This window comes from Mobula birostris, chromosome 32, assembly GCF_030028105.1.
Source record: "Mobula birostris isolate sMobBir1 chromosome 32, sMobBir1.hap1, whole genome shotgun sequence".
Classification (NCBI taxonomy): Eukaryota; Metazoa; Chordata; class Chondrichthyes; order Myliobatiformes; family Myliobatidae; genus Mobula; species Mobula birostris.
The window spans coordinates 6,884,709-7,173,066 of record NC_092401.1 but is presented as its reverse complement, the minus strand read 5'-3'; the positions used below and the strand labels follow the sequence as shown (position 1 = coordinate 7,173,066).

General features: G+C 43.7%; 5 protein-coding genes and 2 long non-coding RNA genes across 18 annotated transcripts; 3 read left to right on the top strand and 4 right to left on the bottom strand.

The window, feature by feature from the left end:
* Positions 1–20,835: 20,835 nt before the first annotated feature.
* Positions 20,836–39,264, bottom strand: spc24 (SPC24 component of NDC80 kinetochore complex). Its single transcript, XM_072248095.1, has 6 exons — positions 39,165–39,264; positions 35,310–35,493; positions 33,397–33,540; positions 25,569–25,674; positions 24,971–25,047; positions 20,836–23,228 (listed from the first exon to the last, which is right to left on the bottom strand). Exons 2-6 carry the CDS (start codon positions 35,470–35,472, stop codon positions 23,122–23,124), a joined length of 597 nt encoding a protein of 198 aa, XP_072104196.1. The 5' UTR covers positions 35,473–35,493; positions 39,165–39,264; the 3' UTR covers positions 20,836–23,121.
* A 20,907-nt stretch (positions 39,265–60,171) lies between these two features.
* On the top strand, positions 60,172–163,276 carry dennd1c (DENN domain containing 1C). 2 transcript variants are annotated; one of them, XM_072248357.1, is made up of 23 exons: positions 60,172–60,342; positions 76,975–77,039; positions 99,145–99,188; positions 100,221–100,270; positions 109,682–109,801; positions 118,135–118,204; positions 123,637–123,717; positions 125,029–125,103; positions 126,615–126,668; positions 128,885–128,995; positions 129,895–129,995; positions 135,612–135,657; positions 138,352–138,453; positions 140,004–140,129; positions 145,920–146,021; positions 147,370–147,460; positions 147,573–147,613; positions 148,136–148,207; positions 153,830–153,886; positions 155,252–155,386; positions 156,538–156,605; positions 157,380–157,590; positions 160,775–163,276. In XM_072248357.1, exons 1-23 carry the CDS (start codon positions 60,326–60,328, stop codon positions 161,891–161,893), a joined length of 2,958 nt encoding a protein of 985 aa, XP_072104458.1. In that variant the 5' UTR covers positions 60,172–60,325; the 3' UTR covers positions 161,894–163,276. The 2 variants fall into 2 exon arrangements, with proteins under 2 accessions (XP_072104458.1, XP_072104459.1); XM_072248358.1 differs by lacking the exon at positions 125,029–125,103 and having other exon boundaries at positions 160,775–163,275.
* Positions 162,206–190,229, bottom strand: crb3a (crumbs homolog 3a). Of its 4 annotated transcripts, none has more exons than XM_072248360.1 (5): positions 190,003–190,229; positions 188,831–188,914; positions 178,716–179,064; positions 167,421–167,470; positions 162,206–166,285 (listed from the first exon to the last, which is right to left on the bottom strand). In XM_072248360.1, exons 3-5 carry the CDS (start codon positions 178,783–178,785, stop codon positions 166,091–166,093), a joined length of 315 nt encoding a protein of 104 aa, XP_072104461.1. In that variant the 5' UTR covers positions 178,786–179,064; positions 188,831–188,914; positions 190,003–190,229; the 3' UTR covers positions 162,206–166,090. The 4 variants fall into 4 exon arrangements, with proteins under 4 accessions (XP_072104461.1, XP_072104460.1, XP_072104462.1 ...); XM_072248359.1 differs by lacking the exon at positions 190,003–190,229 and adding an exon at positions 189,137–189,333; XM_072248361.1 differs by lacking the exon at positions 190,003–190,229 and adding an exon at positions 189,151–189,333.
* On the top strand, positions 188,981–194,021 carry LOC140191199 (uncharacterized). Its single transcript, XR_011883783.1, has 3 exons — positions 188,981–189,661; positions 192,246–192,328; positions 193,920–194,021. It is a non-coding gene; the product is annotated as an uncharacterized lncRNA (long non-coding RNA).
* A 5,437-nt stretch (positions 194,022–199,458) lies between these two features.
* Positions 199,459–225,887, bottom strand: tmem205 (transmembrane protein 205). Of its 3 annotated transcripts, none has more exons than XM_072248302.1 (4): positions 225,813–225,887; positions 215,540–215,647; positions 212,567–212,730; positions 199,459–201,495 (listed from the first exon to the last, which is right to left on the bottom strand). In XM_072248302.1, the coding sequence occupies exons 2-4, from the start codon at positions 215,637–215,639 to the stop codon at positions 201,193–201,195; spliced, it is 567 nt and encodes a 188-aa protein (XP_072104403.1). In that variant the 5' UTR covers positions 215,640–215,647; positions 225,813–225,887; the 3' UTR covers positions 199,459–201,192. The 3 variants fall into 3 exon arrangements, with proteins under 3 accessions (XP_072104403.1, XP_072104404.1, XP_072104402.1); XM_072248303.1 differs by lacking the exon at positions 225,813–225,887 and adding an exon at positions 217,374–217,575; XM_072248301.1 differs by lacking the exon at positions 225,813–225,887 and adding an exon at positions 217,419–217,574.
* Positions 225,888–229,258: 3,371 nt separating this feature from the next.
* LOC140191275 (uncharacterized) lies at positions 229,259–235,463 on the top strand. The gene is made up of 3 exons (XR_011883807.1): positions 229,259–229,928; positions 231,547–231,623; positions 234,856–235,463. It is a non-coding gene; the product is annotated as an uncharacterized lncRNA (long non-coding RNA).
* A 690-nt stretch (positions 235,464–236,153) lies between these two features.
* atg4da (autophagy related 4D, cysteine peptidase a) lies at positions 236,154–282,865 on the bottom strand. 6 transcript variants are annotated; one of them, XM_072248537.1, is made up of 12 exons: positions 282,688–282,865; positions 269,578–269,792; positions 264,519–264,827; positions 261,947–262,030; positions 261,617–261,844; positions 258,003–258,366; positions 254,978–255,048; positions 250,948–251,093; positions 250,125–250,203; positions 245,511–245,587; positions 243,953–244,072; positions 236,154–240,928 (listed from the first exon to the last, which is right to left on the bottom strand). In XM_072248537.1, exons 3-12 carry the CDS (start codon positions 264,733–264,735, stop codon positions 240,746–240,748), a joined length of 1,569 nt encoding a protein of 522 aa, XP_072104638.1. In that variant the 5' UTR covers positions 264,736–264,827; positions 269,578–269,792; positions 282,688–282,865; the 3' UTR covers positions 236,154–240,745. The 6 variants fall into 6 exon arrangements, with proteins under 6 accessions (XP_072104638.1, XP_072104636.1, XP_072104634.1 ...); XM_072248535.1 differs by lacking the exon at positions 282,688–282,865 and adding an exon at positions 282,259–282,512; XM_072248533.1 differs by lacking the exon at positions 269,578–269,792.
* Between the last annotated feature and the right edge of the window lie 5,493 nt (positions 282,866–288,358).

The window sequence follows — 288,358 nt, the reverse complement described above, 5'->3', positions numbered from 1 at the left end:
ACACTGCAGTAATATAGGCACAATAGGATGGGAAGAGCATGCAATGTATTGACCACAGCATGAAAGCTCCAGAAATAGAACCGGTAACATGGGTGTAATGCAGCAAGAAACAGAAATGTGCACTGTGTCTAGGGCACCGTCATTATGTTTGCAGCACAGTATACAAAACAGAATGGATTTTCTGTAGAATAAATTAAAATAATCTAGAAAGTCATACTGAAATAAGCACACATATACTGAGGTGGGGTGCAGGGGGGATCAAGGGCTGCAATTTTACAATGAGCTGGACAGTACACACTTTTGCACTCAGAGATGGGTGGTTTGGCAGTCGTCCATGCACTGCTGACTTCAATGTGCAAAGTAAACACAATGGCGTGGGTGGGGGCAGTATTATATGTAGAAGGGAAGGAAGCATGCATCCTTTGTCACTCCGTGTATCACAAAGTGAGAATCATGCGGTATTGCACACCAGGGTGGGACGACAACCAGGGGTCATGGTTAAGGGTGAAAAGTCTAAGGGGAACATGAGGGGAAATTTCTTCACTCAGAGGGTGGTGAGAGTGTGGAACAAGCTTCCAGAACAAGTGGTGTTTGCAAGATGATTTCAATATTCAAGAGTTTAGATTGGTACAACGATGGTAGGGGTATGGAGGACTATGGTCCCGGTGCAGGTTGATGGCAGTAGGCAGTTTAAATGGCTCAACATGGACTAGATGGGCCAAAGGGCCTGTTTCTGTGCTGTACTTTCCTATGATTTTACAAAATGAGACAGGAGTCATAGGGGCAATGTATACACAATTGAGTGGGCAGGATAAGCTTGCATAGAAATGTATTGAGTGCGTGATATTTACACATGTTGAATAGACAATGAAGGAATACACTTAGAGTGGGGTACAGAATATACATTGTGAGATCACCAGCACAATACACTCAATTGTAAGAGAAGAGACAAACATGTGCACACCAGATCAGAATCAGATTTAATATCACCGACATATGTCCCCATCTACATCAATGGAGCTGTAGTGGAGCGTGTATCAAGTTTCAAATTCCTTGGTGTCCACATTTCCGAGGATCTCACCTGGTCCCTGAACTCCTCCATCCTGATCAAAAAGGCGCAACAGCGCCTTTATTTCCTGCGGAGCATCAGGAAAGCTCACCTCTGTCTCGGGATACTGATGGACTTTTACTGCTGTACCATTGAGAGCATACTCACCAACTGCATCTCAGTGTGGTATGGTAATTGTCCCGTATCGGACCGCAAAGCACTCCAGCATGTGGTGAAAACTGCCCAGCGGATTATCAGCACCCAATTACCCACCATTGAGAACATCTACCATAAACGTTGCCTGGGCAGGGCGAAAAGCATTATCAGGGATGCATCTCACCCTAACCATGGACTTTTTACTCTCCACTCCCGCACCAGCAGGCACAAGAAGAGCTTCTTCCCTGAGGCTGTGACCCTGCTGAACCTCTCATCACAGCACTAAGCAGTATTGCCCCCATATTGTACTGCCTCAGTACTTTTATATTTGTGTGCTGTAGCACTTACTTTTTATTTTGTAAATAACACTATTCTTTGCATTTCTGGTCAGATGCCAACTGCATTTCATTGGTTTTGTATCTGTACTCGGCACAACAACAATAAAGTTGAATCTAATTTAATCTAATATGCCATGAAATTTGTTGGCAGCAGGACAATGCAATACATGATAAATATAGGGAAAAGCTGAATTACTGTAAGTATATATATTAAATAGTTAAATTAAGTAGTGCAGAAATAGAAATTAAAAAGTAGTGCCGTGGTGTTCATGGGTTCAATGTCCTGTCAGAAATTGGATAGACTGTGCACTAATGAGGACAATCTAATAAAGTGACATATACATATGGTGGTGTGGAACAAAGTAAAGTTCAAAGTAAATTTATTATCAACGTACATCGATGTCACAATATACCACCGAAATCCATTTGCTTGCAGACGTTCACAGTAAATCCAAGAAACACAATTAATGACCGCCAATGGGACAGACTACAACCAATGTGCAAAAGACAAACTATGCAATTCAAAAAGAAATAATAATAATGACAAATAAGCAATAAATATTGAGAAAATTATTTGTAGAGTCCTTGAAAGTGAGACCGTAGGTTGTGGGAACAGTTCATTGATGGGGTAAGTAAAGGTGAGAGATGATACTCCTTCTGGTTCAAGATGGTTGAGGGGTAATAACTGTTCCTGAACCTGGTAGTGTGAATCCTTAGGCTCCTATACATTCTTTCTGATTTCAACAGCATGAGTATGACCTGGATGGTGATGCTGCTTTCCTGCAACAGCGCTCCATATGGTGTCCATGCATGTTCAATGGTGAGGAGGGCTTTGCCTGTTATAGACTGGGCCGTATTCGATACCTTTTGTAGGATTTTCCATTCAAGGGAATTGGTGTTTCCATACCAGTACAAAATGCCCAACCATTCAATATACTGTTCACTGCACATCCACAGACCTTTGTCAGTTTTAGATGGCATGCTGAATCTTCACAAACCTCTAAGAAAGAAGAGTCACTGTCCTGCTTTCTTCATAATACTGGACCCAGGACAGATCCTCTGAATTAATAACACTGACGAATTTAAAGTTACTGACACTCTACATCTCTGAACCTCCATGAGGACTGGCCACAGACCTCTCATTTCCTCCTCCTGAAGTCAATAATCATGTCTTTGGTCTTGCTGACACTCAGTGAGAGATTGCTGTGGCACCACTCAGCCAGATTTTTAATCTCCCTCCTATATGCTGATTCATCACCACCTTTGATTCTGCCATCAGCAAACTTAAATTTGGAGCCATGCTTAGCCTCACAGTCATAAGTATGAAACGAGTAGAGCAGGGGGCTAAGCATAAAGCCTTGTGGTGCACCTGTGCTGACGGAAACTGTGGAGGAGATGCCTTTGCCAATTCAAACTGACTGGGGTCTGAAAGTGCAGGAAATCGAGCATCCAGTTGCACAAGGAGGTATTGAGATCTAGATCTTGAAGCTCATAGGTTAGTTTTGAGGGGATAATGGTATTAAATGCTGAGTGGTAGTTGGCAAAGAGCATCCTGGTGTATGCATTTTTTGGTCCAGATGTTCCAGGGTTGAGTGAAGAGCCACTAAAATGGCACCTGCTGTTGACCTGTTGCGGCAGTAGGCAATTTGGAGTGGATCCAAGTTGCCTCTCAGTCAGGAGCTGGTATGTTTCTTCACCAACCTTAATATCACCACAGATCCTGACAGACACATTCTTGGCTACTGGGGCCACTGTGTTGCTCATGGACTCCACTCATCCTTGAAAAGAATTCCTTCAGCCTCCACGCAATCTACATCACTGTCTACTTTATCGCGGATGGTATTAGGAACCAGACCTGGGTGTGCCGTATTTATTTAACCGAATTTTTACCTTTGATATGTTTGAGTTCCAATGCCATCTTTGAACACTTCTTCTGCATAATTCAGTACCTTTCTTAATTTGCTTTCAGTTGACTCTATTGCAGGTGATGTGGCATGCTGATGGTGGATGGATCTCCAATCAAGTTGTAATTGTCTCAGCCAATCGTGGCCCCACAATGCTGGCTCTCCTCTTTTCACCACATACAATCGCAATGTGTCCTTTTGGTCATTGTATTTTACTGTAATGAATGTCATTCCCACAAGAATTATTTTTTCTCCAGCGTAAGTTCTCAGCTCGATATCTGTAGGCTTCAGTTCGGTATTATTGAAATTCCATACAAGCTCATTTTGTAGAATGACTGAAACAGCAAAGCCAGTGTTCAATTCCATTTTAATTAATTTTCCATTCACTTCTGGTGTAAGCCATATTGTTTGTGTCATGTTAGTTTTCACATTGTAAATCTTAAGGTGACTCAGTCCTGTGTCACTCTCATCAATATCAGATCTTTTATCAACAGCATGCAGATGAGTGTTTTTTTTTGAAACTGCAACTTGTCTATTTATCATTTTCTCTTCCTGTGCAGTCCATTCATTTTTGTCTGCCCAACATTCTGGTTGTGTGTATCCTATTTCGTTGCATTTTCTGGAAATTTCGTGTTTAAACCTGCATTGGTCTGGAGTAGGTGAGCCCATCACAATGGTAACACAATTTGTTTAGCCAGGCTGGTTTCTGTTTAGACGTTGCAATTTTGCTCATTCTCACTTTTATTCCTGACTGCAACTCAATTGTGTCTCTGTCTGCTGTTTCCATTAATATAGCAATTTCAACTGCTCTTTTAAATGTAAGTTGTGCTTGAGTTAGGAGTTGTTTTTGAATGTTTTCTTATAAGATTCCACAAACTAAACAATCTCTCAGCGCACCTTTCAACCCATTATCAAATTGACAATACTCAACTTCTTCAGTTCAACCACGTACACTGAAATGGACTCCCTTCCTATTCATTCTGCTTATGAAACCTAAATTGCTCTGCAATCAACAGTGGCTTTGGTTCTAAATGTTCATGCATTCCTTTCACAGTATCAGCAAAGCTCATTTCCACTGGTTTGGTTCCAGCAGTTAGATTCCTAAGCAAATTGTTTGCTTTTCCACCAGCTGTTGTTCCTCGCTGATCTGATGCACTAAAAGACACAGAATCAGGTTTACTATCACCGGCATGTTTATTATCAGGCAGCAACCTTCCATTTCTCTAGCAATTGCTTTTTTTTTAATGAGGCTGGGTTGCTAGCTCAACGCTCAACCCTGCCCAAATAGAAAGCCTACAAGGATTCGAACCCAGGACCACTCACCTTGAAGTCTAGCTACACCACCAGCAACCAGCAAGCAACTTTGTAGAGATCTGTTTTCACTTTGACACAAAAGAGTCTTTTTTCAGTTGATCAGTATCAAAAAAAAACTAATTAAATCCAATTTGATTCAATGTTGTAAAATAATAAAACATGAAAACTTTCAAGGGGAGGTGAATATTTTTTATAGGCTCTGTAACTCATAATGAATTATTTTTATGAACAAGAATGCTTAATCAAATTATATATTTGCAATATTACTCAAATATTATTGAAATATTATTGACAGCACAGTCTATCTACCCGAAGCAATCCCACAGCCCCTCCTCTGCCTCATGTGACCAACTCTCTAGTCCTTATCTCTGGAGTCTTGCTCTCCAGCCTCTGCCTGTATGCACATATGAGGACAGCCAAGCGATCAGATTTCCTGAATATGGTCTAGGCATGGAACAGTAGGCGTTCCTGATCATCGTACAGCAGTGGTCGAGTATGTTGGGACCCTCGGTCCTGTAGGTGATACGTTGATGATAAATTGAGCCTGATTGAAGTTGCTGTCAATGATCTGAGAGGCATTGGGTTAGGCTGGGCGAAGGTTAGAGTGCAGAAATGCAGGGTAAGCACAGCGTTGTAACTGGTAAGCAGGAATGTATGCTGTAGAATGAGGAATCTGAAACGATATATGCACCATGGGATGCAGTGGAGAAGCCACAAGCAAGACAATCCACCTACAAGTGGAATTGGCAGGATATGGCAAAAAGCATACTGCTGGTGTTCAGCAACGTACCTGGAGGGATGGGAAATGCATACACTGAAATGAGAAGGGAGTGCTGAAATTTGACAATGGTGAGAACAAAATGAGATGGCAGAGAGCAGCTGCGTATATTTGGGATGAGAAAAGTGGAGGAGTGAACGGAATCCTGTAATGTGCTGGAGATGGATGGCAAATCTGCAACAATATATGCACAGCTGACAGTAACGTACAAAATGTGGGTTGGCCATTCAGAGAAGAAAAGAAATATATTCTCACAGAAAGTAGTGGATCTTTAGAACTCTGGGGTTAAAGATCAGACATGACCTTAATGAAAGCACAAAGCACAAATATCCTTCTCCTTCTATTTCTTACGCTCTTGTGTTTAGAGGGTACTGTCAAGCAACTACTTAATTATCAGTCCTACTTGACTCTTCAGGTCCAAGTTCAAAATCTAGTTCATTTATAAACAATGCTGCAATTGTTAAATACTAGAAAGGACTTGAATTTGTACAATGACTGATCATATCCTCTGAATACCAAAAGCATTTCACAATCTAACAATTCATCTCAAATAATGCACATGGGATACATTAATTGTTGCATTCTTATTTTAATTGCAATGACTACATTTTAAAAACACTTAATTAACTTTTTTTTTGTGTTCTGTATTCCAAGGATGCAAAATGCAAACCTGCTACGTAAATTCAACTTTTCAATTTTGACAAAATTTATAATTTAAAGTTATAGCCTTATGCACGCAGTCAAAACTTACTTACTCACGGCCCATTACCCCGCTGGCATTTAGGGCAGCAATGAAGGTCCTCCATCTCTAGCAGAGTTCAGGGCTTCCTTCATCATGTCAGCAGCTCTGCTTTCACTACTGTCAGTCATGCAAGTCCCGGGTGGAGACTCAGGAATACCGTCGTACTCAGATGTAGAAGGATTCTTCTTTGTTGTTTCTGTAACAATTTTGTTTGACCAGTCAGGGTTGTTAGCTCTGAGCTGAACCCCCCAAACCTGGAGGACCGCTGGACCACTCTTAGTCTGGCCTCTACCCTTTGAGCTGTTTGAGCTAAAGCAAAAAGCCCTCACTCCAGACAACATAGCTCTCCAGGTCAGCCAGACACACAAGACTCCAAACCCAACAACAAGGTTGTGGTCCTCTTGGATGTCAGTCAAGAAGACTTTAAATACAATAGGCAAATCTGATCGCAGAAAATATGATGGTGAAAAGAAATTACTGGTTACTTGATACCATGTGTATATCTTGTGGCATTCCTTTTTATGAGACCCAGTCTTTAGATTACTTCAAACATTAAAAAAACATTAAAATATTGAAATTTGCTTTACTATTATGGTGACACCTTTAATTTGAATTTTGGGATTTCAAATGTGCCTATTGATTCACAATTAGTAACATTGTTTAAAAGATAACATTTTGCATCTTAAACATATACCAACATATATTAAGAGATTTATGAACTAAACTTAAGTTGCCTCAGCAGCAGGATGGCCATATCTAAACAGTACTTTACAAAGACTATCAAAGACCCGATGGGCAGAGAGATAAAAAAAATCATGCAGACAATAAATGCCAGCAATTAGCGTTCTGAACTGAAGTCCACATTACGATGATTTTGGGCAGCTTCAGTTTCTGGAAGGACATTCTTTTTCCAGAATTAGGCTATTCTGCCCATCAAAAGTAAATCTGTTCTGTAACAATACAGTACTTCAACAGTGAACAGGCTTTAGCCGCACAATGCAAGTTGTGAAGGGGAAAATATGAATTAGTTAAAAGTCCAACCTTTAAGTACAATGGGAAATCTGATCCCAGAAAATATGACTTGGTGAGAAGAAAAGAAACAGTAAAAACCATTTTGCAACAGATTATTACATCCTGTATCTGCTGTGGTCCTTTGTTTCTCTGTTGCTGGTGTAATATACCATAACAACGGGGGGGAACATGGGCAACCTGCTCCCAGCACTCTATCCTGATGCACATCCAGTAATTCTAAGTAAACGCTCCTGATTTTAACTCACCTGCAAACAGAAGCATCATGCTTCTCTCTGTGGGTCATGTGAATTAATTAAACTGTACATTTATGACCCCCATTCTGTAATATAGTTCAACAGACCATTGCATTGATCCAATGAAAGCCAAAAGCCCTTCTACCATCAAAAAGGCACAAAGTAGGAACAGCCCTGGTCCCAACAATTCAATGCAGCTATAAAGAAGGCAAGACAGTGGGTATATTTCATTAGGAGTTTGAGATTTGGTTTGTCAACTAAAACACTTGCAAGTTTCTATTGATGTACCATGGAGAACATTCTAACTGACTATATCACTGTGGGGCGGGGGGTGGGTTTGGTGACTACTACAAAGGATTGAAATAAGCTGCTGCAGGGAGTTGTAAATTAGTCAGTTCCATCGTGGGCACTGGCCTCTGCAGCATCCAGAACATCTTCAAGGAACGATGTCTCCAAAAGGCGGCATCCATAACTAAGGACCCCCACCACCCAGGACTTGGCCACTTCTCGTTGCTACCATCAGGAAGGAGGAACAGGAGCCTGAAGGCACACAATCAACAATTCAGGAGCAGTTTTTTCCCCTCTACCATCCAATTTCTGAACGGACATTGAACCCATGAACACCGCATCACTACTTTTTTATTTCTTATTTTTCTGCACTACTTATTTAACAAATAAATTCTTCTCAGGTCTCCAGCCAGGTTCAGATATCGATTTTAACCAATTGTTTCAATGACAGACTCTGCCATCTTCATCAGGGATGATGCCTGGTCATGTCTAGTCTGGTGGTATTTATATCCCATACTCCGTCCCTCTTGATTGGTTAGTCCTCACCCAATCAGGTTTCTGCTCTCCCAGCTTGCTTACAATCAAATTCCAGCTCTTACTTAGAGTGAGACCTCCGGCTTTCTTAAAATTCTTTTCCTCTAGTTTTATTTCAATGGTTTCCTTCACCAGGTGGTCCCAAAAGCCACTGGCACAGCACAGTAATTTTGTGTTGTCAAAGTCAATCCTATGGCCATTGCAAACACAATGTTCTGCTACCATCAATTTCTCCAGGTAACCCAAACAGATACACCTCCTGTGCTCCTTGATGCAGGTTTCCACCGTGCGTCCTGTCTAGATAATATTCACCACTCTGCATTCACAGGGAATCCTGTAAAAGCCAGCCATCCTACGTCTCAGGTCATCTTTGACCCACATAAACTGTGATTTGAGCTTCCTTATTGGTTTGTGAATGGTATTAAACCAGTATTTCTTCAGGATCCTGGCGATCAATCCAGAAACTGTGGAAATATATGGAAGACAGGCAGTAGCAATGGGTTCCTCTTCGTTGATAGGTTTCCTGGTTTTTCTGTCGGCCCCCTTAAGGCCCCAATTGATTTCCTTCACCTTGCAACGTTCTGTAGTAACGTCGTGAGTAATCATCTTATTTCCTCATGGAGACTCCTCCAGTCCAAAATAGTTTTTGCATGGTTAACCAAATTAGAACGAACCACTCTATGTTGGGAGGCGTGACGGTGGCTGTTATTACTGAGGTACAAATCCGTGTGAGTGGGTTTACGATAGATGCCATACCCAAGGCTACTGTTTGGTTTCCATCATATTAGAACATCCAGGAACGGGAGGCAACCATTCTTCTCCATCTCCATCGTAAATTGAATATTTGGATGTATACTAATCAGATGGACGTGGAACTGCTGGAGTGCCTGAAGTCCATGAGGCCACACTACAAAGATGTCATCGATGTACCTGAAGAAGCATTTGGGCGCAAGGCCGATGAAGTCAGAGCCCTCTCCTCAAAGTCCTCCATGTGGAAATTAGCAATAGCCAGCGACAAGAGCGTTCCCATGGCCAATCTTTCCGTTTGTTCATAGTAGCTCCCCTTATAGATGATGTACGATGATGTAAGGGAGTGTTCAAAAAGGTCAATGATACCCTTGTCAGACCTTGACCACAGGAGGACCAGGCTGTCCTTAATGGGAACACTCGTGAACGTGTCAAAACTGACCATTATGCCCTCCAGGGTTCAGCTGGATGTTGGTTTTATGAAGTCAGTTGAACTTGCGAAGTGTTGCTCACAGTCCCCAACAAAGGGAGACAGCATGGTCGTTAAATGCTTAGCAAGGCAGTAAGTCGGAAAATCTATCCCACTGCTGATAGGCTTCAGGTTGGTGGTGGTGGGGAGGGAGTTCTCCTTGCGTATCTTAGGAAGCCCGTAAGGTTTGGCGGCACTGACGCCTGAGGCAAATGTGTCGTGCATATGTCTGCTGGCAGCCCAGATTTCCTCAGTAAAGTGGAGGTCATCCTCCCAATCGAAGCCGTGGAATCCCGCTGTGGAACTCTGTAGACAGGATTGTCCAGAATCCGTTGGACTTTCCTCTGAGGACATCACTTCCTTTGTCCACTGATAAAATCATGACAGCTGGGTTTCGCCATAGCGCTTGGAGTGTCAGTCACTCTCCTTTTGTATTGTTCAGTTTCTGCAGAGTATCATATATCAGCCAGCGGAAACCCGTCTGTAGGAGCACAAGAGGTAAATTCGTTTGGGTTACCTGGAGAAATTGGCGGTAGGAGAACATTACATTGCAATGGCCGTAGGGTTGTCTTCGATGGCACAAAACTACTGTGCCTCACCAGTAGCTTTTGGGACCCCCTGGTGAAGGAAGCCATTGAAATAAAACAAGAGGAAAATAATTTTAACAAAGCCAAAGGTCTCGCTCTAAGTAAGAACTGGAATTTGATTGTAAATATGGTGGGACGGTGAAACCCTGATTGGATGAGGACTAACCAATCAGGACGGACAGACAACCGAGGTATAAATACCACCGGACTAGACATTTCCAGGCATCATCCTTGATGAAGGTGGCAGAGTTTGTCATCGAAGCATTGATTAAAATCAATACCTGTACCAATCTGGAAGACCGAGAAGAGATTATTCATCATGTATACTGGGAAAGTACCAGATCTTTTTATACTTACCGTAATTCACATTTTTTTTTCTTTATTATTGTTGTACCACTGCCACTACATTAACAAATTTCACAACGTATGCTGATGGTATTAAACCTGATTCTGAATGAACCCCCTTCAATTTCTGGATGAGTGCAGACCCAAAGACCTTCAAGCAGCTCAACAACTGCTATGCTGCTGTGGATGCCGTGGCACATGCCTGTTGCTATGCAGGCAGAGTTCAAAGTTCAATCCCACCATCCTCTGTGCGTGCACCCTGTGGAATGCATGGCTTTTCTCCAGATGCTGCAGTTTCCTCCCACAGTCCAAAGATGTACTGGGTAGGTTAATTCATCATTGTAAATCACCCTGTGATTAGGTTAGTTTTTTTTTTAAATATAGGGTTGCTGGGGTTTGCAGGGGTGATGTGGCTCGAAGGGCTGGAAGGGCCTATTCCCTGCTGTATCTCTAAATTAAATAATGAAAAACATCCTAAGCATGCAAAGCAGCCTGCTTGATAGACACATTAAGGTGTGGTGGGAAGATGGTGGGAAGATGGCGGCGCGATGCAGCTCACAGCGGCCACTCCGGTGGTGATGTCTGTTATTTGTCAAGTAGGGTGCCGTGCACAATCCTGATTTGATGGAGACGGACGTGAGAGCACGGAGGAACATCTGGTGAAACTTCTGAAATGCCTGCTTCGCTGCTGCTGCTCCTGTGTGGTCCAGAATTTCCGGAGGAGAAGGCCCCAAGTCCTCGGCTTTGCTTGTTGCTCAACGGCCGGGGTGGGGTCGAAGTGCTCAGCAGAGGATGGTGCTCGGAGAGGCTGTGTCGGAGGATCTGGTCGGAGGCTCAAAGTTTTTGGATGGACTCAGAGTCCGCTGTGATCGGGTGCTTCCAATAGTGCTGCATCAGTGAGTTGGCGGTTCTTGGAGGTTCATGGCAGGGAGAGTTTCTCCCTTCTGCTGCCTGCGTGGGATGATGAGTCTATCGAGACTTTGAGGTTTTTTTTACCGTGCCCGTGGTCTGCTCTTTATCAAATTATGGTTTTGCTTTGCACTGTTGTAACTATATGTTATAATTATGTGGTTTTGTCAGTTTTAGTCTTGGTTTGTCCTGTGTTTTCTTGTGATATCATTCTGGAGGAACATTGTATCATTTTTTAATGCATGCATTTCTAAGTGACAATAAACAAAGACTGAGAGTCCTCACATTGTTTACTGCCCTATTTGGATATTTAGAAAACCAGGAAAACAATAGAACTACTAGACTTGCTCCCCAAATGCTCAATTCTCTCTGAAATGTGGGCATCTCATATCCAGAATAAAGTTGCTCAAATTTCAACTCAAACTTCTTATGGCCACTATAAAAATGAGTCATCCAGAAACCAATTATATGGGGGAAACAAGTAACAAAGTAGCATATTAAGACAAGTAAACATATAACTGTCATGGTCCGATCCGTGAAGTCTGCATTCCGGTTCACGGTCTGGTCCATCGACCCTTGCTCCAGGTTTTCCTGTCTACCCTGTTTCTGTTCCTGTTGAGCACTAATTGAGGCAGCTGATTATCATCAGGGCTGGCTGCATAAATACCTCCAGAGGCCAGGGCATGGCAGCTGGATTGTTCTTGTCCTTACTCCTTGTATCCCTTCCCCGGCCTTCTGTTTCCTCACCTGAAGCTCTGCCTTGTTTTGCCAGTGACTTTCGCCTTGCCTCGCCTGTAGTCTTGGAGTCACCCTGTACCTAGCTCCCTTCCTGTCCCTTGCCTCCTTCGGGTAAGCCGGGCTGTCTTGACGTTACCCTGCAGTTGGTTCTGTCCCTTCCTGTCCCTTGCCTCCGTCGGGTGGAGATCTGTGCCCTGCCCAGGAGTACCGCACACTGCCCAGGAGGAGCTTCAAGACCCCAAGCCTGGAGCTGCGCCCCAAGCCAAGCTTCAAGACCCCAAGCCTCAAGTCTCTAGCCAGGCCTTGCCTCTAGTCTCCAACCTCCAGCCTCGCCTCAGGTCTCCAGCCTCCAGCCTCGCCTCAGGTCTCTAGCCTTGCCTCAAGACTCCAGCCTCGTCCTGCCTGCCAGCCAAATCACGTCCTTGCCTAGTTCTGGGGTCTGAGCCAGAGGCAAGACCCAGGTACTAGGTCCTTGTCCAGTCTCTGGCTCGGAGTCCAAACCCGGGCTCCTAGCTCTCTTGTCCAGTCCTGTTCCGGGTTCCCTGTTTTCATGTCCATGTCCTAGCCCTCACTCTGTATCCTAGTCCTGTCCCTAGAACTTCAGTGTCTGTGTCTTGCACTTGGGTCTGTTCCCACCCACCTCCTTATGACAGAACGATCCCGCCAACCATGGACCCAGCGACACAGACACTGTTGTTTTCCTCTTGCCACCCAGGGCTTCCTTCTGTTAAATACCCTCCCACCCGCCCAGGTCATCCATGGTCTGGATAGCCTGTTTGGTCGCCAGGGTGCTCCCGTGGGGTGGGGGGGGGGGGTCGGTTACTGTCATAGTCCGGTCCGTGAAGTCTGCATTCCGGTTCACGGTCCGGTCCATTGACCCTTGCTCCAGGTTTTCCTGTCTATCCTGTTTCTGTTCCTGTTGAGCACTAATTGAGGCAGCTGATTCTTGTTGGGCTGGCTGCATAAATACCTCCAGAGACAAGGGAGTGGCTGCTGGATTTGTCTTGTCCTTACTCCTTGTATCCCTTCCTCGGCCTTCTGTTTCCTCGCCTGAAACCCTGCCTTGTCTTGCCGGTAACTCTTGCCTCGCCTTGCCTGTAGTCCTGAAGCCACCCCGTACCTAGCTCCCTTCCTGTCCCTTGCCTCCACCGGGTAAGTCAGGCCGTCTTGCCGTTACCCTGCGGTGGGTTCCATCCCTTCCTGTCCCTTGTCTCTGTCAGGTGGTGATCTGCGCCCTGCCCAGGAGGAGCTTCAAGACCCCAAGCCTCAAGTCTCCAGCTTCCAGACTCGCCTCAGGTCTCTAGCTTTGCCTCAAGACTCCAGCCTCATCCTGCCTGCCAGCCAAGTCACTTCCTTGCCTAGTTCTGGGGTCCAAGCCAGAGGCAAGACCCAGGTACTGGGTCCTTGTCCAGTCTCTGGCTCGGAGTCCAAGCCCGGGCTCCTAGCTCTCTTGTCCAGCCCTGTTCTGGGTTCCCGGTTTTCGTGTCCATGTCCTAGCCCTCACCCTGTATCCTAGTCCTGTCCCTAGTACTTCAGTGTCTGTGTCTTGCACTTGGGTCCGTTCCCAGCCACCTCCTTATGACAGTAACAGATTTAGAATACAAGAAACAAAGTAACGGATTAAACACAAATCGCAAAACCCGGGCTGCACGCCTCTTCTTTAAAACTCCTATGGAACTGCAAAAACTTAAAACAGACAGTTAATTTCTCACAGAGAAACAACTGCTAAGGAAAAAGCAGCTGGGTGAGACCCAACACATTCATATTCTCATTCTCTCATTCTCTCTCTCTCTCTCTCTCTCTCTCACTCACTCACTCACTCACAACAGCAAACTGAAGCATGTGCCCGCACCTCACATCTCTCCGTATTCAAATCATTCACACTCTAGTTACAGGGAAGGGGGATGCAGGTTGAATGACCCCCTCCCTACAACAACGAAGCGCAAATGAACTAACCACCCCACAATTCCCACTGCTGGCAAATGTTCGCCGATATCCTTTGCAGGGAACTCTGAATGGAATACAAGGAATCTGGCAGAGAACTAGAAGGCTACCCCTTCCCCCACAACAGTCTCCTTTTTTTGGTGCAGTATTTCCACACTGCATCGATGGGGGGGGGTGGAAACTACGTAATGCCTTCTTCTCCGGAACCCCAGCCTTAAGCAATGCTAAAACATTTATTTACCGGATGTGCAGGCTCCCCAATCCCCGGGAGTCTAATTTCCATACCTGGCAGCGTACACCCTCTTCTACACACTCTAAACCTTGTAATAATTGAATCGCTGTGCAGTACTTACAGAAAGACCAACAGCACTACCCTTTTCACTGTATCGGGAAAACTGCCTCCCCCACGTGAGCCACCATTCCAGATGTTAATTCAATATCCTCTGGTGGGATACCACTATCAAGGTATATTTCTGTCATAAGAGACTGGCGTAGAACTTTAGTACCCTCCTTTACTGCGCTCCTTTCCATTTGGGGTTTAAATTCCATTCAGTAGGATGGGATGCCGAAATTTAACTGCGGCTGTTACCCGAACCAATTGTGATGCACTGTGCTCAGGGGAAGCAAGCAGTGTTCTCAGTGCATTATTGATTACATGTTAGGACGATAGGCTTCCTACGGCATCCATCTCTCTGTTAGATAGGATCACTCCGGTACCCCCTCATCCTATAACCACGCGGCTGAAGACACTCCAGCTTGTTGTCTGTACGTATCTCCTAAACTCGCTATTTCCTTAGTGGAGAATTCTCTGAGCTCTGTTGTCTTGAAGGTGTCCATTACACTATCCCCCACACATTCCTGACCCTCCTTCCCCTCTCCCTCCCGAAAGGAAGAAGCTACTGGGGCGATATCCCCACGATGGGAACACGTAGTCACTGGCCTGGCCCGTACTGATTTGGACACACAAGGGAGAGGGCGATCATCTTGAGGATTAAACCAAGGAGTCCTTGCTACTCCTTCTCCCTCATTTTCATCATCCAGCCAGGCATCTCCACCTCCCATCCCCACAGTCGGATCTCAACGTGGCTGAAACCTCAACGGGATCAGGTTCCCAATTGGCCCTATGAGCCGCCTGTAAATTCTGTACTTTCATTAGCCGACAGGCTATCTGTATCTACGAACTTTGTAGCCCTACTCTGAGCCGTCAATAGTGATTCGCTCAGAATAATATAGTGCTGACTGAGATCTTCCAATTCATTCTAAGCCTCACTTTCGTTTTATACTGATGTCTCACAATTGCTGAAAAAAGCCAGAAAGCACCCCGCTGGCTATCCGTTCTCCTGGGAAAACCCAGTGATTTAAGTATAGAAACAATGTGATGTCCCATTTCAACTCGGCGAAATCTAATTGGTCTGACCTATCTACCGGCATTCCACAACCCATGAGTAAGTTAGCGAGATTTCCAAAGCCCGCACTATTATCTGTCCACCCTGGGACACAACATCTCTCAGACTGAGGGTCCTATCTTTTAAATAACCTCTTAAAGAAATGCATTTCTTCTCAAAAAGCTCTCAGCACCAAATATAATGTTCAATCAGGTTCGCGGGTCTGGCAAGTGAGACAGGAATTGTGCCAACTTTAAATAGCTATATTAATAACTCATTTACAAACAGTAAAAATTTGACCTAACACTCACGTTCCCCAAGTTAGGCCACTTATGAAACCCAATACCTTTCAGTTAAAAACTTTGATTAAAAAGAAATCCATCTTCACAAAGTTTCCTTGCAATTTCATTCTGTGTAAAAGTTCTCCAGAATTGTGATGGCCATGGTAGAAACACCACATGGCCGGGCAGCAGAGGAAAATACATTTTATGTTTCTCTTCCATAAAACTATAGGATATAGGATCTGTGTTAGAACATGCAACCAGGAATGAAAGGGTTACCATATGAGGAATGTCTGGCAGCTCTTGGGCTGTATTCCCTGGAGTTCAGGAGAATGAGGGGGGATCTCATAGAAACATTCTGAATGTTAAAAGGCCTGAACAGATTAGATATGGACAAATTATTTCCCATGGTAGGGAAGTCTAGGAGGGCATGACTTCAGGATTGAAGGATGTCCATTTAGAACAGAGATGCAGAGAAATTACTTTAGTCAGAGGGTGGTAAATCTGTGGAATTTGTTGCCACAAGCGGCTGTGGAGGCCAAGTCATTGGGTGCGTTTAGGGCAGAGATAGATAGGTTCTTGATTAAGCAGGACATCAAAGGGTATGGGGAGAAAGCAGGGGAGTTGGGATGACTGGAAGAATTGGATCAGTCCATGATTGAATGAAGGAGCAGACTCAATGGGCCGAATGGCCTACTTCTCCTCCTATATTTTATGGTCTTATGCAACCCATCAGGTCTACTCCATCTTTAACCAATCAATCGCTGCCTTAAGTACAATCAATGGCTTGGCCAGCACAACTGTCTGGTGCAACATATTACACACTTTTACTATCCTCCTCTGCTCAATTTTAAAGGGTCACCCCCTTATTTTGAGACTGTGCCCTCAGATGCTAAACTTTCCTTCTAATGGAAACGTCCTTTCCACCTTCACTCTACCTACAGTGGCATGCAAAAGTTTGGGCACCCCTGGTCAAAATTTCAGTTACTGTGAATAGCTAAGCGAGTAAAAGATGAACTGATTTCCAAAAGACATGAAGTTAAAGATGACACATTTCTTTAATATTTTAAGCAAGAAAACTTTTTTATTTCCATCTTTTACAGTTTCAAAATAACAAAAAAGAAAAAGGGCCCGAAGCAAAAGTTTGGGCACCCTGCATTGTCAGTACTTAGTACCACCCCATTTGGCAAGTATCACAGCCTGTAAATGCTTTCTGTAGCCAGCTAAGAGTCTTTCAATTCTTGTTTGGGGGATTTTCGCCCATTCTTCCTTGCAAAAGGCTTCTAGTTCTGTGAGATTCTTGGGCCGTCTTGCATGCACTGCTCTTTTGAGGTCTATCCACAGATTCTCGATGATGTTTAGATCAGGGGACTGTGAGGGCCATGGCAAAACCTTCAGCTTGTGCCTCTTGAGATAGTCCATCATGGATTTTGAGGTGTGTTTAGGATTATTATGTAGAAGCCATCCTCTTTTCATCTTCAGTTTTTTTACAGATGGTGTGATGTTTGCTTCCAGAATTTGCTGGTATTTAATTGAATTCATTCTTCCCTCTACCAGTAAATGTTCCCCGTGCCACTGGCTGCAACACAAGCCCAAAGTATGATTGATCCACCCCCGTGCTTAACAGTTGGAGAGGGGTTCTTTTCATGAAATTCTGCACCTTTTTTCTCCAAACATACCTTTGCTCATTGCGGCCAAAAAGTTCTATTCAAAAGGTTCAAAGGAACACCTAAACATGCCTGATGCATTTTGGAAACAATTCCTGTGGACAGATGAAGTTAAAATAGAACTTTTACTCACTTAGCTATTCACAGTAACAGAAATTTTGGCCGGGGTGCCCTATTACGTAACCGGCAACAATGAATATCAATTGAGACAGGTTATATAAAAACAACCAAACATTTATTAAACACAGATAAACAATAAAAAACAAACGAAAACTTTAACCGGAAATTAACCGCTATGCGGACATTCTACAAACCGTCACTCAGTACTGGTTCTTAAAGCGGTAAATGCGAAAACAGTTCTTAGAGTGGTAAAGTCAAATACAGTTCTTAAAATGGTGAATTCTAAAGTCCAACAGATTTATACATTCAATTGGGAGAGACTTCTCTGGAGAAGGATTTCTTCATAGACGCATCTTTCCTGCTGGTTCTGTCCAAAAGGATTCACAATGACGGAAATAAACAGCTTAAAACAACTGACCTTTCTTCTGGCGAGCAAATCCTGCATGAACTACCTTGCTCTTTTGGCAGGAGTTATCTTCGATGCAGGTCGTTACCTCTTCAACGAAGACTCAATAAGGTCGATCCTTCGTTAAACTGCCAAACGATACCAACTTCTCTTAATCCTTCAGGTCCTGTACTTCGATAAAGTCTTCACTCTCCAATACTACTGAAAAGGTACATCAACAAATCTGGCAAAAAAGGATAAACTGCCAATCCAGCACTATTGTACCTTAGAATAAAATGTAACACTCTGTTTTAAAAATGAAACTGTGTCATAAAACAAATACACAACGTAACGGAAACACTGACTAACGTTCTAGCTGGAAACCTAACTGCGTCACCTTTTGTACCCATGGTGAACATGTCATCACGTGACCTCACATCAGGGGGAAAATTACATCAGGTGACCTCCAAATGAACATTACATCATTCTCACAAGAAAGTCACAAGATCTCCTTGAGGTATGTAACAGCCCAAACTTTTGCATGTCACTGTATGAGTATTTAGTAGGTTTCAATGAAATTCCCCCTTATCCTTCTGAACTGTAAGTACAAGCCCAGATTAACAAAAGCTTCCCATAAATTGCAGGTGTGGAAATATATCTGTAACCCTGAAGTCTCTATGAATTTATAACTTTTGTAAAATGTAATGTGACAAAATGGAACTTGTGAAATCACAGAATGCTTTGTGGTTTGTTGGTTTGTTTAGATGGAAGCCTTGCAAGAGTGAGTGTGATTTATAGCAGGATATGTTTTATGTCAGGGAGTCTTTTGACAGCAGGGCATTGCTATTGAGGGGAGAAGCCTCAAAAGACAAATGGGCTCGGTAAAGACAAATGCAACTCATTTAAGATGGATGCAGATGAGGAAAGAATGCACGTAAGGATGAATTACTCTAAACGTATAAAAATGTTCTGTTTTGAGTTGCAAGATTGAAACTAGCTACCAATGACTCAACAAATGGAGGTAGACTTTCCCTTATAAGAAATAACCGTGCTTATAATTTGATCCACTCTGAGTTTGTTGTAATCTATTATTATATACTTGGAAGACCTAACTGAATGGCATGTCACACTGGAATTATTCTTGTGAACCTCTATTGGACCCTCTCCAGGATCTGCTTGACTTTTCTTAGATAGGAGGCCCTAGATTGTTTACAATATTCCAAATACAGTCTGACCTATGCATTAGCTTCTTTACTACTGACTCAAACTGTCCCCACCTTTTTCTCCCTTCCTTTCTAGTCCTGAAGGAGACACTCAGCCCAAAATGTCAACCGTTTATTCATTTTCATAGATGCTGCCTCTTGGTGACTCCCTCCCACTGCTGGCCTGCAGGTTACTCTGGGCAAGATGTAGAACCTGCTTATACTCCAATCAGGGTCAGGTGAAACCACTGGAGCAGGTAGTGGATGGACATATGTGCAGCTGATGCATATCACAAATCCTAGTCACAAACCCACTGACACCAGGCAGACAGTCTCTGAGGAGTATTGATAATGGTGGGTGTCATCCATCCTGTTAAGACACTGCCCAGGAAAAGGCAATGGCAAACTATTTCTGTAGAAAAGTTTGCCAAGAACAATCATGGTCCATGATTGCCCACGTCATATGGGATAGCACATAATGATGATGATGATGAGATGCTGCCTGACATGTTGCTGAGTTCTCACATTTTGTGTGCATCATGTACAGACTTTCTTATGTTTAGGACTCCCAAATCCTGAACCTAAAGTCTCCAACATTCAATTTGCCTTCCTAGTTACTTACAGTACTGCACACTTTTTTCTGTCGTTACATAGAACATCTAGATACGACAAATATTCTGCATTTTCATTCTTCATACCAATGCAGAAAACCTCACATTTTTCCCCACAAACTGCTAAGCTTATCCCAAATTATTCAATCTATCTTCATTTGTAGACTCTGCATCCTATTCTTTCCCATCCAACCTATTTGTGTATCATCCTCAAATTTTAACTACAGCACACCTAAATCACTAATATGGATAATAAATAGTTGAAGCCTTACTGTAGTTTTATGACACTATTAATTACTGCCTGCCAGCCTCAAAATGATCATTCTATTTTTCCTACTGTTGGCTAATCCCTAATGTTATATTATGTCATCACTGTGTTGAACATTGTGAGTATGCCACATTGTTTCCTGGTGTCATCACACAGAGCAGTCAGTGACCACATCTCCTTAACTTTCAGGATGACTACAGATAAGGATAGGTATGCTACTTGTGAGAGAGTTTTAAATTGGAGTAGGGCAAATTATGAGGACATTAGGCAGGAATTAAGAAGCATTAATTGGGAACACCTTTTCTCTGGCAAGTCCACATCAGACATGTGGATTGCATAAAGTGCAGGAAAGACATGTGCAATGTGTGGATCTATTTCTTTTAGAGCAATGACTCACCCTAGCACTACATATGGACTGATAACTGTGCATTCATCTGCTGTCTACTCATGAGCATTGATCTGTTCCCTCTCACATCCATGTGAATACACCAGTTAAAGCTACATCCCACGTGCAGGCTTTTATTCAATTGATATGTAGTTGCACAGACACAACAAATTGGTGATGAGTACAAACCTGAATGTTAGCGAATATCACCAATGGCACTGACAGTTACAGGATGACAGACTTTCTGATGCATTACGAGACAGGCTTGTATGTGCTCTGCATAGTCAAAGCACTCAAAAGAATCTACTATTTGATCAAGAATCCTTTGGAAGTTCACCTTTGCTTCTCCAGATCCTCTTGCAGTTAGCCCAAAGCTATATAGACAAAAATCACTGTCGTGATTATGATCTTAGTCACGGGAGAGACACTGAAGCTGATGAGATAAGTCTTTATTCATCACAAACAGGAATTCTCTTGGGAGACCCTCCCCGTAGTCTCCCAAACTGAAATTACATCAAGATTTTGTCTCCTTAAGGACAATGCTAACAGTTGGTGGTTCAATACGATTTCAATAACTGCAATGACATCAGTATTTTGTGAAGAAAACAGTTCCATTGAAATACATGTTTACAGTAGGAAAATATTTTAACAGATAAGAGGAACTCAGCAAGCCCAGGCAGAATATAAGAGTACAGTTGACATTTCAGGCTGAAGCTCTTCAAATGGTTTCGGCCTGAAACATCAACTGTACTTTTTTCCTAGATGCTGCCTGGCCTGCTGAGTTCCTCCAGCATTTTGTGTGTGTTGCTTGGATTTCCAGCATCTGCAGATTTTCTCCTGTTTGTAAAGGCTCAATCACCTTTTTTTGGGAGAAACTAACTTGTTTAAAGTACAGAGATCCCAGATAGCCAAAATTAATGCAGCGAGAGCTGACTCTTGAGTACACAAGTATCACAACTATTGATTGAGCAAAATGCCTGTGACCATACTTAGTATGCTAAGTGACTCTATCCATCTGGTCTGCAAACTTCCTTGAACTTAGTCACAATGGTGCAAAGTGACTGAGCCATAGTACCTGGCTGGATGCAGCCAATTAACACAACTCCATTGTCTTACACCGGGCTGACACATACAAGAACACCTGGTGGCCACTTCACTTTACAAATCTAATTTGAGCAACCAGAGCCCTGCTGTGGGCCAGCTGCCTGTCATCTGTAGTGCTCTGTAGACCGTGCTGCCCATTTACCTGATTACTTCAGAGGATCTATCCTGGGCCCAGCATACTTATGCAATCACTGCAACTCCATCATGGGCATTAGCGCCATTATCAAGGACATCGTCAAAAGGGGGATTCTTCAAGGGAACTGAATCCATCATTAAGGACATGCCTTTGTCTCATTACTACCAACCAGGAGGAGGTATAGGAGCCCGAGGACACATATTCAATGTTTTAGGGAGATCTTTACCGTGGCCATCAAGTTTCTGAATGGCACATGAACCCATAAACACTACGACACTTCCTTTTTGTACTATGTTTTTATACTTTCTACTGTAACTTAGTAACTTTTTATACATTGCACTGTACTGCTGTTGCAAAACAAATTTCATATATTCTATGATAAACCTGATTCTAATTAGAATATCTGCTATATTCACATAATTTCATTACTCCCGAATTTAACACAAAGAACAGCAGATCATTTAACACAAGCAGAATTTGAGATACTACCCAATAGATTGCAACTCCTTTGCAAAACAAATTTAAATACATGATATACAAACACAAAAGATTAAGGTGTCTACCACACTAACAGACTTTATTAGAAAAGAACCTCAACACAAACATAACATAGCTTAGAAGATATACAGTTACAATTAAACTTTGCAATACTTGACCATATAAAAAGCATAACAGACCCAATTATAAACCCAGATTGCACTCACTAACTGAAGTTCTCTTGCTGAAACAAGATATTTAATATCAAATTTTGCTGTTCTTTCAATATTCTGTTTTTCAAAAGGGACAGATATTCTTTCATTTGCCAGCCACAGTATTTTTTCCCATTTGTGCCAACCTTTACAAAAACATGCAGAGACAAGCCATGCATAAGGAAGCTTAGAATATTTAAGGACTTACAGAACTAGTGTTTTCAGTTTGGGTCACTCTTCTACTACCTTACCACAGAGCTAGATATTTAAACAAATATGGTCAAGTTTCATCTATAAATGTGTCTGGGCTTCAAATGCAGGTTGCACTGGAGATCAAGTTTGCCCAGCCAAAGGTACAAGAACAAATCATTTCAAAGTTTTTGATAAAGTTTGCATATATACATACAACAATTAATAGTATTTTACAATAGTCTAGCACTGTTGGAGAGTGGTAGTGGGTTTATTCCTGCAAATTATACAATGAGAAGATTTTCAATTACTACCACCCGGTTAGGAAAAATATTGTCCAAATTACTTTGCTGTACAATAAAACATCTTTAAACTATACCAATCTTCTTGTCCTTTTCTTATGAAGATTTTATAGGACATTGATGCATGAATTACAAAATACCACATGCAAAATTATCTGTTGAAGCAACTTGTCAACTCCAAGGTGAAAAATATATTTTCCAAGATTGAAACCATGTAATCAAGAAGATTTCATTCAGAAAATAGTTTTTTAAATGTGCAGTTCCTTTATAGTTTCGCGCCCAGGAAATAATTTACCAATCCGTGCTCACAAGGCTCCACAAGTAATCACATATGAAACTGTCAGAGTGCTTCGTTGAATCAATGTTAATGGGCTGCGCTACACCTGCTCCAAAGTGAACTGAAATAAAGTTAAGGAAAATTTGCACTCTCGATTCAAATGTTCCACTTTCTATGACTTCAATAGACAAAATTAATGGAATTAAAAAGCATTATATTGACCCGGCTGGTGGCGTAGTGGCATCAGCGTCAGACTTCGGGACGAAAGGTCCTGAGTTCGAATGCAGCTGGTTCCCCTGCACTTTTTCCATCCGTGCTGGGTTACGAGCTGGTGATCTCTTTGGCAATGGCAAACCACTGCTGTAACTTGCCTCGTACGCGGTTCCCCACTACGTCAGAGAGGTGTGGAGGGAAATCGTCCGCTAACCGGAGAAACTCCGGATGCAACGTACATTTTTACCTTTATTAAAATACAAAAAAAACTAGTGCAATGCTTTATCTAAAGAGAATTTAATCAATTTTTTTGATGGCAGCCGAATTATTTTTGTGAATACAGTACAAGAAATCGGGGATATGGAACATAATTTTCAAATTTCTCAAATTTGACTGGCATATCAGAAGAGTAGCCAAAATCAAACCCCAAATGGACACAATATTAAAATATAAGTTTCAACCAACTTTAATCCCAGTTGGCAAATTACAAAACATCAAACCCCTTCCTCTTAAAAAAAACACTATTCTTCCCTCATGACCATCATGCACTCTCAAAATTCATTTGCCGCATTATCATATTGCAGCACCCTGGTCACTGAGTAGATTGTAGTGGCAAAGATAATGGTTAATTTTAGGTGTGAGCACTGGGGTGGGCGGGGGGGGGGTCTCAATTTCTGCAGAGGCAAGGACAGCTGAGGACAAACCTTGTTTGTGGTGAACAGAATTTTACAAAGCAGCATAAAAATCTGATGCTCATTCCAGCAAATTAAAGAAATTAGTTAGGAACTAACTGATTTTTATTTCTGGTGCAAGTTGTGATGTTATCCTAAGTTTAGGATAAGTTTATGAACACAGAGCTGTTACTTTAAGATACCAATTTAAAACACATAGAAGAGGATTTGCAGCACGTGAACACCATCACAGACCATTAATACAGTTAAAATCCATTAATTTTGTATTAATTGTAACTGTTAATTGAAATTAAATGATAGTGCTAATCAAATCTTATGGCATCACTCTTACTTACTGGTCTTTAAAGTACTCAATTATAGCCAATATCTTAAAGATATTGGTCTAAACCACAATTTCCATTATAATTTTAAGCTCAACCATATCACTTAACTGCAAAATAAATTGTTTGATTCTTTTCTCTTTGCCATGTATTGTTGCTTTCTGTGGCATCTTAGATAGTCGACAATGGGATTTACTGTAATGATATCTGATATGGACAGGCTGTCTTACAAGGTTAAACAAACTAGACTTGTACCTTCTGAAGCTTAGCAGAATGGGAGGCAACTTGACTGAAAAAAAGAGATCCTTATGGGAAATCAAAGGGGTTAAGCATAGTGAAATCTTCAACCTATTGCTTTAAAAATTTTAAATCTGAAATCAAAAGGTGTTTACTAATGATGGGATTAAGAAGTTAAAGCCAGTAGATAAATATATATTACAGTAAGAATCCCAAAACCATTTTCTATCCCAACTCATTTTCTCATTGAAATTCCTCAAATCTTTTACTCTGGAGTTTTAAATATCTCCAAAACTACTGCTCAGTTTAGCCCCTCACCTGCTTTCATGAACGCCAGTCTAGGAATAGTTTTCATCTAGTTCCTCATAAAGTTAACTTTGTAGTCGCATGTGAAAGGATACCGCCTCTTACAAGGGAAGGATCACAGTCATAGTCCCAAATTATCTTAGTGACCTTGTGGAAGATGTGAGCCAAGTACCTATGCAAACCATATTTAAATACAAGTACTTCATCAAAAACATGTATTGTCAAACAATGTCAATCTGATGGATTATATTTCTGGCATATAGCAAGCTCTGTCACATTTCCAAATGGAAAACCAAGAAAGCCATTTCATCACTATACAAATAGATTACCTTGAAATTTCTCAATTGTTTGGAAAAATGAAAATAATCCCAACTGATTAGTATAAAATGCTCATCGCCTTAAATCAAAAGGTTACTAGTGCATCTGGAGATCAGATGCTCATGTTAAAGTACACCAGTTAAGTAGAGGACATTTCTTCTGTGATCTACAACCACCATTCTCCATCACAATATTTCCCCAAACACTCAGCAGGCTATTGGGAATTATTTATCCTTGCTGTGGACAAATAGCCAGTTCATCTTCTTCCACGTCATTCAAATAGCATAACATTACTTCATCGGAATAAAATACAAAACTTAATAAAGATACATGAATATTTTGTAATCTTTATTACTTAGAACATTTTAAACTTACTTAGTAGATGGAATAATCACTGTTGTATCTTCATCTACCTCCTCTTCCATTACAGCGATTTCCTTTTCAGAATTGTCAAGCTCCTCCAGCTCTTTCTGTAACAATGTGACTTTTATATATTAAGGAAAGTAAATAGTAATTATTATTGCAAAACTGCTCTCATTTTATGGGAGCTGGATTCACTTAATGGTTTGCAAATAGGAAAAAAAATAGGACTTACATTTACATTGTGCTTATTAGATTAAAATCCCAGAAGCAGCTGCAATTTATATTTGAAGAGTACCAAGTTATTTAACTTAGTAGTATTGCAATAAAACTTATGGACGTCTAGCTCAGCCAATCTGGCCTTTCAGCCAGCAAGCACACAACATCCTGTGATTCCATGATAACTTTCATATTCTAATCTAAACAGTGTTAACAAAGGATAGCTTCACAACTTGCACCAGAAATAGGGGCCCGCCATTTCACACCTTGTGCCATTCAATTAGATTGCAGCCAGTGTTTTAATTCCATATCACTTTCATACACTGACCCAGCATACACACAACCCCCACGTTACGGAATGACTGTGGGAGGGGGGAGGGGTGGAAAGAATGAGAAAATTGAGTTCCTAGGAAATGGGCTGTATTGTGATTCTCCTTAACCTGAACTTATCATCTGCATATGCATCAACAAACATGCAAAGCTGGAAAAAATACATTTACTTACTTTTGTCCCTCAACATAAATTTGGTGAGAGCATATATTATTCTGCATCTCAAATTTTTGAATTTCCGTGACCTGAACACAGGAGTTACCCACATTCAGCCTCCACAGACCTCCATCCAAGGCAACGAACTACAAACATTCATCAGCCTTGGAGTATAGAAATTGCTTCAGCTAGGTTCCAAATGGTGAACCCTTTAAATCGAGACTCTTATCTGGCATCTCAGACATCCGATCCAGGGAGATCTGGAAGATGAGACCACACATATCCCAGCTGTAGACTTACTAATTCTATACAATGGAGCAAAATGTCTGTAGACATAATTATATCCTCTAGTAAACAAACCATCATAGTATTTTGTTTCCTAATTGCTTGCTGCACCTGCATATTAACTTGCATTGATTTTTCCTCACCATCCATCCTCACCACATTCTACAGAGGTTGTATTGAGAGCATCCTGAGCAGCTGCATCACAGCCATGTTCGGAAATTGCACCATCTCAGATCGCAAGACCCTGCAGCGGATAGTGAGATCAGCTGAGAAGATCATCGGGGTCTCTCTTCCCGCCATCACAGACATTTACACCACAAGCTACATCTGCAAAGCAAACAGCATTATGAAGGACTCCATGCACCCCTCATATGAACTCTTCTCCCTCCTGCCATCTGGAAAAAGGCACTGAAGTATTCAGGCTCTCACAACCAGACTATGTAACAGTTTCTTCCCACAAGCCATCAGACTCCTCAATACCCAGAGCCTGGCTGGACACCAACCTACTATACCCTGTACTGTGCCTACTGTCTTGTTTATTATTTATTATTATTTATTGTAGTGCCTGCACTGTTTTGTGCACTTTATGCAGTCCTGGATAGGTCTGCAGTCTAGTGTAATTTTTGTGTTTTTTCTTACATAGTTCAGTGTAGTTTTTGTATTGTTTCATGTAGCACCATGGTCCTGGAAAACGTTGTATCATTTTTACTGTGTTCTGTACCAGCAGTTATGGTTGAAGTGACAATAAAAAGTGACTTGACTTGACTTATACAAGAACACCTAGATTCCTCCAAATACCAACATCTTTCTGTCTCCGGTCATTTAACAACTTTCATAAGCTAACTGTTTTACTGGGCTTTGTATCTCAAACATGGATATATTATATTTAATTCATTCATCCAAATCACTCATATAAATTGTGAACTGACCTCAGCACTAATACACGCTGCACCCAAGTTACAAGTCTAACACAAAACTACCCATGCATACTGCAAACTCTACTTAATCACCTAGTCAAAGATTTCTGAAAGTCCAAATATCCCAGTAATTGAATTGCCCTTATCTTTTCTAATTTAGTCTCAACAAACTACACTGAACGTGACTTCCATGTTGACTCTACTTATTCCTTTATTTATTCTCCTTCCTAACTCTTAATTTTCCTTTCTACATCAGATCAATTCATCTCTGTAGTGCCCAGTTTTTGCTGTTGCTACTTTCTAAATTGGGTGACTATACATGTTAAGTATCAGCTTGTAAGAAATGTTCAAAAATCTATGGAATTTGGAAGATGATCACCAATCATCTCCATAGCAATCTTTTTCCAAATCCTGAAGATAAATGAGTTGCTGAGGATGTCCGTCAAATAAATTTCTCCCGTGCTGCCAATTTCTGAGTTCCTTATTCATTTTCGTTCTGTACATTTTCACCATTTCGCAAAAATTTTCCTGTGAGGATAGACAAACTGTTTAAATTCCTATGCTTTTTCCTTCCCAATGTAATTTCTCCTGCATAAATTTGTAAGAGACTCACATTGAGTTTAGTCTATCTTTTCCTTTCTAATTTTGTTTTTGTGTCTCTCACTAACCTACTCTTATATTCTATTTTCCCTTTCCAATGTCAATTCTTTGATCTGTCTCCTGAGTTCTGAAATACATCACAATCTTCAATCTTACTACATTTTCTGGAAACCCATTACAAACTTTTTCCTTTGATTCACTAACCACATTGGTTTTCTTTACCTCAGAGATGTATTACTTGAAAACTAAGTATTAATTCCCAAACGTTAGCCATTGCTTGTTTGCTGTGTTATACGAGGGGTGATTGATAAGTTTGTGGCCTAAGGTAGAAGGAGTCAATTTTAGAAAACCTAGCATATTTATTTTTCCTACATTTACACACTTGGTCTAGCAGTTGTGGAGCATATGGATCCCCTCTTTGTAGAAGTCGGTGTCTTGGACCTCCAGCAAGTGATCCACAGCAGGGGTGATTGATAAGTTCGTGGCCTAAGGTAGAAGATGAGTTATTAACTTCAAACTTTCTGCATTTTCACTCAGAGTTGAACTGCACATGCATGTAACAAGAGCTGTACAACTCATTTCCTTCTACCTAAGGCCACGAACTTATCAATCACCCCTGCTGTGGACCACTTCTAGAAAGGGATCCGTATGTTCCACGACTGCTGGACTCAGTGTGAACATGTAGGAGGAGACTATGTTGAAAAATAAATATGCTAGGTTTTCTAAAATTGACTCCTTCTACTTTAGGCCACGAACTTATCAATCACTCCTCGTAATGCCAATGTATCAAAGCTGGCTTCCACTTTATACCCTTGTAATTGTTATTTTATTTAAATTCTATAAAGTTCTATAGAACTTTGACAAACTTCTATAGATGTGCAGTGGATGGTATGTTGACTGGCAGCATCACAGCCTGGTATGAAAACACCAATTCCCTTGAATGGAAAATCCTACAAAAAGTAGTGAATACAGCCTAGTCCATCATGGGTAAAGCCTCCACACCATTGAGCACATCTACATGAAGTGTTGTTGCAGGAAAGCAGCATCCATCATCAGTTACCACAACCACCCAGGACATGCTCTCTTCTCATTGCTGCCATTGGAAGGTACAGGAGCCTCAGGACTCACAGCACCAGGTTCAGGAACTGTTATTACCCCTCAACCATCAGGCTCTTGAAGGAAAGAACACAACTTCACTCACTCCATCACTGAAATATTCCCACACCTAGGGACTCACTTTCAAGGACACTTCATCTCTTGTTCTCAATATTCATTGCATAATTATTTATTTATTTGTTGTTGTTTTAATAATTATTTATCATCTTTTTGTATTTGCAGTTTGTTATCTTTTGTATTCTGGTTGAACACCCAAGTGGATGCAGTGTTTGGATTTTATTATGGTCATTACTCTATTATGGGCTATTGTGGGCACGTGGCCAAGTGGTTAAGGCATTCAACTAGTGATCTGAAGGTTGTGAGTTCAAGTCCCAGCCGAGGCAGCGTGTTGTGTCCTTGAGCAAGGCACTTAACCACACCTTGCTCTGCGACGAAACTGGTGCCAAGCTGTATCAGCCCTTGTCCATTCCTTGGACAACATCGGTGTCATGGAAAGGGGAGACTTGCAGCATGGGTAACTGCCAGTCTTCCATACAACCTTGCCCAGGCCTGCGCCCTGCAGAGTGAAGACTTTCCAGGCGCAGATCCATGGTCTCGCAAGACTAACAGATGCCTTAAATAAATTAAACTCTATTATGGATTTATTGAGTATGCTCACATCAAAATGAATGTCAGGGCTCTATATGGTGACATATATGTACTTTGATCATAATTTTACTTTTGAACTTTGAACAAGAGAAGCAGGATTATGCAGGAACTCTAAAAAATAGCTATGCCACAGAGAACAATCTGTTGTTCTGCTCACCAAACAAGTCTGAGAGCACTAGAGAGAGTGGAAAGAAGATCTGAGGATTTTGACAACCGAAATATTATTAGATGGGTAAGAAATTTTGAGACTTGGACAGAGTGAATAGGAATGAGTCACAATACAGACTAAAACTGTGAAAGTGGTTTAGTTAAAAGCTTACTCCTCGGATGGGGCTTGTCTGTCATGATTGGCAGCTCATCAAGCGGAAGAAAAACTCTGATCTCAAATCTCCGCTGCCTGTGGCTAAACTCATTCATGGGGAAGGCTTCGGGAGTAAACTCCAAGGGAAAAGTCTGGAGCTAGAATCCCTAAAGCAGTCCAACGTTGAGCTCAATGCTGACTGGCAACTCCTGTGATGCCGCTGTTGGTGCTTGGAATGGAAACAATGCCTTTGAACGCAAAGTCCTTACCAAAAATAGTGAATTTTGCCCAGTCCACCATGGGTAAAGCCCTCCCAACCACTGAGCACATCTACATGAAACCCTATCATAGGAAGGCAGCATCCATCATCAGAGATCCACCACCCAGATCATGCTCTTTTCTGACTGCTGCCATCAGGTAGAAGGTACAGGAGCCTCAGGGCTCACACCACCAGGTTCAAGAAAGGTTACTACGCTCAATCATCAGGATCTTGAATAAAAGGGGATAACTACACTCAACTTCACTTGCCCCATCATTGAATGTTCCCACAACCAATGACAAGCATGGGAAAATCTGCAGATGCTGGAAATCCAAGCAACACACACAAAATGCTGGAGGAACTCAGCAGGCCAGGCAGCATCTACAGTCGACATTTGGTGTCCAGATCCTTCAGCACGACCATGCCTTTCTTCTGCCTCTCTTCTTGAAGAGTAGAATGATATTTGCAATTTCCAGTCTTCCATAACCATGCCAGAATCTAGTGATTCTTAAAAAATCATTACTAATGTCTCCACAATCTCTTCAGCCACCTCCTTCAGAACCCTGGCTTGTACACCATCTGATCCTGGTGACTTATCTACCTTCAGCCTTTCAGCTTCTCAAAAACCTTTGCTCTGGTAATGGTAACCTCACACATTTCATAACTCCTGACACCTGGAACTTCCATCATACTGCTGGTGTCTTCCACAGTGAATACTGATGCAAAATACTTATTCAGTTCGTCTGCCATTTCCTTGTCCCCCATTACTACCTCTCCAGCAGTCCAATATCCACACTCACCTCTCCTTCACACTTTATGTATCTGAACTTTTGGTATCTTCTTTAATCTTACTGGCTAGCTTTTGTATTCCATCTTTACCTTTTTAATGACTTCTGTTGGTTTTTAAAAACTTCCTAATCCTCTAACTTTCCATTAATTTTTATTTATTATATGCCCTCTCTTTGGCTTAATACTGGCTTTCATTTCTCTCAATAGCCACGGTTGTATCATCTTGCCTTTAGAATACTTCTTCCTCTTTGGGATGTATATATCCTGTGCCTTCTGAATTGCTTCCAGAAATTCCAGCCATTGCTGCTCTGCCTCCACACATGCTAGTGTTTTTTTCCAATCAATTCTGGCCAACTCTTCTTGCATGCCTCTGTAACTTCCTTTACTCCACTGTAATACTAATATATCTGACTTCAGCTTCTCCTTCTCAAATTTCAGGGTGAACTTGATCATATTATGATCCTTTGCCCCAATGAGTTCTATTACCTTAAGCAGCTCTAATCAATTCCAGCTCACTGCATACAACCCAATCCAGAACAGATCTCCTAGTGGGCTCAACCACAATCTGCACAACCCTTGCAGTTCCTTAGCTCTACCCACAATGATTCAACACCTTCTGACCCTATGTCACCTCTTTCTAATGATTTGATTTCATCTTTATTTGACAACATGGCAACTCGGCCCCCTCTGACTTCCTGCCTGTCCTTTCGATACAATGTGTATCCTTGGACATTAAGCTCCCAGCTCTAATCTTCTTTCAGCCATGATTCAGTGATGCCTACGTTATACATGCTAATCTGCAACTGTGTTACAATTTCACCTACCTTATTTCTGCACGCATTCAAATATAACTGTTGGTGCTGTACTTTGTCCTTTTTGATTTTGTCCAACTTTTATGCTGCAACTTATCCTATTGACTGCAATTTTGCACTATCAACAAGCTCTGCTCTCTACATATTGCCTCTGTAAACCAGCTACCTCTTCTTCATCCACCTTTCCTATGATCATTCTTGCATTTAAATATATGCAGCTCAGGACATTTGTCACACTATGCTCAACCTTTAGATTCCTAACTTTGTCTGAGGTCTTACTAACATCTGCCTTCATAACATCTCCGCTAAATGCTCTGGCACTCTGATTCCCATCACCCTGCAACTCTAGTTTAAACCCCACCGTGTAGCATTAACAAACCTTTCCGTTAGGATATTAGTCCCCCTCCAGTTCATGTGGCATCAAGTACCACAGGTGTAACTACCTCTCTATACGTCCTATTGATCACCCTCTCAGCGTCCCAAATGATCTGGAGTTCATCCACTTCCAACTCCAACTCCTTAATGCAAATTATTAGAAGCTGTAACTGGTTGCACTTCTCAGAGTGCACCTCTGGATGTACATAGGGACACTGGAGGCCTCCCTGCCTTCCCACATCCCACAAGAGGAGCATTCAACTATCCTCCCTGGTACAGTATATCTACTGTCCTAGATAGCAGATATAAAGGGAAGGGGGGGGGGGAAACTTAATCTTGAGCTTTTCTTTTCTTTCTCTGACTGAAGTCTCTCTTCTCTGAAGCCTCAATGAGCTAAAGCCTCAAAATCATCACTGACTCTGTCCACTAAGACAATGGCTGCTGCTCTTGCTAATCAATCCCAAATGCCAATTGGTCACTGGTCAAAGCTCTTTTTTCACTGTAGCTACTCACTGTTGGCTTTTCTACTCAGGCAGGAGACCTGAGTGAAATCCACTCCTGCTGATGTCTGGTCTCTGCACACTGAAGTCCTCCATAATTATTATAAGTCTTTTTAATACACAACTTCCCATATGATTGCTTTTTCATCTAACATCCAGGTTTTCAGCAGAAAATCTTGGCAGAAAATACTCCAAACATCACATGAAGATTAGTCTATCAACTGTTGGAAATCCAAAATAAAAAGCAGTCACTGCTAGCTGGCCAGGCATAATGTGTGAAGATGCATTGGTTTGAAATTTTAGCTCCACAAATTAAAGTTAGAAAAAAAAATCATAACTCCTCTCAAAAGATGGTGCTGATGTTGAACAGCTCCAAATTGTTGTTTTATTACAGAGGCCTTAATGGTACTGGAAGTTAATCTCTAACCAAAATCTAGAAAGAGACATGGTTATGCAAGCTACTGAGCATTACTACTTTCAATGCCAGAGAAGGTACTAAAGTATATCTTAAGCTTAAAGTAGTAATAAAGGATATGCAAGCTCAGCTTCAGACTTAAAATTCTGTTGCTCAGTCTCATTCCATTTTTCTTTAATCTTCTTTAACTCCACTAAACTTTTCTCTCTTTCTTCTCCCACTTCAATAACCTTCTGTGCCACATGTTCTTGCGTTTGCTGGATCTCTGAAATTACAAAAACATGGACATACAACCCCTACTTTCAGGATGTTTTTGAAATTAATGTTAATACTTAAAAGCAAAAGATCACTCACTTCACACAATGAACATATGGTGGATTGTTGGGAATTTGAGTCCCATAGACATTATAGCAAAAATTAATGAAGATAAAATAAATATAATACGGGCAAGGTTAATGAATTCACATACTTTTAATCCTTTTTTTTCTTCAATGAAGTTATGAACAATAGGTGCTTGGGTTTGACCCTCATATCAGTAATTAAGAAGTGACATCTTCAAAGTTAACAAGTCTGCTGCTGTGAAAAAAACATGAAAACTGGGGTCCAGTTTCAGATGATTGCTATTTTGTGTTGTTTTAAGTCTATTGTCATGTACTGAGATACGTGAGAGCGCCATAGTAGTGTAATGGTTACAATGCTTTACGGTCCCAGCTACCTGGATTCAATTCCTGACACAGTCTGTAAGGAGTTTTTACTGTGACGGGATCCTGAATTACCCCTATGAACTGTGCTCGTTTACCCCTATTAACCGTGCTTTTGAAAAGAAAGAGAGAGAATTATTTAACATCGATATCTTGTTTTGAAGAGAGAGAGAGAGAGAGAGAGAGAGACGAAGACTAACTGTTGGACTGTCACTTTAAAGCACGAGGAAGAACTGGCTAACTTTTGGATTTCTGCTCAGTTGGAGATAGCACCGAGCAGCTCGTAAGTTGCTAAAGTGACTGAAGGCGTTATTTGATGGACACTCGATGTTATGATTTTCGGCAGCGTGTTAATACTTCTCAAGGACAGTTGGCCTGCTTGTTATTTTCTTACACAGAGAGAGGAAGGAGGAGTTATTTGAATGACAGTTGATGCTCAGCACAGGAAGATAAAATAGGAGGTCAGATGATATAGACCTCAGACACATGTTTTGGACACTGAATGAGCATTGTTCTGCCCGCAGAAAAGTGGGTTTTGGAGGATCGATCAGTCGCTCTTGCAGTAAAAAAGGAAAGGGGTTGACTGGTGGGGAGTTGTCCATGTGTCCACCCTCGCCTGGGTGATAGCTCCACCACAGAAAACCGGTCCCCTTTGTTAAAGTCACAGTCGGTGACTTTTAAAGGATTTCGAAGGACAACGAGATGATCGACGGCGTCAGCTCACCTGAAGACTCAAATCTCTCTCTCTCGTTCTCTCTCCGTCACTAAACTCAATACCACAAACTGAACTGAACTTTACTCATCATTGTAAGACTGTATCTTTTTACCCCTAGACTTAAAGCTTGGTTTATCATATATATTTCCACACTTACATATATATATACACACACACACACTCATTGCTAACCTGTTTGATTTATCTACATTTATATTACTGTATTGTGTAGTTATTAATAAATATTATTAGTAATAGCAATACTGGACTCCAAAGTGCTTTCCATCTCTGCTGGTTTTTCATTCTCGTCACGGGGTATGTGACAGTACCTTCTCCCCACAACCACGTGGGTTTCCTCCAGGTGCTCCAGTTTCCTCCCACAGTCCAAAGACACACCAGTTAGGTTAATTGGTCATTGTAAATAGTCCTGTGATTAGGCTAGTGTTAAATCGGGGATTGCTGAGCAGCTAGCTCAAAGGACTGCAAGGGCCTATTCTGCACATTATTTCAATAATATACTACTACATTTAATAAAAACAGATCACAGAATATTTTCAAACTGTTAAGAAAAAATTGGTCTTTAGATAATTTATTTGAAAGTCCTAATTTCTGTCTTACCTCTTAACTGCTGCTTCACACACTTTTCTACATCTAGGAAAGTATTCACTATTTTTGTCTGATATTTCATGGCATTCTGCAAATGCACCTCTCCATTACAACCAGAGAGGATAATCATCAGTTCATCTGCCAGAGCCTTAAACTCCTGGATCTGCAACTCCATTTTTCAATACATTTACACATCCTGAAAACAGAAGACAGTGTATTTTTTGTTTTGACCTTCATTGACAACAGCAACTCTATAGTTCCTTGATGTTGACTTTCCAAGAAATACTAGTTTCCCAATAATGCATAATAAATTCCCATTCTCCCACATCTCCAGAGGTCCATTTAATCATCTTTTTTTTGTGGGAAGGATGCAAAGGTAAGGGAAGGGGCTGATACCTTCACTCCCCAAGGTTGTGAGGCAAGGACAATGATACTAACCCATCTTCCTATCCCTCCCCACGAGGTCGAGGGGGGATGGGTTAGATATTAGCCCTCTCCTTGAGGGAGATGGCAACCTCGGGAGAGGTGTCAACACCCCCCCCGACAACCTCGGGAGAGATGTCACCACCCCCCAACCCCCCGGACAACCTCGGGAGAGATGTCACCACCCCCCAACCCCCCGGACAACCTCGGGAGAGATGTCACCACCCCCCAACCCCCCGGACAACCTCGGGAGAGATGTCACCACCCCCCAACCCCCCGGACAACCTCGGGAGAGATGTCACCACCCCCCAACCCCCCGGACAACCTCGGGAGAGATGTCACCACCCCCCAACCCCCCGGACAACCTCGGGAGAGATGTCACCACCCCCCAACCCCCCCGGACAACCTCGGGAGAGATGTCACCACCCCCCCCGAACCCCCCGGACAACCTCGGGAGAGATGTCACCACCCCCCAACCCCCCGGACAACCTCGGGAGAGATGTCACCACCCCCCAACCCCCCGGACAACCTCGGGAGAGATGTCACCACCCCCCAACCCCCCGGACAACCTCGGGAGAGATGTCACCACCCCCCAACCCCCCGGACAACCTCGGGAGAGATGTCACCACCCCCCAACCCCCCGGACAACCTCGGGAGAGATGTCACCACCCCCCAACCCCCCGGACAACCTCGGGAGAGATGTCACCACCCCCCCAGACAACCTCGGGAGAGATGTCACCCCCCCAACCCCCCAGACAACCTCGGGAGAGATGTCACCCCCCCCCCCAGACAACCTCGGGAGAGATGTCACCACCCCCCCCCCCCAACCCCCCGGACAACCTCGGGAGAGATGTCACCACCCCCCAACCCCCCCAGACAACCTCGGGAGAGATGTCACCACCCCCCAACCCCCCAGACAACCTCGGGAGAGATGTCACCACCCCCCCAGACAACCTCGGGAGAGATGTCACCACCCCCCAACCCCCCAGACAACCTCGGGAGAGATGTCACCACCCCCCCAGACAACCTCGGGAGAGATGTCACCCCCCCAACCCCCCAGACAACCTCGGGAGAGATGTCACCACCCCCCCCCCCCCGGACAACCTCGGGAGAGATGTCACCACCCCCCCCCCCGGACAACCTCGGGAGAGATGTCACCACCCCCCCCCCCCGGACAACCTCGGGAGAGATGTCACCACCCCCCCCCCGGACAACCTCGGGAGAGATGTCACCACCCCCCAACCCCCCAGACAACCTCGGGAGAGATGTCACCACCCCCCAACCCCCCAGACAACCTCGGGAGAGATGTCACCACCCCCCAACCCCCCCGACAACCTCGGGAGAGATGTCACCACCCCCCCAACCCCCCCGGACAACCTCGGGAGAGATGTCACCACCCCCCAACCCCCCCGGACAACCTCGGGAGAGATGTCACCACCCCCCAACCCCCCCCGGACAACCTCGGGAGAGATGTCACCACCCCCCCCCCCCGGACAACCTCGGGAGAGATGTCACCACCCCCCCCCCCGGACAACCTCGGGAGAGATGTCACCACCCCCCCCCCCCCGGACAACCTCGGGAGAGATGTCACCACCCCCCCCCCCCCCGGACAACCTCGGGAGAGATGTCACCACCCCCCCCCCCCCCCGGACAACCTCGGGAGAGATGTCACCACCCCCCCCCCCCGGACAACCTCGGGAGAGATGTCACCACCCCCCCAACCCCCCGGACAACCTCGGGAGAGATGTCACCACCCCCCAACCCCCCGGACAACCTCGGGAGAGATGTCACCACCCCCCAACCCCCCGGACAACCTCGGGAGAGATGTCACCACCCCCCAACCCCCCGGACAACCTCGGGAGAGATGTCACCACCCCCCCCCCCCAGACAACCTCGGGAGAGATGTCACCACCCCCCAACCCCCCGGACAACCTCGGGAGAGATGTCACCACCCCCCAACCCCCCGGACAACCTCGGGAGAGATGTCACCACCCCCCAACCCCCCGGACAACCTCGGGAGAGATGTCACCACCCCCCAACCCCCCGGACAACCTCGGGAGAGATGTCACCACCCCCCAACCCCCCGGACAACCTCGGGAGAGATGTCACCACCCCCCAACCCCCCGGACAACCTCGGGAGAGATGTCACCACCCCCCCAACCCCCCGGACAACCTCGGGAGAGATGTCACCACCCCCCCCCCCCCGGACAACCTCGGGAGAGATGCCACCACCCCCCAACCCCCCGGACAACCTCGGGAGAGATGTCACCACCCCCCAACCCCCCCGGACAACCTCGGGAGAGATGTCACCACCCCCCCAACCCCCCGGACAACCTCGGGAGAGATGTCACCACCCCCCAACCCCCCGGACAACCTCGGGAGAGATGTCACCCCCCCCCCCAACCCCCCGGACAACCTCGGGAGAGATGTCACCACCCCCCAACCCCCCGGACAACCTCGGGAGAGATGTCACCACCCCCCCCCCCCAGACAACCTCGGGAGAGATGTCACCACCCCCCCCCCCCGGACAACCTCGGGAGAGATGTCACCACCCCCCCCCCCGGACAACCTCGGGAGAGATGTCACCCCCCCCCCCCAGACAACCTCGGGAGAGATGTCACCCCCCCCAACCCCCCGGACAACCTCGGGAGAGATGTCACCCCCCCCCCCCAGACAACCTCGGGAGAGATGTCACCCCCCCCCAACCCCCCGGACAACCTCGGGAGAGATGTCACCCCCCCAACCCCCCGGACAACCTCGGGAGAGATGTCCACCACCCCCCCCCCCCAGACAACCTCGGGAGAGATGTCACCACCCCCCCCCCCCGGACAACCTCGGGAGAGATGTCACCACCCCCCCCCCCGGACAACCTCGGGAGAGATGTCACCACCCCCCAACCCCCCGGACAACCTCGGGAGAGATGTCACCACACCCCCCCCCCCCGGACAACCTCGGGAGAGATGTCACCACCCCCCCCCCCCCCGGACAACCTCGGGAGAGATGTCACCACCCCCCAACCCCCCGGACAACCTCGGGAGAGATGTCACCCCCCCAACCCCCCAGACAACCTCGGGAGAGATGTCACCCCCCCCCCCCAGACAACCTCGGGAGAGATGTCACCCCCCCAACCCCCCAGACAACCTCGGGGGGAGAGGAAAGTCACTCACCCCCCAGGCCAAGCTCGGGAGATGTCAACCCCCTCCCCCGCAATGTCGGGGGGAGCTGTCACTAACCTCGGGGGGGGGGGGCGAGACGAGGGAGAGTTTGCGAAAGGGCGGATGTTACATCTCCCCCCACGCTTGTCCGGCGTTGCCCGGAGGCAATGGAGGGGAGGGGAAGGTCGGCGTACCCGTGGGGATCGGGGTAGGGGCGGCACCAGGAGAGGCGGGTTACTGTCAGGACAGAAACAAGACGCCCGCTGTTTTACTTTTCTTTTAAACTCACCAACTACTGAGAAGTTAGTTCGCTGTTCTTTTCTAAACAACTTGTACCTCAGGCGCTGCCTCGCAAAGCCCGCGCGGCGCCCGCAAACATTCAAACGCTTCGCGCCCAACGGCTTTTTAAAGCAGGACCCCAGTGAGCTGACTACTCAACTGCCGCACTCGAAATAAATGGGACTTTTAACATTCCCCCCATTTCTCTAATTTTACATATTAATTCTCCGTTCAAAATATTCCTAGTCACCGTGTAAAAAGGGACATTGTGTTATTTTGTGGGCAAAATAATAGAGACCTAAAAACAACAACAACCACCTGCATTTCTATAACAGCATGCCGAGTTATGAAGCGATTCAATGGGTCAAACAGCGTCTGTGGTGGAAAATGGGCAGGAAATCTTTCATTACATAGTCCTTCAAGGTACAGAATCATTTTCAGGTGCCTCATGGATGGGCGGGTGCTCAATTTGAAGTCGATGGAGAGGTAGAGCAGTGGGAAAGCTTAGGGAAGGATTTCCAGAGAAGACTGCAGATGTAAGACGGGGAAATAAATACTTGGTAACCATGGCTGATTTGTCTGGCGTAAAGGTAAATGGGGGAAGATGAATGAGTGCCTTTGAGGAGAAAAGGGGAATATGCTGGAACTGTGAGGTGCAGTTGTTGGAAATCTTAAAATGATGCACAGAAAGTCAAGGAGCAACTGTGGAAAGTTAAAGCTGAGAAATGCTGATCAGGGACCTTACAAATAAGTCCCCCATTCTTCTTTAAATGTGCCTTTAAAAAACTTCTCTATCCACCTCAGAAAAGAGGCAACTACTTATGTATTTATTGGCCTACATTGTGGAATAGGCCCCTGGAGCCGCACCACTTGGCAATTCCCCAATTTAACCCCAGCCTAATTACGGGACAATTTACAATGATCAATTAACCTACCAACCAGTACGTCTTTGGACTGTGGGAGGAAACTGCAGCACCTGGAGGAAACCCATCCGGTCACGGGGAAAACGTACAAGCTCCATACGGACAGTGCCAAGACTTGAACCCCGGTCGCCAGCACTGTAAGGTGTTCTACTGTGGCCGCCCCTATCTGTAAACATCTGTAAAGCCACACCTCCAATTGCATAATGCTCTCTCAGAATTAATATGCTGTGGACCTTTGTGTGTAGATCATCAAAGTGCACAACATGCTGAGTCAGGTAGGCACAATCAACGCATGTAAATGTCAATATTCAGAAATCTCTAGCTTGTTCTGTCAGCATTCGGCGAAGTTTTTTCTCTGTATGGGTCTTTGCAGTACCAGAAGTACGTTCTTGGAATAATGTGAAAGCAGAAGTAGGTAGACACTTTATTTTTTAAAAAATGGAATGAAAGATTATGTTAGGCAGAAAGATTTATTGAGCTGCCTTTTAGCTGGCCGATTGCATCCTCCCTGCTGTAAATATTTCAGGTTCAACACCACCGTGATGTTGTTACAGCTCCAGACATTTGGAGTTCAGAGTTCAATTCCGGCATAAAGGAACTTGGAAGACCTAGTGCGGGATTCCCTGAAAGTTAACTTGCAGATTGAGTTAGTGGTAGTACAAGGTTAGTATTAATTTCGAGAGGACGGGAATATAAAAGCAGGGGTGCTGAGGCTTCACAAGGCATCGGTCAGGCAGCATTTGGAATGGTGTGAGCCGTTTTGGCTGAGAAAGGATGTGCTGGGATTGGAGAGGGCCCAGAGGGGGTTTAATGAGAATGATCCTGGGAATGAAAGGGTTAATGAGTGTTTGATGGCTCTGTGCCTGTACACACTGGAGTGTAGAAGAATGCAGGGGATCTCGTTGAAACTTACTGAACATTGAAAGGCCTAATAGAGCGATGTGGCAAAGATGTTTCCTGTAGTGGGAACATCTAGGACCAGAGGGCACAGCCTCAGGATGGAGGAGCATCCCTTTACCACGGAGATGAGGAATTTCCTTAATCAGAGGGTGGTGAATCTGTGGAATTCATTGCCACAGATGGCTGTGGAGGCCAAGTCATTTAATATTTTTAAAGTGGGGGTTGGTAGGTTCTCGACTGTTTATTTATTTATTTATTGAGGCCAAGGTCACCAAGCCATAGGATTAGGAAGAGTGTTAAAGACTATGGAGAAAATAGAGTTGAGAGGAAAAATAAATTAGCCATGATGGAGCAGATCGATGGGCCACAATGGCCTAATTTTGCGTCTATGCCTTGTGGTATGAGAAGCTCTTTTTGTTATTTTGTCTATATAATGTGTTGCTAAGGGCAAGGATGAGGGACATGACCTAAAGAGAAGGGCTGAGCCAAAACGTTAATGGGCAGAATTAGCCAATTCTGATGCAGAAAGGAAAAGTGAGTATGTTAGGGATCCTCCAGTAAGATGACAGCGGGTTCAGATGCAGTGGCCTCTCTGTGTCCAACCAAAGGTGCAGTTGTTGGTCCTTTACAACTTTTTCACAATTGCAAGACACTGCTGGTTATCAAGTGCTGCAGGTCTGTCCAACTAGCAAGATTCTCAATAGCGATAGAGCTTGATTTTTCGTGCGCCATGTTGCAGCCTGCTTCAGCCACCCAGCAAAGAAGGTATCAGGGGCGGCTCATGATGCAACGGATGATGTGGGTGACAGTCTTGGACGTTTTTGTTGTGATCGCAAGACCCTGTTGGACGTTGGTAATATGGAATGCTACGAGCCTGATTCACCGGCCAGTGCTGCCCCCCAGTGTTCACTCTGTGGATTGCCTCTGTCTGTGGCTGAACTGTGCGACATGAGGAACTGCTACGGACTGTCCTTGCAGAAACATGGCTCCAGGCCAACATCCTTGCACCAACAAACTACAGGCCATGACGCTCAGGGACTTGGGCTATACTATTGTTATCTTTGTAGCTGTATGTTCTTTGCTATCATAATTATATGTGCTGTTGGTACTGTGCTTGTAACTTGGCCCCAGAGGAACACTGTTTCGTTTGCCTGTGTTCATATGTAAGGTTGAATGACAATTAAACTTGAACTTGACTTTGATACAGAGTCTTACAAGCTGCTGCATGCCCAGGCAGAAGAAATCTTGTTCTTCTAGTTCGCATTGGACCTTGCAGCATCAGGTATGAACGCTCCCTTGAAATTGTCGTCCTTTCCAATAGATTGTCAAGAGAGAATCCCAGACTGATGATTTCATAGTGGTTCTCATAGTGACTGCCAGACACATTCATGCCCTGCCCTGTAGCTATGTAAAAAAAATTACACTTGACTATGCTATTGATCCACTTTATTGTTTGATAGCCAGGTGTTGTTTAATCCACATTTAAATGGTGGATGAGTAAGAGAATGAGAGTTAATCATCAGAGGAGGTGCCTCCACGAGAGAGAGAAATGAGGGAAACCATCTCGGCAACTTGTATGTCACACAATGAAAGTTAGTTAATTAGATAGTTCCCGGGCAACCTGTCTCTTCTTTACCAGGTAGCTGTGTCTCATCACTACCTGTTCTACCTGGGCAAAAGGTTACTTCACAGAAGGTATCACAACAGTAACCTTGTATGCATTATCAGCAAGACCAAGGAATTGATGGTGAACTTCAGGAAGATGAGGGTGGGAGAACACACACCAATGCTCGTTGAGGGATCGGCAGTGGAAATAGTGAGCGAGTGCCTGGAGGGTAAAAAATTTCAGAGGATCTGCCTTGGACTCAACTGATTGATGCAATCACAAGTAAATCACATCAATGGCTGCACATCTTTCGGGGTCTGAGGAGATTTGGTATGTCACCAAAGACTCGAGTAGGTGTACTGGGCAGAATATTCTGACTGGTTACATCAGCATCTGGTATGGAGGCTGCAATATGCAGGATTGAAAGAGGCTGCAGAAGGCTGTAGATTCAGTCAGCTCTGTCAGGAACACAATCCTCTCCACCATCAATGATATCCACAAAAGATGGTCCTTCAAGAAGGTAACATCAATCATAAAAGATCCTCACCATCTGGGACATGGTTTCTTCTCATTACCTCCACTGGGAAGGAGGTACAGGAGCCTGAAGACTCACACTCTACATTTTAGGAATACCTCCTTCCCCTTCACTATCAGATCTGTGAATGATCCATGAACACTGCCTCATTATTCCTTTTCTGCATTATATATTTAATTAGATTTTGTAACTTACAGTAATTTTTATGTTTTGTACTGTACTATGGTCACAAAGCAACAAATGTGTCGAGGTAAATTTATTATTAATGTATATATATCTACCTTGAGATTAATACACACAAAATGCTGGAGGAACTCAGCATGTCAGGCCATATCTATGGAGAGGAATAAACAGTCTATCTAGGCCTTTCAATATTCAGTAGGTTTCAATGAAGGTCCCCCTCATTCTTCTAAACTCCAGTGAGCACAGGCCCGGACCCATCAAATGTCTCTAATGAAGGGTCTTCGAAGTTTGCAATGATTTGGCATGTCATTTAAAACTTTGACGAACAGTTATCATGTGTGGTGGGAGTATATTGACTGATTGCATCAGGAAGGAGATACAAATGCCTCAGGTCTCACAGCAACAGATTCAGGAACAGTTATTACCCCTCAACCATCAGTCTCTTGAACCGGGGGGATAACTTCACTCAACTCACTTACTGCAACACTGAACTGTTCACACAACCAATGGTCTCACTTACAAGGACTCTTCATCTCAGATTCTTGATATTTATTGCTTACTTATTATTTTGCTTTTTGTTTGGTTGTTTCATTGTATTTATTGTGAATGCCTGCAAGAAACTGTATTTCAAAGTTGTATATATGAACTTTGATAATAAATTTACTTTGAAATTTTTTAATTTTAAATGGTCAACAAGTCAACACTACAACACAGAGACAGCCCCTTTGATCCATCTAATCTATACTGAACTGCCCTTAGCCTTCTGCTCTACTTTCTCTGCACCCACGACTGTGGGGCTAGGCACAAGTCAAATGCCATCTATAAATTTGCTAATGACACAACTATTGTCGGCTGAATTTCAGGTGGTGATGAGGAAGCATGCAGAGGTAGGTAGATCACCTGGATGAGTGGTGTCACGACAACAACCTTGTGCACAACGTCAGCAAGACCAAGAAATTGACAGTGGACTTCAGGAAGGGTAAGTCGAGGAACACACACCAGACCTGAATAAGGGATCATCAGTGGAAAGGATGAGCAGTTTCACGTTCCTGGGTGTCAACATCCATGAAGATCTATCCTGGGCCCAAAAAATTGATACAATTAGAGGCACAAGAGTGGCTATATTATTAAGAGTTTGAGGAGACCTGGTATGTCACCAAAGACTCTTAACAAATTTCCACAGATGTAACGTGAAGAAGCTTCTAACTGGTTGCATCACCGTCTGGTATGGGGCGGCCACTGCACAGGATAGGAGAAAGCTGCACTAAGTTGCAAATTCAGCCAGCTCCATCATGCGCGCTAGCCTCCCCAGCACTGAGGACATCTTCAAAGTCTGATGCCTCAAAAAAGCTGCATACGTCATTGAGGACACCCTTCAACTAGGACATGCTCTCTTCTCATTACTACCGTCAAGGAGGAGGTGCAGGAGCCTGAAGACACACACTCAATATTTTAGGAACAGCTTCTTCCCCTCCACCAACAGATTTCTGAAATGACAATAAACCCATTTACATTACCTAACTATTCTTTTGCTCACTTTTTGCACTACTTGTTTAATTTAATCTATATACATATATACAATTGTAATTAGTATTATTATGTATTGCAGTGTACTGCTGCTGCAAAACAACAAATTTCACATCAATTCAGTGATATTCTGATTCTGAGTCTGCCTACTTCCATCAACCCACATGTGGACGATAGCTCTCCATACCCCTTCCATCCATGCACCAATCTTAATTTTTCTTAAATATTGAAATCAAACCCACATCCACCATTTCCGCTGGCAGCTCATTCCGCACTTGCACAACCCTCTGAATGAAGAAGTTCTCCAATGGTTCGCAGCCAACCTCAGTGGAAAAAGCTTGGTTGCATTTACCCTATCTATACCCCTCACGATTTTGTATCAAATCTCCCCTCACTGTCCAATGGAACAGGGAATAAAGTCTTGATGTGTTCAATGTTTCCCTATAACTCTAGTCCTGGCAACATCCTTGTAAATTTTTTCTGTACTCTTTCAGTCTTATTGACATCTTTCCTGTAGGTTGGTGCCATAGCAATGGAAATTGAAAACAAACACAGTAAGTGGTTAATATCTGAAGTAATTACAGAAAATTGGTGGAAATACTCAGAAGCTTAGCCAGCACTGATGTATGTTAATACCAGTGTGTCCATTGTAATTTAGTGAGTTAGGCACAAGGTGGCAGTGTGGCACTGTGCATGGACTGAGATGTGCAGTTTTCCAAATAATTGATTTGGAGGTGTCACAGAAAGACCTAAGCCCACAGGGACCATCAGTCTCCCATTTACAATATTCCTATATTTTACTCTTGCCACACTCCCATCAACTCTCACTAGATTCTTCCACTCGTTTACAGACTAGGCTCATCTTACACTAGCCAAATAAGTTTGAAGATCGATTGAACGATCCATCACTCTGCAGTCTCTGAGAAGATTCTAGAAGGTGAGCAGCCTCAAGACCTAGAAGCTTAGACACCAGAATCGGCTCCATTTTTCACCAATCTCGCCGATTAAAGCGTGAAGGAAGATGGAAACAGCGAGGTGAGTATCTGCGTGTGACGGTCTCTCACTCGTTGCTCCCAAGGGAAGGTCACTGCATTCGAGTGACCTCTCGCCCTCGATTCTGTGAGAGATGGTAGCAAAGCTCTGGGCCTGTGATTTATGGATTGGACTGTAATTCAAAATATTCTGTGCTTTCTCCTTTCTTGTTGCCGTTTGTGCGATTTGTTTTTTGTGCGTGGGTGGAGGGGGTTGTTGTTGTTTTTCTTTGATTGACCAGTGGTTTTCTTTGTTTCATGGCTGGCTGGAGAAGTTGAATCTCAGGGTTGTATACTGCATGTGTGCTTTGATAATAAATGTATCTTAAACCTTGAACCTACCAATGTACACATCTTTGGAAAGTGAGAAGAAACAGGAGGAAATCTATGCGGTGACTGGGAGAATCATGCACACTCCACACAGACAGGAATGGACTTGGTTCTCTGGCACTGTGAAGCAGTGCCTCTGCCAGCTATAGCACTATGCCATCCTGATGCCTCATACTGAGCAATGTTGGAGCTCCCTCGCTGGCCTGTTCTAAACAGGCTGATTTTACCGACGAGATTGGAAAATGCACTTGGTTTCCGTGCTTCAGGATCATGAGAAGTTGCAGTAACCCTTCCAGATCTGCTAGCGGGCACACGCTAGATGCTGGAGGGACTCAGCAGATTAGGCAGTGTATATGGAAGGGAATAAAACAGTCGATGTTGTGGACCATGGCCCTTTATTAGGACTGGAAAGAAAGAGGGAAGAAACCAGAATAAGAAGGCGGGAGGAGGGGAAGGAGTACGAGCTGGCAAGTGATAGGTAACACCCGATGAGGGGGAAGGTCTTTCTGCACCAATCCCAAACTCAGCATTAAACCTGCAGACAGGAATACTGTTGTAGTCTGGCGGACAGATCTCTACCTTGCTGAGGCCAGGCACAACTCTCAGTCACCTCCTCTTGCTTACCCCTTGAACAGGACCCCATTAAGGAACATCAGACCATCGTCTGCTGCATCATCACCGACTTCTTGACTCTCCTATCCACTGCCACCAACCTTGTTGTGCCAGCTTATTTCTACCTCCTACACAAGATCTACAAACCTGACTGTCCACATACCTTCACTCTATTTTGTTCTTGTTGGTTCAGTTCCTTCCTACCTACATCTATGATATTTCACATGCTCTTAATTACTTCATTTACTTTAAGTTCCCTGGCACTCAACAATTACCTTTCCAGCTCCTCCCAGTTTCTCCAGATCCAAGGTATAGCCATGGGCACCTGCATGGGCCCCAGATATGTCTTTTCATGGGCTACACGAAACAAGTCTGTACTGGTAATGCTCCTCAACTCTTTCTATGCTACATTGACGACTGCATTGGTGCTGCTTTCTGCACCCATCCTGAGTTAGTCAATTTCATCAACTTTGCCTCAACATCCGCCCTGCCCTCAAATTTACTGACACCACTCTTCCCTTCCTTGATCTCTCTGTCTCCATCTCTGGAGACAGGCTATCTACTGACATCCTTTACAAACCTGCTGATTCTCCCAGATATCTTAACTATGCCCCTTCCCACCTTGTCACTTATAAAAATGTTATTCCCTTTTGTCAGTTCCTCCATCTCCACCACATATAGAAACCATAGAAACTACAGCACAGAAACAGGCCTTTTGGCCCTTCATGGCTGTGCCGAACCATTTTCTGCCTAGTCCCACTGACCTGCACATGGACCATACACCTCCCATCCATGTGTCTGTCCAATTTATTCTTAAATGTTAAAAAGGAACCCGCATTTACCGCCTCGTCTGGCAGCTCATTCCATACTCCCACCACTCTCTGTGTGAACAAGCCCCCCCCTAATGTTCTCTTTAAACTTTTCCCCCTTCACCCTTAACCCATGTCCTCTGGTTTTTTTCTCCCCTTGCCTCAGTGGAAAAATCCTGCTTGCATTCACTCTATCTATACCCATCATAATTTTATATACCTCTATCAAATCTCCCCTCATTCTTCTACGCTCCAGGGAATAAAGTCCTAACCTATTCAACCTTTCTCTGTAACTGGGTTTCTCAAGTCCCGGCAACATCCTTGTAAACCTTCTCTGCACTCTTTCAACCTTATTCATATCCTTCCTGTAATTTGGTGACCAAAACTGAACACAATACTCCAGATTCGGCCTCACCAATGCCTTATACAACCTCATCATAACATTCCAGCTCTTACACTCAATACTTTGATTAGTAAAGGCCAATGTACCAAAAGCTCTCTTTACGACCCTATCTACCTGTGACGCTACTTTTAGGGAATTTTGTATCTGTATTCCCAGATCCCTCTGTTCCACTGCACTCCTCAGTGCCTTACCATTAACCCTGTATGTTCTACCTTAGTTTGTCCTTCCAACGTGCAATACCTCACACTTGTCTGTATTAAACTCCATCTGCCATTTTTCAGCCCATTTTTCCAGCTGGTCCAAGTCCCTCTGCAGGCTCTGAAAACCTTCCTCACTGTCTACTACACCTCCAATCTTTGTATCATCAGCAAATTTGCTGATCCAATTTACCACATTATCATCCAGATCATTGATATAGATGACAAATAACAATGGACCCAGCACTGATCCCTGTGGCACACCACTAGTCACAGGCCTCCACTCGGAGAAGCAATTCTCTACTACCACTCTTTGGCTTCTTCCATCGAGCCAATGTCTAATCCAATTTACCACCTCTCCATGTATACCTAGCGACTGAATTTTCCTGACTAACCTCCCATGCGGGACCTTGTCAATGTCTATTCCAGAACATCTAAGGTGTCCTCCTTCTTCAAAAGTGGGGTTTTCCTTGCACTACCACCAGTACTGCCCTCACCCACGTTTCTTCCATTTCCCACACATCTGCTCTACCCCATCTTCAGCCACCTTAACAGTAATAGGATTCTTCTTGCCCTTACCTACCACCCACAAGCCTTTGCATCCAGCACATCATGCTCTGTAACTTCCATCGTTTACACCGGGATCCTACCTCTAAGCCCATCTTCCCTCCACTTTATGCAGGGATCGCTTTCTCTTAACATGACTGCCTTGTCTACCTGTCCCTCCCCACTGATTTCCCTACTGGTACTTATTCCTGCAAGCATGACAAGTGCTACAGCTGCCCCCAAACTTCCTCCCTGACCACCATTCAGTCCCAAACAGTCCTTTTTCAAGTGAGGCAACACTTCACCTGTGAGTCTGTCAGAGTCAACCTCTGCATCCTCTTCATCAGTGAGACTCGAAATAGATTAGGGGACCACTTCATCAAGCCTCTACACTCCATTCGCCACAAAAGGTAGGATTTTCCAGTGGCCATCAATTTCAATTCTACCCCGCACTCCCATTCCAACAAGACAGTCCATAGCCACGATGAGGCTACACTGAGATTCGAGAAGCGACACGTCATTTTCTGCCTTGGCAGCTTCCAAACTGGTGACATGAACATCAATTTCTTTAACTTCTGGTATTTTCCCCCCTCCCTCCTTTCTTTTTTTTCATTCCCCATTCTGGTTTCCCTCTTCCCCACTAAGTTCCTCATCAGACTATGGCCTCTCTCTGGTGCCCCTCTTCCTTCCCTTTCTCCCGTGGTCCACATTCTTCTCCTATCAATTCCTCTGTCAGGCCTTTGCCTCTTCTACCTATCATTTCCCAGCTTCTTTCTTCATCCCCTCAGAATCAGAATCAGGTCTATCATCACCAGCATCTGTCATGAAATTTGTTAACTTAGCAGTAGCAGTTCAATACAATACATAATATAGAATAACTACCTCCCTTTTTTTAATATACCTTATTTCTGTTTTTGCACAATTTTTAATCTATTCAATATACGTAATTGATTTACTTATATATTTATTATTATTATTTTATTTGTTTTTTATTTTTATTTTATTTATTATTATTTTCTCTCTGCTAGATTATGTATCGCATTGAACTGCTACTGCTAAGTTAACAAATTTCACATCACATGCCAGTGATAATTAACCTGATTCTGAATAAGAAGAAAAAAAAATCAATCAGTTATAGTATACGTATATTGAATAGAGTAAAAATAGTGCAGAAACAGAAATAATATATATTAAAAAAGTGAGGTAGTGTTCACGGGTTCAATGTCCATTTAGGAATCGGGTGTTAGAGGGGAAGAAGCTGTTCCTGAATCGCTGAGTGCGTGACTTCAGGCTTCTGTACCTCCTACCTGATGGTAACAGTGAGAAAAGGGAACCCACCACTTCCCCTCTCCCTTGGCTTCATCTATCACCGGCCACCTTGTGCCAGTTTGGAGGCTACCCAGAGAGAATATGAGGTATTGCTCATTGAGGCGGTAGAGAAGGCCATAGACAGATATGGAAGTGGGAAGTCAAATTGAAATGGGTAGCTACTTGTTGGCAAACTGTTGTCACTATCCTCCGATCTCAGATCATGTGTTTGTTAACATCGGATTTACTTGTGCTGAACCATAACTAAATAACTTTGTCTTGGCTATCAATTACCCATACAGGTGGGCTGGACCTGTTTCCTATTAGTTGACATCTCTTAGAGGAGAAGAAAGAGCGAGAGAGAAAAAAAAACTAAAAATTAAGCATCCTTTCCCTTTCACCCCGAGTGACACACATATGCAAAAAATAAAACAACGTTCTGTAATTCCCTGTCATCAGGTTAAAGCACTACGTATTTTGTCTTCCTCCACCTTATTAGTCCATCTGTGGAAATACTAACTGTAAGTTGGATAATACACTATTTAATGACCTCAGAAAACTGAATATTGCCCAGGAAAGGGGCAATAACTCTACTGGGTGTTTTTTATAGACCCCTCAATAGTAACGGATATCGAGGAGCAGATAGGGAGGCAGATTCTGGACCAGTGCAATAATAATAGGATTGTTGTGATGGGAGATTTTAACTTTCCAACTTGGCATCTCCTTAGTGCAAGGGGTTTAGATGGGGTGGAGTTTGTTAGGTGTGTTCAGGAAGATTTTCTGATGCAATATGTGGATAAGCTAACTAAAGGAGAGGCTGTACTTGATCTGATATTGGGAAATGAACCTGGTCAGGTGTCAGATCTTTTGGTGAGAGAGCATTTTGGAGGTAGTGACCACAACCCTATCTCCTTCACCATAACGTTGGAGAGGGATAGGAGCAGACTATTTGGGAAAACATTTAATTGGGGTAGGGGGAAATATGATGCTATCAGGCAGGAACTTGCGAGCATAAATTGGGAGCAGATGTCCTCAGGGAAATGCATGGCAGAAATGTGGCAAATGTTTAGGGAATAATTGAATGGAGTTCTGCATAGGTATGTTCCATTGAGGCAGGGAAAGGATGGTAGAGTTAAAAGAACCATGGTGTACAAAGTATGTAGAAAATCTAGTTAAGAAGAAAAGAAAAGTTTACAGAGGATTCAAGAAACCAGCTACTGTTAGAGCTCTAGAAAATTACAAGGTTGCTAGGAAGGAGCTTAAGAATGAGATTAAAAGAACCAGAAGGGGCCATGAGAAGGCCTTGATGAGCAGGATTAAGGAAAAACCCAAGGCATTCTACAGGTATGTGAAGAGCAAGAGGATGAGCCGTGTGAGAATAGGACCAATCAGGTGTGATAGAGGAAACGTGTGCATGGAGTTGGAGGAGAATGCGGAGGTACTTAATGACTCTCTGCTTCAGTATTCACCAGGAAAAAAGACCTTGGCAATTGTGGGGATAACTTACAGCGGACTGAAACGCTTGAGCATGTAGACATTAAGAAAGAGGATGTGCTGGAGCTTTTGAAAAGCATTAAGTTAGATAAGTCACTGGGATCAGATGAGATATACTCCAGGCTACTGTGGGAAGCGAGGGAGGAGATTGCTGAGCCTCTGGCAATGATCTTTGCATCATCAATAGGGACGGGAGAAGTTCCGGAGGATTGCAGGCTTGCAAATGTTGTTCCCTTGTTGAAGAAAGGGAGTAGAAATAACCCGAGAAATTATAGACCAGTGAGTCTGACTTCAGTGATGGGTTAGTTGTTGGAGAAGATGCTGAGAGGCAGGATTTATGAGCATTTAGAGAGAAATGATCTGATTAGGAATAGTAAGCATAACTTTTTTAAGGGCAGGTCATGCCTTACAAACCTGATTGCATTATTTGAGGAAGTAACAAAACGCATTGATGAAGATAGAGCAGTAGATGTAGTGTATATGGATTTCAGTAAGGCATTTAATAAGGTTCCCTAAGCAAGGCTCCTTCCGAAAGTAAGGAGGCATGGGATCCAAGGAGACCTTGCTTTATGGATCCAGAATTGGCTTGCCCACAGAAGGCAAAGGTGGTTGTAGATGGTTCATATTCTGCAAGGAGGTCGGTGACCAGTGGGGTTCTGCTGGGATCTGTTCTGGGACCCTCCTCTTTGTGATTTTTATAAATGACCTGGATGAAGAAGTAGAAGGGTGAGTTAGTAAGTTTGCTGATGACACAAAAGTTCGCGATGTTGTAGGTAGTGTGGAGGGTTGTCAAAGGTTACAGTGGGACATCGATAGGATACAAAACTGGGCTAAGAAGTGCCAGATGGACTTCAACACAGATAAGTGTGAAGTGGTTCATTGCGGTAGGTCCAATTTGAAGACAGCGTAGAGTTACAAAATACACGTGGGCTGAGATGTTAACTGTCCTGTGCTATCACCAGTGGGATCATCAGTTGATCTGCCACCTGTCTTCAGGAGTTTCGGCCCACTTATGATCAAGACTCCCTCGAGGTAGTGGGCCAGCAGTGCTAAAGCACCACCTCCACTGGTGAGCTTAAAAACTTGGCATCTGCCTCTATCAGTCACTTCCATCCTACAGATAGTCTATCTGCCCCTCTGGACATACTTGGTCCACACCCATGTTGATCCTTTCTCTGCTGCCTCAGCTACAGCCCTGCTGGTTGACTTGATCTCTCTTCTAGTGAAGCCAAGGTCACACAGCAACTTCTGGAGAGTGAACGCAATAAACCCACGGCAGCCTACTTCGAATGGATAGCATGAGACCTTCCACCCTCTGTGTCTGCACTCTGATCCTAATTCTGCATACTTGGTTAACTTGTGCTCATGGGCTTCATCGAAGTTAGCTTCCCAGGGGACTGTGAGTTCATCAATAACCACTTCTCTGCTGGTGTCAGACCATATGATTATATCTGGGTGCAATGTTGTGAAAACTATTTGCTCCAGGAAACTGCCTTTCCTGTCCAGGTCAGCCTTGACACACCAATCATTGGCTGAAGAAAGTATGCTTGATCGTGAGCCTGTGCTGTACACCCTTGACTTGGAGCCTTCTTTCACAAATGATACGCGATGTTCTGTGCAACATGGGGCATGAGATAAGTTGTGCTGCAGTACTCTCTCCTCAACTGCTTCTGTTACAATTTTGAGAACGTTGTTATGTCTCCAAGTGTACATGCCGCTGGAAAGATTGACTCTGCGTGCACTCAAAATATGTTGAAGTGTTTCCTCCTCGCCACAAGCAGCACACCTGTGTATCTTATCTTCATACCAGGTGCGGAGGTTGACAGGTGGTGGGAGCAGATCGCACTCTGCTCTGCATAGAAAAGAAATGCAGAGCGGTTCCATCTGCCACAGAACATTCCAAGATAGATGTCGTTGTTCAACACTTTCTCACCAGGTCCAAGCCCCTTGTTTGGCTAGGCCAGCTGTTTTAGCTAAGCTCTTCTCCTCTTCTACCTCTCGTATTTCTTGTGTTACAAGCTCACGGCACTCCTCACCTGTAGAAGATGACCACCACTTGTGGGTTGCCCATCCAAGTCCCTGGCGGCATATAATATAAATGGCCAGACTCTTGGCAGTGTGGAGGATCTGAGAGATCTTAGGGTCTGTGTTGACTGGACACTCAAAGCTACTGCACAGGTTGACAGGGTTGTATGGTGTGTTGGCATTCATCAACCATGGGATTGAGTTCAAGAGCCGTGAGGTAATGTTATATAACGGCTATATAAGACCTTGGTCAAACCCCACTTAGAGTACTGTGTTCAGTTCTGGTCACCTCACTACAGAAAGGATGCGAATACTATAGAGGGAATGAAAGGAGGAAATTTACCAGGATGTTGCCTGAATTAGTGGGCGTACTTTATGAGAATAGGTTGAGTGTACCTGGCCTTTTCTCCTTGGAGCGAAGGAGGATTAGAGGTGTATGAGATGATGAGAGGCATTGATCGTGTGGATAGCCAGAGGTTTTGTCCCAGGGCTGAAATGGCTAACACGAGGGGGAATAGTTTTAAGGTACTTGGAAATAGGTACCGACAGGATGTCGGGGGTAAGTTTTTCACAGAGTGGTGGGTGCATGGAATGCACTGCCAGCGGCAGTGGTGGAAGTGGATACAATAGGGTCTTTTAAGAGACTCTTAGATAAATATATAGAGCTTAGAAAAATAGAGGGCTATGCGTTAGGGAAATTCTAAGCAGTCTCTAGAATAGGTTACATGGTCAGCACAACATTGTGGACCGAGGGGCCTGTAATGTGCTGTAGATTTCTACGTTCTATATGTTCCATGTTCTGTATTACCAGGTTACTGCTAATGGTATAAATTGTCCTGGCCCTTTAAGAAAGCAAACTAATTATTCTAAACAAGGAGACGAGATCAGTGAAAGATTGATTGTTATTGATGCAGGAAATTAGCAGGCTAGTGAACGGATGCAAATTTTGATATTAAAATAGAAGAAATCAGTAAGAGGTGTGAGCAACCCTTTTTCAAAACTTTTGACACCGGAAATGTGACTGACTCAAAACGTTTATATTGAGGCAGGTTTTCTGTCCTCTTCCTTTCCCTGTTAGCATTGAAGTTCTGTTCTGAAGTTTCTAGAACTACTTATGTGGACCTACATTAGCAACTCCATTGCAGTCTGGTAAGATCTTTGATTAATTGAAAACATAATACAGTACAAAAATGTGCTGAAGTAACTTGTATCCTGGCCTGAAGTTCTACAAACAAGACCTCCAAGCAAGAGCATTCACCTTGAACAGCATTGTCACCCATACCTATCCTAGCCAGTACAGCTGGGAAATATACTCCTCACTATCACTGTGAAAGTACAAGTTCTGAGTATATTTCAGTTCAGTTATCAATATTGTGTTAGTAAACATTAGCACTGCAGCTTCTGTTGATCTCTTTGCATGCAGTTGTCATGAAGGGTCCTGCCCTTCGAGAGCAGTTGTCCACTGAGCCACAAGACCATAAGATATAGGAGCAGAATTAGGCCATATGGCCTATCGAGTCTGCTCCACCGTTCTATCGTGGCAGATCTATTCTCCCCCTCAACTCCCAATCTCCTGCCTTTTCCCCATATCCATTCATGGCCTGGTTAATCAAGAATCAAACAACCTCAGCCTTAAATATACCCGGTGACTTGGCCTCCACAGTTGTCCATGGCAACAAATTATACAGACTCACCACTCTCTTGCTAAAGAAATTCCTCCTCATCTCCCTTCTAAATGGTTGGATCCTCTTGTCTTAGACTCCTCCACCACAGGACACATCCTATCCACATCCACTCTATGGACATTTGAAAAAGTTTCAATAAGGTCACCCCTCATTCTTCTGAATTCCAGTGAGTACAGGCCCAGAGCCATCAAACAGTCCTTCTACGACAAGCCTTTCAATCTCAGAATCATTTTGTGAACCTTCTTTGAACCCCCTCCAATATCAGCACGTCCTTTCTTAGATAGAGGGCCAAAATTGCTCACAATACTCCAAGTGAAAGGTGGGAAATGTTAGCGGTGAGTACAGTTGCAGTATTGAAGGGACATTTGGACAAGCACACAGATGGGAAGAGATGAAGGCCAAACATGGAGTAAACTCAGGAAGGCATCTTGGTCAGCATGGGCAAGTTGGGCAGAAGGGCCTGTTTCTGAGCTCTGATTCTAAATATACCAAAGACAGAGAATGGAGTTCATAACAGAATTTGAGTTGGCATGACCATTGTGGGCTGAATGGCCTTGGCCTGTGAAAGCTCACCTGTCCCATGCGTGCATGATGTGTGATTGGCACATTGGTGGTATGATGATAGAGGGTCTCAGGCTGAAATCCTGACTGTTTTTCCTTTCCATAGATAATTTGCTGAGTTCCTTCAGCAGTTTGTATGTGTTACTCTGGATTTCCAGCATCTATTAGACCATATGACCTAGGAACAGAATTAGGCCATTCAGCCCCTCGAGTCTGCTCTGCCATTCCATCGTAGCTGATCCTGGATCCCACTCAACCCCATACACCTGCCTTTCTGTCATAAGAACATAAGAAAGAGGAGCAGGAGTAGACCATCTGGCCTGTCGAGCATGCTCCACTATTCAATAAGATCCATGGTTGAACTGACCATGGACCAATCTCCACCTACCTGCCTTTTCCCCATAACCCTTAATTCGCCTACTATGCAAAAATCTATCCAACTTTGTCTTAAATATTTCCTTTGATGCCCTGACCAATCAGGAAATGATCAACTTACCCACGGACCTGGCCTCCACCACAGTCTGTGTCAGAGAATTCCACAGATTCACCACCCTCTGGCTGAAAAAAAACCCTCCTTACCTCTGTTCTAAAGGGTCGCCCCTCAATTTTGAGGCTGTGCCTTCTAGTCTGGATGCCCCCACCATAGGAAACATCCTCTCCACATCCACCCTAATTAGTCCTTTCAACGTTCGGTAGGTTTCAATGAGATCCACCCCCCCCCCCCCACCGCATTCTTCTAAATTCCAGTGAGTACAGGCCGAAAGCTGCCAAATGCTCCTCATATGTTAACCCTTCATTTCCGGAATCATCCTCGTGAACTTCCTCTGGACTCTTTCTAATGACAACACATCCTTTCTGAGATATGGGGTCCAAAACTGTTGACAATACTCCAAGTGCGGCCTGACTATTGTCTTATAAAGGCTCAGCATTATCTCCTTGCTTTTATATTCTATTCCCTTTGAATGAAATAAATGCCAACTTTGCATTTGCCTTCTCTACCACAGACTCAACCTGTAAATTAACCTTCAGGGTGTCTTGCACGAGAACTCCTAAGTCCCTCTGCACCTCTGATGTTCGAACCTTCTCCCCATTTAGATAATAGTCCACACTACTGTTCCTTTTATCGAAATGCATTGTCATACATTTCCCAGCACTGTATTCCATCTGCCACTTTTTTTGCCCATTCTTCTACATTGTCGAAGTCCTGCTGTAATCGCATTGCTTCCTCAACACTACCTACCCCTCCACCCACCTTCATATCATCTGCAAACTTTGCCACAAAGCCGCCAATTCCATTATCTAAATCATTGACAAACAACATGAAAAGTAGCAGTCCTAATGCTGACCTCTGAGGAACACCACTGGTCACCATCATCCAACCAGAAAAGCTCCTTTTATCCCCACTCACTCCTTCCTGCCTGTCAGCCATTCCACTATCCATGCCAGTACATTTCCTATGCCATTGGATTTTATCTTGTTAAGCAGCCTCATCTGTGACATCTTATCAAATGCCTTCTGAAAATCCAAGTAAATGACATCTACTTCCTCTGCTTTGTCCACCCTGCTTGTTACTTCCTTGAAGAACTCTAAGAGATTTGTCAGGCAACTTCCCCTTTACAGAAACCATGTTGACTTTGAATTAATTTATCATTAGTCTCCATGTCTCCATTAACATCTGCTGGACGATGCTGAGGATGTTCTACGAGTCTGTGGTGGCCAGTCCTATCATGTTTGCTGTTGTGTGCTGGGGCAGCAGGCTGAGGGTAGCAGATACCAACAGAATCAGCAAACTCATTCGTAAGGCCAGTGATGTTGTGGGGATGGAACTGGACTCTCTCACGGTGGTGTCTGAAAAGAGGATGCTGTCCAAGCTGCGTGCCATCTTGGACAATGTCTCCCATCCACTACATAATGTACTGGGTGGACACAGGAGTACATTCAGCCAGCGACTCATTCCACCGAGATGCAGCACAGAGTGTCATAGAAAGTCATTCCTGCCTGTGGCCATGAAACTTTACAACTCTTCCCTTGGAGGGTCCAGACACCCTGAGCCAATAGGCTGGTCCTGGACTTATTTCCTGGCATAATTTACATATTACTATTTAACTATTTATGGTTTTATTACTGTTTAATTATTTATGGTGCAACTGTAGCGAAAACCAATTTCCCCCAGGATCAATAAAGTATGACTATGACTATGTACCTCAAAACCTCATCCTTAATAATAGACTCCAACACTTTTCCAACCACTGACTAGCCTATAATTTCCTTTCTTTTGCCTTCCTCCCTTCTTAAAGAGCGCAGTGACATTTGCAATCTTCCTGTCCTCTGGGACCATGCCAGAATCAAGTGATTCTTGAAAGATCATGACCAATGCATCGTTATCTCTTCAGCAATCTCTCTTCGGACTTTGGGATGTGGTCCAAAGGCAGCAGCAAGAATGTCTTGGTGTGCTGTGTGCTGTGTTGAAGTGGTTGCTACAGAGCTAATGCAGGTGAAAGAAACTACTTGCACTCATGCAATACCCGCATCTGCCTTGCCTACTTCACAGCAATGATCCTTATTTCCTTGTGGCTGAGGAGGTACATGTTCTGCACCAGGGTTCTCAGGTGGAGCACCAGTGCAACCATGAAATATAAATGCTGGGAGGTGGCCAATGGTAGGACCTTCAAGAGTTAATCTTCCTGGGCCAGGAGTGGTATTGGAAGGAATTCAGTGCTCTGCGCTGCCTTGACAAGGAGAGTGTTCTAATACTACTAATTATAACCGACAAAGAGGGAAGTTAATGTGCCCCTTTGCAGAGGGATAAACCATGCATCTGTTGGGGTTTGGCCACATAGAGTTTGGTTGAGTACTCTGGTATTGGAGCATACATGGGAAGTCCACTGCAGATGAAACAACAAACAGTCTGCTGGAAGAACTCAGTGGATTGAGCAGCGTCTGTGGGAGGAAAGAGATTCTCAATGTTTCAGGTCACAGGGTTTCAATACAAAATGTCAACAATTCCGTTCCCCCACGGATGTTACTCAGTCCACTGAGTTCTTCCAGTTGCTTCAGTTTCAGACTTTTCACAGGACCTTCAGTAGAGCCTGAGGCACACTCTTCTGACTGGGAAATGGGGGCACCTCACCGACACTTTGACGGAGCAACCTAGCTTTGGGCAGCCAAAGTCTACATTCCTCATGCCATTCACAGTTTGGTTGGGATCCCAGCTGCTTCTAGGAAAAGTAAGATACCAAGCTAACTCAGCCAAGTCCTAAAGGTCTCGAGAGGATACCACCTGCCTTGCCTATGATGCAAACCTCAGGGCTGCAGTTCATGCACTTACCATCACAGTTCTGAGCATGGAAAGAAATATCAACTGGAGGGCAGTGGAGCATTTTGTCCAAAGTGGCAGGGACGGTTTTCATTCTGTGCTACCAGGCAGTCACTGAGGTGTGGTTTAATGTATTGCAGAGAATAGTGAAAAATCACAATTTAGCCCTTTAAGAAAGTGGATTGCTATGAAGATCAGTTTCTCAGAAAGTGCCTCACAATGCTTCCAAAGCAGAAGCACGTGATACCCATTTCCATTTCAAATAAACACGTAGACATGATACCTGTGCCGGAGAGTTTTTAAAGTGGAAAAGCCTTTGCACTGGGGCAGTTCCACTCTCTTAACCTCAGAAGACCTAGTCCAGTGGGACGAGCAAGCCTCACAAACTGGGGTCTTCCTTGGTTGCAGCAGATGACCGTGACATCGTCCGTGCCTCGTCACGCCCTTCGCTTTCCACGCATTGTGGTACCGCCTTCCTGGCCGTTATATCTCACTGGAGATCTCATCCACCAAGTCTGCCGGAGCCGACTTTGCGTGCTAGGACAGGCAAGACCCTATCTCGCCGGGGTATGAGGCCCACTAGCTACCCTCACCTACAGAGTTTAGCCCACCTGTTGAAGCAGTGTACCGGGGTGTGACCACTATCACATACCTACAGCTACTTGGAGCCACAATTGAGAACTGGGTGCTGGTGGGGGACCAAAGGTGAGTGAGCTGCCCCAGAATGGACACAACAAGCCCCTTCACTAGAGGTGCTACCCTTCCCTGGAAACCCTGTACACCTCACCACATAAGCAATACATGATAAATGAAATCATACCCTCAGGGTCCTAAGTATCTAAGATATAAAGTGTGCTAGTGAATGCCGTGCATGGAAGTGCCAGGGTGAATTAGGTGAACTGCAGAATCAAGCCAACCTAAAGTTTCTACAGTTAATGCATATAATGAGTATCCAGGCTCAAAGGTCTGTGGTTTCACTATATATAGAGGCACTGCGCTCTGAGTAGCACGTCATACATTCACACTTCCTATCGTGACTAACGGAAGAATCGCAGTACTGGCAGAAATTTCTGTCTCATCAAACAACTGCATCCTCCCTACCCCCTTCCCTAACTCCATGACCTGTCCAGACCCAGACCAGGATTCTTTGCAACCGGGATCACCGACCATGTAGACAACCATGGGATCCAGGATCAAGTAAGAAACTCGCTTTCAAGACTAGATCGTGACACACTCTTCCTTAATTTTCTGGTTTTCTTCCCTTCTCTGTGATTGTTGTGCTAAGCTGATGCTCGGTGGCAGTTAGCTATTTGAAGAAAAGTACAGTTCTGAAGGAAAGGAGCTGAAACCACAGCCTTGCTGCTGTTTCAGATAACTGTCACCAGAAGTAAATTTTAACAATGATTTCCTTTGGATTGTTTCAAATGTATTTTCTCACACATTTCTCAATCTTTGCCAATTAATGTAGTTAAGCTCTGCAGAGGACAGAGATCAAGTTGGTGCGGGGGACTGAGTGATGACAAAATGGTTGCTGAGGAGAGGAAGTTAATGTGAGATTTCTACCTTCACTGCAGATTTATCACCTGATAGATTTCAGATCAAGTTTGTACTGTTGTGTACATATTGTTTTATCTGATGTGTTTGTGAGGAAGTTCAAATGATTGCAAGTCTAGTTTATTTGACAGAAGTAGTTTCACACAAAATTAAATCATCACACTCAGAACTCTGAAATCGTTGAAATACCACAGAGAGCGGATGTTGAACAACCTTCAGTGAACAGTTTGTTGCTGGCCTGTTTCTGGACATGTTACTTTGTGGCTTGCTAGTGCTTGAAATGAACTTGAGGTCTCTTTCCCCCAGTTCTGGCAAAAGGTCTTCAGCCTGAAATGTTAACTCTGTTTCTCTCTCCACAGATGCTGCCTGAGCAGCTGAGTGTTTTCAGCATTTGCTGATTTAATTGCAACTTATTTCTAAGCCCGTTACTTTGTCAGGATTTTATTGAACCAAGTAAAAGGCCACCCCATTCTGTAAAGTATTTCGGTAAATACAGAGGGCAGAAAGGAGTGAAATCTTTCTTTTGATTTTATCGATGCTGTTATAAGATGAACAAAAATCACTAGACAGATGTGGCTGTTAGATATAAAGATCATAAAAGTCTTTATTTGGAAAACACAAATTGGCAGCCTATTGGAGTCATGAGCGAAACAGAGAGATTCCCCGACCCAACATTGTAGCAAATTTTTATACATTAAAGGACAAAAGTAAAAGTAAAAAGGACAATTTCTATAGACTAATGTCCTTGTAATGCTTCTTTTGAGTTGCATATATTTTTCAAATGCCTGGATCTTCCCACCAACACACCCAAAATAAGTGTTAATTACTGTCATACTCATGAAGTGCAGTGTTGATTGCATTCATGCATATGCAAGCAATATCAGTTAAGTGCCTGTTTCCTGGTTCCAAGGTGCATTTTAATTTTAATCTACAATTCTTTGAGGAGGTGACCAGGCATATAGATGAGGGTAGTGCAGTGGATGTGATCTATATGGATTTTAGTAAGGCATTTGACAAGGTTCCACACGGTAGGCTTATTCAGAAAGTTAGAAGGCATGGGATCCAGGGAAGTTTGGCCAGGTGGATTCAGAATTGGCTTGCCTGCAGAAGGCAGAGGATGGTGGTGGAGGGAGTACATTCAGATTGGAAGATTGTGACTAGTGGTCTCCCACAAGGATCTGTTCTGGGACCTCTACTTTTCGTGATTTTTATTAACAACCTGGATGTGGGGGTAGAAGGGTGGGTTGGCAAGTTTGCAGAGGACACAAAGGTTGGTGGTGTTGTAGATAGTGTAGAGGATTGTCAAAGATTGCAGAGAAACATTGATAGGATCCAGGAGTGGGCTGAGAAGTGGCAGATGGAGAAGTGTGAGGTGGTACACTTTGGAAGGACAAACTCCAAGGCAGAGTACAAAGTAAATGGCAGGATACTTGGTAGTGTGGAGGAGCAGAGGGATCTCGGGGTACATGTCCACGGATCCCTGAAAGTTGCCTCACAGGTGGATAGGGTAGTTAAGAAAGCTTATGGGGTGTTAGCTTTCATAAGTCGAGGGATAGAGTTTAAGAGTCGCGATGTAATGATGCAGCTCTATAAAACTCTGGTTAGGCCACACTTGGAGTACTGTGTCCGGTTCTGGTCGCCTCACTATAGGAAGGATGTGGAAGCATTGGAAAGGGTACAGCGGAGATTTACCAGGATGCTGCCTGGTTTAGAGAGTATGCATTATAATCAGAGATTAAGGGAGCTAGGCTTTACTCTTTGGAGAGAAGGAGGATGAGAGGAGACATGATAGAGGTGTACAAGATAATAAGAGGAATAGATAGAGTGGATAGCCAGCGCCTCTTCCCCAGGGCACCACTGCTCAATACAAGAGGACATGGCTTTAAGGTAAGGGGTGGGAAGTTCAAGGGGGATATCAGAGGAAGGTTTTTTACTCAGAGAGTGGTTGGTGTGTAGAATGTACTGCCTGAGTCAGTGGTGGAGGCAGATACACTAGTGAAGTTTAAGAGACTACTAGACAGGTATATGGAGGAATTTAAGGTGGGGGCTTATATGGGAGGCAGGGTTTGAGGGTCGGCACAACATTGTGGGCCGAAGGGCCTGTACTGTGCTGTACCATTCTATGTTCTATGTTCTAATCTATATTCAGATCTGAAGGCTGGTTGCTGAAGTCAACGTTCGCTATATGTCTTAATCCCCAAAATACACCCTAACAGTGCCATTATACTTTCTGATATTTTTACTTGTCAATCAATTTTTTTTCTTTTCCCCCTCCCTTGGGCTACAATCTTACATAATTCTTCCTTCAAAGAGACTGAACTTGGCAACTCCCCAGTTGGATTGTTTTGACAATTTTCTTCAATTTATTTATTAAAATTGCTGACAATCTGCACACTATTACTTGCTTTCCCTTGCTTGAGACATAATTATCACAGATTTAACAAAGGCTATCAATTGAAGAGATTTCTGATACTTATCTATCCTCTTCCTTTATTATAATGATTTTCACTGAATTATGCCCATTGTACAGTTAATCAGTTTTACTTCCAAGTTTACTAGAAAACTTTTTCAGATCACCAAAATTAGTCTTGAAGTTTCCAACTAATTTTAGAGCAGTGATACTGAACATGAACTGATTAAATAGTTGAACAAAGCTAATTTTACACAATCCAAGATTCAAGATGCAAACCATCATCTTCTACCTCTTCCCTCCAGCTGACTTCAGCTGATATGGAAGAGGTGCTTAAAACTGGCTCTAAAATGGCAGGGATTTCTTATTTTGGTGTCCTGTGTACTATGTATGGTAATCAGGTGAGAAAAGGACAAGACCTTCCCATAATCCACGACTCCATCTTCACCTTCCCACGCCCCTCTCCCTCCAAAACTACCAGTCATCTATGTCTCATTCAGATATGAAGTAGCTTCTTGAGATTCCCATAAAGAATAGAAGCTGAATTAAACCAACAGAGCAGCCACTTAAATCCCATTCTATTAAATAAATGGCACCTTTAATTTTGAACGGAGCTCCAATCTGTACCATATGAGCAAAATTAAATCTAACTAACCATAGAACTGCAGTTTTGTGGGTACAAAGAAAAAATTTAAAGCGGTTCTATGCCTAATTTTGGTCTAATACTGAGCTGTTGAATTGCCTGCTCATATTTCAATGCGAAGATCAAAAGATTGTTTAAAGAGAAAGTCTAACTTAATTAATTGTTTAAATTAGACAAGTCCTAGTTTAGATTCATACTCTGATTCTTCACATCTTGGGCCTTACCACACTCACTCATGTTGAAATTCTGGAGCACAGGCAGCTATGGAGACAAAATCAAAGTGTCAGAATAGGTTGTGGTACTGAAATCATCTTTATCGTTAGTTTCCTATTGAATCCAATTGTCTACATTTTTATCCAGTCAAAACTGATGTCCTGGATGGAATCTTCACCTGCCTGACTGCGGTGACAGTCCTTCCCTTGTGTGATTAAAGAATGACACCTGGAATGCAAATGAATTAGGAGCATCACTACAAGCCTAGTTCCATTCTCACCTGATACCTACATGTTATTTACGCCATTAGGGATTAGAACCAAATGATCTCTCCAATGTTTCTCATTCCCATCATATCCCAGCTCACCAGTTCAGCTGACATGGCGTGAAGCAGGACCTGAGCTGCATACTATGAAGCTTCCTTTACTTGCTCCTACAATTTTGTTTAGTTTTCTCCTTAGGGTGCCTCAGGTGTGTTCCTCTGGTTCTCTACATTTCCTTTCACTTCTCTCTTTGTGCTCCTGTGTAAAACTTTGTTCCTTTTCTTGATCTGTTCAGTTCCCATTTCCTGTCTCTACTTTTTATATAACCATATAACAATTACAGCGCGGAAACAGGCCATCTCAGCCCTTCTAGTCCGTGCCGAACTCTTACCCTATCCTATTCCCACCGACCTGCACTCAGCCCATAATCCTCCATTCCTTTCCTGTCCATATATCTATCCAATTTAACTTTAAACGACAACATAGAACCTGCGTCAACCACTTCTGCTGGAAGCTTATTCCACACAGCTACCACTCTGTTGAGTAAAGAAGTTCCCCCTCATGTTACCCCTAAACTTTTGTCCTCTAATTCTCAACCCATGCCCTCTTGTTTGAATTGTCCCCACTCTCAATGGAAAAAGTCTAACCACGTCAACTCTATCAATCCCCCTCATAATTTTAAACATAATTTATAGATTCTTTAGCATGAGATTTCATATAATTTTCTTCAATAGGTTTTATTTGTTTTTTTTTTTCAGAACACCTGCATTCTTTAGCTAAATTTCCCTGAGTCAGGGGATTGGCTAAAAGGGGTGAGTGGTGAAGGAAAGGCAGACTTGAGGTCTAGAAGACAGCTCTTGAAAGCAAAGATGTAAAGGATGTGGTTTGAGCAAAAGTCCAGCTGTTGGTGGAGTGACTCAAAGATCAGCCAACAGTAGGGGGGTAGAGTGATTAAATCATGCCTTAATTCAAGTCCAAGGTCAAGTTTACTTATCATTCATCCATAGATTAATATAGCTAAATGAAATAACACTCCTCCGAGGCCAAGGGACAAAAATTACAGACAGGACATAGCATGAGGTGTGAAAATGATGTGAAGGAATATGTGACTGGCTCAGTGACCTCTGTGCTCCCCATCTCTGTAATCTCTCCAGACTTCAAGGTCTTTAACCGCTGCACATCCACATTTCTCTCTTCTTTATGTGCACCTCAAAATCTACCTCTTTGATCAGTATTTCTGCAAATATTGCTTAAGTTAGTGCAGGGGTCCCCAACCTTTTTTGCACTGCGGACCAGCTGACGGTTGGGGGTGGGGGGGAAGGTGTTCAAGTTCAACAGGGTGTGACGGGATGAGGAAAGGTGCAGCTGACTCGTATCATTTCATATCGCCAAATCATATCGTTTTCTTGCGGCCCGGTAGTTGGGGACCACTGAGTTAGTGTGTTGTCATGAAGACGCACATTATCATGTTCAAAGTAAAGCAGGGTGTTTGTAATTTCCCACTGAGGATGAAATGAAATGCTGTTTAAAAGGAGTTCAGGCTCAGAGCATATCGAAGTGAAAGGGCCCGGGTCCTAACATGAGGTATGGCCCAGAGTTTGGACAATTTAAATGCTGAGCTGGATGGATTGAAAAGGCCGGGTATCAGGACCAGAGGCGAGGGTCAAGCCAGTTCTGCTCACTGCTCCACAACGTTTACTCTGCTCTCTACGACACTGAGGCTGTGGCTGTGGCCTGCTCCGGCTGGTCTACACTTCATGCCTATGGGCTCCATTTTGCTCCACCGTGTGATGAACTGAAGTTAAGGCTGTGGGCCTGCTCCAGCTGCTCCAGGCTTCATGTCCATGGACTCACTTCAGTTCTGAATGCTGTTGCTCGCTTTTATTGTTTGCACGATTTGTGTTTTTTTTTCTGTCTCTCTCTGCACATCAGGTGTTTGTTAGTCTTTTTTTAAATGGGTTCTGTCTGGGTTCTTGTTTGTGTCTGTCTGTGAGGAGATGAATCTCAAGGTTGTATAATTTTTACATACTTTAATAACAAGTAGTGAAGGCTTTCACGAGGAATTCTGCAGATGCTGGAAATTCAAGCAACACACATCAAAGTTGCTGGTGAACGCAGCAGGCCAGGCAGCATCTCTAGGAAGAGGTGCAGTCGACGTTTCAGGCCGAGACCCTTCGTCAAGACTAACTGAAGGAAGAGTGAGTAAGGGATTTGAAAGTGGGAGGGGGAGGGGGAGATCCAAAATGATAGGAGAAGACAGGAGGGGGAGGGATGGAGCCAAGAGCTGGACAGGTGATAGGCAAAAGGGATACGAGAGGATCATGGGACAGGAGGCCCAGGGAGAAGGAAAAAGTGTGGGGGGGGGGAACCCAGAGGATGGGGAAGGGGTATAGTGAGAGGAACAAAGGAGAGTGAGAGAAAGAATGTGTGTATATAAATAACGGATGGGGTACGAGGGGGAGGTGGGGCATTAGCGGAAGTTAGAGAAGTCAATGTTCATGCCATCAGGTTGGAGGCTACCCAGACGGAATATAAGGTGTTGTTCCTCCAACCTGAGTGTGGCTTCATCTTTACAGTAGTGAAGGCTTTGGCTGCTCATCTCAAAGAGGGCCTTTCATCAATGAGAATGACATAAAGCCCATTATCATTGGCTAGGGGCTAATAGTCAATAAACAGCATCCTGCATAGGTATCTGTATTGTCCAGGTGATCTAAGGCCACGTGGAGAGCAATTGAGATTGCACCTGCTGTAGACATATTGTGGCTGTAGACAAATTGCAGTGGGTCCAGGTCCTTCCTGAGACAGGTGTTGATTCTAGCTGTGACCAACCTCTCAAGGCATTTCATCACCATAGATGTGAGTGCTACTGGACGATAGTCATTAAGGCAGCTCACATGATTCTTCTTGGGCACTGGTATAATTGTTGCCCTTTTGAAGCAGGTGGGAACTTCTGATTGTAGCAATGAGAGATTGAAGATATCTTTGAATACCCCCAACAGTTGGTTATCACAGGCTTTCAGAACCTTACCAGGTACTCCATTGGGCTCAGCTGCTTTATGAGAGTTCACCCTCTTGAAAGTCAGCCTGATATTGCCTCCGAGACAGAGATCAAAGGGTCACCAGATGCTGCACAGACCCTCATAGCAGTGGTTTTAATTCTCCCTTTCAAAGCAGGCATAAAAGGCTTTGAGATCATCTGGTAATGAGGCATTGCTGCCATTCATGATGTTGGAGTTTGCTTTGTTGGAAGTAATGGCCTGCAAACCCTGCCAGGGTTGACATGTACGTGAGCCTGAATCCAGCCAGAGCCAAACCTACTTTGAAACCCACCGTCAGCAAGACCAAAGAGCTCATTGTGGACCTCAGAAAGGGTAAGGCGAGGGAACACAAACCTATCCTCACAGAAGAATCAAAAGTGGAGACAGTGAGCAATTTCAAGTTCCTGGGTGTCAATATCTCTGAGGACCTAACCTGGAGCAACATACTGATGCAGCTATAAAAAAGGCAAGACAGGGACTTTCATTAGGGGTTTGAGGAGATTTAGTTTGTCATCTAAAACACTTGAAAACTTCTACAAATGTACCATAGAGAGCATTCTGATTGGCTGCATCACCGTCTGGTATGGGGGGGTGGGGAGAGGTTGCACGGTGGGTGCTACTGCTCAAGATCAAAGTCAGTTGCAAAATCTTGTAAAATTAGTCAGCCCCATCATGGATACTAGCCTCCATAGTATCCAAGACATCTTCAAGGAATGGTGCCTTGGGAAGATGGCTTCCATCATTAAGGACCTCCACCACCCAAGACATTCCCTCTTTCATTGTTCCCGTCAGGAAGGAGGTACAGAAGCTTGAAGGCACACACTCAGCGATTCAGGAACAGCTTCTTTACCTCTGCCATCAGATTTCCAAATGGACATTGAACCCATGAACACTATCTAATTTTTTATTTGTTTTATTTTGCACTACTTATTTTTAACTGAACTATTTAATAGACATGTATATACTTACCTTGTGTGGGCACGTGGCCAAGTGGTTAAGGCATTCGACTAGCAACCTGAAGGTAGTGAGTTCAAGCCCCAGCCGAGGCCGCATGTTGTGTCCTTGAGCAAGGCACTTATCCACACAATGCTCTGCGATGACAGTGGTGCCTAGCTATATCGGCCCTTGCCCTTCCCTTGGACAACATCGGTGTTGTGGAGAGGGGAGACTTGCAGAATGGGCAACTGCTGGTCTTTCATACAACCTTGCCTAGGCCTGCGCTCTGAAGAGTGAAGACTTTCCCGGCGCAGATCCATGGTCTTGCAAGACTAACGGATGCCTTTATTATATACTTACTGTAATTCAGAATTTTTTCTCTATAGTTATTTATCATGTAACACATTGTACTGCTGCCTCAAAGTTAACAAATTTCACAACATATTCCAGTGATATTAAACCTGAATTTGATTCTGAGATGGCAAAGATCCACATTCTGAACTGAATTCATGATTGGGTTGAAGATGAGTTGGTGTTTCAGTTGGTGACAGAAATGCTGTAGTTGTCAGTGGAAATCTAGAATGGTGGTTTCAGTGTGATTAATATGGAACCACCAGGAACTTTCTATTCTACATCAGACAAACATCAGCCCCCCCCCCCCATAACCCTCTATCTGTGATCTTAGTCACTGCTCTGCACTGTAAACATTTAAACCACTTCTATAATGTTGCTAATATTGTAAATACATGCTGGTATAAGTCCATAACACCATAAGACTATAAGACATAGGAGCAGAATTAGGCTATTTGGTCCATCAAGTTTCCTCCCCCATTCAATCATGGCTGATTATTTTTCCTCTCAACCCCATTCTCTTACCTTCTCCTGTAACCTTTGCCACTCTGACAAATCAAGAACCTGTCAGCCTCTGATTTAAACATACCCAATGACGTGACCTCCACAGCCATCTGTGGCAATGAAATCTACAGGTTCACCACCTTCTGGCTAAAGAAATTTCTCCTCATCTCAGTTCTGAGTGGTCATCCCTGTACCATGAGGCTGTGCCCTCTGGTCCTAGACTCCCCCACTAAAGGAAACATCCTCTCCATGTCCATGCTGTCTAGGCCTTTCAGTATTCAGTAGGCTTCAATGTGATTTCCCCCCCTTTTTCTTCTAATGTACACTGAGTACAGGCCCACAGCCATCAAAAGCTCCTCATACATTAACCCTTTCATTAACTGGAATCATTCTCCTGAACTTCCTCTGGACCCTCTCCAATGCTAGCTCATATTTTCTTAGATAAGACAGACCAAAACTGCTCACAATACTCTAAATGCAGTCTGACCAATGCCTTATAAAGCCTCAGCATCATATCCTTTCTTTTATATTCTAGTCCTCTCAAAATTAATGCTAACATTGCATTTGCCTTCCTTACCACTGACTCAGCCTCCAAGTTAACCTTCAGGCAAACCTGCACAAGAACTCCCAAGTTCGTTTGCATCTCTGCTTTTTGAATTTTCTCCCCATATAGAAAATAATCTATGAGTTTATTCTACCCACAAAAGTGCATGACTATACATTTCTCTACACTATATCCCATCTGTCTCCTTTTTGCCCATCCTCCCAGTCTGTCTAAGTCTTTCTGTAGACTCCTTGCTTCCTCAACACTACCTGCCCCTCCATCTATCTTTGCATCGCCCGCAAACTTGGCCACAAAGTCATCAATTCCATCATCCGAAATCATTGAGGAAGTGGTCCCTACACTGAACCCTATGGAGCAACACTTAGTCACTGCCAGCCACCTAGAAAAGTCCTCCTTCATTCCCACTCTTTGCATCCTATAAGTCAGCCCATCTTCTATCTATGTTAGTATCTTTCCTGTAATACCATGTGCTCTTATCTCATTAAGTAGCCTCATGTGTTGTATTTTGTCGAAGGCCTTCTGAAAATAAATAAATAGACCTCCATTGACTCTCCTTTGTCTCACCTGCCTCAAAGAATTCCAACAGATTTGCCAGCCAAAATTTCCCGTGAAGGAAACCATGCTGACTTTGCCCTGTTTTTTCATGTGCCTCCAAGTACCCCAAAACCTCAACCTTAATAGGACTCCAACATCTTTCTGACCAGTGGAGTCAGGCTAACTGACCTATAATTTCCTTTCTTCTGCCTCCCTCCCTTCTTAAAGAGTGGAGTGACATTCTCCTGCCAATCAGCCACTGTTTTATCAATACTAGAGTCTTTCCTGTAATAGGCCTTCTGAAAATCCAAGTACACAACAACATCAACCGATTCTCCTTTGTCTATTCTGCTTATTATTTCTTCAAAGAATTCCAATAGATTTGTCAGGCAAGATTTTCCCTTGAAACCAAGTTGAATACAGCCTATTTTATCATGTACCTCCAAGTACCCTGAGACCTCACACTTACGAAATAGAAGTGATATATAACACTTCAGTCCTGTATTTGTTACTCTTTTCAACTTTGCCCCCATGTTACACTTCAACTCATCTCACTGACTGCAGTTATGTCCTAGCTGCCTGTCATACCTCGCATTCTTGCGACACACTTCATCGACTTGTATAACGACTACCTCATCTTCAGCCCTATCACTCCGGTTCCCAACCTCCCTGACAAATTAGTTTAAACCCTCCCCAACAGCTCTGGCAAACCTGCCTGAAAGGATATTGGACCACCTCGAGTTCAGGTGTAACGCATTCCTCTGGTACAGTTAACCTGCCGCAGAAGAGATCCCAATGATCTAGAAATCTGAAACCCTGATCCTTGCACCAATTCCTCAGCAACATATTCATCTGCCAAATCATCCTAATCTTACCCTCGTTGGCATGTGGCATAGGCAGCAAACCAGAGATTACTACCCTGGAGGTCCTGTTTTTCATCTTTCTACCTAACTCTATATTCTCTTCAGGACCTCCTCCCTTTTCCTAACAGTGTCTTTGATACTAATATGTACTATGACCCATTCTCACTGAACTATGTACTATTTGTGTATCTATGCACATTTTACTCCATATCCATACTTCAGCTTATTTTTGTAAAATTCTTTATTCCTTATAATTGTTGAATGTTGTTGTTTATGTTGCATGCTGTGCAACAAATTCCTAATACATATAAATGTATGTGGTGAATAAAGTCAATCCTTGATTCCTTAATTTCTTGAAAAGGTCCAGCAACCGTGGTGAGAGATTAGATAAAGTTGCAGCCTGGTATAGAAAACCAGTAGAGTACATGTAATGACTCTATTGGAGTCTAATTTATGGATCATGGTGTAAAGGAGTAGAGTGATAGGTCAAAGTAAATTTAAGTTGATACCATGACTGCCTACGGGCAGGCAGCTCTTCTCTTGAGTCAGTCCCTTGGTGTCAACGATGACCTATTTCCTCAAAATTTCTATGGGTTCTACGTTTCTTAAAGTAGACCGGACTGTATTCAGGGATTCATCTTCGAATCTGGACGAGTATGCCATAGTTGTTACCAACTTCATTAAAGCTTGTGTGGATGAGTATGTGCCTATGGAAACCTGCTGTACATTCCCAAACCAAAAGCCGTGGATGAGCCAGGAGGTATGTTGTCTGCTGAGGGCTAGATCTGAGGCATTTAAGTCTGGTGACCCAGGTCTATACAACAAAACCAGGTATGGCTTGGGGAGCGCTATTTCAAGAGCAAAGAGACACCATTCCAAGCAAGATTGGAGGTGACATCGGGTGTGTATCAACTCTGGCTGGGTCTGCAAATTACTTCCTACAAAGCGAAAACCAATAGCATGAATGGCAGCGATATTTCACTACCAAATGAGCTCACGCTTCCTTGCCCTCCTTGAAAGGGAGAATATAACTACAGCTGTGAAGATCCCTGCTGCACCCAGTGATCCTGTGATCTCTGTCTCAGAAGCTGATGTTAGGCTGCCTTTAAGGGGGACGAACAAGGAGGCAAGCCCCAATGAAATGCCTGGTAAGGCTCTGAAAATTTGTGCCAACCAACTGGTGGGAATATTCAAGGATATTTTCAACCTCTCACTGCTACAGACAGAAGTTCCCATCTGCTTCAAAAAGGCAACAATTATACCAGTGCCTAAGAAGAGTAGTGTGAGCTGCTTTAATGACTGTTGCCCAGTGGCACTCATATCTATGGTGATGAAATGCTTTGAGAGATTGGTCATGGCTAGAATGAACTCCTGCCTCAGCAAGGACCTGGATCCATTGCAATTTGCCTATTGTCACAATAGGTCTACAGCAGACACAATTTCAATGGCTCTTCACACGGCCTTAGATCACCTGAACAATACAAACATCTATGTCAGGATGCTGTTCGTTGACTATTTTCACACCATCGTTCTCACAATCCTGATTGAGAAACTACAGAACCTGGGTCCCTGTACTTCCCTCTGCAACTGGATTCTTGACTTCCTGACTGGAAGACCACAATCTGTGCGGATTGGAAATAAAGTCTCCAGGTCGCTGACAATTAACACTGGTGCACGTCAGGGGTGTGTGCCCTACTCCCCTATTCCCATGACTGTGTGGCTAGGTATAGCTCACCATCTGTAAATTTGCTGATTATTGCTAGAATCTCAGATGGAGTTGAGAGGGCATACAGGAGCAAGGTATGCCAGCTAGCTGAGTGGTGTCACAGCAACAATCTTGCACTCAGTGTCAGTAAGACGAAAGAGCTGATTGTGGACTTCAGGAAGGGTAAGACGAGGGAACATGAACCAATCTTCACAGAGGGATCAGAAGTAGCGAGAGTGAGCAATTTCAACTTCGTGGGTTCGTGAGGATCTAACCTGGTCGCAACATATTGATGCAGCTATAAAGGAAGCAAGACATCAGCTATATTTCATTAGGAATTTGAAGAGATTTGGTTTGTGAACTAAAACTCGAAAACTTCTATTGGTGTACCGTGGAGAGCATTCTGACAGGCTGCATCACCTTCTGGTATGGAGGGGCTACTGCACATGATCGAAAGAGGCTACAGAAAGTTGTAAAATTAGTCAGCTCCATCATGGGTACCAGCCTCCTTAGTAACTAAGATATCTTCAAGGACCAGTGCCTTAAAAAGACAACGTCCATTATTAAGGACCCTCATCACCCAGGGCATGCCCTCTTCTCATTGTTACCATCGGGAAGGAGGTACAGAAGCCTGAAGGCACACACTCAGTGATTCAGGAACAGCTTCTTCCCCTCTGCCATACGATTCCTAAATGGACATTGAGTTCATGAACACTGCCTCACTTTTTTATACATATATATATATAATTTCAGTTTTTGCACTATTTTTAATCTATTCAATATATATAAATATATTTACTGTAATTTAATTATTTATTTTTTTCTTTCTATATTATCATGTATTGCTTTGTACTGCTGCTGCTAAGTTAACAAATTTCACAACACATGCTGGTGATATTAAACCTGATTCTAATTCTGATGGAGATAATTTTAAAAAACGCAGATACATCCACGGGTAGGGCAGAAGGTGTTTTGCAGGGCAGGTGGGAGCGTAATTCAGGAATATTTTGCTCCTTCTGTCATGTCTATTGTGCATGTGTGTATTCTTGAGGTTTGGACTCATGGTTCACAGTGCCGTCCTGAATACACTGCATGAACCAAAGATTCTCATGAGTTGGTGGGGATTTTAAACTCTTTGGAGAAGTTTTAGGTACATTCATAAATCATTTCCTGTGTCAATCTTGTAGCCTCTTGTTGTGATTAAACTTAGAGTGGACTTTCTGTTTCAGGAGTCTGATATCAGCCATCTCAGCAACATGACATGCTCAATTGAACCGGCTGAGTGTAATTTTCCATTCTGTATTTCCTCATGTTATACTTAGAAAGAGACCAGTTTAGGCCACTGAGTCACTGCTCACCTACAGAGCAATCCCATTCCATCACTAATTTTCCCTTAACCTGTTCTCCCCAGAATCTCATCGACTGCCTCCTGATTCTAGCCAACACACTTGGGACTTTTACAATGGCTAATTACACTTCTTTGAAATGTGCAAGGAGACAAGGGGTTGGGGGGGGGGGGATCCAATGTGCTCACAGAGAGGGCTGATAAACTCTACACAAGAGCATTAGAGGTCATGACTAAACTGCACTACTATAATGTTGGTCTGGTTAGTCTCTAGGGCTGGGTCTTCCTGCCCATTCTTACAGCCTCTGGTTTATGAATGTCTGACTGATGGACACCCCAACATGTGAATGAGCTCCCACATATTATTAAACTCAAAAAGTCCTACGTACGTACAAAAGTTCATTCTTACAAATGATAGATCAGTCTTCAGTGTTTTTGATGCTGTTGTGACTGTGAACAAAGTCACCAGGAGATACTGAAGCTGGTGATATAGAAGCTTTTATTCAGCACACAAGTAGACATCATAGTTAAGACACCCTTGGAAGAAGAGGCCTGCCTAACTCAATATTACATGACATTTTTATATGCTAAAGATCAAAGGTAACAGCAGGACAATTCTATATTTACAATGTATCTATATTGCTTCCTTTGAATTACATATAGTTTTCACCAACTCTTCCATCTTCACACCAACACTCCAGACACCCAAAATGAATGGTAATCCCCATTGACTCTGAGCCGCATCATGCATATGCAGGCATCTCAGGTCAAACGGAGTGTTTCTTTGTTTGTAATCAACCCCAGTCTGCAGCCCCAAGAACACCATTGTTCTCGGTACATTTGAAACTTAATCTACAATCCACATGCAGGTCTGAAGACTGGTTGCTGTTGAAATTAGTATTTTCTATATACCATAACTCCAGAATGCCCTCTAACAGATGTCACTCATTTTAATAATCTATTTTACTTTATTTCTTGAAGCCCTTCCACCCCAATGAGCCACGATGCCCAGCAACCCACCTATTTAACACTAGCCTATTCACAGAACTATTTACAATGACTGCTTAACCTACTAATCAGTATGTCTTTGGACTTTGGGAGGAAATCAGATCATCCAGAGGAAACCCACACAGTCACGGGGTGAACGTACAAACTCCTTACAGACAGTGCCAGAATTTAACTCCAAACCCTGATGCTCCAAACTGTAATAGTGTTGCATTAACCACTATGATGAAATCAAGCAATTTTCTTTTTGCCTCCTCCCACTTTCTCCAAACTCAAGGTGTAGCTATGGGCCCCAGCCAAGCCTGCCTTTTTATTGGCTACCTGGAACAGTCCTTGTTCCAAGCCTACCTTGGTAATGCTCCCCAACTCTTTCTGTGCGACATTGACAACTCCATTGGTGCTACTTCATGCTCTCATGCTCATCAATTTCTACAACTTCCACCTTGCCCTTAAACTCACTATGGACCATTTCTGACACTTCTCTTCCCTTTCTGGACCTCTCTGTCTCTATCTTTGAGACAAATTGTCCACTGATATCTTTTATACCCCTACTGATTCCCACAGCTATCTTGATCATGCCTCCTTCCACCAAGTCTCCTGCAAAAAATGCTACTTCCTTTTCTCAGGTCCTTTGTCTCCACCACATCTGTTCCCAAGATGAGGCTTTTCCTTTTCAGGACATCAGAAGCGTCCTCCTTCTTCAAAGAACGTTGTTTCTCTTCCTACTCTATTGATATTGCCTTCACCCACATCTCCTCCATTTCCCAGACATCCGCACTCACCCCCATCCTCCTGCTGCTGTAACAAGAATGTCCTCACTCACTTCCCCATGAGCCTCGGCATTCAATACATCTTCTCTGCAACTTCCACCATCTTCAACCAGACCCTATCACCAAACACATTTTACCTCCCCTGCCCCCTCCTCTTTTGTCAAGATAACGCCACTCTCAGGGTGGAGGAGCAACACCTCATATTCCATCTAGGTAATTTGTTTCCCCTCCCCTTCCTTTTATCTATTCTCTACTCTGGCTTCTTACCTCTTCTCCCTACTTGCCTATCACCTTCTCCTGGTGCTCTACTTCCTTCCCTTTCCCCCATGGTCCACTCTCCATTCCTATCAGATTCCTTCTCCAGCCCTTTGCCTTCTCCAGTTATCACTCCCCCCCCCGCAGCTTCTTACTTCATCTCCTCCTCTCCCCCCCCGACCCTGCTTCAGCTAGCAACTTCTAGCTTGTCCTTCTTCCGCTCCGCCCAACTTCTTACTCTGACTTCTTCCCCCTTTCTTTCTAGTCCCGAAGAAGGGTCTCGTCCTGACACTTCGACTGTCTTTTCATTTCCATAGATGCTGCCTGTCCTGCTGAGTTCCTCCAGCTTTTTGTGTGTGTTGCTCTGGATTTCCCACATCTGCAGAATTTCTCATGTTTATTATTTTTCTTTCATATGTGTTTTTTCTGACTTATGAACAAAATCAACCAAAACTTATTTAAAGAAGATAATCCATTCATTTCCTGGGGATGTCCTGTACTCTGTATTTAAGGAAAGTGAATAAATACTTCTGAATACTCATATTTATTTTTTAATTATTGCAGTAGAGTGTGGATTAAACCCTTCCAGCACTTCGAGCTGCACTTCCCAGCAACCCCCCAATTTAACCCTAGCCTAATCACGGTGCAATTTACAATGACCAATTAACCTATTAACTGATATGTCTTTGGACTGTGGGAGGAAACTGGAGCACCCGGAGGAAACCCACGTGGTCGTAGGAGAACATCGAAACTCCTTAAAGGCAGTGGCGGGAATTGAACCCTGGTCACCTCTATGGTAAAGCATTTTGCTAACCACTACACTACCGTGTCGCCCTATTCGATTAACCATTTCTTATTTCCTTTTATATTTTTAGAGAGAACCCAGAAAGGATATTTGAATTGTTTATCGAGGTCCTGTGTCCAAAATCAATAGATGATGGTGAGTGTGAAAAATTACTTAAAGGAAGAAAAAAAGTTTGCAAAGGTGATTTTTTTTTTGTAATTTTTTTATTGAAGTTGATCGTCAAACAAACATTTCTATAAGATGTATTTCAGATACTGTACATATATATCATATATTCATATTTGCCACACATTTCTACATAATATTTATCTGAGGTATACACGTACAGAAAAGAGAGGAATAAAAGAACAAGCAAAAAGGAGAAAACTATGTGCAAGTAGGGAGTGATTTTTTTTACAACATATTCATTGACTTGTGAGAATAAAATCAGGCCTATGAGGTGTTATATAGTTAAGCCATTTTCCCCAGTATGAATCAAATTGTTCCAATTTATGATTAATAGATGCTGTTATCTTCTCCATTTTGTAAATGTCCATTGTAATTTCCATCCATGCATTTAAAGTTGGGCTCTCCTGTGATAACCATTTCCTGGTAAGGGTCTTTTTACCAGCCACCAGCAGTACATTCATTAAATATTTATCTCTTTTCAACCATTCTTGAGGTATATACCCAAAATATATGGTCTTACTTCCTAAGGGTATTTCACGTTTAAAGATGTCTTGTAGGGCATTATGGATCCCACTCCAATAGTCTTTGGTAACGGGGCAATCGCAGAAAATATGATAATGGGTTGCATTTTGATTTCCACAATTTCCTCAGCAAACAGGGAGGTTAGTATCATAATGGGATTTCTGAGAGGGTGTAATAAAATATCTTATCAAGTTTTTCCATCCAAACTCCCTCTATTTCTGTGAACTGGTACAGTTCCATTGATACCTCCATATTATTGTCCAGTCTTCCTCAGATATTATTATCCCTCCTTCCTTCTCCCATTTTGTTTTAATGTATGAAGTCGAATGTGTTTTAAGACTTGACAAAAACCCTTATACACACTTGAAATGATTCTACTACCATTATCTGAATTATATGCTTTTCTAAATAGCTCGATCAAATGTACTTGCCTTGGTTACATTTTTAACCCTCCTATTAACATACTGTTGCATCTGTAAATACCAATAAAAGTCTTGTTTTTCTAATAAGTGTTTCTCTTTAAGCATTTCAAAACTGAACAGTGTTCCTTCTTTCATTATATTGCAAAGAACTGTTATTCCTTTAGCTGTCCAGTCCTTAAATCTAGCATCCAGTTTATTCGGTGTAAAATCCAACTCATATGCACACCATTTAAGAGTTGCAATATCTCCCTCTGGCTTATATTCTTTTATAATAGTTGCAAAGGTGATTCTGAAATAATTTCATGTGATACATATCAAGGTTATTTGATCAAACAGGATCCATCTTTGCAATGTCTCTCAAACTCTCATTTGTTTCACACATTAGAACAGGATGTGGCCATTCAGAATTGCAATCATACTCTGTGGTCAGATCAGTCTCTGCATCAGCTCCATTTACCTGCCTTTAAACCAATGTCTTAATACACATAACTAACACAGATCTATTGTTAGTAACACACACACATAGAGGGGAGTAAATAGTAAATTTCAAGCCGAGACCCTTCATCAGGACTGCAGGACAGGCAACGTCTATAGAGAGGAATAAACAGTCAAAAGGTCTCCAGCATTGTGCCTGTGTTACTTTGGATTTTCAGCATCTGCAGAATCTATTTTTCTTTGTTTTGAATGTTTCAGTTTCTTCTGGGAGTGAGTTGCAGATTTCTCGTTCCTAATCTACCCAGGTCCTCTCATCCACATCCTTTGTTCCAAATCCTGCCCCCTCCTCTAGCCACCATCACTCAGTCTATATCCCCTCCTCCACCTATTCTATATGTCCATCACTTACTGTTACGTCTTTCCTGATTTGGATTGTTATTTTATTTCTACTTACTAGATCTCATTGCTTAATTGTAAGTTCACAACCCTTTGTTTAGAATTAGAATTTTATTTCTAGCATCCATCTCACAACATGAGAGAGTAAAAATCTTTACGTTGTATCTCCATCGTTATGTACAAGCACTAAGGAAGGGAATTGTGGGAGGATGTTGCCCAAGCACTAAGATTGCATACAGAATTGTTTTGTATACCTGTATGTACAGTCAAAAATGCAATCAGATCAATGTGTATTGATAAATCTGATGGTCTGGTGAAAGAAGCTGTCCCGGAGCCTGTTGGTCCTGGCCTTAATGCTGTGGTACCGCTTGCCAGATGGTAACCCATTACTCATTATCACGTTGCTAAGCAATTAGCTTTTGCCTATATAGTCATTTGTATATTCATTCATTCGTTAGATCACTTGTTAGAAGTTGAAGGAATTTCAATCAGTGTTTGAATCTGCCTTTCGTTAGAACGCTGAGAAGTACTGTCTTTTTACACCGGCTCCTTGCGTACTGTAACGTATTGGTAAATGATAAGACTGCCTTCAACTACAGTTATGCCAGGACTGGAGTTATCTATCTGTCTAGCTTAAGAAAACAGGAAAAACTCTTGAGAAGGGGCAGAACACCTTCTCCTCTCAGTAAGCCTCTTATCCCCTTCCCCAGATATTCCCAATTGTTCATCTTCCCTCCCTCGTTTGCTTCCTTTCATCACTTGCCTTCCTTTCGGTGTTGGTAGGTTGGTTTATCATTGCCATGTGTACTGAGGTTACAGTGAAAAGCTTGTGTATTGATCATACAAATCAATTCATTACAACTGTGCATTCAGGTAAAGCACGAACAGCGTACAGAATAAAGTGTTACAGCTATAGAGAAAGTGTAGTGCAGGTAGACAATAAAATGCAAGGTAGATTGTGAGCTCAAACGGTCACCTTATCAGAGTAGGGAACCATTTAATTGTCTTACAATCATGGAATTGAAGCTGTTCTTGAACCTGTTGATGTGTGCTTTCAGGTTTTTATGAGAAGAGAGAATATTCAGGGTGTATCGGGTTCTTTGTCTATACTTTTTGCTGCTTCAGTAAAACAGCCAGCATAATCAGAGTCCTTGGAGAGGGGAGGCTGGTTTCCATGATGTGCTGAACTGTAACCACGTCTCTTTGCAGTTTCTTGCTGTCTCGGTCGGAGCAATTGTCATACCTACAGTGCCTGATTACAAATCAGGAATAATAAATTAAATTCAAAGTCACCATGTACATCTGAGATTCATTTTCTTGCAGGCATACTCAATAACTCCAAAGTAGAATAATAACCATAATAGAATCAATGAAAAACAGTACCAACTTGGGCATTCAACCAGTCTGCAAAAAAAAGCTGTGCAAATGCAAAAAGAAAGAAAGAATAACAATATAAATAAACAATAACTATCAAGAACATGAGATGAAGAGTTCTTGAAAGTGAGTCCATTGATTGTGGGAACAGTTCAGTAATGGGGCGAGTGAAGTTGAGAGAGGTTGTCACCTTTGGTACAAGAGCCTGGTGGTTGAGGGGTAGTACCTGTTCTTGAACCTGGTGGTGTGAGTCCTGAGGCTCCTGGACCTTCTTCCTGATGGCAGCAGCGAGAAGAGAGCGTGGCCTGGGCGGTGGTGGTCCCTCACGATGGAGTCTGTTTTCCTGCGACTTTTCGTGTTGATGTGCTCAATGGTGAGGAGGGGTTTTCCCATGATGGTCTGGGCCGTATCCATTACTTTTGTAGGCTCTTCCCTTCAAAACCTTTGTTGTTTCCATACCAGCATGTGATGCAGCTTTCAATATACTCTCCATCACACATCTATAGAAGTTACAGCACATTTATAGAAGTACACATCTGTAGTATAGCCATGGTGTATTGATAAAAATTAGTAAGGCTCAGGGGAGGCATTGGCAAATTTCTTTAGCCTCCTGAGGAATTAAAGACACCGGTGCACTTTCTTGACCATGGTGTTTACATGGTTGGACCAGGACAGAAAATTTGGTGATAGGTGTTTTAGTGACTGTGGTCCGACTGAAGTGATGTTCAATAATATTCAGTGCTACCCCCATTTTCTGGTGCTATTCAAGTGATCTGGACAAAAATACAGCCTACTATAAGCAAAATTGGCATTATGTTTAACAGTGAAGAGAAAGGTCTAGGCTGCAGGAAGTTATTGAATGTAGACCATAGCACTGTACAGCAGTGGAACAGGTCCATCAGCTCGTGATGTCTCTGCTGAACATGATGTCTGTGCTAAATCTCTACTGTCTTCACATTATCTATATCCCTCCATTCCCTGCATTTTCATGTGTCTGTCTAAAATCTGGTAAATACCTTTTCCATATCTACTCCCACTACTACCTCGGCAGCCTGTACCAGGTACCTACCACTTTCTATATATGAAAAAAAAATCTTCAAACTTTCCCCCTCTTACCATAAACGTGTGTTCTCTGGTACTTGACATTTCTGCCAGGAAAAGCATTCTGACTGTCTGCCATACAAAAGCCTCTCATAATTTTCTAAATTCCCCTAATCTTCCATTGCTCCAGAAAATATGTTAGGGGACATTTAGTGTATGAGTAGAGACCATAGTGTGTAAGAGTAAGGAGGTGTTGATGAGGCTCTATGGGGCACTGGTGAGACCTCATTTGAAATACTGTGTGCAGTTTTGGGCCCCCTGTCTTAGAAGGGATGTACTGATGTTGGAGAGAGTTCTGAGAAGACTTACAAGGATGATTCCTGGAAATCGGGCTAACATATGAGGAGTGGTTGTCGGCTCCTGGACTGTATTCGTTAGAGTATAGAAGAATGAGAGGGGATCTCATAGAAACATTTCGAATGTTGACAGGGTTGGGTAGAGTAGATGTGGAAAGGCTGTCTCCCTTGGTGGGTGAGTGCAGGACAAGAAGCCACAGTCTTAGAATTAAAGGGTACCCATTTAAAACAGAGATGAGGAGAATTTTTTTTAGCCAGAGGGTCGTGGATTTATGGAATTCATTGCCACGTACAGCTGTGGAGGCCCGATCATTGAGGGTGTTTAAGGAGGAGATTGACAGGTATCTAATTAGTCAGGGTGTCAAGGGATATGGAGAAAAAGCCGGAAATTGGAACTAGATGAGTGAATAGTTTAGCTTATGGGGTTGCTGCGGAGCAGACTCGATGGGCCGAATGGCCTACTTCTGCTCCTTTGTCTTGTGATCTTGTGATCTTAAGAGACTCTCATATAGACATCGGATGATAGATAAAGCAACACACACAAAATGTTGCAGGAACTCAGAAGGACAGGCAGAAACTATGGAAATGAAAAAACATCTTGAGCCGAGACTGTTCTTCAGGACTGAGAAGGAAGGGGGGAAATGACAGAATAAAGGTGGGGGGAGGGCGAAAGAAGCTAGCTGGAAGGTGATAAATGAAGCCAAGAGAATGGGAAAGGTTAAGGGCTGGAGAAGAGGGAATCTGATAGGAAAGGAGAGTGGACCATGGGAGAACAAGAAGGAAGAGGAGATAAATAAAGATTAATGAAGGGCTATGCGAGGGAAATGTTAGATTGATCTTAGAGTAGGTTAAAACCTTGTGGCCCAAAGAATTCTATACTGTGCTGTACTGTTCTAAGTTCTAAAACTACTAAATTTGTCTAACTTTTCATGACACTTCATTCCCTATAATCCAGTCAACAGCCTGGTAAACATCTCTTGTACCCTTCACATACCTCCTGCAATGGGGTAAAGAGAATTGTACACAATATTCCCAGTGTAGCCTAGCCAAAGTTTTATACAGCTGTAACATGACTTTTTTGCAACCTGGCATGACCCTGTGGACCCTTACCAGTCCTCCCACATTCCAGAGGCATATGGGTTAGTAGGTAGTTTGGTCACATGGCTGTAATTAGGTGGCACAGGCTCAAGGGCCAGAAGAGCTTGTTATTGTGCTGTATCTCTAAAGAAATACGTCTTTCCCCACTCTCCTTGAACCTATGCCCTCTAATACTCGATGCTCCAGACCTGGAATTCACCGTGTCTAAACCCCTCATGATTTTATGCATTTCCTGCACTCCAGGGAAAATAGTCCTTACCTGCCCAACCACTCCCTAAAACTCAGTCACTCAAGTCCTGGTAACAACCTTGTTAATCTTTTCTGCACACTTTCCAGTTTAATAACATCTTCCCTATAGCATGGTGACCAAAAATGAACACGATACCCCGAATGCAGGCTCACCACCATATTGTACAACTGCAACATAACCTCCCCGATTCCATACTCAGTGACCTGAATGATGTAGGCAGCGTGCCCAAATCCTTCTTCACCACCCTACCCTGTCAGAGAACCATGCACCAAAACAGCTGCTGTTCTGTAACACTTCCCAGAACCCCTACCCCTAACTTACCTAAGTTAAACTGCATTTGCAATTCTTTGGCCTAATTATCCAGCTGATTAATATCTCCTATAATATTTGATAACGTTCTTCACTGTCAATTACCCCACCTGTTTTAGTGTCATTGGCAAACTTACTTACTATCCTTGATACATTCTCATCCAAATCGCTGATATGCATATATGACAACATCACTGGGCCTAAGCACTGACCCTTGCCCCCACTAGTTATGGGCCTCCAGTCCTTCCACCATCACTCTCTGCTTCCTACCTTCAAACCAATTGTATATCTATCCAGTTAGCCAACTGATCCTGGATCCCATGCAGTTTAATCTTCCTAAGCAGCCTACCACGTAGAGACTTATTCCACCGCCTCTCCCTGCTTCCTACCATCAAACTATATAAAGTACATCTACTGCCCTATCCTCATCGACCTCCTTGGTTAGTTCATCAAAACATTTATTCAAGTTCCTAAGACATGATCTCCAACATATAAAGCCCGTGTTGACTACCCCTAATCAACCTTTACCCTTCCAAATGCATGCATATCTTATCCTTTGGATTCCTCTCCAGTAAATGACCTGCCACAGATGTTAGGCTGACTGGGTTTTTGTTTTCAAAATCTCTTTGGTTTCTCCTCAATGGCTTGATTATATGGCACAAAAGTGGCAAAGCAATTCAATGTAGAGAAAGATGAACAAGGTAAGGGAGTCCATATTAAATGCCAAGATCCTTAAAAGTGTAAGGAACGGAGAGATATTGGAGAGTATGTCTAGTTGAAGGTAACAGGACAGGTAGTGAAGGAAACACTTTATTGACGAAGACAAGATACATCATCACTGGAGGATCAGCAACTTTAAGTTCTTTGGTGTTATAATTTCAGAGGACCTGTCTTGGGCCCAATATGTAAGTGCAATTACAAAGAAAGCATGGCAGTGTCTCTACTTCGCATCTAAAACTTCGACAAACTTCTGTAGATGAGTAGTGCAGAGTATATTGACTGGCTGCACCACAACCTAGTATGGAACCACCAATTCCCTTGAATGGAAAATCCTGCAAAAGGTAGTGTATACGGCCCAGTCCATCATGGGTAAAGCCCTCCTCACCATTGAGCAGATCTTCACAAACTGTTGTCACAGGAAAGCAGCATCCATCATCAGGGACCCCCACCATCCAGGTCATGCTCTCTTCTCACTGCTGCCATCGGAAGAAGATACAGGAGCCTCAGGTCTCACAGCACCAGGTCAGGAACTGTTATTACCCCTCAACCATCAGGGTCTAGAACCAAAGAGGACTATTTCACTCGCCTCAACACTGAACTGTTCCCGCAACCTCTGGACTCACTATCAAGGACTCTTCATCTCTTGTCCTCAATATTCATTGCATATTTATATTTTTATTATTATTTATTTCTTTTTGTATTTGTATAGTTTGTTGTCTTTTACACTCTGGTTGAACACCCAAGTTAGTGCTGTGTTTGATTGATTTTATTATGGTTATTATTCTATTATGCATTTATTGAGTATGCCCACATCAAAATGAATCTCAGGGTTCTATATGGTGACATATATGTACTTTGATAATAATTTTACTTTTGAACTTTGAACAAGAGAAGCAGTTTTATGCAGGAACTCTAAAAAACAATAGCCATGCCACAGAGAACAATCTGTTGTTCTGATCACCAAACAAAAATGTGAGAGCACTAGAGAGAGTGGAAAGAAGATCTGTGGATTTTGACAGCTGAAATATTATTAGATGGGTATGAAATTTTGAGAGACTTGGACAGAGTGAATAGGAATGAGCCACAGTACAGACTAAAACTTTGCAAGTGGTTTAGTTAAGAGCTTACTCCACAGATGGGGCTCGTCTACTGTGATTGAGAAGGAAAACTCTGATCTCAAACCTCCACTGCCTGTGGCTAAACCCACTCATGGGGGATGCTTCAAGAGGTAACCCCAAGGGAAGAGTCTGAAGCTAGCATCCCTAAAGCAATCCAACGTTGAGCTCAGTGCTGACTGGCAACTCCTGTGGTGCCGCTGTTGGTGCCGAACTGTAACAGCCTCTGCAGTCCCTTTGGATTCATCAGCTACATGGAGAGGGGAAGCCTGCTGCATGGGCAACAAATTGCTCTCCATGTCCTGCTGCCCTAGCTTGCGTACCGGCTTGTGTATCACATAGACAGCTATGGTCGACCCCGACCAAAGGAGGGCCTCGATATCCTCAAAGCTCCCTGCATTTTTCCTGGTTACTATGAACGTAAATGACCCTCTTCTGCCAATTTCCGTGTGAAAGGTAGCATAACTACAGATATAATTAGTGTCCTCAGTATTGGTAAATGCATCATGAACATTTCAATGGTGCAATTTAATATCAGAGAATGTACAGTATACAGTATATTACCTAAAATTCCTACTCTTTGCAGACATCCAGGAAATAGAAAAAAATCCCAAAGAATGAATGACAGAAAATATTAGAATCCCGAAGCCCCCCCCCATGCACAGGCAGCAGCAAAGGCATCAATCCTTCCCCCTTTACTCCAGCAAAAAGTATCAACCCCCCCTGTCCCACCACCCACAGTGCAAGCAATAGCAAAGCCCCAGTGACCATGATCCTGAGTCCATCAAAAACTATAGTCTGTCCCAACACTTCGCTGTCTCAGACTCTTTCTCTCACTAGCAAGGGAGAGAGAGCTATCACTCCCGCAACTGCAAAAGGGGTGCCAAACCCCTCGCTGTTTCGATGTTATAATCTGCCGTGTCACTTGTGCGAGTTCCCTGACGCAAGGACCAACAGAATCTCACTCCCCATCAAGGGAGAGAGAGAGAGATCACTCAAGTACAGGGACCTTCTTTTGACAGCACCATAGACTGCCTGCTGTCTCGATGTTTCAATCTCCCACAAGTTTGCAACATCAACAAGGAATCGAGTCATCCACAGGGCCACACCCGAAAGGCACACGTCTTCCAGGCCGCATCTGGAGATAACAAAACGCCAAGCCACTCAGTAAGTCCAAGACCATGGGCTCCAACAGGACCCTAGCCACCTTGAAAAGGAAAAAGAGACACAAGGAGAGATTAAACTGTTTTGCAGACAAACTAGAAGAAGTCGCCTGGGTCTGCAAAAACCTCTGTCACCATCTTTAGTTCCTCCCTCTCCTTTTTGCATTTGGCCAGAAGGCTTCAAAATATGCCTTTGTCTGTGTTCAGTTACCTGACTCTAATGAAGATACTATAATTCACTATAATAAAAACAGAAAATGCTGGAAACACTCAGCAGGATAGACTACACCTGTGGGAAGAGTTAATGCTTCAGATTGAAAGCCCTTTGCCAGAACCGGGAAGGAGATAAACCTAGCTTCTTAAACTGCAAGGAGGGTTGGACGGGGAGTTCAGCATGGATTAGAAGGGCCGAGATGGCCTGTTTCCATGCTGTAATTGTTACATGGTTATATGGAATGTCTCTGATCAATTGAAACTGATGTGACCATGGAGATAATCAGGATTATCTGATCAATGAATAAATGGGAGTAGTTAGGGGGTGAGAATACATTCAAAAGAATGTAGGAGTCGAGAAATGTAGAGATGGGTGATGTGCTGGGCAGGTCAGACTGTGCATGTTTTGCACTCCCAGAAAAAAGAATAAAAAGGAAAAAAGAATGACATAACAGCTGAGAAAATACTACCGATCCAGACTGAGATATCAAATTACCTGGTGACTATAATTCACCTATCTTCTGAACGGAAGAAAATGAAGTTACTTGGAAATCATTATTTGGAAATGAATAAAAGAGATATGAATCAAGCTTAAACAACTATAATTAAATAGCTGGTCCACTCACTGGGAATGTACAAAGTGCAGGTAATTAAAATCTGCATGTATTTGAATATAAAATGTATAGGTCATGCAGTTCCACAAACAAGTTCCAAAAGCCAATTAGATCCTGTTCTGCAACTCCATTTAGGTCTAGGTGCCTTCACATCCTTGCCTAACAATCTACTGACCTTAGTCAAGCAACTGCTACAGAGTCGGTCCTTTAAGGAGAAGGTTATCATTTTATTTCTATTACTCTTTTTGTGAAGTAACACTTCCTGATCATCCAAGCCCTAAAGCCACCTCCTTATTCTGTCTGACTTCCACCTTCTTTGTTTCCAATCCTGATGAAGGGTCTAGAGTCTGGGCTCGAAGCATTGAATGTTTATGCCCCACCATAGATGCTACCTGCATTGCTGAGTTCCTCCAGCACTTTGTGTGTGTTGTTCACGATTTTCCAGCATCTGCAGAATCTCTTGTATCGCTAAAGTTGTTAATGTCTTTGATCTCTCCACCAAAAAGAAAGCATTTTTCTCAAATTCTTTTAAGGTTTGAAACAGTTTGGTCACTTCACTCCTCAGTCTTCAAAACTCAGAACACAAGCCAATTCCATTCAGCCTTTCCTCATGATATCTGAACCTGGATCGAATGCTGTCAGTCCCAAGGCGGCTACAGCTGAGGCACCTTAGATTCACCAATATGCTTTGCATCACAGACAATATTCAGGCAGAGTAACCTGGTGGTATATTTCTGGTTATTCCTATTCAGTCCCCTCTTCGAGTGCAAACCAGGACTTGAATCTGTTTCACCTCTGTGATCAGACAGGATCTGTTATATCAGATGTAAAGTCACTAGACAAGCCTAAAACACCATCTTTTTGTAAAAACCTGAGCCAAGATGGTGATTTGTACAATGCAAATATACTGCTATTGCCATTGAACTTTACCAAGGCCACTGGAAATGCGTTTCTATTGTCTTCAGATTCTCCTAAGCATAACCTGCTGTTTGAAAATTCTCCTCCACATTTCCAATATCCTTCATGTCATATTCCTTTTTCTGTAATTTTTTCCAGCCCTTCAATCCTCCCAGGACTTGGTACTACCTCAGCCTTTGTCTCAGACTTAATCATCAGCCAGAATTTCTTCCCTAAATATCTCTGCCTCTTCACCTTTTTTATTTTTGCTTCCTTATCCTTTAAGACTACCTCCCCAACTGTACATTTAACTATTTATCCTTTATGCAGCCCAGCATCAATCTGGTTTAATAACACCCCTGTAGTGTCAGGACCACAATTCATGTAATCTGTGACGTTTTGCCAGTCTCAGCCAGGGTCTATGGGACAGAGGTGTAGAAAGGATGGTGGTTGATCCGAGTGCAATTGTTTAAAGGAACTCAGACACTCCTGAATACTGTACTGGAGAATGAGCATGTCTAAACAGAACCTATTAGGCAAAGATACGTACCTTAGTCAAATATATGCCAACACTCTCTCAGAAATGAATTAAGCCCACTTTGTGATACATAGATAGCCCATCATTGGCTAGAGGTGAATGCCTGGGTGAGAGGTCTAAAAGCTTAAGGCACTAAAGCAAGCAGAGCAGGTTCAAGATTTGGAGTCTGCTGCACAATGACTCATTTCTGCAAATCTGGATTTTTTTTCTTTCTTAAAATTATGCTGAAGCCACAGGTTTCCTGTTGAGCTCCGTACCAGATCGACATTTGGTTGGGGCAAGACCTCTGCAGATGGCAGAAGGCAGACTGTCAGCGTGACAATGTGTTCACGGGAGCATATGCCATGGTGTTTTCAGGGAATAGACCGCCATGCAGAATGTATAGAGCAGACATTTTATACAAGAAAGAGAAACTGAATGACGTTCCAGTTAATAATCAACTTCATGTTGCATTAAACCATTTCCTGTCTGCTCAGAAATAGGCCAAAGCCTCGGCTGGTGTCATGCAGGGGTATATGACTAACTTCTACAACCATTTTTGGAGTTCCCCTTTACTCCCTCCTTTGAAAAAAATGCTGAAATATGTTGCTACTAGAATCAGCAACCTCTTGTATCTAAACCATTCACCAACAGAAGTTGTTTAAAAGGAATGTTACACATGTCTACAAGTCTCATACAACTACTGTGCACCACATCTTTACTTCTAATGTGTGGCTCAATGTATAAAGTTACTGTTATGAAGATTAAATAAGTCATCAAAGATTGAAGACAATAGCCAATGATTGCAGAGTGTAGCCAAAAATTGAAGGATCCAGTCAAGATTGAAGAGCTATTAAAAAAAAAGAGGAAGAGAAGGAATTGCAGACTCGTAAGTTTTACGTCGGTAGTGGGGGAGTTGTTAGAATCTATTTTGAATGATGCGATACCAGAACATTCTGAAAGCCTTAATGATATTGGGTAAAATCAAATGGATTTATGAAAAAAAATCATGCTTAACAAATCTTTTGGAATTCTTTTTAAAGATGTAATTATAAGAATAGATGGTGTATAACCACTGCATTTGACATATGAAATTTTGTCCACTTTCTTCTTATAACCATATAATAATTACAGCATGGAAACAGGCCATCTCGGCCCTTCTAGTCCATGCCGATCTCTTACTCTCACCTAGTCCCACCAACCTGCACTCAGCCCATAACCCTCCATTCCTTTCCTGGCCATATATCTATCCAATTTAACTTTAAATGACAACATTGAACCTGCCTTAACCACTTCTGCTGGAAGCTCGTTCCACACAGCTACCACTTTCTGAGTAAAGAAGTTCCCCCTCATGTTACCCCTAAACTTTTGTCCTTTAACTCTCAACTCATGTCCTTTTGTTTGAATTTCCCCCCCCCATGGAAAAAGCCTATCCACGTCAACCCTATCTATCCCCCTCATAATTTTAAATACCTCTATCAAGTCGCCCCTCAACCTCCTATGCTCCAAAGAATAAAGACCTAACTTGTTCAACCTTTCTCTGTAATTTACGAGATGAAACCCAGGTAACATTCTAGTAAATCTTCTCTGTACTCTCTTAATTTTGTTGACATCTTTCCTATAATTGGGTGACCAGATGTGGGACGTTATCAGAAAATTTTGATAAGGTTACACAATAAGATGTCAATGTGCAAAATTAAACCTAATGGAAGATAATGGAATGATATTGATTGAGAACTGTTTCACAGAATAAAACTCAGTAATAAGAACAAAGTTATCATTTTGGTTTTAAAAGAAGGCACATTATCATGAGTAGTAGTAGATTGGGAAGAGAGAAGATTTAAGGAGGCTTGAGGTGCATCAAACATGCACGAAGACAGATTAAAATGTTGGCCCTCATCTCAACATGATTTGAGTTCAGAACCAGCAATGTCTTGCTCCAGCTGTACTGTAGTGGCTGTGGGAAGATACCAATTGGAGCTTTGGTCACCTGATATCCTTATTTGAGGAGGATTATTTTTGCTGTGGAGCGATTGCAGCAAAGAATTATCAGACTGATTCCTGGGATGACAAGATCACTGTTTGAGGAGAATGAATCCATTATACTTAGATTTGCTTGAGGAGAGAATCTCACAGAATCCTGTACGTTTCTGACGTTTCATTGGAGCATGGGAGACTGAGAGGTGTATAAAATCTTGAGAACATAGCAGGGTGAAAGCACTCACTTTTTTTCCCTGAGGTCGGATAATCAGGAAGTAGAAGGCATAGTCTGAGAAGGGAAAGCTTTAATAGGAACTTGAGGGGCATTTTCTTCCACAGAGGATGGTATGTATGTGGAACGAGCTGCCAGAGGAAGTTGCTGAGGCAGGTAAATAAACAACAAAGAGAGCTGGATGGGTAGTTGGACAGGAAAGGTTAAAAGGTTATGGGACAAACACTGGCAAATTGGGCTTGCTTCATTGGGCACCTTGGTCAGCATGGACCAGATGGGTCGAAGGGCTTGTTTCCATGCTATATGACCCTATGACTAGATAAAGGAAAGGTATTCCCAATGGCCGGCGAGTCCAGAGTCAGAGGTCACAGGTTACAGATATCCCATTCAGAACCAAGATCAGGTGACTTTTTCTTCTCGGAGGGTGATGAACCAGATAAACTCTGAACCACAGAAAGCAATTATTAAATCTATTTAAGAAGTGTGTAGATAGAGTTCTTATTACTAAAATGATCAAGGGAAAAGGAGAGAAGGGAGGAATAGGCTACTGAAGTGGATGATCAGCCATGATTGTTTTGAATTCTGGAGCAAGGTGGTCTAATGCTCTTTACCATCTTCCTGTTTTCTGTGAACCTGAGTACTGTAGAAATGTTGGAAAACACAAATCTCATTTTCCAGCTGTTACTGTACTGCATTTTTTTTTAAATCAGTCTCAGAATTTGAGATCTGAACTTACACCATCTGGCTTACAGCTTCTATACTATAACCAAGAGCCACACTTTTAGACCTAGCCAACTCATTATCATCATTATGTGCTGTGTCATATGTCGTGGGTCATCGTTGACCATGATGGTGCTTGGCAAATTTTTCTTGCTATTGCCTTCTTCAGAACAGTGTCTTCACAGTACTCTTCAGAGATTGTCTGCCTGGCATCAGTGGTTGCATAATGAAGACGTGATACGCAGCAGCTGCTTATATGACCATCCATCACCTGCACCCATGGCTTCATGTGACCCTGATCTGGGGCTAAGCAGGTGCTACACCTTTCCCAAGGGTGATCTGCAGGCTAGTGGAGGGAAGAAGTGCCTTGCACCTCCTTTGGTAGAGACATATCTCCACCCTGTCACCCAGTACAGAAATTCAACCCTCCATGGCATGTTCTGAATGTAGCATAATGAAGTTAATGGAACTGAATTTCAGAAATTGTTTATAATCTGCAAAATCTGTGAGGATTACACATTTAGCACGTAAGATGGAGAGCAGATTTCTTCTCTTAACACTTAATACCATACACTTGACTCCCTGCCTTAGACCCAATCCCAGCAATGCCAGTCACCCTGCCAGCAATCTAGGCTTCACCAAAGTTCAGTCAAAGATATAGATGAATTGCTGAATTTGAAAGTGACACCATAGGAGGAACAGTGGGCATTATACATGGCCAGACATCCAGCAGGAGCTGGTGGGTGGCAGTGAGGAGGAGGAGCTATAGTCAATGCTTTTCCACCAGAATTATAGTCCAGTAACAGCATATGATGCTAAGCTCAATTCAGCCATGAAGCTCCAAAGTCTAATTTTTTTTTTAATGTTTATTCACTTCTCAGGGCCTCAGTGTAGCTGGAAAGACCAGAATTTATTTCCCGTCCTTAATTCCCTTAAGAATCCCTTGATCCACCGTTCTGAGCTGCTGCATTCTTTTTAATGGAGTGTTACTGCCCGTTACGCCACCGGCATTTAGGGCAGCAGCAAAGTTCTTCCATCCCTGGTGGTGTTCAGGGCATGCTTCATCACATCAGTAGCTTCCTCTCAGAGGAAGCCATGCAAGTCCCAGGTGGAGACTCAGGAATACCACCTCACTCAGATGTAGAAGGATTCTTTATTACTGTCTCCATAATAATTTTGTTTTACCAGTCAGGGTTGTCATCCCTGAACTGAATCTCTGAACTTGGAGGACTGGTTGGACCACTCTTAGTTTGGCCTCTACCCTGGGGCCTGTTTGACATGGGTGACCCTACTAAGAGCCAAAGTATAAAGCCCTGACTCCAGCCAACAGAGCTGTCTGGGTCATTGAGGGACGCAAACCTCCAAACCATTGTGGTTTGGAGGCTTGTGTGCCTCAATGACCCAGAGAGCTATGTTGGCTGGAGTCGGTTGTGCAAAAGGTGAATGTAATGTTGGCATTCATTGCTAGAGGTATAGAATATAAGAGCAGGAATGTGATGTTGAGGCTCTATAAGGCACTCCTGAGACCACACTTGGAATATTGTGTGCAATTTTGGGCTACTTATTTTAGACAGGATACACTGACATTGAAGAGGGTTCAGAGAAGATTTACGAGAATGATTCCAGGAATGAAAAGGTGTGAGGAACATCTGGCAGCTCTTGGGCTGTATTCCCTAGAGTTCAGGAGAATGAGGGGGGATCTCATAGAAACATTCCGAATGTTAAAAGACCTGAACAGATTAGATATGGCGAAGTTATTTCCCATAGTAGGGGATTCTAGGATAAGAGGGCACGACCAGGATTGAAGGACGTCCTTTTAGAACTGAGATGCAGAGAAATTACTTTAGTCAGGGGGTTGTAAATCTGTGGAATTTGTTGCCACAAGTAGCTGTGGAGGCCAAGTCATTGGGTGCATTTAAGGCAGAGATAGACAGGTTCTTGATTAGCCAGAGCATCAAAGGGTATGGGGTGAAAGCAGGGGAGTGGAGATGACTGGAAGAATTGGATCAGCCCATGATTGAATGATGGAGCAGACTCAATGGGCCAAATGGCCTACTTCTGTTCCTATATCTTATGATCTTATGGTCTTTGAACTCCTGTTGCAAATAGTCATCTTCTGCAGGAATTGCTTGTTACTGAGTCAGGTTTATTATCACTAACCCGGTGCAAAATAAGAGGGATGAAGAGGTGTTCAGAAGGGAGAATCTGTTACAGAATTGTTCAGTGCAGGTCTTCAGGCTCATGTACAGTACCTCCAATTTGAAACGTTGGATGAACAGAGAGGTTCGCCTCCTGCTCAAAACCAGAGATTCAGCCTTCAGGTCTGGAGAGCAGGAGGCTTACAGCTCAGCCAGGGCCAACCTGAGGAGGGGAATCTCTCAGGCTAAACACATATACAAACAGAGCATCGAGGAGCATTTCAACTCCTCAGGCCCCTGGCCCATGAAACATGGCATACAGATTATTACAGACTTCAAACCACCTAGTACTGTGCCCCCTTCCAGCTCTGCTTCCCTCCCTGATGAGCTCAATTACTTCTACACTCACTTTGACAGAGGGAACAAGGAGGTCACCCTCAAAGCGGATCTCCCGCCTGGTGAACTGCCTCTCTCACTTTCCACCTCCGATGTTTGTGCCACCCTGAGCAGGGTGAGTGTACGGAAGGCAGCTGGTCCGGATGGAATACCCGGCCGTGTGCTCAGAGTCTATGCAGGGCAGTTGGCCCGGGTCTTCACGGACATTTTTAATCTGTCCCTGGCCCAGGCAGTTGTCCCCACAAGCTTCCAGATCGCCACCATCGTGCCAGTGCTGAAACAGTCCACTGCCATGGGCCTGAATGACTTCCGCCCAGTTGCACTCACCCCCATCATTGCAAAGTGATTTGCGAGACTGGTTCTATCGCATCTGAAATCCTGTCTGCCCACTACCCTTTACCCCCATCAATTTGCCTATCGCACCAACAGATCAACAGAGGACGCCACCTCCGTGGCACTTCACTCTGCCCTGACCCACCTGGACAGCCCCAACTCCTACGTCAGAATGCTGTTCATTGACTTTAGTTCGGCATTCAGTACTGTGACCCCTCCAAGCTGATCGCCAAACTTCGCCAGCTTGGTATCAGCTCATCCCTCTGCAATTGGACCTTGGACTTACTGACTAACAGACCCCAATCAGTTAATTCAGACAACCTCTCCTCCTCCAGTCTCACCCTGAACACCGGTGTGCCTCAAGGCTGCGTGCTATGATTGCGTTCCTGTACATGGTTCTAACTCCATAAATCAAGTTCGCAGATGACACCACAGTGGTTGGCCCGATCAAAGGAGATGACAAGACAGCCTACAAGGACGAGGTCCAGCACCTGACCACGTGGTGTGCCAACAACAACCTGGCCCTTAACACCCAGAGGACCAAGGAGATCATTGTGGACTTCAGCATGCTAGGAGCCACACTCATGTCCCCAGCTATATCAACGGAGCTGTAGTGGAGCATGTATCAAGCTTCAAATTCCTTGGTGTCCACATTTCCGAGGATCTCACCTGGTCCCTGAGCTCCTCCATCCTGATCAAAAAGGTGCAACAGTGCCTTTATTTCCTGCGGAGCATCAGGAAAGCTCACCTCTGTCCCAGGATACTGACAGACTTTTACCGCTGTACCATTGAGAGCATACTCACCAACTGCATCTCAGTGTGGTATGGCAATTGTCCCGTATCGGACCGCAAAGCACTCCAGCGTGTTGTGAAAACTGCCTCCGCTCCCGCACCAGCAGGCACAGGAAGAGCTTCTTCCCTGAGGCTGTGACCCTGCTGAACCTCACATCACAGCGCTAAGCAGTATTGCACTCATATTGTACTGTCTCAGTATTTTTATATTTGTGTGCTGTAGCACTTACCTTTTATTCACAGTTATTTCGTAAATAATACTATTCTTTGCATTTTTGGTCAGATGCTAACTGCATTTCATTGGCTTTGTATCTGTACTCGGCACAATGACAATAAAGTTGAATCTAATCTGATGGTAGTAACGAGAAGAGGGCATAGAGTGAGGGTACTTAATGATGGATGCCACCTCCTTGATGCACTGTCTCTTGAGGATATCCTTGACCATGGGGACAGTTGTGCTGCGTGAGTCTACAACCCTCTGCAGCCCATTGCGATCCTGTGCATTGGAGGCTCCATTCCAGGTTCTGATGCATCCAGTTAGAATGTTCCCCACCATACATCTATAGAAATTTTGTAGAAATCAAAGTTTGTTGATTGTATATATGTTGATTGATTAAGTGTGTTTTTAAATAATTCATTACGAGTTATATCACAAACGAGAAAATCTGCCGATGCTGGAAATCCAAGCAACACACACAAAATGCTGGAGGAACTCAGCAGGCCAGGCAGCATCTATGGAAAAGAATAAACAGTCGACGTTTCAGGTTCCGAAACATCAGCTGTACTCTTTTCCATTGATGACCTGCTGAGTTTACGGGTTATATGTATAAATACACAGATTGCATATGTCATCACGCTACCATGTGATACGTGCATGCATCGCTAAAAGTAAACACGAAGTTAGACTTTCATTTCAAACTCCTGTGTCTTCCTGTGAACTAGTTTAATGTTTTGAAGTTACGGAACATAACACAGGCCTTGTCTCTACATTTCTGTCAACACCAATATAAATGTCTGCAATGGGTTGATAGATAGCTGAAGTCAAGCACGTTTATTCTTTGTGTTGGTTTACTCATTACACAGGGTTACTTTCTCAAGCCCCTCTACCACTACACCACTGCCTCCTCTGCTAGAGGGACAGGACATAATCAGATTTGTGATGTTACCTGTTAGTTTGAGAACATCAGGCAGAGTGTTGAGGCCAAGTCAATGGGACATCAGTGTTTATGAGAAAAATGTTGAGGTCAACTGGGTTCAGTGCTCCAGATCTGGATGGCCTGCCCAGCTTTAGTCTCCCTGCTGCTTCAAATTGTTTATCCAGGGCTACTGAACCCAACAAGGAAACGGTGAGATGGTAGCATAGAGATTAGCATAACACTATTACAGCACCACCGAACCAGGTTCAATTGCACTGCTGTCTATAAGGAGTTTGTATGTTCTCCCCGTGACCACATGGGTTTCCTCTGGGTTCTTAAGCTTTCCCCCACATTTCCAAGACGTACCGGTTAGTAGGTTAATTGGTCATTTTGGTATAATTAGATGGTGCCGGAAGGGCCTGTCACCATGTTGTATCTCTAAATAAAGACCTGTCTAATTACAGTCAGTCAAATTTGTTATCAAAATAGTTGTTCTCAGGACTGGCTGGGACCAATGCTCCCTCTAATTTTTAGTAGTCAGTATGCCCAAAAATCTTACGTTGTGCAAATTTTTTTCCTGTGACAAAAGTATGTGCACACTGAATACACACATGGCACAGTTTATGTAGCTTTACAAAATATTTGACATAAAACTGCACGGAATAACAACAAAATAACATACACATTTAAGTCACTCAGTTATTTTTTCTCTCTCCTGTCTTTGGCATTTACCTATTCTTTGTAAACTCTATCTAGACTAATAGAACTTCCATCCAATTGATATGGTATAACTCTCAAAGGGTATTTCACATTTAAAGATGTCTTGTAGGGCAGTATGTATCCCATTCCAATAGTCTTTGATAACAGGGCATTCCCAGAAAATATGATAATTGTTTGCATTTTGATTTCCACAATTTCTCCAGCAAACAGGGGAGTTATATATTTTGGGTATATACCTCAAGAATGGTTGAAAAGAGATAAATATTTAATGAATGTACTGCTGGTGGCTGGTAAAATGACCCTTACCAGGAAATGGTTATCACAGGAAAGCCCAACTCTAAATGTATGGATTGAAATTACAATGGACATTTACAAAATGAAGATAACAGCATCTGTTAATCATAAGTTGGAACAATTTTATTCATACTAGAAAAAATGGTTTAACTACATAACACCTCATAGGCCTGATTTTATTCTCACCATCAATGAATATGTTGTAAAAAAAAAGATCACTCCCTACTCTGTACATAGTTTTCTTCTTTCGATTGTTCTTTCTTTCCTCTCCTTTCTATCAGATAAATATTATGTGGAGATTTGTGACAAATATGATTATATAATATATGTACAGTATCTGAAATACATCTTATGAAAACGTTTGATGATGAAATTCAATAAAAAATAAATTAAAAAGAAAAAGGAAAACTTGGACAGGTACATGGATGAGAGGTGTATGGAGGGATATGGTCCAGGTGCAGGTCAGTGGGACTAAGCAGAAAAATGGTTCAGCACAGCCAAGAAGGGCCAAAAGGCCTGTATCTGTGCTGTAATGTTCTTTGGTTCTATGATAGCTTTTGATTCTCATTAACATATCCAAATGACATTCACCTAAACGGTTTCTCAGCTTGTTTTTGAGTTGATTCGTTAGGCTAAAACCTCACTCTAGATGCACTAGATGCAGGAAAGGTTCCCCCAATGTCCATCAACTGTGCAAGGTCGCAAAACTGTTCATTTTGAAGTACAAATACCGCCATTTGAGCAAAGTTTGAAATCAGTTTGGATTTAATTTTTTCTTGCATGGAAAATTTGAAATCATTAAACTTTCTAACTATTACAGTATTTTCAGCTAGAAAATAATGATATTTTAGACATAAGGCACTAACTTGTTCATCACCAAATGTGAAGTCACAAACTGCATTTGTAGAGAAATCAAAAGCTGACCATTCTTGTACCTCATCTTCAGGAAACCTTTCTTCTAAGTGAACACAAAGACTATTTATAAAGGTCAACAGCGAACTTGTATCTACTATGATGTTTTCTTCACGTTGTTGGCTTATTAGCAAAACTTTAACTTTGTCACTCCACGAAACATTGTCTCCCAGATCCCGGAACAGGATAGGTGAGGTGACGTAAATTAGTGACGTGCATTGTGGTATTTGAAAAACTGACTAACTAGTTAACAGAAACATTTAGCTGAAAGATTATTTTCAATAGATATAATTATTAATTACTACATTATTTTAGGTAGCTAACCTTTTGTGCGCACATTAATTTCCTTTGTGCGCTGGTTGAAAAACATGTGTGCGCGAGCATACGCACACAGCTTAGAGGGAACATAGGTTGGGATGTTAATTTAGCACTATTCTTGATTTAGCCAAGGGAACCAGCTTTCATATCAGGTGCTGTATTAAGACCATAAGACATAGGAGCAGAATTAGGCCATTCAGCCCATTGAGTCTGTATCGCCATTGCATCATAGCTGATCCTGGATCCCAGTCAACCCCATATACCTGCCTTCTTGCCGTAACCTTTGATGCCCTGACCAATCAAGAAACTATCAATTTTTTCTTTAAATATACCCACGGACTTGGCTTCCACTGCAGTCTGTGGCTGAACATTCCACAGATTCACTACTCTCTGGCGAAATAAAATCCTCCTTACCTCTGTTCTAAAGGGTTGCCCCTCAATTTTGAGGCTGTGCCCTCTAGTTCTGGATACCCCCACCATACAAAACATCTTCTCCCCTATCCACCTTATCTAGTCCTTTCAACATTCACTTCTAGTTTATCTAGAAACAGAAGGTACCATGGTGTTTCCATAAAGTCAGTGCCCTAAAGGGTAGATAAGAGAGGGGCCAGGACAGCTGAGGTTAGTCGCTTTTTGATGGACTCTGTCATCCCTTTCAGATCCTGCAGTGTTGAGGCAATTCCCAGAAGACAGCAATGACCAGGTAAGATGCACCTTTTATCTTGCTCTGTGGCTCATGGACCCATGGTCATGAACTGGTTAGCAATTGAGCTTGGGACACCATTGACATAAATATCTACTAAAGGACTCAGTTGAATAACAGGTCATGTTTGGTGGTCTATGTGTCTGTATATGATCCATTTGACCCCCTTTTTCCACTTTCCGTCAGCCTGTTTTGTATTCCCATCACATGCTCTATTCCAGTTTTCCCTTAATCACATTAGTGCCATTTACCTTAATGTGATGGAGTACTTAATCTTCTCTTCAATCTCTGGGCAAATACGTTTCTCCTGAATTCCCAATTGGATTTATTAATTCCTATCTTGTATTTATGGCTGAGCATTTTCAGATCCCACTCAGAAATATTTCTAATCTGCTCTGTCAAACAACTAAACTTAAAGCCCGGTGTTACCTCTCAGCCTTCTCTTTTCCAGACAAATTCATGATTTTTACTTTGAACTCCTGATTAAATACGGAAGTTACATTTAAGTGCATGTTCTACATTTGATTATAGGATGGTTATTTGGATCACATTAAATACTTACAGAACAAAAAACATTTTTAAAATTTGTAAGTGAATCCCCTTAGTGTGTTTACAGTTGAAAAATAACTGCATCCCAACGAGGTGCATCCAACACTACCTTTCTAACTACTATCTCATGCTAAAAACCACCGTATACCCTGTCTTCTTATTACTTCTGTCAACCAGAAGTTTTCTGATACTAATCTGGAGACCCAGTATGAGCAAATTACACGTTCAGAGGAGGAATCACAGTTACCAATGACATAACTAGCCCTATATATATATATGCACAGCCTCCACCAAACTCCATTGTGAAAATGGGATCCCAGGAGCCAGGCACAAGGCTTTTCTAACTATATGGCTCAAATCTACACTCGCCTGAAATTATCCGCCACCTAGGTCATTGGTGGTCCCAATAGAGATAACTACCACTTTTGTTAATACTAGACTGTGATTACTATACTGCCAAGATACCTGTTTCTCTTTCCACAGGAATCTCTGCAAAGCCTGCCTAAGTTCTGCTTCCCTTTTGATATGGAAAGGTAAGAATCAATTCATAGCTTGAGAACTGAATGTCTGACCTGCAGGCGGGGCTCGGGCCCCAGCGCATATTGAAGCGGCAGGACCCAGGTCCGAAAGCAGGGAACACCCCGAGATTTGAAAAGGTCAGGGCGTCAGGGCCAGAGACGAGGGACAGGTCAGTTCAGCTCGCTGCTCCGCGAAGTCTACTCGTCTTTGCTTGCTGCTCCCCGAGCTTTATTCATTCCTGCATTGAACTGAGGCTGTAGCCTGCAACTAACAGGCTGCTGAATCAGCTGCAGTGATGCCTCACTTTTGTGAACTTCAGTTCTGAATGTTATTAGCTTACTTTTATTGTTTGCATGATTTGTTTTTTTCTCTCTCTAGCACATTGGTGTTTGATGCTCTTATTTTGTTTCAATGGGTTCCATTGGGTTTCTTTGTTTTGTGACTGCCTGTAAGCAGACGAATCTCAAGGTTGTATAAAGTATAGATACTTTGATAAGAAATGTACTTTGTACTTGGTCGACAATAGGATTCACAAATGCAATTAGTTTGGGTTTCATCCAGTTGCTGGAGGCTAAACCAGTGCTTAACTTCTTCTCAAAATTTTCAGTTTTAACTGTTCACCTATTTTTCAGTGTAAATGTTGTTTGCTAATTTAAATATAATTTAGTTATACTATCCTGACAGAAAATATCAAAGTCATAAACAAAATATCATTAGAAGCAGGCAAGGTAAAGGGCTCTGGGCTGTGAATGGAAAAATGAAGCAAGTTTCACATTGTGCCACAGCAATGAATTGACATAGACCTGACTGACTGGATTGCTTGCTGCTGTAGAAGACAAGAGAAAATAGACTGATGAACTGTTTAGAAGTAAATACTGGTGTAAAGTGTGTGATTCAGCCTGTTTTATTCTGCATTTAACATGGGAAGATTAGAATAAAACATGTTCTTAGTTCTAAATGAACTGTAATTGTTTGAGAAAAGTTTAAGGTGCAAAGTAAATTTATTATCAAAGTACATATATGTTACCATATAATACCCTGAGTCATTTTCTTGCAGGCATTTACAAGGAAAATAAATGAATACAATAGAATAGGAAAACCCTTACATAACACAGTTACAGATTGGCGAGCATGATGTTGTGCTCACCACTGAATCATGGTTAAAGAAGATTATAGCTGGGAGCTTAATGTAAAGGATACACATTGAATCGAAGGAACAGGCAGGAAGGCAAAGAGGGTGGCGTAGCTTTGTTAGTAAAAAATGAAATTAAATCATCAGAAGGAAGTGACAAAGGGTCAGAAGGTGTTGAATCATTGTGGATAGAACGAAGGAACTGCAAAGGTAAAAAGACCCTGATGGGAGTTGTATACAGACCCTTAGCTGCAGTAAGGATGTGGTCCATGGAAAATAGAAAATGCATGCCAAAAGGACAATTTTACAATAGTCATGAGGAACTTCAATATGCAGGTAGATTGAGAAAATCAGGTTGGTGCAGGATTTCAAGAGGGAGAATTTCTGGAATGCCTATGAACTGGCTTTTTATAGCAGCTCGTGGTTGAGCCCACTAGGGGATAAGCTGTTCTGGAATGGGTGTTGAACAATGAACCGGAGTTGATCAGAGAGCTTAAGGCAAAAGAACCCTTCAGGGGAAATGATCATAATATGATCAAATTCACCCTGAAATTTGGGAAGGAGAAGCTAAAGTCAGATGTATCGGTATTACAGTGGAGTAATGGGAATTCAGGCAGATGGGGATCATCATCTGTGGTTAGCAGCTCTTCTAGGAGAAGGAAAACTCTGATCTCAAACCTCTGCTGCCTTGCAGCTATACCCGCTCATGGGAAAGGCTTCGGGAGTAAACCCCGAGGAGAAAATCCAGAGCTGGAGTCCCTAAGGCAGTCCTACATAGAGTTGAATGTTGACTGGCAGCTCCTGTGACGCTGCTGGTACCAAACTGTATCAGTCTCTGCCATTCCTTTGGGTTCATCAGTTGTGTGGAGAGGGAGAGCTTTCTTCATGGGCAACAGCTTGCTCTCCATATTATATGGCCCATGCTTCCATATCTAGACAGCTAGGACACAATATCCATGGTCATCTGTGACTGACAGAGGCCTCATACTCAGACTTAGAATGGAAATTACACAGGCATGAGAGAAGAGTTGGCCAGAATTGATTGGAAAACAACACTGGCAGGGATGACGGCAGAGCAGCAATGGCTGAAATTTCTCGAAGCAATTCAGAAGCCACAGGATATATACATCCTAAAGAGGAAGAAGTTTTCTAAAAGCAAGATGACACAACCATGGCTAACAAGGGAAGTCAAAGTCAACATAAAAGCCAAAAAGAGGGCATATAATAGAGCAAAAATTAGTGGGAAGTTAGAGGAATGAAGGCTTGCAAAAACCAACAATAAGCAACTAAAAACATCATTAAGAAGGTAAAGATGGAATTCAAGTGTAAAGTAAAAGTGAAGTAAAGGCATCCGTTAGTCTTGCAAGACCATGAATCTGCACCTGGAAAGTCTTCACTCTCCAGGGCGCAGGCCTGGGCAAGGTTGTATGGAAGACCAGCAGTTGTCTATGCTACAAGTCTCCCCTCTCCACGACACCAATGTTGTCCAAGGGAAGGGCATTAGGACCCATACAGCTTGGCACCAGTGTCGTCGCAAAGCAGTGTGTGGTTAAGTGCCTTGCTCAAGGACACAACACACGTTGCCTCGGCTGGGGCTCGAACTCACGACCTTCAGGTCACTAGTCCAATGCCTTAACCACTTGGCTACGTGCCCACACAATTCAAATGTAAGCTAGCTAATAATATTAAAGAGGATACCAAAAGTTTCCTTAAGATACATAGAATGTAAAAGAGAGGCAAGAGTGAATATTAGACCACTGGAACACAAAGCTGGAGAGGTAGTAATCGGGGATAAGGAAATAGAGGATGAACTGAGTAGTATTTTGCATCAGTCTTTACTGTGGAAGACACTAGCAGTATGTGGAAGTTCCAGGTGTCTGGGGTCATGAAGTGAAATTACTAGAGACAAGGTTCTTCCGAAACTGAAAGATCTGAAGATAGATATGTCACCTAGACCAGATGTTGTACACCCCAGGGTTCTGAAAGAGGTGGTTGAAGAGATTGTGGAGTCATTCGTAATGATCTTTCAAGGATCACTAGGTTCTGGAATGGTTCCGGAAGACTGGAAAGTTGCAAATGTCACTCCACTCTTCAAGAAGGGAGAGAGGCAGAAGATACATAGAACATAGAAATTTACAGCACATTACAGGGCGTTCGGCCCATAATGTTGTGCTGACCATGTAACCACAGTGGTCTGTGCTGAGATTGATTCTTTTTACATTATACGTCAGTGATTTGGATGATAGAATTGATGGCTTTATTGCAAAGTTTGCAGACGGTATGAAGGTAGGTAGAGAGGCAGACAGTTTTGAAGAAGTAGGGAGGCTACTGAAGGACTTAGATAGATTATGAGAATGGGCAAAGAAATGGCAGATGGAATACAGAGAGTGAAAGTGTATGGTCATGCTCATTGGTAAAAGAAATGAAAGGGTTGGCTCTTTTCTAAATGGAGAAAAAAATACAAAAATCAAAGGCACAATAGGATTTGGGTGTCCTTGTGCAGGATTCACCAAAGGTAAATTTTCAGGCTGAGTTTGTGGTGGGCAAGAGAATTGTGATGTTGGCATTCATTTCAAGAGGACCAGATTATAAAAGCAAGGACGTAATATTGAGACTTTATAAAGCACTGGTGAGGCCTCACTTGGAGTATTGCAAGCAGTTTTGGGGCTCTTATCTTAGAAAGGATGTGCCGAAACTAGGGAAGTTCAAAGGAGGTTCACGGAAATTATTCCAGGATTGAATGGCTTATCATATGAAGAACATTTATTGGTTCTGGGCCTGTATTCACTGAATTCAGAAGAATAAGCAGTGACCAAATTGAAACCTATCAAATGGTGAAAGGCCTTGAAAGCATGGATGTGGAGAGGATGTTTCCTATGATGGGAGAGTCTGAGACCAGAGGACAGCCTCAAAATAGAGGACCATCCTTTTAGAATGGAGAAGAGGAGGAAATTCTTTAGCCGGAGAGTGGTGAATCTGTGAAATTCTTTGCAACAGGCAGCTGTGGAGGTCAAGTCTTTATGTAAATTTAAGGCAGAGGTTGATAGCTTCTTGACTGGTCAGAGCATGAAGAGATAGAGGGGGAGGGCAGGAGACTGGGGCTGAGAGGGAATTGGATTAGCCATGATGAAATGGCAGAGCAGACTTGAAGGGCCAAATGGCCTAATTTTGAACCTATATCTAATGGTCTTATGGTCCAAATAAACACTGGCAAACAACCAATGTGCAAAGGAAGACAAATTGTGCAAATAATAAAGAATGCTAAAAACGTGAAGTTTTAAAAGGATTCTTGAAAGTGAGTACAATAGGTCAAAAGTTAGCTTGGAGTTATAGTCAGTGACATTATCCACAGCAGTTCAGGAACCTGATGATGGTAGGGCAACAGCTGTTCCTAAACCTGGGAGTGTGGAATCCACGGCCCAGTGGTAGTGGCGAGAAGGCTTGACCTGGATGGTGGGATCCTTAATGAGGGATGCTGCTTTCTTGTGGCAGCGTTCCATGTAAGTGTGCTCAATAGAGGGGAGGGCTTTGCCTGTGATGGACTGGGTTGAATCCACCACTTTCTGTAGGCTTTTCTGCTCCTGGGCACTGGTAATTCCATACCAGGCCATGATGCAACAAACCAGGATACTCTCCACTGTGCATCAATAGAAGTTTGTCAAAGTTTTTGTGACATGCTGAATCTATGCAAAATTCTAAGAAAGTAGAGGCACTACAGTGCCTTCTTTGTGATGGCATGTACATGACAGATCCTCTGATACATTAACACCAAGGAATTTGAAGCACTGGCCCTCTCCTCCGCCTATCCCTAATGAGGACTGGCTCATGGGCCTCTGCCTTCTTCCTCCTGAGGTCAATATCGGCTCTTTGGTTTTGCTAATGTTGAGTGAGAGGTTGTTGATGTAGCACTACTCAACCAGATTTCCAGTCCCACTCCTATGTACTGATGTGTCACCACCTTTGGTTTGGTCAGCAACAGTGATGTTGTCAGTAAACTTAAATATGGCATTGGAGCTGTACCTGGCCACAATCATAGGTGTAAAGTGAGTAGAGCAGCAGGCTAGGCACACGGCCTTGTAGTACAGTTGTGCTGATGGTGATTGTGGAGGAGATGCTATTGTAAAACTGTAGTAACTGGGATCTACCTGTGAGGAAATGGAGGATCCACTTGCACAGGGAATTATTGAGACTCAAGTCTTGGAGTTTAGTGTTGAATTTCAGGGGAGTGATAGTATTGGATGCTGAGCTGTAGTCACTGAAGAACATCCTGACATATGTATCTTTATTGTCTAGAGTTCCCGAGCTGAGAAAAGAGCCAATAATCTGATCTGCTGTTGGCATGTTGTGATGGTAGGCAAACTGGAGCAGATCTCAATCACAGGTTGTCGCGGGCTACGGGAGTTTTGAAGTGCCTTCATTCTAGGTGGTTCTTCAGTTCAACTTTTTGTTTGCGCTGACTGGATAAATGGTTGAATGTGGAAGAACGATACCTGAATGTATCAGTTAGCCAAGCATTTCCATGCAAAATTGTCTCATTAGTGTCAGGTGTAATGCTGTGGGCTCACTTTGACACTGGATTGCTATACAGGTGTCCCCACTTTTCGAACATTCGCTTTACGAAACCTCACTGTTATGAAAGACCTACATTAGTACCCTGTTTTCGCTTTCAGAAGGTGTTTTCACTGTTATGAAAAAAAAGCAGCGCACGATAAAAGGCAGCGCGCGCCCCGAGCAGCCGCTCTCCCCGGATTCGGAACGGCATTCTCACCGGCATTGCTTTAACACGTGCCTGTGAGCAGCCGTTTGCAAGATGAGTTCTAAGGTATCGGAAAAGCCTAAAAGAGCTCGTAAGGGTGTTACACTTAGCATAAAACTAGACATAATTAAGTGTTTTGATCATGGTGAACGAAGTAAGGACAATGTGAGTTTGGCTTGTGGAAGCTGACGAACATGATCTTGAAGAGGTTTTGGCATCCCGTGACCAAGAACTGACAGATGAAGAGCTGATGCAATTGGAAGAAAAAAGGATAACCATCGAAAACGAATGAGTAATGATAAAGTACGACTTTAATTTTGAAAGGGTACGTCGGTTTAGGAGATATTTGCAGGATGGTTTGAGTCCTTACAAAGAACTGTGTGATAGAAAAATACGCGAGGCTCAGCAGTCAAGCAAGCCTTCCACATCAGCCACAGCAGACGACAAACCTCGACCTTCGACATCGAGGCGAGCAGTCATAGGAGATGAGCTGCCTGCTGTAATGGAAATAGATGACAAAATGACACCCCAATGTCCCACTATCCCAACCCCCAGGCCACAGACAGATACTGATTCGCGGAGAATGCAACAGTAGCCGGGAGGCACACAGCACATCTTTAAGAAAAAAGCCAAAATAAACATGCTAATTAATTAGGTGCCGCCAACACGTAAGTGTCGGCCCAGATCAGTACCCATTGCATCGCCTCTGATCTGGGCCGACATTTACGTGCCGGGTGGCACCTAATTAATTAGCTTGTTTATTTCGGCTTTTTTCTTAAAGATGTGCTGTGTGTCTCCCGGCTACTGCTGCATTCCTGCATGCTTCACGGCAATGTATCGCTCGGCGGCCTGGAGGGTGGGGGCCACTGTACCATCCCAACCTGCGACGACTCAGTCTAACACACCATCATCAGTGTGCTCTGTGCTGTCTTCCCAATTCCAGTAAGTGATACTACACTGTACATACATTATTTCTACTTTATATCGGCTGTGTATTTTTACGTATTATTTGGTATGATTTGGCAGCTTCATAGCTTAAAGGTTACTGGAGAGAGTGTTTTTGCCAACAACGCTTGCGTGAGATTTTCATTACGGAGAACAGTTCAGTAATGATTGTGGAAAAGTATTTCTACTTTATATAGGCTGTGTATTTATCATATCATTCCTGCTTTTACTATATGTTACTGTTATTTTAGGTTTTACGTGTTGTTTGGCATGATTTGGTCGGTTATTTCTGGGTCTGCGAACGCTTACAAATTTTTCCCATATAAATAAGTGGTAATTGCTTCTTCACTTTACGACATTTTGGCTTACGAACCATTTCAGAGGAACGCTGTACCTTCGGATGGTGGGGGAAACCTGTACAGAAGTTGTTTCATTCCTAATAAAGTTATTTCTTTCTCAATTGATAATGGCCTACAAAAAAAGTCACATGGGGATTTGGTTTCTCTAAACTTATTGTTGATATTTCTGCTTTCTCCTCCTGGGTTTATGAGGAATAGTGTCATGCTTGTATGCTAGGGAATGATGCCATCCCAATTCTTTGGTCCAGCTTTCATGTGTAATTTGGTTTGAGGACATACAACATAGAACAGTACAGCACACATTCGGGCCACAGTGTTGTGCTGAACCAGCTAAGAAGCAAATCAGAAGTACCCAGGCACAAATTCTTCCTACCTACACTATGTCCATATCCCTCCATCTTCCTTATATCCATGTGCCTATCCAAACGTCTCATGTATTTGCCTCTACCACCATAACGGGCAACAAATTCCAGGCATCCACTACTCTCTAAGTAAAAAAAACTTACTCCTTACAACCTACCCCCTCTCACCTTCAATGCATGTCTCCGGTATTAGACACTTCAACCCTGGGAAACAGAAACTCCCTGTCTACTCTTTCTGTGCCTCTCAGAGTATTATAAAGACTATAAAAGATTACTGGCTTATTTATACTTAATCTATTCAAAGCCAAAATTCAGACTGCTGGTGTAGTTGGAGACCAGTCCCTCTGTGACACCCTGGTCTGCTCATTATTCACTACTCGCCCTCCCTGATCACTGACCTCGCAGCAGGTGCAGCGCTTATCCTTGCACCTTCTCACTCCCTACCATTCAGAGACCTAAACAGCCCTTCCAAGGGAAATAAAGGTTCACCTGCATCTCCTCCAATCTTATCCACCACTTTCGGTGCTCCTGCGTCTCCTCCTCTACCTCAATGAGACCCAGTGCAGACTGGGTGACTGTTTTGCAGAGCATCTATGCTCAGTCCAGAATGGCCATTCTTAGCTTCTGGTTGTTAGCTGTTTCAGTTCCCTACTCAATTCCCACACAGACCTGTCCATCCTCAGCCATTTCAAATGCTAGGATTAGGCCCAATGCAAACTGGAGGAAAATCACATCACATTCTACCTGGGTAGTCTACTGCTACTGCCCCTTGGCACGAATATTGAGTTTCCTGATTTTAGATGTCTCCCTTCCAGTGGGTTGTTCTACTTTCTCCAACCAGTCCTCTCTCTCACCTCTTCCCAATGGCTCCCATTAACATCTCCTCACTGGAGTCCTTTATGTTCCTGCTTGTCTCCCTCCAGCAGCTGTCACCCATCTTTATACTCCTCATCCCACACCTTGCCCTGACTGTGTTTTTCTTTTTCCTCTCCTTTTCTTTGCCTCCATCTATCATCGAGCTGCCACTGTCTCCCAGCTCCCCTCTCCTACACAAGCTACCTGTCACTGTACACCCCCTCCCCAGTCCACCATTCACTTCAGTCTCCTTTCACACCACTCCCATTCTTCTCCTTATATTGGCCATCTCCCCTCTCATCTCTAAGTCTTGATGCAAGGTTTCAACCTGAAACATCAACATTTCCTTTCCTCCCACAGATGCTGCTTGTCCTGCTGAGTTCCTCCAGCAGGTTGTTCGTTACTCAGACTACTGGACATCCTTTGGTGTTGTAGACATGACGGCCATCTATTATCCACCTACCCTACTCTACCAACTCAATCCTTCACCCCTCCTCAATCCATCAATCACCTCTGCCCCCCATCTTACCACTCCCTTCTCTTCATACCAGCTAACTCCCCTCTCCACTTTTAGTTCTAATGCAGGGTTTTGACAATGTGGCTCCTCCCCCCCCCAATACAAATACTTCTCAATCTGTTACACTTTTCTAACAAATTGTTTATTGCTCGTTTGGGTATTGAAGTTACTAAACCATGGGCACTTAACAGTCCAGCCCAATCTTTCTCAAACCACCACCCCCCCACAAAAAATATTCAGTAACCAATCGCACTGTTGTAGCTTAATCAGCTGACCTTTCCAGTGAGGATTTTATTATTCACCTCTTTGGTTAAAGGTGTCCATCCTTTCAGAGAACCTTTATGAAGTGCCAGATTAGAACAATTCCTGACAACAAAGCATAGGGTTTTATTAGTCTTCATGAAATCCTCTAGTGAATTGATCACTAGATGGGGATTACTCTGCAGTGCCAAAGAGATATTTGATGACTAAACTATAGAATTCTGTTTTTGTTTGGTAGGGAATGGGAAAGTACCACAGTCCAGCAGTTCACTTTCGTCCTGACAGATATAGATGGATTTCAGCGGTTTGGTTTTTGTCGGCTGACTGGGAGTTCGAAGACCTGCATCTGCATCCTCAGGTAGGATGGGGTGATGGGCCCAGAACTTTGACAATTTCTCCAAGCTGTGTTTCCTCCCAAAACACTTATGAAAAATAACAAAACAGAATTGTTTTAGTCCTTCTCTCCAAATACCTGTCTCCTCACTCCAGCTGGTAAAGAACCCACATTGCCAACTCCCCTTCCTCAAACACCAAGTTCCACTCCATTTCCAAAACTGAAATCCTACAACCTGTCATGCTCCTGAGACTGTCCACGAAGAACCGCAGAGTCAGCAATGAAAGTGTTCAGGGCTGACTGTGTAAAATTCAGTTCTACTTGCAGCTCCACAGGTAATGAAGGATCTCCAGGACTGAGAGAAAATCTAGGCAATGGTCACCAGGTGGCAAGTAACAGACTATGCACGTGTCAGACAAGTATCCTTTTCAAATAATCAAACTACATTCAGCAGCCTTACTGCCCCAATATCGTGGGTCACCGTTGACCTACAGTTTAACAGAACCAATCCCACAGATACTATAATATCCTGCAGTGAATGAGTTACTCCTGCCTTCTCAAAGCTTTTGTACCATTTACTTGTCACATATTATTAAGTGTGACGGTTTACCTTGTATTTGATCAAATAAGAAGAACTCCAACAACTATCAAGAAGTGCAGAGCCATCTAAGCCAAGCAACTTGTTTGTTTCACACCCAATCCTCTACCCCAACTATTTTCTCCTCTGCCACTAACACACCAAGGTTACAACGTGCACCAAGAACAAGATGCTCTCTGTTAATCTTCCCGAATGTCTTTGTCAGCACCTCCAAAATCCACCATCTCTACAGGCTAGAAGGCAATGGCAGTAGCTACTTGTGAACACCTGGTTGTCTTCCAAGACACCAATTGGAGATATATCAAAATTTCTTTATTGTCACTTGGTTCTAGTATTGAAATTTTATGCTCAGTTTCCACTTCATTAGGTACACCTGTACACCTGCTCCTTAATGCAAATATCTAATCAGCATTCAATGCATAAAAGCATGCAGACAAGGTCAAGAGGTTCAGTTGATGCTTAGAGCAAACATCAGAATGGGGAAGAAATATGACCTAAGTGACTTTGACCGTGGAATGATTGCTGGTGCCAGACAGGGTGGTTTGAGTATCTCAGAAACTTCTGATCTCCTGGGATTATCACACACAATATTTTCTAGAGTTTACGGAGAATGATGCAACAAACTGAATATGCCTTGACTCTTTTTTTTAAATTTTGTTTTGTTTTTTATATTATGTGTTTTTCCATTGTATTTTTTGTTGCCGCTTGCATGATCTGTTTCTTTTGCACGCGGAGGGCATTGACATTTACTTTTCGAACAGGTTCCCTGACTGCCTGTGGGGAAGACAAAGCTCAGGGTTGTATATTGCATCCATACTTTGATAATAAATGTACCTTCAATCTTTATGAAAAAACTTTCCCCTCAGATCCCCTTTAAAACGCCTTCCTGTCACGTCAAGTATATGACCCATGTAGAGGTAGTGGGTTTTGGAGATGCTGACTAAGGCATTCCAGCATATTATATAGAGCATCACGTACTTGGTGGACATTGTAACCTTCGTGTGTTAGTGGCAGAGGAGGAAATAGTTGGGGTGCTGAACAAATAATCTGTTTGCCTTAAATGGTTCTGTACTTCTTCATAGCTGTTGGAGTCTTCTCATCTGATCTTGTACAAGGTGTACCATCACACTTACTAATATGTAACCAGTAAGTGGCACAGAGGCTTCGAGGAGACAGGGATGAGTAATTCACTGCAGGTTATGTGTGGCTACTCATAAATACGAGAGATCCTGCAGATGCTTGATAGCTTAAGCAATGCACACTTAATGCTGGAGGAGCTCAGCAAATCAGGTAGCATCTATGGAGAGGAATACACATTGCCTTTCCCCTCACCTACCAGCTTGTACATTTTCCCCTTCCCCAGCACCCTAATCTGGCTTCTCTCCCCTTCCTTTCCAGTCCTTGGTCCAAAACCTAAGCTATTTATTCCCCTCCATAGGTGCTGCCTGATTTGCGGAGTTCATTCAGCATTTAGTACGTGTGTGGCTAGTTACTTACCTCCACATTAATTATTCTCAACACCAGTGCCCAGCAAGGTTGCAGCACCCTTCTCTACTCCCAGCACACTCATGACTGTGTGGCCATATTCTGCTTAACTTCATTTACAAGTTTGCAGATGATACCACCATACTGGGCTGTATCTCAAATAACGAGATGGAGGAAGGAGAAGAAAGTGCAGGAAGAAGATGGAGAGCTTAATAACATGATGTCATGCTGTACACTTTCCCTCAATATAGCTGGTTGTTGACGTCAGGAAGGGGAGCAGGGCACATACTCCTGTCTACATCAACCATGCTGAGGGTCAGAGGGTTGACAACTTCAAGTTCCCGGGAGTAAGCATCACCAGTAGCCTGTCCTGGTCCGACCACGTAGACTCCACAGCCACAAAAGCTCACCAATGCCTCTGTTTCCTCAGAAGGCTAAAGAAATTTGACAAGTGCCCATCAATCCTTACCAACTTTTGTCTATGCACCATAGGAAGAATCCTATCTGGATGCATAACGGTGTGGTATGGCAACTGCTCTGCCCCCGACAGCAAGAAACAACAGAGCGTGGCGGACACAGTTCAGCACATTATGGAAACCAGCCTCCCCTCCTCAGGCAACACACACAAAATGCTGGTGAACGCAGCAGGCCAGGCAGCATCTATAGGAAGAGGTACAGTCAGGACTCACAAAGGGTCTCGGCCCGAAACGTCGACTGTTCCTCTTCCTATAGATGCTGCCTGGCCTGCTGCATTCACCAGCATTTTGGGTGTGTTGCTTGAATTTCCAGCATCTGCAGATTTCCTCGTGTTTGCGTTTTTAAACTCTCCTCCTCAGACTGGCTCTGTAAAGCAGTCAGCATAATCATAGATGCTACTCGCTCTGGACATTGTCTTTTTCCAGTGTCCCATCAGGCAGAAGATACAAAAGCCTAAAGGCATGTACCACCAGTTTCAATACAGTTTCTACCCCTTGTTATAAACCATTGAATGGTTCCCTAGTACGGTAAGATTGATTCTTAACATCACAATCTACCTCAGTTATGATCTTGCACCTCCTTCTCTGTCTGCACTGCACTTTCTATTAGCTATTACATGTTGTTTAACTTTCTGTTATTTTTATCTTGTACTACTTCAACTCACTGTAACTATTTGATCTGTATGAACAGTATGCAAACAAGCCTTTCATTGTACCTCAGTACATGTGACAATAATAAACCAATTCCATTTCCTCTTACTTTGACACCCCTATCATGGAAAAGAGGTTCTAATTATCTATCCTGTATCAGCCTCTCATAATTTGACGTACTATATCCATCAAGTACCTCTCATGTGACCTTGCTCCAGGGAAATCAAACCCAGCCTATGCATTCTCCCTTTATAATTAAAGTCTTCCATTCCAGGCAACATCCTGGTAAATTTCCTCTGCATCTTCTCCAGTGCAATTACATAACAAATTTCTATAGGGGTACAGTGGAGATCATTCTAACTTGCTGTGCACCATCTGGTATGGGGTTGGGGAAGTAAGCTGCAGCCAGTTGTAAGATTAGTCAGCTCCATCATGGGCACTAGCCTCCATAGTATTTAAGACATCTTCGAGGAGCGATGCCTCAAAAAGGCAGCATCCATCATTAAGGACCTTCACCACCCAGGACATACCTGTTCTCATTGCTGCCGTCAGGAAGGAGGTACAGGAGTCTGAAGGCACACACTCAATGATTCAGGAACAGCTTCTTCCCCTTTGCCATCCGATTTCTGAATGGACATTGAACCCATAAACGTTACCTCACTGCTTTTTTAAATTTCTATTTTTGCACTACTAATTTAATTCAACTATCTAATAAATAATATACACTTACTGTAATTCAGCTTTTTCTCTGTCATTATGTATTGCACTGTAATGCTGCCACAAAGACAACAACTGTCACAATATATGCCAGTGATATTAAACCTGATTCTGGTCCCTGTTGCATGGTGACTGAAATTGTATTCAACTCTCCAAGCCTAACCAGTGTTTTGTTAAGTTACAACACCATGTCCCAACTCACAGACTACCAGTCAGAAAAGAATCCCTCCACAAATGCCCTCTGCCTCTTCTCAGATGTGACCCAATTATCTCATGTTTAAACTTTCTGGACCAACCTAACATGGGACTTTAGTAAAGCTTTTCACAAGTCCATGTTTACTGCCCTGTAAACCCTGAAACAACACAACCCACATTAAATCCTGTGATTACTCAGGCACAATCAGGGACCAGTAATTGTCCAGAAGTACCAATATTTGTACATGTAGGATACAGTATTCATAAAGGGGAGCTTCTGGGACCTCCCCATTTAGCAGATTAGTAATCACTGAGTGGTTTTGCCCAGCTAAGAAAGGAAACATGATTACAAAGAAAATTAGCTTTCCAGTGGAGATGAACTGTGTGTGTGTGTGTGTGTGTGGTCACATGGCAGAGTGGAAGTTGATATTTCTATTGCCAACCACATTCAGAGGAACTGAAATGTTTCCTGAAATATTTTGAAATCTAAAGTTGCCTGGAATGGTGAGTGACAACTTGAGAACAGAAAACAACACGGACGCTCTGCACATAGTGTGTGCAATGAAGTGCTCTAAAGTATAGCGATTGTTTTTAGTTTAAGCAAGGAAGTGTTGCTTTATAGCAGCAATCAAACACCAATGAGATGAATTTGTTTGCAGTGTCACTGATAATGTCAAGATTCTGTCAAAAACAGCAGATAAACTGGCTGCTCCCTTTAAGATATTGCTAAGGGATCTTTAATGTATCTGAAGCAAGAAGACAGGATTTTAACTTCCACACCTTGCCCAAAAGATTGCCACACATACACTCAGTGGCCATTTTATTAGCTACCTCCTGTACCTGATGAAGTAGCCACTGACTGTATATCTGTATATCCATGACCTTCTGCTGCAGTAGCCCGTCCACTTCAAGATTCGAGGTGTTGTGTGTTCAGGGATGCTCTTCTGCACACCGCTGTTGTAACACGTGGTTATTTGAGTTACTGTTGCCTTCCTGTCAGCTTGAACCAGTCTGGCCATTCTCCTCTGACCTCTATCATCAACAAGGCATTTTCACCCACAGAGCTGCTGCTCACTGACTGTATTCTGCTTTTTATACCATTCTCTGTAAACCCTAGAGACTGTTGTTGTGTGTGAAACTCACAGGAGGTCAGCAATTTCTGAGATGCTTAAACCACCCCATCTGGCATCAACATCATACCACACTCAAAATCACTTAGATTGCAATTCTTTCCCATTCTGATGTTTGTTCTGAACAACAGCTAAACCTCTTGACCATGACTGCGTGCTCTTATGCATTGAGTTGCTGCCAAGTTATTGGTTGATTAGATATTTACATTGATGAACAGGTGTATCTAACAAAGGAGAGGCAGGGAAGATTTCCACCCTCCAGAAGTGGAAAAGTCTTCTCTTCAGAGAAAGAAGAAGGGAACAGCAGCATGTGAGACTTCTTTGCAGCCCTGTGCCCTCCAGAGGAGAGACTAGGGAGGGAGATTCCTCCCCTGATCACTGCCATTCATTTCCAAGGATCTCATTTCAGAAGATCTGGATTCAAGTTAATCATTCTGTTGTGGTTCAGATTATATTCCAAGGCTGAAGAAAGAATTGGCTCAACTAAGCAAACATTTGCCTCACGCATCTAGAGGGCCCTAAATTAATCTGCACTGTGGATACTGTTAGCTCCAGTAATGCCAAAGTTAGGAACATGGGGAACTTAAAACAGTATAGTACAGGCCCTTTAGCCCATGATGTTGTGCCAACCCTTTAACTCTGAAGTCAATATAATCCTTCCCTCCTACATAGCCATCCATTTTTCCTTCAACCATGTGCCTACCTAAGGATCTCTTAAATATCCCTTATATATCTTCTCTACCACTGTCCCAGAAGGGCATTCCACACACCCACCCCTCTCTGTGTAAAAAAAACAACTATTTCTGACATCCCACTTACATTTTCCTCCAATCACCTCAAAATCATGCCACTTCATATTAGTCATTTCTGCCCTGTAAAAAAGAAGCCTTTGGCTGTCCACCCTTATCGCCTTGAACACCTCTATCAAGACACCTCTCATCCTCCTTTGCTCCAAAGAGAAAAGCCCTAGCTCACTCAACCTATCCTCTAAGATACAGTATGCCCTCTAATCCATGGAGCAAACCTGGTAAATCTCCTCTGCACCCTTTCTAAAGCTTCCACGTCCTTCCTATAATGAAGCGACAGGAGCTGAACACAATGCTCCCAAATGTGGTCTAACCCAAGCTTCATAGAGCAACAATATTACATTGCAGCTCAGATCTCCCAACTAATGGTGGTCAACACGCCACACACATACTTAACCCCCTATCAACACATGGCAACTTTGAAGGATCAGTGGACATGGATCTCTCAGCTCCTCCATACGGTTAAGAATCCTGCCATTAACACTGTATTCAGCTTCAAGTTCGACCTTCCAAAGTGTATCACTTCACACTTTTCCAAATTGAAATCCATCTGCCACCTATCAGCCCAGCTCTGTATTCATATCAATGATCCTTTGTAACTTGCGACAACCTTCTACACTATTCACAACACCAGCAACCTTCATGTCACCTGAAAACCTGCTAACCTTCCACCTACTCATTCAAGTCATTTATAAAAATCACAAGGTGCAGGGATCCCTGTGAAACGTCACTGGTCACCAGCCTCCAGGCAGAATGCATTCCATCTACTAACTCCCTCTGCCGTCTGTGGACCAGGCAATTCTAAATCTACTCAGCCAAGTTTCCTTGGATCCCATGCCCCCTGACTTTCAGAATGAGCCTTGTCAAACTCCTTACTAAAATCCAAATACACCACATCCACAGCTCAGACTTCATCAATTTATTTTGTCACTTCCTCAAAGAATTCATTCAGGCACATCCTGTTTCTTAACGTTAACATGTTCCATTATATCAGCCTGTTTTGTACTGTCCTCACGTTCATCAAGGTCCCTCTCATTGGTGAATGCTGAAGTAAGATTTTCATTAAGGACCTTCCCTATCTCTTCCAACTGCAAGCAGATTTATCCCCCAATGTCCTACCCTCACTCTAGTCATCTCTCTGTTGTTCAAGTGCATGCAGAATGCCTTTAAGTGCATTGATCCTACTTTCCAAGGCCTTCTCAAGTCCCTTCTCGCTCTCCTGTCCATTCTTAAGCTTCTTCCTGGCTATCTTGTAACATTCTAGAGTCCTGTCTGATCTTTTCTTCCTAAATCTTAAGTAAGCTTCTTTCTTCCTCTTAACTAGATGGTCCACATCTCTTGTCATCCATGATTCCTTCACCCTACCTTCCTTCCCTTGCCTCAATGGGAAAACCTATCCGGAACGCCATGCAAATGCTCCTTAAACAACCTCCACATTTTTAATCTGCATTTCCCTGAGTACATCTGTTTCTAGGTACAAATCTTTTAGGACTCTCATTCATAATTTGTCTCCCTGAGGAGTCACATATGCAGTTGTTGGCTCGGGGTTGTATGGCAGTATGACTGAATAGCCTTCTCTTACCCATCCTCCTGAAGGGTGGGAATGAATCTAAAGCAGTAGAGGACATCCAGGTGCATGCAGCAAGGAGTAAACAAGAGGACAAGTGTTTGACAGAGAAGGCAATGAAAGAGAAATAAATAGAAAAACTATGATAGAAGGAATTTTGGAATATGAAGACATTCATTTGTTTGTTACGTGCCATGTCGTATGATATGGGCGATCATGGTCTTTCCAGGACCACGAATGTTCTTGGCAAATTTTTTCTACAGAAGTGATTTGTGATTGCCTTCTTCTGGGCAGTGTCTTTGCAAGCCATTATTAATACTCTTCACAGATTGTCTACTTGACGTCAGTGGCCTCATAACTAGGACTTGTGATGTGCACCAGCTGCTCATACGACCATCCGCCACTGTCTCCCGTCACTTCACGTGACCCTGATCAGGGGTTCTAAGCAGGTGCTACAGCTTGCCCAAGGCTGGCCTGCAGACTGCCAGCGAGAAGGAGCGCCCTACACCTCCTTTGGTAGAGACATATCTCCACCTGGCCACCCAGTGAAGACATAGAAAAGGATAAAAGCACTAAAAATCTCTCTATGACTCCGTAACCCAGGGTGGGAAATAAAATGTATCAATTTCTTAAGTTAAAGTTGATAATTGGGCTGTGACGTCTCGGTTTCATTTCTCCATTATACCAGAGCTATGCATTTCTTTTAATCAATTGTTTCCATTTGTCTTCTAGTTTCCTGCCCTGGTTTGAAGTTTTCTACAAACTCTTAAACAATATAGCTGACTTCTTGGCAAAAGGACAGGTACAGTAAATATTACAATATTATCCTCACTGTATAACATGAGTAAACCTTACCTTGTAATATACATCTGCTGTAGATATGGATAGATTTTAGATTTCAGAGAATTAGTTTGATCTTACGGATCTTCAAACTTTCCAACAGACAAAATTTACTGCCTCTACACTGCCCCTTCAAACACTGCAGGGCAGGAATGAAGTGGCTTATATGCAGAATAAACTCCCTCTACAATACGTGTCATGTATGTTATCCTGACAGGAACAGCACAAGTTAGAGAATAAGCTTTCTCTTTAACACAATAACTCTGCAGATGCTGGAAATACAGAGCAACACACACAAAATGCTAGAGGAACTCAGCAGGTCAGGCAGCATCTATAATTCATCTCCATAGATGTTGCCTGACCTGCTGAGTTCCTCCAGCATTTTGTGTCTGTGTGTATGTGTGAACTTTCTCTTTCCTGTCCCATAATACACAGCAAGTCCTGATACAGCACAAATGACACAAGGAGTTGAAGCCTCCTCTACACTGTCCCAGCACAAACTTTCTGGGTGGGGACAGCACTGGTTGATTTGACTGAAAGCACCTGGCCCTAACCAGTGTGAAGTAGCTACATGGCAAAGTGTGGAAACTATGGAGCAGAGAGGAGATGTTTTGTTCTCCATCTACATTAGACTGTCATCATCAACATCATTATGTGCCGTGTTGGTCATAGGATGTGGGTGATCATGGTCTCAAATTTTACTACAGAAATGGTTTGCCTTTGCCTTTGTCTGGGCAGTTTCTTTACAAGACGGGTGACCCCAGCCATTATCAATACTCTTCAGAGATTGTCTGCCTGGTGTCAGTGGTCACATAAGCAGGACTTGTGATGTGCACCAGCTGCTTATACGACCATCCACCACCTGCTTCCATGGTTTCGCATGATTCTGATCTGGACGGTGGGGGGGGGGGCTAAACAGGTGCTATACCTTGCCCTAGTGGAGGGAAGGAAGGAGCACCTTACACCTCCTTTGGTAGAGACGTATCTCCACCCCACCACCCGAACTTTAGATTGTAAGAGGTGGGAAAGAGCTTTTGCAAGCCTAATTAAGTACACCTTGTGCATCCTGTAAGGTTGGTTACTGTGTTAAGGAAGGTCAATGGGAATGAAAGAGAGAATATAATATCCTGGGAGTGGGTTGCTGAAATCTAAAGGGAAGCCATTTTTTTTTTATATCTTGTGCACATGTAAACTCCCTTCCCATCCTATTTTTCTGGCCCATCTCAGCTAGGGCTGCCTAGATAATGAAGGTTCTTATCCCTCCAGAAGGAAGCCCATTAGCTGTGAACTGTTCACTGACATAAATCAAGAGATAACCTTGATATCGCAGCTGTTGTCATACATCTTGCCCTCAGTTTCCACTTCCTTTGCTCAGTTTCCACTTCCTTTGCACTCTTTCTCTCTCAAGCATTCATTCATTCATTACCTTTAATGAAGAATGAGTGTGGCTCTTAGATCCTTGTAGTCACCCCTATATATACGTCATTGTGACACCTCTTCTTGTGGACCCCCCCCAACTGCACCTGTATACTTTAATGACTCCAAGAATGGAGCCATGGGTTCTTCACAACTTAATATGAAGTGCTGATATTTGCCACTAGCGGTGTCTGTCTGAAGAGCAAGGGGACTTGGAGTGAGGCACTGCGATAACTTGGAGTCCATCACTGAGGTGGTGGACATCCTGGTGTCCCATTCTGAGTCTCCTGTCATTGATGGAAAGGGCTATTGAAGGTCAGCCCAAGAGTGTTGAGGGACTTCATCAGCATTGGCCAAACTGACCCATGTCCTCCAATAGTTTTCAGGGGGAAGTCCCAAATGATGGACGAACTGGCTGTGGAGTTCCTCAGAGAGGCTTGGGACCCTGGTTGAAAACCATGCACCATTTCTGAGGGAGAACCTGGCAGTTGATTGATGCTCTGCTCACAACACAGGACTGACATTTTTTTTCTTGCTGAAGATGGGTGATAAAAACACTGGCCCCTTGATCTCCCATCTCTGCATGGATTACAGGATGGTCCTTACCCATGCTATGTGTACTTATCTAGCATGATGCTGACCCACATCCTCCTATATGATTCTGGGCTGGTTCATCCAGGATAATATCCATTTAGTCCATCATTCCTACAGGACTGCCTGATTGTTGCCTTACTTTTCCTTGACCAGGTGAAGGTGATATGGATTATGAATACCCTTTTGGAATACAATTCAGATTCAGGCAGCCTTGCGACCAGAGTTCATTGTCTGCATAGTGCCACAGTGTGTCTGTTTAGAGTTAAGCAGTCTTTGGTGGTGCTCCTTCAGATTGGAAGAGGAATGCCTCAGGGATGCCCCACATTTGGTCAGTTCTATCTTTTTATAGACATTCCTTCATCAGCTTCAGAGATGACTATAAATGGCCTGGCCTTGGATGTCATTCTCTCAGCTTGTGCTAATGGCTTGTGCACGGTGGTCACATATGTTGGAGGATGCATAAATGATCAATAGCTCTTCTGCCATGGTTGGAAGGGTTATTTCAAAGAAACATTTTAGACTTCCGCTAGGGCTCCCTATTGAGTGAGGGAGAACTCTCTCATGGAGTACCAGGTCAGCTGTTACTGTCTGTTTTGATGCAACATCCTCTCACAACATACGAAGACTACTGCGAACTATCAGGTCAGTGGAAAAGGTCTTTGGCTGCAGTCTACCCTCTCTGCAGGACTTGTATGTGTCCAGGACAAAGCAGTAGGCAGGAAAAATCATTGCAGATACTACCCACCCAGCAAACTGCCTTTTTTTCCTTCTGGAAAGTGCTGTAGGGCTATTAAAACAAAAACTTAATGCCATCTTAAAAGTTCCTTCCCCCAGACAGTTAATCTAGAAACATAAAAAACCTCCAGCACAGTACAGGCCCCTCAACCCACAAAGCTGTGCCGAACATGTCCTTACCTTAGAAATTACCTAGGGTTACCCATAGCCCTCTATTTTTCTAAGCTCCATGTACCTATCCAGGAGTCTCTTAAAAGACCCGATCATATCCGCCTTCACCACCGTTGCCGGCAGCCCATTCCACGCACTCACCACTCTCTGCATAAAAAACTTACCCCCGACATCTCCTCTGTACCTACTTCCAAGCACCTTAAAACTGTGCCCTCTCGTGCCAGCCATTTCAGCCCTGAGAAAAGGCCTCTGACTATCCACACAATCAGTGCCTCTCATCATCTTATACGCCTCTAATCTGTTCAACCATTCTAGTTAACCCCACCCTTCCCCAACTTATTACCCCCATCATTGCACTGTACTGTAAACATTTTAAACCACTTTTTATAATGCTGTTTACATTGTAAATACATGCTGGTATTTATAGATACAGTATATACAATTTTATCCCATATCTGTACCGGAAGCTCTAACTTTACTTTGTATAATTCTTTATTCTTTATAGTTATTAAATGTTGTTTTTTTCTTGTATGTCATACCCTGACCAACACACCACGGTAAGTTCCTAATAGTGTAAATGTAAGCGGTGAATAAAATTGATCTTTGATCTGTGACACATCCGCTATTTGAGTCACGCCAAGACATAACCAGGAAACTAACAAACTGGAGTTGTAAGTCACCATTTGGATAGGATTTTGGACAGAACTGCTTCAACAGAGACTATTTGGTGTTTAACCAACCTGTAACTACGAATTTGTGGTGCTGGTCGTCATTTTGGTCCTGTCCACCAGGTTGATAAAGATTCTGAGACCTAGGGAAATCACAAATGAGGGTGACCAGTTGCTGGGGTGCCAGTATACCTGGGCTACCGCACTCTGCCTTCACAGCCTTCTTCCTTCTAATATGTTGCTGACATGCTTTTCCTACTGGGACCCGGCCGTCAAGAAAAAACTAGCAAATATTAGACGTGCTTCTCTCAGTGAACTTCAGGAGACTCTTATTGGGTTCTAGAACATAGTCACCTTAACTGGAACACTGTCCCCGGAGGGGAGTTCCATTTGGTCCATTTTCACCAGAAAGTGAAGGAGGAAGTTGAACAACACCAACTAGGAGTCACATCTTTAGTATTGACATGGCTCAAGAACATCAAGTGATTCTGTTCTGACAGACCCTAGCCCCAGAATGTTTCTTGGGACCCACTGGCACATTCCTTGGGAATTGCCTTCATGCTGTTCCATATTCTGAGGAAGAGTTTCCTTTAGATGCTGCTCCTCCACGCTCCCAACAACTTTTGCCTTTTGTCACAGTGCATTTGGCCACCTAGTGGTGAAGGGGAATTATTGCAGTGTTAAGGTTGGAACAGAAATAGTTTCATCCAATAGTGGAGTAAATGACAGGCCAAGTGGCCGACTCCACCTTCTAACTTGCAGGTTGTTGTGTAAAAGATGTCTCTTTGTGACAGCCTGCTTTACAATGGTGACAGGGTAAATGAAATTACATAAAACAATAGACACTGGAGAGGGTTCAAAAGAGGTTCACAAAAATGATTCCAGGATTGAACGGCTTGTCATATGAAGAGTGTTTAAAGGCTTTGGGTCTGTATTCATTATAATTCAAAAGAATGAGAGGTAACCTCATTGAAACCTATCGAATGTTAAAAGGCCTTGGTAGAGTTGGTGCAGAGAAGACGTTTCCTTTGGTGGGAGAGTCCAGAGCCAGAGGACACAGCTTCAGGATAGATGGATGTCCTTATAGAATGGAGATGAGGAGGAATTTCTTTAGCAGCAGAGTGGAATTCAACGCCACAGTTGGCTGTGGAAAGTCATCGGGCAAAAGTTGATAGATTCTTAATTAGTCAGGGCATAAAAGGGTATGGGGAGGAGGTAGGAGAATGTGTCTGAGAGGGAAAATAGATCAGACTCAATGGGCCAAATGGTCTAATTCTGTCCCTTTATCTTGTGGTCTTATAGATTACAAGGTAGGTTTAAGGGCTTCCAGACTTCAGTTTACATGGCCTGAATGAGTTGGCATTTCAAATAACTATAGAATGTAAGAAGTGACAGCCCCTATGTGAATATTTGAATACCTACTGTTCAGATTCTGGCCATATGTACCAGACATTAGGCTACCTAGTATGACAGAGGGACCTTCCTGTCAGTTTGCTGTCTATTCACAGCTCCAGACAGTTGGGGACAAGGACCGTCAGTCCCCGTTGTTTGCCCACCCATCCTTCAAGGTTATGCCTATATGATCCCGGGGTTGGGATTGTGTAAGTGTCTGACTGGTGTGTACAGTACGGGTTAACTACAGGGTACAGCTCACTCTACTTTGTCCCAGTAAACGTGTTTGTAGATTTTTAACTCTAGGAATGTTTCCACATGATTATTTCCATTTTTTAATTCTCTGGCCTCTGATAATGTTTTAGCTCCACAGCCCTGCTCAGCTTGAAGTATCATGTGTGCATTTTTGTTCCTGCAGTACAGTGAAATGAAAGAGCTCCTAAGCCTTCTGCATGCTCAGCCACCACCCCAGTCAGACTCTCCACTCAATCTCGAATTTGTAAGTAAATAGAATAAAGCCGTATTTATTCCACTTCTTTCACTGCCTGGGGTATCCAAATTTTATCCAGTAACCAACCCATAGTCTGTTTCTGCTCCCAGTCTGAACCCAGGAAGCAGACAGACTACAAAAGGCACATTGAACAGCTGAGATCAACTGGCCCACTTTAGATGGTTCCAGTAATTCCAGGATGGTAAGAATGGCTAAAGTAAGCCAACAGTCTTCACCGGAAATCCTGCTATCCCTGTTTTACTGCAATCACATACACAAGATTTCCTTAGAAGAAAATCTTGCACTTCTATAATCCCTTTCAAGAGCTCAGGGAATAAAGTGCCTTAGGAATGTAGCCACTGTTCTAAGAAACCTGGCATCAATCTGTGCACAGGGAGCAGTATTAGAGTAATAAGCAAATAAATTGCTGGTGACGTTGATTAAGACACACACACGAACCTAGCTACTTTGGCGGGTACGTTGGCATGCAGAAATGATTGCATTAGTCTGGCCATTGCAGCTGTGGAATTTAACTTTGAACATTTTTTCTTAAATATGGAATTAATGTTCATATCAATGCCGGTAACAAAGGCTGTTGTGTAAATCTCTCTGGTCCTTCAATATCTTTCTTTTGAGGGAGGGAATCTGCCACCCTTACAGTATGTAGATGAGAGTAAACTGCCTCCTTAGTTCAGGGGTAAGTAAGGGTGGAAAAACAAATTGTCACTGGTGATCACTTAAACAGAAAGATTTGGAGCCACCGAGTCGTTTTCAACTGAGGGAGCACAGGATAGCTTGCTTTAGTAGTGCAGAACACCTGCAACTAACAAGGTTATGTGTGCTAAACATAAAGAGATTTTGTAGATGCTGGAAATCCAAAGCAACACAGACAAGATGTTGGAGAAATTCAGCAGGTCAGGCAGGGTCTATGAGGAGGAATAAACAGTCGACGTTTCAGGTCAAAATTACGCCATCAGGACTGGAAATGAATCTTTTTTATTCTGGCTTCTTCCCCCTTCCTTTCCAGTACTGATGAATGGGTCAACTTGCAAAGTCAACTGCTTATTCCCTCTATAGATGCTGCCTGGCTCCCTGAATTCCTCCAGCACTTACTGTGTGTGTTGCTAAGGATTGTGTGCTCAAAGCCTTTTGTTTAGGCCTTGGATCCACAGCTGACTGATTCAGCCAAAAGTACTCACTGCTGAATCATTCCTGAGAACAAGAAAATTGAGGCATTTCATAGTGCAAAAAATGCTAAAATATAAGGTTGTAATGTGATATTTCAGAATGAACAATAATCACACAATACTGTCTCACAAGGCCCAACAGCTGGGAGTTACGACGGAACGATTTCTGAAAGACATGAAGAGGGATGCTGGTAGTGGTATGGCACCGGTGAGTCGGGCAAAATCCCGATGACCAACACCACTGTACTGGCAATGACAAGATTAACCCAATAACTAAACAGCATCTAACCCCACACCTGCATGTTGATCAAATTAACTAGCAACATATGCCACATGTGGTATAGAAAACTTGCCTGCTGTGAACTAACCTGTACTCTAACTGCAGTGTGAGTAGGCTGTTACATTTCCTTTTCTGAGCAAGGGTTAATCCCTAGTAAATGCTGCTTATAGGTCATTTACTCTACAATTGGGCTTTTATAGTCCCATGGGTAGAATCTTACTGACTGTAGTAGTCTCCTTAGGGGGTGAAGGCCCTTCTTCAACAGACAGATGAGATGCTTGGTCCAAGGGGTCCATTTCACACAGAGTACAGTAGCTCATATTGGGGACTAAAGGTTGGATCAATATGAACAAGAGATTCTGCAGATGCTGGAATGGAGCAGCACACACAAAATGACAGAGGAACCCAGCAGGTCAGGCAGCATCAATAAACACTCAACATTTCAGGCCAAGACCCTTCATCAGGACTGGAAAAGAGGGGGGCAGGGAGACACTAGAATAAAAAGGTTGGGAGGGGTTGGGTGGTGGGGGAGGGGGACGACAAGCTGGAAGGTGATAGGTGAAGCCGGGTACAGGGAAAGGAAAGGCTGGAGACGAGAGTGGACCGTGGGAGAAAGGGGAGAAGGAGGGAGAGATGATAGGCAGGTGAGGAGGAGAGATAGGCCAGAATGGGGAATAGAAGAAGAGGGAAGGGGGTGGGGGAAATAAGAAAAAAAAGGACTGGAAGGAGGAAAACAACAGGAATTCTGCAGATGCTGGAAATTCAAGCAACACACATCAAAGTTGCTGGTGAACGCAGCAGGCCAGGCAGCATCTCTAGGAAGAGGTACAGTCGACGTTTCAGGCCGAGACCCTTTGTCAGGGAGGAGGAATTGATGTTCATGGATTGAAATCCATATCAACACTGTACCCACCCCCACCCCTCCCTCCATCCTGATCACATTAGAAGGGGAAATTGAGCTATGTTTGTCAGAAGTGGAGCTCACAAAAAGAAAATTAAACAAACCATGATAGGTGCAGATGACCGTTTGTCCAGGACAATAGGCCCACTCTGCAGTGAAGTCATCAACTGTATGTTAAATTGTTCAACACCCCTCCTCCACTCCCAAGGAAAGCAAGAGGTGGAGGAGGAGGCACACAGGTAACATAGACGAAAGGAACAAAAGAAGATAAGAGAGCGGAAATGAGAGGGTGGGTTAAGAACAGAAGACAATGAAAGAGATCTCATGCTTCAATACTTTTATTACAATGACAGCTTTACCATTTCAGTCTTGCTTTTGTCATTTTCCATTAACCGCTTGACGTCAATCTTGTCATTGTTGGAGGATATGCCTTCCAATGTTGATCAATTCTCAATCTAATCACTGACATAAATAATGACTCTGCAGACAGTAATCTTTACAATGATGTGACCTTCGTCTCCTCTTTGTTCTCCCCCAGCTTTCTTATTTCATTGCCCCTGACAGCAACAGCTTGCCTACAATCCCGGAGAGTGTAAGTATCACAGGATGTGATGGGGTGCTGACGGGAGGTGGGGGGGCTGCAGTGATGGTTCCAGACGGGTGGGCGATGGGTTATTCCCTGTGGGCAGTCTGGCCAATGGCAAAATTTAGTTTAGCAAGGAAGTGTCAGGAGCCCACCCATTTTCTGATTTTAGTCTTTCTTTCTTTCCACCCCAATAATGATACTGGAGTGCTGATTTCACCTACCACGTAGATTCCTGTCTTACACTTTGTAAGTGTAAAAGATATTTGACCACAATGGAATTATCTTCATGTGCACGCTCACTCACTTTTCAGACTCAAACATGAACTCAGATGTATACTTGCACCTACAGTGTTGTATGTCTCACTATCATCACACACCTTACCATGCTCTCACTCTATCACACTCACGCTTGTACAGTTATCAGCCAGAGTTTCGACCACTTGAAATAATAAACCAGTCGATCCGTGTTAGTTTCTGATTAATGTGACATTAACCCAAAACTAACCCATTCCAGCCCCTACTCCCCTGCTAGAATGCACATTTGAAGGACATTTAAAAATCAGACTGGTAACGAACTCAGCCAGGGAAAAGTGTTTAAAAGAAGAGGAGAGAATGGGGACAAACAGAATGCAATCAAACATACACAGTACACACAAGTCATTGGGTGCATTTAAGACAGAGATAGATAGGTTCTTGATTAGCCAGGGTATCAAAGGTAATGGGGAGAAGGCAGGGGAGTGGGGATGACTGTAAGAATTGGATCAGCCCATGATTGAATGGTGGAGCAGACTCGATGGGCCAAATGGCCTACTTCTGCTCCTATGTGTTATGGTCTTACGGTCTTAAAATGCTGGAGGAACTTAGCACGTCATACAGCATCTGTGGAAATGAATAAATAGTTGACATTTTGGGCCGGGAAGGAAGAGGGAAGGCACTAAAATAAAAATGTGGGTGGGGGAGGAGGGGAGGACTAGCTAGAGGGTGATAGGTGAAGCCAGTGGATGGGAAAGGTAAAGTGCTAAAGAAGAAGGAATCTGATAGGAGAGGACAGTAGACTGCAAGAGAATTGGAAGAAGGAGGGGATCCAGGCAGAAGTAATAGGCAGCTGAAAAGAGGTAAGAAGCCACAGTGGGGAATAGAGGAAGAGCGAAGGGGAAGGGATTTTTTTTGCTGGAAGGAGAAATCGATATTCATGTCCTCAGGTTGGAGACTGCCTAGATAGAATATAAGGCGCTGCTGCTCCACCCTGAGGGTGGGGATGGGGATTAAGATGTTTGGCAACTGGGAAATTCCATGCTTGGCAGATGGAGAGGAGGTGCTTAACAAAGTGACCCCCAAATTTAAGTTGGGTCTCACCAATGTAAAGGAGGCCAGTCGGGAGCACCAGATACAATAGATGACCCCAGCAAATTCGCAGGTGAAGTGTTGCCTCACCTGGAAGGACTGTTTGGGGCCCTGAATGGAGGTAAGGGAGGAGATAAATAGGCAGTTGTAGCATTTCTTGCACTTACAGGGATACATACATAATCTTTATACCACGGAGCAGACCTCTGAGAATACGCTAGAGGGGGTTGGTGAGATTTTTGGTACTGCAGGATTTCCTGCAACTGGTTATGTTTAGCAGAACTATGAACATGCCCTAATATGAATAAATATATTATGACAAATAGTGCAGAACAAACTTTGTTTTAATCTGAGAGTATTTGCAAATATGGGGTTGCAATAAATGCCCAAATCAGAACATGAATATTGACTCTGTAGCCCAATCATCCAGTTGTCCTGCAGCCCTACGATCCCTCCATGAGCAGTTTTGGGCTCCTTATCTAAGGAAGGATGTGCTGACACTGGAGAGGGTTCAAAGGAGGTTCACAAAAATGATTCCGGGATTGAAAGGCTTGTCATATGAAGAGCGTTTGATAGCTCTGGGCCTGTTTATGCTGTATATCGATGATTTAGACGATGGAATAGATGGCTTTGTTGCAGGATTTGCAGATGATACAAAGACTAGTGGAGGTGCGGTTAGTTGAGGTAACAGGTAGGCTGCAGAAGGACTTAGACAGGTTAGGAGAATGGGCAAGAAAGTGGCAAATGAAATGCAATATTGGAAAATGCATGGCTCAAAACTGCTCACAATACTTCAGGTTCTCCAGTAAATATCAGCATGTACAATATGTGTTTCTGCTTGTTGCCCTTTTTTTAGCTAACTCTGCTTTGCATTTCAGAGGAACCTGACAGAATATGTGGTTGCTGTTGACGTAAACAACATGTTGCACCTCTTCGCCAGTATGCTGCATGAGAGACGCATTATCATCACTTGCAGCAAGCTGAGCACGGTATGTGCCTGGCACGACTGGGTGGGAGCAATCCTTCTAACCTTCTCTTGTTTGTCGGTGGTTCTGCTCTAGTCTATCTGTTCAGATAACAGTCTGTTCGGGATCCAATTTCACCTTCAAATTATTCACGAATCTGAACTTGTTGAAGCTGTGAAGTCATTTCATTTTCACTCCCGGCCGTTTCTGGCATTTCCCAGCCTGATTGCTTGAAACAGCAGCAAGCAAAACAGTTCCAAATTGTCTTACTGCTTATTTCTCGCCAAAAATCACTGCTTTTTGAACACAAACACACACAACTAATGCTACTTAAAAACTGATGGTTCTACGTACAGCGAAGGGTCTAACGGCTGCATAAGTGCACGCAACTGACGCTAATTAGAAACTGTCCGGTAACAGTTTCCTGCCCAATTAAGTGGCATAGTGTCCCAAATAAATGAAGGGAATACTATTGGACATTTTCTCGATTTATTTTTTGTTCTTTAAGAGTTGTCCCAAGAAAGCAGTTGCCCCAATTAACCAGAATCCACTGTAATTAGCCTATGGGTGATGCGAGGCAGCTGTAAGGAAAAAACTTGGCGAAAGGCACAAGGGAGAAGGTTGGGGAGAGGGAACCTTTCTCTATCCCTTTGCCTTCAGGAAGCTCTTGCTGCATATTTACCACTTGCTGCAATGTCTTGACCCCACTAGTATAACAGCTGGTTGAGTGGTGTTATAGTACCACCCCAGCTCCCACCCACCCCACCCATTCCCCAGGTCCTAGTTTCTGGAGCTTCTCCGTGTCATGCTCCCATTCTGCCGCCTTCTACTGCCCCTGTTATTCAGGGGGAATTACCCTGGATTTTTCCAGTTGTGGTTGCACTCTAGCTGACTTGTTGAACTTTTTCCTCCCTCATCCACAGTTAACCGCCTGTGTGCACGGTTCATCTGCAATGCTCTATCCCATGTACTGGCAACATATATACATCCCGGTGCTCCCACCACACCTCCTTGACTACTGTTGGTAAGATTTCCTTTTCCTCCCTCATTGTTGGTTATAATGTTAGAAGTTGTGGACAGCAGGGTTCCATCCAGTGTCATCTGTTCCTAGGTGCAGCACCTCAGAATGGGTGCACACCCACAAACTTCATCCAAGTTGGCACACTATTTTTCAGTTCTGTAAACCATCTAGAAATTTGTTGATGATACAACCATTGTTGGCAGAATCTTAGATGGTGATGAGCGGATGTACAGGAGTGAGATATACGGATATATGAGTGATGTCATAGCAACAACCATGCATTCAACATCAGTAAGACCAAAGAGTTGATTGTGGACTTCAGATAGGGTAAGACAAGGGAACTCAATTTTCATAGAGAGATCAGGAGTGGAAAGAGTGAGCAATTTCAAATTCCTGAGTGTCAATACCTCTGAGGATCTAACCTGGTCACAACATATTGATGCAGCTATAAAGAAGGCAAGACAGCGACTATATTTCATTAGGAGTTTGAGAAGGTTTAGTTTGTTACCTCAAACACTTGAACAATTTTACAGATGTAACGTGCAGAGCATTCTGACTGGCTGCATCACCATCTGGTATGGAATGGGGGCTGCTGCACAGGATCGAAGTAAGTTGCAGACACTTGTAAAATTAGTCTGCTCCATCATGGGTACTAACCTCCATAGAATCCAGGACACCTTCAAGGAGTAGTGTTTCAGGAAGGCAGCATCCATCATTAGGTACTCCCACCAACCAGAAGGGGCCCTCTTCTCATTGTTACCATCAGGAATGAGTCACAGGAGTCTGAAGGCACACACTCGACAATTCAAGAACAGCTTCTTTCCCTCTGCCATCCGATTTTCTAAATGGACACTAAACCCATGACCCATGGCCACTACCTTATTACTTTTTTTTAAATTTCTGTTTTTGCAGTACTTACTTATAACTTAACTATTTAATATAAAACAATATATATACGTAATGTAATTCAGGTTTTTTTCTGTATTTGTTATGTATTGCATTGTACTGCTGCTACAAAGTTAACAGCTCCTTCCCGAGACCGCATTTTGGCAAGTTGGATCATTTGGCTGTACTCCTACTACCTGAATACAGAGAGAGCCTGAAGAGCAAGGCCCCAGAGATCAAGACAACCAAGAGATGGTCGCGGGAGGCAGAGGAACGGTTACAGGATTGCCTTGACTCAGTGGATTGAGCCGTGTTCAAGAACGCATCCGAAGACCTGAATGCCTGAATGACTACACCAGGGCGGTTACAGACTTTATTAAAACAGCAGTGGGTGAGTGTATCCCCCAGAAAATCATTCAGGGATTTCCCCATTCCGAAACCCTGGATGAACAACGAAATCCGGAACCTGCTGAAAGCCAGATCAGAGGCATTAAATTCTGGAGATCAAGAATGCCACAGAAGGTGCAGGTAAAGCCATCTCTCAGGCAAAGTGGAGATTCCAGACTAGACTGTAATCAACGAGGAATGCTCAACAGCTATGGCAGGGCTTCAATGCCATCACCTCCTACAAAGTTAAAACTGGCGACGTAGCGGACAGCAAAGCTTTGCTCCCAGATGAGCTCAGTGACTTCTATTCTTCTTTTGATCACCAGAACAGGGAGGAACCATCACACACCCCATGTCTCCCGAAGATCCTTTGGTCTCAGTATCTGAAGGTGATGTGCAGGCTGCCTTCGAGAGAGTGAATCCAAGGAAAGTATCCGGTCCGGACAGAGAACCTGGCTGAGTACTGAAGACATGTGCTGACCATCTGGCTGGTGTTTTCACAGATACCTTCAGCCTCAGCAGTGGCTTCGCCCCAGCAGTGTGTGGTACCCACCTGCTTCAAGCAGGCTTCAATCGTAAACGCCCAGGAAGAGCGTGGTAACCTGTCGAAGTGACTATCGCCCAGTGGCACTTGCATCCTCAGTGATGAAGTGTTTTCAGAGGCTGGCGTTGAAGCTGATCAGCTCCTGTCTGAGTGGTGACTTGGATCAGCTCCAATTCTCCTACTGAAGCAACAGGTCCACAGTAGATGCCATCTCATTGGCTCTTCACACAACCCTGGAACATCTGGACAGCAAAGATGCATGCATCAGGATGCTCTTTATCAACTACAGAGCAACATTTAATACCATCATCCCCTCAAAATTAATCAATAAACTCCCAAGTCCTGCGCCTCAATATCCCCTTGTGCAATTGGATCCTGGATTTCCTCACTTATAGACCCCAGACAGTTCAGATTGGCAAAAACATCTCCTCCACAATCTCCATCAGCACAGGAGCACCACAGGGATGTGTACTTAGCCCCCTGCTCTACTCACATTAGACCTTTCACTGTGTGGCTAAGTACAGCTCCAACACAATATACAAGGTTGCTGATGACACCACTGTTGTGGGCCATATCGAAGGTGGTGATGAATCAGCATACAGGAGGCAGATTGAAAACTTGGCTGGGTGGCGTCATAACAAGAACCTCTCATTCAATGTCAATAAGACTAAAGAAGTGATTGTAGACTTCAGGAGAGGGAAACCAGAGGTCCGTGAGCCAGTAATCATCTGAGGATCAGAGGTGGAGAGGGTCAGTGAGTTTAAATTCCTGGGTGCCACTATCTCAGAGGACTTGTCCTGGACCCATCATATAAATACTATTGCAAAGAAAGCACGACTGCATCCCTACTTCCTCAGGAGTCTGCAGAGGTTTGGCGTGTCATCAAGAACCTTGGAAAATTTCTATAGATGTGTGGTGGAAAGTGTGCTGACTGGTTGCATTAGGCCTGGTATGGGAACACCAATACCATTCAATAGAAAATCCTACAAAAGGTGGTTTCGGTTCAGCACATCACGGGTAAAACCTTCCCAACCATTGAAGACAACTACATGAAACATTGCTGTAGAAAAGCAGCGTCCATCATCAAAGGTCTTCACGGCCCAGGCTATGCTCTTTTCTCGCTGCTGCCATCAGGTAGAAGGTACAAGAGCCTCAGGACTCACACCACCAGGTTCAAGAACTGTTTCTACCCCTCAACCGTCAGGATCTTGAACAAAAGGGGTTAGCTACACTCACTTAAGGACTCTGTTATATTGTTACAGTATTTCATGCTTGTTATTTATTACTATATATTTATATCTGCATTTTCACAGTTTGTTTAGTTTTCAGTTAATGTTCTATAGATTTGCTAAGTATGCCTGCAGAAAAAGAATCTCAGGATTGTATGTGGTGACATGTATGTACAGTCAGCCCTCCGTATCCCCGGGGGATTGGTTCTGGGACCCCCCCCCCCTCCGTGGATACCAAGACTCACGGACGTTCAAGTCCCTTATATAAAAGCCTAAGAGAGCTCGTAAGGGTGTTACGAAAAGCGAAAATAGCATTCAGCGTTTGTTTTGCAGCGAGCCGTTATAGAGGCAGTGCGCACCCCGAGCAGCAAGAGTGCTTTATCTCGATTTATTTTGTACATCTGTCAGCAAGATGTGTCCTAAGGTATCAGGAAAGCCTAAGAGAGCTCGTAAGGGTGTTATGCTTAGTGTAAAACTGGACGTAATTAAGCATTTCGATCATGGTGAACGAAATAAAGACATTGTGCGTGCGTTGAACTTGCCTGTGTCCACCATTCGTACGTACTATTTACATGCAGAGATAAAGAATCTTGAAAGCTTCCAATGTTACTATTGGTTCTGCTAGTAGCATATCATTCCTGCTTTTACTATATGTTAGTGTTATTTTAGGTTTTATGTGTTATTTGGTATGATTTGCTAGGTTATTTTTTGGGTCTGGGAACACTCAAAAATTTTTCCCATATAAATTAATGGTAATTGCTTCCTCACTATGCCATTTCGGCTTACAAAGGTTTCATAGGAATGCTCTACTTTCGGATAGCAGGGGATACTTGTACAGTATTTTCGATCTGCAGTTGGTTAATTGCATTTTAGGAGCCAACTTTTCACAGAAACAAAGGGTGCACATAACACAAGTAGCAATCGAACGAGACGCGAGACAAACAATGCTCAAACAACGAGTGCTGGAGAGAGAACTTCCGGATATTCCCGATCCGTGGTTGGTTGAATCCGCGATGTGGAACCCGTGGATACAGAGGGCCGACGGTACTCTGATAATAAATTTTACCTGGAAATTTGAAATTTCACGACATATGCCAGTGATATTAAACCTGATTCTGATTCATTCAGAGGGTGGTCAAATGAGCTGCGGAGGAAGTTGTTGTGGCAGGTACATTAACAAACATAAGATACTTGGACAGGTTACCTGGCTCTTTCACCAATCAACTTCCCAGCTCTTTCCTTCGCCCCTCCCCCCCCCCAGTTTCACCTATCTCCGTGCGTTTCTTCCTCCCCACTTCCCACCTTATAACTCCTACTCCCCATCTTTTTTCTCCAGTCCTATTGAAGGGCCTCGGTCCGAATCGTCGGCTGTACTCTTTTCCATAGATGCTGCCTGGTCTGCTGAGTTCCTCCGGCATTTAGCGTGTGTTGCTTGTTTAACCCTCAGGTCCAGCCAGCACGTGCGCGTCTAGGGGAAGGCAGCTTGAGGCCCCTCCAAACTGAGAAATCTCGTTTGTGTGGTCGCTGCGTGACGTGTTGACCAGTCACAAATCTGCTTCGCAAAATATCAGGCAGTACACCATATGCAGTTAAATGATTGAAATTTATAACTTTTAATCTGAATATAGGGTTAGTAAAGAAAATAAAAAAGGCCCATTTTAAGGAAAAAGTCAAAAGTGCACATTGGAGCTCACTGATACGGCCATTCATCAACCATCAACTTCCTCCGAGCGTCGCCGACCTTCGGACCCTCACTGCGTCCGGTGGTCTACCAGCTCTCTCCACACACGTCTTCCCTCTTTGTCTCTCCCCGACAAAAGACCGTGAAAATCTCTCTTCCAGACCCAGAAGAAAGAACAACATCCCTCTCATTGGATAACATACATCCCAAAGTCCCCGTTATCTCTAGTCATAACCCAATCATTGCTGCTATAGAGAAACCATTGCATTAGCAGTGAAACATTACAGCATGTTACACTTGATTTCCAGTATCTGCGGATTTTCGCTTGTTTGAGATCGGTACATGGATAGGAAAGGTTTAGGGACATGGCCCAAACGCAGGCAAATTGGACAAGTTTAGACTGGGTTCTTGTTCTGCCTGTTTCTTTGAGACATGACTCCATGACTTAATCAGAGCTGCTTGCTGAAACAAATTCCTTATCTTTCTCTTTCAGAAAATCCCACTTGAATTTGCATTTGAATCATCAATGTGTTGTTGCCAATTGTTCAAACTCAAATTAAGTTCTATACAAATAGATATGGTGCCTTTGGGGAATTAGTCACAAGGAAAAGGGTAACTTATTTTAAGGAAGTAAGCGGTGACTATCATCCCATTTATTCCACCATCCCACAGATAAAAGAGTGGTGTTGTTAAATTTAAAGCCGAGTATCTAAATTCAGTGACACTAATCTTCTTGTACCATGTTTTTGTACGTATTGAAGTGAAAACATTTTCATTTTGCCAGTATAAGCTGTTGCTCATTTAGAGAATCGATTGCCTCTTTCTCTCTGTCTGTGCCGGAGTGGAGATAAGAAGCCAATCTGTTAATGCGTTTATCTTTTTGTCTCTTTCAGTGCTCCAATGCCTTATCTGATAGGGATCCATAGCAGTCTAATGGAGGTGAGTGTGAAAAGGCCTGGTTCTACTGCCGCTGTGTTAAAGGTTAAAGAGTAAAAAACACAGGGTGCTGGAGGAACCCAGCAGGTCAGGCAGTAGCTATGGAAAAGAATAAATAGGGGACGTTTCAAACTGACACCCTTCATTAGGACTGGAAAGGAAGGGGAAAGGAGCCAGAGTAAGAAGGTGTGGGGTAGGGGAGGGGAGTACAGACTGAAAGGTGATAGATGAAGTTGGGTGGGTGAGGGAAGAGATGAGGTGAGAAGCTGGGAACTGATAGGTGGAAGAGGTTAAGGACTGGAGAAGAAAGAATTTATAGGAGAGGAGAGTGGATTATGGGAGGAAGGAAAAGAGGAGGAGCACCAGGGGGAGGAGATAGACAGGTGAGGAGAAGAGAAGGGATAAGAGGGGAGCCAAAATTGGGAAAGGAAAAACAGAGAAGGGGGAGGATAGAGAAATTACCAGAATTAGGGAAATCAATGATCATGCCATAAAGGAGGCTGCCTAGATAGAATATGAGATGTTACCTCTCCAATCTGTGATTGGTCTCGTCGTGGCAGTAGAGGAGGCCATGAACAGACGTGTCTAAATGGGAATGGGAAACGGAGTCGAATTAAAATGGTTGTCACCAGGTAAACATACCTTTCGTGGCAGACAGAGCAAAGCTGCTCAACAAAGCGGTCCTCCAATCTACATCAGGTCTCACCAGTGTAGAAGAGACCACACCAGGAGCACCAGATACAGTAGGTAACCCCAACAGAGCTGCAGGTAAAGTGTTGCCTCACCTGGAAAGACTGTTTGGGGCCCTGAATGGTGGTGAGGGTGAAGGTGAATGGGCAGGTATAGCACTTCTTCCGCTTGCAGGGATAAATGGCAGGAGGGAGATTAGCAGGGAGAGAGTGACAAAGGGGCAAGGAAATGAAGTTAATTTAAAGATTAAGGATTAGCTGTATATGTCACATGTACATCGAAATGTGCGGTTTGCATCAAATCAGTGAGGATTGTGCTAGGCAACCCACACAAAGTCCAGCCCACAACTCATTAACCCTAACCTGGCCTTTGGAATATGGGGGGAATCATCGAGCATCCATAGGAAATCCACGTGGTCACGGGGAAAACCTACAAACTTCTTACAGATAGCGGCAAGAATCAAGCCCTGATCTTACAGTGTTAATCAGCACACTTTCTGCTGCATTACCACGCCATTCCTGTGCCTGATTAATTATTTCTACAAACATTATTATTTTCCTACGTACTTATTTAGTTAGAGGTACAACACGGAATAGCCCTACCGGCCCAACTGCTGCCTGCCCAACAGCTGCCTATCTGATAGACACAAGGTACCATAGATGCTGGAAATCTAAAGCAATGTGCTGGAGGAACTTTTCGTGAGATCCCCCTTTTCGTGGCAGATGGAGCGTAGCCTCCAACCTGATGGCATGAGCATCAATTTCTCGAACTTATGGTAATTGTCCCCCCCCTTCTCTGTTCCCCATTCCCATTTCCCTCTCACACCTTCTCTTCTTACCTGCCCATCACCTCTCTCTGATGCTGCTCCCCCCTTCCCTTTCTTCCATGGCCTTCTGTCCTCTCCCTTCAGATTTCCCTCTCTATCTCTTCCACCAATCAACTTCCCAGCTCTTTACTTCACCCCTCCCCCCTCCCAGTTTCACCTATCACCTGCCACCTTGTACTTCCTCCTCTTGCCCCATCTTATTCTGACTTCTTCCCTTCCAGTCCTGACAAAGGCCCTAGACCCCAAACATTGACTGTTGATTCCCATCCGTAGATGCTGCCCATCCTGCTGGGCTCATCCACATATTTAATACAAGCTTCACATTCCAACCATTGAGAGGAAAAAAATGAGTCACTCAAAGTTCAAAGTAAATTTATTATCAAAGTAGATATGTAGGTCACCATATACAACCTTGAGATTTATTTTCTCGTGGTCGAGCAGCGTCTGTGGGGTTGGGTAGGAATTGTTTCAGGTCAAAACCCTGCAGCAATACTACGGGTGGAGAATGGAGATGGCCCGTATAAAGAGAAGAGGGGGAAGTGGTGGGATAGAGGTCAGAGGTAGACTGGGGAGGGTAGGGGAGGTAAATGAAGGGTGATGGGCAAATGCAGCCAGGTGGGGGAGGGAGACCGGCAGAAGAGAACCTCACTGATATGAATGAGGGTGAGAATTCTCAGAGCAAGAGTGATGCTTCCTCAGTCCAGTGACCCGATTTCAATTCTGACTTGTGGTACTGAAGTCATTGAGTTTGCGTGTTCTCCCTGGGTGTCGGCTGGATGCTCCAGTTTCTTTCCACTTCCCAAAGAAGTGCTGGTTGTGAGGGTACTTGTCCACTGTGAATTCACCAACGTATAGGTGGCTGGTGGAAAAGTCTAAATCGAGTTACTGGACATGTGGGAGAGTACAAGTTACAGGGCATAAAGGGGAGAGTGGGAATGGGACGAGTGGGACTGCTTTCAGAGCTGGCAGAGACGTGATCGAGTGAATAGTCTCTTCTGTGGTAAGGAAAATTGAAAAATATCAGGCATTACCATTGAATCTGGAGATGGCTATCACGTTTAGAGCATTTATCGCCATTTGTCTGCTGAAGTAGCTCATTCTCACAGAGGTTTTCCAAAGCAAAAGGGGAGAATATCTTTGGTGAAATTTTGTGCCCCTCAGAATGTGCTTTTCCTTTGCAGAGGGTGAGGAGCAAAGCTCTGGACGATGTGGTTATATTAAACGTTGACACCAACAGCCTGGATTCACCCTTCAATGACCTGGAAAAGCTGCCAACGGACGTGGTGAGTTCAAAACCTACAGCACAATACAGGCCCTTCGACCCACAAAGATCACAGCATCTTCTGTGGTCCATCTGCACCCGGGTCATGGCTGAGATATCTTGTCTGAGACTGAGAAAAGCATTTGTCCCCACCCACCTGGAAAGGCATCGTGTGCTGTGTCACTTTCTGACACCATAGATGTCTCTGCCTTGCTAAGCAATGAGATGCATCATCACTTTTCCAAGCATTACAATACTTCAGGTCATTGTGCATGGAAGAAAAACGATAATCACAGCCATGACCCAGTTCTCTATTGCTCACATCATGGAATTCAGAAAAATGAGGGGTGACCTCATTGAAACCTATCGAATGGGGAAAGCTCTTGATAGAGTGGATGTGGAGAGGATGTTTCCTATGGTGGGGGGGGTGGGGTCCAGAGGGCACAGCCTCAGAATAGAGGAGCGTCCTTTTAGAACAGAGATGAGAAGGAATTTCTTTAGTCGGAGGGTGGTGAATCGAAATTCGTTGCTACATGCAGCCGTGGAAGCTAAGTCTTTGGGTATATTTAAGGCAGAGGTTCATAAATTCTTGACTGGTCAGGACATGAGGGGATATGGAGAGAAGGCAGGAGATTGCGGCTGAGAGGAAAATGGATGCCATTATATTTTATCAACTTATTTTTTATAGTATAATACGTTGGTTTATATGTTGTGTGTGATAAATGTTATTTCATTTGGTTGTGTGTGTAAACATATATATATATTATAAACAGTCAGGTGACAATAGACTCGAATTTGCTGTGGTGAGAACCAGCACTGGACTGAGATGCAGGAATCTAGGTGGGCCCTCAGTGTGATAGACCAAGTTCAGTAATTGAAAGACATTGTTGCTTCTTCTCCCATTGTTGTCAAGAGTGCATCGAACCAGCCCGACCGGTGACTGTTGTTGCCTGGCTGGGCTTCATGTGCACTGACTTGAACTTATCACATTGCACTTCCCAATGGCGGAATGCATTGCTGCCTGTGGAATAGGCATTTACGGAGAGAGTGCCAGATTTAATCACTGAACACCCAGGTCAGTAAAAGGATTGCTACAATTCGGCACATTATTACAGGGATCAGTATGTGGATATGAAGGGGCAAGTCATGAAATGGGGAGTGGTGTTTATGGTGTCGGGAGAGCAAGACTCAGAGTGCGGGAACATGACCTAATGTGAAGGTCAGGGCAGAATTTCTTCTTAATTGACTGGAAAGATTGGGGTTTAATTAATTATAAGTTCTGAATGCCACTCCTTAGTGGTTCATCTTCCCTTCGCCACCATTCTCTTACCCCCTCTCTCTATTCCTACCCATTCCCCTTCACCCTCGCTTGTTCCCCCTTTCCCTTTCACCCATCCCTGTCTCGCCTTTCACCATCTACCCCCGTCTCCCCCACTTTCCATCCTTCCCCACCATCTCCCTATCTCCTCTAATTTCTCCCCCCTTTCCTCCCAGTCTCCCCATGTCCCTCCACTCTGCCCCCTCTCTCTTTCTTTACGTTACCTGTGCAGTGTCTTGTTTCCTTTATTGTAGATGTCTGTTCTGAAGATGAAGTTGAAGAAACAGTCAGCAGTGACTGGCGATGTGGTGGCTCGAGCCTTTCTGAGGACGCAGGCTGCAATCTTTGGAAGCTATCAAGATGCCCTTAAATTTAATGCTGTGAGTGTCCACAATGGTTCGAGTCAGACCCAGTTACAACCACTATACCTGCAGTGCCCGGCTATTTGAAAATCTGTTATATACACTAGTCACACATAAAAGTTGCTGGTGAACACAGCAGGCCAGGCAGCATCTCTAGGAAGAGGTACAGTCGACGTTTCGGGCTGAGACCCTTCGTCAGGACTCAGCCCAACACGTCAACTGTACCTCTTCCTAGAGATGCTGCCTGGCCTGCTGCGTTCACCAGCAACTTTTATGTGTATTGTTTGAAATTCCAGCACCTGCAGATTTCCTCGTGTTTGCGTATATACACTAGTCATTACCTTAACTGCCCTCCTTGCAGTGACGCTGTGAACAAGTCAGATGAGGAATTTTAGAAACACAAACAACAGGAATTCTGCAGATGCTGATAATTCAAGCAACACACATCAAAGTTGCTGGTGAACGCAGCAGGCCAGGCAGCATCTCTAGGAAGAGGTACAGTCGACGTTTCCTAGTCCTGACGAAGGGTCTCGCCGTGAAACGTTGACTGTACCTCTTCCTAGAGATGCTGCCTGGCCTGCTTCGTTCACCAGCAACTTTGATGTGTGTTGCTCAGATGAGGAATGATAAGTTGTGCACTGGCCGATATATTAAGAGCTACAATGACTTAAGTCGTAATGCAGTAATTAGACCACATACCTGTTTTTCAGATGGCTATAAACAATATGAAGAAAGATGCTTTTTGTGAGACTAATAATTACAGTTCTAAGGAAGATCGTTAATGTAGGAGATGTAATGAGGAGGAGGATGAAGTTCAAATTTCAAAATAAGTTTGTTATCAAAGTACTTATACAACCTTGAGATTCATTTTCTTACTTGCGTTATCAGGAAAGAAATACAATACAATTATTTATTTATTGAGATACAGAGGAATAGGCCTTTCTAGCTCTTCAAGTCATGCTATGCAGTAATTCCCCTGATTTAATCTTAGCTTAATCATGGGACATAGAACATTGAATGTTGACAGTACAGCACAGGAACAGGCACGTTGACCCACAATGTTGTGCCAAACCAGCTAAAGGCAAACCAAAAGCACCAAACATTAATCCCTCTTACCTACAGCACGTTCCAGGCACTCACCTCTCTTAGTGTAAAATAAAACTTACTCCACGCATTTCCTTTGAACTTTCCCCTTCTCAGTTTAAATGTATGCTCTCTAGTATTAGACATTTCAATCCTGGGGGCAAATATGTATGCTGTCATAACTTTGTAAACTTTTATCAGGTTTCTTCTCGGCCTCCACAGCTCCAGAGAAAACAACCCAAGTTTGTTCAACCTCTAATAGACTATACCCTCTAATTCAAGCTACATCCTGATAAACTGTTTCTGCTCCCTCTCCACATCCTCCACATCCTTCCTACAGTAGGGTAATCAGAACTGAATGCAAGACTCCAGATGTGGAATACCCAGTGCTTTATAAAGCCAGAACATAGTTTTATAGTTGTGTATGTGAGATAGACATTGAGACGCAAGAAGAAAAATAAGTCGTTCTCTAGAGTTTAACTCAAAAATAGAAAGAGGAAGATTCAAGATTGTTTAATGTCATTTCCAGTACACAAGTGTAAAGGAGAATGAAGTAATTGTTACTCCAGATCTGATGCAGCACAAAAAAACACAAAAAGATAAGGAGCACAATAACAAAAAAAACACAATAGATATAAATCCATAAATTAGTTTATATACATAGATTGATTGCATGTCCAAAAAGAATATAAAATGGGGAAATAAAGTGGAAGCCAATAGCTCTACTGCATTGTCTTAAAAAGAAGTGTCGTGTATTTCATATTTCAGTAATATTTGTGTATGATTGTAAATACAATTGTTTGATTACAGGTTATTACAGGTAATTCATTACAGGTTATATGTAAAAGTATGTGAATGGCATACGTCATCACATCACCACGTCATACATGCGTGTGCCTCTCAAAGTAAAAATGAAACTGGACACCTTATCTCCAGGTTCCCATCTTTTTGCTTCCAGTTAGTTTAATGTTTTGGAGTCACAAAACATAACAATAGCAATGAGGAGGTTTTGAAAGGAACCTGAGATGACTATCTACCTGTTGGAGCACAGCAAAATGTTAGAGTTTTTAAAAAAAAACGCAATGAGAAATTCAAATTTTTTTAAAAAGCAGTGCAGTTATAAGATACTGAGAGGCATTGATTGTGTGGATGGTCAGAGGCTTTTTCCCAGGGCTAAAATGGCTAGCACGAGAGGGCACAGTTTTAAGGTGCTTGGAAGTAGGTACAGAGGAGAGGTCAGGGGTAGGTTTTTTACACAGAGAGTGGTGAGTGCATGGAATGGGCTGCCGTTGACGGTAGTGGAGGCAGATACAATAGGGTCTTTTAAGAGACTCCTGGATGGTACATGGAGCTTAGAAAAATAGAGGGCAATGGGTAACCCTGGGTAATTACTAAGATAAGGACATATTCGGCACAGCTTTGTGGGCCATAGGGCCTGTATGGTGCAGTAGGTTTTCTATGTTTCTATTAGCACATGTCTCTTCAGGAGGGAGAAAGATCGTTCATAAGCAGTGAATGCATTGGGTTTAAAAGCATGCAACTACATCACATGGAGGCTGAAGGAATTCTTTATAAGCTTGAATGGAGCACATGGACAACGTCGGTGGTCCCAGAAGACAAGGAGAATGGGTTTGTCACTAACTGTGGTGATTTTAAGGTCATCATCAACCTAACACTGAAAGCTGATCAATACCCTCTGCCCAGGATGGAGGATATCTTTGCAAACCTTTTTGGAGGGAAACACTTCAGCAAAGTGGACTTAGCTGAGGCACAGATGGAGATGGAAGAAGAGTCCAAAGTGTTTCTCAGCATAAACGCTCACAAAGGGCTTTATCGCTATAATAGCCTTATTTTTGGAGCAGCATCTGCATCTGCACTCTGACAGAAAGCTAGGGACCAGATGCTACAAGGCTGCCCAGGCACTCAGTGTTACCTGGATGTCATCATTGTTACTAGTAAGGATGACAAGGAACATCTCCAAAATCTCAAAACAGTGTTAAAAAGCTTAGGGGATTATGGGCTCAGAACATGATGTAACAAGTGTGAATTCTTTAAACCAAGCATCACTTACTGTGGTCATTGATGCACAAGACTTTACACAAGTGTGCTGAGAAAATTCAAGCAGTAGCTTCAAAGGATGTGTCACAGTTGAGGTCATTTTTAGGATTTGACAATTACTATAAAATTCCTGTCAAATCTGACTACTGTGGTCCACCCCTTGAACTCATTACTATAGATTGGGAAGAAGTGGCAATGGACAAAGCAGTGTGAGGTGGCTTTCAAAACCCCAACCCTGACATGGTGATATCAGACACTGTACTCAAACATTATGATCTACATCATCCAGTGAAGCTTACCTCAGCTGCCCAACCTTATGGTATAGGTGTAGTCATGTCACATGTTATGAGTGATGGAAGTGAGCCCCCATAGCATTTGCATCACATTCCCTTACCACTGCAGAGAAAAATCATGCACAGATTGACAGAGAGGACTGGTGTCTGGTTTGGGGTGAGGACTTGTATGGGAGAGAGTTTACCCTCATTACTGATCATCAACCACTAGTATCCATTTCAATTCACAGAAGGGTGTTCTACTAACTGCAGCAGCAGGAACGTAGAGATGGGCTCTGTTTCTTGGAGGACATAATTATAATAAGATTGAATTCAAGAGGAGATTAATCATACAATGCGTACTGATTGTCCGGTTTACCTTTGGAAAAGGAAATACCTGAAAAATTTGCAAAAGAGGACACTCCTCTCAACGTATTCTCCCTAATGCAAATTGAAACTCTCCCTTTTACTGCAGACCTGATCCAAAGGGAAATTAGAAAAGACCCCACTCTGTCTCAGGTCCACATGGACTCCCAAAAAGGCTGGAATGTGCAGCAGAAACTTCAATCTCCCATTTTTACCAGCGCAGGGTTGAACTTGCCCTTAATGGGGGTTGCCTTATGTGGGGATTGATAGCTGTTGTACCATCCAAGCTGAGAGCTACATGCTGGTCATCTGGACATGGTCAAAATGAAAGTGTTGGCTCGAAGCTTTGGCAGCCTGGGATCGAGCAGTTGCCACACATTGTTCAGGATGCCAACATGCCCAGAAGATGCCAAGGGCAGCACCTCTTCACCCCTGCATTTACCTGGCAGAGGATTCATGTGGATTTTGCCAGACCATGCATAGACACAAATTTCTTGGTAGTCATGGATGTAGCTACAAAGTGGCCAGAAATGTTCCCGATAGCCTCCACTACAGCCTCGCAGACTACTGATGCGTTCCAGAACACTTAGTGACAATGCATCACAGTTTGTTGTGGAACAGTTTCCGTCATTCCTGAAAATGAATGGAATAAGACATATATTACATCTGGACCATACCACCCGGCTACAAATGGTTTGTTGGAAAGGTTTGTCTGGAGTCTAAAGAATGCACGGTGAGCAACGTCAGCAGAACACTGCACTGACACTGAATCAGAAGCTCGCTTTTTCCTCCTTGCATATCGCAATGCAACACACTCCACAACCAACAACTCCTCAGCTGTGCTGTTTCTGGGATGTCCCTGTGCTCACACTTGGATTTCCTCAACCCCCAGTCTCAGGAGGAGTATGCAAGGCAAACAGCTGAGACAAATTGAAGGCTCCTGAAACAAGGAGATTCAATGTTTCACTCCTGGACTAGCAGTCATAGCGAGGACTACAGAGGTGATCAAAAGTGGGTACTCAGAAATATTAAGGACAGAACTGGACCGCTCTCCTATACTGTGGAAGTTGCGTCAGGTGTTGTCTGGAGAGCAGGGTCATTTGTTGGAGAAGAACGGTGTCCAGAGCTGTCAGAACAACTTCCTGCAGTCCCAGGGTCAACTTCTACAACCACACAGAGAAGGCCCAGGACCTGAGATTGTTTCACCTGCTGAGCAGAGTGATTCTCCCTTGTCAGGAAAGACATTATCCCACAAGAGTAAGAAATCCTCCACAGTGATTAAATCTTTGCGCCTGAATGAAACAATTTAAAATTTATTATGCCATGGATGTCTATATGGTAATTCTTTTTTTTATATTATATATAGTATATTTTTATAAGTTGAGATACATTCTATATTGAGTTGGAGTTATAGCTAAGTTTGAAGGAGTATTGTGTATTTAATATTTAATATATTTACTATTTCAGTAATATTTGAGTAAATTGTAAATACATTGTTTGATTTAGCATTCATGTCCATTTAAACACGATACAAGTGTGCACCTCTCTGAATGTAAATATGAAACGATATCTCCGGGCTCCAGTCCTTTTGGTTTCAATTAGTTTTATGATTTGGAGTTACAAAGCAGAACAAGAAGCACCCACTGCACAGTGTAGAATAGCATCCTGTAATATATCTCTCTCTGATACCACAAATTATGTGTAGATATCACGTCTTTGTTGACTAATGAGATGGCACTTTGTGTTAGATCATTACTTCTCCCTACAATTGCACGCTTCCTGTATTTCAAAAATGTGTTATTTCCTGATTATTTGACGAGAAAGACATTATATCATGATGATGTGAGAATGTTCAAAGGAGTGTGAGTAATTGGAGGACTCTTTCGAAGAATTGGCATGCGCACAATGGGCTGGTAGCTTCCGTCTGCCATTTAGACTCTGAACAACAAGATTTGAGAAGACCATTGAGAAAGCCAGGAGGAAAAGTGAAACTACTCATGAATTTTTTTTTTACTTCCTGTGTCCTTAGGGGGAACCGGTTACATTTTGCGAGGAGACATTTTTGGACCACAAACCAAGTTCGATGAAGAATTTCCTGCAGCATGCAGTGCATCTTCAGCTGTTCAAACAGGTGAGGCTTGACATGAGGCAGGAATGGGGTCTGTGCATTGGGTACCACCCCAGAGGCTGAAAGTCTTTCATCACCTCACTCCTGCTCAGACTCCCTGGTACCACAATGCATTGAAAACCTCCTCAGTTTTCCATTCTGAATACTCATTGTTCATTATTTCAAGAAACAGAACCGTACGTTTCCAGCACAGAGATGTCTCATCTTGAATGGTCCAGCTCAGTGCCAGAATGATCCCAAAATAACCCCACTGGTTTGGTTGTCTTCTTACAATCCTCAAACCTCTCCTAGATTCCCATTCCCATTGTGATGTGTTGATCCATGGCCTCCTCTTGTGCCAAGATGAGGCCGCCTTAGGGTGGAGGAGCAACACCTTATATTCCATCTGGGTACCCTCCAGCCAGAGGGCATGAGTATCGATTTATCCTTTCAGTAAAAAAATATTTTTCCCCCCTCCTTTCCTCTATTCCCCACTCTGACCTTTTACCTCTTCTCAGCTGCCTATCACTCCTCCCTTGCTCCTTCCTTTTATCCCATGGTTTACTCAGATTGTTTCTTCTCCAGCCATTGACCTTGCCCACCCACCTGGCTTCACCTATCACCTTCCAGCTAGTCTCCTTCCCCCCTCCCCCCCACCTTTTTAATCCATCATCTTCCCCCTTCCTTTCCAGTCCTGAAAAAATGGCCTGAAACATTAACTGTTCACTCTTTTCCATAGATGCTGCCTGACCTGCTGAGTTCCTCCAGCATTTTTTGTGTGTTGCTCTGGATTTCCAGCATCTGCAGGCTTTCTCGTGTTTATGAAAATATTTGTCCTGTTTTCCAAGATATAGCAGTGTTTGGTAAACTACTCCATGGCAAAACATTTCATGATCCAACAAAATAGTGTGTGATGAGACCTCCTCTTCCTCTTAGAGCCAATTTTATATTTTAACTCCTCACACAGATCACCTCCCTCCCTTCCTCCCACAACCATGGTAATGCAGTGATTAGCGTAAAGCTACTACAGCACCAGCGACCCACGTTCAAAACCTGTCACTGCCTGTAAGGAGCTTGTATGTTTTCCCTGTGACCGCATGGGTTTCCTCCAAGTGCTCTGGTGTGGGTCCAAAAGACGTAAGTAGGTTAATTGGTCTCATTGGGGTACCGTAATTAGGCTGTTCAGGGTTGTTGGGCTCTGCTGTATCTCTAAGTAAAAAGTAAAATAAATCAGTTGACCCAAGGAAAATCTCTTTTGAGTTGATTTAGTCTTTCAGCCTTTCCCATTTCAACTTAGCCCGCCGTTAATTCTCCTTTAGCTTTGTGTCTGCTCACATTCAATTTGTTTCTGTTTCATGTCATTTTGATTCAGTTTATAGATAATCGACTGGAAAAGCTCAACCAGGGGAAGGTATTGACAGATCTGTTCGAGGAGGAGGTTAATCTGGGTGGTTATTCTTCAGGTGAGGACTGAGCATCTTGAACGAGTTCTCACATGAATCAGCGCAGGTGCCATGCTTATGTGTTTCCTGTATTGTGACGGCCACTAATTCTGGGCTTATCCCATTCCCTCAGGCTGCTCCAAGACCTATCAACTATGGAAGCAAAACGTAAAGGTAAATAAAAACACCTTTTATTGATAACACCAATGATATAGATGGATCATAGTTGGGGCAGGGTACTGGGACTGTCAGAGGAGACCAGAGATTGTATGGAGTAAGGAAGGAGAGAGAAGATGCAGATAGTAGAAGTGAAACTGACGGAAGGAGGGAGGGAGTGTGGAATAGAGAGAAGCAGAGTAGGAAGTGATGGGGGAGAGGGAGGGAGGGAATGGAATCCAGAGGGATAAGGAGGGTACAGAGTGTTGGGAGGGAAGGGTGCTCTCTGGGGGAGCGGGAGAAAGTGTGGATCTTGCTCAGAGATGCTACCGATTACCAGAGGTGAAGGGTGATGATGAGAGTTGGCCTGAGAGTAAGTACATTTTATCAGGGGCTTCCTTACTCCAGTGGAAAGGGTGCTAAGCTACTTGTGATACCAAAGCCTGGAGGTGACGGAACATGAATGAATTTGAAGGAATTTAGGGGCTTGATGATGAGATGAGACATGATGTTTCAACAATTCACTCCATTTATGTGCAGAGAAGTGGTGGAGCCCTGATTCACACCATGAAATCTAAAGCCAATCCAGCTATGAAGAACATGTATAACTTTGTAAGTACTGAGGAGCTCACAGCAAACCCTCCATTCCGCAGGGTCAGCGTGACTGCTGACAACTGGCCTGATGTCAAGGGTGTTCACGGCTGGTCGCTGTGGATGTTAAAACAGGACAATCTCTGGGACTGAAATAACTCACCATTACTTACTTAAAAGAAAAGACACAACCTCAAGGCATTCCAAATTTCTTCGTGGTCAATAATGTATTTTTTGAAGTGTTAACTTTTTTACATTGTAGGAAATACATCAGAATTAGGTTTAATATCCCTGGCATATGTTGTGAAATTTGTTATTTTGCAGCAGTACATTGCAATACATAACAATAAATCTGTAAGTTACAGTAAAAGTGTGTGTGTATATACACTCTATACACACATGTGTAAATATATATACAATATTTATTTATAAAGTTAACTGAAATAAGTAGTGCAAAACAAGAGATAAAAAAAGATAGTGTTTGTGGGTTCAGTGTCCATTCAGAAATCTGATGGCAGAGGGGAAGAAGCTGTTCCTGAATCGTACACCTTCAGGTTCATGTACCTCCTGCCTGATGGTAACAATGTCCAGGGTGGTGGGGATATTTAATGATGAACTCCTAAAAATGTATAATGTTTTTGTAAAATTGAGGAATGACTTTTGAGCAGACACTAAGGATGCTTCCTTCCTCATATTTCCATATAACATGGGAAGAAGCCATTCTGGCCCATCAAGCCTAAGCTAACTCATGGAACGATCACTCCCCTCCCCATCCCGTAACCTGCTCTCTCCACATTTCAATTACCATTCTCCAGATTCAGCCTCTCATCTGTACATTAGGGGAAGATTTTACAATCGCTAATCAACTGCCAGCACCTACCACAACTGGGACATGGACCTGAGGATCTAATTGAACCTCATAATTCCAGGAGAACGTGTGAACTCCACACACAGAACATGGAAGTCAGGAATAAACTTGGGTCCGTGGGCAACACGAGGAAATCTACAGGTACTGGAAATCCAAACAACACAGGCAAAATGCTGGTGGAACGCAGCATCTATAGGAAGAAGTACAGTTGATGTTTGCCTGAAATGTCGACTGTACCCCTTCCTATAGATGCTGCCTGGCCTGCTGCGTTCCACCAGCATTTTGTGTGTGTTGCTTGGGTCCATGGGATTGTGAAACAGCACCTGAACTTTAGTGCCAGTTTTTACCTCCATCTGGGAGAATATGTAGAGTCCTGGGTTTAAACTAAAGCTCAACACTCAGCACATTTATCCCATCCAAGCTCATGACTATGCTTCAAGACCAGGGTCCTCTGTAGCTCTGTACCTGGGTCATTAGCAGATCTCAGTCAGAGACGATCAGCGTCTCCTCCTCAATGATCATTAATAAAGGTGCAAGCAAATCGATCTATGGAAAGGAGTGAACAGTCAATGCTTTGGGCCAAGACCCTTCATCAGGACTCGGCCTGAAACGTTACTGTTTACTCTTTTCCGTAGATGCTGCCCAGCCTGCTGAGTTCCTCCAGTATCTTGTGGGTGTTCTTTGGATTTCTAGCACCTGCAGATTTTCTTGTGGCTAAGTACAGCTCCAATGCCATCTTTTAATCTGCCGATCATACGAATACTGTTGGACGAATCGATGTGGTGACGTGGCAGCGTACTGGAGTGAGATAGGTCGAGAGGTACCACAACAACAGTCCCTTGTTCAGTGTCAGTAAAATTAAAGGACTGACTGTTGACTTCAGGAAGGGTGTAGGTGGATGGACATTTCCAGTCCACATTGAGGGATCGGCAGTGGAGAGAGTCAGCAGCTTTAAATTCCTGGGCACTAGTATATCCTGTGGCCCGTCATGGGCTCAGCACATAAATAGAATCATAAGGAAAGCACAACATCATCTTCACCTTTCTTAAGACATTATGGAGGTTTAGCTTGTCATCATACACTGTCAAAAAAATTCTCGAGATGTACTAGAGCAGAGGTCATAGAACCTTACAGCACAGTACAGGCCCTTTGGCCCACAATGTTATGCTGACCTTTTAACCTACTCTAAGATCAATCTAACCCTTCCCTCCTACATAGCCTCCATTTTTCTAAATTCCATGTGGCTATCTAAGAGTCTTTTAAATGCCCCTAATATATCTACCTCTACCACCACCCTGACAGTACATTTCACATACCCAACGCCCTGTGTGAAAACTTACCTCTGACACCACCCTCCCCTATATTTTTCTCCATTCACTTTAAAATTATGCCCCCTTGTATTAGTCATTTCCAGTATGGGGAAAAGTCTCTGCCTGCTCACTCAATCTATGTGCCTTATCATCTTGTACACCTCTATCAAGTCACCTCTCATCCTTCTTCACTCCAAAGAGAAAGGCCCTAGCTCGCTCAATCATAAAACATGGTCTCTCATCCAGACAGCATCCTGGTAAATCTCTTCAGCACCATCTCTAAGGCTTCCACATCCTTCCTGTACAGTAATGAGATGGATATACTGTTGAAAATATCCGCACTGGCTGAATGCTGGTCTGGTACAGCAATTAAAACGTACAGAAATGTAAGAATCTGCACAGAATAGTGGACTCAGACCAATACATCACAGGAAAACGCCTCCCCACAATTGGTTGTATCTATAGGATGCACTGCCTCAAGAAAGCAGCATCTGTCATCAAAGATCCTCACAATCCAGGACATGCCATTTTCCTGACGGAGGGTCTCGGCCCAAAACGTCGACTGTACCTCTTCCCATAGATGCTGCCTGGCCTGCTGCGTTCACCAGCAATTTTTATGTGTGTTGTTTGAAATTCCAGCATCTGCAGATTTCCTCGTGCATGCCATTTTGTCATGAGCAACAGGAGCCTGAAGTCCCCCACCAGCAGGTTGAAGAAAAGCCACTTTCCTTCAGCTATTCAATCTTGAGCCAATAGGCAAAACCCTAATCTCTACAGTTTAGCAACACTATGACTGCTGTAGTCACTTTTCCACTAGAGTGGGCTTTGTTTTCTTTTGTTTTAATTACATTCTTGTAAAAATTGTGTATAATTTCTGTTTACTTCATGTTTGCTTTCTTGTGAATGTTGTTTATCTGATGCCATTTGCCTGTGATGCTGCTGCAAGTTTCTCCTGCATCTATGCATAAACCTACTTGTGCATATGACAACGTACTCGACTTCCAAAGTTCAAAGTACATTTATTATCAACATATGTATACCCTATACAACCTTGAGATTCATTTCCTTACAGGCAGCCAGGAAACAAAGAAACCCCAAAAGAACCCAATAAAAAAATGTCAAACACCTAATGCACAGAGAGAAAAAAATCATACAAACAATAAGAGTAAGCAAGTAGCATTCAGAACCGAAGTTTTATAAAAGACCCAAGGCTTCGACATCTTATCTGAAAATGGAATCTGCAGCAGCGTAGCACCCTCTTGATACTGCATTAATATTTCTGCCTCGAGTTTTGTATTCAAGTTCTTGCAATGGGTTTGAACTAACAAGCTCCTGACTCATTCATAGGAGAACATCTTACTGAGCCACACCTAAATGTAGTCACCTTTATTTATAACTTACAGTTCACATTCCTTCTACCAGTCAAACCTGTCCGCTAACATTAACCATAGTTCTGCCAAATGTCCTTGGCCCTTACTCTCTTTAATCCTTTACGCCTCTCCAAGTCTTTTACAGCCCAATTCCAGATTGCAGGACACCACCCATCTCTGTCACTCCACCTTTCACAGCCTAGCACTACCTCTGGAGTGTGCTAATTTCCCACTACTACCTTGCCTCTTCCTTCAAGTTCAAGTAGTCAATAGAATCAGAATCAGGATTGGGTATAATACCACCGGCATATGTCGTAAAATCTGACAGGAGACGAGTCCATGGATGACATGTCAGAACAGGAATGGGAGTCAGAATTAAAATGTTTGGCCAGCGGAAGGTTGCACTTGTGGCAATGGAGCGGAGGTGCTCGACGAAGTGGTCCCTCAATTTACAACAGGTCTCACCAAGGTGGAGGAACCCGCATCGGGACCACCGGACACAATAGGCAACCCAAGCACATTTGCAGGTGAAATGTTGCCTCACCTGGAAGGACTGTTTGGGACCCTGAATGGAGGTGTGGGAGGTGGTGTATGGGCAGGTAAGGCACTTAGGCCCCCTTGCAGGGATAACCAGTCTATAAAACACTGACAACAGGAATTCTGCAGATGCTGGAAATTCAAGCAGCACACAGCAAAGTTGCTGGTGAACGCAGCAGGCCAGGCAGCATCTCTAGGAAGAGGTGCAGTCGACGTTTCAGGCCGAGACCCTTCGTCAGGACTCGGCCTGAAACGTCGACTGCACCTCTTCCTACAGATGCTGCCTGGCCTGCTGCGTTCACCAGCAACTTTGATGTGTGTTGCTATAAAACACTGTTTTGGTTGTCATTATTATCTAATTCTCATCGGTATAGCTTACAAAAGCCCAAAAGAGTTTTTAGAATGTCCTCCAGGCTCAGTTGCAGAGAGACTGGAGAATTTCTCCTGTAGCACTGACAGCATTGAGTAGTGACTTAATAGAAGCAAATGGTCAGATGAGTTGAATAATAGGTGTGGATTGAGAACCAGTTTAAGGTAGTTAGCAGAGTTGCATGAGGAAAATCCTCCCAGTGCAGCATCTGAACATCACCTTTAGTTTAAATCAGAGGATCGCGAGAGGTAAACCAGCTCTGGTACCAAACTTCTTCATCCTGCAGAATGGAAGCGCACACAAAATGCTGCAGGAACTCAGAAGGTCAGGCAGCATCTATGGAGAAGAATGAACAATCAATAGATTGGGCTCAGATCTTCATTAGTGTCTAAGGTCTGAAATATTGGCCCAAAATATCCATTCTCCATGGATCACACATCAAAGTTGCTGGTGAACGCGGCAGGCCAGGCAGCATCTCTAGGAAGAGGTACAGTCGACGTTTCAGGCCGAGACCCTTCGTCCCTTCAGCCAAGGGTCTGGGCCTGAAATGTCGACTGTACCTCTTCCTAGAGATGCTGCCTGGCCTACTGCGTTCACCAGCAACTTCGATGTGTGTTGCTTGAATTTCCGGCATCTGCAGAATTCCTGTTGCTTGCATTCTCCATGGATGCTGCCCGACCTGTTGAGTTTATACTCCAGCATTTTATGTGTACTGCTCTGGATTTCCGGTGTCTGTGGAATCTCTTCTGTAAATGGAAGCAAGTTCAATTATCACGTTCAAAGTAGTTTGGTGGGTGGGGCGGGGGGGGTAGTCAGCATAGGCACGAAGAAGCAGAGAAAATGATTGTGCATGTGTTTCTTGCAAAGAGCAGAAGGGAGAGTTTGAGGATTGACATGGCTTTGTCATGCTGTAACAAGTTGATCCTTTGTAAATGGCCATTTTTGTTGCTGTAGACTGGAGTACAGCTTCAGCTCCAGAGCAGATAAAACTTTTTGGTGGGGGCGGGGGGAGGTGGGAAACAGGGATGAAAGAAGGGTAGGGGAAGAGAAGGGGAGCACTTGCAGATCCGAAGATGATGACAATGAATCACTGGTGATGGAGTCACGAGCTAAGAGACTGGAGGGGTGGTGTCAATGGTAACAGTTTCAGAAATGCAAAAATATTCATGATGTCTTTGTTATTTCTAGGCTAAAGATCAAGCTAAATTGGGCTTGAAGGGGATGAAAAATCGTCTGAAACACAAGGTACTGGTGACAACATCATCTAACTTTTCCTTCTTGTTATGCTTTTGCTGAAACTCAGTGGTGGTTTTATCGCACTCTGGCTGACCTGTCCTCTGTAAACTTTGTGGCTTTGTGTTTGGAGAAGTTTTAACCTGGAATGCAACTGTATATGAATGACTAATATAGTGATACTGTCAGTGCTGTGATCTGAATCCAGGCCAGACTCACTTATGGATGTGGAAGCAAGCCGGGCCGTACCATGTGAATGTGCAGGGCCCTGGTGGGACCTTTTGCTTTGTAGCCATGTAGCACGGTGCTGAATACTGAGTGAGTACCACTGCCCAAGGACAGAATAGTCTGTAGAAAGTAATGGATAAAACCCAGTCCATCACAGGAAAAGCACATATACAAGGAGCGATGCCACAGGAAAGCCACATCCATCAACAGGGACACCCACCACCCAGGCCATGCCCTCTCCTCACTGCTGTCATCGGGAAGGAGGCACAGGAGCCTTATTCCCATACCAGCAGGTTCAGGAACAGTCATTACCCCTCAGCATCAGGCTCCTGAACCAGTGTGGGTAACTTCACTCACCTCAACACTAAACTGGTTCAACAACCTATGGCAAACAACAGGAATTCTGCAGATGCTGGAAATTCAAGCAACACACATCAAAGTTGCTGGTGAATGCAGCAGGCCAGGCAGCATCTGTAGGAAGAGGTACAGTCGACGTTTCAGTCCGAGACCCTTCGTCAGGACAGCCTGTGGGCTCACTTTCAAAGAATTGACTACTCATGGTCTCAATGTTATTTATTTACTTCTGTATTATTATAAAAACACATTTTTCTTCAGCTCAAGCTGGTAAAACCTGAGGTACAGGCATAACCACGCACACTCATTTCTGAATTGCTAGGAACTTTCGGACTGTTCCTGTGGTGTTTAGCATTGTGGCTTTCTGAAGATTTACATAGATATTGCTGTGTAGCCCTAATTGTTTAATGCAATAGTGTAGTGGCTTTGGGATGTCACCAGTCATAGAGATTACTACTGGGACAGTGTATACCCTGTTCATGTCCCAAAGTCTTTCAATTTCCTCTTTTAATTCAGCATATTTCTGGTGCTTTTCACATTGATTTCTGTAAGTTATGTGTGTATAGAATGGTGATATCTATTAAGTAAGTTGTTTTTGCTTGTTTATCCTGTACTATAGCTTTTTTTATTTACTGTTTTCTTTGGCAGATTGGTTGTCAGTCTTTGTGTGTAGTTTTTTGACAATTCTATTGTATTTCTTCGTTCTGTTGTGAATGCCCGCAAGAAAATTAGTTCAGGGTAGTATACAGTGACATGTACGTTGATAATAAATTTAGTTTGAACTTTGATTTGCAGGACTTGGGTGATGAGCGAGTGTTTCAGCGCGGTGGGTCACTGAGATATCAACCGGTTGGGGGCCCCATCCATCAGAGACGCGTCCAGACAGAGTCCCTGCAGAACCGCCTGCCAATCACCCAGCACTTTGGTCAGGTAGGAAGGCTCTGTAATGAGGGGCAATTGGACGCCCAGTAAGAACAGGAATTGGGTTCCCTGCATCTTCTCTGCGCACTGATTATTGGCTTCAAAACCTGGGTGCCTCACCAACAACTTAATACAGGCCAGTACATTTGTTCTTGCTAAGTAATTTGTCTGGAGGAGGCATCACAGCTCAGTTTCTGAGGGAGGACTTTTAGAATGCCAGTCGAAGGTTGGTGTTTCTCTTCTCAGTCTCCCTCTCCTTAGAGCGGCCAGAATAACTGTAATTCTGGTTTCTTAACCATTGGGTGCAGAAACTATACAATCAGGGCCCTGAAATTAACAAAAGGTGACCTCAAAGCCTGAAATTAATAAGTAGGTAAAGGCATCTGTTAGTCTTGCGAGACCACGGATCTGCACCTGGAAAGTCTTCACTCTCCAGGGTGCAGGCCTGGGCAAGGTTGTATGGAAGACGGGCAGTTGCCCATGCTGCAAGTCCCCCCTCTCCACGACACCAATGTTGTCCAAGGGAAGGTCATTAGGACCCATACAGCTTGGCACCAGTGCCGTCACGGAGCAATGTGCGATTGAGTACTTTGCTCAAGGACACAACACGTTCCCTCAGCTGGGGCTCGAACTCACGACCTTCAGGTAGCTAGTCCAATGCCTTAACCACTTGGCCACGTGCCCACGTGCCCTGAAATTAATAAGGGGGAAGAAAAGTTCCCAATCTGACAACTTGGTTAGTGTAACACTACGACAGCAGCAGTGACCCAGGTTCAGCTCTGCAGCTGCTGTAAGGAATTTGTAGTTTCACCCTGTGACTGTGTGGGTTGCCTCTGGATATTCCAGTTCCCTCCCACATTTCAAACGTGTATGGTTTGGTAGGTTAATAGCTCACATTGGGCAGTGTGGGCCGGGAGAGCCTGTTACTGCGTTGAATCTCTAAATAAAACCTTCGATGACTGTTATCATCTGCGTCATTCACAGGCTCCTTATCTGAAGACTCCAGTCTCAGATACGTGTCAACTAAGTTTATGTTCAGAGTTTGTGTAAAAATGATGCCGGGGTAATTGGTCAAGGTAGATCAACCTATCAGCTACAAACAGGAGTGTTTGTCGGCCCCTCATTGTCTTTTTTAACATTTTTCACCATTCCTCCTCTAGTCTCGCCCCCGCAGACCAACCCGTCGCCAAACAAGCATCAACGGACCACTGCCCACTGGGACAGTCAGGTAAATCGTTCTTCTCCCACCCCCTCAGCTGCAGGTGTCTGTAAGTCAAATGGGATGACCAACTGGATTCTCAGAGTACGTGCACTTTTGGCCCTCACGTCCTGATCCATATCCTAAGATGGACATAGGGTCCTCTGCTGGGATATCAATGGGATACAACCCAGAACATTACAGCACATCGCAGGCCCTTTGGCCCACGATGTCATGCTGACCTTTTAACTTACTCCAAGATTAATCTAATCCTTCCCTCCTAACATAACCCTCCGTTTTTCTGTCATCTACGTGCCTATTTAGGAGCTTCTTAAATGCTCCTAATGCATGCGGCTCTGTCACCACCCTGTCAGTGTGTCCCATGCAGCCACCGGTCTCTGTATCTTTGACATGCTCCTCATACTTTCCTCCAATCCCCTCAAAATTATGCCCCCTGTATTGGTCATTTCTGCCCCGGGGGAAAAGTCTCTGGCTATCCATTCCATCAGTGCCTCTTATCATCTTGGACACCTCTATTTATTCACCTCTCATCCTCCTTCACTGCAAAGAGAAAATGCAGACCTTTTCCCCACTCCATCAGCTGGGATGCAGACCCATTTTCCTGTCCCATCACCTTTGGACTGCAAGCACATTGTCCCATCGACGTAATTATGGGCCCACCTTTAAAGGAAACTAGTAGGCATTTTCCCATTTCTCCGACTGACCGTCGTTGGGGTTTTAAGTCTCCTGATCTTCAGCCCTTTCCAGACTGCTGATGCCCGGATATTTGCTTGACTTGTGCAGGTCCACCAGTGAGGAGGATGGACTAGACAGCTCCCTGGACACAATCACTGATGAATTCCTTGACTGCAGCCTCCTGCAGGAAGAGAATATGGACCTGCTCGGGGAGATCTTTGATACTCTCAGTACCCAGACAGCTCACGACAAGGGCCATCTATATGGAACGCGCAGCCTCGACTTATTCAACTTGGACTCCATGGAGGACATCCGCGGGGTAAAATGCTCTTTAATCTCTATTATACCAGGCACAAAGATTTGGGAAATCTAAAACAAAAGCAGAAAGTGTTGGAAACACTCAGCAGATCAGGCAGTATCTGCAGAAGGAGAAACAATGTTTTAGTTCAGTCTCCTTTAATCAGAATTGTTGTGATGGGAAATCATCAACCCGAAACGTTAACTCCATAGACTCTACCTCAATTAAAACAGACAAGTGGATCAATTTCTTTTAGAACGGAGATGAGGAGCCAATATCTTTATTAGAACAAAGATGTGGAGGAATTTTATTGTTAGGGCAAAAATGAGGAGGAAATTCTTTTGCCAGAGGGTAGTGAATCTGTGGAATTCAATGATACAGACAGCTGTGTAGGCCAATTCATTGGGTATATTTATAGTGAAGGTTGTAAGGAGTTTGTACATTCTCTTTGTGGCCACATGGGTTTCCACCAGGTGTTCCAGTTTCCTATCACAATCCAAAGACGTACTGGTTCATAGGTTAATTAGTCATTGTAAATTGTCCCATGATTAATCTAGGATTAAATCAGGGTATGCTGAACGGTGCGGCTCAAAGGACCTATTCCGCACTGTATCTCAATAAAATAAAATCAAGAACGTGGAACAGTAACAGCACAACTTTGTGCTGACCCTTTAACCTACCCCAAGATGAATCTAACACTTCCGTCACACATTGCCCTCCATTTCTGGACACCACAATGTTGGAAGAACATGAAGGTCTAAAGAATGCGAAAATAGTTCTGGATAGAAGGGATATTACCAATAAGGTTAGGCTGCAGAATCTGGGTTTGCTTTCTTTAGAGCAAAAAACATTCCATAGAGAAATTTAGCAAGAGATGTATATGATCCTGACTAGTTTAGCTAGAGTAGATAGAGGTAAATGGTGCACAGATCTGGAGCACAGAGAATGGGGGAGTGGGCATCTCATTGAAACTTACCGAATATTGAAAGGCCTGGATAGTGTCGACATAGAGAGGATGTTTCCTATGGTGAGGGAGTTTAGAACCAGAGGGCGTAGCCTCAGAATACAAGGATGTCCCTTCCCAACAGAGATGCAGAGGAACTTCTTTAGCTAGAGGGTGGTGAATGTGTGTATATTTAAACTAGAGGTTGATATGTTCTTGATTAGTAAGGTTACAGGGAGGAGCCAGGAGAATGGGGTAGAGAGGAATTATAAATCAGCTATAATTGAATGGTGGAGCAGGTTTGATGGGCTGAATGGCCTGATTCTGCTCCTATGTCTTATGAAGAAGAATGTTTTTTTACTCCAAGTGTGCTTAAGATTGAGTCATGGAAAACTACAGCACGGAAACAGGCCCTTCGGCCCATCGAGTCTATGCCATACCGATGGATCTGCCATTCATTCGTGTGTGGTGGAAGCCGAAACAATCAGGACTTTCAAGGCAAAATTGGTTGGGTGGTAGAGAGAATAATTTGCATAGCTGCAAAAGGAGGAACAGTGGACTGGTGTTATGACACTGCAGACTCAGTGCTGTAATATTCTCTGATCATTCAAAACAGATTATATGATTATTTCCTTATATCAATTTTAGTACATGCTTGTCGCTGGCAAACTCAGCTTTTTTTTTTTGTCCAACTGAAGCTCCCAGTAATTTTGTTTCCTTGCATATTCTTATAACACAAGGGGCCATTCAGCTTATTGCATAAGACCATAAGATATAGGAGCAGAATTAGGCCATTTGGCCCATCGAGTCTGCTCCACCATTTCATCATGGCTGATCCATTTTCCCTCTCAGCCCCAATCTCCTGCCTTCTCCCTGGATCCCTTCACATTCTGACTAATCAAGAATCTATCAACCTCTGCCTTACATACACCCAAGGACTTGGCCTCCACAGCCGTCTGTGACAACAGATTCCACTGATTCACCACTCTCTGGCTAAAGAAATTTCTCCTTATCTCTGTTCTAAAAGGATGCTCCTCTATTCTGAGGCGGTGTCCTCTGGTCTTAGACTCATCCACCAAAGAAAACATTCTCTCCACATCCACTCTACCAAGGTCTTTCAACATTCAGTAGGTGTCAAGGAGAACCCTGTCTCATTCTGAATGCCAGCGAGTAGAGGCCCAGAGCCATCAAATGCTCCTCTTAATCTGGGAATCATTTTCATGAACCTCCTTTGAACCCTCTCCAATGTCAGTATGTATGCCAACTTACAGATTCCCCACATCCCGCTCCAATTTTCCTGTAACTCATTCAATCGTGTATGCCCATCAACCCCATTCCAATTCTCCCACCAGTCACCTACACGAGGGTTAATTACAGCACCCATCCCAGCGAGTGTTCGGGATGGGGGGGATGGGTACTGCAGCCAGAGACAGGGCATGTGAACTCCACACAGACAGCATCCAATGCCAGCAGTGAACCTGATCATTGACGTTGTGGGGTAGAAGCACTTCCTGTGGTGCCTCAGGTCTGAGGGTTGCTGTAACTTACTCAGATATCAATTCCAAGCCTCCCTTTATGAGTGGGTACAGATGGCTATTCTTCCCTCAGGAAATGCCGTCGGATTTTCCAACCAGCTTGGAGTCACTTTACTGAGGGGAGTTTTTGATTTCAAAGTTCTTATTGTGATGAGTTCAAACCCTATACCTACCTTGGAGAAATTTGAACTTTACTTTTTACATTGTTGATTCACTGATCAGAATGGGCCCCTTCTGGTGGGAATACCCTGTGGAACTTTGCTGCGTGCTCAATAGTTACCACGCTTAACTTGTGCCAAAGGTCCAGCACCCAAGTAAAATACACTCTCCAGCACTTGGTTTTAATTTCTTCGAATACACATTGTGTGTAACATGTGCTGCTATTTACTTACTGACACACAGTGCGGAACTGGCCCATCAAGTCATGCTGCCCAGCAAACCCCCTATTTTAATCCTAGCCTAACCGTGGGACAATTCTACAATACCAGTTAGCCTACCACCAAAATGTCTTGGACTGTGGGAGAAAACGACAGCACCCAAAAGTCCGGGAAGAACGTATAAACCCCTTATAGGCAGCGATGGGAATTGAACCTGTAGAATGTCACATAATTAGATAGGGACAATGAGAGGAGAGGTGAGGGATGCTGACTTCATGCTGTTCAAGCTCACCAAGTTACCCTGGATATTCACGGTGAGATGAAACTTACAAATGTTCTTGTGTCTGCAGGTCAAAGGTGCCAACCCCAGCGAAGAGGACATCAACTTCAAGAGCAGGAGAGAATCTGAACCCATGAAGTCCCAGATGTGGGGTCTTGATGGTTCCGCTGAGTGTATGATGTCCCTGTCAGCCTCACTGGAGGAAACATCTGGCAGGTCCTCAATGTCTACCAGCCAAGCAGACCTTGGGGATTCCGGGAGTGTCTCAAGCCATGATGAAAACATAACATCCCCAGAGCTGCAGCCTCTGACCCTTAATACTCCAAGCAGCAGTAATCCAGAGGATCCTGGATCACTGGAGGACTCTTTGCCTGTTTCACCAGCTGTCAAAGAGAATGACAAGTGTACAGGGATTCACTGGGATAAGGGATCACCACTAATTCAGCCCAGCAGAACATTGGCTGAAAATGAAGCCCCCAAGTTGGTCAAGAGCGAGGCAAGGAATGATGTGCTAATTGAGGACTCGGGCTCTCTCAGTTTGCCTTCAGAGATCAGTGAGATGAAACCCTCTAAAGAGGAAGTCAGCAACTGTAAAAGTCAAGAAGCAGAGGTGACAGAAGTCAACAGTCTGGCAACATGTAAAGAAGGAAAACCTAAGCTGATACTTCCACCAACAGCTCCTAAAACATCAAGACTAAGGGGTAGGTCAATGTCACAGGCTTTTGAAAGCATGGAAGGAGGCAACTATGCTATGAATGAGAGAAGCCCCAGCAGTCAGAGTGCTGAGTCTACTGTTGAGGCCCGGACTGAGGAGGCCTCCCCAGGCGATCCCACAGTCCCAGCCGCCAGCGAGGAGGCAGCCAGCCCAAGCATGCAGTCAGTGCTGTCCTACTTCCAAGCCTGCGCCGGGGAACAAAGGCTCGAGCCCAGCAGAGGGAAGGTCCGCCCAGTATCCGTCTTAGCTACTGGGGCCTTGAGCAGATCTGGAAAAATCGAATGGCAGGAGGAACCAGGCAAATCTGTCGCTGAGGCTTCCTCCCACCTTCCTGATGCTGGGAGGCTGCCAGAAACAGTATCATTAGAGGAGCAGAAAGATCAGAAAGCAAAATCTACGTCACCAGTGGAGAATGATCCAGGTATTACCACACCTAAAAAGGTTTCAGAGCTGAAAAAGAGATTTGAATCCTAGGAGCCAATTAAATTTATATATTGTCCCCCACTAGTGATGATCTAATCCTTCCTCAGTGACTGAATGTCAATATCGATTGTTTCTTTGGCTCGGCAAGCACCAGCTCTTCCCGTGACTCATATAATAATCATTACCTTGACACGTCTTCTTAAGTGTGCTGGGAAAAGGAGAGTTCTTTCCCCCAAAGTCATCAAGAGCTTGAGCTGATGCTATTGATGGTCGGGAATTGACATTTCAAAAGTTAGGCTATGCTAGTGTAATTTCAAAATTGCATGAACTTAAGAGTGGGGTGCACAGCAGCTGTGCTCAGAGTTAGAATCAGAATCAGGTTTAATATCACTGACATATGTCACGGGATTTGTTGTTTTATGGCAGCAGTACATTGCAATACACAATAATAAAAATCTACAGTTTTAAATAAATAATACATATTAAATAGTTAGAGCAAACAGAGAACCAAAAAAAAAAGCACATGTACAAATGAGGTCATGTTCTAGGGTTTATTGTCCATTCGGAAATCTGTATTATTTCGATAGTTTCAACCAAGAGAAATACAGCCCTGAAAGGCTGCTGGCTTCACGTGTCTCAGGTGGCCTGGTAGGGGGAATGGAGCAGCAAGTATCAGAGGGAATGTTTTGTTCAAGAGGAAATGATATGTCATCCTTGTCACAAATTGAGGATATTTCAAAGTAGAGCCATGGTTTCTGAATTGTAGTCACGGTTGTGGAGAGACAGGGAATCAGATCTTCCATTGTTTATTTGAAAAATAAGCAGTAGGTGATGGACATTTATTGACCTGCTGCGTACACACCTTCCTAACACCTCAGCATCCCCCAACCCACTTTTGAAATAGCTCCATGTAGCTCTGACTGATAACATCTTATCCACAAGATGTTATCAGTCACTTCAATAGTGCAGTAATCCTTGTATGTTGCAGGTGCTAAAATATCCAAACCATCTCTTCAACTCCTCCATGGAAAACCTACCTCAGTCCTCCAAAATCTCTCTCACTCCATCCAAGTGCAGTATTACCAAAGCATGCAGCCCCAGTTAAAGGGAGTAAGCCTGGACTTTCACTGGTTTCTGAACTAGTTAATTCTGTGCCATGTAGTTCTGTACCTGTATCAAAGACATTCCAAATAAGACAGCACATTTATTTTAGACTCAGCAGCGCCGAAATCTCTGATGGGAAATGGTGAGGAAGACTTAAATGTAGTGACTCGGTACTCTGATGACCAGATATGGTATAAGATTGTGGATTAGGTGTCTGGAAAATGGTATGAATTGACAAGAACCTCATTTGTCAATGCAGATGATGAAATAAACTTGCCTTCTCAGAATAAAGATGTGCATAAAAGATCATTTGACTGCCTCTTTAAATTGGAAGTTAAATACACAGAGCTACAAAGGAGTGCAAATTCAGAATCAATTAGTAAATAAGACAATAAGATATAGGCAACACACACAAAAATTGCTGGTGAACGCAGCAGGCCAGGCAGCATCTATAGGAAGAGGTAGAGTCGATGTTTCAGGCCGGGACCCTTCGTCAGGACTAACTGAAAGAAGAGATAGTAAGAGATTTGAAAGTGGGAGGGGGAGGGGGAGATCCGCAATGATAGGAGAAGACAGGAGGGGGAGGAATGGAGCTAAGAGCTGGACAGTTGATTGGCAAAAGGGATACGAGGCTGGAGAAGGGAGAGGATCGTGGGACTGGAAGCCTGGGGAGAAAGAGGAGGGTGGAGAGTAGGCAAGGAGTTATAGTGAGAGGGACAGAGGGAGGAAAAAAAAGAGAAAAAAAGGGGGAGAATATAAATAACGGATGGGGTACGAGGGGGAGGTGGGGCATTAGCGGAAGTTAGAGAAGTCAATGTTCATGCCATCAGGTTGGAGGCTACCCAGACGGAATATAAGGTGTTGTTCCTCCAACCTGAGTGTGGCTTCATCTTTACAGTAGGGGAGGTCGTGGACAGACATGTCAGAATGGGAATGGGACGTGGAATTAAAATGTGTGGCCACTGGGACAGAGTTAGGCCATTTGGCCCATCAAGTTTGCTCCGCCATTTCATCATGGCTGATCCATTTCCCTCTCGGCTCCTGCCTTTTCTCCGTATCCCTTCATGTCCTGACTAATCAATGCATCAAAACATTAATTACTTTCAGAGGGTTAAAATTCCCCAAAATTTTGCCTACATATAAAAAGACACAACAGCACAATTGGGGAAAACGATTCAGTTGTCTTAACCCGAACTGCAAATGGTCCTCCTGAACCTGCTGACCGCTCCCGCCATCGCTTCCTTCTGTTTCGGGTTCCCAGCTGCTTAGCTCTTTGAGATTCAAATGCATCTAGGGTCGATTATGTGGTGGCCTTGTGGATATTTAACCTGGTTTTAAGTTTCCCAGCATCCAGAGCAAGCACCAGTTTTAATTGTTCAGCCACACATTCTGCTCCACTTCAGGAGTAGTTTTTAAAACCATAGCAATTGTTAGCACATAACTTCCATCTTTTGTTTCACTATCCACAAAATTAACTGACATCCTGTTTTACAGACACACATCAATTGTTCAGGTGAAGCTAACAGTGCAACAGGATAACTAGACCTAGATTTTGGCCCGTTAATGGTCAACACTTCAGTTGAATGCATGGCATTGAGTTAAATATTGAATGCTCTAATCAAGTTGCTGTAAGTTTCTCCTAGACACAATCCCTGCTGAGAAGGTGAATGACCATGTTTACAGAACACAATTCTATTATTCATTTAAACAATCAATCATAGAGAAGTCAAAAATAATAAGTGATTTTCTAGATAAAGTGCACACTAGTGATGACAATACAGATTGTGTAGTTTCTGACTTTTATAGAAAAAAATGAGAAGTCAAAATACTATTACAAGAATGTCTTAATCTCAGTGTGATTGCTGCGTGTGTTGGCTAAATATTGTTTGGGCCCTGATAGAACCTAATTCAGTGTCTACGTAACGGCAATTAGCTTCCTAACCAGGAAGAGATTGAACTTTGCATTTCACTTCACGTCACTGAAAGCAGCTGTGATCCAGAGAAATTGTTTTGCTGGTGCCTTTGTTGAATTTAGTTTAGTTCCCTTTCTATATACAAAATATTTGTCTAGTGCAAGATAGCTGCATCAAAGTCATCAATAGGAAAAAGCATTTATAAATTTCCCATGAAAGCACTAGATAAATATGTGCAATGCCCACTGATCTTCGAATTCTTTGCTTATAGTCCTTTTTCACTCACCAATGGACTTCAAGGCATTGTCCAGTGTCTAACAATCTCCACCTTAGAGGACCCACTTGATTAAAAAGCCTATTAGTGTCTGCAGAGCAAATCTGTGCAGCAAGGTATGAGTGAAGCCAGCAACACACAAGAGCTGGTGCATCCTAAAGTTAATTATACTACATTAATACTGAACTACCAAAACACAATGGGCCAAACTGGAGAATCCAGCAGTTTCCAGTACAAGGGTCCTTCAAAAGAAATTTAAAATTACATGGGCCTTTGAGAAACGACCAGTATAACTGAGATCTGCAACTTTCTACCAGGAAGGATTGACACAACTTAACAATATGAAGAGTGCCTCGTATGGGAAGAAATAGACTAATGGATGAAATTAATATTAGTGAGACTAACAAATGTTATTTCTGGCTGCCGAGTACCCACTCTCAGTTCACTGCACTGCTGTTTCAACTGTGGGAGAGATGCTCCATTGGTTCTAGGTCTATTTCTAATTCATGGTATACGACACAGACCCAGGTACAACGCGGCCTAGCCCCCTCGTCCAAAGGTTTTTGGGAACACTTTCAACCATTTTCTCCTGCCCTCCCATCACCCCACAAATCCATCACAAGCCTCACCTCTCTTGTTATCACAGCACCCGCACACAACAGTCCACAAGTTGTTACTTGTAGCTGGGACACTGAGAGCTGCAGGGTAGTGGAAATGCATCAGTCCAGTCTTAACCAAAAGGTATAAGGGCCAAGGGGAAATAGCAACAACTGACCAGATCCCGCAGACCATCGTTGGCCTATAGACCCACAAAGAGCAATGCATAAAAAGGAGAAAGGTCACAGAATCTGTCTTGTAATTAATGGTATTCCCAAAAGAAACAAGAAATATTGCTAGACTTTCACTCCAATGATCTGAACAACAGTCCTCATGATATCTTCTGCGGCGGGAGCTTGGCTAGATGAGACGCTCCTCGGGTGGCAGCTTCAGCCCGTGGTTGATCTGCGTCCGTGCTCCAACCTGCTCCTGTTGGCTGGGGTTGTACGTACCTTCTTCCCTGCGCTTCCCCTTCACCTTTATAATAACCACAGTGAGGATGATCGCAATGAGCAGCACGCCCCCGATCACACAAGGAGCCACGATGGCGGCGATCTGTTAGAACCCAGAATGAGCACAGGTCAGTGAAGAACTCGCCCCTGACAAACCTCCTACGCCAACATCACCAAGTCCATGCTAGTCAGTTACCCCTCCTCACTGTATCCTGTTGCCTCTTGCTTATCCCCATTCCCCAGCAAAAAGCAAGCACCACATATTCACACTCTCCAGCTTTTACCTCCAGTGACTCCTCCTCGAGCATTCACCTGCTGTTGCCTCTGTTGGTCCAATCTTTGGGGCGCTTCTCTACCGAATTTCAGCAGTACAGAGAAAGGCATGGAACTCTGACAGGGGTTGGGGTAGCATTACATGTAGCTGATCCCCAGCCGCTCCTCCCAACCCCAAGGCAGGACAGGAACTCACAGTGCCAGAATTAACAAGAAACCACTGAAGGTCCACGTCGAACTCCTGCTGGTCCAGCCCAAAACTACAAGTTCAACGCATACAAGGTTGATGGTTTCTGTCAACCTCCTAGTTCAGTCCAGACAACCCTGTCAGTTCTCATCTGAAATCAGTATTGGAAACATCCTGACAAGGGGTATCATGGTGGCGAAGTGGTTAGCACAACACTTTACAGATCCCAGCGACCCTGGTTCAATTCCCGCCACTGTCTGTAAGGAGTTTGTACATTCTCCCCGTGACCACGTGGGTTTCCTCTGGGTGCTCCAGTTTCCTCCCACAGTCCAAAGGCGTACCGGCTGGTAGGTTAATTGGTCATTGTAAATTGTCTCATGCTTAGGTTAGGGTTAAATCGGGTTTTGCTGGGCAGCGTGGCTCGAAGGCCAGGATGGCCTGCTCCATCTGGTATCACAATAAATAGACAAACAGACCACTGGAGGCTGGAAGGTGTTCACAAACACCAGTCTCACCGTTCTTGTAGTAAAGCAAACAATTCTCAGTGGCATCAAGTGACCCAGAGACCACCAGCTGGTTGAGAAATGATGGGCCTTTTTTTATCTGAAGGCACACAGACAAAACTTGCAAACAGGAAGAGGTGACTGAACGCTGACTGGCCTTGGTAAATGCACAACCTTCACTCAATGATGCAAGGCTGAGGCCACTCACACACAAGGCAGCGTCAAAGCCTGACATTCAAACACGGAGAATACCAAGTGAAAAGAGGGAGACTTACCGGTGTTTCAGATTTCACTGGTGGTGTGGTATTTGAAGTCGAGTTGTCCCCTGTCGTGAAAAATTAAAAGATTTTTATTTTTAAAATATAATCAAAGAAAGTATTAAGACCATAAGATATAGGAGCAGAATTAGGCCATTTGGCACAGCAGTCTGCCCCGCCATTTTCCTGATCCATTTTTCCTCTCAGTCCCAACCTCCTGCCTTCTCCTGGTAACCTTTCATGTCCTAACTAATCAAGAAGCTATCAACCTCTGCCTTAAATAAACCCAATGACTTGGCCTCCACAGCTGCTTGTGGCAACAAATTCCACAGATTCACCACTCTCTGGGTACAAAAATTCCTCCTCATCTGCTTTCTAAAGTACATCCCTCTATTCTGAGGCTGTTCCCTCTGGTCCTAGACTCTGCCACCATAGCAAACGTCCTCTCTACATTCACTCTATCAAAGCCTTTCAACATTCGATAGGTTTCAATGAGATTCCCCCCTCATTCTTCTGAATTCCAGTCAATACAGGCCTAGCGACATCAAACGCTCCTCAAATGGTAAACCCTTTATTCCCAGAATCATTCTTGTGAGCCTTCTCTGAACCCTCTCCAGTGTCAGCACATCCTTTCTCAGACAAGGGGCCCAAAACTGCTCACAGTACACCAAGCGAGGCCTCACCAGTACCTTGCACAGCCTCAACATTTCATCCTTCCTTTTATCTTCTCGAAATGAACGCTAACATCATATTTTGCCTTGCTCCCCACCAAAATGAAAATTACTAATGCTGAAAATCTGAAATAAAACTGGAAAGCGGTGAAAATCTCAGCCATCAAGCGGCAATTATTGAGAGAGAAACAGAATGAATGATTTAACTCTCACTCTTTGCACAGATGCTACCTGATCAGCTAAGGGTTTACTGCAGTTTCTTTTATTATGACAGAGGCTCTTTGGCCCTTCAGAACCATGCAGCCTTCCAGGGGAACAAAGCCACCACCTATATGAGCTGGGGGTTGGGGAAGAAGTAGGTAAAAGATACTCCTGATGCTGGAAATCTAAAGTAATGCACACAATACGCTGGAGGAGCTCAGCAGGTCAGGCAGCATCTATTGATGGGAATAAACAGCCGAGATTTCGGGCCGAAACCTTTCATCAGGACGCTGTACTCTTGTAGATAGTGAGATAAATTTGGGGAGCAAGAGGCCACAGGATACTCTTACCTGTTTTCACAGCCACATTGTCACTCACACTTAAAGGTCAACAATTAGCTCTCCACCTACAGATATTCGCAACAAGTCCCAAAGCTGACTTTTCAGCACAAAAATATACCCCAATCCCACTTTGGAAAGGTCTGGCACTATTTTTGGAATTTGGATTCCCCCAGTATGCAGAAATAACAACAGCCATCTCTTCAGATAATCCTTAATATCACAAAGTTATCCTGGAGCAGAGCTGCCAGGATAATCAAGAACACGACCCACCCAGCCAACAAACTGTTCGTCCCCCTTCCCTCTGGGAGAAAGTTCAGGAGCTTGGAGACTCGTACGGCCAGATTTGGGAACAGCTTCTTTCCAACTGTGATAAGACTGCTGAACGGATCCTGACCCGGATCTGGGCCGTACCCTCCAAACATCCGGACCTGCCTCTCAGTTTTTTTTTTGCACACTACCTTACTTTCCCTTTTGTTTTCAATTTATGATTTATAATTCAAATTTTTAATATTTACTATCGATTTGTAATCCAGGGAGCACGAAGCACAGAATCAAACATCGCTGTGATGATTGTACGCTGTAGTGTCAATTGTTTGGTGACAATAAAGTAAGTTAAAATACCCCAGATTGTTCTAAATTCTAGAGAATAAAACTCAGTCCAATCTCTCCTTGTAACGTGACCATTAAGAGTACAGTCAATCACCTTGGTAAACTTACCCCTCACTCAAGCACAGCATCATTCTTTTCTGGGGTTTAACCTGAAGCATGAATTCCTCCCCACACCCACTATACACAGACGCAGTTTAACCTGCTGAAATCTTCCTGTGGATTGTCGGTCACCGTTGCTTGCAGTGCTCCAGGGTAAAAGCACGTAAGCATCACCAATTTCCTGTTCCTACATGCGAGACGGATCACTTGACACCAAGTGCAAAGGGCCTCAAGCCTCCTCGGCTTGGGGACTTTAGCTGGATGGTGGGGCGGCCCATTCCAGCCGCCGCAGTGGCTGCAGATGCTTCAGAGTTGCAGCACCCTGCCCTTGTTGGAAGAAAGGAAATCGGGGCTGCCATAGCCTCTGCACCGCGTCAGTGAGCCACCGGATCGGTGTTGGTGATGAGGATATTTGCTGACAAAATACTGAAAGACAACCACTGATCCCAATAAAACGGCCAATACAGAGGAGAAGCAAGCTCTGGGAAGTTTATTCGATAAAGGACCACGCGGGTCTCAAATGTGAGATCCAGTACAGATTGAGAGACTGTTTCGTCAAGCATCTTGGCGCCATCTGCCACAAAATAGGGGATTTCCTGGTAACCATCCATTTCAATTCAACATCCTATTGCCAATGTCAGGTTGGACAAGCTACTCCTCGTGTTCCATCTGGGTAGCCGCCAACCTGATGGCAGGAACTTTGATTTCTCGAATAGCTGGTAATTTCTTCCCCCTCCTTATTCTCTGTTTTTTATCCCCCATCCGGGCTCCCCTTTTATCTTTACTCTTCTATCTACCCTCACCTCCCTCTGGTTCCCTTCTTCCTTTTCTCTCTCCCATGTTCCACTGTATTCTCCTACGACCTTGGCTTCCCATTTCATCACCCTCCCCGAGCTTCCCCTTCACCTGGTCTCACCCGTCACCCCCTCCCTCCCCGAGCTTCCCCTTCACCTGGTCTCACCCGTCAGCCCCGCCCTCCCCGAGCTTCCCCTTCACCTGGTCTCACCCGTCACCCCCCCCCCCGAGCTTCCCCTTCACCTGGTCTCATCCATCACCCCCCTCCCCGAGCTTCCCCTTCACCTGGTCTCATCCGTCACCCCCTCCCTCCCCCTTCACCTGGTCTCACCCATCACCCCCTCCCTCCCCGATCTTCCCCTTCACCTGGTCTCACCCATCACCCCCCCCCAGCTTCCCCTTCACCTGGTCTCACCCTTCACCCCCTCCCTCCCCAAGCTTCCCCTTCACCTGGTCCCACCCATCACCCCCCTCCCCCCCGAGCTTCCCCTTCACCTGGTCTCACCCGTCACCCCCCCCCCAAGCTTCCCCTTCACCTGGTCTCACCCATCACCCCCTCCCTCCCCAAGCTTCCCATTCACCTGGTCTCACCCATTACCCCCCCCTCCCCCCCGAGCTTCCCCTTCACCTGGTCTCACCCGTCACCCCCCCCCGAGCTTCCCCTTCACCTGGTCTCATCCATCACCCCCCTCCCCGAGCTTCCCCTTCACCTGGTCTCACCCATCACCCCTTCACCTGGTCTCACCCGTCACCCCCTCCCTCCCCGAGCTTCCCCTTCACCTGGTCTCATCCGTCACCCCCTCCCTCCCCCTTCACCTGGTCTCACCCATCACCCCCTCCCTCCCCGATCTTCCCCTTCACCTGGTCTCACCCATCACCCCCCCCCAGCTTCCCCTTCACCTGGTCTCACCCTTCACCCCCTCCCTCCCCAAGCTTCCCCTTCACCTGGTCCCACCCATCACCCCCCTCCCCCCCGAGCTTCCCCTTCACCTGGTCTCACCCGTCACCCCCCCCCCAAGCTTCCCCTTCACCTGGTCTCACCCATCACCCCCTCCCTCCCCAAGCTTCCCATTCACCTGGTCTCACCCATTACCCCCCCCTCCCCCCCGAGCTTCCCCTTCACCTGGTCTCACCCGTCACCCCCCCTCCCCCCCGAGCTTCCCCTTCACCTGGTCTCATCCATCACCCCCTCCCTCCCCGAGCTTCCCCTTCACCTGGTCTCAGCCATCACCCCCCCATCCCCCAACCTTCTTATTCAGCCTTCTTCCCCTTTCCTTTCCAGTCCGATGAAGGGTCTCTACTCTTTATTCCCCTCTGTGGATACTGCCTGAAGTGCAACACATTCAAAATGCCGGAGAAACTCAGTACAGGTCATTCTGTGATCCTACACATTACCAAGGCCAGTATGAGTGCCAGGTTCTCCGCTGTGCCCCTCAGTCGGTGAAGAATGTGATGAATCGCAGCATGGCAAATCTCAGGCTTAGCAAGGCTGAAGATGACATGACAAACACAGGTTGCGTGCCACATTTAAAGCAAGGATGACAGCCAAGACATGTTGCTATGATAGCTAGAACACCTTGAAGATCATTCCAGTATCACACAACTCGGTTTTATTGATCGTATACCATTCAGTAACATCACAAAACAGCAAATAAAGGTCTACAGCAGGGCTTCACAACCCTTTTTATGCCGTGGACGCCTACCATTAACAGAGAGGCCTGTGGACCCAGGCTGGGAACCCTTGGTCTACAGTCAGCATTGAACAAGCCAGTCCGGTCTGCTTCATAACACAATCACAGTGGAGAGAATAATGCCTCTAAGCAAGGCTTTTTCTCAGTTTTAGTCCTTTAACTATCCTTTCCTCCTTCGCACCTCCGTTTCACAGAAGCAGCACAACTTCAGGCGGCACGGTAACGTAGTGGTTAGCACAACGCTTTACAGTACGGGTGACCAGGGTTCAATTCCCACCGCTGCCTGTAAGGAGTTTGCACGTTCTCCCCCGTAACTACATGGGTTTCCTCCGGGTGCTCCAGTTTCCTCCCACCGTCCAGAAAGACATACCGATTGGGAGGTTAATTGGCGATTGTAAACTGTCCTGTGATGAGGCTGCAGTTAAATCGGGGGGCTGCTGGGTGGTGGGGCTCGAAAGGCCAGAAGGACCCACTCCGTGCTGTAGCTCAATCAATCAAAATCTTTCTCCATTCTCTTCTCTCAGCAGCCTCCTGCCTCATCAACATCAAATGGCCCCAAGGTTTGTTCACTTTATCTATGCCTTTCATAATCTTGTGAACCTCTACCGGATCTCTCAGCCACCAGCGCTCCAGAGAAAACAACCCAAGTTTATCCAGCCTCTCGTGATAGCACGTGCCCTCTAAAACAGGCAGCATCCCGGTAAACCTCTTCTGCACCCTCTCCAAAGCCTCAACATCCTTCCGATAGTAAGTGACCAGAACTGTACGCAATACTCCAGATGTGCCCTAACCAGAGAGCTTTAAGTTGCAACATAACTTCCTGACTTTTGAACTCAGTGTCTCAACCAATGAAAGCAAACATTCCGTAAGCCTTCTTAACCACTCGCTGTGAACTTGGATCCCAAGATCTCTCTGCTCAGCAACACTGTGCTGTATTGTGTCTTCCTGCATTTGCCCTACTAAGGTGCAATCACCCACATACCATGGACTATCACACACACCCAGTGCAAACAACAACCGTTCCATTTGGTAGTTATTGTTGTTGCTGAGAGCCGTCGAGTCATTGTCGACCCTTGGTGACCCAAAGGATGGTGTAGTTAGTTGTCCATGGGGTTTTCGTGGCAAGATACCAAAGTAGATTGCCAGGCTTTTCTTCTGCACAGATATTTCTGCAGCCGGATTTGAACTCCAGACCATCCGCTTTGAAGTTCTGCGCTGACGCCACTACACCACCGCCAGCAACAAAACAATCGCCAAACAGCCGCAAATTTCTCTTGGCAGTTACTCACCTCCTCTTCGATCATCGGCTCTCCTACATTAAAATCTGCCTTTGCAAATATTGAGAGGATTTGGAAATCTTTGCCTTAATTTACTTTGGATGCACCAGATCTCACAATTTACTTCCTTGTGACCTTGCGCCTACGGTCGACCTGCAAGCCCTTTATTCTGTGCTTTATTGTTCCGTTTTGTACTATCTCACTGCCCTGTTGTAATGAGTTGATTTGTAGGATGACATGCAGGATGAGTTTTTAACTCTGAACCTTGGTACATTTGTCAATAATAAACCGATTAAATCTCTCCCTGTGCAGGAGTACCAGACTGTGGGAGAATCAAGGAGGGGTCGACAGGCATCAGAGTCCGAGATTCAGCCCCCGTGGCCCAGAGTCTGCACCAACCATTCATTTACACAAATCCTACATCAATCTCAATCTTATTATTCACAGAAACTTACTACACAGTACAGACCCTTCAGCCCACAATGTTGTGCCAACCTTTCAACCTGCTCTGAGATCAATCTAACCCTTCCCTCCAACAAAACCCTCCATTTTTCTATCATCCGTGTGTCTATCTAAGAGCTTCTTAAATTTTCCTGATGTATCTGACTGTATCGCTACCCCGGCAGGGTGTTGTTCTCTCTGTAACGAAGTACCCCTGACACCCCTGCACACTCTCCTGCAATCAACCATGGGGGGGGGGGTGGAGAGAGGGGAGGGGGGAGGGGGGTCATTGCTTTGCTGCTGCTTGTGTGTGGGAGGGGAGATTTTGGGGTTCCAACACTTTAACTGTCATTCATTCTTTGAGGCACTCGTCTGTTTTCACAGATGGTTGCGAAGAAAAAGAATGTCAGGATGCATATTGTATACATTTCTCCGACATTAAATGTACCTATTGAAACTTGCTACAGCATCACAGATACATTGGATCAAATAAGCAGCATTCACAAGAAAAAAAATAACTAAAACACAAATTAAACACGATCTTTACAAGAAAGAACACGTTAGAACAGAAGTAGTCAATGTTGGAGCAATGCTAATACAGTGGTCAGTTGTGCACGTTAGTCCAAGAACTCAATGGTTGAAGGGAAGTAATCATTCTCAAATGTGAGATTGTGGGACTTCAGCTGCCAAATGGTAGCTGGGAGAAGATGCCACAGCCCAGATGGTGAGGATCTTCGATGTTAGTTACTTCCAATTTTCCCACTCGCATCAGGGCGCTTACTAGGATACTTTCCACTTGTTTGGAGAATTGGGCACTGGTGTGACGAGTTGGGATGAGGGTTGGGCTTATTCCGGTTTCTCTGGGACCGGATCTGGGACTCAGTCTGGTTTGGAATGCCGTTGGCTTGCTTCGATTGTTTGCACGATTTGTGCGTTTTTTTCCCTTTCTCTGTGCAGTGGTTTTTGGTCTTTTTTAAAAAATTGGGTTTCTTGCTTTGTGGCTGCCTGTAAGCAGACAAATGTCAAGGTGTATAATTTATACATTCTTTGATAATAAAACTGCTTTGATAGCACAGACAGCTCGACACAATCAGTGACGAGGCAGCCCTCTTGTCGGGAACCCAGTTCAATAGCCCGAACACTCAACCCCACCACTAACTCACAGTGGCCCCCGTAAACATTATAACAGTCACTCGCTCAGACTACCTTACCCCATAGCAAGCAGCAAGCATGTTCTCTTCCAGTACCAGGTCACTGCCCTGAGGAACTGCAGTCAATGCTTTAAGCTTTTATTTGTCAGCCGTACATCGGAACACAGTGAAATGTGTCGGTTTGCATCAACGATCGACACAGCCCGAGGATCCTGTCGCCTCGCTTCTAGTGCAAGCGGGCCTACAACTCATTAACTCTAACCATATGTCTTTGGAAACCCACGAACAGACTCCAGATGGGCAGCTCAGAGTGAAACAGGATGGCACAGTTAGCATAACACTTTACAGTACCAGTGACGCGGGTTCATTTCCCACCACTGCCTGTAAAGAGTTCGTGCCTTCTCCCTGTGACCTCATGGGTTTTCCCTGTGACCTCGTGCGTTCTCCCTGTGACCTTGTGGGCTTTGTCCGTCTGCTCAGGTATCCTCCCACAGGCCAGCTGGTCATTGTAAACTGTCCCACGATTACGCCAGGATTAAATCAGGGGATTGCTGGTTAGTGCAGCTCAAAGGGCCAGAAGTCCTATTCTGTGCTGAATGTCAATATATACAAAACACCTGTTCAAAGTTCTAGGTGAGGATAATGCCACCACGCGTTAATCCTCTCTGTGCCTTGTGGCACATCGGGGGGGCACTTTGTCTGGTTCTTTTGAAGCCAAGTTGCCAGCTCGATGCTCAACCCAGCAAGGATACAAGGAGCCGGCCGGATTCGAACCCAGGACCACTCGCCTGAAAGTCCGGTACTGATGCCACCATACCACTGGCTGGCTAATACCATCACGCAGGTCACATTAAACAACTCACAATGGATTATGTCAGCTAGTTAACAACCTGAGTTATTTATAATTTAAGAAAATCATATGAAATGTGGCAAAATACTTCCTCCTCTCTTCCCTCAGACTCTGCTCCCTCCTGCCCTGAACTTGTTGACTCACTACAGCGGTTCCACATCAGGAGTCACCTTTGTACGTACACTTTGTACACCGGGTTTAATTATTCGCTGAACCTCACACCTCTGCCAAGCTTCTCCATGCAACAGCACGCCAGAGAGGTCTGAAACAACACAGACTCCTCCCTTCGCAACAAGACTGGCCTGCATTTCTATAGCACCCTTCACTCCTTTTTAAGGAAATTCCAGAGTTCTCAATAGCTCATGAAGAAATTTTATAGGCAAGCCACAATTGTAATGTAAATAATATGAAGGACAAGATCAGCTTGTGACTATTTTTAGGTTTCCGGGGAGGCTGTTTCAGGGAAAACAGAGCTGCTTCCTTTAAACCAGGGCTCATTCACATCACTTGAGAGCATGGAGAAGGTCTTAGTTTAACGTCAGATTCAAAGACAGCCCATCTGACACCGTGGCACCCCCTGCGCTGCACCCCAGCCTGTACTCTAGCCTCCTGAATGGAAGTTGAGCCCACAGTCATCAGGAAGTGAGAGTGAGATGCAGTCAATTCCCATCACCAATCAGATAAATCCTGCTTCTCATCTCCAGTGAGTTAGAACATAGTGCCATACAGGTACTTGGGCCCACAATGTTGTGCCAAACTTTTAATCTACTTCAAGATCAATCTAATACTTTTCTCCCACATAACACTCCATTTTTCTTTCATCCATGTGCCTAAGAGTCTCTTAAATGTCCCTGATGTATTTGCCTCTACCAGCAGTCCTTACAGCATGTTCCATACACCCACCACTCTGTAATAAAATAACTACCTCTGACAACCCCTTATAATTTCTTCCAATCACCTTAAAATCATGCCCCCCTGTATTGGCCATTTTCACCCTGGGAAGGAGGAGCTGGCTATCCACTTGATCTATGCCTGTTATCATCTTGTGCTCCATTATCAAACCACCTCTCCTCTTCTTGCACTCCAAAGAGAAAACTCCTAGCTCCCTCGACCTTTCCTCATAAGACATGTTCTCTTATCCAGGCGGTGCCCTGGAAAGTCTCCTCTGCACCCTCTCTAAAACTTCCACCTCCTTCCCAAAATGAGACCAACAAAACTGAACACAATGGTCCAAGTGTGGTCTGAGCAGGGTTTTATAGGACTGCAACTTTACTACACAGGTCTTGAACTCAGTCGTGTGACTAACGAAGGCAAACACATCATACATCTTCTTCACCACCCTGTCAACTTGGAGTCTACATCCATATATCCGTCAAAGTTATAGAGTAACCTTGGGGGATCTGTGGAGTGCACCTAAAGACCCCTTTGGCCTCCACACTAAGAATCCTGCCATTAACCTTGTACTCTTCAAGTTTGATGTTCTAAAGTGAATCACTTCATATTTTTCCAGGCTGAACTCCATCTGCAATTTCACAGCCCAGCTCTGCATCCGCACACCAATCATTGTAGCCAACAAAACCTTCTACACTATCCACAACACCAACCTTTGTGTCATCGATCATCTTGGGGAGGCGTGGTAGCGTAGTGGTTAGCACAACGCTTTACGGCCTCAGCGACCCAGGTTCAATTCCCGCTGCTGTCTGTAAGGAGTGTGTTCTTTCTCCTTGCAACCACAAGGGTTTCCTCCAGGTGCTCTGGTTTCCTCCCACAGTCCAAAGATGTATCAGTTGTAATTGGTCATTGTAAAGTGTCCCGTTATTAGTCTAGGGTTAAACCAGGGGGTTACTCACCATCCCTAATCAGGTTATGCTTCTCCAAATGCTCGCAATTCCTTTCTCTAGGAATCCTCTCCAGTACACCTACCAAGACTCAGGGATCTACAATTCCCAGGGTTATCCTGATTAACTTCCTCAAACAAGGGAATAATACTTGCCCTCCCTTCAACCTTCTGGTACTGCTCTCGTCGTCAGCGAGGACACAAAGATCATCTCCGATGGTGAGTTCAAGTTCAGGTTTATGGTCGTTCAACCACACACATGCATACGGCTAAATGAAACATCGTTCCTCTGGGTCCAAGGTGTAAAACACAGTACATACGGTCACAAGCAGCACTTACAGTTACGATCCGGCACACAAGGTCACAGAATAGATTGAAAAGCAGTTGACAAGGTGTGAGGTGCATGTTATATAAGACTATAATGTTACTGGCACCATCATAATGAAACAAGCAGTCACACAAATACGTGAGACAGCTGCAATAAAACTATAAATGTGACCAGTGCAGGATGACAGTGTGTCTGTGATTTAGGGAGTGTGGAAGGTGGGTTGGGGGGTGGTGGAGGGTGTAAGCAGGGCACTGAGAGAGGGTGCCCATGTGTGCTTGCCACCTGGTTGGAAGAAATGTCCATCTGAGCTACAGAGAGCTGGGGGAAGTCACTCAGGGGTCTACGATTTAGCAGCAAGATTTGGTTTCAGGATCCTGCAGCAAAGCCTATCCTCCAGAAGCAGGGCGTGATCGAGTGCTCGCAATGGGAGGCTGAAGACAACGAAGGTGACCCTTGATTGGCTGAGTACTCTGCTCTTCGTTGACCTGTCAATGTTTGGGGCTGCTACTCTGGACGACCAAAATGTTTGCCCCGAGTCTGCACAGTTGTGACCCACGACATTCAGGATACCCACTCACTCAGTCACTTCACTTCATCCTCAATGAATGGCCACACAGGCCAGCAGCATCTTGAACCTATTCCCCTGGGTCAAAAATAATAACTTCTCTTTACAGGCCAGTGGAACACAGCAGACCTACAGAATAATGGAGGAATTCTGAGGAGGAACCAAAGGTAACCTTACTCACCTTCTACCAACCTGGTCCTCATGTGATTCAACAATGGAGCGTTGATAAATCACCATGAACAAGTCAGTGACATATCCAGAAGTGACAGGCAGAAACCATCAGTGGTAGCTCTAAGACATCTGTTCCACCCAATTCCCTGCAGTCCCCAGAGGATCAGAGTAGATCTCAATATCTCCACTCCCTTTTAAAAATGAGTTTTGGGCTGTTCCCTTTCATCTCCTCCCTCCCCTTCCCAATATCCCAAACTCCAAAGGCGAGGAGCCCATGAACACGAACCTGCAAAGCTCTTGCCAGACGTTGCTATACCCAGTAGGGTAAGGACTAGAAGACGTTGCAGCTGTTCCATCGCTGCTGCGGACAACTCCTGTCACGCTGCCCCTCAGTGTTAGTAACACTTGGCTCAGACGGTTCTGATCATTACAGATCCCAGCAGTCCAAAGTCGCAGGCCGGCTCGAGAACTTTGGCCTGGTCTGGTTGAATCTGAGCTGATCCACGCAGATCTTGTCCAGGTGTGGTCGTGGTATGAGGAATCCCAGTAATTATCACCACACTGTACAGTATATTCAATGCTCCCTCGGGAAAGCTGATGCAAGTCATACAAAGTTCCTCATAGCTGGGTTTCCTCTGCGATTCAGAAAACAAATATCACATCACAATCAGGTTTATTAACACTGTTACAAGATTTGTTATTTTGTAGCAGCAGTACGGTACGAAAACAGAATTATTATGGACTACAAAATAAATAGTGCCTTAAAAGGAATAATGAGGTAGTGTTAGGAAATTCAATGACAGAGAGGAAGAAGTTGTTCCTAAGCGGTCCAGCCATTTGGGGAGAGCTTCTTCCATCATTCAATATGAATGCAATATCCTGGAACACCCAATAATCAAAACTAGCCTCAGTTCTTAGACCAGAGATATTGCATTAATTGACCTCCAAAGTCCTCCACAACAAAGTACATAGGCATGGGGATTTGGTGAGGACTGAAATGGAGGCAACCACAATCCCACTCGTGTATAGATGCCTCAATTATCTTACAGATACAACTGACGGAACATAGAATATAAGGATTTAGGACCAATAATAGGGCTGTCTGTCCCCTCAAGCCTATCCAAGGCTTAATCTACCTCAAGCTTTAACTCCAGTGCCACTTCTCCCACAGCTCTCAGTTTCCTGATCTTTCAAAAATATATCTACTCCAGTGACCTCCAGTGTAGCAAATTCCAAAAAGCCACCACTATTGGCGATGTTACGTATCCCGTAACTGGGTTGCCAAACCAGCAGAAATGGATCACTCAGTTGGAGTCTGGATTACTAGAACTAAGAAAGTTTTATTAAAGAAACAAGCAACACAGTACTCTAATCAAAAGGATAATAAATGCAATAGTTCAGCAATGATAAACACACATGTACACAGAATTAGGGTAACAGGATCAATCAAGCTCTATCGTCGTCTAGGGGTAAATGACCAGTTTCAAAGTGACGCAAAGTTCAGTTCAATGGAGTTCAGTCCAGTTCAGAGTAATCGCTGCCGTGGGAGATGGACAGTGGGGGGGGGGGGGAGGAGAGAGAGAGAGAGAGAGAGAGAGCAAAAACAAATGAATATTCAAACGGCTTCCACACAGACCTTCGATATTCTTCACAGTCAGCTTTCGGGCGAGCCCTTTGTGATGTCTTCTGAGGTCACCGACCGTGACCCCTCCGTTTCCAGATACCATCGTTTCTCTGTGGTGAACCTGGCACCCAGGCAAGGGCGGACACACACCAGGTTCCCGCCGATCGTACCTTTCCACCCTGTGCATCTATGGCTTGGTCCCGCGACCAGTCCTCCAAAACCTCCCACCGACTTGTGGGAGACGCACCACTTCCAGGGTCTCGTTACTTCGGGGTGTCGTGTGTGTCTTGCCTTAGCGAACCTGTCCCTTTTTATCCCCCTGCTGGGGTATCGCCTGTCCATCACTTCAAACAGTTCAGGGTTCAAAGGGGGGCCGATCTTGACAGCTCTCCTTCCTTCATTAACATCTCCAAATGCTGCTCCATTGTTTTCCTTATCTCTCTCTCTCTCCTGAAGACAGGTGGCAGACCAACTGCTGATCCCACTGGTGCCAGCACAGGACAGTTAACATCTTAATCTATGTGTACTCTCGTCACAGCGAGAAGACCAATAGAAGACACGCCTCTAGTCCCCTGAAACTTTGCCCTTCATGAACACCTGAGGAACATGGAAACATCAACATTACCATGACTCCTCAGTATCTTTTGTTCCAATAAGCTCACCTCTCACTTCCCTGAACTGCGAAGAATACAGACTTGACATTTTTTTTAAGCTGATTTTGAGAGGATCACCATCTGATCTCATGAATTAGTCAAGCAAATTTCTTCCAGTCTGCCTCCAATGCGAGCATTCCTATTTTTTTTTTTTTTTGAAGTAAGGGGACCGAACCTGCATGTTTAACTTACTAACCGGCACTTGCCCCCAACTTTGTGCTTCATGCACGATCACATCTGGATTCCTTGGAATTTCGTTCATTGGCATTCTCTGCCTCTTTAGATAATATCTTCCATTTTGATTTCTCTTCACAGGCAGCTCAGTAGCGTAATGGTTAGCGCCAAGCTCTACTGTGCTGATGATCACTGATTGGGGATCGATTCCCTCCACTGTCGGCAAGGAGCTCATATGTTCTCCTCAGGACTGCATGGGTTTCCTCTGAGTGCTCTGGTTTCCTCCCACATTCCAAAGACATACTGGCTAGGGTTAGGAAATGGGCATGTTATGTTGGCACCGGGTACATTGATGATTTGGAAGAGGGGACTGAGTGTAGTGCAGCAAAATTTCCTGATGACACTAAACTGAGTGGAAAAGCAAATTGTACAGAGGATGTGGTGAGTCTGCAGAGGGATATAGATAGGTTAAGTAAGTGGGCCAAGGCCTGGCAGATGGAGTACAACATTGGTAAATGCGAGATCATCCACTTTGGAAGGAATAATAGAAGAGCAGATTATTATTTAAATGGTGAAAGATTGCAGTATGCTGTTGTGCAGAGGGACTTGAGAGTGCTTGTTCATGAATTGCAAAACGTTGGCTTGCAGATACAACAGGTTATTAAGAAGGCAAATGGAATGTTGGCCTTCATTGCTAGAGGGATTGAATTCAAGAGCAGGGAGGTCATGTTGCAATGATACAGGGTACTGGTGAGACCTGGAGTACTGTGTGCAGTTCTGGTCTCCATACTTGAGGAAGGATATACTGGCTTTGGAGGCAGTGCAGAGGTTCACCAGGTTGATTTCAGGGATGAAGGGGTTAACATATGAGGAGAGGTTGAGTTGCCTGGGTCTACACTCTCTGGAATTCAGAAGAGTGAGAGGGGATCTTTTAGAAACATACAAAATTTTGAAAGGGATAGATAAGATAGAAGTAGGAAAGTTGTTTCCATTGTTAGGTGAGACTAGAACTAGGGGACATTGCCTCAAGATTCAGGGGAGAAGATTTAGGACGGAGATGAGGAGAAACTGTTTTTCCCAGAGAGTGGTGAATCTGTGGAATTCTCTGCCCAGGGAAGCAGTTGAGGCTTCTTCACTAAATATATTTAAGAAACAGTTAGAAAGGTTTTACATAGTAAGGGAACTAAGGGTTATGGGGAAAAGGCAGGTAGATGGACAGATCAGCCATGATCTTATTGAGTGGCAGGGCAGGCTCGATGGGCCAGATGGCCTACTCCTGCTCCTATTTCTTATGTTCTTATGGTGGCACCTGTGGGCTGCCCCCAGTACAGTCTCTGGACTGTGTCAGTCGACGATGCAGACAACACATTTCACTGTATGTTTTGATGTGCATGTGACAAATAAAGCTAATAAAATGACAAAAATAAATACCAAAGGGCAAGCTCTCACAGTTCCCCACATTAAACTCTACCTGCCAAGTCTATACTGTTGTGAGGTTGCAATATCATCACAGCATTCTGTCTCTCACCACCCAACCGACCCCAGTGTGATCAGCAACCTTGTGCATCTTACACTCTGACCCCTCCTCCAGATCATCAATGAAGATTGAGGGTCAAGAACTGATCCTTCGGACACTCTACAAGTTACATCCTTCCAGCAAAAAAAAATCCATCTCTTCTCTCCATCTACTGATCTCAGTCCACGGTAACACAATATTAACTGGGCACTTTTCTCAAGCACCACCCTTCTACATGGAAGCTTATTCAATGCCCTCTGAAAATTCAAATTACAGACACCAAGACATGTAGAAACTCCACAACTACACCAACAGATTCCCCTCTCTCAATTCTGCTTATTATGTCCTCCAAACATCCAAGCACAGTTGTCAAACATGACTTTTCTTTCACCAACACCAGCAGATGCTGGAAATCGAGAGCAATATACACAATGTGCTGGAGGAGCTCAGCAGGTCAGGCAGCATCCGTGGATGGGAATAAAGAGTCAACGTTTCAGACCAGGACTCTTCATCTTTCACAAGTCATGCTGACTTGGTCAGAGATGCAATCAAGTTTACCATCACCGACCAATGTTATGAAATTTGTTGTTTTCTGGCAGTAGAGTGCAAGACAGAAAAACAATTACAAGTTACAAAATATTCAATAAATAAAGAGCTAATTAGAGAGGTAGTGTTCATGGACCATTCAGAAATCTGATGGCACATGGGAAGAAGCTTTTCCTAAAATATCGAGTGTGCATCTTCAGCCTCTTGTATCTCCTCCCTGATGATAGTACTGAGGCTACGTCCACACTACGCCAGATAATTTTGAAAATGAAGCTTCTTCTTTTTGTTTTGACCTTCCGTCCACACTGAAACGGCGTTTTCAGCTCCCAAAAACGGAGATTTTCAGAAACGGTCTCCAGAGTGAATAAATCTGAAAACGCCCACTATCCGTTGCAGTGTGTACGGGGTAACTGGAGCTTTTTAAAACCGCTGTCATGACGTGCCGGAACAGATGGCGGCAGCCCAGCATTTCATTGTTTTATTATTATTATTACTTTATTGTCACCAAACAATTGATACTGGAGCGTACAATCATCACAGCGATACTTGATTCTGCGCTTCGCAGAACCTAACAATTTCAGAACAGACGGCAACAAGACTGAAGCCAGAAGGGTTAGAAATGTACTCACCAAATACTTTGACCCATAGCTTACTGAATAAATAAGTATACTCACTTTGCCCTGTTTTCTGTCCTTGCTTGTATGAAGGTAAGGACAGAAAACACCCTCCGCCACCTCCAGTTTAAATTCCATGCGGAATATTTTGGAGGAACAAGAACCAAGGTGGTTTACCTACTTATGCAAGTACTTCTCTGACAATAGATGTGTAACAGCCTAATGTAACATTGTATGGAAATACGATAACACTGATGCAGACATGTTTTTATACATTTAACAAGTTACTTTACTAATGCAACAGAGTTAGTCAGTTTTTCAATGTTCGTCGTCAGCCGGGTCATACTGTCCGTGAACTCCCTGTCGGTTGCCCCCATACACTCCAGTATTTGTTTTTTTTTAGTTTTAAGTCCTCCTGCGCGAGAGCCAAGAGCAATTCCTTTTAAATTTTTCTACTCCGCGACTGGACAAATGCGCACCAAGTATACTGTTTCCTCTTCACTTGTTTTCTGCACATGCCCAGTAGGAGATTCGCCCAAATATCCGTCTAATGTGGACAGAGATATCTTGAAAAACGCTTAGTGTGGACGCCTGTCATTTTTACTCGAAACCGGTGTTTTCAAAATTATCTGGCGTAGTGTGACGTAGCCTGAGAAGACGGCATGAGGTGATGAGAGTCGTTGATTATAGTTTGATTGCTTTAAGCATCTACAAATGACTGGCCATTTCTTCCTTTGTTATGGATTCCATTATCTTGCTATCAGGTATTAAACCTACAGAAACAAGCCTACAAATTGTTCCTTTATGTCTTCTTCCTATTGAACAAGGGTGTCACGTTTCAAGGTTTCCAGTCTGTTGTAACCACCTGAAGTTCAGTAACACAAAGACAAGAAAATGTGCGGATGCTGAAAATCCAGGCAACACCAGAACGAATGATGAGGCTTCTCATTCCAGAACTAATGAGATGACCTTCTTCTTCAAAGAATGGGGCTTTCCTTCCTCTACCATCAATGCCGCCCTCATCTACACCTCTTCCATTTCATGCACATCTGCCCTCACCCCACCCTCCCGCCACCCCACCAGGGATAGGTTTCCTCTTGTCCTCACCTACTACCCAATCAGCCTCTGCATCCAGCACATAATTCTCCATAACTTCTGCCATCTCCAACGGGATCCCTCCACCAAACACATTTTTCCCTCTCCGCTTTCCGCAGATTTCACGACTCCTTTGTCCATTTATCCTTCCTTCCTGGTACTTACCCCTCGCAAATGGAACAAATGCCACACCTGCCCCTACACCTCCTCCATCACTATCATCCAGGACCCCAAGCTGTTCTTCCAGAGGAGCAGACACTTCACCTGTGAGTCTGCTGGGGTCACCTACTGTATCCGGTGTTCCCAGTGTGGCCTCCTGTTCAATCACTGATACCCGATGGAAATTGGGAGACCACGTCGTTGAGCACCTATGCTCCATTAACTTGAAAAAATGGGATCTCTCGGTACCACCCATTTCAATTCTACTTCCCATTCCCATTCTGACATGTCAGTCCATGGCCTCCTCTACTGTCAAGATGAGGCCACGCTCAATTTGGAGGAGCAACACCTTACATTCCATCCAAACTGATGGCACGAACATTGATTTCTCGAACTTCCGGTAACTGGACAACCCTCCTTTCTCCTTCACCATTCCCATTTCCCTTTCTCACATCATCTCCATACTTGCCTACCTCCTCCCTCTGGTACTCCTCCCCCTTCCCTTCCTTCCATGGTCTTCTGCCCTCTCCTGTCACATTCCCCCTTCTCCAGCCCTTTATCTGTTCCACCGATCAACTTCCCAGCTCCTTACTTCAGCCCCTCCCCCTCTCAGTCTCATCTATCTCCATTCACCCTGCACTTCTTAGCCCCCTGCCCCCACCTTCTCATCTTTCCTTCCCCCCGTCCTGATGAAGGAGTCTCGGCCCGAAACCTCGACTGTTTACTCTCTTGCATTGACGCTGCCTGGCCTGCTGGGTTCCTCCAGCATTTTGCATGTGTTACTCTGAAGTTCCAGCATCTGCAGATTCTTTTCTGTCCATGTACTAATGGCTTTACAATCTTCACAGCCACTTCCCTTAAAACTCTTGCCAGGGGCCATCAGGTCCCAGTGACTTGCCCTCCATTAATCCCATTCATTAATTTCCTGGATGGCGGGACCGTCATATGTCGAAAGATTGGAGCGACTGGGCTTGTATACACTGGAATTTAGAAGGCTGAGAGGGGATCTTATTGAAACATATAAGATTATTAAGGGATTGGACACGCTGGAGGCAGGAAGCATGTTCCCGCTGATGGGTGAGTCCAGAACCAGAGGCCACAGTTTAAGAATTAGGGGTAGGCCATTTAGAACGGAGTTGAGGAAAAACTTTTTCACCCAGAGAGTGGTGGATATATGGAATGCTCTGCCCCAGAAGGCTGTGGAGGCCAAGTCTCTGGATGCTTTCAAGAAAGAGATGGATAGAGCTCTTAAAGATAGTGGAATCAAAGGTTATGGGGATAAGGCAGGAACTGGATACTGATTGTGGATGATCAGTTGTGATCACAGTGAATGGTGGTGCTGGCTCGAAGGGCTGAATGGCCTACTCCTGCACCTATTGTCTAGCACCTCACCCCTCACGTTACAACCTAACAAGTTGTTCCATGCTGTTTGAAAGCAGTCTATCCACCAAATCTTGGATTGTTGCAGCACCCTCCACCATGAAAATGTAAACAGATAATGAGTTTAATTTATTTGCTATTGCCTGCCATAAATAGCCTAATCTCATTCTCCAGAAATCCCACATGTACCTTAGCCACCCTCTTACTACACATCCAGTTCTCCCTCAGAATTTACTTCCTTGTTTCCAGCCTCTTGGTTCTTGAAAAACTCCCAGTCCTCTGTACACTGTGTTCCGGATTTTAATGCAATATCGATGGCCTTAATCTGCTACTCTCATGATAACAGTCCAGAAGTAAATACCTTGGCCTGGATACCATGGAAAATTCTCTTCCTCTTCTTTGGAACTTACTGCCTGTTATGCTGCTGGCATCAAGGACAACAAAGAAGATCCTCCAGCTGTTTGACCATACCATCACACACAGGTGCAAGGTTCTTCATTGCTGTTTCCACAAGAACTTTTTTGACCAGTCAGGGTTGCTAGCCCTGAGCTGAGCTCCCAAATCGGTAGACCGCTCTTGGTCAGGCCTCTACCCTTTGACCAGTTTGGCATGGGTGACCCCACCAAGAGACAAACCACAAGGCCCTGCCTCCAGACAGCAAGGCTCTCTGGGACATTAAGGCACACAAGCCTCCAAACCCTACGACAAGGTTGTGGTCCTCTTGGAGGCTTCTTTGGAAGTAGTAAATCCATTTACAGTAGTAAATCTCAGGAATTCTCTACCAAACAGCAGTGCTTCAAGTAGATTTTTTTTTTGAAAGGTCAGTGTCTTGAGGATTACATGGATCTGGCACATTGGACTAGCCAAGTGGCCTACATCTGCTCCTATTTTCTTGTGATCTTGGGAGCCTGCAGATGACTCAGTGTGTTCAAAGGTACATATCACACACATAAATAAAACTAAATTAACATTAGTCATACAGTACTGCGCAAACACCTTAGGCACCCTCTATTTTTATATAATTTCAGATGGTATTGCCTCCATGGAGCCCTGATCTCAACATCAGCGGGGCTTTCTGGGATTACCTGGAGACAGAAGCAAGCAAGACAGCCAAAGTCTGCAGAAGAACTGTGGCAAGTTCTCCAAGATGCTTGGAACAACCTACCAGCTGTTTTTCTTATAAAACTGCACAACAGGGTACCTGGGAGAACTGATGCAGCTTTAAAGGCGAGGGGTGGTCAGACCAAATATTGATTTGATTTAAAAACGCAAACACGAGGAAATCTGCAGCTGCTGGAAATTCAAGCAACACACACAAAATGCAGGTGGAACGCAGCAGGCCAGGCAGCATCTATAGGAAGCAGTACAGTTGACATTTTGGGCTGAGCCCCTTTGTGATAGAGTCAACGTACAGAGTACTACATTACTAATAAACCTCTCATCTCCATTTATCTTCCAAGAGAACCGCAACCTTGTCATGTTTTGGAGGGTTGTACCCCAACGACCTGGAGAGCCATGCTGGTTGGACTCAGGGCTCTGTGCTTTGACTCTTGGTAGGGTCACCCATGCCAAACGGGTCAAAGGTTAGAGGCGAGACTAGGAGCGGTCTACTGACCCTCTGGTACCAGAGGTTCGGCTCAGAGCTAATAACCCTAACTGGTCAAACAAAACTGTTATGGAGACAGCAATGAAGAATCCTTCTACATCTGAGTGGCCAAGAATAGACAGAGATGGAGGACCTTCATTGCTGCCCTAAATGCCAGGTGCATAATGTGCAATAACTTATCTCCAAATCACTGATTAACCTCCAGTATAGAAGATACCAGGTCACAGATGCCACCCCCTCCCCAAAAATTTTACAGCAAAACAACAGGCCCTTCAGCCCACAATGGCCATGCTGACCCTCTGCACTAAACCCATGGACCAGCTTCCAGTGCCTCGGTAATTCAAAGTGCAGTCTTCTACACTCAAAGCACTGAAAAGGCCTCACTTCCACCACTCTCCCAGGCCATGCCTTCCAAATTGCAACCACCATCAGGATGAAAATGGCAACGAGACATTCTGCAGGTGCTGGCGATCGAAAGCAACACACAAAATATTGGGAGGAAATCAGCAAATCAGGCAGCATCGATGGAGAGTCCACGTTTTGTGCCGAAACCTTTCATCAGGACTGGAAAGGAAGGGGATTCGGTCAGGATGAGGAGGAGTACAAACTGGCAGGTTATAGGCCAGACCTTTCCTTCCCGGTCCCGATGAATGGTCTTGACCGGAAGCTCTTTCGCATATAGGAGAAAATCAAAGCAACACACACACAAAAATGCTGGAGGAACTCAGCAGGCCGGGCAGCATCTATGGAGAGTGTTAAACAGTCCTGACAAGGGCCTCGGCCCGAAACGTCGGCTGTTTATTCTCTTCCATAGATGCTGCCGGGTCCGCTGAGTTCCTCCAGCATTTTGCGCCAGTTGGTGTAAAAAACTTATTCAGATCCCCTCTAAACCTTTCCCCCAAACTTCCCCCTCCCCTTATCTTCACATACCATTGCAGCTTCCCCATCCTCCCAAGAGCACAGAACTCCCGAAGTGTTGGACTGAGATACGGTCACTAACGTTACTGGCAGAGGCACTCACAGAAGGTTCTCACCTGAAGACACACGTCTCCCCGCCCTGCACCGCCGGCTATCAAATCGACATCCCCGCCAAGTTCTCGGACAGAGACGGGTCCACTCTAAAGAGGCAGATTTAATAATTAACTCACAACCACGTCACGGGTATCAATCCCATTTTCAAGAACGTTTTGCTGCTTTACGAGGAAATAACAGAACGCTTGCGGTGACCCACAACATAGAAAAGAGCGGGGCCGCCCGTGCGGTTCCTTGCGGCGGTGCGACTCGCCCCGCTCCCACGGTCATTCCCACTCGCACGGACGAAGGTGGCGAGAGAAACTCACCCGCAGGAACTCACTAAACGTAAACTTTGCTCCTCTTCTCCCTGAGTACTCCTGCCGAGGTCTGGAATCTGCTGCGAAACTTTAATTTGCCAGGACTTGTTTCCCTGCGTGGAACCTGTCCCCACCTCCGCGGAATATTTCCGATTACCACACCTGTAACCTGAGCGAGCAGACCCGGGGAGCTGGCTAATCGCAGCCGGAAGTGCCGTGTAAATGTACCTACCTACAGGGGCGGGCAGATCGCCACTCCCGAGCCTGGGAAAGTAGCGAGTGCGCCGCCGTTTTCCACTGTGCAGTCTCAGTTTTCATGCTGTCCATTCTTAAAAGACCCAGGCAGGTTCCCAAACTAAATCCCCGCACTGGTTTCCACACAAGGACAGGGAAAGCGAGCAGCCTTGGATTCCCGGAGGATTTGACTGTCGCTATTGAAACCTAGCAAGGTTTATGTTTCTTAAATAAGGAGAGAGACAATTGCCCATTTGTGAGGCGGTGCCTCGATTTTTCTTAAAAACTCTCACACAAAAGGTAAGGTAACACTGAAGTTGGAACTCAAATAAAAACTAAGCAAAAATCTGGCACCATCTCTGATGAGAAAATTGATACTTCAGGTGAATGAATTTTTATTAAGCAACGGACAAAGATGCCGGGGGAGGACTCGGGTCGGGCAGCGTCTGCGGAGAGGAATAAGCAGTCGAGGTTTCGGGCTGGGACCTGCACTGTTAGACCCGGCTCAATCCGAATCAGGTTCGCTGATGGCACAACAGTGGTTGGCTGATGAGACGGCGAGAGGTGGAGTGGAGCGAGCACAACAACTCGCGTCTCGACGTGGACGCGAGCGGAGAGATTACCGTGGGAGAAACACTTACAACACGCTGGAGGAACTCAGCAGGTCGGGCAGCATCCGTGGAAACGATGAGTCGACGTTTCGAGCCGGAACCCTTCGTCAGGACTATAGAGGGAAGGGGCAGAGGCCCTATAAAGAAGGTGGGAGGAGGGTGGAAAGGAGAAGGCTGGTAGGTTCCAGGTGAAAACCAGTAAGGGGAAAGATAAAGGGGTGGGGGAGGTGATAGGCAGGAAAGGTGAAGAAGGAATAGGGGAAAACACAATGGATAGTAGAAGTAACTTCCGGTAATTCCCTCCCCCTCCCTTCCCCTATCCCTATGTCACTCTGCCCCCTCCCCCAGCTGCCTATCACCTCCCTCATGGTTCCACCCGCTTCTGCTACTTGTATTGCTGTTATTGTTTTGTTTTTGCTGTGTTGTTCTGATGAACATGGTGGGCATGCTATATTGGCATCAGAATGTGCAGCAACATTTGCAGGCTGCCCCCAGCATATCCTCGGGTGTGTTGGTTGTTAATGGTGGTGGTGCAACTGGCTGTATGTTTCAATACACATGCAATAAATAAATACAGGAAACTGAATCAGCTGATCATTCTGTCTACACCCTGTCATATGCAGTGCCTATAAAAGGTCTCCCCACACCCCCTCGGCCCCCGTAAGTGTTCATGATTTATTGTTTTACAACATTGAATCACAGTGCAAACATGAGGAAACCTGAATCACAGTGGATTTAATTTGGCTTTTTTTGACACTGATCAACAGAAAGACTCGTATCAAAGTGAAGACTAATCTCTACAGTGACCTAAATTATTTACAAATATAAAACACTAAGTAATTGATTGCATAAGTATTCACCCCCTTCAGGTCAGTATTTAGTAGATGCACCTTTGGCAGCAATTACAGCCTTGAGTCTGTGTTGATTGGTCTCTATCAGCTTTGCACTGTAATTTTTCCCCATTCTTCTTTACAAAACTGCTCAAGCTCTGTCAGACTGCATGGGGATCATGAGTGAACAGCCTTTTTCAAGTCCAGCCCCAAATTCTCAATTGGATTGAGGTCTGGACTCTGACTTGGCCACTCCAGGACATCAACTTTGTTGTTTTCAAGCCATTCCTGTATAGCTTTGGCTCTATGCTTGGGGTCATTATCTTGCTGGAAAGCAAATCTTCTCCCAAGTCACAGTTCTCTTGCAGACTACATCAGGTTTTCCTCCAGGATTTCCCTGTATTCTGCTGCATTCATTTTACCCTCTACCTTCACCAACCTTCCACTGCGGCAGTGAAGCATCCCCACGGCTTGATGCACCTACCTCCGTGCTTCATGGTGGGGGTGTTTTTCCCTTTGATGATGTGTGGTGCTTGGCTTATTGCCAAACAGCGTTCAGTCTGATGGCCAAAAAGTTCAATTTTGGTTTCACCAAACCATAGGACCTTCTTCCAGATGACTTCAGAGTCTCCCACATGCCTTCTGCAAACTCTAGCTGAGATTTCATGTGAATTTTTCAACAGTGGTTTCTCTTTGCCACTCTCCCATGAAGCTGTGACTGGTGAAGCACCCAGGCCACAGTTGTTGAATGTGTAGTCTCTCCCATCTCAGCCGCTGAAGCTTGTAATTCCTCCAGAGTTGGCACCGGTCTCTTGGTGGCCTCCCTCACTCATCCCTTTCTTGCACAGTTGCTCAGTTTTTGGGTTCGTTATTATTGACCAGCCCCTCAAAGTATTTGCTTATTATTGAGGTGAGTGAAACAGGACACCAGTCGTTCAAACATGTTACCTTGGTCTTTTTAGGCACAGGGACAATAGTGGATGTTTTGAAGCAGGAGGGCACTCTACATTGAGAGAGGGAGAGGTTAAAATGTCAGTTGTGCCGCGCACACTCTGAGTTCCCACCCTGGGATGCTGTCCGGTCCTGCAGCCTTGCGACTGTCCACACATTGGAAACAGCTGAGTACTTCAGCCTCAGAGATGATCAGGCTGCAGGTCACATCAGCTGTAGGTCTCCTCAGGGGCTCAGTGTTGGCAACATCAAATCGAGTGTAAAAAAGATTTAGCTCATCTGGGAGAGAGGCAGCGATGTTGGCAGCACCATTGCACTTAGCTTTGAAGTTTGCAATGGTGTGCAGACCTTGCCGTAAGCTGCGTGTGTTGTTGGTGGATATTCAGTGACTTGGTAATGTTCTTGTATTCATCTCCTGACTTGTGCTTTTCAATAAACTTCTCACGGAGTTGCATGGAGTGTTCTTTTATCTTCATGATGTAATTTTTACAGGATACTGACTCACCAGCAGGTGGACCTTCTGGATACAGGTGTATTTTCACTACAATGAATTGAAACACCTCGACTGCACACAGGTGATCTACATTTAACCAATTATGTGACTTCTAAACCCAGTGATGCACCGGTGATGATTGGGTGTGTCATATTAAAGGGGTGAATACTTGCACGATCAATTATTTTGTTTTTTATTCATAATTGATTTTGTGGAGATCTCTTTTCACTGACATGAAAGAGTCTTTTTCTGTTGATCAGTGTCAAAAAAGCCAAATTAAATCCACTATGATTTAAAGTTGTAAAACAATAAAACATGAAAACTTCAGGGGGGGGGTTGAATACTTTTTATAGGCACTGTACTCGCATCTTTCATCTTCACACCTCACTCTGTCTAACCAGTTAGCATGGATACATTACTTCCTGTCTTTTCATCCAAATCACTAATATCTTAAGTAAAAGGCTGACAATGTAAGACAACCTGTTTATTTCTTTGACCTGTTCTGTTTCTCTATCTGTGTTAATATATTGCTCCCAATCCCTCTATTCCTTATTTCACAGAGCCACTTTCTGTGTGGTATCTAATTCAATGCAAATATATTACATTTAGTCGTTCCCCTGATCAAACCTTAATTAAACCCCAAAGCAACACAATTAGATTTATTAATAGGATTTATTCCTTTATAAAAGCATATTGACTATGCATGGTCACATTTGAACTGCCCAGTTCCTACATCTTTGATGTTGGATTTCACAATTTTCCAATGGCAGATGTCGAACTAACTGAACTATTTCCTTCTGCTTTTGAAAGAGATGTTACATTTGCTCCTTTCCAGTCTGTTTGGTTTTGTTCACCAACACATCCACGATCTCTGCAGAAAAATCCCTTCAAGTCTGTAATGGGCTGCGTTTATAAGATCCAAACAATTTGAGTGTCCAGGAAGTGTGGTAATAAGCATACAAGCACAACAAAGTAACTGTAAGCCAAATTTATTATCATAGAACAGAAGGCACAAATAAACTGTATGAAATACTACGTAGTAAGTTATAAAAATTTCAGGACTCACAATTCTTAGTCTCCGCTTGTTTACTGCTGTTGTCAGGGGGACTTGATTGTCATAGTTGTTGGGGGAACTCTGAATTCTGACTCGTAAAATCACCATGTCCGTCCTAAGCACCATTCGATTGCGATTCCTCACTCGAGGTGAGGTTCCAAGAAGTGAGGGAAGGGTGCCTCAAGAAATAGGTCTTCAATCCCCAAACATAGAGACAATCTACTTGATCTTTTCTTTTTATGCCACTGTGCCTGATAGCAGAAAGAATCCAGCCACTATTAGCAAACATTTAACAAACCTTGCAGTGTTTAATGTGCAGCCACCTTACATGCTGCGAGCTCACCAAGTGTCATTTGGAATTGTCCAGACTTTCATCTCATATTTTTATAACATTTAATACACCACAATGCAGAGTCCTGAAGCACAACCTGCAGTTCCTCTACACTTATTTCCCTCAAATTCCCTACTACTCTCTTTTCACTGATACTACTTTCCTCCTCATTGTTACTAGACCCTTAGTTATTCTGCAGCATTTGTTATATTTTCTGCGATGAATAGTTGTTAATACTTCACCCATTTCCTTATTCCCCATAATCATTTGTTCAAATTTTAACTGCAGGTTTGTTTCCAAGCCATGACCTTCTCGCCCGGAGGTATGAATGCTTTTGTTGAGGTCAGGAAACAGAAGAGTGCCCATTAAGACTTCAACAGTTGAGCAAGTCACCAGCAGAAGCTGTAGTTGGTGAACAGTAGTCTGATACAAGTTTCTGCTGTCCAGGTGGCCCAGAGCAGAGTGGAGAGCCAGAGAAATTGCATCTACTGTTGACCTGCTGTAGGCAAATTGGAGCAGATACAACTCTTGCACATCTCTACAGGTGTGGAGTGAAGGGTATCCTGACTGAGACAATAAGGTCATCAGACATAGGAGCAGAATTAGGCCATTCGGCCCATTGAGTCTTCTCCAACATTCCATCATGGCTGATCTATTATCCCTCTCAACTCCATTCTCCTGCCTTATCCCCGTAACCCTTGATACCCTTACTAATCAATAACTGATCTGCATGCAGCTGGCTCCATCACAGCCTTTGATGTCGGCTCCAGTGCACAGGATCGAAAGGGGCCACAGAGGGTTGTAGACCCGGCACCTCCATCACAGGGCAGCCCTCCCCACTGTCAAGGTATCTCAAGAATGTGGCATCCATCATTAAGGACCCTTACCGTCCCGGAATTTATTGCCACGGGCGGCTGTGGACGCCAAGTCATTGAGTATATTTAAAGCAGGGGTTGATAGGTTCATGATTAGTCGGGGCATCAAAGATGGGGAGATTTGATAGAGGTATATAGAATTATGATGGGTATAGATAAAGTGAAAGCAAGCAAGCTTTTTCCACTGAGGCTTGGGGAAAAAAAACCAGAGGACATGGGTTAAGGGTGAAGGGGGAAAAGTTTAAAGGGAACATTGGGGGGGTGGCTTCTTCACACAGAGAGTGGTGGGAGTGTGGAATGAGCTGCCAGATGAAGTGGTAAATGTGTGCTCACTTTTAACATTTAAGAAAAAATTGGACAGATACATGGATGGGAGGTGTATGGAAGGATATGGTCCAGGTGCAGGTCAGTGGGACTAGGCAGAAAAATGGTTCGGCACAGCCAAGAAGGGCCAAAAGGCCTGTTTCTGTGCTGTAATGTTCTATGGTTCTATTATAGGGAGAATGGGGTTGAGAGGGATAATAAAGCATAAACCAGCCGCGATGGAATAACAGAGCAGGCTCAATGGGCCAATAGCCTAATTCTGCTCATGATCTTATGGACATGCTCTCTTCTAGTTAGGGAGGAGGTACAGGAGCCCGAAGACCCACACTCAATGATTCAGAAAGAGCTTCTTCCCCTTTGTCATTATATTTCTGAACGATCATTGAACCCATGAACACTAACTTCTTTGCACTATTGATTTATCTTGTAATTGACAGTGTCTTTGCGCTGTACTGCTGCAGGAAAACAATAAACTTCACATCAAGCAAGTCAGTGATTCTGATTCGGAGTTGGTTTATGCCCTAACTAACTTCTTGAAGCATTTCATGATGTTTGATGTAAGCACTACCAGACATAATGACTGAAGCAGGTCACCATGCTCTTCTCGGCCACTGGTACAATAGATGCCTTTTTGAAGTCCGTTCATCCCTATAATTGTCTATTAGTCCCAGGGTGGTCTTCTGTTAGTTACAGTGTGGTCTAATAGACACACCCATCTTTTATTAAAGAGACACTTCAGTAAAGAGTCAAACACACCTATGGGTTTAAAATCATGTATAAGCCAGAGTGGGTCAGCGTGCAGTAGATTTCCTCCTCTTAAAGACATTAATGAATATTAATGAGTTTTTAATAACACTCTATAACATCTTGCTTTACATTACTGGGACTAGCATTTAAAAGAAATCCACACTTTGTTAATCATTAAATTCTTGTCTCCGATCAGTAGTCCAGAACCATGGCTGGTAGCCAGTAGCTCAACCGGTACGTTCTTGAACAGGTTCAGACACAGCGGTATTGTTCCTGGTCCAGTTGACTTTGTAAGGTTCACTCCACAGAGACTTAGAGACGGGTGTTTCAACAGGAGTGAACATGCTAGAAGAAGTAGGCCAGTCTGCCCACCATGCCCGGAATGGTCATTCAACAAGATCGCTGTCTCAGCACCAAAGTTCAAAGTAAATTTATTATCAAAGTACATATACTTATTTCACCATATACCAACCTGAGATTAATTTGCTTTGGGGCATTCACAGTAAATGTAAAGAAACGCCATAGGATCAATGAAAGATCAGATCCAACAAGGAGGACAAACAGCCAATGTGCAAAAGACAACAATCTGCAAAGTCAAAAAGAATAAATAAATAAATAAATAAATAAGAAATAAATATTGAGATAATGAAATCTAGAGTCCTTGAAAGTGAGTCCATAGGTTGTGGGAACAGTTGAGTGATGGGGTGAGTGAAGTTAGCCCTTCTGCTTCAGGACGTGATGTTTGAGGGTTAATAACTGTTCCTGAACCTGGTGGTGCAGGTCATGAGGTTCCCAGACCAGCTTCTTGATGACGGCAGTGAGAAGAGAGCAAGGCCTGGATGGTGGGGGTCCTTGCAGATGGATGCTGCTTTCCTGTGAATGTTCCATGTAGACGTGCTCAATGGTGGGGCAGTCTTTACTGGTGATTATCCCACACCTAAGAATGAAGGTATTTCCATTGTGGGCCCTTCTGGCCAGTGCTGAGTTACTGAAACCGAGCTGAGCCAAAGTTGTGCCCTCCCCACGATACTCCAAGGGGAATGATGCTGTCACTTGTATTCCTGACACTGAAATCACTACTTGTTTTAATTTACTGTCAGTAATCTGTTTTGGAAATGGTTGCAAGATAGATACCATGGTAGTGTAGTGGTCAGCGCAATGCTTTACAGCATCAGATAAAAGGAAGATCGGGGTTCGATTCCTCCACTGCCTGTGAGAAGTCTGTGCATTCTCCCCATTCCTGTGTGATAGTCTGTGCGTTCTCCCCATTACTGTGAGAGGTCTGTGCATTCTCCCCACCACTGTGTGAGAAGTCTGTGTTCTTCCCATTACTGTGTGAGCAGTCTGTGTGTTCTCCCCATCACTGTGTGATAGTCTGTGCATTCTCCCCACCACTGTGTGAGAAGTCTGTGTTCTCCCCATTACTGTGTGAGCAGTCTGTGTGTTCTCCCCATCACTGTGAGAGGTCTGTGCATTCTCCCCACCACTGTGTGAGAAGTCTGTGTTCTCCCCATTACTGTGTGAGCAGTCTGTGTGTTCTCCCCATCACTGTGAGAGGTCTGTGCATTCTCCCCACCACTGTGTGAGAAGTCTGTGTGTTCTCCCCATTACTGTGTAAGCAGTCTGTGTGTTCTCCCCATCACTGTGTGATAGTCTGTGTGTTCTCCCCATCACTGTGTGAGGTCTGTGTGTTCTCCCCATTATAGTGAGAAGTCTGTGCATTCTCCCCATTACTGTGTGATAGTCTGTGCATTTTCCCCATTAATGTGTGGAAGTCTGTGTGTTCTCCCCATTACTGTGTGAGCAGTCTGTGTGTTCTCCCCATCACTGTGTGATAGTCTGTGTGTTCTCCCCATCACTGTGTGAGAAGTCTGTGTGTTCTCCCCATTACTGTGTGAGCAGTCTGTGTGTTCTCCCCATCACTGTGTGAGAAGTCTGTGTGTTCTCCCCATCACTGTGTGATAGTCTGTGTGTTCTCCCCATCACTGTGTGAGCAGTCTGTGTGTTCTCCCCATCACTGTGTGAGAAGTCTGTGTTCTCCCCATCACTGTGTGAGAAGTCTGTGTGTTCTCCCCATCACTGTGTGATAGTCTGTGTGTTCTCCCCATCAGAGTGAGAAGTCTGTGTTCTCCCCATCACTGTGTGATAGTCTGTGTGTTCTCCCCATCACTGTGTGATAGTCTGTGTGTTCTCCCCATCACTGTGTGAGGTCTGTGTTCTCCCCATCACTGTGTGAGCAGTCTGTGTGTTCTCCCCATCACTGTGTGATAGTCTGTGTGTTCTCCCCATCACTGTGTGAGAAGTCTCTGTGTTCTCCCCATTATAGTGAGAAGTCTGTGCATTCTCCCCATTACTGTGTGATAGTCTGTGCGTTTTCCCCATTAATGTGTGGAAGTCTGTGTGTTCTCCCCATCAGAGTGAGAAGTCTGTGTTCTCCCCATTATTGTGTGATAGTCTGAGTGTTCTCCCCATTATTGTGTGATAGTCTGTGTGTTCTCCCCATTCCTGTGAGAAGTCAGTGAGTTCTCCCCATTCCTGTGTGGAAGTCTGTGCATTCTCCTCATTATTGTGAGAAGTTTGTGTGTTCTCCCCATTACTGTGAGAAGTTTGTGTGTTCTCCCCATTATTGTGAGAATTCAGTGCGTTCTCCCCATTCCTGTGTGGAAGTCAGTGTGTTTTCCCCATTACTGTGGAAGTCAGTGCGTTCTTTCCATTACTGTGTGATAGTCTGTGTGTTCTCCCCATTACTGTGAGAAGTCTGTGCGTTCTCCTCATTGCTGTGTGAGAAATCTGTGCATTCTCCCCATTAATGTGTGGATTTCTTCCATGTGCTCTAGTTTCTTCCCAGACGTATGTGTTAGGGTTAGTAAGTTGTGGGCATGCTATCTTGGCGACAGAAACCTAATGATATTTACTGACTGTCCCCAGCACATCCTTGGACTATGCTGGTGGTCGGCTCAATGATCCATTTAACTGTATGTTTCAACGTATGTGTATATGTGGCAAAAAAAAGCTAAAGTTATCTCTTATTTTGGATTAAATTGATTTTTGACATGGTGTTGAGAGTCCTCACCAGTAAACAATTCAATTCTGACCATATGAATTTTGCTCCAATTTGTCATAGAGTTGCGTGGGCTAGGCTAGTTCAAAATAGAACAAATCCCATGCCCAGCCTGCTGATGAGTGTAGGCCCACATGGTGCTAGTAGTCCTGGTACTTCACTCCAATGTCCATATTTCAAAGGCTTTTCATCCTGGGGCAACGCCATTTAGTTTTTCTCGCTCTTTCCCAGTTCAGATTTAGGATCTTCAGCCTGAAATGCTAACTGTGTCACTCTCCACAGATGCTGCCTGGCTTGCTGAGTGTTTCAGCTTTGTCTTTATTTTAGATTCCCAGTACCTGCAAATTTCTAAATTTCTTTTCACAGCTGTTTCCTTTGACCCTCACGGAAGCTGAACATAATCAGCCTTTACAGCCTCCCTATACAAACTTTACCCAACCTTCAGCATCTCCCCACACTGCCATGTTCAACCTTTGTCCAATCTAATCATACCCTGTCCTCCAGTCCACACCTTTTTGTGATGTCCCCATTTTGAATGGTAAGGATAATAAGAAGCAGGGCTTTTATTTGCCTTGAATGTTCTAATGCAGTGGCTCTGACATCATATACACGCACCCTTCCTCCACCTCATGTCATGTGACACTAACTGCATCAGAGCTGACCATGGGAATCCAACCCAGCCACTGTCTGGGAGCTAATTCTCTACCTGCTTAACTGAAACCTGTGAGGGCTTGTGTGACAATACATTATTGGTGCCATTCGCAATTCCTGCAATTGTAAGGCGACTCAACAAAATATCCTGTAGGAAAATGCAATGGATCAAGACTCTTCTGATGAAATGCTGCGTTTAATGACACCAGTTGGAAAGTAAGAAATCATGAGGAATATTTCATAGGAATAAAATAATGATTGGCCATCATTGAGGCTCAGCAGGACTGAATATATCTCCTGAGCTCTGAGACAAAGATGCCAGTTCACAAGCATATTAGGCATCCATACAAGCTTTCTCAAGCCACTTCCAGGTTGATTTTACACATACAGTGACCATAACAACATTCAATTTCCAACTTGGATTTGCAAGAAGAACATGACAAATGAACATTTGTGTTTTCCCATGTAGGACCTAAGGAATTCATTACTTGCGTCTGTTCAAATTGTTATGGTTGTGAGGAGCTCGTTTTGCCTTGAAATGGAGACATAGGCTAGTAACTTCTATTAACTTAACGAAGGCCATGATATTTAGCAGTCCTGGCCACAACAACGAGCAGTCCCTCACTCAGAGAGAGACACACACACACCCCCTACTCTGGAGGAAGAGTGATAAAGTAGTGTCTTGCACTTCCCAACACTCCACCAATTCACTCTTTCCTTACTCTCCTGTGATTCACAGACTCAGTGTCACGGGGCCCTAGGAAAGGTTGAGTAACACTATTCGTTGTGATCTACTCCATAAACAGGTGGCACCAGACAGACAGGAATGCAATGCCTGGTTTCGTTCTTGACCACACGAGAGATTTTATCTTTACAGTTGGATACCGTTATACTGATCACTCTTGCACTTTCTCTGCTTAAGACATTGAAACAACCCAGAGTTACTTTTCTGGATCCAGTCAAAGTGGATGTACTCGCCCGGATAATATCTGCTACGGAATGTTGAAGAGAATCAAAGTAAAGTGTTTATCAATCCAATATACGGCAAACTAACTTAGGCTTATAAGGTGATAATAATTGTTGGCCCCATGCAAAGACTGTCAAGGCTTCGAGAATTCTGAGTCAGGGCCTGAGCTGAGCTACCAAAGGAGGGTAGACTGCCTGAGTCAGATTCAGACTGAAGTCCTCACCATTTTGCTCATGAATTGAATCTTCAAAAGATTCATTGGCATGGCCTTGCCATTTTCTGTACTGGACGCTAGTGTACTGTGCACACAGGCTACTCCTAGAGCCCAAATGTGCTTCCAGGGCAGGAGCATGACGTTAGCCTGTTTACAACATCACTCAGCCCCAGTCTCAGTCAGGGTTGGTGGGTTCATCCTCACTTCAGACAGGAGGAAAACAGGACCTCCATAATGTGATACTCTGAAATGTGACCCCTTCATGCTCCTGAAGCCTGGCTGCAGTGCAAAAAAAAACATTGTTGTTTCCAGACACGTAAGTATCTGAAACATGTTGACAGTTTAATACAATATGAATAGGGTTTTGTGCTGTGGACCCACATGCAGAAGGGACTAGAGTGCTCTATCCATCCATCCTAGGAACTTTACAACAGAAATACAGATTGTGTGCCTGGCTGCTGAAACTTTCACACAAAACCTGGCCCTTCACACAAAATATACCTTTCAGAACTTGGCTGTTTTCTCCTGATGGTTGGTGACTGGTAAATTTAAGAACACAGTGATCAAAACTAAGGTACACAGAGGCAGTTATTCTCAGAAAAAACTGGCAGAGGAAGACAACAGGGATTTTCTAGAAAGTAACACACAGAAAATGCTGGAGGAACACAGCAGATCAGACAGCATCTATGGAAAGGAATGAAGAGTCAACAAAGTCTTTTCTTCTAGAAAGTCTTCAGATTGGCCGCAGTGTAGAAGAGATTCACCCCATTACAGATTACACAGATAAAATTACACACCATGCTGAGAACATGATACTTCCTAAAACGATGACTCTGCTTCCTGTATTTCGCATCACTCTTCTTCAGCTTGCTGTAGGCCTCCTGGTTGGTGCCCATTCCCACCTCGTCTCCGAGGCCGTGCTCCCGCTCAATCTTTTCCATCTTGAGCCTCGTCTCACTTACGGTTTGACTGAACCATTGAGCGTTGAGCCCGGAGAAGATCACACAGATGAAGAATGACGTGATCTGCCGGAAAACAGTTAGAACAGCAAAGCGGGTTAAATAATTAAAAACTCTCAAGTTCCAACTCTCTTTCTCACAGCTCCATCAGCTGTCCTGGCCTCACTCATTTTCGGCACCTGAACACAGTTTCCAAGGGGCTCTCTAACACAGAAAACCTGCAGCACAATACAGGCTATGTTCCCTCTAAGCTGTACGCGTGTGCGCGCACACACACGTTTTTCAACCAGTGAACAAAGGAAATTAATGTGCGCGCAAAAGGTTAGTTACCTAAAACAGTGTAGTAATTAATTATACTTATTGAAAATAATTTTTTAGCTAAATGGGTCTCGGCCTGAAACGTCGACTGCACCTCTTCCTACAGATGCTGCCTGGCCTGCTGCGTTCACCAGCAACTTTGATGTGTGTTGCTGTTAACTATTTAGTCGGTTTTTCAAATACAACAATGCACGTCACTAATTTACGTCACCTCACCTTTCCTGTTCCGGTTTGTACAGCTGCATCACGGCAGCAGCCATCTTTGGCGGGCAGTGTTCATATCATAAAGTTTACAAAGACCTGTTTCAAATTCTGTAGATAGCTTACTAAGATTTTATTGAAGAAAATCAGTCAAGTGATCCTGTGGCTAAATACTGTCACAAGAAATTGATAAATGTCACATACAAAGTAGCTTTACGGGTTTTAAGTGATGTCTTTGATGAACTGGCTGCACTGTGCAAGATTCTGCAAAAGAGTGGCCTGACACCAATTGATTTACTTCATTTTGCGCGCTGGGAGACAATGTTTCGCGGAGTGACAAAGTTAAACTTTTGCTAAGCCAACAACGTGAAGAAAACGTCACAGTAGATACAAGTTCGCTGTTGACTTTTATAAATAGTCTTTATGTTCATTTAGAAGAAAGGTTTCCTGAAGATGAGGTACAAGAATGGTCAGCTTTTGATTTCTCTGCAAATGCAGTTTGTGACTTCACATTTGGCGATGAACAAGTTAATGCCTTATGTCTAAAATATCATGATTTTCTAGCTGAAAATACTGTAATAGTTAGACAGTTTAATTATTTCAAATTTTCCATGCAAGAAAAAATTAAATCCAAACTGATTTCACTTTGCTCAAATGGTGGCCTTTCTTGTGTCCAGTGCAGACTGTGAGCAAGGTTAGCCTAATGAATCAACTCAAAAACAAGCTGAGAAACCGTTTAGGTGAACGTCATTTGGATATGTTAATGAGAATCAAAAGCTATCAATTGGATGGAAGTTCTATCAGTCTAGATAGAGTTTACAAAGAATGGGTAAATGCCAAAGACAGGAGAGAGAAAAAATAACTGAGTGACTTAAATATGTATGTTATTTTGTTGTTATTCCGTGCAGTTTTATGTCAAATATTTTGTAAAGCTACATAAACTGTGCCATGTGTGCATTCAGTGTGTACATACTTTTGTCACAGGAAAATAATTTGTACGACATAAGATTTTTGCACACACTGAGTACTAAAAATTAGAGGGAACATTGATTACAGGCCCTTCGACCCACAATGCTATGCCGAACATGTACTTATTTTAGAAGTTACCTCGGGTTATCCACAGCTCTCTATTTTTCTAAGCTCCATATACCTATCCAAGACTCTTAAAAGACCCTATTGTATCCCTCTGGTTATGAATAACTTGATTTAAGGAAATCCAACTATATATAAGTACTGCCATACATCTTTAAAACATTTTCAAGCTAGTAACAATAATAATATGTTTCACTGTATTCATTAATGACCTGACACTATATATTCCATTAGTTTATTTATGGGTAGTGTCACAACTGGAGGGAATGAGCAATTTCAAGTTCCTGGGTGTCAATATCTCTAAGGATCTATCCTGGGCACAACATATCGATGCAGCTACAAAGAAGACACAACAGCGGCTATATTTCATTAGGAGTTTGATTTGGTATGTCTCCAAAGACACACAAATTTCTAAAGACAGACTGCGAAGAGCATTTAACTGGCTGCATCGCCATCTGGAATGAGGGGTGGGGGAGCGGGCGGGGGCTAGAGCACAGAATCGGAAAAAGCTGCAGGAAGTTGTAAACTCAGCCAGTTCCATCATGGGCACTAGCCTCTGTGGTACCCAGAACATCTTCTAGCAGCGATGCCTCAAAAGGCAGCATCCATCACTAAGGCCCCCCATCATCCAGAAAATGCGCTCTTCTCCCTGCTGCACTCAATGATTCAGGAACAGCATCTTCCCCTCTGCCATCTGATTTCCGAATGGACATTGAACCCATGAACACCGCCTCACTACCTCTTTTATTTCTATTTAACTATTGGATATATTCTTACTGTAATTCATGCATTTTCTATTATTATGTATTGCATTGTACTACTGCCAAAAAGACAACAAATTTCACAACATACACTGGTGATATTAAACTTGATTCTGATTACTCATTGAAATGAAAGAATTATAGCAACTGTGTTATAGTGATACAATATATGTGACTATAGAAAACAGATGTTTCTGATAAATCGGTTTTTAGACTGTCTGTATAGCTTTTCAGCAAGAGGCCAGTGATAACTGCTTCTATATCCAACATTTCCAACACTGTGTACAAATCAAAACTGGTCCAAATAATGCAAATACTTGACTGAGTTTGGGACTGAAGGGCAGTGGGCAAAATACAAAGTATTGCTCAACTCAGTGAACTCCAACTCACGGCTATTTTTAGATTGTTGTTTAAGAACAACATTTCATATTCCACGCTTAATCTACAATCCAATGGCATGAGTGATGATATTTCCAATCTAAAGTAACCTCCCACTCCAGTATGTTCCCTGCGTCTACATTACCCTCCTTCCAATCCTCCCACTTTTGTCCCCTTTCCCACCCCCTCTGCAGTGCCCTCTCACCCATTGTCATGACCCTCTCCCTCCTGGGTCCATTCACCCTACCCCTTCCCCATCTGGTCATGGCTCCATCTGCCATTCACCTTTTCCCTAATAGTTCCCATTATCACCTCCATTATCAGATTCCCACAGCCCTCTGTTCCTTAACACAAGAAAGCCTGCAGATGCTGGAAATCTGGGGCAGCCCACGCACAAGATGCTAGAGGAACTCAGCAGGCCAGGCCGCATCTATGGAAATGAATAAACAGTCAACATTTTGGGCTTCAGGACATTATTCCTGCTTATCACCCTCCAGCACTCAGCTCCACTCTTCCCTCCTCCCACCTCACACCATCTGCTTCTCTTTAACCATCACCCAATCCTATCCGCCAACTCCATCCTTCCCCTCACCTACCAAGCTTCACCTACTTGTCATCTTTCAGCCGTCCTCAGTGCATCAATCACCCTGGCACCTGCCTCACCCCTCCTCCTCTACTCGTATACTATCTATCTCTCCTCTCCACTCAGTCCTGATTCAGGCTTTCAACCTGAAACATTTATTATTCAAAGTACACACATGTCATCGTATATAACCCTGGGATTCATTTTCCTGCGGGTAATCACAGTAAATCCAAGAAACACAACAGAACCGGATGCAACGTAGCGTAGCGTCCAAACTGGAGTCAGAGATCTCCAACCCCTCAGTTTTCACTTGGCAAAAGACAAGCTCTTAGAGTTCATTGGTCTAAAGAGTCTGAACTATATATATATATATATTTTGTCTGTGGTTGTATTTTACTGGTATTCTATTTGTGCTTGTTATCTTGTATATGCGAGGACTGGGCCTTAAGCCGTGGGGTCACCTGCTACAGCCACTAAGACCCTAATGGGAGTTATCTACAGGCCCCCAAACAGTAGTCTGGATGAAGGGTGTAAGTTGAATCAAGAGTTAAAATTGGCATGTCGCAAAGGTAATACTACGGTTGTTATGGGGGACTTCAACATGCAGGTAGACTGGAGGAATCAGGTTGGTACTGGACCCCAAGAAAGGGAGTTTGTGGAGTCCCTCGGAGATGGATTCTTAGAACAGCTTGTAGTGGAGCCCGCCAGAGAGAACGCAATTCTAGATTTAGTGTTGCGCAATGAACCGGATTTGATCAGGGACCTCGAGGTAAAGGAGCCATTAGGAGGTAGTGACCATAATATGATAAGTTTTAATCTACAATTTGAGAGGGAGAAGGGAAACTCAGAAGTGTCAGTATTACAGTTGAACAACGGGAACTGTGGTGCTATGAGGGAGGAGCTGGCCAAAGTTCAATGGAACAATACCCTAGCAGGGATGACAGTGGAACAGCACTGCAAATGTTTCTGGGAATAATGCAGAAGGTGCAGGATCAGTTTGTTCCAAAGAGGAAGAAAGATCCTAAGGGGAGTAAGGGGAGGCCGTGGCTGACAAGGGAAGTAAAGGACAGTATAAAAATAAAAGAGAAGTATAACATAGCAAAGATGAGTGGGAAGCCAGAGGATTGGGAAACTTTTAAAGAGCAACAGAAGGTAACTAAAAAGGCAATACGCGGAGAAAAAAATGAGGTACGAAGATAAACTAGCCAAGAATATAAAGGAGGATAGTAAAAGCTTCTTTAGGAATGTGAAAAGGAAAAAAATAGTTAAAACCAAAATTGGGCCCTTGAAGACAGAAGCGGGTGAAATTATTATGGGGAACAAGGAAGTGGCAGACGAGTTGAACAGGTACTTTGGATCTGTCTTCACTAGGGAAGACACAAACAATCTCCCAGATGTAATAGTGGCCAAAGGACCTAGGGTAATGGATGAATTGAAGGAAATTTATATTAGGCAGGAAATGGTGTTGGATAGGCTGTTGGGTCTGAAGGCTGATAAGTCCCCGGGACCTGATGGTCTGCATCCCAGGGTACTTAAGGAGGTGGCTTTAGAAATCGTGGACGCACTGGTAATCATTTTCCAATGTTCTATAGATTCAGGATCAGTTCCTGTGGATTGGAGGGTGGCTAATGTTGTCCTTCTCTTCAAGAAGGGAGGAAGAGAGAAAACAGGGAATTATAGACCGGTTAGCCTGACTTCAGCAGTGGGAAAGATGCTGGAGTCAATTATAAAAGATGAAATTACGACACATTAAGATAGCAGTAACAGGATAGGTCCAAGTCACCATGGATTTACTATTAATGATTTAGATGAGGGAATTAAAATTAACATTAGCAAATTTGCCAATGACACAAAGCTGGGTGGTAATGTGAAATGTGAGGAGGATGTTATGAGAATGCAGGGTGACTTGGACAGGCTGGGTGAGTGGACAGATGCATGGCAGATGCAGTTTAGTGTGGATGAATGTGAGGTTATCCACTTTGGTGGTAAGAACGGGAAGGCAGATTATTATCTAAATGGAGTCAAGTTAGGAAAAGGGGAAGCACAACGAGATCTAGGTGTTCTTGTACATCAGTCACTGAAAGCAAGCATGCAGGTACAGCAGGCAGTGAAGAAAGCTAATGGCATGCTGGCCTTCATAACAAGGAGAATTGAGTATAAGAGCAAAGAGGTCCTTCTGCAGCTGTACAGGGCCCTGGTGAGGCCACACCTGGAGTACTGTGTGCAGTTTTGGTCTCCAAATTTGAGGAGGGACATTCTTGCTATTGAGGGAGTGCAGCGTAGGTTCACAAGGTTAATTCCCGGGATGGCGGGACTGTCATATGTCGAAAGATTGGAGCGACTGGGCTTGTATACTCTGGAATTTAGAAGGCTGAGAGGGGATCTTATTGGAACATATAAGATTAAGGGATTGGACACGCTGCAGGCAGAAAGCATGTTCCTGCTGATGGGTGAGTCCAGAACCAGAAGCCACAGTTTAAGAAATAGGGGCAGGCCATTTATAACGGAGTTGAGGAAAAACTTTTTCACCCAGAGAGTGGTGGATATATGGAATGCTCTGCCCCAGAAGGCTGTGGAGGCCAAGTCTCTGATGCTTTTGAGAAAGAGATGGATAGAGTTCTTAAAGATAGCAGAATCAAAGGTTATGGGGATAAGGCAGGAACTGGATACTGATTGCGAATGATCAGCCACGATCACAGTGAATGGTGGTGCTGGCTCAAAGGGCCGAATGGCCTACTCCTGCACCTATTGTCTATTGTCTAACAGAAGGGAGTTGGAGCCGATGCGCTCAACGGGGGCAGTGTGGCATGGCATCCAGGCTGGAATCAGTACTGCCCCGAGTGTTGGCTCGGCAGAGGACAAGCTCTATTGTGCTTGACTGTAGATTGGTGGCTCAAGTTTGGACTTCCTATTATGTGGCTGTGTGATATCATATGTGCTTGCTATCTTGTACCTGTTGAGTGTGACCGTTGACTGTTTTTCACCTTGGCCCCAGAGTAACACTGTCTCATTTGGCTGTATTCACGAGTATTCATGTATGGTTGAATGACAATTAAACTTGAATTGAATTGAAAGACCACACCCAGCAGGACAGACAAACAACCAATGTTCAAAAGGTAACAAAAGAGAAAACAATAATTCCTTTCCCTTCACAGATGGTGCTCGACCTGCTGAGTTTCTCCAGCAAATTGTTGCTTGCAGCTTATGCGTTGTCTTTTATCTGTTATTGAGGCCCAGGGAGGGGTAGCACCTCTGGTGAAGGGGCTTATCGTGTCCATTTGGGGGCAGCTCACTCACCTTTGGTCTCCATTGGACACCCGGACCTCACCTGTGCCTCCAAATAGCTGTTTGCATGTGACAGTGGCCACCACTTCAACAGGCAGGCTAAACCAGGTGAGAGTAGCCGCATACCCTGGTGAGATGGGAGCATGCCGAAACTAGCTTGCAAAATGAGATCTATAGTGAGAGCTAACGGCCAGGAAGGTGGTACTGTAACACCCCATGCAGAGCCAACGGCTTGACAAGGCACAAAAGATGTCATGGTTATTCACTGCAACCAGTTGTTAATGCTTGTTTATATCACTGGACCTAGTCTGAGGTCAAGAGAGTGGAACTGCCACAGTGCAATGGCTTTCCATTTTAAAAACTCTCCCACAACCGGTTTCCTGTCATCGTCAGACACAATGGGCAACCACCATTTCTGTCATCACTGACTGGCGAAGTTGATTAACTGCAGTAAATCTACACTCAGTGGCCACTTTATTAGGTAAACCTGTCCGTTAATGTTAATATCTAATCAACCAATCATGTGACAGAGGCTCAGTGTATAAAAGCATGCAGACACAGACAAAAGGTTCGGTTGCTGTGCAGACCAAACATCACAAAGGGAAAGAAATGTGATCTAAGTGACTTTGACCATAGATTAACTGTTGGTGCCAGATGGGGTAGTTGGAGTATCTCAGAAACTGCTGATCTCCTGGGATTTTCACGCCACCAGCCTCTAGAGTTTACAGAGAAAGGTGCAAGAACCAAAAATCCCAGTGAGCAGCGGTTAATGCCTCGTTAATGAGAGAGGTCAGAGGAAAATAGTCAAACTGGTTCAAGCTGACAAAAAGGCAACACTATCTCCTAACCACAGAGCATCTCTGAACGTACAACATATTGAACCTTGAAGTGGAGCAGTGGAAGACCGCACCGGGTTCCAGTCTTGTACCTAATAAAGTGGCCACTGAGTGCATATTCTCCATTCTGTCCCAGTTTCCTCGTCTAATTTGGGTGTGATGAGGGAGGACACAGCAATATCCCTCACAGAGAGAAGGGGGAGTAGGGATGGGTTGTCAAAAAACCTCTCTTGGAATCTCACACTGGTTCAATTAAAAAACAAGGACAATGGAGGAGGATGGGGTCAGTGCAGCTGCAATTACTGTTGGGCTCACACTTGAAAAGATCATCTGCTGCACAAGGAGTGACAGTCAGTTCAGGAAAGTTGAGGAATAACTTGCGTAAAAAAGTAATTGTTCTCTAAGCTTTTGTGTACTATGTTTAACGTACAGACATAAATGGTTTCTACTTTTTCTGGATAACTTCTATGCCGTAACTGGTACCACGATTAGCACACACGATGCAATCACAGTAAAACACAAAATCCTATACGAGGTCAGGCAGCATCTATGGAAAAGAATAAACCATCGACCTTTCAGGCCAAGACCTTTCTTCAGGCCTGAGCAGGAAGGCGGGGGAGATGCCTGAACTAAAATGTGGGGGGAGGGGAAAGAGGCTCGCTGGAAGGCGATTGGTGAAGCCAAGTAGGTGGGAAAGGTCACGCTGGGGAGGAAGGAATCTGCTGGGAGTGGAGAGTGGACAACTGGAGAAAGGGAAGGAGGAGGGGACCCAGAGGAAAGTAGTAAGCAGGTGAGAAGAGTGGGAAATAGAGAAGGGGGGGAAATTCTGTTCAGCAGAGGGAGAAATCGATATACATACCATCAGTTTGGAGGGTACCCAGACTGAATATAAAGTGTTGCTCCTCCATCCTGAGAAATGAGGCTTGTGCCAAGATGAGGCCATGGATCAACACATCGGAATGGGAATGGGAATTGGAATTAAAATTAAAATGTTTAGCCACCGGGAAGTCCCGATTGTGGTGGATGGTGCAGAGCTGCTCCAGTTTATGATGGGTCTCACCTCTGTAGAGCAGGCCACATCGGGAGCATTGGACACAACAGACAACCCCAGCAGATTCACGAGTGAGGTATTGCCTCACCTCAAAGGACTGCTTGGGGCCTTGAATGGAGGTGTATAGGCAGGTGTAGTACCTAGACCACTTGTAGGGATAAGTGCCAGGAGGGAGATTCATGGGGAGGAGCAAATAGACAAGGGAATCGTGGTGGAGTGATCCCTGTGGAAAGCCGAAGGAGGGAGGTAATGATATGTTTAGCTGGAGATTGCGGAAGTGCGGAGGATAATGTGTTGGGTGCAAAGGCTGATGGGCTGGTAGATAAGGACCACAGGGATTCTATCACTATTACGATGGCGGGAAGATGGGGTGAACACAAATGTACGGGAACTGGAGGAGATGTGGGTGAGGGTGTGAGCAGCATCAATAGTAGAGGGGGAGAAACCCCGTTCTTTAAAGAAGGACAATATCTCTGATGTCCTGGATTGGAAAGTCGCGTCCTGAGAACAGATGCATGAGAGGCCAAGAGACTGTGAAAAGGGAACAGAATTTTTACAGGAGATAGGGTGGCAGGAGATAACAATGGGAATCAGTAGGTTTATAAAGGATGTCGGTTGACAGTTTGTCTCTGGAGATGGAGACTGAGAGATTGAGAAAAAGGGTAGGGAGTGTCATAGATGGCCCAAGTGCATTCCCAGTAGTGAGGGAGGCTGCTAATGAACTCAGTGCTGGAATGCACCATTATAGCTTTTTGACAATTTATTTTACTTATTGAGATACAGCGGGGTATAGGCCTTCCTGGCCCTTCAAGCCACATTACCCAGCAATCCCCAGTTTGACCCTAACCTAATGCCAAGGCAACTTACAATGACCAATTAACCTACCAACCAGTATGTCTTTGGACTGTGGGAGGAAACCAGAGCACCTGGAGGAAACATACACGCTCATGGGGAGAACGAACAAACTCCTTACAGACAGCGGTGGGAATTGTACATTGAGATGTGATACAAAAGTGCCAAAGATCTGGGACAGAAACCTGCCCACCTCTCTGGTGCATATTGCTCTGCCAGGAACCGGGCAAAGATGCTCCCTTCCCCACTGCTGCACACTGCAGTGGTAGGAACCAGGTATATGTCCCCATTCACCACTAGGGCTCCCACACCCACGGTTCTGTGATGTTGTGGGGATGGAACTGGACTCTCTCACAGCGGTGTCTAAAAAGTGGATGCTGTCTAAGTTGCATGCCATCTTGGTCAATGTCTCCCATCCACTACATAATGTACTGGGTGGGCACAGGAGTACATCCAGCTAGAGACTCATTCCACCGAGATGCAACACAGAGCGTCATAGGAAGTCATTCCTGCCTGTGGCCATCAAACTTTACAACTCCTCCCTTGGAGGGTCAGACACCCTGAGCCGATAGGCTGGTCCTGGATTTATTTCATAATTTATTGGCATAATTTACATATTACTATTTAACTATTTATGGTTCTATTACTATTTATTATTTATGGTGCAACTGTAACGAAAACCAATTTCCCCCTGGGATCAATAAAGTATGACTATGACTATAAGCTACTTGTGAGGAGTGATGTTTGACGAGCTGGGACAAGGTGTGGCTTCTCAGTAGTGACATACGGGCTCAGGGTCACACCCTGGTAATCACAATGAGGTCATTTCCTATACTGACACACCACCAGTCTCACTTGTCAGCTCCTCGTGGAAACTGCTGTCTTTCCCTCTCTTTGACTGCCTATCCTCAGCCCAGAGGTTTTTTGCTGCTGGTAATCGGCTACATTCATCAACATGGCCCACCCAGCTCCTGGCCTCCACACTGAGCTGTTGAGTGACTCACTCGCTGGCGGAGTGCCTGTGGAGGGGAGAGGTTCACTGTGTGCAGTGCAAGTGCATGCCTGCGAGAAAATGAATCTCAGAATAGTGATATTCATTCAGTGGCCACTTTATTAGGTATACCAACTCATTATTGCAAATTATCTAATCAGCCAATCATATTGCAGCAACTCAATGCATAAAAGCATGCAGACATGGTCAAGAGGTTCAGTTGTTGTTTAGACCAAACATCAGAATGGGGAAGGAATGTGATCTAAGTGATTTTCACTGTGGAATTTTTGTGCCAGACAGGGTGGATTGAGTATCTCAGTAACTGCTGATTTTCACGCACAATAGTACGAGTTTACAGCGAATGGTGTGAGAAACAAAAAAACAAGTGAGTAGCAGTTCTGTGGGCAAAAATGAGAGCAGTCAGATGAGAATGGCCAGACTGATTAAAGCTGACGGGAAGACGACAGTAACTCAAATAACCACTCATTACAACAGTGGCGTGCAGAAGAGCATCTCTGAACACACAACGTGTCAAACCTTGAAGTGGATGAGCTACAGCAGAAGACCACACTGGGTTCCACTCTTGTACCCAATAAAGTGGACACTGATTGTATATGTACTTCCATAATAACTTTACTTTAAAATTTGAAGTGGCTGTGTTGTTTTATAGTAGGGTTTGGATTTGTGAGTTTTTGAGCTAAAGGACGCAGTGTACGTCATCTGTGTTTTACTGTGAGACTTCTGCTACTATTCTCTCACTCTAAGTTACCTGAATATTGCCCGACTTACCTGCACTGCTTCAGCCCTGTTGAGTAGTTCGTGTGGGTGATACAGAGCATAAAGCGCCAGGTTCAGGAAGGATCCTCCCAGGACACAGTAGAGGTAACAGGGAATCAGTTTACTCTGTACCTGGCTGAACGTATGTTTGCTGACACTGTTGATCAAAACAACACCTGAGGAGACAAAGATCACCATTCGTAAATTCTAATTGTTTATCACAGGCGCGGCATATAGATTCCATAACACCATAATCCATAGGAGCACAATTAAGGCATTTGGGCCATCAAGTCGGCTGTGCCATTGAATCACACCTGATTTATTCTCCCTCTCAACGTCACTGAGATTCAAACTCAAGAAAGGTTAATTTAGAACTGACATTCAGAAGTCCACTTCACAAAGAGTAACCAACATTTGGAACACATCCTCAAAAGGAGTGGAAGATAGGACAAGGCTACTATGATGATGAGAATCTTACTGGGTAGGTGAATGAGGCTAAACCCAATGGACTTGCATGTGAATAAGTGTTTTCTTTCTAGATTTCCAGACCATCTCCCACCTAGCATCTGCTCTTCATCAACTCCACTGTGATCAGGATTTCCGGAGCTTTTGGGAATTATAGATATGAACGCCACAGTACAGCACTCTGTGCAACTGATTTTGTGATTTACAAAATAATCAATACCAAGTGGAAAAAAGTGACCATATCAATTTGTAATGTGCTATTTGCTTAATAATCAATACTGAAGATGCAGAATATTTAGAAATATTGTGGGTACATAGTTGCTGTTAGGACACTCTGCAGAGTCCCCAATAATTTTTAATGAAGTGTACCACCTTCTACAAAATCTCATGATGGCAGTAGGCCGCCTGTGCGCAGGCTCCGATTGGGCCAGTCTATAAATGGGAGGGAGGGAGGGGGAGCATACCCCATTAATGAATAACACAGTCTAACCCTTCCACTGTCATTGTGAGCCGACAATTTCCACTTTCTCACATCCATACAGCACAAGCTCAGGCAGTGGTCACCATTTGCGAATGTGCAGATTGGAGTCTATTCTTAAAAATGAAAGCAGACCATGGCAGTGATTTATTTTTTATTTTTATTTGGGAGATACAGCATGGGACAGGCCCTCTGGCCTAGTGATACACACTGCCCAGCAACCCACTGACGTAACACCAGCCTAATCACAGAACAATTTACAATGACCGATTAACCTACTAACTGGTACGACTTTGAACTGTGGGAGGAATCCCGTGATGCCACGGGGAGAAGGCACGAGCCCCCTCGAGACTGTGCTAGAATTGAACTCTGAACTCCAATGCCCTGAGCTGTAATAGTGTCACTAAACGCTACGCTACTTCTTAATGTGAAGATGTCCAGATCTGGTGAAATTTGGCTTTAGGGTGAAACAAAACAGCCATTTAGTGCAACAGACACTGGTGAACTATCATTTCTAGGCTTGGGTCAGGTTCAGTTTGCAAGCAGAATTCCTGGCTGCCTAATGGAGCATCTACTGAAGCACATGACCACTAGCCAAAGTTGAGTTGCTGTGATGCCTAGTATCATATCCATCACTTACAGCTGAAATCAACTGAAGTTTGTTTATTGAGATACAGCTCAGAATAGGCCCTTTGAGCTGCGCCACCCAGCCTAATCACGGGACAATTTAAGAAGCAGTGCGACAACCCTGACAAGGACCCGACCCGTAAGCGTTTCTGCTTCAAAGACAATTGCACAATTGATGTTCTGTTCCGCTGCATCCTCAGACGGGGCGGTACAGTAAATTGGGTTATTGGTTAATCTGGATAGCTGGGACTTTGTCACATGGTGTGAGCAGAATTATCTGCAGCTTAATGTGAAAAAGACTAAGGAGCTGGTAGTAGACCTGAGCAGAGCTAAGGCACCGGTGACCCCTGTTTCCATTCAGGGGGTCAGTGTGGACATGATGGAGGATTACAAATACCTGGGGATACAAATTGACAATAAACTGGACTGGTCAAAGAACACTGAGACTGTCTACAAGAAGGGTCAGAGCCGTCTCTATTTCCTGAGGAGACTGAGGACGATCTGTCGGACGATGCTGAGGGTGTTCTATGAGTCTGTGGTGGCCAGTGCGATCATGTTTGCTGTTGTGTGCTGGGGCAGCAGGCTGAGGGTAGCAGACACCAACAGAATCAACAAACTCATTCATAAGGCCAGTGATGTTGTGGGGATGGAACTGGACTCTCTGACGGTGGTGTCTGAAAAGAGGATGCTGTCCAAGCTGCATGCCATCTTGGACAATGTCTCCCATCCACTACATAATGTACTGGTTGGGCACAGGAGTACTTTCAGCCAGAGGCTAATTCCACCGAGATGCAACACAGAGCGTCATAGGAAGTCATTCCTGCCTGTGGCCATCAAACTTTACAACTCCTCCCTTGGAGGGTCAGACACCCTGAGCCAATAGGCTGGTCCTGGACTTCTTTCCTGGCATAATTTACATATTACTATTTAACTATTTATGGTTTTATTACTATTTAATTATTTATGGTGCAACTGTAACAAAAACCAATTTCCCCCAGGATCAATAAAGTATGACTATGACTATTTGGGACAACTCTTAAAGGAAGGCCAGTTCAGTAGCATAATGGTTAGCACAATGCTTTACAGTACCAGTGACCCAGGTTCATTTCCAACTGCTGTCTATAAGGAGTTTGTACATTCTCCCCGTGACCACACGAGTTTCCTCCAGGTGCTGTGACTTCTTCCCACAGTCCAAAGACGTACTGGTTGGTAAGTTAATTGGTCATTGTAAATTGCCCCGTGATTTGGTTAGGATTAAGTCAGGGATTGCTGGACAGTGTTGCTCGAAGTACCGGAAGGGCCTGTTCCATGTTGTGGTCTCAATGAATAAATAAGAAGTTCATGTCAAGGTCAAGAACACAGTCTTTGCTATGATCTAACTAATTCTGCAATGCTGACTCTTGCCTTGATCTTACCTGAGATGAATGATACCCATATCTGCATGCCCCAGGTGGTAGACAGCAGGACCAGGTGGGTCACTTTGACTAGTGTAGTAGGAACTCCTTCTGTCGGCATTTTGGAGTCTAGATTGAATGAAGATGAATTCAACAGTGAATTTTTCCAGCTCCAAGTTCCTTTCCTCCTCAAGGAAGATTCCTGACAATGACATTGTGTGTATGTGACAAACATTTAAATAAGAGTCGTCTTTCAACAACTCAGTGGGGTGTGCGGTAAAGCTGCTGCCTCATAGCTCCAGCCACCCAGATACAATCCTGACCTTGAGGACAGTCTGTATGGAACTAGTACATTCTCCCTGTGAATCCTGGGTTTCCTCTGTGCGCTTCGAGTTCCTCCCACATCCCAAAAATGGGCAGGTTGCTTTTCTAAATTGCCCCCTGCTGTGTAGACAAATAGTAGAATCTAGATGAAGTTGATGAGAATATAAGGAGGATAAGAAGCGCTTTGATATCATTAGTATATAAATGGTTAGCAAGAACTCTGGGCTGAATGGCCTGTTACCATGCAACGTCACTCTGTGGCTCTAAGCACAAACCTTGCTCAGAGCTAACATTTCCCTTTGAATCAAATAGTTTATTAATTAAAATCCTTTTCAGAGATTTCAGCCCTTTATCCGCACTGACACTGCCAGGAGCATTGAACGTCTGGAGGGCCAGGACAGCCAGGATGCACCACCGTCAAAGGGGCTGTTCTGCCTTAGAACCAGCAAAGGTGGAGCCTGCATTGTCAGAAAACCTGTACTGAGGAAGTACCCAGCTCTTCTTCTCCAGCCCTTGACCTTACCACCGTTCAGCTAGTCTCCTCTCCCCCGCCCCCCGCAACCTTTTTATTCCGGCATCTTCCCGCTTCCCGCTCAGTCCTGAGGAAGGGTCTGGGTCCGAAATATCAACTGTTTATGCTGCCTGACCTGCTGAGTTCCTCCAGCATCAGCATTTTGTGTGCTGCTGAGGGAATACCGCCTGGATGGAGAGTCCGTGATTTTGTAATGTCAAAGGGAAATTGTTGAGCAGCAGTGTTAAGACTTCACTGGAAGCAAAATGGCAGCCCAATGCTTTTCACAACACATTTGGGACATTCTGAGTGTATGAATACATTAAATACAAAACTGACTTGCCTTAGAAATAACTTTCATTACATTACAGTCAAGTCCTAAAAACAGTAAAACAACTTGACAAGTAATGAAGAATCTAACATGGAACATAAATATACTGAAGCCATTCAGTTAGGCCCTCACTGATCTAAGACAAAATTCACAGCCATTTTGCTCCTGATCCTCATTTCCTGAGATTCTCTGTGTTCTAAGTTCTGTCACTAAATATATATATATATATATAGAGGCATCCGTTAGTCTTGTGAGACCATGGATTTGCGCCTTGGAAGGTTTCCAGGGCGCAGGCCTGGGCAAGGTTGTATGGAAGACTGGCAGTTGCCCATGCTGCAAGTCTCCCCTCCCCACGCTACCGATGTTGTCCAAGGGAAGGGCACTAGGGCCGATACAGCTTGGCACCGGTGTCATCGCAGAGCAATGTGTGGTTGAGTGCCTCGCTCAAGGACACAACACGCTGCCTCAGCTGAGGCTCGAACTAGCGACCTTCAGATGCCTTAACCACTTGGCCACGTGCCAACACTTCGAGTCTTGAATATACTTAACCCCCAGGTAGTGGGGGCTACAAAGGTTTGCAATCTCAGTAAAGAAATTTCTCTTTATTTCCCTCTAAAATAACTATTCCCTTATCAAGAAACAATGAGCAAACTCTCTCGACAGAAGAATCATTAACCATTCTCTTTTACCTGCTACTTTTCAATAACTTCCGTCTATGGAGTTGCACGATTTACCTTATGAAGACCCTGTCTTCATCATTCGAATATGTCTCTCAGCAGCTCTGTATTTTTCCCTACTGACGTCATGGTTACATGGCATACTGTAGGTTTCACCCGACAATGTTCAAACTGAAAGCAAACAAGCTTTAATACCCAAGGCCAATATGGTTGCGAAGTACAAAGAACAAACTGCCAAGTGTACTACACAATTTCCTCTCACAAGACACTGAGTCATTAAGCGATTTCCACATCCCCTAATCTCTCAAATTTTAAATAAATTTTCCAAGAAATGCCACTAGTGTGACAGCAGTGATTCAAGTAACACCAACAAACACTGCTCACTTAGAGCGTCACTCAGACTGACATCACAGTTAACACTGCCCAATGGCAGCAGCATGGTAGCGTAATGTCTAGCACAACGCTATACAGTAGAGGCGACCTGGGTTCAATTCCCGCCGCTGTCTGTAAGCGTTTGTACATTCTCCCCTCCAGATGCTCCAGTTTCCTCCCATAGGCCAAAGGCATACGGGTTGATAGGCTAATTGGTCATTGTAAATTGTCCCATGATTAGGCTAGAATTGAATCGGGGGGGGGGTCGGCGTGGCTCGAAGGGCCGGAAGGGCCTATTCTGTGCTTAATCTCAACAAATAAATGTTAGTGAAATGATTTTGGGTTAAGATAAGTTACAGAAACCACCACAGATGACATCATCTACTGAAAATGACTGTATAGCATTTCACATCAAAGTTGCTGGTGAACACAGCAGGCCAGGCAGCATCTCTAGGAAGAGGTACAGTCGACGTTTCGGGCCGAGACCCTTCGTCAGGACTAACTGAAGGAACAGCTAGTAAGAGATTTGAAAGTGGGAGGGGGAGGGCGAGATCCAAAATGACAGGAGAAAACAGGAGGGGGAGACTGCTCCCCATCTGTAACACTCACAACACACTGGAGGAACTCAGCAGGTTGGGCAGCATCCGTGGAAATGCTGAGTTGACGTTTCGGGCCGGAACCCTTCGTCAGGACAGATGTGTTCCCCATCTGTAATTTATTCGGCTCTTCAACTTTTCGCTCCATCCCTCCCCCTCCTGTCTTCTCCTATCATTTTGGATCTCCCCCTCCCCCTCCCAGTTTCAAATCTCTTACTAGCTCTTCCTTCAGTTAGTCCTGACAAAGGGTCTCGGCCCGAAACGTCGACTGTACCTCTTCCTAGAGATGCTGCCTGGCCTGCTGCATTCACCAGCAACTTTGATGTGTGTGGCTTGAATTTCCAGCATCTGCAGAATTCCTCGCGTTTACTATAGCACCTCCAAAACATTTTTAGTTGCTGGTGGACGCAGCAGGCCAGGCAGCATCTATAGGAAGAGGTACAGTCAACGTTTCAGGCCGAGACCCTTCGTCAGGATTAACTGAAAACTCCTACTACCACTTCTTTCAGCTAGTCCTGACGAAGGGTCTCGGCCCGAAACGTCGACTGTACCTCTTCGTATCGATGCTGCCTGGCCTGCTGCGTTCACCAGCAACTTTTATGCGTGTTGCTTGAAATTCCAGCATCTGTAGATTTCCTCATGATTGCGTTTTTAAATCCAGTACATTTTAATAGGCAGTTAACAAACATCTTTAGTAATTAGCTAAATGCTGGAGGAACTCAGTGGATTAAACAGTATCTACGGAAGGAAATTAACTGCTGATGATTTGGGTCGAGACTTTTCATCAGTTCAGGGAAGAAAGAGGGCAGGGAGCGAGAGCCAGTATAAAAAAGGTAGGGGGAAGGGGTGGAGGGTGGAGCAAAAGCTGGGTCCACCTGGTGGGGGGGCGATAGACAGGTGATGGAGGTGAAGAGTGGGAATGATGTAAGAAGCTGACAAATGATAAGTGGAAGTAACAAGTGGCTGATGGAATGTGATGGGGAGGTCAGTGGGGCATGGAATGAGAAGGGAACTGAAGGGAGGGACATGTGAGTGATAGGCAGAATGACAGGGCAAAGGATGAGACGGTGGCATATGGGAAATAATTTGGACAAAGGTGAGTATTTAATGTTCATTTCTGTAGGTTGGACATTACCAAAATGGAATATGTGGGCACCAGGAGATCTTGGCTGTTACAGCAGACAGAGAGAAGATTCTTGACGAAACATCTTTCTCTCAGTCTGTGTCACCTTGTAGCACTGGAACAATAAATGACACCGATGGATTCACCTGCTGAGCTCCTCCAACATTTTGTACATTGCTTCAGGTTCCCGGTCTATCATGTCTACCATGTTCACCTTTTCCAGTGCCTTCTGCCAAGCAGTTAGCCGATCACTCGTTTCTCCTAATGCTTATTGTTCCAAATTACTCCAAGCACAGAACAGTACAGGAGAGCAACAGGCCCTTCAGCCCATAAAGTTGTGCCAATCGAAACAACTTCAAAAACTAATCCCTCCTACCTACACAATATCCATATCCCTCTATCTTCCTCATACTCATGTACCTACCTAAACATTTCTCAAACACCTCAAATGTATTTGCTTCTACCATCATACTAGGCAGCGCATTCCAGGCATCCACCTCTCTCTGAGTAACAAACATACTCCTCACATCCCCCTTGAACCTACCCCTCTCCCCTTCAATGCATGCCGTCTGGTATTAGACATTTCTACACTGGGAAACAGACACTCTCTGTCTACTCTGTCTGTGCCTCTCATCATCTGATAAACCTCCGTCAGATCTCCCCTCAGCCTCCACCACTCCACGTTTGTCCAGCCTCTCGTGAGAGTACCTGCCCTTTGAACCCGGCAGCATCCCAGTAAACCTCTTCTGCAAAGTCCAAAGTCTCAACAGTGGGGCAACCAGAACTCCAGATGTGGCCTAACCAGAGTTCCATAAATTTGCAACATAACTTCTTGATTTTTGAACTCAACGCCTCGACAAATAAAAACAAACATCCCATACCTAGGAAGGCTTTACAATAAAATCAGAAAATGCTGGAATTACTCAGATTTAGCAAAGTAAGAAACAAGGTTGAAGTTGCAATTTGATGAAAACTGACGAATCCTTATGGAAGGTCATAGATCGAAAATGTTTACCTCTCTCTCCAGATGCTGCCTGGCTTGTTGAGCACTTACAGAGTTTTCTGTTCCTCTTGGATCACAGGATTTCATTCTCTGCAGTCCCACAATCTCTTTGACCGCTCCCACCATCAGGCAGGAGGTACCATAACATCAGATAAGGATCGTTGGGATGGGAAGCAGCTTCTTCCCGAGGCAGTGAGACTACGGAACTCCCTGCCACCACCCAAGTCTCATCACTTATGAGGCGACGGTAGTGTTTTACTTTTTAACATGTGTCATGAACACACCTAACACTATATGTCAATCTTCTGAAATATAATTGTTACTTGTTAATTGATTAGTGGTAATATTACTTTGGGTTTCTGTATGAGTTATATGCACTGCATCTTGCTCTAGAGGAACGTTGTTTCGTTGGGTGGTGTACAAGTATACAGCTGAATGACAATAAACCAAGTTTAAGGGGTTAGGCTTTGGGATTAAGGGGCTGGAGTTAGCTAAGGTTACTAGTAGGGATCAATATTTAGGTGGCATCCTTAGAGTCAATGTTTCAGGTAGAGTGTTGGCAGGCGATGTCAGGTGTGGACGGTGTTTCTGGATAGGGACTGAGTGAGGGGCGGTAGGAGACAGCAAAGACAATATGTCAATGGGAGACTGTAACAATTATGGTTAGGTGCAGAGGGGAAGTGCCAATGGGGGTGGGGGAAGCAGTAATAAGAACAGGGAGAAGGATCCAAATCGGGGGTGGTTGGAGTCAGCACTAAGGATTTGGGTGGAGGAAGAAGAATCTACAAGGCCAGGTGAGGTGTGATAATGGCAGTGATATGAAAAGGGGGCATCGGTGGGAGTAGAGAAATAAGAGGAGGATTCATTCTGAGAATAGGCAGTTAGCCTAATGCTTTACAGTGCCAGTGACCCAGGTTCAACTCCTGCTGCTGTCTGTAAGGTGTTTGTGTGTTCTCCCTGTGACTGCGTGGGTTTCCTCCAGGTGCTCTGCTTTCCACCCACACTCCGAAGGACGCACAGGTTTGTAGGTTAATTGGTCACATGGGTGTTTCTGGGCAACAATAAATAAATAAAGATACTGACTGGAGATGGGGAGACACGTGCCGGACACACAGGGATTCGATACAGAGGGGCGAAGGTAAATCAGAGTGGGGAGACAGCAGCAGTAGACGGACTGTATTTGTAAGAGATAGCAGGAGGAATGCAGAGAGACAAGAGTAGTTCATTGTGAATCCTCCTGTGAGGAATGAGAGTGAATGAGCCATTGTTTCAACCCATCTCTTTGAGATTTGGTTTGAGGGAAGGGGGAGAGACAGTGACAATGAGAAAAGGGGGAAGAGTGTGTCTGTGAGAAGAGGGAGAGATAGTGTGCCTCTGGGTAAAGGAGGGAGAGTCTGTGTGTGGGAGAAGGAAGAACAATGATTGGGGAAAGAGAGTATCTGAGGAAAGGGAACAGGCGGTTTAGGACAAATGGTGGAGGTAGTATCCAGAGGGAGGGGAAGAGTTGGTATCTGGGAGAGAAAACAGAGTTAGCAGTTGGAGAAGGGTACAGAGTATCTGGAAAAAGGAAGAAAAATAGGGGGAAATTGGAGTCTGAGGAATGGTGATGTCTGGGACAGGGCTAGTATCTAACAAGGTGCCTGGGAATTAGGGGTGGAGTTGTTGTTCAATCCTAACCTCACACTTTGTCTGTGTGGGATCTGCTCATTCTTGACGTTACTACAGGGGTTTTCCCTCTTCACCCCACAAAACCTGCTGGCTGGCTAAAAGAAAAACAGAAAATTCTAGAAACACTCAGCAGGTCAGGCTGCATCCGTAGGAAAAGAGTCAACGATTCAGGGCACAGAGTCTTCAGAAGATGAGGTGGTGTTCCTCAAGCTTTTCTTGAACCTCATAACAGTGCAGAGAGCATAGACCCAAGGTCAGAGTGGGAGTGGGGTGGTAAATTAAAGTGGTGGACAGCTGGAAGTTCAGCAAACTCCTCTGGACCAAATGTAGCTGTTCTGTAAACAGGTGGCCGCATTTGCGTTTGGTTTTTCCAATAGCGGGAATACAACATGTAGAACTCTAGACTGGAGGAAATGCAAGTGAATTGCTGCTTCACCCTGTCATGGCTGTTAGTAGCAAGCTTGTCTCCTGAGATGGAGACAGAGAGATTCAGAGAAGGAAGGGAAATGTCAGAGATGAACCATGTGAAGGCGAGCGCAGGGTGGAAATGACAGCAAAAGTCACAAAATGATCGAGTCCTTCATGAGTGAACAACACCGAGACAGTCAAAGAGCTGAGCGAATGGGCCCAGGCAGGTCTGAAACAAATACTCTTCGATAGATAGGCACAGTCCAGGCCACGTAAGTGACCATAGACAAGGAGAAAGCGAGGAGTCAATGAGTTGTTTAATGTGGTGAGCTAAGTGTGTTAGTGAGGAGGGCTGGTTGGACCTCTGCTCAAGAGAGAAGCAGAGGGCTCTCAGACCATCCTAATGTGTAAAGTAAAAATGAACACGATGGAATCAAGGAAAAGTTAAACTGATGAAAGGCATCAATGCATCATGGATATAACTGGACCAGAGGAGAAAGGTTAGAGTCAAAGGAGGAGGAAGTACGCTTGGTGGAACTGGAGCAAGTTGAAACAATGAGCTGTCTGGGGAAATCCTGCTTGTGGGTTTTGTGCAGGAGACAGAAATGGACTTTATGGTGCTGGGTGACTATAGAGCTGAAAATTGTGGAGGGAAGATCTGCCAGGGACACAAGGTAGGTTATTAGCCTCCCATAAATGTTTCCAGCATTTTCCATTTCATTTCAGATTTCTTGCATCTGAAGTTTTATCAGATGGCAGGTGCGACTTGGACATATAAAACCATATAACAATTACAGCACGGAAACAGGCCATCTCGGCCCTTCTAGTCCGTGCCGATCTCTTACTCTCACCTTGCCCCACCGACCTGCACTCAGCCCATAACCCTCCATTCCTTTCCTGTCCATATAGCTGTCCAATTTAACTTTAAACGACAACATCGAACCTGCCTCAACCACTTCTGCTGGAAGCTCGTTCCACACAGCTACCACTCTCTGAGTAAAGAAGTTTCCCCTCATGTTACCCCTAAACTTTTGCCCTTTAACTCTCAACTCATGTCCTCTTGTTTGAATCTCCCCCACTCTCAATGGAAAAAGCCTATCCACGTCAACTCTGTCTATCCCCCTCATAATTTTAAACACCTCTATCAAATCCCCCCTCAACCTTCTACGTTCCAAAGAATAAAGACCCAACTTGTTCAACCGTTCTCTGTAACTTAGGTGATGAAACCCAGGTAACATTCTAGTAAACCTTCTCTGTACTCTCTCTATTTTGTTAACATCTTTCCTATAATTCGGTGACCAAAACTGTACACAATACTCCAAATTTGGCCTCACCAATGCCTTGTACAATTTCAACATTACATCCCAACTCCTATACTCAATGCTCTGATTTATAAAGGCCAGCATACCAAAAGCTTTCTTCACCACCCTAACCACATGAGATTCCACCTTCAGGGAACTATGCACCATTATTCCTGGGTCCCTCTTTTCTACTGCATTCTTCAATGCCCTACCATTTACCATGTATGTCCTATTTTGATTAGTCCTACCAAAATGTAGCACCTCACATTTATCAGCATTAAACTCCATCTGCCATCTTTCAGCCCACTCTTCTAACTGGCCTAAATCTCCTTGCAAGCTTTGAAAACCTACTTCATTATCCACAACTCCACCTATCTTAGTATCATCTGCATACTTACTCATCCAATTTACCACCCCATCATCCAGATCATTAATATATATGACAAATAACATTGGACCCAGTACAGATCCCTGAGGCACACCACTAGTCACCGGCCTCCAATCTGACAAACAGTTATCCACCACCACTCTCTGGCATCTCCCAACCAGCTACTGCTGAATCCATTTTACTACTTCAATATTAATACCAAACGATTGAACCTTCCTAACTAACCTTCCGTGTGGAAGCTTGTCAAAGGCCTTACTGAAGTCCATATAGACAATATCCACTGCTTTACCCTCATCAACTTTCCTAGTAACCTCTTCAAAAAATTCAATAAGATTTGTCAAACATGACCGTCCACGCACAAATCCATGTTGACTGTTCCAAATCAGACCCTGTCTATCCAGATAATTATATATACTATCTCTAAGAATATTTTCCATCAATTTACCCACCACTGACGCCAAACTCACAGGCTGATAATTGCTAGGTTTACTCTTAGAACCCTTTTTAAACAATGAAACAACATGAGCAAAAGAAGAATAGGGATGACAAAAGACACCTTTACGAGAATGAAGAGTATATTGACCAATACTAAACTAGGCATGACAACCTGCCTCAGAGTACTGAAATGTTACGTTTATCCAGGAGTATATTGACCAATACTAAACTAGGCACGACAACCTGCCTCAGAGTACTGAAATGTTACGTTTATCCAGTTATGTTATATGGCTCAGAATGTTGGATAATATCTAGTTAACATGAGGAAACGAACTGTAGCCTGACGAAGGGTCTCGGCCTGAAACGTCGACTGTACCTCTTCCTAGAGATGCTGCCTGGGCCTGCTGCGTTCACCAGCAACTTTGATGTGTGTAGCAGCAGAGATGTGGTTTTTGAGGAGGATGCAAAGAATATCATGGACAAAACGACTATCTAACGAGGATGTCACGAACAAAAAGAGAAACAATGTATGAGATCATGAAAAAGCAACGTAACTTCATTGGGCATGTGATTAGGAAAGAGGAGTTAGAATGCATGGTAATTATGGGAAAGATTGAAGGGAAGAAAGCAAGAGGAAGACAAAGACAAATGATGATGGAGACAGCAGCCGAAGAACTGGAAATGAATACCAATGAATTGATCCACTTGACCTGAAACAGGAGTGTGTGGGCCATGGCGGTCAAAGCTCAGACTGGGCATGGCACCTGATGATGGGGAAGTTTTTTTAACCCACTGCAAATTCGCCCTTCGTTTCTCTCTTCATAGGTGCTGACTAGTATTTAGTGTATTTTCTGTTTTCATTTCAAAAAGGGGAGCTGTTGGGCAAGCGTGAGAGTGCTAAAGTCGCGAGGGTACGGGCAGAAGAGACGATTCCCCTGGGAGGCAGCATGGACATGACCGGCCGAACGGTCTCATTCTGCGGGCAGCCACGGCCTACCACACCGGTATTCCCGCTTTCAGTTAAAAGCAGGCATGAAGAGACTACCAGCCGGGCGTGGTAGTCCAAAAGAAGCGGCAGAGAGCGGATACTTGACGCGGCCGCCAACCCCCGGCCCTAACCCCGAACTTCGGCCACTCCACTCGCTCCTATCACTCACCTACTCGGCCCACTCGCCCGCTCAAGCCGCGGCAGCTGATTGACAAGCTCGTTCATCAATCAACAACATGGAGCTCTGTGATTGACGTCGTTTTCTACCAGCCGAGCCAATCATAGTTGGATAGGCGGGCCCTACAGTCCCGCCTCCGCAATCGGTTGACAACAGACTGAGCGGCGGGCCACCGGCAAACTCAGTGACGGAAAGCGATGTGTAACAAACGAGTCATCGCGGCGTAACGCGTTTCTGTTTAATATTGCGATCAAATTACAGACTTGTGCTAAGTACCGGTAAGTGACATCTTGCAGCACAAAGTCTTGGGTTAAAAGGAAGCTCATTTTAAGTGAAGATAATTGAGCATCTAAAATTAGAATAATTTCCAATAAAAGTTATTATACTTAGTAAAATGCTGGCCTAGTCAGAGGTCAAACTGTCAATGTTTCGTTTTTTTCCCTCAACCTGCAGGTCCAACATATACTCTTGGCTGGTGGAATGAGTAACAGGATGAAGGGTCTCTGCCCGAAACGTCAACTGTGCTCGCTGCTGTACTCCTGGCCTGCTGAGTTCCTTCAGCATTTGTGTGTGCTGCTTGGATTTCCAGCACCTGCAGATTTTCTCTTGTTTGTGGTCATGTCAGATGCACCTCTTAAAGAGAACCCCAACTCAATGTCGGTACTTGTGAATTACGTACGTTTCCACCAGTTATGTTACCTTACACAGCCCTCGCCCCTGAGAATTCACTAAAACCGGCATTGTGAGTGTGTCTGGAGCTCGGGCGAGCCACTAGGCTCAGGTTCTGTGTTCCTTGGCTGGGGGAACCCCAGAGGCCTCTGGCTCGTCCAGAGGGGTATAAACACATTCATGGTCATATTGTGACGCCAGGGGCATGGCAACAGAATACTCCAAATCTTGGTGGGCCTCTTTGAAGTTTACCCCTCTTATCTACAGTAAAGGTCTTTTCTCCCCATTGCAAAACGTGGAATGGGCCATCATAAGGGGGCCTAAGGGGTTGTTAGTGTGTGGCATGGTGGATGAAAACAAATGAGGCAGAACGTAGGTCAACAGGAACCCAAGAGTGCTGTATGCCATGATGGGAGGTAGGAATAGTCGATAGTCTGAAAGTCTGTAAAAGGTGAGTTTTCAGTGATCGTTATTTATCGTGTTCAGGCCAGTGTTCGCACAGACTCATCACTCTCACAGATGGGATTGCAGAGCAATGCTACCACATCGTAGAATTTGATGTCGTTGGTGGAGATTTCTCGCAGAGCAAACTGGGCCTCAGCTTGTACAAGAAAAATGACGGCATTTTGCTCCCAAAACTCCAGCAGATTCAACACCTTATATTCCACCTGGGTAGCCTCCCACCTGATGAAATGAATATTGATGTCCAGTAAAAAAAAATTCCCTCACCCTCCCTTCCTCTTCTATTCTCCACTCTGGCTTCCTACCTCTTCTCACCTCCTCCTTCCCTTTCTCCTCTGGTCCACTGTCCTCTCCAGCCCTTTTCCTTTCCCACCCATCTGACTTCACTTATCACCTTCTCGCTAACCTCCTTCCCCTCCCACCTTCTTGATCTGGAGTCTTTTCCCTTCCTTTCCAGTCCTGAAGAAGAGGCTTGAGCTGAAATGTCCATACCTTCTGCCTGACCTGCTGAGTTCCTCCAGCAGTTTGTGTATGTTGATTTGGATCTCCAGCATCTGCAGGATTTCTTGTGTTTTACCAGTTCTAAATTGTTGCTAGGTGCCAGCAAAGCCAGTCACCTGCTTGGAGACCAATGGACCCACAGAGGGGAGGGGAGGAGAAGATGGCGGCGCGATGCAGCACACGTGGCCGCTCCAAATTGATATCGTATTTGTGAAGTAGGATGCTGTGCACAATCCTGATTTGATGGAGACAGCCATGAGAAGCACGGAGGAACATCTGGAGAAACTTCTGAAACGCCTGCTTCACTGCCGCTGCTACTGTGTGATCGAGAATCTCCAGAGGGGAAGGCCCCAAATCCTTGGCTTTGCCTATCGCCTGTTGCCAGGGCCGGGGTTGAAGCGCTCGGCAGAGATGGTGCTCGGTGCTCGGTGTCAGAGAGCTGGTAGGAGGCTCGAAGTTTTCGGACGGACTCGGAGTCGGACTGTGGTCAGGTGCTTCCGGGATGCTGTATCGGCAAGTTTGCGGCGCTGGAAGTTCATGGCAGGAAGAGTTTTCTTCCTTCAACTGTCTGCTTGAGATGATGGGACTTTGGAGAGACTTTGAGACTTTTTTTTTAAACCATGCCCATGGTCTGTCTTTCTATCAAATTACAGCATTGCTTTGCACTGTTGTAACTATATGTTATAATTATGTGGTTTTTGCCAGTTTTTTTTAGTCTTGGTTTGTCTTGTGTCTCTGTGATATCATTCTGGAGGAACAAATTGTATCATTTCTTAATGCATGCATTACTAAATGATAATAAAAGAGGACTGCATGTCCTCATAATCTAATCTAATCTAGAGTCATTGTCGTTGTGCCCTCTGGTGACGGAGGTTTCACCACTTTCTCCTTTGTAGCCTCCTCCAATTGACACAGTCCTTTATCCCATGGTTATACATTTGACATCAGTGGCTGAACAACCCGCCGTTTGGTAAATTCCACTTCACAACAAGACGATCTATGCAGTGGCGTATCTAAGGTATGGCAGGTATGGCACATGCTCTGGGCACCACTTGAAGCGGGGGAGGGCACCACTGAGCAGTTTCTATTAAAGTCAAACAAGCCATCCTTGGATAGTGAAAAAAGAATTTTCTTCAGACGTATGATCTGTCTTTGATTATCATGGGTGAGAGGCACCAGGATGGCCTTATTTCAGAGCATTGTGTAAGAAGACCATGAAATGTTTCTTCACGAAGAAGGAAAGTGGAGCTGAAGGACGGAAGAGACGAAAGTTGGAGGCGGAGGAAGCCAAGAAGTCGTGCAAGTTCTTCATGCCCTTCTTTGAAAAGCCCGGAACAAGTAGTTCGACACGTCCCATAGAGTCACCTGCACCTGCTACAAGTTTGTTAGAATCCAAAGGTGGATCAAGTAGAAATGTGTCACAAGCCAAGGAGGAAGTCAAGTCAGATAAATCCGACTATGATGAGATTAAGAGTGAGGCTGCCACAGAGAACGTGGACATGACAGGAGGGGAAGACGATAGTGGTGGTGATGTTGAGTTTATTGACGAGATTTTACCTGACGACACTGAACCTAGTGAACTGGATGGCGTCAAAGAGCCTCGAACCGACATACCAGAAGTGATTGAACAGCATGACATTGGACTTCTGAAGTTCGACAAGGATACTGGAAAAGCAATTCTGACTGACGCGTTGAGAACAGAAATAATAAAGCTGGGTTCGAAGTATTTCCAGAACAGTGAGGGGCCTTTCCTACCAACAAATAACCTGCTCAATGAACAAAACTTGGTTCAAGAGGAAATTGGGAAATGGTCGTGGTGAGGAAGTGACTTGCTCGTGGCTGGTCTCTCCCCCTTCTTAAAAAGTCTACATTTTGTATCTGTTGTCTTCTCTATTCCCGGTCAGACCATCAATCCTCAGTGGAGCAGGAAAGTGGATTCGACCAGTGGAAAGCACCTGAAAGGATTAGTGTTCATGAAATGCCAAGAATCATCGGGAATGCTTCACACAGTGGAAAGAAATTTAGCTGAAAACAGGAGTTATTGACGCGGTATTTCAGTCACAGATTGAGAAGGAAAAGCAGAAGTGGCGTGATATCTTGACGAGAATCCTTCACTGCATAAAATCCCTTGCGACTCAGAACCTGGCTTTGTGAGGACACAGGGAGCCACTTCAGCTAGACCATGACTCCAATGTGGGAAATTTCCTTGGCTTACTGAAACTACTGGCCATCTTTGACCCTGTCATAAAAGAACACCTCACTCATTTGGAAAGTCATCCTGGATCCATGTCTTATCTTTCACTGGGTGTCCAGAATGAATTCATCCACATGATGGCATCCACTGTTCGCCAGAGTTTACTGAGAAGCATTCGTAAAGCCAAGTACTATGGAGCATCGACACAACAGACAACCCCAGCAGATTCACAAGTGAAGTATTGCCTCATCTCAAAGGACTGCTTGGGGCCTTGAATGGAGGTGAGGGTGGTGGTGTATGGGCAGGTGTAGTACCTAGACCACTTGTAGGGATAAGTGCCAGGAGGGAGATTCATGGGGAGGAGCGAATAGACAAGGGAATCGTGGAGGGAGTGATCCATGTGGAAAGCCGAAGGGGGGAGGTAATGATATGTTTAGTTGGAGGGTCCCTTTGGAGATCGCAGAAGTGCGGAGGATAATGTGTTGGGTGCAAAGGTTGATGGGCTGGTAGATAAGGACAAGAGGGATTCTATCACTATTACGATGGCGGGAAGATGGGGTGAACGCAAATGTATGGGAACTCGCGGGGAGAAGAGGGTTGAGAGGGCTAATAAACCAGCCATGATGGAATGGTAGAGCAGATTCGATGGGCTGAATGGCCAAATGGAGGGAAAACTAGTAGTCATATAGTCATAGAACATAGCAGCAGAGAAACAGGCCATTTGGCCCTTCTAGTCCATGCCAGACTATTCTGCCTAGTCCTGTCGACCTTCACCCTGACCATCGTCCTCCATTCCCTTCCTATCCATGTACCTATCCAAATTTATTTTAAACGTTGAAATCAAACCCACATTTATCAGTTTGCCAACAGCTCATCCCACACACTCACCAGCCTGATTGAAACTCCCCTTCAAGTTTCTATTAAGGATTTCCCCTTTCACCCTTAACCCATGATCTTTAATTCTAATCTCACCTGAACTCAATGGAAAAAGCCTGCTTGCATTTACCCTAACCACACCCCTCATAATTTTGTATAACTATCAAAATCCCCTCATTCACCTACACTCTGAGGAATAAAGTCCTAACCTACTCAACCTTTCCTATAACTCAGGTTCTCAAGTCCTGGCAACATCCTTGCAAATTTTCTCTGCACTCTTTTAACCTTATATCTTTCCTGTAGATAGGTGACCAGAACTGCACACAATATTCCAAATTAAGGCCTCGCCAATGTCTTACACACCTTCAATATAACATCCCAGCTCCTGTACTCAATACTTTGATTTATGAAGGTCAATGTACCCGTCACTCTCTCTGTGCATTGAGTAAAGGAGCCAGGAAGAGGAAAATAGTGATCTGAACATGCCCAATCACCCCAGAGTCCACCAAAAGAAAGGCCCGTGGCACTTCTCATAGCAGGTTTTGAACCTACTCAGTACTTTACAGCTAAGAGTATGCTTGTCACTCATAGAAAGCCCAGCAGCTAATTATATACATTACTGGAAGTTTACACAAACAACACTGTGTAAATGATGTGGAGCGAGGGGTAGATGGGATTCCGGAAAGAATTCCCCCAATTTTTCCTTGAAACGTTGCCCTGGAGTCTGTTAAGTTCTCCAGACAGGAGGGAAGTATCACTGTAATGCTTCATGTGTAAGAAAGTGCTCAGGTGAGACAATGATCAACTGTATGATGGCAAACTTGCAGCCTCTGAGGATGAAGTGAGTCCAGAAATGCCTTTGCCAGCACAGGTGCATTCAGGCTGTGCAGTCTGGTCACTGGGAGGAGGCAGCAGGTCCTGCACCCGCAAATCACAGACCTCACCCACCTCCCAGGTTCACAGAATGCTGAAGACTTCCGGAATTAAAATGAAATTAACTTTTTTTCACCTTTTTGCTTGCAGCTGTACAAGAGGATGATCTAATAAGTAGTTTGACAGATTGCAAAATCCTCCGACAGAAGCAAAAGAACTACAATCAGGTACAGCAACACAATAGTTGCTGGATTTGCTCTTCTTTGTGCTCAGTCAGCAGTCACTTAAGGAATTGATCCCAATCCCTGTTTACCATAGGATTTGGGGAAAATGCTGTCCGTGAATTTCAAATTATGGTATCATTCCCTCTAATAGTTCAGTAGATGAAGACATTGTCCCATGTGGCGGTACTGAATGTCAGAGCAGAAGAACCACTATTCAAGTGTAGATATCGTGTGCCATCCTAACCAAGATCAACATGCAAGGTGCTATCACAGTGACCTGCTGCACTATTAAGTTGATGACATTTGGTTCAATTCAACTAATCAGGTCCATTCTCCTGCCTGCTCTCCATAACCTTTAAAATCCTTACTAATCATAGAACCTATCAACCTCTTCTTTAAATATACCCAATGACTTGGCCTCCACAGCAGTCTGTGGCAATGAATTACACAGACTCACCACCCTCTGGCTGAAGAAATTACTCTTTGCCTCCATTCTAAATGGACGTCATTCTATTCTGAAGCTGTGCCCTCTGTTCCTAAAATCAGTCATAAGATCTGAGATGAGCGATTTGCTATATCTAACTTCCTTTCTTACATTCCCAGTCTGATGAAGGGCCTTTGATTGAAGCATTAACTCTTTCTCTTTTCATAGATACTGTCTGTTCGGCTAAATTTCCAGCATGTACTGTCTTTGAGTCAGTAACATGAACTCACTTTCCAGGACCAGCCTAATGCTACACATCTCCTACACTCCCCATTCCCTCCCTATTCACTACCTCAAGTTCCAGTCCCTAGGAAACGGTTCACAAACCAGGAAATGGGTTGAGCACCCAAGTTGATGCAGTCTTTCATTGATTCCATGATGGATTTAATGAGTAGGCCCGCAAGAAAATTTAATCTCAGGGTTGTGTATGGTATATGTACTTTGATAATAAATTTACTTTGAACACCTTGGGCTATGTAACCTTGTATTACATTGCTTGTGCATTTGGGCTAATAACTCGGATTCAGTTCTTTACCTGGCAATTATTACATCCCTGACATTTTCACGTAGCAGAATATCATACTCACCCACATGAAGGTTTAACAATTCTGCTAATTTTAACTTTTATATTTTAATGGCTGAGAACGTGAAGTTTCCTGGTGCCCAATCCCAGCCTGTATAGGAGGCAGAAAAGATTTAGTAAAGGGTAATAACTAAGGGATAATCATCTATCTGCTGTTCTATGGCTGGAGATGGTGGGGAAATGGATGACATGCTTGTCTATTGAACAATATATCTGTGGTGCTAAATGTGGCCAATGGAACTGGGAGATTCCTCCTGCAGTGCAAAACTTATCCAGATTAGAAACAAAAGGCAGTTTGCATTCTCCTGTTTTACAGTTTAAATTGTGGCTGATTCTAGTTCTTAACCATTTGTGCTCATGTAATTTTTCTACCTTCACATGGAACCACGGCATGAAGCTGTGGATAGACAACAAACTTGTCTTGCATAGCACTTGTACGGGAGATAAGACCTTTCAAAGTCTCTCCCAACCCACATGACATCAAGGTGAAGTGTGAGGAAAGAGGAGAGAGATTCACAGAGTCATTTATCTTGCTGGATGTCAGCTAAGAATTCGGAACCAGAATTTAGACCCTCACTCATCAAGAATGTCCAATGTGGGCTTGAAACTTCATGCTCAGAGGGGAGGGGTTTCACAAAGTTGAGGTTTACTCCAGAATTCAGTGTTAGAAAGAAAAGCTGTCTCAACCTGCTTTGTAACAAATGCCAACAGATTGATCCTTGGTTAGAATTGTAATCCCCACAGTAACTACAGTGCAAATCCACTGTCTCCTTCAGTCCACCTGCTGGATTTTCTGATGGGATCAGGAACTAGGTGAGATGCAACATTTAGCATGTTGTGAGCTAGTCTAGTTCAAACACTGTGGTAATACAAAAGTTGTCCAGTTTGGGTCAAAAAAGCAAGATGGAAATCCAGATACATTCCAGTAAATGGGAAGAGTTGCATTCAAGAGGAGAATATTACAAATAGGGTTCTTTGTGGATATATGTTACTCTCCAAGTTTCTTTCTCCCCCTCCCTCAAACCAAAAAGATTGAATCATTCCATTGAACAGAGATGAGGAGGAATTTCTTTAGCCAGGGGGTGGTAAATCTGTAGAATTCATTACCATAGATGGGCATGAAGGCCAAGTCATTGAAAATATTTAAAGCAGAGGGTGATAGGTTCTTGATTAGTAAGGGTGTCAAAGATTACAGGAAGGAGGAAGGGGAATAGGATAGGGAAAATAAATCAGCCATGATGCAAATGGAAAAGTAGACTATTGGGCAGAATGGCCAAATTCTGCCCCTGTCTTATGGTCGTCCATAAACATATTTTAAATGCAGCCAATATTTGAATAATTCAGAAACAAACAGGGAAGCCAAAAACAACTGGGAATTGATTTAAGTTAATTAGAATAAAGATTAAAGGGAAATTCAGTAAAACTTTAAACTCAGAAAATTGTGGGTGGTCAGATCTCATTGCCTGAAAACTGAAGGAACTGAAAACCTTCATCACATTCACAAAGCGACTGCATGATGTGCTACAAATGTGTGAGAATCAAAGGGCAGGGACGTGAGATAACACTGCAGCCTGAGCAGGACACAGCCTCAATTCAGTGCAGAGCCCAGTAAAGGTCAAGGAATAGCAAGCAGAACTACTCCGACCCTTGCCTCAGTTCCTGACATCCTGACCTTTTCCCAATCTGGCCCAGCACTTAAAGTGTCCAAACATGAGGTCATTCCTCACTGTCAAACCTCTCTGGGACCTGGACCCCATTGCCACCATTTGACCGATACCAGACCTTTCCAATTTGGTCCAGCGTTCAAATCAAGCACCATGTCTTTCCTCACTTTTGGGGGCGCCCCGACCCCACCTCCACATCCACTCACCTCACCTCACCATTGTTCAGTGATTGTTATAAAAAAGTATTATTAGTGAAGTATTTAGTAGTTTTGTTTAGTTTGCCACAAATAAGTAGTCACTGTGCTTCATCAATGCCGTCTTAAACCTCTAGGTTGCTGTTATTGGTTTTGCTTGGCAATGGTGCTACCTTCAATGAATCATTAATATGGTCTTTTGAACCAGAGTCAAAATACATGGGGGGGGTGTTTAAAAAAAGACAAATTTTATACCAGTAACAAATTATAAACACATTTCCATTTTGCTCCCATATTTCTGATAATTTAGATCATTTTAAAGTAATAAAATTAACATCGGGAGAAGATGGCGCGACGGCAGCGCACGCGGCCTCTCCGGTGATGATGTCTGTTATTTGTCAGGTAGGGGACCGTGCACAATTCTGATTTGATGGAGACAGATGTGAGTACATAGCAGAACATCTGGAAAACTTCTGAAATGCCCGCTTTCCTACCGCTGCTACTGTGTGGTAACCGGAATCTCCGGAGCTGAAGGCCTCGGAATCCTCGGCTTTGCGTGTTTCAGTGGCCGGGGAGAGGTCGAGGGCGCTCGGCAGAGGATGGCGCTCGGGAGGCTGTATCGGAGAGGCTGCTCAGAAGCTCAGAATTTTCAGACGGATGGACTCAGTGTCGGCTGTGGTCGGCTGCTTCCAAGGCATCGGCAAGTTGACGGTGCCTGGAGGTTCATGGCAGGGAGTTTCTCCCTTTTGCTGCTGCTATCGGGGACTCGGGAGTCGATCAACGCGGGACTTTGAGACTATTTTTTTTTGCTGTGCCCATGGTCTGTTCTTCATCAAATTATGGTATTGCTTTGCACTGCTGTAACTATATGTTATAATTATGTGGTTCTGTCAGTGTTAGTCTTTGGTTTGTCCTGTTTTCGGTGATATCACACCGGAGAAACATTGTATCATTTCTTAATGCATGTATGCATTTCTAAATGACAATAAAAGAGGACTGAGTGTTCTCATAATCTAAAAAAAATTCCAAAAGTGAACAGTGGACTGAAATAATGCCTCTCACTCCTTGCCTTGTCAGCCTTTCAAAGGCAAAAATGGTCTGGTGTACCAGTGGTTAGGATGTCTTTTAGAGATGCATGTTTAAAGATACCTTCCAGGATATCCCAAAGCCCTCAAGTCCTGTTCAATATAGTTCTTGGAATTTTATTATGAAATGAGAAATTCCCATCAATTTCTAATTGGAAAAGGGATACACAGATATACAAATCAACCAGGGTTCTTTGAGTGAAAAGTGGTATGAACACTTACCAGATCTGTGAAGAGATTTCCTCCTGTCTACCCCTCTCCCAATGCGTTTTCCACTTTCCGAGTGCTGTTGAGATCTATGTGTGACCTGAAACATGAACTCTATTTTCTTTGTCACAGATGCTGCCTGACATGCTGACCATTTCCAGCATTTTCTGCTTTAGTGTTCCAGTATTTACAGATTTTTGATTTTCTTTCCAAGTGGTGTGTGATGAAACTGCTGAAAGAAGTTACACAGAGAAAAGACTGTGCTTTGTTGGAACTAGTGACACAATTCATTAATTATGAGGATCTATCCAACAAAGACTTTTAAACTAACTTTTTAATGTTGTTGAAATGTATTTAAATTTTCCCCATTTGTACACATTACTGAACAGTAGTGACCACTGCACAATTCCTCTAATACAAATATGCCTTATTCTAGCATCACCAAGTTTAGGCAAAACACCCTTCATGTTTGTAAATGAAAAGGGTATTCAGTCCTATCCCTTAATATCACGCCTTCTGAAGAGATTCCCAGTTGCACAGCTCTGCCCTCAAAGGGGAGGGTGTTTATAGAGTTGACCCGTGACCCATTTTAATTTAAAGTGCATTATCAAATTTGCCCCCCCCCCCCCCAATTCTCAAGATGCCCAAAACCCCAGGACAGGAAGGAGGAAGTTCTCTCCAGACTGCGATGCCAAATGAAACATTGTCAAAGGATTAAAACATGCTAGGAACGTTTCAAGACTAACTGGAAACTATTTGGTTTACTAGTACTGCACTGTAGATAAGCACTGTGTACTTTAGGAAGGCAACCCCAATTGAGAGCAAGTTTGGTTCCTGAGAGCTTCCTGGTGGTTTATGGATCAGTGCTGTTAGGCAACCAGGAAATCATTTGGATACTAATCAAGTGATACACAGGCCTTCCTAAAATAGCACAGCTGGAGAAAATTTCAGTAGTACACGCACAGCAACTGAGAATACAAATATCATTTAAACACCAGTGATAAAATCAATATTCGCTCAAAGCAAACGCATTAGGGTTCAAGCAGATGGACTGTAACTTCCATCCAATCTCACAGTAATATTCATCATTTCAAATTCAGGCATGGTTATAAATAGAGCAAGAAATTATGCACATGATCTTTCCAAAATCTAGCAGCATTATATTTAAGTAAAATGTAAAAGTGGGTAACTAGAATGAGGCACAGCCAGTCTTAGATATCTGATCATACTATGACTCAATCACAGAGTGAAAGGAGGGATTAAACAAAATGGCTCAATAGAGTTAGGGAAGTAGTTGTTTATTATTTGGGTTGGTCTCTGGTCTCGACTGGGTTGCTTTAAACATACAGGGGAGTTTCTGTGTGGACGGGGGGGGGGGGGGAGAAGACAGAAGGGGGTGAAAAGTTGGCTCCAAATTAGTGCTGCTACTCAAAACAGCTCCCAATATCCTCCACAGTTAAACAATCTGACAGCATTCACCAATTACAATTCACTTCATCCATTGAGAGAGCTGAGGGAAAGGATTTCAAAGGGTACAAGGAGTCAGTCCTCAAGATGGAGGTTTGGAGAAAGGAGAGAGGATGGCAAGAAGATTAAACAACAAATACTGGAGAGGGAGGGGGAGGAGTCGTGGGAAGAACTTCCAACACAGTTTAGGTAGGACCGAAGAAACAATACGAGAATACCGCCTTGCAGCCCTTGTCCTGCTTCTTCTACTGCTCACTTACAAGAGATGAGGCTTCAAGTTAACTAACCCTCCCAGCCAATGGTTACGGCCCTCAGACAGGTGGGAGGCAGCGTCACTTATCAGAATTAGATTACACTCAATGGAAGAATAGCTCTGGATGTGCCTACACTCAGCCCAAAAATACTTGTTGATAAAGCATTCATATTAATCTGGAGAAACCAATACTGGAACACAGTCCTGATCTGAGACGTTCAAATCAACATATCAAGTACATATTTAGGGAACATAATCTGCATTTATCCAGTGGCATCAGTCACTAAGCTAAGCATTTCTCATTCAATGAATTCCACTGAGTAATGACTGTATGATAGGTAAGTATGGTAGGGTGGTGTACATAAGCAACAATGTGATATTTAATCCTCTCTGGTTGAAGGAGGAATATTGGCCAAGATGGCAGAATCCTCCTGCTTTTCTCTGAACAGTAATAGGGGTTATTAGGAGCTGCTTGAATAACTAGAAACACAAAAGTTCGAAAGGGTGTGGGAGGCAGAAAGTGTAGCTAACAAACAATTCACTAACAGGATAGATATGTCAAAGTTAATCTCTTAGATGTAATCAGCCTGATCAAGATGCAGAGATATTTTATATCTAGTTTGTTACTAGAGTAGAAATGCTCCATATTAATACCATGGAGTAATCCACTGCAACCTATTCATGCCTTATATATTCAATCACTGTGTGTGCTCTCGACAGTTCTGCAAATTTGATTAACGTTGTACACTCCCTGAAGTGCAGAAAACCTGTCGGGTGAACCACGGTGATCCTAGCCGTGAATGCTCAAGGCTCCATCACACTGAAAGGTGAAAACAGGATCACAGAAAGGCTGTGGGAACATTGACTCGTATTCCACCTTCCCTCCCCTAATCTACACACAATCTTCTTCTTGTTTCAAATTAAGTTTCTAGGCAAAATGGTTCCACAAAAAGTACCATACGTATTAAAAATACTGTGCAATTACTTCCCCTATCCTTAAAATGATTATTTGTTAACATGATGCAATGGCTCACCATCATGGTGGCCCACTGTCCCACTAATAATTTGGTCCTGAGTTTAGCAGTAAGAAAGAGATTGCAATGTAGCAATTAGCTAATTTTATGAACTGAACTCACAAAAGTAAACAGTGGTATTACCATAAGCCCTCTTCGACTAATGGCCATTTATAAAGCCTGGCTGTAAAGGTGTGGCAGCAGGAAGAGTACACTGCAGTCAAAACAAGAGCCTGAACATCCTAATGCCAGCCAATGTCTCCAATGCAGGAATCATGAATTGAGTTTCACCTGCTTGCACCCCAGTCCTGGTAAAGTGATCCTCAGGACGCTTTCCCAAACGCTACGGATATTTTAACTCTGGGGATGGGGGGGTTGTGAGTGAAGGACATGGTGGTGAGGAGGGAGGGAGCCACAGGGAAATGCACATAGCTGTGCTTCAGATCAAAGGCTCAGTCCAGAAATAAAAACTATATCAAAAATAGAAACTGGAACAGACAGAATAAATAATACAAACAAAATAGTTATGTAATTAGACTGCTCTTACTTGTTAGCTCAATTAATAATTATAGACAACACTTTGTGAGTCATTAGGATCAGCAATTATGTTTCAAGATCTGTGATTAGCGTTGACAGCCAGCAGTAACATGATTGAAAGTACAGGTTATACAATGGGTTACTCGGGGAGCAGAACCACCTTTGGAGCAGGTGTAAAATTCGCAAGCTCCAGGGCTGTTTAAGTGCCACATGAATAGGAACAGAGCAGAAGGAGCTTTGCAATGACAGTCTTGACTAAAGGAAAAAAGGGAAGAGCACCTTTACGATACTGATCTTCTGGACTGTCCATACCAACACCCTGTGACCCAAGTTAGATTCTAATGTCAGTTATTGCTGAATCTGGGCCAGTTTTATCTGCTTGAGCCCAGTTTCAAACTAGGCCCCAGCAAAAAAATATATCCCTCAAGAAGACTTGTCACCAAGAAAATGGTGAACCCAAACCCAAGGTGAAAGGCATCCCAATCCTAGTACCTCTCAAAAGTAAAATACTTCCAATAAAGGATAAAGCACTAGAATTTACAAAATGTCACTGCAATGCAAACAGCTGTCTGTGTGGATCTGGCAAGAGCAAATCCTGGTTTTTAAAAGTCCATTAAATGTTCTTCTCTTTGTTCACAGTAGGGCTCTTATCGCACTAGTTTGTAAATCAATCGACCAGTCAAAATAGATAAATGATACCTATTCTTAAAGAGAAATATTTGCCTTTCCTTTTCCCTAAATAAAAATCTGATTTGCCATTTACCTAAACCGTGCAGGTCACAACACTGCCAGTTTAATGTTGAAGCAGTGTTGTGGGGCAAAGGAGTGCCACAGTGTGACAGTCTATGATCTGTAGTGACATGGTATGTGTCAACACTCACACAGGTAAAGCTAGTGTTGATTCTTGACTCCCTCCTGTGCACAGTTTGAGCCACAGTAAGTGAATTCAAAGAGGTAGCTCCATAAATGGAAGTGCTGTACCTCTCAGGGAGAAGAGTTGAGGAAAAGCTGCAGAATTCAGCAAAGGAATCTCTATCTGCAATCTGCCAAAGGAACAATAGGTCCAGACAATCAGTCTTCGGTAATCTGGACCCAGGGAAGTGATGGCAGGCAGCGTTCCCAACCTTTAACTGGAATTCTAGCAGAATGCGTCACAATTAAAGCATCAGACTTGGCAACCATTCCCCATCTGCCTCCCTATGAACTACTCCCTATTATCCAGTTCACACTGTGTAAAGGGTTGATCAAAGGTGAGGGACCATTCAGTGAACTCTGAGAATAGAAGTCAGCACCTCAGCAACATCTGCATCAATACATTACATAACTGGTTTCAATATCAACCCCAGACTGAAATTGTCAATGCCTTGAAAAGTCTGCATCACACAGACCAATAAATGACATGCACAATTTCAGCCACATTATGAAGGGAAGGGAAAAACAAGCTGATCATTCTCAGGGAGAGTTTTATCAGTCTCATAGTGAAAGCTACACAGAAAGGATAATGATTGCCATGATTCCATCTCATTATGGAAAGACACCAGGTATAAATATCGGAACATTCCAAGAGGACCCCTAGTTTGTTCCCTGTTGAAACATACAGTAGCAGGCACAGATAATTAATTGCCAGTCCGTTGTTCACTAGAGAAAAACAAATTCTTCAGTGCTGCTCTGCTTCGACTTCCCTGCTCTTTCAGACTTGGAGATTCGCACAGTTGTATCCGGTTTGCAAATGCAGCGTTCATCCAGACCGTAATCCTGAGCACAGCCTTCTGCAAAGGTGAAAATAGGGTACTTCTCTTTCAAAGGCGAGGAGCCCAAAACCTAAAGATAAAGAAAAACAAAATCATTTCACTGTTGTTCTGTTCCTGGTTGTACACATCTCCGTGAATCATATACCATCAAAGCCAATCGGGTAGCTGATAGGTCTTAAAGTGTCTATAACTGAAGGCGAATTTCCCTCTCCAGTTTCCTCTAATGTACATCAAATCCCAGATACGAGAACTTTGAACTGTTTCCACAGTCTGTCTCCATTTCTCAGTGAATGACACTTTTCTTGGGCAAATATTATTATTAGTGACTGTCTGAGCTATCTTAATTTGTGCTATGTGTGACTTATGAAACTGCTCTGCACTGTGGTCCCAGGGAAATGCTGTTTCATGTGCATGTGGAATGATAATTAAACTTGAACTTGAGTCTCCAACCAAAGTGGTCTTGTAAACTGATCACTGATTTCAGAAACCAAATACATTTACAATTGAAGCCACTCATAGAAACATAGAAAATAGGTGCAGGAGTAGGCCATTCGGCCCTTCGAGCCTGCACCGCCATTCAGTATGATCATGGCTGATCATCCAACTCAGAACCCTGTACCTGCCTTCTCTCCATACCCCCGATCCCTTTAGCCACAAGGGCCATATCTAACTCCCTCTTAAATATAGCCAATGAACTGGCCTCAACTGTTTCCTGTGGCAGAGAATTCCACAGATTCACCACTCTCTCTGTGAAGAAGTTTTTCCTCATCTCAGTCCTAAAAGGCTTTCCCTTTATCCTCAAACTGTGACCCTTCGTTCTGGACTTCCCCAACATCGGGAACAATCTTCCTGCATCTAGCCTGTCCAATCCCTTTAGAATTTTATACGTTTCAATAAGGTCCCCCCTCAATCTTCTAAATTCCAACGAGTATAAGCCTAGCCGGTCCAGTCTTTCATCATATGAAAGTCCTGCCATCCCAGGAATCAATCTGGTGAACCTTCTTTGTACTCCCTCTATGGCAAGAATGTCTTTCCTCAGATTAGGGAACCAAAACTGCGCACAATACTCCATGTGTGGTCTCACCAAGGCCTTGTACAACTGCAGTAGTACCTCCCTGATCCTGTACTCGAATTTTCTTGCTATGAATGCCAGCATACCATTCGCCTTTTTCACCGGCTGCTGTACCTGCATGCCCACTTTCAATGATGAATCACAAGTAGACCTACTGTCACTAGACTAACAACATTCATGCAACACTAGAAAATCCACCATGTTGCACTTATTGAGACTTATGGGTCACTTTAATTATGATGTACATGGATAGTTATTTAACTTTACTACAACGCAGATCAAAATTTTAATTTCATCAAGCATAATTCTCCAAACTTGTAGTTTAATTCCAACATTAGCTTCAGAGTCATCTCATTTGGCTCCACTCCTCCAAGTTTCATATTGTTTACAAATTTGAATTCTGAATCTACACTGATTCACTAACCTAAAAGATGTGGTTCCAATACAAAATGTCCAATGCTCCCACTCAGCTTTCTATTCCAGTCCAATGTAACTCCTCCAACACCACCACCTACTGCTGTCTGTTAAAACTTCCCCCGACCAACAACACTGAATTACTAATATCCATGCAGAGAACTTTATGAAGTTCCACATCCTGCTCTCCAGAAGGCAAATATTCTGTGGATTAACACCAACAATGGCGTGACAACAGGCTTAACCAATACTGATTTAAAAGCCTGAACATACCTCAAGCAAATAGCAATCAAGAGAGAACAGAAGAACAGCAACTAGTTTATTTTAGACCATAAAACACAGGAGCAGAACTAGGTCATTTAGCCCATCGAGTCTGCTCCACCATTCGATCAAAGCCAATTCATTCTTCTTCTCAACCGCATTCTTTTGCCTTCTCTCCATAACCTTTAATGCCCTTAGTAATCAAGAACCTATCAAACTAGTTTAAATATACCCAATGATGACCTCCACAGCCTTTTGTTGCAATGAATTCCACAGATTCGCCACCCTATGGTTAAAGAAATTTCCCCTAAATAGATGTCCTCATATTCACAGACTGTGCCCTTTGGTGCTAGACTCCCCTACTATAGGAACATAATATCTATAACCAGTCTATCAGGCCTTTCAGTGTTCAATAGGCTTCAATGACATTCCCACACCGCCCCCCCCCCCCATCCTTCTAAACTCTCAACAAGGCACAGAGCCATCAAATGCTCCTCATACATTAACCCTTTCATTCCTGGGATTATTCTCATGAACCTCCTGTGGACCCTCTCCAATGCCAGCACATCCTTTCTCAGCTACAGGACCCAAAAACTGCTCACAGTACTCCAAGCGTGGTCTGACTAATGCCTTTCAGCATTACATCCTTGCTTTTTATATTTTAGTCCTCTAAAAGTTAATGTTAACTTTGCATTTACCTTCCTTACCACCAACTCAACCTGAAAGTTAACCTATAGGGCATCTAGCATGAGGACTCCCAAGACCCTTTGACCTGTTATACTTCCTTAGATATAAGAAGGTCTGTAGATGCTGGGAATCCAAAGTAATACACACAAAATACTGAAGGAACTCAGTAGGTCAGGCATCAAAGTTCAAAATAAAATCTATTATCAGAGTACATTAATGTCACCATACACAACTCTGAGATTCTTTTTCTGTAGCCATACTTAGCAAATCTACAGAATGCAAATACAGATAATAAATAAATAACGAGCATGAAATAACAAGATAGAAGTGTCCTTACATGAGTGGAGTTATCCCCTTTTGTTCAAGAGCCTGATGGTTGAGGAGTAGTAACTGTTCTTGAACCTGATGGTGCAAGTCCTGAGGCTCCTGTACCTTCGACCTGATGCATTTATGGAAAAGAATAATCAGTCAACATTGAGCCGAGAACCTTCTCCAGGACTGAAAAAGGGTCTCAACCTGAAAAATTGACTGTTTACTCTTTTCCATAGATGCTGCCTGACCTGCTGAGTTCCTCCAGCATTTTGCGTGCATTGTTTTATTATCTTCTTAGACACAGCTTCAGTAATCAATTAAAACAGAAACACTGGACCATTTACTTACCTTTGTGACATTTTCACACAAGTTTTCAAAATCCTCCTTAGTCTTTGCATAAAAACCTATAGTACAGCTGGGATCCATCTTACCGAAAGACAGCTTCCTTGGAGAGATGCAGTGAAATGACTGTGAAACAAAAAGAACCATTCATGCACAGTTCCCCATGTTAAATGCTTCATTCTCCTTTATACTCCAAGATCACAAAACACAAATCCAGACCTCCATCAATCCATGCTGCTCGGGCACCAGCAAGATTCCCCTCTGACACGCTCCCCATCCTAATCTGAGTGTGAGGGAGTTAGGTTGGGACAGTGGAGGGGCCTTGGAGAAAAATAATTAGCTCGGCTCAGCTGTTTAAGTAATTTGTTGATATTAGCTTATATAAACAATAGGCAGTTTGGCAATGTACTATAGGCATAAGACCATAAGATATAGGAACAGAATTAGGCCATTTGGCCCCTCGAATCTGCTCCACCATTTCATTAATGGTGGATCCATTTTCTCTCTCAGTGGTAATCTCCGGTATTTTCCCTGTATCTCTTCATGCTCTGACCAGTCAAGATTCTATCAATCTCTGTCTTAAATATACCCAGCCCAGCAACTTGGCCTTCACAGCCACCTGGGGCAATAAATTCCACGGATTCGCCACTCTCTGGCTAAAGAAATTCCTCATCTTCATACTATTCATACTCCATTCTGAGGCTGGGGAAAAAAAAAAAGTGGCTTTAATGCTATCTAAAACTAATTTGAAGCCAATACGTTCATAATCTTGCTCAGTGTGCCCTGAACTATATCATGACTGAGCTCTTGAATCTGAAGCAGGAAAGTCCAGGAGGACACGGAGGATTGTAACAGACACATCAATACAGTTGGGTGTTCTTTAGAATCAAGTGGGAATAGTAGGGGAAAGGAGTGAATATTCCAGAAAAATCTCCAGTCCACCTTTGCATTTCTTGCCTTGTCCTTAGCAATTTTGACAATAGCTGGCCTCTCCTCCTTCCTCACCAGATTCAGTAAATCATCCAATCCCAGAAAGTGTCTTTAATCTGATTTGTCCTCACAGACACATCCAGGAGTGACCCTTGTAAGGTGTCCCCTACTTATAGTGATGGCAGTGATAAATCCTCTGTACTGAAAGCTCATCACAAAGCAGCACTTTGGCAGCTTTGAGGAATGTAACTGCTCTTAAATAGCAGACCATGCAGAAATCATTAAATGGCACAGTCAGCTCACTACTCTGAGAGACCTACCCAAAAACAAATACAAAACAAACTTTGCTATGTCCAACAGGAAGCACTACTTTCAATTCCTCTGTATTAGTTAGATTTCCAATTCCTCTCCAATGAATCAGTTATTGCATCTGTAAACATTAACACACACACAAAAGCAATACAGTATTTTCACTAGTAGGCCAGAAATGTTAGAAAAAAACTTCTGATGTTAAAACAATTAGCTCTATACTGACTCTCTGTGTCCTCTCTAACTTAGCAACTGCTTGTGTGACTGAATACAGACCAACAGCAGGCACAGGCCTGCTCTGTAGCAACAGCCAAGTGCGACTTACCTCCAGCAGGAAATTGTATTTAGTTACATCCACAACTGGCTGGCAGTAGTGAGGGTCCAAATACAGCAGGTAATCATCTGCAAAGTAATGAGTACATACACTGCTTTACTATAATTCAAGCTTCCACTCAAGTTGCTAGAAATCTCCGCTAATACAGCTTTGGGGACAATCGACAGAATTTGGTATTCACAGGCAAAGTAGGCTTTTACAATTAACAAAATTGGCCGTTTACCAGGGACTCGATAACTCATGTTCTCATTATTTTTTTTATTTGGATAATTTGTCTTCTTTTGCACAATAATTGTTTGTCACTGTTTATTTACAAGTTTTTTCATAAATTATTTGTTTTTTCTGGAGATGTCTAAAGGAAATGAATCTTAAGGTAGTATATGATAATAAATTGGACTTTGACTTCTGGAGTATCTGCAGTATCGTGGTCCTATGGATGAATATTCAAAAAATAGATTCTAAAGGTTGTCACATCAGTAGTAGGTACAGTGGCATGCAAAAGTTTGGACACTCCTAGTCAAAATTTCTTTTACTGTGAATAGCTGAGTAAAAGATGAACTGATTTCCAAAAGGCATAAAGTTAAAGATGACTCATTTCTTTAATATTTTAAGCAAGAAAACTTTTATTTCCATCTTTTACAGTTTCAAAATAACAAAAAAGGAAAAGGGCTTGAAGCAAAAGTTTGGGCACCCTGCATGGCAGTACTTAGTAACACCCTCTTTGGCAAGTATTACAGCTTGTAAACGCCTTTTGTAGCCAGCTAAGAGTCTTTCAATTCTTGTTTGGGGGATTTTTGCCCATTCTTCCTTGCAAAAGGCTTCTAGTTCTGTGAGATTCTTGGGCCATCTTGTATGCACTGCTCTTCTGAGGTCTATCCACAGATTCTCGATGATGTTTAGGTCAGGACCTTCAGCTTGCGCCCCTTGAGGTAGTCCATTGTGGATTTTGGAGTGTGTTGAGGTTCATTATCCTGTTGTAGAAGCCATTCTCTTTTCATCTTCAGCTTTTTTTTTTTTACAGACAGTGTGATGTTTGCTTCCAGAATTTGCTGATATTTAATTAAATTCATTCTTCCCTCTACCAGTAAATGTTCCCTGTGCCACTGGCTGCAACACAAGCCCAAAGCATGATTGATCCACCCCCATGCTTAACAGTTGGAGAGGGGTTCTTTTCATGAAATTCTGCACCCTTTTTTCTCCAAACATACCTTTGCTCATTGCTGCCAAAAAGTTCTATTTGAAATTCATCAGTCCACAGGACTTGCTCCAAAATGCATCAGGCTTGTTTAGATGTTCCTTTGAACCTTTTGAATAGAACCTTTTGGCTGCAATGAGTAAAGGTATGTTTGGAGAAAAAAGGGTGCAGAATTTCATGAAAAGAACCCCTCTCCAACTGTTAAACACGGGGGTGGATCGATCGTGCTTTGGGCTTATAATTGCAGCCAGTGGCACGGGGAACATTTACCAGTAGAGGGAAGAATGAATTCGATTAAATACCAGCAAATTCTGGAAGCAAACATCACACTGTCTGTAAAAAAGCCGAAGATGAAAAGAGGATGGCTTCTACAACAGGATAATGAACCTAAACACACCTCAAAATCCACAATGGGCTACCTCAAGAGGCGCAAGCTGAAGGTTTTGCCATGGCCCTCACAGTCCCCTGACCTAAACATCATCGAAAATCTGTGGATAGACCTCAAAAGAGCAGTGCATGCAAGACGGCCCAAGAATCTCACAGAACCAGAAGCCTTTTGCAAGGAAGAATGGGCAAAAATCCCCCAAACAAGAATTGAAAGACTCTTAGCTGGCTACAGAAAGCATTTACAAGCTGTGATACTTGCCAAAGGGGGTGTTACTAAGTACTGGCCATGAAGGGTGCCCAAACTTTTGCTTTGGGCCCTTTTCCTTTTTTGTTATTTTGAAACTGTAAAAGAAGGAAATAAAAAAGTTTTCTTGCTTAAAATATTAAAGAAATGTGTCATCTTTACCTGATTTCCAAAAGGCATAAAGTTAATCTTTTACTCGCTTGGCTATTCACAGTAACAGAAATTTTGACCGGGGTGCCCAAACTTTTGCATGCCACTGTAAAAATAGAATATACTTTCCGCTCTCCAACTTTTTACTCTGGGATCTTGCCCCTTCTTTCTCAGTCGTGATGAAGCGTCCCAGCCCAAAACATCGACTGTTTACTCTTTTCCATAGATGCTGCCTGACTTGCTGAGCTCCTGCAGCGTTCTGTGCATGCTGCTCGAATATAATGTTAAGAAAGTGGCATAGAAAATAATAGCTGGATTAGGCAGTCGACATGGATTAATGAAAGGAAAAGTACGTCTGAGGTGTCATCAACCGAATCAATGGGGCAATCGGTTGAAGTGGTGCAGTGAACTTTAAGAATCTTCAATATGGAAATTTCTTTATAAGAAATGTGAAGCATGAATTGTGAACATACAGGCATGCATTAATGATTAGAACTCAGAATATGGATAAAACTCAAAATAGGAATGCATAGGCTATTATTGAGTCAGAGTACCTATTGAGGCAATGGTGCTGAGGATAAACTGTTTGCAGTCCAGAGCAATTATCTAGATTATGAGACAAAGTACAACATATCCTAACTTGTTAATAATAGCTGAACAGTAGTGCAAGTTGCAAGGAGAATGCAGAGAGTTTACAAGGGGATACATGTATAAAAGCTAACTAACTAGACAAGGACATGGCAAATAGACTATAATGGAGAAATGTTAAGTCATCCACTTAACTGGTAAAAAAGAAACAATATTATTTTTTTAAATGGAGGATTAAAAAGTACATTAAAACCATTCAGGTACATCAAACAATTAGAAAGCCAAATGAGACTTTGACCATTTCTGCAAGAGAATTTCAGTACAAGATAAATATATTTTGCAGCAATTAAATAGAATCCTGGTGAGCCTAGACTTGGAAAATTGTACACAGGACTAGGCTCTCTCTGTCAGGTAGAACACAATTCTGATTAAAGGAAGTAAAAACAACAAAAAAAAACACTAGATCGATTCATGGAGTGATTAGGAGAGGGTGGGGTACTGGAATTTATCTTACTAAGGCTGGGCAAATAGATTCTAGAGTTTTGAAGAATAAGAAGTGATTCTCATTGAAACAGAAACACTTATGGGTTCAATTCCCAATGCTGCCTGTAAGGAGTTTGTACGTTCTCCCCGTGACCACAGGGGTTTCCTCTGGGTGCTCCAGTTTCCTCTCACAGTCCAAAAATATACCGGTTGGTAGGTTAACTGGTCACAATAATTTGTCCCATGATTAGGCTATGGTTCAATCGAGGGATTGCTGGGCGGCATGGCTCGAGGAGCCGAAAGGGCCTATTCTGCACCGTATCTCAATAAATCTGTATATAAATCTGATGTAGGAATAACGGTTCTCCCAACTCAGTAACAAACATGCATTATATAATTCACACGAACGAACAAACAGGCTCAACTGCTCCTCGGACCAGCTTCCCTGACGTACTGAGTTCTGGGACAAGCACTAATCAACAACCTTATGATCAATAGAAGGAAGATTTTAGGAAATCTCTCTATAATGCATTTCAACCTAAACCAACTAACCTAGCAATGCAAATGTGTGTTTCATTCAAACCTGACAAATTCTTTAAGGACTTTAGCAAGCCCAGAGATAGAAATTTGTTCCATGCAGCGAATAATTCACCAAGAAGAAAATCTTGTTGGAATTAGAAATAACCAAGGAATATATACAGATGGTATGATCATGAAACTAATCAGCCCAATCAAAGTTAGTGTATTGTATTGGTTTATCATTGTTACATGTACCAAGATACAGTAAAAAGTTTGCCTTACATATTGTTTGATATTAAATCATTAAACAGAGCAGAGCTAGAAATAGGGTAAAACAATAACAACGCAGAATAAAGGGTAAAAGCTCCTGAGAAAGAGCAGTGCAGGTAAATGATAAGGTGCAAGACCATAACAAGGTAGACTGTGAGGCCAAGAGTTCAATTTATCAGAGAACACAGGCATTCTGATAACAGTTCAATTAAAGCTTTCTAAATTTAAAAATTAAAATAAACAACCTCTCAGTACATTACAAAAGTAAATAAAACCTTAAGAACTTTTAAATGGCAATCAGTGGATCCAGCCTTTCACCAGAAGACAGTTTCTCAGCAGAAAACCGAATATTCCAAAGGAAGCTCAGATTTCTATTTCCCCTGACTACAGTGGTCTTCATTTGAAGAATATAAGTGCACTGGTGTTCCTTCACAGCAACTGCATGTCAAAATGCGAGATCTGGAGGATCTCAACAGGTCAGGCAGCATCCGTGGGAGGAGAGGAACTGTTGATGTTTTGAGTTGAAACCCTGGATTGGGACTGGTGCAGAGCTTCGATCCAAAGTGTTCTCATTCCTTTCCTCCCACGGATGTTGCTCAACCCACTGAATTCTGCCAGATAGCCGGATTCTGGCATCTACAATCTCGTGTGTCTCAAATGCTTGTTAGTACTTCTAGCTCTCTTCCTGTTCCTGATCTCAACATAACTAAAATCTACTTTTTCCAGTAAGGTGGGCAACAAATAAGATGTACTTTACATCAACACCTACCTTGATACCCAATGAAGTAAAGTGAGTGCTTGGGTTTCCCACCAATGATTCCAATACAACATTCAAGCTTCAGGATCTCCTGCAAATGCACAAGAATTAGAAGGAACAAGGAACAATAGCTCTTTCTTCCTCCCTACAGATGCTGCCTAACCTGCTAAGTTCCTCCAAAATTGTGTGTGTCTTACTCTGGATTTCCAGCATCGGAAGAATCCCGTGTTTACAAGAGTTAGGTGCTCAGTACTACCAAGAGGCCTCTGTTGAATGTCACAAGGACGATGCGGTAGGCGATGCACCAGACTATGTAGGTGGCATGGTAGTGTAGTGGTTTGCACAATGCTCTAGGTACCATAGACGGGGCTTCAATTCCCACCTCTGCCTGTAAGGAGTTTGTACATTCTGTCTGTGACTGTGTGGGTTTCTTCCATGTGCTATGGGTTGGTAGGTTAAATTGGACATTGCAAATTGTCCCATGATTAGGCTAGGGTTTAAAAAGAGGAAGTTGGGGGTTGCTAGGTGGTGTGACTGGAAGGGCCAGAAAGCCCTATTCCACACTGTATGTCAATAAATAAGTAACAGCAAGGAAGCTGTAAGAACTGGCCAATAAAACACCTAATGAGCAGAAAACATGACAAGGACCAACTTTACTCATTGTGAACTACGACATCAATCAAAATTCAGCTAAACTTATACACCCTTTTTGAGGTACTCCTCAAAATACATGGTGTTTGAAAATCAAAATGAGTATCACAGCTGATTGGTGAGAAAGCTGCAAGTACACAATTGCACACAAGGTTTAGAATCCAGCTACTGCCACTCTGCTTACCTTCACACAATGCATGTACACAGGGTTGAGATTTTCACCTCCTAGTCGAACAGGCACCAGGATAATGACTGACTTCCATTCCAGATCAGAAACACTTCCACTCTTTATCTGCATCTCACAGAGATTCACCACATCTCCTTTGTACACTGCCCCAGAAGGGAAAGAAATAATTGTCAACTTCAAATATGCAATAACAAGTTGCATAAAAACTGCACACAATGCAAGACCATGATCACCTACACTAAGTCATCTTGTAAAACGTGGATTGGATTCATTTGGAACTCTGCAAAACTTAATGAGATAACTTTTAAAATAGCTACTGAATAGGCTTTGTGTGGGGTTTGCTCATCTCTGTACGGGACTGAGGCTGTGGCCTGCAGCTAGTGGACTCTGGATAGGCTGCCATGATGCCTGGCTTTCTGAACTTCAGTTCTGAATGCTGTTTGCTTGCTTTTATTGTTTGCACAAATTTTTTTCTCTCTGCACACTCAGTGTTTGACGGTCTTTTGTTTCTAACGGGTTCTATTGGGTTTCTTTGTTTTGTGGCTGTCTGTAAGGAGATGAATCTCAATACTGTATAAAGTATACATACTTTGATAATAAAAGTACTTTGAACTAAACCAGAAAATGCTCAACCAATTGTGATGATGTCAAGACTGATTAATGAACAGACAACTTCCAGTTCATAATGTCAGAGAAATGATAACACTGATATCAAAAGCCACTGAGAGGTGTTTACTTATGTGAGAAATTTGATTTTGCCTTAGTTCTACCTGCAGTTTACACTTCATTTAGTCAGGCGAGGGTGGTACTCTTCCCTCTGATGCAGATATTCCTGGTTCAAATTCAACTACAGAAATTTCTGTATTAATCTAAGACAACAATCCAAATTAGTACCATTAATTGATATGGGTTTATTGTTGTCACATGGCCTAAGTGTATTTACAGATTAAATCATTATACAGTGTGTAAGGTGCAATAACAATGCAGAAAAGTGTAAAAGTACAGTACATGTAAACATTAAAGTCCAACATCATAATGAGATAGGCTGTGAAATCCTGAGTCCATCTCATCCTACAGAAGGTCCCACTAACAGTGGGACAAAAGCTGTCTTTGAACTTGGAGGTATGTGCAGTCAGCGTTTTGTATCTTCTGCCCAGTGGGGGAGGAGAGAAGAGAGAAAGTCCAGTGTAGGTTGGGTCTCTGATTGTGCCGACTGGTTTACTGAGGCAGTGAGAACTTTAGAGAGGGCCCACAGAGGGAGGCAGGTTCCCATGATGTGCTGAGCTGTGTTCACAACTCTCTATAGTTCCTTACGGTCGTGGACAAAGCAGTTCCCATACTAAGCCATTATGCATCCAAACAAATTTCTATGGTGCAACAATAAAAACTGAAAAGGGTAGACAGGGATATGCCCAATTTCCTAGCTGCCTGAGGAAGCAGAGACAGTGGTGAGCTTTCTTGGCTGTCACAGCAACACAGGACAGACTATTGGTGATGTTCACACCTAGGAACTTGAAGCTCTAAACTCTCTCAGCCTCAACAATACTGAGTAAACAGGGTCATGTGCATCATCCCCTAACTGAAGTAAATAACCAGCTCTTTTGTTTTGCTGTCATTGAGGGAATGGTTATGACACCATGTCATTATCCTCTCTGTCTCCTTCCTGTACTGTGACTTGTTACAGAACTTCAGTGGTATCATCTACAAACTTGTAGATGGAGTTAAAGCAGAATCTGGCCAGATTGTACAAAGAGTAGAGTTGGGGCTGAGGACACAACCTTATGGAGAACTGGTGTTTTGAATAATCATGGAATAACCATGTCCCTCCAGCAAAAGGGAAAATCCAATGCCACTATTGTAAAAAGAACAGGGGAATTCTCCTACTCTTCTGACCATTTATTTAGTCATGACCAAATTACTAAAACTGAATTACTCAATGATATATGTTGCCGCTATTTATGAGCGCTTGCCAAGTTAAAACCGCATTTTATTTCTTACATTCAAGATGTGTCTGCACTTCTAAAGCAGCCTGTGACCGAGGGCCACCTTGGGCATTAAAGTTTTAAATCTGGTATGAAAATGAGAAGTTCTTTATTCTTGATAATTACATTGTATATAGAATTGCTATTAGCAGGGAGGGTTTGGAAGAATTATTCAAATTCAGCAGGCTTGATTGCAAGGGATTTAATCAATCAAGTTCACTTGGGTTGGAAACAGCACCATCGTGGTAAGTGGCTTGCTTCAAGGAAGGGTTTTTGATCTATGAAAAAGCTGTGGACAGAAAGATGAATGACTGGTTATCAAAGTAGCAACTTGACAGGCAGCATGGAAACAGGTCTTGTGACTCACTGAGTCTGCACAAACCATCAACTATCTATTTACACCACTACCACATTCATCCAGGTTTTATTTAAATTCTCCGCACGGAGAGATTTACTAGGGAAAGAGAGAGCTAGCCTTTGGTATGTCGAATTGTAGGGTGAACAATTAGGTTTTGTTGCACTACAGATCATGGTCAATTGATCATACAATCGCTGATGCTTTTGTTTTTGATGAGGTAAGTGGTGGAGGGGGAGGATCGTTGCTTTGCTGCTGCTTGTGCGTGTGGGGGGGGAGCTTTGGGGTTCTAATGTTTTTTTACTGTCACTCATTCTTTGGGGCACTCTTCTGTTTTTGTGGAAGTCTGCAAAGAACAATATACTGTATACATTTCTTTGACATCATCCAACTTCCTCCCACCCCCAACCACAAAGCTTCCACCCGCTCACACACCAGGGCCAATTTACCCACCGACCACAGGGAGAATGTGTGAACTACACCTGTCACCAAATTACAGGAAGGATATAAATAAGGTTGAAAGAGTGCAGAGAAGGTTTACAAGGATGTTGCCGGGACTTGAGAAACTCAGCTACAGAGAAAGGTTGAATAGGTTAGGACTTTATTCCCTGGAGCGTAGAAGAATGAGGGGAGATTTGATAGAGGTATATAAAATTATGATGGGTATAGATAGAGTGAATGCAAGCAGGCTTTTTCCACTGAGGCAAGGGGAGAAAAAAACCAGAGGACATGGGTTAAGGGTGAGGGGGGAAAAGTTTAAAGGGAACATTAGTGGGGGGCTTCTTCACACAGAGGGTGGTGGGAGTATGGAATGAGCTGCCAGATGAGGTGGTCAATGCGGGTTCTTTTTTAACATTTAAGAATAAATTGGACAGATACATGGATGGGAGGTGTATGGAGGGATATGGTCCGTGTGCAGATCAGTGGGACTAGGCAGAAAATGGTTCGGCACAGCCAAGAAGGGCCAAAAGGCCTGTTTCTGTGCTGTAGTTTCTATGGTTCTATGGTTCTAACCTTGGTCTTTGGTACTGGAAGGGAGCGGTCTTACTGGCTTAATGTATTAATCAAGTGATATGGAAAACTTGCAAAACAACGCTTTTCCTTTGTAATTTGGTTCACATGACAGGAATAAAACAAATTTTCCATTTTTTTGCTCCAATATTATAAATGAATGAGTTTAGATGAGCCCGAATTCCATATACTTTCCCACAGCTGACAAAGATCTTACAACAATTTTAACGTGTCTCCCCCTTTCAGCCTGAGTTTGCTTGAATGGTATAAATACCCATTTCAAAGCATTGAACAAAACACAACTGCCACAAATCCACAGTTCTATGTGTAGTGAAGGTGGAGTCCGTCCAAGCAGCTGAATGAAGAAAAACCCCTCAAATATTTATAGAGTTCCCTTTTTGAAAATTACTGCTCAATCCACTTCTAATACTTTCAATTAGTGAATTATATGCACAAATCAGTGTAATCTGATTACCTAATCTTCTAGAAATGGCAACAGATTTTACATTTACTCTCGCAATGTTATATGTAACTTGTAAATCTTGATCAAACTAATATAGTCAAAATTAGAAGAATTTGCTTCTGCTAGCAGTAACCCTCTGATAAGACTCCGACACAGTTCTGATCTCATGAATGCAGTGTTCAGCGTGTAGCCCATAATGAATCAGTGGATATTCACCTGTGCAATCCTGTGATACATAGACAGTAATACCAAGAGATTCAGAGTCTTCAGCTTTTTCCACTGCTCTCCTAAGAGAAATGAAGAACCAGGATTATGAGAGTCAATAATAAAGAAAATATGATTAAAAACCAATTCTGCTTCTCAGTATTTCTTCAGACCCATCTGAAAGCCTTTCCACATCTCAGACAAGTGTCACTCCTTTACAAGCCAGTGTTTCAGGTATATATTTGATAGCGAGAGGCATCCCAGAGACAATTTCCAGCTGCGACTACTGAAGAACTTTCAAGGAAAAGACCTGGGCACCTAGCTGAGTGAGTTAATTCCATTATTAGGCCAAATGCCAAAAATCAGGTAATTCAACCCAGATAAATCACTTTCCTACCCTATACATCCTCAGATAATGGTGCTCACTGTATGTTTTTAATTTTACATTCAGAACGATGGAGAGAAGGATGGGATCAAGACTGACCTTTTAAGCTCAGAGAATGGAATCTACAAAGACATGAAATCAAAACAAGCTGAAGTGAATTGGGAAATTAACAGATCAGTCAAGATGCAGTGCCATAGATTTGAAAGGATCTTTCAGAGGAAACATTCCAACAAGAAAAATTGCCGCAAAAAAAGAGACCTCAGTATCCATGGTTAACTAAAAGTTAAAGATTGCATTAAACTTAAAGAAAAAAAACATTGATTGTGCGAAAGATAAACAGCCGATCAGAAGACTGGACAGAGTATAGAGAAACAACAAATGACCAAGATTACTCAGGAAGGAAAAATTAAAATACAGAAACAGATAATATGTTTCTTTAGATATTTAACTGAAGGAGCCTTAGCCCTATAGCGAGCAAGTCTGGGGAACTTACAATGGGAAACAAGGAGATGACAAATGTATTAATGGGGATTTTACATCAACATCAGCTTTCATTATAGAGGAAATAACTAACAACCCACAAACAGCTATAAATTTGGAACTGAAAGGGAGGGATTGAATCAGAAAAGTGACAATTATCATTAGGCAGTGGCATTGATTAAGTTGCTCATCAGTGAATGTCAAGTCTGCAGGTCCTCAGGTACTGATGGACTTCATTCAAGAGGTCTTAAAAGCGGCCAGTGCGATAGCTGATACACAGACTTTAATTTTCTAAAATGCCTTCTTCTGGAAAATTTCCATTGAATGGTAAATGGGGGAGAAAAGCAGGAAAGTAGACGAGTTAGCTTCCATTTCCCCTGCTCCAACATCAAATCACCAAGTCAATACATTCACATCATGTTTCTTTTCCACAACTTGCTGCATTTACATGTAACACTGACTAAGAATAGACAGAGCAGTGTTTACTTGGATTTTCATGTCTTTGACAATGTAGGTGCTGCACATGAGGCTGCTAAACAAGATAGGAACTTATAATAATACAGGAAAGGTACTAGATGGTTGGAAAGATTGATTGGCTAACTGGCAGAAGGCAAAGAGTGGGAATGAAGGCGGGCTTTACTGGTTAACTGCTACTGTGATACCCATGGATCTGAGTTGGGTCCACCATGTCCACTACTTTTCACATTTTACGTTAATGATCTAGATGACAAATTTACGGCTTTGCCACCAGGTTTGCAAATATAACAAAGACATGTGGCAGGGTAGGTACTACTGAGGAAGCAGTGAGTTTGTAGAATGACTTAGATACGCTGGGAGAATGGGCAAAGAAGGAATACAGCATAAGGAAGTGTATTTCCATAGACGCAATAAAGCTCAAACTATTTTCTAAGTGGGAAGAGGATTCAGAGGTTTATGGTCCGAAGGAACTTGCGAGTCCTAGTGCAGGTTGAGTCAGTAAGAAGGAAGGTAACTGCAATCTTAACATTCACTTCAAGAGGACTAGAATTAAAAAAAAAACAAGGAAGTAATGCTGAGGCTTTTTAAGGCATTGGTCAGACCACATTTGGAGCAACGTGAGCAGTTTTGGGCCCCATATCCAAGCTGGTGTTGGAGAGGGTCCAGAGGAGCTTTACATAACTGATCCCGGGGATGAAAGGCTTGGCACATTTTTAATGGCTCTGGGCCTGCACTTGCTTGAGTTTAGAAGGACAAGCCAAATATCCTACCGAATATTGAAAGACCTGGATAGAGCAGACATGGAGGAGAGGTTTCCGGAAGTGGGAGAGTTTAAGACCAAGGGCACAGCCTCGGAATACCAGGATATCCATATAAAACAGAGATGAAGAATTTCTTTAGCCAGAGGGCACTGAATCAATGGAGTCTATTCTCATGGACAGATATAGAGGCCAAGAGGTATAATTAAAGTGGAGGTTAACAGGTTCTTTATTATAATGGTGCCAAAGGGGAGTAAACATGAGAATGGGTTTGAGAGGGGAATAATAAATCTGTTGATTGAATGGCCTAATTCTGTGATGGCTTAAGGACTAAATTCCCAAAATGCTGAAACTGAATTAACGATAAGGTCAGGTAAAGTAAGAGTCATACAGCACAGAAACACCATCACCACTTCAGCCCACCATGTCCACACCAACCAACATACTTGTCTATCTATCCACTTGATCCATAGCCTACACTGACTCAGATACTTATCAAGATGCTTCTTTAAGTTTTGAGTACCTGCCTTCACTAATTCCTCAGTCAAATCATTTCAGATTCCAACCAGTCAGTATGAAATAATTCCCCCTCAGATACCTTCACCTCACACTAAGCCCCTCTTGCTTAAGAGAAGCCCACCATGAAAAAAAAGTACTACCATCTATCCCATCCATCCCCTTATAATATTGCATACTTCTATCAGGTCACCTCCCAGCCTCCTCTGCTAAGGGGAAAAAAATCCAGATCATGCAGTTACTCCTTATAGCTGAAATACTCCAATTAAAGCAACATCCTGGTGAATCTCCTCTGCTACCTCCCCGGGATGCTTATATCTTTCCTATATTACCTTAGCATTACTTTGGACACTCTGAACATTGGAAATGTGCTACATAAATACACCTCTCCCTTCGCTACAGTTGCAGAGGCTTTACTTACTTGATTATATGTGCTACAATTGATGGGCCATACCAGTCTCCTGCCTTCTTCCCAGAGCTCTTGCCATATTCTACAAGCTGATGTACCCCAAAGGGGGCCTTGGGGTGATCGCCAAACCAGGAAATGATTTTGCGGTGCTCCCCCTCTTCTTTGTCCATTTTGGAAGAGTTAGGGTTGTCCAGTCTCAATGTTCGTGCACGTGCTTGTGTGACTGTGGAACCTCGGGCATGCCAGAGGCTTCTACTCCTGTCCAACTGTGAGCTGAAGACATCAAAGTTTGACCAGTTGGTAATGCTGGATTGAGATGGCGATCTGGGTTCAGCTTCTGACTCAACAGAGAGTAACACATCAGGCCATGTCCAATCTAAAAGAAAGGAGGGCATTTAAAACCACCACTATCAATACTAACTTCATCCCATGTAGCAAGTGTTTAAGCCATAAAGGTGGAAAATGATAGAAATTATCAGTTCAAATAGCATCCATGGAGCCCAACCTTTTACCCGAATGGAAAATCATTAGAAATAGGTTAGTTAACAATTCAAAGAGCCGAAACAAAGGGGAAAGTGGTAGGTTTGGGAGAATGCAGGAAAAATAAATATTGAAAGAACAATCAGCAAACATGAAAGAAAGCAAAAATAAAACCTGTCAAGAAAGAAAATAATAAAGGGCTTTGAGGAGTTTCAAATGGGAACAATAACTGGCTTCTAAAATTGGTGAACTCATTGTTCAGTATGGTAGACCATAATATCCCTCATCGAAAGGCTTAATTGAGTTTTGTTGGAGCTGTGCAGAGAGGACAGAAAGAACACAGGACAAAAAAAAGTCATGGCAACAGCCCACCCTCTTTTATTACCCAAAGTGGTAACTTGGCATGAGAAAGAAAAAGACACAAGCAATTATACAGTGGGAAGGAGAGTCACCAACCAAGGATGGTGTTGTTTTCACCAAGAATGGTTTGGTACTGACCAGGAGCAACATTACCTTTTGGACTAGGAATTGTAGAATTTTTTATTGCTAACTTCAACAGCAAATAAAGATTTAGACCGGCATCTTCTACGGCAAAATTCTATGAATTAAGGAGACAAGTACAGTGCATTCTGGTTAATTGGGTCATCGGTTAATCGGGCAGCCACTTATATGGGACAACCCTTAAAGAACAAACACTAATTGAGAAAATAGCCGAGATTCCCTTCATTTATTTGGGACACTGCCACATAATTGGAACAGGAGTCTTGCTGAACCATTTCTAACTAGCGTCAGTCGTGTGAACTTGTGTGGCCGTTAGACACTACACAGTGCTTAGAGCAAACAATTTTAAATACCGTCAGTTGCGTGTGTTTGTGTTCAAAAAGTAGTGATGTCTGTCACTGATCGTTGGTGAAAAGTAAAGATTTAGAATTGCTTTGCTCACTGTGGTTTCAAGCATTCAGGCTCAGAAATGGCCAGCAGTGAAAATGAAATGATTTCATTACTTCAACAAGCTAGACACTATGATGAATTTGAAGATAATGACAATCATTTTGAATGTTAAAAAAAAAAGTGAAGATTTTAGAGCAGGGGTTCATGGCATAAAAAAGATTGGGAACCCCTGATTTAGAAGATGCAATTATCAAAAGCATTGTATGATGGAAGTCCATTATTTGTGCTGATTTTGTTCAGCTACAGTCAATCAAAAGAACACAGAAGCATCTTAGATAACTGTCTTATCTGATGATGACAGTGAAAACTGTGGTGAGAAAGTATTTAAAGTGGAAAAGCCGTTGCACTGGTTCAGTTCCATTCTCTCAACCCCAGAAGTCCAGACCCAATGGTATGAGTAGTCGTCACAGGCTGAGGTCTTCCGTAGTTGCAGTGGATAACCAGGACTTCTGCCCCTTCACCCTCCACCGCCTTCTTGGCTGTTGGATCTCACTGTTGATCTCATCCACTTAGTCCACTGGAAGTTGACTTTTCATGCTAGGACAGGCATGTCCCCATTTTCCCTGGATATGAGGTCCACCATCTACTCTCACCTAGTAGAAAATCTTTCCTACCACATGTAATACACATCTACAAGTTTATCTCTGTACAACAGGAGAACACACATCACAGTACAATAGACTGCATTATTATTTTGTACATTATTGCACACTGGTAAACTATTGTGTATATTATTATTCTGTACTTCATTATTAGCTAAGTCTGCACACTACTAAGTGTGTTTTTAAATGTTGCTGCTGTAACAAAAGAATTTTGCACTCGGGGCCAGTCAAGTATTTATTATTATTAGCCTGTCTGACAGATTGGTATTCTGTGCTGTGGCCACTGTTGCATGCAAACAGCTACTTGGAGCCACAGATGAGTGAGAGTTGAGTGTCCGGTGGGGACCAAAGGTGAGTAAACGGCCCAGAACGGACATGCCAGAGATACTACCCTCCCTAGACATCTCATACACCTGATAAATTCCTCCATTGATAGCTATTAGGAACTACAAAACAGTTTTATAGTACCTTAGTAGCACTGACAGTGTTCTAATTTGTTCAGTATTTCATTTAAATACATCATTTGTTACTCAGTTAAATGGTAGTTTGCCTTTTTTATACTTTTAACTATTTCCATGAAACTTCAGCTAATTGGGGCAGCCGTTTAATTGGGCCAAATTGCACTGCTTCTGAAGTGTTCCAATTAACCAGAATCCACTGTATTCAAATGCATTCAATTCTGAAGCTCACCTCATATGTAGAAAGTTAAGTTGAAGTTTACTTACAAGTTGATTTCAAATCATTAATTTGGTTCATTCCTTCAGGATCTCCCAAACTCTTCACTATTTGGCTTTCATATCTTGCGATATGCTGACAGAATTGAGGTGAAAGCACACGCTATAATGTGGGCAAGTGCATTACCTGTCAGATTTATTTCTAACGTTTGGTCTGTATTGTTAGTTGGTGATCACAACTGGGCAAGCAACTAGGGCTAGAGTTTGACTTTGTACCTTGGAACGTGCAAAAGAATACATCAGACAGGAATACTTACTGGGTTTGTATACTCTGGAATTTAGAAGGCTAAGAGGGGATCTTATTGAAACATACAAAATTATTAAGGGATTGGACACGCTGCAGGCAGGAAGCATGTTCCCGCTGATGGGTGAGTCCAGAACCAGAGGCCACAGTTTAAGAATTAGGGGTAGGCCATTTAGAATGGAGTTGAGGAAAAACTTTTTCACCCAGAGAGTGGTGGATGTATGGAATGCTCTGCCCCAGAATGCTGTGGAGGCCAAGTCTCTGGATGCTTTCAAGAAAGAGATGGATAGAGCTCTTAAAGATAGCAGAATCAAAGGTTATGGGGATAAGGCAGGAACTGGATACTGATAGTGGATGATCAGCCATGATCACAGTGAATGGTGATGCTGGCTCGAGGGGCCGAATGGCCTACTCCTGCACCTATTGTCTATTGTATTGTCTAACTGCAGATTGATACTTATAGGAAAGGAAATGTATGTAGAAGGAATGATGTTCATCAGTAAAGCAGCAGATAGGCAGGCTTTCATTTCTCAGACGCTGAACAATAAAGGTAGGTACATGGTGACTGATTGTCACTCCTCAATAGTCATCAGAAGATAAAGACAACAAACTTACTTCGAGACAGGAGATGAACAAGGAGTCCCTGAGCGAGGAGCATCTGCCCACTGCGCAGCATGCAACCCCAGCCACAATCCGTGGTCCAGATAGAACCCTCCAGCTGCGGGAATTCACGGCGGTACGTCAACCAGATCCGAGAGCCAAAGTCCTTCCGGAACAAGTCCACCGCTGCAGAAGCAGCATTCTGGTTGTCTCGTGCCTCACAACCGGTGTCTGCTGGATCAGCTGATGGGAAGGAAACAGGACAGTTTTGTTATGAGTAGTTCTAACAGCCATCGATGGTTAAAACATCACAAAGTGTTCCAGACACATAAATGCACAAATTACCTTTCGACTCAAACTGGTAGCACCGGCCCAGCAGAAAAATTGGGGAAGTTTTGCTGAAATTTGTTCTCCCTTTCACTACCCAACCTACAGAGACATCAGTTAGTACAGCTGGTTCTTAAAAGATAATTTTTATATATCATGTGCTGGCATCATGCAGAAAAAAGGGAAAAATATTAACAGTGATTACACAATACAACTGAATCATCAGCAAAAACACAGCAGAATTGCTTTGGAAACTCTCTGACCCTCAGATCTGGTTAATATGCTACCATTAAGTGCCAAGGTTGAAAGCGCATTAAATCTCACTAATGTGTATGCACTGAATTCACTGTCAGGCTTTCCATGCCAGTTTCCTGACCACAATCACAGTATACACAGAAAAAATATTTAACTGTAAACACCAAAAACTGAAGCAAAGTCCTGCTATAAAAGAATTTCCAATATATCAAGCCTTACAGATCCGTCAATAGAGCTTGCCAGCCATTTTTGCTTACCCATTTATTTATTGAGATGCTGCACAGAGTAGGCCCTGCCGGCCCTTTGAGCCACACCATTTAGCAGCCCCCTGATTTAATCCTAGCCTAAACATGGGACAATGAACAATGACCAATTAACCTAGCAACCGGTAATTCTCTGGACTACAGAAGGAAACTGGAGCGCCCAGGGACAACCCTGGCAGTCATGGGGAGAAGGTACAAACTCCTTACAGACAGCTGTAGGAAGTGAACCTGAGCCGCTGGTACTGTAGAGCATTGTGCTAACCACTACGCTACCATACCACCCCAGCAAGTATTTCCTTAATCTATTCGTAGTCCCCATTTCTGATTCATGTCCCATTACACAGCTGACATCAGTTTCCACAAGCATACTGGCAATACTCAGCTCTAAGTAATTATCATTTCCTCTCCCAGAATCTCCACATTGTCTGATTGTTTCTAACATCTGATGAGCAACATCTTCCACCAAATAAATAAATAATTAGCAAAACTAAGTCTTTCTGTCTCTATCACAAAATCTATTTTTTAGTCACTGGCTCCACCAGTCTGATCCAAGATTGAATCAGACTGTTTGCAACCTTGATATCAAAAATGACTGAATTGAACTTGACTGTATGGCCAGTACCACAACGAGATACCCATCTCACTACATTGTCTGAACTAGTCCCTGTCTCACCTCAACAGCTGCCGAGACCCTCATTCGCACCTTTGTCACCTTGACATGACCAATCCAACAGCCTCCTCCCTTCTGTCACTCCTCAAACTTGAAGTCCCTGCAGTGCACCATCGAACTTTCATCAAATACTCATCCATCCCTATTCTTACTAAGCTACCAGATAAACAACAATTTTTAAATTCTCAGCCATTTTCAAATCCCCTTCATAGTGCACGCCTTCCTTTCAACTGGACCCAGACTAATAGTTCTCTGTGATATTCATGCTCCTTAAATCGCGACACACTGCTCAGCCTTCAAAGCAATTGCTTTGCCACTGGCAGTAACTTCTTCAGCTGTCGCACTTTAAGCATTCCCCACCCAAACCTCATTTTTACCAACCGATAACTAAGCCTTATACTAATTTTCCTATTACTTACATGTCAAAGTGCTTCTACGAGGCACTTTGGGATGTTCTGTTGTACACACATATACTGAGTGGCCACTTTATTAGGTACAGCTGTTCACTGATGCAAATATCTAGCATGCTGACATGGTCAAAACATTTAGTTGTTGTTCAGACCACACATGAGAATGGGGAAGCAGTGTGCCTGTGACCATGGAATGATCGTTGGTGACAAACCGGGTGGTTTAAGTATCTCAGGAACCGCTGATCTCCTGGGATTTTCACGTTCAACATTCTCTAGCGTTTATAGAGAATGGTGCAAAAAAACAAAAAAAAAATGCAGTGAGCGGCAGTTCTGTTTGGCAAAAGCGCCTTGTTAATAAGAAAGGTTCAGAGGAGAATAGCCAGACTAGTTCAAGCTGATATGAAGGCGACAGTAACTCAAATAACCACGTGTTACAATCGTGGTGTGCAGAAGAGCATCCTTGAATACATAACATGTCCACCCTTGAAGTGGATGGGCTATAGCAGCAAAAGACTGCACAGGCTTGCACTCCTGGACCTAATAAAGTGGCCACTGAGTGTAAATACAAGCTATCAGAGACCATTAGGGCAGGAATGATCAGTTGGTATCAATATAATGTTGACTAAATATCTTGTATCTGCTGTTAAACTGGGAATCATGACAACCACCTAAAAAAGGTATTGGAGCTCAGTAAATATACAACAGCAATAAAAAGGTAATAATATTAAAAGTGATTACACAATATAACTTAATCATTAGCAAAAACACAGCAGAATTGTTTTGGAAACTCTCTGACTCTCAGATCTGGTTAATATGCTATCATTAAGTGCCAAGGTTGAAAACGCATTAAATCTCACTATTGTGCACGCACTGAATTCACTATCAGGCTTTCCATGCCAGTTTCCTGACAGGACAAGACAGAATGGGAAATAGCGTAAGAAACACTGCACTGAAGGTCTGGGAAGAATTCCATCTGCTGATAGTACCCTCACCATATTTGACATTGTTCCAGGCTGTCATCAGCTTAACTTTAATCTTGTCCACATCAACTGATTCATTCTGTTGGGATTTCTCTGGCAAATCATAATGGCCATTCCAGCTGTTCTCTTGCTCACTGGTGCCTGGGTGCAGTCGGCTCTTTGTATCTGTGGGAGTCAAGTCTTCCTGGCTCTGGATGTACTGAACGGAGGAAGGCGAGACAGAATTCATTGGTCATGTAGTTATTGTCAGAAGACACAGCATTGGTGAGCAGGGCATTGATCCTTTTGCCTCCTGGCCATTTGAATTAAAGCAAGGAAATCCTAGAAAAGGGAAAGAATATACACAAGAATTAGCAAAAGCATAGCAATTAAAACATTCTAAGTGACAGATCTACACTCAGCAGGCAATTATTAGGTACAGGAGTGGAATCTGAGTGGGATCTTTTGCTGTTGTAACCCATTTATTTCAAGGTTCAACATGTTGTGCATTCCAACATGCTCTTCTGCACACCACTGTTATAATGCGTGTCTATTTGAGTTACTCTCACCGTCCTGTCAGCTTGAACCAGTCTGGCCATTCTCCTCTGACCTCTCTCATTAACAAGGTGCTTTTGCCCACAGAACTGCTGCTCACTGGATGTTTCCCCCCCCCCCCCCCCCCCCCCCGTTTTTCACACCATTCTCTGTAAGTTCTAGAAATTGTTTTGTGCAAAAACTCCAGGAGATCAGTGGTTTCTGAGATAATCCTATCACCCTGTCTGGCAACAATGATTCCACAGTCAAATCACTTAGTTTAAATTCTTCCCCATTTTGATGTTTAGTCTGAACAAGTGAACCTTTAACCATATCAGTGCTTTTGTGCACTGAGTTGCAACCACATGATTGGCTGATTAGATATTGACATTAATGACCAGGTGTTCCAGGGTACCCAAAGAGGTGGCCACTGAGAGAATAACTCAGAGAAACACACAGTAGGCTAAAGGCTTGTATACCCTTGTGCTCAAAAGTTTCACTCTGACCACTTTCCCTCCCCTTTCAAATTTTGTTCTAACAATTGCAAAGTGTTTCTCTTTCACATGCTGATAAGCTATCTCTGCATACATCAGCAATACACAGTCATACACTCATAACTGAACATTACTACCACATCCAGTGCTCAGCTTCCTACCATCATTAACAGAGTATTTGTGTCTGCTGAAAGAAAACTACCTTCAAAAGTGCAAGAGTCAGAAACAAAAACTGAAAATACTCTAAACACAGCGGGGCAATAAAAACTGGGGAGAATGGATTGGATTAATCTTTAGAGCTGAAAAATGAACAGTTTTCAATTAATTACAAAGGCGGCAGGTGATGGAGGTAATAAAAGGCACAGAAATCTTAGTAAAGTGACTCCCTCTCAGAACTCAACCAATGCTGGGTGTTTGGGATCTCTGCCTCGAGATTTTAGACCATCTTTGTTTGCCTATCCTTTGAGCAAATCACCCACAGAACAATATAGCTGGTTAGTGCAGGGGGTGCAACAATGAATGCAGAAATTCATCTCAAAGGCTTACGTTTATGATCCACACTGATCTCTCCTTTCTAAATCTTTTTATTAATTTTTCAAAATTATAAACTCAATAACGAAGTTGGTACAAAGAGATTGGAATAATGTTCTTCAGTATATATAAAATGAATTTTAAGTAACATAGATATAAAAGACTTCCAAACTCATAATGAGATTAATCATTAAAAAAAGAAATAAAAAGAAAAATATATAAACCAAAAAAAACCCCAAAAGTAAAAGAGAAAAAAAACCAAAAAAAAGCAAAACAGGGCTAGACCAACAGCTTGTATCAGACACGTTCAATAATGTCATTAACTCCACACCTCTCATCATATAATTTAAGTTTAGAAAAAAGATTCGGAAAGGTCAGATTTACACTGATCTCTCCACCTTACCCTGATGAAGGATCTCAGCCCAAAACTTCGACTATTTATTCCTTTCAATAGATGCTGCCTGACCCACTGATTTCCTCCAGCTTTTTGTGTGTAACCCCACTATTTCTTCCTTTTCAATGCATCTATGCTTTTCAACTCTAGTTAAAAGCTTGTTGGGAGTTTCATCTGTTAAGGATTCAAGAGTTATGAAATTATGTGAGTATAGCAGACATTAATTAAATGAGAGCCAATTTTCAGTTCTTATTGTAAATCGAAAGCAGTAATGAGTTTGAAGTTAAAAGGACAATGTTGTAAATAAATAGTACCCTCTACAGAGAACAGGCTGCTGCCTACTTTGATATGGTTTGTAAAGTGACCATGACATATTCTAGTATGCATCAGCCAATTGCAAGACTGAGGTTATGTTAATTGGCTACATCAAACCAGGCAACACAGGACAAGTTACTTTTCACCACTGTGGCCAAGTCCGATGAAACTTATAGACCAGACTGACATCACTTAGCACATCAAATACACTCAGAGGCATGTTTGCTCAATCGATAGGGATATTTGTGTACTTGAGCCAGTCCTTACAGCATTAACTTTGTGTACCTGGGATCTCTGCCTCAGAGCTTTTAGGACGCCCTTGTGAATTAGTTTGTCACAGCAAAGATGTTTGAACCTTCAAAGGTGCCCCCCCCACCATTGTAGATATTCAAATGAACGGCAGCACTGTCATACTCAAAATATTGAAGTAAACAATTCTAACTGTAGAAATTGTATTGCATGAACTGCTGTTTCCTTTGACCTTAAAGGTATAAAAAATGTGATATCCTTTGAGTTTCGGAGACTCTACCTAAAGGGTCCTCTAAAGAATGTCTGCTTGTTATAATAAACATGGATTTTACACCAGCTTCAGTGTCTCTCCAGCGCCTAAGATAAAAATCACACCATTTGAGGGCATGATCTCTCACCAAGCTTCAATGACTATGTTTCATGTGAATATGTTACTGTCATTTATGGTCTCTCGCATTGGATTTATTAGGATTAACCTGTCTTTCTACATCTAGCAAACAAACCTGTACTTCACCACTTTGTGACCACTGCAAGTTAACTGACAACAGCAATCACTCCATTTGAATGTCATCCACTTGCTGCTGACTTACTACAATGATGTGTGTTCCTGGGCTTGATAGCCTCCTCTCCCTTGATAGTATCGCAGCACTTCTCTGAAACGCACTGTGGGGAATTGTATACTATGCGCTATTTTTAAAGATTTGATGCCCAGGACCCATCGTGCTCCACTTCCACCATTAACCCATCTAACCTGCTCTGAAATATTAACATGGTCTAATTTGTAATTCTGTATTATATTGCACTGCCTTGAAACCTTCTTTAAAAAAAACTCTGGTTCTCAATGGTTCCATTTAAAATCAGAGAATGTTTACAGTATATAACCTGAAATTCTTGCTCATCACAAACATCCATGAAACAGAAGCAAGCCCCAAAGAATGAATGACAGAAAAACATTAGAACCCCAAAGCCCCCACCCTCTCACTCACAAGCAGCAGCAGAGCATCAAGCCTCCCTCCAACGCCCCCTTGTTCCAGCAGGACTACCACACAAGCAATAACAAAGCCCCCAAAAAGAGACCCCATTATTCACCCAACAACTCAACATGCCACAGACTCACTCTCTCACTCACTAACAAGGTGTCACCCTTTGCGCAGTGAGAGGGGTGACTAACAGCTCGCTGTTTCCATGTTAAGTCTGAAGTGACACTTATTCGAGCTCACTCAACTCCAGAACCAGCAGACTCTCGCCCTGCCCACCCCTATCAAGAGAGAGCTCTCTGTCCTAGAAGTGCTAAGTTTAACTTTGTAACATTGTCACCTTGCTCCAGAGCATCAGCCAGTAGAAAATAAATATTGGTTTAATCCATGTCTTAGCCAATCACCATTATAAATGCTACAAACCATCTATATTCTACAGAAAACCATAGGAAGGACAACATATGTGTACTTTCTCTCAGAGGGTTATGAACCTTTATAATTCTTTAGCTTAGAAAAAGTGGAGGGCAAGTCGTTGAATATATTCACTCAGAAAGAAATATTTTTGAACTACAGGAGAGTGAAGAGTGGTGGGAAAGTCAGTAAAGTAGACAAAACCAAGGTCAGATCAGCAATGGTGAAGCAGGCTCGAGGGGTCACATACACACTCCTGCTACTATCTCATGTTCTTAAAAGCTGCAATATGACGGGATCATCATCTATGCCATATAATGCACCATCCTGATCTGTCACTAAATTCAAATGGTTGAATAATATTCAGATTTCATTATCCAAAAGCATTGTGCAATTGCAATCGCAATACACGCCGGTAGGCACTCAAATTCAACAACCTACTTTAGAAAACAAAGTGTGCCTTCTGACGCCATCAGTCAAATAACAAGTTCCACAAGATGTTTGGGACAAAAATGCCTATGAATAAATTCCAAAGATTTTAAATACAATAGTCACAAGCCATTTGTTTTCAGTAAGTATAATCAGCCTATGGAGTTATATGACAAAAGTTAAGGACATAGAAGTTACTCAGTAGTCAACAATGTACTGGTTAAAATGCAAAATTTTCAGAACGCTGGAAATGTGAAAACAAAACGGAAAGTTTGGAGATGTTTAACAAGTCAAGTTGAAGTTTAATTGTCATTCAATCATACATGGATACAGCTAAACAAAATGGTGTTACTCCGGGGCCATGGTCCAAAACAGTACCAGCAATCATACACTGCACAAGGCACATATAAGACAGCAGTAAATACAGACGCACAAAAATCCAAGGATCTGAACAGTCTGCAGTCAAAGACCATATAGCTCGTGTTTTACCAAGCAAACGGGGGGGGGGGGGCACCATCTCCAGCATGGATATCACGCCACACCACACCACCTCCAGCACTCCAGTGCAGCACCCAACTCCACGCCCTCCCCTGGGCAGCGGCAAACAGGCAACACTGCAGCTTGAGGCCCAGTCCTCGCTACGACTGAGTTCCCCTGCCATTCGCCAAAAAAAACCATGGTTGAACTTGCAGCATCAGGTCTTTCTTGCTACCAAAAGAAAAACGACTAAGATGATCACTCGCTGTAAGATTGCACACCTTTCTGTCACAGGCAACGTGACGGTCTGCATCCAGTCCAGCTCCTACAGTTTCTCTGGCAATGAGCAACTCACTGATGGGGTAGTTCTTAATATCCAGCAGGGTCTTGCGATCGCAAAATATATTTTTAACGAAAGACAATAAGTCCTTTGGCTGACTCCATAGAAGCCACTATGCCCAAGTGTGCTGCCAGCTCACCGCAAGTCATGCAGCTTCTGTGAGGAAAGAAACAGGTATTGGTTCAGTTCAACAGCTTTTCCATCAGAAATAGTTCTTCTAATAAAGAAGTCTCTCAGCAGTAAACTCTTTTTTCAGAGACACTTGGACCGGTTGTATATTTTCAGCTTTTCGTGTAGAACATTTAGAATATAAAGGAACTGAAGAGCATTTTTTGTATCTTTTAAAATGTGAAGCTTAACAGCACACTACTACCCAGTTATCACAGTCAGTTTCAAACTGAGAGGAGATCTTGTACAGGTGTCCCCCGCTTTTCGAACGTTCGCTTTCCGAAACCTCACTGTTAAGAAAGACCTACATCAGTTCCCTGTTTTTACTGTAACGAAAAAAGGCAGCACGTGGAAAAAAAAATCAGCGCGCGATAAAAGGCAGCACGCCGTGCACCCCGAGCAGACGCTCTCCCCCAGATTCGGAACTGCATTCTCGCCGGCATTGCTTAAACACGTGTCTGTGAGCAGCTGTTTGCAAGATGAGTTCTAAGGTATCCGAAAAGCCTGAAAGAGCTCGTAAGGGTGTTACACTTAGCGTAAAACTAGACATAATTAAGCTTTTCGAACGTGGTGAACCAAGTAAGGACAAAGTGAGTTTGGCTTGTGGAAGTTGTTGAAGAGGTTTTGGCATCACATGACCAAGAACTGATAGATGAAGAGCTGATGCAATTGGAAGAGGAAAGGAAAACAATCAAAACCGAATACAGTAGCAAACAGACCGAAGGTGAAGTCGTCCAGGAACTGAACGTGAAGCAACTGCGTGAGATTTTCACTTCAATGATAAAAGTACAACTTTAATTTTGAAAGGGTACATAGGTTTATGGGATATTTGCAAGATGGTTTGAGTGCTTACAAAGAACTGTATGATAGAAAAATGCGCGAGGCTCAGCAGTCAAGCAAGTCTTCCACATCAGCCACAGCAGACGAAGAACCTCGAACTTCGACATCGAGGCGGGCAGTCATAGGAGAAGACGAGCTGCCTGCTCTAATGGAAAAAGACGACGATGAGATGACACCCCAGTGTCCCACCACCCCAATCCCCAGTCAGATACCGATTCGCAGAGAATGCAGTGGTAGACGGGAGGCACACTGCACATCTTTAAGAAAAAAGCCGAAATAAATAAGCTAATTAATTAGGTGCCACCGGGCACGTAATTGTCGGCCCAGATCAGAGGCGATTGTCAACTGTGTTGTCGCTGATCTGGGCCAACATTTACGGGCCGGGCGGCACCTAATTAATTAGCATGTTTATTTCGGCTTTTTTCTTAAAGATGAGCTCGATGCATCCTGGCTACCACTGCACCCCTGCATGCTTCGCGCATCGGTATCGGTTCACTGCCCGGAGGGTAGGGGCCACTGCACCACCCCAACCTGTGACGACTCAGCCTAACACACCATCATCAGTGTGCTTGGTGCTGTCCCAATTCCGGTAAGTGATACTACACTGTACATACATTATTTATACTTTATATCGGCTGTGTATTTTTACATGTTATTTGGTATGATTTGGCAGCTTCATAGCTTATAGTTTACTGGAGAGAGTGTTTTGCCAACAGTGCTTGCGTGAGATTTTCTGCTGACGGCGCTTGCGTGAGATTTTCGTTGCGGGAACAGTGCAGGCAATTGTTGTAGAGAAGTATTTCTACTTTATATAGGCTGTGTATTTATCATATCATTCCTGCTTTTACTGTATGTTACTGTTATTTTAGGTTTTATGTATTATTTGGCATGATTTGGTAGGTTATTTTTGGGTCTGCGAACGCTCACAAAATTTTCCCATATAAATAAATGGTAATTGCTTCTTCGCTTTACGACATTCCGGCTTACGAACCGTTTCATAGGAACGCTCTGCCTTCGGATGGCGGGGGAAACCTGTATAAATAGGTTTAGATTAAGCAATGGAAACACATTCTGCATATTCAGCCCATTCAGTGTACGGAGCTTGGAAATTCTTGGGAAATTCATCACAAAAGATAGAACCCAAACAATATTTTACATGCCAGCTGATGCCAACAGAATTTTAAGAACTATAACAGAATAAAACAGAAGTTTAAGAACTACAACAGTCTTGATGAAGGGTCTCGGCCCAAAATGTCAACTGTTTATTCATTTCCATAGATGCTACCTGAGCTGCTGAGTTCCTACAGCATTTTGTGTGTGTTGTTTTAGAATAGCAGTGGTGCTGACTGATGCAAAGAGCCAAACAAAAGCCGCTACTGTCACCAACAGGAAAAGTATCAGATTCAGATACTATCTAGTTTCAATGGTACAAAGTAGTGTTGCAAGACTGCTGTGGTGGGAAGCGTTGCAGTAAACTGCCAGTGAAAGAGCCACTGCTTATGGCAGCAGAACCAACAATCTGCAGCTGCAAATATGTATGAATAATCAATCTGTCAGTGTTTATTTGCACACCAGGTATATAGTGATATGGTTGGAGCATCGACAATGTTTATACTTTAAGGTCCAGTGCTGACAAAGTAAGCTGATATGCATGTTAATGGAGAAGAATCAATTAGGAATGAGAGCACAGGGCATGAATTGGGCATTGGATCAATATAATTATGGACATGGATAGTATTGACCAAAAGGAAAAGCGATTCATAACAAGGAATTAGTTATTATACCCCACAGCATTGGAGAGGATAGGTAATAAAGCACCGCAAAGCCCTCTTACGTGGAACAATTAATAGTGATAAATAGGATATCTTAAAAGATCCTATCGCTTCCACCTCCACCACTGCCGCCAGCAGCCCATCCATGCACTCACCACACTCTGCGTAAAAAACTGACTCCTAACATCTCCTCTGTACCTACTTCCAAGCACCTTAAACCTGTGTCCTCTTGTGGCAGCCATTTCAGCCATGGGAAAAAGTCTCTGACTATCCACACGATCAATGCCTCTCATCATCTTATTGTTACGAACCCACAGATTTCACTTACTGTGGATTGTTATCTTAAGAGTACCTCAATGAGGTGGGACTATGATGTTCACTGACTGATGGCAGCTTGTTTAAAACAAGGACACAGACAGTCATGGGGGAGGGGGAGAGAGGGAGGGGGAGAGAGGGAGGGGGGAGGAGATGGGGAGGGGGAGGAGATGGGGAGGGGGAGGAGATGGGGAGGGGGAGGAGATGGGGAGGGGGAGGAGATGGGGAGGGGGACACTGATGAAACTTCAGCTTGTCACTGCGATGGTTCCAAACTCTCTTATGCCCACAAGGGTGGGTTAAATATCTGCACACGGTGCACTACGAATGGGTGTCTTTCACTTCGTGTAATCCAAAGGAGTGGATTTTGTTTGGGAGACCACTTATGTGTTACCCCTTGCCTGGGTATGTTGTGTGGCAACCCCTTGAAGACGATATCCCTGTGACAGATCACTTCCGGAGATAACTCATATGTGGATTCTCGATCTACAGTGACTGTTATCTCATTTTACCATCATGGAATCTGTGGAATACTTTTGTTTACCTGTGAAATTTGACGTAACCACCTATTCTCTACGTTTCACCCTGGATTACAAATACCTCTCTCCTATCATATATTCTGTGGATGAACTGAACTTTCCTACCTTACCATCTCAAGACTCTAAACTTTGTTTCCCCAAGCTTAACTTAGTTTGGGAGCTATACCACACACATATATACACATCACACTGTTAACACCTGTTTATCTTGGTTAAGTTACAATATTGTAAGTAGATACTAATAAAGATAGTGGTTTTAACATTAAAACCCGACTCAGTGTGAAACCTTTTGCTGCTGGTTTATTTCTAAAGGTTACAGTATGTAACATTATATACCTCTATCAGGTCACCTCTCATCCTCTGTCACTCCAAGGAAAAAAGGCCGAGTTCACTCAACCTGTTTTCATAATGCATGCTCCCCAATCCAGGCAACATCCTTGTAAATCTCCTCTACACCCTTTCTATGGTTTCCACATGCTTCCTGTAGTAAAGCAACCAGAACTGAGCACAGTACTCCAAGTGGGGTCTGACCAGGGTCCTATATAGCTGCAACATTACCTTTCGGCTCCTAAACTCAATCCCACGATTGATGAAGGCCAATACACCATATGCCTTCTTAACCACAGAGTCAACTTGCGTAGCAGCTTTGAGTGTCCTATGGACTCGGATCCCAAGGTCCCTCTGATCCTCCACACTGCCAAGAGTCTTACCATTAATACCATATTCTGCCATCATATTTGACCTACCAAAATGAACCACTTCACACTTATCTGGTTTGATCCCATCTACCACTTGTCAGCCCAGTTTTGCATCCTATCAATGTCTTGCTGTAACCTCTGACAGCCCTCCACACTATCCACAACACCTCCAACCTTTGTGTCATTAGCAAACTTACTAACCCATCCCTCCACTTCAACCAGGTCATTTATAAAAATCACGAAGAGTAAAGGTCCCAGAACAGATCCCTGAGGCTCACCACTGGTCCCCAACCTCCATGCAGAATATGACCCGTCTACAACCACTCTTTGCCTTCTGTGGGCAAGCCAGTTCTGGATCCACAAAGCAATGTCCCCTTGGATCCCATGGCTCCTTACTTTCTCAATAAGCCTTGCATGAGGCACCTTATCAAATGCCTTGTTGAAATCTATATACACCACATCTACTGCTCTTCCTTCATCAATGTGTTTAGTCACATCCTCAAAAAATTCAATCAGGCTCGTAAGGCACGACCTACCCTTGACAAAGCCAATGACTATTCCTAATTATATTATACCTCTCCAAATGTTCATAAATCCTGCCTCTCAGGATCTTCTTCATCAACTTACCAACCACTGAAGTAAGACTCACTGGTCTATAATTTCCTGGGCTATCTCTACTCCATTTCTTGAATAAGGGAACAACATCCGCAACCCTCCAATCCTCCAGAACCTCTCCCGTCCCATTGATGATGCAAAGATCATCACCAGAGGCTCAGCAATCTCCTCCCTCACCTCCCACAGTAGCCTGGGGTACATCTCATCCAGTCCCGGTGACTTATCCAACTCGATGCTTTCCAAAAGCTCCAGCACATCCTCTTTCTTAATATCTACATGTTCAAGCTTTTCAGTCTGCTGCAAGTCATCACTACAATCACCAAGATCCTTTTCCATAGTGAATACTGAAGTGAAGTATTCATTAAGTACCTCTGCTATTTCCTCCGGTTCCATACACACTTTCCCACTGTCACACTTGATAGGTCCTGTTCTTTCACGTCTTATCCTCTTAATCTTCACATACATGTAGAATGCCTTGGGGTTTTCCTTAATCCTGCTCGCCAAGGCCTTCTCATGGCCCCTTCTGGCTCTCCTAATTTCTTCTTAAGCTCCTTCTTGTTAGCCTTATAATCTTCTAGATCTCTAACATTACCTAGCTCTCTGAACCTTTCGTAAGCTTTTCTTTTCTTCTTGACTAGATTTACAACAGACTTTGTACACCACAGTTCCTGTACCCTACTATAACTTCCGTCTCATTAGAACGTACCTATGCAGAACTCCACACAAATATCCCCTGAACATTTGCCACATTTCTTCCGTACCTTTCCCTGAGAACATCTGCTCCCAATTTAAGCTTCCAAGTTCCTGCCTGATAGCCTCATAATTCCCCTTACTCCAATCATACGCTTTTCTAACTTGTCTGTTCCGAACTCTCTCCAGTGCTATTGTAAAGGAGAGAGAATTATGATCACTATCTCCAAAATGCTCTCCCACTGAGAGATATGACACCTGACCAGGTTCATTTCCCAATACCAAATCAAGTACAGTCTCTCCTCTTGTATGCCTATCTACATATTGTGTCAAGAAACCTTCCTGAACACACCTAACACATTTAAACCCCTTGATCTAGGGAGAGGCCAATCAATATTTGGGAAATTAAAATCTCCCACCACGACAACTTTGATATTATCACACCTTTCCAGGATCTGTTTCCCTATCTGCTCCTCGATATCCCTGTTGCTATTTGGCGGCCTGTAAAAAACACCCAGTAGAGTTATTGACCCCTTCCTGTTCCTAACCTCCACCCACAGAGACTCCGTAGACAATCCCTCCATGACATCCACCTTTTCTGCAGCCGTGACACTATCTCTGATCAACAGTGCCATGCCCCCACCTCTTTTGCCTCCCTCACTGTCCTTTCTAAAACATCTAAAACTCGGCACTTGAAGTAGCCATTCCTGTCCCTCACATGTGTGAGTCAAGTGTTGATGCAGCTGTTCCATTAGCTCATTATTACAGTAATATTTCAATCAGTCAATGAATATCTCATGGTACCTGGGCCTCAAGTCCCATAGCTGGACTGGACGAAACAAGGGCATTGCCACAACAAAGCAAAGTTAAATTGTTAACATTCCAATGGCTACGGAGTACGGTGTTGACACAATATTGGCTCTTTGTATTGTGCATGAATCGCAAAAGGTTGGTTTGCAGGTGCAGCAGGCTATCAAGAAGCAAATGTAACACTGGCCTTCATTGCTAGAGGGATTGAATTTAACAGCAGGGAGATTATGTTGCAACTGTACAGGGTACTGGTGAGGCCATACCTGGAGTACTGTGTGCAGTTCTGGTCTCCTTACTTAAGGAGGGATATACTGGCTTTGGAGGCAGTGCAGAGGAGGTTCACCAGGTTGATTCCAGAGATGAGGGGTTAGACTTAAGGAGAGATTGAGTCACCTGGGACTGTACTCGCTGGAATTCAGAAGGATGAGAGATCTTAAAAACATAAAATTATGAATAGGATAGATGAGATTGAGGCCGGAACATTGTTTCCACTGGTCGGTGAGACTAGAACCAGGGGACATAGCCGCAAAATCCGAGGAGTAGATTTAGGATGGAGGTGAGGAGAAACTGCTTTTCCCAGAGAGTGGTGAATCTGTGGAATTCTCTGCCCAATGAAGCAGTGGAGGCTACCTCAGTAAATACATGTAAGACAATGTTGGATAGATTTTGCATGGTAGGGGAATTAAGGTTTAAGGGGAAAAAGCAGGTAGGTGGAAATGAGTCCATGGCCAGATCAGCCAGGATCTTATTGAATGGCGGAGCAGCTCGACGGGCCAGATGGCCGACTCCTGCTCCTATTCCTTATACTCTAACGTTCTTAGTCCCGCATGTATGTTTTACCTTCACGGTGCAGCAAAACCCACCCACGAGGATTGTATTTGACATCCAAGCTTGGAACACATTTACCCATTTGATGTGGTAGTCTGCGCCAAGTTTGGCAATGAGCTTGCAGAGGTTTCATCAGCAGTCGAGGTGACATCCTCAGTGCTCAGTTGCTAGTGTTTCTATCTGGGAAGGCTTGTGTTTACGTAGGCCCCCATTCGTTTGCCTCTGTACTGATTGGTTTCCCTCAAGTTGCCCTTTAAATTCTACTGGGTCGTGTTTCTAACACTAACTGGCAGTATGGAGACATGATCCACTTTCACTGATCTCAGTACATGAAGACGGAGAACACCACCCCTTTAACTGGGACACCATATTGGTTCTGGAGCAGGCAAACACGAAGAAGGCATGAGAACTTTCACAAGCGTGGTTCTCATCTGATAACTCCGTAAACAAATATTTCAAAATAAATTCCATCTACTGACCCCTAAGAGCTAAAGAAACATGAGCTAATAGAATTCAAAGGTCAACTGAAGGGGTAGCCAATCAGGTCTGAGGAAAGCAAACAGGGGCTGATACAAATGCGAGCACTCCCACGACAAAACACCCACAACTGAGCACTGAGGATATCACCTCGACTGGTGATGAAACGTCTGCAAGCTCATTGCCAAATTCGGCAAGCACCACAACATCAAGTGCCTCAGCCTGAGCTACCAATATTCACCACCATTCTAAACATTTACTTGTCCTTATGACTTAATCGGGCACTTGACTCATTTTAGTTATGATATTCTGCTTCTGTAGAGACTTGGTGTAAATATGAAGGCACATTAACCCAGGGGTCCCCAACCTTTTTTGCAACGCGGACCGGTTTCTTATTGACAATATTCTTGCTGACCAGCCAAACTGGGGGGGTGGGGTATGGTTACCAACGGACAAGAGTAGCAGTCGATTACGTTGTCTTTACCCCGAGAAAGACTACAATGACCATGAAGCCTTGCGCAGGCACCAGTGCGCATGTGTGACTTGCGTATGTGTGTATCTGCTGGTTTTTTTCTACAAATCGTTTTTGGCAATTCTGTTTGGGGGAAGGGTGTTAATCACAACCGGAATATAGGTGATAAGTGACTAATACACTCAATTTCGTTTCTAAAAGGGTTTAATCGAACAAATTTAACATTAAACACAGCACGTATTTTCCTCGCATGAATATAGTGATTTAAGTCAATTATCAGGGGAGCTTGAAGTAAGTGTTGAACGAACGTCCAGTAGAAGTGGTAGAGGCAGGTTCGATACTATCATTTAAAGAAAAATTGGACAGGTATATGGACAGGAAAGGAATGGAGGGTTATGGGCTGAGTGCAGGTCGGTGGGACTAGGTGAGTGTAACGTTCGGCACGGACTAGAAGGGCAGAGATTGCCTGTTTCCGTGCTGCAATTGTTATATGTTTATATAAAACACTTATAAGTCAATAGCATCATAACATTTTAAGTAACGTTTGGATATTAAACGCACAGCACATATTTTCCCCGTATGAACATATAAAATCATTGCAACACACCAATATCACTGAATCAGTGGGAGCCCTGGGCTTGTTTTCCTGCAACAAGACGGTCCCATCGAGGGGTGATGGGAGACAGCGATATTCGAAGGGGGTTCTTATGTCCAGTCTATTCCGCAATTTTGTTTTCATTGCATTCATCGCAGAAAACTCCACTTCGCAGCCATATGAAGTTGGAAATGGAAGCAACGTTTTCAGTGCTTTCATGGCTATCTCAAGATATTCAGCCTTGACTTTAATCCAGAATGCCGGCAGAGATGTTATGTCAAACATACTTTTCAGCCCGCCGTCATTTGCAAGCTCGAGGAGTTGATATTCTTCCCGCGCTGACATGGATGACGCGCGGGTAATGAGCTTGCGTGCATTCAAGCTCAACAGTGGCCGTGACAGGGAATGAGGAAAGGTGCAGCTGACTCATATCGCCAAATCATATCATTTCCTTGCGGCCCGGTAGCGCATGCTTTGCGGCCCGGTGGTTGGGGACCGCTGCATTAACCAATCCCAACAAGCAACATTATAATCCCAAGTTAGAAAGAGCACAGCCAAGGTTGGCAATGTCTCATCAAGGTGGAATACTGTGATAGATGCCAGGGGCCATTCATAGATACAAATATATTATGCCATACTTGCCCATTACATTTATCAACATAACTGCTGATGCAAGAAGAAGTAGTATTTTCCTGAAACAGCTCAACCAAAGAAAGACAAATATCAATAACACTTCAAGTCCTGTCGCTCCGGATACAAATATAGTCTGCATATCTTTTATGCACATATATAAATATCGATTTCTTCTTCTGGTAAATCAATTCCCCCCCCTGCCCCCATCCCTCTATTCCTCACCCTGACCTTTTACCTCTTTTCACCTGCCTATTACTTCCTCCTTGGTCCCCACCTTCCCTTTCTCCTATGCTCCACTCTCATCTCCTGTCAAATTCCTCCTTCTCCAGCCCCTTACCTTTCCCACCGCCCCCCCCATCTTCACTGATCATCTTCCAGCTCGCCTTCTTCCCCTCCTCCCCATCTTTTTATTCTGGCGGCCTCCCACTTCCTTCTCAGTCCTGAAGAAGGGTCTTGGCCTGAAACATCGACTATAGCTGCTGCCCGACCTGCTGAGTTTCTCCAGTATTTTGTGTGTGTTGCGGCAGAAATACAGTCACTTAAAATTAAATCCAATTAGACAGAGCTAGAAGTTGGCCACACATACATCCCAGCGTGTCATGATCCCCACTAGATTCTAAAACATGAACACTGCAGACTTTGACTGCACAGACAGTCTGGGTATTTTGAAGGCAGGAACATCGAGACAATGAGTATTTACCTTGGTGGTCCAATAACCAGATGTAATTGGCAAGTATGAATAGATATTTGGAGAAATTACCTTAAGCTAGGAAATTAAATACTAAATAATATTATTTAATAGATGGACTTCCTTGTGGAGAACTAGTCATTCTACAGATATGAACTCTGTGAATGTTGGATGTAACTGGGTTAATTTCAGTTTGTACCAGGACAGCCTGTTAATGTGATAGGTACAGTCAGTAACGAATTAAAATTATTTTCAGAAATAACAATACTCAAGCAAAGTAAGTTCAGTTATTACAGGTTTGAAAATGGTCGTCACTAATGACTTCATTCTTACTCTCACATAACTCGACAGAAGAAAACTTCATGCTACGTGAATTCACAATTCCATCACACTGAAAACGACGAGACAGCCACCTACTTCATCCCTGGCAGCTCAAATCTGCACCGTTTAAGAACTCATTTTACCAAATATACTTTATAACATTTGCTGAAAACTATACAAAGACATCCTGTGAGGACAGCATCAGAATCAGGTTTAATATCACCACTGGAGAATAGAAAATAACGTGCATTGTGAGATTAACGAGACTAACCTCAAATCTGAAAACATTGCGGTAGGAAAAGCTGATGAATGAAATGTACAGACTTAAGATATAATAAATACTGAACCATGGTGGGAGATAGAGCATTGAGTTTATGCTTGTTGATTTACACTGGCAGTGCTGTCAGACAGTATTAATTATTTAAATTCTTATCTTCATTTCCAAACCCATCTGTGATTTCACTCCTGTTCACTGCAGCCTCATCCAGCCCAATAACTCCGACCTCTGTGCTTTGTAGACTCAACTGACTTATCCCAGGGTTGGGAAACAAGTCCTTGATTTCCGTGCTCTAAACCTTCTTTATGCCACAAACCAATACCATTGGGCAAGGGATCTGCACACCCAGGTTGGGAACCGGATTCTTTTCTCCATGGACACTGTTCAACCAGCTAGACATTTTCCCAACACATTAGAAGAAAATATCTTAGTTATGTGCAACAGATCATGGTGTTACAATATAAAAAGCTATAAAAGCGCATGAAACCCTTCATAGCTCAGAAACTATTGTTAAGGTCTAAGAATATTTCATTAAAATAAAACATCGTGCTTACCCAATGCAGAGTTCTGTAATGATGCATGTCATTCTATCACAATAACTTTTAGATTAGATTATGAGGACACTCAGTCTTCGTTTATTGTCATTTAGAAATGCATGCATTAAAAAAATGATACAACTTCATTATCACATGACTATCACACAAATGAGCAAAAACAAAACCATATTTCTCATGACAAATTAATAGAAATTATTAATTTTTGCTAGAAAATGCCATAACTAGATTAATATTGGAGATAAATATCTCTTCCTTGTGCTACTTTAGAGGACATTTCACTCAGCCCAATTATCTTTCTGTAATGTATAGACACCATTTCTACTGACCCATTCACTCATAAATGTGGGATCTGGATCCCCCTCCCCTAAATAAATATCAAACACCTGCAGATGCCAGTAGTTTGAAATAAAAACAGAAAATGACAGAAATACTCATGTCAGGAAGCAGATGTGGAAGGAGAGTTAACCAAGTTAAATTTCTGGATATTCACTTTCCAATCTAGTATACTGAACCCGTTACATGAGAAAGTCTGCAGATGCTGGAAATCTAAAGCAACACACACACACAAAATGCTGCAGGAACTCAGCAGGCCAGGCAGGACTCCTGATGAACGGTCTCAGCCTGAACTGTTTACTGTTGGCTGCCTGCTGAGTGTCTCCAGCATTTTGTGTGGGCTACTGAATCTGTTGCTCGCTCATACTGTGGTCTCTACATTGGAGAAGCTAAAGGTACACTCGATGACTCGTAGCTGCATTTACTTTCTAAGGGATTCTAAACATCCAGTTGTCCTTCACCTTTGCTCTTTCTCTCTCCAATCTAACCTCTTTTCCATTTAGGACAAAACAAAGCACCCTACATTCCACTTGGCCACATTGCAGATGTTCAGAGTGAACTCAAAACGTTCAGCTTACCTTCTTCCTTCGTATCAAAATTGCCTACTTCGGTTGTAGGTGATTTACCCGCAACACTGATTACATTTCTCTCTTCTATAGTATGGCCTGACTTGTTGGGCATTCGTTATTCGAATTTATTACCCTCAATTGGAACACAGTTCCCTCACAATCTTCCCCCCTACAATTAATGTCTATACAAGTAGCATTTCCTGTCTACTCTGCTGGATTCTAAATCGCGGCCTTCAAAACAAAATCAAAAAATATTCTCCCACCGCAGAGAACGAAGGAATTCGTGGGTCACTTAATAACCTGTGCCAATTGCTTCATAAACGCTGTAACTACAGTTTACACGCCATCACCTGTTGTGAAACACTTACACTAAGATGTAGATGCATCGCGGTCAATATTTATATTTTTTAAAAAACGACAACTCACAGCGGAGTCCATTCGGTTACAGATGTAACTGGTTGAAGTTCATTCCGTGAAAGGAAATTAGTTGAAAGTAAGGTTGTAAATTCACCCAGATCTGCAACTGGATTGTGTAATAGGAGCTGCGAGCATCTCAAACCGCCTTGACGGTCTGGTAAACTACTCCTGGGCGCTCCACTGACAAGTAAAGTAACAAGGAGCATAAGGTGGGGAAAGTGGATGGCGCCCCCGGGCCCGCACCACAAAACTAAACGTCACCGCGTCCAAACTTATCCCCACTTTGGTGCAAGACATGATAGAGACTTCCAGGGACCAATCACAACACAGGGAAACATTTGATTAGCGGCCGAGCAGCCAATCAGCGCCTGCGGACCCACCCCTCCGCTTTGCCGTCCGGTTGCCGGAGTCAGGCTCGACAATCAGTAAATCACTCACCCTAACCCATCTCTTCCTCGTTACTTAGGGCGTGTGGTAGCTTCGTGGCGACGGTGGGAGCTTCAAACGGCTCCTTAGCCCATCGTTGGCTGGGTTTCTGCGCGGATATCAGGTTAAGGAAGCGGACAGCCGTCCCCTAACGACCATTGGCAACACGGATGTAAAGAGCGGCGCCTTCCCCCCCCCCTCTGAACTCTGCGCCGCCCCTTGCCACGACAGCGCCGCCCCGAGGCCCGGAGGAGCAGCAGCAGGCCGAGTCCACATCCACCCCCATGAACCGAGAGCAGTGTTGGCTGCAGACCAATTTAATGAATTAATTCAGCCATACCAGACACAATGAAAACAGGCTCAATAAACTGATTAGAAAGGGAACATTAGGGGGGGCTTCTTCACACAGAGAGTGGTGGGAGTATGGAATGAGCTGCCAGACGAGGTGGTAAATGCGGGTCCTTTTTTAACATTTAAGAATAAATTGGACAGATACATGGATGGGAGGTGTATGGAGGGATATGGTCCGTGCAGGTCAGTGGGACTAGGCAGAAAATGGTTCGGCACAGCCAAGAAGGGCCAAAAGGCCTGTTTCTGTGCTGTAGTTTCTATGGTTTCTAAAGGCTGGCTCTGTTACAGAAGTCAAACTGGACACTGTGGCTGTGGTAGAACAAAGGACCCTCCAGAAAATCCAGGCAATTCTGGACAATGTTTCTCACCCTCTGCAAGCCACCTTGGCTGAACAGGGGAGCTTTCAGTAATAGACTAAGACAACTGTGCTGCTCCAAAGATCTCTAGTTGAAGTCATTCTTACCCTCAGCCATTAGGCTCTATAATGAGTCAACCTGTAGCCAGGGAAGTGATGGTCCTTCTGTCCGACTGTTATTAACCTCTGTTCACCACACCCTGCTATCATCACTTCCTAGCTGGATGGTGTGAATGTGCACCCATTACTGTATAATATTATGGTCATTCTCGTATTACAATCTTATCAGTGTAAATCTTGTACATCTTATTTTTAAGGTAACTTATTTATTTTTCTCACTTTTCAAATATTTGTATATCTGTGCAAATGTAGTATTACTGCGATTTCCTTTGGGATCAATAAAGAATCTATCTGTCTTACAATTTTAGGTATTGAGTTCCACGGCTTAGAAGCATAGTTCTCAAAAAGCTGACCTGCCAATTATCTTTTGAGGAAGACTGTTTAAATTTAAGAGGCCGGCAGAAGAAAACCTGAGAGCTCGGCAGGGTTATAAAACAAGATTGATTCTGTGGTGTACTCTGATCCAGACCATTGAGAGCTTTAAAAACAGGTAAGAGACTTTAAAATCAATTCTAAAAGACAAAGAAGCCATTGCAGAGTTGTTAGTACAGGGGTGATATGTCGCCTTATCCTGGTTTTGGTTAGAAGTCGAGCAGCGGCGTTCGGAATGAGTTGAAGTTTGTCAGTAGATCGCTTTGGAAGGCCAGTAGAAAGTGTATCGCAATAATCTTGTCTATTCAATATAAAGGTGTGAATTAGTTTTTCAGTATCATTACATGACAGAAAGGGACGCACGTTTGCAATATTCCCGGAGTGTAGAAATCCTGCTCTGGTCACTATGGGATTCAAAAATTCAAATCTGAATCAAGTTTGCCGATGACACAAAATTAGTGGGACGGGCTGATAACAGACGAATCAATAGTTAGATCTAAACAAAATACAGATGTTGGCAGATAAATGACAGATGAAATTTAATGTAAGTAAATGTAAAATATTACATGTAGGAAGTAGAAATAATAAATTTAAATATATAATGGGAGGTCTTGAGTTGCAAAGTGCACTGTATGAGGAGGATTTGGGTGTCCTGGTAGACTCATCACTATCATCATCTAGACAATGCACAGGAGCCATTAGGAAGGCTCATAGAACTTTGGGCTATATAATGCACTCAGTGGAGTTCAAGTCAAGAGGCTTTCTCCTTCAGCTGTATGATGCGCTTGTGAGGCCTCACATTGAGTGCTGTGTACAATTTTGCTCTCCATATCATGTGAGGGATGTTAAGGCAATGGAGAGAGTCCAGAGAGGGGCGACTATACTCACTCCAGGTCCGCAGGGTATGAGCTACGAAGAAAGATTGAAATAATTAAATCTTTTTAGCTTAAGTACACATAGAATGAGAGAAGACATGATAGAAGTGTTTAAAATCTTTAAAGGATATAAGTAAGGTGCTACTTCACAATTAATCCATGAACAAGGACACATGGCCATAGCTGGAGACTGGTTAAAGGGAGATTTCAGACTAACATCAGGAAGCATTTCTTTACACAGTGACTTGTGGACATAGGGAACAAACTACATAGTTGTGTAGTTGACAGAAGTACCTTGAAATCTAAACCCGATAGTTATTACAACACGCTATGTGAATAGGAATTTGGCAAGCTTTGCTGGGCCGAATGGCCTGTTCTTAGCAAAAACTTTCTAAATGTTCTTAAATTCCACCTGCCTTCCAGATTTCCATGGGACTCATTGGCAGCCTTAGGGCCCAATCAATGGCAGTAAGAACAAGTTATCGTCAACCCTAGGGGACTGCTACTGCCAATGCAAAATAACAAGTTTACATGCTTTCCGTTAAGAACGTGAAGACTGTATATTGCTGACACAAAAACTGGACAAGTGGAAGTGTACAAACAGATGTACGGGCAGTGCAACAAGACATTGAAGGCTGGGAATTAAATGAGCTATTTTCAGGTTGGCAGGATTTTACTAATGAAAAGCTTTAATGAACTTAGCTGCGCTCTGAATGATTTATCTATATTGATGACTTCATTGATGGGACTGAGTATAACACTTTCACATTCACTGTTACAAATCGGGTGCAAAATAACTGTAGGTAGGTTATTATTATGCTTTATTCATTTTAATATCTTCAAACTCAGGGGCTCCGATATTCTACCTAGTCACGTAGTGAAAAATAAATATTGAAAGAACGATCCGCAAACATGAAAGAAAGCAAAAATAAAACCTGTCAAGAAAGAAAATAATAAAGGGCTTTGAGGAGTTTCAAATGGGAACAATAACTGGCTTCTAAAATTGGTGAACTCATTGTTCAGTATGGTAGACCATAATATCCCTCATCGAAAGGCTTAATTGAGTTTTGTTGGAGCTGTGCAGAGAAGACAGAAAGAACACAGGACAAAAAAAAGTCATGGCAACAGCCCACCCTCTTTTATTACCCAAAGTGGTAACTTGGCATGAGAAAGAAAAAGACACAAGCAATTATACAGTGGGAAGGAGAGTCACCAACCAAGGATGGTGTTGTTTTCACCAAGAATGGTTTGGTACTGACCAGGAGCAACATTACCTTTTGGACTAGGAATTGTAGAATTTTTTATTGCTAACTTCAACAGCAAATAAAGATTTAGACCGGCATCTTCTACGGCAAAATTCTATGAATTAAGGAGACAAGTACAGTGCATTCTGGTTAATTGGGTCATCGGTTAATCGGGCAGCCATTTATATGGGACAACCCTTAAAGAACAAACACTAATTGAGAAATTAGCCGAGATTCCCCTCATTTATTTGGAACACTGCCACATAATTGGAACAGGAGTCTTGCTGAACCATTTCTAACTAGCGTCAGTCGTGTGAACTTGTGTGGCCGTTAGACACTACACAGTGCTTAGAGCAATACCGTCAGTTGCGTGTGTTTGTGTTCAAAAAGTAATGATAACCTATCATTACGTGACAGAAATGGACACACCTTTGCAATATTTCCTAAGTGTAGAAATCCTGCCCTGATCACTTCATGTAGGATTTAAAATTCAAATCTGAATCAAGTTTGCCGATGACACAAAATTAGAGGGGTGAGTTGATAACATTCAGGCAGCAGAATCAAGACAGCTAAATCCAGACAGAATATAGATGTGAGCAGATGAATGACAGATGAAATTTAATATAAGTAAATGTAAAAAGTCACATATAGGAAGTAAAAATATTAAAACGAAATATACCTGGGATCTTTGGTATGTCACCAAAAACTCATAAATTTCTACAAATGTACTGTAGAGAGCATTCTAACTGGCTGCATCACCGTCTGGTATGGGGCGGATGGGGTGGTGGAGGGGACCACTGCACAGGATCACATTAAGCTGCAGAGATTGTAGATTTAGTCATCTCCATCACGAGCACTATCCTCCGTGGTATTCAGGTCATCTTCAAGGAGCAATGCCTCAAAAAGGCATCATTTATCATTAAAGACCCCCACTCATCAAGGTCATGCCTTGTTCTCATTGCTACCATCAGGAAGGAGGTACAGGTGTGTGAACACACACACTCAGTGATTCAGGAACAGCTTCTTCCCCTCTGCCATCCGATTTCTGAATGGAATGAGCCCGTGAACACTACCTCTTTTTTAAAAATTTCTGTTTTCTATTTAACTATTAACTTAACTATTTTATATACACTGTAATTGTTTTTTCTTCTCATTATGTATTGCATTGTACTGCTACCGCAAAGGTAAACTTCGCAACGTATACCAGTGATATTAAACCTGATTCTGCTGCCCTTACAGTACCTACCCACACAACTATTTTCACGTTTTACCACCTCATTTTCTAAATTTAAAATATATTGTAGGATTTTAGAGCTATTTTACGAACCATTGTGTATCATGTCAAATCAAAAGAGAAATTCCAAAACCTGTCAACAATTTACTAAAAGCTAAAAACCAAAATCAAGAGCCTGAAAAAGTATTCATCCCCTTTGTAATTACTACACTAACTTTCCACAGGTGTAATACTGTATTTACTAAATTTCATGATGTAGAAAATTGGAGGATCACCTGTTTTCAATGAATTCATACAAATAAATACCCCCTCTCTCTGCAAGGTCCAACAGTATGGTAGATTTTTAATAGACCAAACCAAAATGAAGACAAAAGAGCATTCAAGACAAGTGAAGGAGATGATAATAGAGAAGCACAAACTGGGGAAGGGTACAAGACCATCTCAAAGGCACTGAACATACCTCGGAGCTCAGTCTGCCTCCCTAAGCTCAGCCACTGGAGAAGAATGGCACTTGTAACAGAGACTATTGTAACGCCAAGTCACTTGAAGTGAGCTGCAGAACTCAGTGGCTACCAACTGGAGATGAAGTTTATGGCTCCACCATTTCTAAGGCCTTACACAATTTTTTTTTGTGGAAGAATAGCAAGAAAGAAGCCCTGGCTAAAAAACAAACATATCTTCCTAGTAAAGACTTTGGAAAGCATCACTTGAAAATACTCTAAAGATGTGGAAGACAGTCTTCAGGTCATATGAGACTAAGGTGGAACATTTTGGTCTCAACACTACGTGGTACATATGGCATAATTCTAAAACTGCATGTCAACCAGATAACACCATCTCTACTGTAAAGTATGGTGGAGATAGCATCATGCTATAGGGATGCATTTCAGCAGCAGGGACTGGACATCCTGTCAGGATTGATGGGAAGAGGAATGCTGCTAAATACAGAGAGTTCCAGATCTAAACCTGTTCGCCTCTGCCCGAAAGCTTAAGCTGGGGAGGAAGTTTGTCTTTCAGCAGGACACTGACCCAAAACACTCTGCCAGAACAACAATGGAATGCAGAAAATTGATATCCTTGAGTGGCCCAGTCAGAGTCCAGACCTAACCAGAATAAATATTTCTGCCTGAAC

Excerpts from the sequence above, each read along its gene's own strand:
- spc24 (XM_072248095.1), bottom strand. The coding sequence starts at position 35,472 with ATGGAGTTGCAGATCCAGGAGTTTAAGGCTCTGGCAGATGAACTGATG. Across the intron at positions 33,541-35,309 it reads TGTGAAGCAGCAGTTAAGAG|AGATCCAGCAAACGCAAGAA; the intron begins GTAAGACAGAAA and ends TTGTAATTTCAG. Across the intron at positions 25,675-33,396 it reads TAAGTCTGAAGCTGAGCTTG|CATTGTTACAGAAAGAGCTG; the intron begins CATATCCTTTAT and ends ATATAAAAGTCA.
- dennd1c (XM_072248357.1), top strand. Across the intron at positions 99,189-100,220 it reads CAGAAGACAGCAATGACCAG|GAATCTCTGCAAAGCCTGCC; the intron begins GTAAGATGCACC and ends CTCTTTCCACAG. Across the intron at positions 138,454-140,003 it reads AAAAGCTGCCAACGGACGTG|ATGTCTGTTCTGAAGATGAA; the intron begins GTGAGTTCAAAA and ends CCTTTATTGTAG.
- crb3a (XM_072248360.1), bottom strand. The coding sequence starts at position 178,785 with ATGGAACAGCTGCAACGTCTTCTAGTCCTTACCCTACTGGGTATAGCA. Across the intron at positions 167,471-178,715 it reads GTCTGGCAAGAGCTTTGCAG|GGGACAACTCGACTTCAAAT; the intron begins GTTCGTGTTCAT and ends TTTTCACGACAG. Across the intron at positions 166,286-167,420 it reads CAGTGAAATCTGAAACACCG|ATCGCCGCCATCGTGGCTCC; the intron begins GTAAGTCTCCCT and ends GGGTTCTAACAG.
- tmem205 (XM_072248302.1), bottom strand. The coding sequence starts at position 215,639 with ATGCCGACAGAAGGAGTTCCTACTACACTAGTCAAAGTGACCCACCTG. Across the intron at positions 212,731-215,539 it reads ATGGGTATCATTCATCTCAG|GTGTTGTTTTGATCAACAGT; the intron begins GTAAGATCAAGG and ends TTGTCTCCTCAG. Across the intron at positions 201,496-212,566 it reads ACAGGGCTGAAGCAGTGCAG|ATCACGTCATTCTTCATCTG; the intron begins GTAAGTCGGGCA and ends GTTTTCCGGCAG.
- atg4da (XM_072248537.1), bottom strand. The coding sequence starts at position 264,735 with ATGAATTCTGTCTCGCCTTCCTCCGTTCAGTACATCCAGAGCCAGGAA. Across the intron at positions 262,031-264,518 it reads CTGGAACAATGTCAAATATG|GTTGGGTAGTGAAAGGGAGA; the intron begins GTGAGGGTACTA and ends ATGTCTCTGTAG. Across the intron at positions 245,588-250,124 it reads TTACTTCATTGGGTATCAAG|ATGATTACCTGCTGTATTTG; the intron begins GTAGGTGTTGAT and ends ATTACTTTGCAG.